Source organism: Melanerpes formicivorus, unplaced genomic scaffold (assembly GCF_026170545.1).
Source record: "Melanerpes formicivorus ecotype bairdi unplaced genomic scaffold, bMelFor1.0.p_v2 SCAF_10, whole genome shotgun sequence".
In the NCBI taxonomy this organism is placed as follows: domain Eukaryota; kingdom Metazoa; phylum Chordata; class Aves; order Piciformes; family Picidae; genus Melanerpes; species Melanerpes formicivorus.
This window is the reverse complement of record NW_027142362.1, coordinates 21,905,525-22,179,906: the sequence shown is the minus strand read 5'-3', so window position 1 is coordinate 22,179,906 and position 274,382 is coordinate 21,905,525. Positions and strand designations below refer to the sequence as shown.

The following is a 274,382-nucleotide window of genomic DNA, read 5'->3' as shown; positions in this document are numbered from 1 at the left end:
TGTAAAGCTTCCTCCTGACCTCCAGCCTGAACCTCCCCTGGAGCGCATCCTCCCTGGACGGAAAGGCACTTCCCTAAGGGGTTTCCCCAGTGATGCAGGGCTGCTCTTGAACACCCGGTGGGGTTCTGACACACCCCAACACCTAATAGAGACATGGGCTGGCCCATTGCCCAACCATTTCTGCTGGGCATCAGTTGCATGTCTCCCATGAGCTGTTTTTGGAGGGATTGGGCCCTTGGCTTGGATGGGAGCACACTGCAATGGGTTAGGAACTGGCTGGAGGCTGAGCCCAGAGAGTGGTGGTGAATGGTGCCACAGCCAGCTGGCAGCCAGGCACCAGTGGAGTCCCCCAGGGATCAGTGCTGGGCCCTGTGCTCTTTAACATCTTTATTGATGATCTGGATGAGGGCATTGACTCAGTCATCAGTAAATTTGTGGACGACACCAAGCTTGGGGCAGGAGTTGACCTGCTGGAGGGTAGAGAGGCTCTGCAGAGGGACCTCGACAGGCTGGACAGATGGGCAGAGGCCAAGGGCAGGAGATTGAACACATCCAAGTGCCAGGTCCTGCACATTGGCCACAGCAACCCCATGCAGTGCTACAGGCTGGGGTCAGAGTGGCTGAAAGCAGCCAGGCTGAGAGGGACCTGGGGGTGCTGGTTGATGGTAGGCTGAACATGAGCCTGCAGTGTGCCCAGGCAGCCAGGAGGGCCAATGGCATTCTAGCCTGCATCAGGAAGAGTGTGGCCAGCAGGAGCAGGGAGGTCATTCTGCCCCTATACACTGCACTGGTTAGGCCACACCTTGAGTTCTGTGCCCAGTTCTGGGCCCCTCAGTTTAGGAAGGAGGTTGACTTGCTGGAACGAGTCCAGAGAAGGGCAACAAAGTTGGTGAGGGGCTTGGAACACAGCCCTGTGAGGAGAGACTGAGGGAGCTGGGGCTGCTTAGCCTGGAGAAGAGGAGACTCAGGGGTGACCTTATTGCTCTCTACAACTACCTGAAGGAGGGTTGTAGACAGGCAGAGCTTGGTCTCCTCTCCCAGGCAGGCAGCACCAGAACAAGAGGACACAGTCTCAGGCTGCGCCAGGGGAGGTTCAGGCTGGAGGTCAGGAGGAAGTTTTACACAGAGAGAGTGATTGCCCATTGGAATGGGCTGCCCGGGGAGGTGGTGGAGTCACCATCAGTGGAGGTGTTCAGGAGGAGACTTGACAGGGTGCTTGGTGCCATGGGTTAGTTGATTAGGTGGTGTTGGATGATAGGTTGGATGTGATGATCTTGAAGGTCTCTTCCAACCTGGTTTATTCTACTCTATTCTATTCTATTCTTTCAGCAAGTACTGACTTCAAGGGCATCGGGGAGGGGGGTTGCAGCACCCTTGAAAAATTACTCAACTTCTGCATGCCTAAACAGATGCTTAATGACAGACACTTCTGGGTGAATGTGTTGGCAGCAGCCCAGAGCCAGGAGCAGGGTGAATCAGATACCATCATCCTTACCCCTCACTGCCCACCCTGAGTCCCTGAGCAGAGCTGGGAATCCCTCACCCAGGAGAAAGCTCCTGACGGAGTCGTTCCCACACTCCCTTCTCTACCAGCGATGCTGGGGGAGTAGAGGACCACCTGCACCCACATCTTGCCACCTCTGCTATGAAGCAAGACTGAAATTAGGCAAATCCCCCTTTGTGATGCCAGATACCAGCCCCATAACCTCTGGTTGCAACATCTACAAGTGGTGCCAGGGGAAGGGGTGGGTGAGGGATCAGCTCCCTTGCAGATTCTCCTGATGACTAATAGCATGTGCTTTAGATTGTGCTTACCCCTTTAAGCTCTTGTCTTCTGAGAACCCTAGGGTGCTCTCATGCTGCTGCACCCTGCCATCAGCTCAACCATGGTCCCCATGGGGTCCTGGCACCCATCCTACCTACCCACGGGTTCCCCCAGACCGCACCCAGTGCTGCCAAGAGGGGAAGAGCAACGGTGTGAACACGCAGAGGGATGCTCAGAAGGCTGCTGGAGAGGATCCATTCCCCAGCAGGAGCTGCGTGGGGTGGTCACCCTGCATGGCTCATGCTGGGAAGCGGATCCTCTCCAGCATCTACCCCGGGCCGTGGGGTGATTGGGAAGCATCGTGGGCCTCTGCAGCGCTCTCGCCCCCCTTCTCCCCTGCTGATTGCAATCAACACCTCATTCATACGCCTCTGTTTACAAATTTTCCAGGAGGTATCATGCTAATGAAGGGAGCCAGGCAATCAAGCAGCCTTCCAGAAGTGGGGAAAAGGAGGACAGGGGAGGAAGAAAGGGTTGCTGCCAGGAGAAAGAGGGGAATGGGCCAGGCAGGACTGGGAGAAGGGAGGAGAGAGCCAGATGAGGGGTTCCTGGGATTCACTCTATAGCAGCTGTGAAGACAAGGATGCTGTGTACCTGTTGGGCAACATCTGCAGCATCTTTGACAGAGGTGGTGGTGTAGCTGGGCACCATACTGGGGAAATCAAGGGCCACAGTGCTCTGAGGAAGGCTTACCACGTTGAGAAAGTCCAGGTCAGCCTCTGGAGGGGACATCACTGAGCCAATGAGCTGTGCTCTGCAATAACATCTGCCTCAGGGATCTGTGAAGAGATCAGAGGTAAAGCCAAGCCTCTGGTCAGCCCTTGGAGCTACTGACTTGACTGTCTTCAGGTGGGAATTGGTGGGTTTTCAAGTTGCCTTTACCTGGCAGTGTGATGAGATAGGTTGGATGGTTTGCTTCCTCTTCACTGGGAAGTTTGAAGCATGTAGCTGTGAGACCTAGAATAAGACTTATGGTCCTCTGCCCAAAATCCTGCCTGGCAGGGAGCTGAAGCCCCACTTGGCTGAGGTGGTCCCCATGCTGCATAGGGGCAGGTCCATGCAGGCAGAGCCAGCACTGGATGGAGATACCAGCAGAGTGACAGGCAAGGCTGTGTCACTTCCATCTTGCTGTGCCTTCAGCTGACTGATTTATGCAACCAGGAGTGACAGCCCTTCCAGCCACTGCAGCTCAGAGCTGGCAACACCTAGAGCCCTTTCCCAGCTCCCAGTCTGCAGGGAGGATGACACAGGCACCAGACAGCCAGGGTCGCAGCTGCCCACCCCAGGACTATCCCTCACCAGCTGCCTTGCTCCCATGGGGTTTGATGTCCATAGGAGCTGGGAGGCTGGAGGACTGGGACCTCCCGGTTTGCTAGCACACCAGACCTCTACAGATGAGTGATAATGGCTTGTCCAGGGGATTTGCTGACCCAAAACTGTCCATAACATGCTGCTGGCAGCCTCTCTTCTGTATGTCTAGGCTTGGCTTCTGCAGCTGCCAGCTGACCCACTGCAGATGGGGACAGGCTCTCCGTCACTTCCCATTGCTCAGCAGAGCAGAGCTGCCACCAGATGGCTGCCCGTCCCCTGCCTGCTGGCTCACCACTGGATTCATGGTTGTTCTTTGGAGCAAGGTCCCGTTTCTCACAGCAGAAAGCCTCCTGGGGCAGGATTTCCAGGCTGGGATCTCAAACTGGGCCCTGGGCCCTGAGAGCAGCTCTGGAAGCATGCAGCTGAAGCCGATAGGAAGCAAAAGAGAAAGGATGGGATACAAGTGGCAACCGGGCAACAAATAACCCTTTGGAAGACAGAGGTAATTCCAGCCAGATGGAGAAACAGCAACAAACAATCTGTCTCCAGCAGAGGAAGCCCCATCAGCTCCAGCCACAGAGAGAGGGGAGCTTCAAGGGAGCATCTTCCAAGCAGAGAGGTGAATGGGGCTTTGCCAGGAGCCTGATGGAGCTTTGACACCTCCCTAGAGGAGCCACACTCTGATTCCGGGGCACTCCCTGCTTCCCCCCAGGAGAGGCTTTTGGGGTCACCGGGGCTGCCTGCATTCTCTCCTTGCCTAAGCCCCGGCGCAGCTGACTGATGAATGAGCTCTCCACATGATTGATCTCTTTGACAGCATGAAACGTGGTGATTACCTGGTGCTAGGAGATTTTGCTAAGTGTATCTCACGCAGGCACAGGACATTTGTGCCATTATCGTTATTAACTCCATTGTTAGCCACTAATCTATGCAAAGATTTGGCCCGGCCTCTTTGAAGCATGCAAGGCAGCAGCTCGGCTCCTGCTGGAGGTGGACCCTGCAACGGGAAAGGGGATTTTTATCAGTGTAATTGGCTGCAACTTTTTTGTTGTTGGTTGTTTTTTTTTTCTGGTGCTTTTTGGAGTCTATTTTTGGAGATGAGCATCTTCCAGGCATTGCTGCTCGCTCCCTTGTCACAGGCTTTGCAGATTTTCCCTGGTGGGACCACAGAAGCTCCCAAGGTGAGGTGTTGAATAGTTTTGGTGGTGAGCAGCTCTTTCAGCTCTGGCACCTTGGGAGCTGGAGGCTGTGCTGTTGGGGAGCAAATGGGTGACCGGGGAGCAAATGGGTGACCAGAGAGCTCCCCTGCCTGAGTCAGGCAGAGCCATAAGTGGGGGTGCTGGCCATGGCCCTTCCACTGCTTTTCAGCCCTGGGTGCTCAGCATTTCTGGATAATAGTATCATAGTATAGTATCATAGTATCAGTCAGGGTTGGAAGGCACCACAAGGATCACCTAGTTCCAACCCCCCTGCCATGGGCAGGGACACCCCACACTAGATCAGCCTGGCCAGAGCCTCAGCCAGCCTGCTCTTAAACACCTCCAGGGACAGGGCCCCAACCACCTCCCTGGACAACCCATTCCAGGGCTTCACCACTCTCATGGGGAAGAACTTCCTCCTCACCTCCAGCCTGAATCTCCCCACCTCCAGCTTCATTCCATTCCCCTGAGTCCTATCACTACCTGAGATCCTGAGCAGTCCCTCCCCAGCCTTCCTGTAGGCCCCCTTCAGATCCTGGAAGGCCACAATTAGGTCACCTCGGAGCCTTCTCCTCTCCAGACTGAACAGCCCCAACTCCTTCAGTCTGTCCTCACAGGAGAGGTGCTCCAGCCCTCTGCTCATCCTCCTGGCCCTTCTCTGGACACCTTCCAGCACCTCCACATCCCTCTTGTAATAGGGGCTCCAGAACTGGAGGCAGTACTCCAGGTGGGGTCTCACCAGAGCTGAGTAGAGGAGGAGAATCACCTCCCTCGACCTGCTGGCCACACTTCTCCTGATGCAGCCCAGGATCTGATTGGCTTTGCGGGCTGCAAGTGCACATTGAGAGCTCCTGTTGAGCTTCTTGTCAATAATAATAATATTAATATTAATATTAATATTAATAATAATAATAATAATAATAATAATAATAATAATAATAATAATAATAATAATAAAAACAACCAGGTTGGAAGAGACCTTCAAGATCATGGTGTCCAACCCATCAACCAATCCAACACCACCTAAACAACTAAACCACAGCACCAAGCACCCCATCAAGTCTCCTCCTGAACACCTCCAGTGATGGTGACTCCACCACCTCCCCAGGCAGCCCATTCCAATGGGCAATCACTCTCTCTGTGTAGAACTTCTTCCTAACATCCAGCCATGGTGATGGTAAGAAGCTTCAGGAGCTCTGCCTTGTCCTCTCCCATCAAAATCCACACAGGCCTCAGCTTTTCACCAGAGAAAAACAAAAGCCTAAACCTTTTCCTAAACATTTTTTTGTCCCCAAATTTCTTCCAGTTTCCAAACCTAAATCAATCAAGCTGCCCAAATATCTGCTATTTTCCAGACCTAAATCAACCCAATTGCCCAAAGGTCTGCCATTTCCCAACCCTAAATTAGCCAAACTGCCCAAAGAGCTGCCATTTCCCAAGCCTAAATCAATCAAGCTGCCCAAATATCTGCTATTTTCCAGGCCTAAATCAACCCAATTTGCCCAAATATCTGCCATTCCCCAAGCCTAAATGAACCAAACTGCTGCCATTTCCCAAAGCTAACTCAAGCTGTCCAAATACCTGCTATTTTCCCAAACCTAAATCCACCAAACTGCCCCAAATACCTGCCATTTCCCAAACCTGAATCAACAAAACTACCCAAATGTCTGCTATTTCCCAAACCTAAATGGCAACCCAGAGACTCAACACAATAAATGACACCCAGTAGGACCATAAGGGACCAAATGCAATCATTTTAAAGCCATTTCAACCTGCTTTGGCCAGCCAACCCCAAACCCAGTGAAGCCAGAGGAAGGCAAAGATGCATCCTGCCCCCTGTGCTTCCCCAAATCAGCCTTCCCGGGGCTGGTGAAGCCTTTCCCTGCGAGCACAGCTGATATTTTCTCCTCTGAAAGCGAGCCATCAGCGGAGACCTAATCAACATCTTTCTAAAAAGGGAAAAGAACCAAACCCCAAACCTCTCCACAGAGGCATTGTAGCTGCTGCTCAAGCCAGGGGATCATTTTAGGGGCTGATTTATTGAACGGTGAAGAGGTAAAAAGGGAGATTGGGCTGGGCAAGGCAAGGTGGGGGGGGGGGGGAGAGGCACAACAAAACAGGAGGGATTCGGCAAGGAGGCAAAAAATAACCTCAAAATATGGCAAATGAGAAAATAGTGACAGTTGCCATCCCCAGAAGGATGAGTTAAACTCCTGGCTGGTGGAGCTCAGCGGAGAGCCCGGGAAGCCAATGGAGCTGCAGTAATTTACAATAACTGCTCGTTTGGCTCAATTGAAAGAGCTCAGCTTTATGAATACCAGAATGTGAGCGTGTGTGTACGTGGCAGAGAGGAGGAGAGGCGAGTTGGGAAGGGGTTTTTATTTACACTGCAGCTTAAGAAGCTGCTTAAACTGATTTGGAAGCAGGTGAATAATTAATTGCATCTTTAAGGAATCGAGCTGTTAATAATACTCCCCACAGTGGCAGTTTATAAATGTTCCTGTCAGGGTGGAACATGGAGCATCGCAGAGGGAAGAGAAAAGGGCGGGGGGCAGGGGGGGGTGTGTGTGGAAAGCCTGGAGGAAAGTCTTTCCTCACCCACTCCCATCCCCCCCCTCCACCTTCCCCTGCCTGCAAAACGAATTAAAGTTGCCATTTTTCCTGCCATCCAGCTGTTCCTGACACCTGGATGTCAAATCAATATTGTAATGACAGCACAGACACATTGAAAAAAATAAAGGAATAAAAAGAGAGAGGTCCTCTTACTACACAGAAAATGTTTGTATTACCTCCCACTCTCCAGGGTATAGCCTGTTAATTGAGCACAAAGGGGAGGCTTTGCCTGCAGCCTGCAGAACCCATTAGAGAGGCTGCCAATAACGTTCCGATGAAATCGGATAAATGGGGGCTCTGAGGGGAAGGTGGTCGTGAGCTCTGCAGAGTTTGGCCCCTCCTGCCTGCCATCTTTCTTTACATCTTTGCTTCCTTCCATCCATCCATCCATCCTCCCTCCCTTCGTCCCTTGCTTGCTTCCTTCCTTCCATCCATCCTTCCTTCCTCCCTCCCTCTCTTCATCCCTTGCTTGTTTCCTTCCTTCCATCCTTCCTCCCTCCCTCCCTCCCTTCATCCCTTGCTTGCTTCCTTCCTTCCATCCTTCCTTCCATCCATTCTTCCTTCCATCCATTCTTCCTTCCTCCCTCCCTCTCTTCATCCCTTGCTTCCTTCCTTCCTTCCTTCCTTCCATCCTTCCTTCCTCCCTCCCTCTCTTCATCCCTTGCTTGCTTCCTTCCTTCCTTCCATCCTTCCTTCCATCCATTCTTCCTTCCTCCCTCCCTCTCTTCATCCCTTGCTTGCTTCCTTCCTTCCTTCCATCCTTCCTTCCATCCATTCTTCCTTCCTCCCTCCCTCTCTTCATCCCTTGCTTGCTTCCTTCCTTCCATCCTTCCTTCCATCCTTCCTTCCTCCCTCCCTTCATCCCTTGCTTGCTTCCTTCCATCCTTCCATCCATTCTTCCATCCATTCTTCCATCCATTCTTCCTTCCTCCTCCCTCCCTCTCTTCATCCCTTGCTTGCTTCCTTCCTTCCATCTTTCCTTCCATCCATTCTTCCTCCCATCCATTCTTCCTTCCTCCCTCCCTCTCTTCATCCCTTGTTTGCTTCCTTCCTTCCTTCCTTCCTTCCATCCTTCCTTCCTCCCTCCCTCCATCCCTTGCTTCCTTCCTCCCTTCATCCCTTGCTTCCTTCCTTCCTTCCATCCTTCCTTCCCCCCTCCCTCCCTTCATCCCTTGCTTGCTTCCTTCCTTCCATTCATCCTTCCTTCCATCCATCCTTCCTTCCATCCATTCTTCCTTCCTCCATCCCTTCATCCCTTCCTTCCTTCCATCCATCCATCCTTCCTTCCATCCATCCATCCTTCCTCCCTCCCCCCTTTCCTCCCTCTCTCCCTTCCAACCGCCAACCTTTCCTGCCTCCCTTCCTGCCTCCCTTCCACCCACTAACACTTCCTCACTCCCTCCCTTCCTCCCTTCCACCCTTCCTTCCACCCATCTACCCATCCATCCCTCCCTCCCTCCCCCAGGCACCCCAGAGGACCATGCCAGGGAAGCAGGAGCAGACAGGTTCCTTCACACTTGCTGAGGCTGATGCTGTGCTCAGCTCCTTCCAAGGCTCAGGTTAATCTCTTGGAGCCAGGCTAGCTCAGAGCCAGAGCAGTCAGGGCTAGGGGGATTAAAGCAGTCCAGCAAAAACCTCTGGAGCCAGGAGTCTGGGGAGGAATCTAAAGCCTTATGCTTTGGGACAGGATATAAGACTCTAATAAGAAGTTGGAATGGAAGAGCTGGAGGAAAAGCTGCTTCCTTCAGGGAACCTTTGACCTTCTGCTTGGAGAGAGATTTGGCTACATGCAAGCCTAAATCTCCTGGGTGAGCAACAGCAGGGGAGGGATGACCCGGCCAGAGTGTTGCTGAGACATGCAAGCCTAAATCTCCTGGGTGAGCAACAGCAGGGGAGAGATGACCTGGCCAGAGTGTTGCTGAGCATCCCTCAGCCCCAGGGACAGCAGCCGCCCTTCCACTGCCACCCAGAACACATTCATGGGGACAAGAATCCCCCAAGGCCCTCCTCACACTCTCTTTGGGTGTTTTTCTGCCTCTTTTCTCCAGCAAGGTACAAACCAATCACTCTTCACCTCTGCAATCCTTCAAAGCACATCCTGGGACCTGCGTACGGGGTAGGGGGGACAGCAGGAGAAGCCCACGTTGCTTCTCCTCCCAGCATTTCCTCCTCTCCCAGTTTCCCTCCGAGGAAAAGGGGGGGGGGGGGAAATCAGCACCTGCAGAGCCCTGCCTCGTTTTCCATGATTAATCAGTTTGCTTGCAAGCAGCAGGACTCCCACCGTCATCCATTCCCCGCCCGACAGCCACGTGTGACGGCTGACGTTAATCAGATAAATTCCTTTGCAGGAGCACCAACAATTTTTCTAAAGCACAGTCTCCCTGGAGCTACTAATAATTACTCCAGACCCAGACATTAAAGCACCACCACCACACACCAAAAAAAAAATATAAAAGGGGGGGGGGGGGGGGGAGAATATGTTTTTAATTAAAAAATTAATTTTTCTGACAGCCCCAAGGAGGCTTCCGCGGCAGAGCAGAGCAGAGCATCCGCCAGGAGGGAAAGGAGAGGGATGGCACCCAGCTGCTCGCAAGGCCCTGCTGGGAGAGGGGTGAGGAGAAGGGTGGTGTCTCTTGGGGCTTTGGAGAAGTCATCCCCAACCTCTCAGGGCCCTGACAAAGGGCTTTGTAGTGGAAAAGCCAAGGTGGGGGGGGGGGGGAGGCGAAGCATTGGGCTCGGCCTCAAAAGCGTGGAGATGAGGAGGCATCTCCTGGCGCCCCCTGACTTCCCTGCTCTGTCAGTTTAGGAAAGATGTTGACTTGCTGGAAGGTGTCCAGAGAAGGGCAACAAATCTGGGGAGGGGTCTGGAGCACAGCCCTGTGAGGAGAGGCTGAGGGAGCTGGGGTTGCTTAGCCTGGAGAAGAGGAGGCTGAGGGGAGACCTTCTTGCTCTCTACAACTCCCTGAAGGGAGGTTGTGGACAGGCAGAGGTTGGTCTCTTCTCCCAGGCAAGCAGCACCAGAACAAGAGGACACAGTCTCAAGCTGCACCAGGGGAGGTTTAGGCTGGATGTGAGGAAGAAGTTCTTCACAGAAAGGGAGATTGGCCATGGAGATGTGCTGGCCAGGGAGGAGGTGGAGTCACCATCACTGGAGGTGTTTAGGAAGAGACTGGATGGGGTGCTCAGTGCCATGGTTGAGTTGATTAGATGGTGTTGGATGATAGGTTGGACTTGGTGATCTTTGAGGTCTCTTCCAACCTGGTTAATGCTATGCTATGCTATGCTATGCTATGCTATGCTATGCTATGCTATGCTATGCTATGCTATTCTACATGTCTCGAACTGGGCAGAGTGGTGCCTGGCTTGAGGGCTGCAGTCCCAACTGCACCTTTCCTGATGAATGCCTCTGCACTGCTGGTGAGGAGATGTGGAGCTAGGTAATAGTCCCATCTCCCCCAGCCCCTGGGAATGATACCTGGCTGGCAGGACACCTCCAGCCCTATGGATGGTGCAGGATGAACCCCACAGAGTAGTCCTCTTCCCTGGAGGTGCCTGAACCATCCAGTCAGGATGGAGTTACTATCCCTGGGCTGGGAGGGGAAAGGAGGAGAGAAGATGGAAATAAAGCACGTCATCAGTGGGAAAAAAAAATCCATTACCTCTCAGGGTTTGTGATGGGGGAAAGGGGGGGGAAAAAAGGCAGATTGCCTCAGCTCTGGTTTCTGTGGCTGAGCTCACCGATGCAACCCACCACAGCTACCCAGCACCATCACTCAGCACTATGGCAACACAGTGGCCAGTGCTAAAAACCCACTGTGATGCTCTGATGAGCTTCCATCACAGCTCCTGGGGTCACAGCTCCTGGGGTCACAGCCCCAACTTTCTCCTGACTAATCACAGCATTACTGGAGCTCTCCTTCCTTCCTTCCAACTGCCTCTCACCCAGGGGGCTCAGGTACCTCCACAGAATGTAATGAATCTCTTCCCTTCCACCCAGGGTTTGCAGAAGAGGGTAATGAAAACCTCTAACAGGTTCTGGGGGTGTTTTACACGAGCCTGGTGGAGAAACACCACCTGGCAGCAAGCCACTAACAAAAGATGCCTTTATTCCAGGAGGATGAAAGGCAGGATGGATCGAGGCAGCATGACACCTCAGAAGCAGGGCTGAATTAATTGGATATGGGAAAATACCTAAATATATATATGTGAGGGGAGAAGCAATGAAGTGCTCCTGCAGGGCTGCGGTCAGGACAAGCCAAACCCATGAGCTTAGAGAAAGATGAAGGTGCTGAGAGCTGATTTCCTGGCTGGCACAAGGCTGTTAGCACCACTGGAAGAAAGACACAAGCAAAAAGGTCCCCCAAAACTGCTGCAAACATTCCCTGCACCTTGAGGCACCAGGCAGATAGGGAATACTCTTCTGTGGTGGTCATCCTGGGCCTTCCTTCCTTCTGGCCCAAGAACCTGCTGATGGATTCACTGAAGCCAGTCCAGGAGATCTGCGGAATACAGAAGCTTGAATGGATTTGGGTTGCTTAACCCAGTGAAGAGACAGGCAAGGGCAAAACTGAGTCTACAAATACAGAAGGTGATGGCTGCAAAGTGGAAGAGAAAACCTATTCCCTGCATTCAGGGTGGGGAGGAGAAAGGGTTGGGCTAGCTGTTAGGTAATCCCTTCCCAGCAGTGTTTGGGGGGGGGGGGGGGGGGGGATCTAAACAGCGCAGGTCCCAGCCGAGTACACATAGCCAGAGCTGATTGCCCAACAATGGGCAGTGTTTAATGTGGAAAGCTGGAGTTCTTACAGCTCCAACTAGAAGAGCAGTTCTCAAGGCAGGTGGCTACTGGTATGCTTTGGAGAATTATGCTGGGAGACCTGCTGGCATCCAGGACATCTGCTCCTCAGGGCACCACGGAGCCAAACACAGCAGCTCAGCCTCTGTCAGAGCAGGGGCAGAAGTAAGGAATATGGCTTCATTTTCCATCAGCTCCCCAAATTGGGGAGCAAACAACCTGCAGTGCTCTTGCCCTTCACAGACCCTGAGCTGAGAGGAGCTGTGACTCAGCTCAGGTGCTTCCCTCAGTCGACATCTGGGCTGGAGGCATGCTGGGTGCCAGGGAAAAGGGAGCAAGGAAAATACTCATGGGAGCTTTCCTAGTCAGGCATTGGAACAGGCTGCCCAGGGAGGTGATGGCATCACTGTCCAGGGAGGTGTTCAAGACATGTGCAGACGTGGCACTTAGGGACATGGTTTAATGGCCATGGTGGTCTTAGGTTGGGCCCAGCAATCATAGAGGTCTTTTCCAGCTGAAACACTTCTATGATTCTATGACTTTGGGAGCCACAGTTCCTTGCCTTTCATGTTTCTTTCAGGATAACCTAATGGTTAGAGCTCTTTTGGAGATCTCAGACTTGTTGCTGCCTTTCCCTGCCTCATCTCTGTCTTATTTTGATGCATTTCCCATCTTCTTTAAGAGCAAAACAAAAATCCCATCCCCAACCCTTCAGCCTTTTCTGTGGTGAGGGCAGTGTGTTTCTGCTCATCTGAAAGCCTTCAAAACCAATACATAATCTACCTCTAACAAACTCAGCCTTGAGGAAATCATTACAGATCATGTCTGCCTGGGGAGATGATGATCTAGAGGGAGGTTGCTCTTCCCACACGTGTGGCTCAGCTCTACAAGCAGCAGGTTTATGGAGCAGAGTGGCCTGCTTCACCCCATTGGGGGGGGGGGGGGCCCAAATCCACCTGTCTTCCACCAGCCTCTGCCACCTCCTCTGAGCCAGTATGTGTCTGGATAACCCCCAGACAGCCCCAGTTTGTGTTCAATAATTGTTCCTTGTAGGGATGGAAGAGAAATCTCCTTGCAAAAGAAATGGGGAGAAAGTGGTCCTTTTTGGTCAAAATCAGAAGCCACCTGCCTGAAACACACCACTGAGTGGCACTGGCAGTGCCAGGAGTGGGCACCAATTAGAAAAAATAAGAGACAAAGCTCACTTGAGATGGCTTAAACCCATAAGGGATGGCATGTGGATGTTTTTCTCCCTCTTGTATCACCTGAGCCCCTCTTCTTCTCCTCCTCCTGAGCATCTTTAAGCTGTTTCTCAATGCTTACCAAAGCCAGAGGCTTGTGTGACAATGAACCCAAGGCAGCTAGGATCCCCCTTCCTTTTCCTGCTCCCCTGGGCAGGAGGGATGGTGGCTTTTCAAGCACAGAAAGAGCTGGGTGCTTGGTAGAAGCCCAGATTCTATTTTTAGCACCTGATGGCATCATCCTCAACTCATCTCAGCAAGGCCAGGTGACTCCTTAGAGCAGAAGATCTTCTAATCATGTTGGGCAAGCCTCGCTGAAAAAGCAACTGAGAATCCTTGGCGGGGGGGGGGGGGGGTGGGGGGTGGAGAAGGCAACCTTGGTGGTGTTTCTGCTGGCACTGCAGTGCCCTGCACTGGGCTCTGCTCACATCCCCTGCTCTGCTCAGGAAACACCCAGCAGAGACATCTTCCCCTGGGGCATCTCTACAGACCGGCTGGAAAGCAGTGGAAAAAGAATGTTCTTATGCTACACTGTGCTGGGGAGACTGGGACTGCACTGCTATGAAACTGCAATACCTCTGTACCCTGAGCTGAAGCTTTCTCAAAGATGAAATGAAAAGTGGTGTGAAAAGACCCAGCTCATAGAATCATAGAATTGTCAGGGTCAGAAGGGACCTCACTGCTATCACCAAGCCCTTCCCCAGCATGGAGGGAACCAGAGGAGCTCTATTCCTGCTGCAGCCCCTCCTGCTGCCAGTGCCTGAGTGGTGGGACATTGAAACACTTGAACGTGTCCAGAGAAGGACAACAAGGCTGGGGAGAGGCCTTGAACATAAGCCCTATGAGGAGAGGCTGAGGGAGCTGGGGTTGCTTAGCCTGGAGAAGAGGAGGCTCAGGGGTGACCTCATTGCCCTCTACAACTACCTGAAAGGTGGTTGTAGCCAGGAGGGGGTTGGCCTCTTCTCCCAGGCAACCAGCACCAGAACAAGGGGACACAGTCTCAAGCTGTGCCAGGGGAGGTTTAGACTCGAGGTGAGGAGAAAGTTCTTCACCGAGCGAGTCGTTCGTCATTGGGATGTGCTGCCCAGGGAGGTGGTGGAGTCATCGACCCTGGAGGCGTTCAAGAGGGGATTGGATGTGGCACTTGGTGCCATGGTCTAGTCATGGGGTCTGTGTTGATAGGTTGGACTCGATGATCCTCGAGGTCCTTTCCAACCTAAGTGATACTGTGATACTGTGATACTGTGATCAGCCAGTTCCAACCCTCCTGCTACCAGCAGGGACACCTCGCACTGCAGCAGGTTGCTCACAGCCACATCCAGCCTGGCCTGAAACAGTTCCAGGGATGAGGCTTCCACCACCTCCCTGGGCAACCTGGGAGTTGGTAGTGTCTCACCACCCTCACTCAAAGCTCTGCCCTTCCCTAGAGTCTCCTCCAAGAACCAAGATTTCCCTTTTGCTGCTGCTTACAGCTGAACACCTTCCTCTAGAAGACACACGTTCAACAACGTGACCCAACCTCCCCAGAGAACCTCACAGGAAAGGGGTCCTCCACAAAGGAAAGGGGAAAGACCTCAACTCCTTGGCTAGGAGCTTGGCTCTGGCTCTTGCCCACCTCACAGCTGGCTGCATTCCCCCTGCTTCCAGCCTCAGCCCTTTTCCAGCCCTCCAGCACATCTTAACATTCCTTATTTCCACCACCCCACCCCCCTGAGTCTTGAAATTAACAGCTGCTAATTTACTTTGCAGAAAACCCCACAGCCTCCTGGCACTGCTCTGCCAGCTATGACCTCATCACCCAACGATTGGATTTGGATGTAAATTAATAGGCCCAGTCCATTAATTAATTGCAACTGACTCACGCAGTGAACTGGACCCATCTCTCGTGTCCACAAAGAGCCCAGGAATGGCTCCAGATTCCTGCATGGAGAGCACTTACTAGGTTTTCCTTTCAGCCAAGTGCTTTGGCTGAACATTCCCTGGCACACAGGTTGTCAGCCAACAGCAACCCCCCAAATAAACCCCCCTGCACCTGGAGTACTGCCCCCAGCTCGGGAGCCCTCAGCACAGGAAGGACAGGGACCTGATGGAGCAGGTCCGGAGGAGGGCATGAAAATGATCAGGGGGTTGGAGCACCTCATCTATGAGGACAGGCTGAGGGAGCTGGGGGTGTTCAGCCTGGAGAAGAGAATGTACCAAGGAGACCTAATAGCAACCTTCCAGTACCGTAAGGGGCTACAAGCAGGATGGAGAGGGACTGTTTATGAAGGTCTGCAGTGATAGGACAAGGGACAACGGTTTGAATAGTGTGGCCAGCAGGAGCAGGGAAGTCATTCTGCCCATATACTCAGCACTGGTTAGGCCACACCTTGAGTACTGTGTCCAGTTCTGAGCCCCTCAGTTTAAGAAGGACATTGAGACTCTTGAAGGTGCCCAGAGAAAGGCAACAAGGCTGGGGAGAGGCCTTGAGCACAGCCCTGTGAGGAGAGGCTGAGGGAGCTGGGGTTGCTTAGCCTGGAGAAGAGGAGGCTCAGGGGAGACCTCATTGCTCTCTACAACTACCTGAAAGGAGGTTGTAGCCAGGTGGGGGTTGGTCTCTTCTCCCAGGCAACCAGCACCAGAACAAGAAGACACAGTCTCAAGCTGTGCCAGGGGAAATTTAGGCTCGAGGTGAGGTGAAAGTTTTTCACTGAGAGAGTTGTTAGCCATTGGGTCCCTGGAGGTGTTCAAGAGGGGATTGGATGTGGCACTTGGTGTCATGGTTTAGTAGTCATGAGGTCTTGGGTGACAGGCTGGACTTGATGATCTTTGATGTCTCTTCCAACCTCATTGATTCCATGATTCTATGATTCTAAAGAAGTGCAGACTTAGATTGGAGGTTAGGAACCAGTTCTTTACAATAAGGCTGGTTGAGCACTGGCACAGGTTGCCCAGGGAGGTAGCTGAGGCCCCTGGAGATATTCAAGGTGAGGCTTGACAGGGCTCTGGGCAACCTGATCCAGCTGAGGATGTCTCTGCTGACTGCAGGGGGTTTGGACTGGATGACCTTTGCAGGTCCCTTCCAACCTGGGTGACTCTATGAAATAAAGGGGGGACCCTTAACAGCAGCACCCCAGGAGCTGAAGATCTGTCACCCAGGGTAAGGCTGAGTGCTGCAGGGGTGCCTTTGTGGATCAGAGCAGGCAGAAAGCGAAGGCTCCAGCAAAGTCCCTCAACACTGCACATACATTGCCAGTTTATTCACTGGACTTACCACTGACTCTTATCAGCTGCCATGGTTGGTTGGTTGGTTTTTTGTGTTGCTGGGTGGTTTGGGTTTGGTTTTTTTGTTGTGTGGTTGCTGTTTTTCCCTTTCCCCTTTCTTTCCTTTCCTTCTCCCTGGGAGAACTTAATAAATCTTTGAAACCATCCAAAAGAAATGCAGCTTCAACACTTAGAGAGCACGGTTAAGTTACTTCCTGGCAATATAAACTCAGGCTGTAAAGTCAAATATTTCCGTGCCATAACGTGAGATGAAAATGAGGGCTTGGGAGGAGAGGGACTGGGAATGGCCTCACCCTGCATCTCCCCTCGCTGGGGGCGAGAAAAGCCTGGAAAGCCAGCGGCTGGCTGGTGGTGGGGACGAGGACAGCACTGTCCCCCCTGCCTCTGCCACGCACAGCAATTTCAGCTCTTCTCATTACAGTGGGTTGGCTCTGCATGACCCTGCTCTGAGGCAGGCATCAGCTTGATGAAGCACACCTACGCCAAGGCACGGGCACCGGCACCTTCAATAAGAGACCTGCAGAGCTGGGCTGAATTACCCCGGGGGGTGCCCAGCTCCCTCCTGCTTGCTTTTCAGCTCTTGATGATGTTTCACCCAGCATTTGGAGAGGCAGAGCTGTGGCTCCAGCTGAACACCAAACCCCCTTCAGCAGTACCCCGAGGGAGAGCCTGGTGGCACCCACTGGCTGCAGGTCCAGGGATGGATGTGGGGTGGATGCAGGCAGGCCCCAGGGATGGATGGAGGCAGGCAGGCCCCAAGGATGGATGGAGGCAATCAGACAGGCAGAACCCAGGGATGGATGGAGGCAGGCAGACAGGCAGAACCCAGGGATGGATGGAGGCAGGCAGACAGGCAGGCCCCAGGGGTGGATGGAGGCAGGCAGGCAGAACCCAGGGGTGGATGGAGGCAGGCAGGCTGGCTCCAGGGATGGATGGAGGCAAGCAGGCAGAACCCAGGGGTGGATGGAGGCAGGCAGGCTGGCTCCAGGGGTGGATGGAGGCAGACAGGCTGGCTCCAGGGGTGGATGGAGGCAGGCAAGCAGGACCCAGGGATGGATGGAGGCAGGCAGGCAGGACCCAGGGATGGATGGAGGCAGGCAGGCAGGACCCAGGGATGGATGGAGGCAGGCAGGCAGGACCCAGGGATGGATGGAGGCAGGCAGGCAGGACCCAGGGATGGATGGAGGCAGGCAGGCTGGCCCCAGGGATGGATGGAGGCAGGCAGGCTGGCCCCAGGGGTGGATGGAGGCAGACAGGCTGGCTCCAGGGGTGAATGGAGGCAGACAGGCTGGCTCCAGGGATGGATGGAGGCAGGCAGAACCCAGGGATGGATGGAGGCAGGCAGACAGGCAGGCCCCAGGGGTGGATGGAGGCAGGCAGACAGGCAGGCCCCAGGGGTGGATGGAGGCAGGCAGGCAGAACCCAGGGGTGGATGGAGGCAGGCAGGCTGGTCCCAGGGGTGGATGGAGGCAGGCAGGCTGGCCCCAGGGGTGGATGGAGGCAGGACCAGGGGTAGAGGCAGGACCAGTGATGGATGCAGGCACCATTTCCATGGCAACACAGCAAAAAAGCAATATGGAAGCAGCCCTGAAAGGAACAAGGGGTCAGGAGAAACTTTGCTGCCAGGAAGGGCACATTGATGCAGGTCCTCCAGCGCTGGGAAGGGGCTGGGGTTCCCACCCCCGGGTGCAGCACCCACAAAACACCTCCCCCCAGCAGCTCAGGGTACAATGAGGCCCCTGATTACTTGTTCTCTTGGTGGGGTCCCTTGACCTTGCCCAGTGTTGGGGAGCTGTGGTTAATTGGGATGCAGATTGCCGAGCCTGTGCCCTTGATTTACTCTCTTAAGCCTCCTGCTTTCTAAATCTTGCTTTATGAGTATCACCACACAGCAGAGCACAATTAGCAGTATATTAGCAATAAAAAAACGCAGCCAGAGCCAGAAGTACTGCAGGTTATTGTTTTAAATCCTGCAGCTGCCACGGACACGTCCTCCCCCATGACCCCCAGCCCCGGTTAGGGCCTCACCCCATCCCCATGAACCCCCCCAGCACCCCTATAGCATGGGGCAGCAGCTAGGCTTCCTACCCCACCCCCCCATCTCAGAAGCTTTTACCTGGTGCTGCAGCAAAGCCAGCACTAATCCTGCCCACGTTTAACCATTTATATTGATTACCCTGTCAGCTCATTTGAATAATTAAAACCAGATGGAGCCCTTTTATGTGTTTAAGGGAACAGAATCGAGAGCATCCTCAGAGCTGTGCAGCTTTGGCAGAGGGGAGCAGTGGGGCACGGGGGGGAGCCAGGCAGCTTTTGCTGTCAAATCTTCCTTCTGGTGACACTTGGCCACCCTGCCAGGTACCTCCCACGTCCCCACCGCCACCCCCCCCCGAGGACAGGGTGGTGGCAGCAGCTCCATGCCAGGGCCCATCAGGGGCAGCCAGCAGCATCTTATTTATACAGGAATAATTGCTGTCGTGCACTGCTGCTGTTCCTTCCACAAACAGCACTAAAAACGCCAGCCAGCCACAAACCTCAGCAACAGCAGCACATAAATTAGCCTGCTGCCAGCAGCCACATGTGCCAGTGCCAAGGGTGGGCATGGGGCGTGGGGCCTGGCATCCAGCCCCACCTTGCCAGCAGGACCCGCCAGCTCCTCTTTTAAAGCCTCTCCCGCCAGGTCTCTCGGCAGGGCCCTCCAGCTCCTTCAAACGGATGGGTGATACCAGCTCAGCTCTGGTTACTTGTTATTCCTTTGCCTTTCAAAGCAAGTAAAATATTCCTGGCATGGTGCTGGTTCTGCACTCCTGCCATCAGGCAGGGATGAGTTATCTTTACAGAAAGAAGCAGAGATTAATATGTCAAATGAAAATGAACTATCGGCAGATGAAGACGAAAAGGCAATGGCCAGCGATGGGTGGGGGGAGAAGGGAGAAGAGAAAAGAAAAGCCAGCTCCTCAGGAGGACAGCAACATTGCAAAATGAGCAATTGATCAGTGCTGCTGAAGTTGGATGGAGTTTGAACACCCTGTGCAAGGCAGGGAACCTCCCTCTCCCTCCTGCCTGCTGAGGGGGATGGATGAAGGCTGGAGGACCACGCGCGTGAAGTTCAACAAGAGCAAGTGCAGGGCTCTGCACCTGGGCCAGCACAATCCTCACTGTCAATACAGACTGAGGGAGGAGGTCATAGAAAGCAGCCCTATGGAAAAAGACTTGGGGGTGCTGATGTGCAAGAAGCTGGACAGGAGCAGGCAGTGTGAGCTTGCAGCCCAGAAGGCAAAGCACAGCCTGGGCTGTATCAAAAGCAGCACTGCCAGAGGAGGCAGAGAGATGATTCTGCCACTTTGGTCTACTGGGGCTCACCTGGAGTACTGTGTTCAGCTCTGGAGCCCTCAACACAGGAAGGATGTGGACCTGATGGAGCAGGTCCAGAGGAGGCCATGAAAATGATCAGGGGGCTGGAACACCTCTGCTATGAGGACAGGCTGAGGGAGCTGGGGGTGTTCAGCCTGGAGAAGGGGAGGGTCCAAGAAGACCTAATAATAACCTTCCAGTACCTAAAGGGGGACTACAAGAAGGATGGAGAGAGATTGCAAAGGCCTGCAGAGATAGGATGAGGGGCAATGGCTTCAAACTACAGCGGAGCAGGTTTAGATTGGATATGAGGAACAAGTTCTGCACCATGAGGGTGCTGGAACACTGGAACAGGTTGCCCAGGGAGGTGGCTGAGGCCCCATCCCTAGAGATATTCAAGGTGAGGCTCAACAGGGCTCTGGGCAACCTGCTCTAGTTGAGGATGTCCCTGCTGACTGCAGAGGGGTTGGACTGGATGACTTTCAGAGGTCCTTTCCAACCCAGACCATTCTATGATTCCATGCTGGGAGCCTCATCCTGATGTGTGTCCAGCCACCCTGAGCTGCACAACAGCCCCTCCAGGTGTGTCCTGTCTGCAGACCTGTGTGGTCAGCCCTAAGGCACAGAGGCAGGAGGGGATGATCAAAGCTGGAGTCCCACAGGACCAGAGCAGGGCACCAGTGGCCAAGGTTTGTGCTCAAGACCAAGTCTCACCATCACCCCAACAGCCCCTGGGTAAAGAGGATCTCCCTGCATCAGGCCTGGTAGAAACCTGGGATGCTTGGAGCAGCTCCCCACTGGTCTCACCCCTAGCACCAAGCTCTGCTCAAAAAAATCACACTCCAGGCTGCCTTGAAGGCTCTGGATCAGCTGCAGAAGATCTGCCTGTGAGTCTCCATCCCTAGGCAGACTTCTTCTCCTGCCTTTCTCCAGCACCACCAGTAACCTACTAGAGCCCAGTCCTTCTTTGCTTACCCAGCTGCAGAGCCAGATGCCACAAACCCAAGGAGAAATGGGGGCATTCCAGCAGCACATCACAGAAACCTCACCATTTACAGATGTTTATTGTCCAGGAGGAGCAGCCAGGCCTGGTTTGGTTTATTTAGACATACTTCCAGTACCTGGACATAGTTATTTATACAATCACCCTGCGGTGACGCATTTAGGTGCTTGGCTTTTTGATGGCTCAAGCCCACGAGCAGCAGGCTGGCAGCTTTCTGTTCCCTCTCCACCCAGCAGACTCCTGTGCTCAGGCAGGAGTCCCAGCCCTGCTTGGTGTCCCCCAGGATGTGGCTGCAGAGCCCTGGGACTGGACAGGGTCCTGCAGTTTGCCCTGCCCTCCCCTCTCCTCCTGCTCCTTGGTGGAGAAATGAGGCCAAAAAAAACCTCCCATGAGCTGCCTGCTGCTGATAAGAATTAATTAGATTTCCCTGCCTTTGTAACTGCTAGGGGGATTTACCCACAGGCTGCAGCTGACTGGGGGAGTGGGGGGGACACCCCATACATATAGACTCCATGGCACATGTGTCTTAACTACTGCAGGTAGGACATCAGCCCTGAGCACCCAACAAATGGTGATGGCAGCTCACAGGCAGGGCTGGAAGGGGCAGGATACCAGCCTGGGAATCAGCCCTTTGCTGGCACAAGGCATGTGGGGCCCAGCACTCCCCAGCCTCAGCCCCATTGCAAGGGCAGATGCCATCAGTGTCCCCTGATGTTTTGCAGGTGCTTTGCCAGAGGTCAAGTGGAAAAGCAGCCAGCCTATCTTTTGGCTCAAAAGCCATTTACAGAGTTGCTTCTCCATCCCCCCCACGTCCAGGGTGCCACAACATTCTCCAGCAGTGCCAGTGCAGCCAGAGGCCAGCCTGCTGCCCCTGCCCCACCCCATAAATCACCCCATGTCCAGGTTTTCACCACCTCAGCAGGGTTTATGGCCAGGCAGGAGATTATGCAGCAGAACAAGGGGCAGCTCCCTCCAAAAATCAATAAGTAGATTGGGTTCCCTCCTGCTCCCAGGACTTTGCAGCAGAGCAGAGAAGCCTCCCAGGGCTGCAGAGGTTGGCTTACTCACCCATGCTGACAGTGCTTCTCCCTTGGATCGAGGCGGGAATATCAGCTCAGTGCATCTTCTTGGTGCAAAGGCAGCTGCCAGGGTTTGCCAGAGTGGGAGAGAAGAGCACGCCAGGGTGCTGCCAGGGGAGAGAAACAGAGGCTGGTGTCAGCTAGAGGGACATGGGACACCTGATGTCACACAGGACCTCCCTGCTCCATTTCCACAGATAGCCCTGGCAAGCAGCATCCTCCTGCTTGGCACAGACCAACCCACGGCCTCTGCCTTGTCCTTGCCTGCCCAGGGGTGGCAGGGCAGGGCTGCAAACGCCTTTGGTGGAGGGCCCTGCCATGAATCATGCTGAATTTACAGGCCAGCTGCAGAGAAGAGAATTATATAACTCTCAGGAGACAGGCTGGCGGGGAGCGAGCATCCATCACACACAAACTCTGGGTTATTTACCGCCACCAGAACCCCCCCTGAGCAGGCAGCCTGCAAAGAGACCCAGCCCTGGGGACCCCTGCAGCAAAGGAACAGCTTCCAGCTTGCTGCTCAGAACAAACCCGGGTGTTTATCCCCCACCTCCCAGGTCCTTCTGCCTATGGGATGAGCCCAGCACCCAGCAGAGGATGAGGCTCGGCTCTTGTCCTCCCTCCTCCTGTTTCTGGAGTTGGAGGAGCCTGACAGCAGTGCCCAGCGACTCTTTTATGAGCAGCACTCAATTATTCACCCTTTTAAAGCATTTTGCATCATAAACTCAGGATGGAGTGGAGGAAGGTGATTGTTCTGACACTTGCTCTCCCTTGCTGGAGGCCAGTGGTGTGTTTGCCCAGCACAGCAGGGAGAGTCTGGGGCTCTGATCACACCTTCACCTGCAGGAACACCGAGCCCTGGCCGAGCAGCAGCCTTTCCACCCCTCAGCCCCGAGGAAGATGAAAGGCAAAGCTTGCTCACCCAGCAGGAGGCAGATTGACACGTCCCAAATTGGCACTGAATTAAGATCCTCAGAGGAAGATTTAGGGAGGTGAGACGTGGCCCTCAGACATGTATCGCAGCCGTGGGGATCCATCACCAAACCACTGTGGCCTCAGCCCTGACCACCTTAAATCAAGGTGACAGAAGAGGCAGGAGCTGCTCTCCAGAGCTCAGCCCAGGTGCCCACAGGGGTCCTGGTGATATACTGGAGCCATCTTCCCCAGACACAGGCTGTATTTTGCCCTCCTGGAGACCTGGCCACAGCAGGCTCCCACCCTTTGGGGACATCCTTTGCCTGCCTGGCTCTGGCAGCTGCTTTAGGAGTAGAACAAGCCGCTGCTCTGTGATGCACCCAGAGCTAGACAAAACCTTAGCCATATAAACAAGCCCCTAACTCTGCCACCTTACACTCTTAGCCTTGAGCTTCCATGGAAGTGTTTCACCAGCTAGGAAGGGATTGGAGCTGTAAAAGAAAAGCAGGACTTACAAATCCTGCTCGTTGGGTTTCCCCAGAAGGTGGCTGGTGGCTGGCCTTCAGCTTGTGCTTGCATTTGGCAGGTACCTGGAGCTGGTGATGTGCCACACGAGCTCACTCATTTGGATCTGCCTTCCAACAGTCCTTGAGCCCACCGGGGGAAAGCAGAGGTTCAGACCCAAAGCCTTGTGCCTGCAGGAGGTTCAGCATCCGAGGCACGGCAAGGAGCTGTTGCCACCCTGCTGCCCCAGCACCTCCCCAGCCCTTGCAGGGAGGGGGCAGAGCTTCGATCTGCCTGGAGGCGGAGTTTTTGGATCCGCTCCCACCCTTCCCCTCGGTTCTTTCCTCGCCGCTTTCCTCAAAGTGGCAGTAAAAATTCAGGGAGACTGGAAGTCTGTGATTGGTACTTTGCACATGGGAAGCGGAGCAATCTTTTGTTCATTTACTGTGACAACTGCAGTTCAGATTTAATTATTTACGATAATGTGCCGAGGCACATTAGGGGAATGCGCTCCCAGCTCCCGAAGAAACCAGGACGCCCTGGTGCTGAGTGGCATCTAGCTACAGGCTCTGCTACTGCACCCGCTGCGCTGGCAGCACGGCAGGGGCAGCCAGCCACACAGCTGATCAGCTTGGAGATCACCAAGTCCAACTGCTCGCCTAGAGCTTGGCTGCCGCTAAGCCACCACCCTCAGCATCCTCTTTTAAATACCACCAGAGATGGGGACTCCACCACTGCCATAGGCAGCCTCTTCCCTGTGCAGCAGGACCTGGGAGTCCTGGTGGATAACAAGTTCTCCATGGGTCAGCGATGTGCCCTTGTGGACAAGAAGGCCAATGGGATCCTGGGGTGCATTAAGAGTGTGTCCAGCAGAGCCAGGGAGGCTCTCCTCACCCTCTACTCTGCCCTGGTGAGACCTCACCTGGGATATTGCTTCCAGTTCTGGGCTCCCCAGTCCAAGAGGGACAAGGATCTGCTGGAGAGACCAAGGGAGAGCTACAAGGATGATGATGCCCAGTAAGGCTCTCTCCAGTCCTGAGGAGCAGCACAGGCCCACAAAGCCTCCCCTGGCAAACCAGCAGACATGCCATCCCCACCATCCAGAAGAGAAGGGAGACCAAGCTGGAGTCCTTGCAGTGCTGGGGAGCGTATCCAGGACAGAGAGATGGAAGCCATCAAGGGAGAGGCCATCAGCAGAGTTCCTGGGCTGCTGCAGCAGCCTCTGCATGAGCCCATGCTCCTCTTCAGCAGCCCTAGTTTGATGGTCCCTGGGCTGCTTAATCCAGACAAGCCTTATTGCCTTCCCCTCTCCCTTACTGCTGTATGGATTGCATCAGTCAGCAGGAAAGAGGGGAGGGAACCTGATCAGTGCCAGCCTTAATGTCTCTTGTGTTATTAAGAATTAAGAAGCAACCTCAGAGCTGGAGGAGGACCATTGTGAAGGGACATGGACCTGCTGGATGTAACATGGAATTGTTTCTGTTGGGAAAGATCTCTAAGATCAGGAAGTTCAACCATCAACCTAGCACCACCATGGCCATCAAACCACATCCCCCAGGTGCCACATCCACAGGTCTCTTGAACAGCTCCAGGCATGGCAACACCACCATCTCCCTGGGCAGCCTGTTCCAATGCCTGACCACTCTTGCAGCAAAGAAGTTTTTCCTAATCTCCAACCTAAACCTCCCCTGGAACAATTTCAGGCCATTTCCTGCTACTAGGAAAAGAGACCAACCTCCACCTCACTCAAACCTCTTTTCAGGGATCTGTGAATCTCTGCAGCCTATAGACTCACATGGAAGCCAATTTGTCTCTAGGGATAGGTTTTTACTCCCCAGCAAGGCAGCCCCTCCCCTGCAATACAGCCCATGAGCCCCATCACCCCCTGGAGCTGCTGGCAGCCCTTAGCTCCATGGTTTGCTCCCAGGCCATTTGCACTCACCCATACCTGCTGCCCCATCTTGTACATCTTCCAGCACTTACTGTGCCAGTAGCTGCTGCTGCTTTTTGCTATGTCCTTGTCCATTAGTCCCAGGAATTAGGAAAGACAGTTGGTGTTCCATCAGTAAGTGTATCTGATCCAATCAAGTGATCATTATTCTCTGCTGATTAGCAGCTTGGATTCCATCAGTTTAGTGTAGTTAGGAGCTTCCACCACCCCCCACCCGCCCTCCAGCCCCCCATCTTCAAGGAGCAGCACAGCTTCTCCTAAAATCTGTTAGAATCAAAGCTTTGAGCTCTGGAAATCTCCTTTGCATACAGAGGAAGGTGGTTGGTTGTTTTTTTTTCCCCTGCTCTCCCTCCCTCATGGAGAGCTTGCTTTGAAATCCTGGCTCCCAGCTCCTCGCTACTGCCTGTACCTGACCTGTTTTAATTTTAGACTTGCCTGAATCTGCCACCAGCTCATTTAGTTGTAGCATTGAGAGCTCTCCATAGAGCTGGCCACAGGTCAGCTCACATACTTTTATTACAATTGCTGAGTCCACCTGTGTTCTGCAGCTCTGACCTGGCTCCTGGCTGCCAGCTGCCTTCTCAGTCACCACTGGAAACCTCTGGGTCCTCCTGCATCCCTCCCATCTGGGATGGGAGACAGGTACTTGGGCACAGCTTCTCTAGCCCCACAGCACAGGGTGTTGATGGCAGGATTTGCATCACATCCACCCCTTTGATGGCTGTGGAGAAAAGGAGCAGCAGCTATTTGCTTTCGGGACATTCCCAGCATCCCTGACACGGCAAGCGATGCCCCAGCAAGAGCTGGCCCAGCTGCCCAGTTGAAGCCATGATGGGCCAAGCAAGCCAGGAGAGCATGAAAATTCCAATGAATATTCATTTAAAAACTTGCTCAGCTATTCCCAAGGTAAATTTGGCTCTGTATTAATTTCACCCTGCACACTAAGCACATTGTTATTGCAAAGATAAAGCCACATGGCCGCGTGGAAATTGGTTTGAGGTTCTGTCTCACCAGAGCAGGAGGATTTAAATACTCCAGCTGGCAGGGCTCTGAAGCAGCATTCTGATGCCCTGCACCTCTTCCACCGTGGTAGAGTGGGTCCAGAGAAGGGCCATGAGAATGCTCAGGAGGTTGGAACACTTCTGCTACAAGGACAGGCTGAGGGAGCTGGGAGTGTTCAGCCTGGAGAAGAGAAGGCTCCAGGGAGACTTTAGAGCAGCCTTCCAGTACCTGAAGGGGGCTACAAGAAGGATGGAGAGAGACTGTTTGCAAAGGCCTGCAGTGACAGGATTTGGGGCAATGGCTTTAAGCTGGAGAAGAGCAGATTTAGATTGGATGTTAGAATCACAGAATGTTAAGGGTTGAAGGGACTTCAAGAGATCATCCAGCCCAAGCCCCTTGCCAGAGCTGCATCACCTATACCAGATCACACAGGAACTCATCCAGGCATGTGTTGAATATTTCCAGAGCAGGGGGCTCCACAACACCCCTGGGCAGCCTGCTCCAGTGTTCTGTAAAATCATTCTTCCTCCTGTTTCCATGGAACTTCCTATGCCTCAGTTTCCACCATTGCCTCTTGTGCTGTCATTGGGCATCACCCAGCAGAGCCTGGCTCCAGCCTCTTGGCACTCACCCTTTATGTGTTTATAAGCATTAATGAGATCATCCCTTAGTCTCCTCTTCTCCAAGCTGTTAGGAACAAGTTCTTTACTATGAGGGTGGGGGAACACCTGAACAGGCTGCCCAGGGAGGAGGTTGAGGCCCCATCCCTGGAGATATTCAAGGTAAGACTCAATGAGGCCCTGGGCAGCCTGGTCTAGTTGGGGGGGTGGGGTCCCAGCTGACTGCAGGAAGGTCAGACTGGATGACCTTTGGAGGTCCCTTCCAGCCCAGACCATTCTAGGATTCTATATGACCATAAAAGATGGAAGGATGATACTCCCCATCAGCAAAGCTGCAGCTTGGCCTCACCAAGCTATGGAGGAGCAGGAGGTTGCCCTTTCAGTTTGCGTTTTTCCAGAGGTGTGGGAAAAGCCCCTTGTGAAAATGGCCAGTGTAAATACTCTCCCTGGAAATTCAGCTCAGTCTGGTTGACCTTCAAGGCAACCCTCAATGAGGCTTTTACTGAATTTCCCAAGTCATGAAGGAGGTGGCAACATAATTAGCCGGTGGAGACCGGAGTGGTGAATCCCAGCGGGAGGCAGCGCTTCACCAACCATGGCCGCTCCTCCCAACACAGCTCCTCCTTTGCCAATGCTTTGCCTTTTCAGCACCCAAGGTCACCTCTCCTTACAGCACACCAGAATTTCATTGGGTCACAGAATACTTTTGGTTAGAAGAGACCTAGAAGACTGAGTCCAGCTTTCAACCTAAGCCCACGCCCCCAAGTGCCGTGCCCACAGGTTTCTTGAACACCTCCAGGGACGGTGGCTCCAGCACCTCCCTGGGCAGCCTGTTCCAGTGCCTGACCACTCTTGCAGCCAAGAAAAATTTCCTAAACTCCAACCTAAACCTCTCCTGACAACTTCAGGCTGTTTCCTCTCATTCTATCACCTGGTAGTAGGGAGTTTGCCTCAGCTCACTTACTTCCCTTTCATCCATTCCTATTCCTCACCCCCTGCATTTCTTTCCAGGCTGTAATTGGGATGGTGGCCACGTTTGTGGAGGTGTTTGTCATCAGGCACGTCTTTCTGTCCACTCCATAATGTGGGGCTCATGCACACTCACACATTCATCACTCCTATGTGCTGCTCTGGCACTAATGTCCTCGTCAGTGTCGCTGGATTGCTTGGGAGATAATGAGTTTGCATCTCTAATGGCTCCTTCAATATTTGTAGCCAGCTTGGTCCTTGCCTGGCTTGAATCTCTCTTACCAGGAGGTCCCTAATTGTGGTGTGATGTGTCTGTGCAGCCAGCTGATCACCAATCACCCTGTCAGCCAGGCCCTCAGAGCAGCACCTGGGGACCAATTCACTTTGGTGACATCTCAGACAGCCCTGCACAGTCCGAGGAAAAGAGATGTGCCTGGGAGGGAGGGGGCTGGCAAGGACCAGGAGGTAGCCCCACAGCTAACCCATCTCTCTGCAGCTGCATCCCATTCCAGCAGTTCCAGGAGCAAAGAAAAAACCCAACCAAACCAGCAGAGAACTGGAGGTGGGCAGTTTTGGCTGGGGTTAGCAAGATCCCAGCTGGAAACAAGTAACTTCAGAAAGGCTTCTGCCTTGTATTAGGAAGTGTTGAGTCCTCTAAATCAGCCCTGGAAATCAATACCTTCCACACTCAGGGCCAGCTTCTGCCTGGCTGCTGGGCCCTTCTTAATCCTTTTAAATCACAGCTCTCCATTTGCTACCTGCAAATCTAGGGAGCTGCACCCAGCTTCACAAGAGGACAGTTAGGAAGCGCTTTGGAGACACCTCTGTCTCTTTGGGGTGGTGGTTGGATCTTTCCATCCCATGCCAGAGGGAAGGAGGCCATTCCAGCTCTTCCCACACCCCATTTACACCAGTAAGACCTGGCACTGAAAAACCAATCCCAAACCAGGAGATGTGTGGGGAGGGGGTAAGGGGTGAGCTTCCCCCCAGCCCTCCCCTCTCCACCCTAGGGTAAAGGATGCCATAGCTCTTTCCCCATCCCACTCTGCTGTGGTCAGTGGCTGCTTCTGCTCCAAGCTCAGAGGGTATTTCAGCCATTTCAGTACTCCTAATCTCGTTGGGAACATTGCTGAGGAACACAATTTCAAGCCTCCCAAGATGTGACATGACTTGTAATTTGAGGCAGAGGGGAGAGCCTACCCCCAAGAGACAGAAAATAAACAGCCTTGGCACGTTTCTGCTCCCAGCCCTCCTCCCGGTGGACCTAAACCTCAGGCTGGCATCTCCATATCCTTGCACCCAGCACCGTGGACCCAGTGGGAGAGCTAAGCAGAGGCTGGGAAAGCACCAGGCTGTGGAGGAATTTGGGGGCACAGGAAATGCTGGCAGTGAGAAGAGCAGAGGGCCAGCTTGTGGGATATGCTGGACCACAGCAGCCAGCCCCAAGCCTGGAGCACAGAGAAGCTGGAGAAGCCATTTCAGAGTGGCATCTGCAAAGCAAAAGGCTGTGCAGTGCATTCAGGAGTGCCATCTGCTGGCACCTGGCCCTGCTCCCCATCCTGCCCAGAGCCCCCCCAAAAAAATCAGCCAGGGTGCAGATCCCCCAGAGCAGAACCCCTCTGCAGGGCAGCCTCAGGCCTCCAAAAGCAGCCCGCCCAGCTGCAGGCACCCTGCACCCCCCACAGCTCCACTTCATCTCTCCACATAAAGCAGTTGCCAGGTCAGATCCCTGCCCAGGCTCTCAGCCTTGCTCTCTGACTGAGCAGCTTGCAGGAGCTCTGCTCCCCAGCTGAAGCTGTCTGGCAGCCCCAGCCCCCTCCAGCTGCCAGGGCAGGGCCTGCCCACGCCAGCGCTGGGTGATGATGCTGGCACACACCACCTAATTGCCAGCACTCAGGTGGGGGAGGCTGAAACAAGAGGAGAAATAATGCTGGCAATTAGCCTTGACATTTCTGGGGCCAAAACAAGGGGGAGGCAGAGGAGTGGGAAACAAATCAGAGAGACACTGAATCTCAGCACCAGGCAAATCCAATTAAGCATCCCAAATTTCATTCTTAAAAACACCCAGCACTGATTCTGCTTCCTGGCAGACAGGATCCTCCTGCAGCTCTGGGCTTGGGTGCCAGCCCTCACAGCCCCTGGCCCCACACTGGGACAGCAATGTGCCCTTGAGGCCAAGAGGGCCAAGGGCATCCTGGGGTGCAGCAAGAAAAGTGTGGCCAGCAGGGCTAGGGAGGTTCTTCTCCCACTCTACTCTACCCTGATGAGACCACACCTGCAATACTGTGTCCAATTTTGGGCTCCCCAGTTCAAGAGAGACAGAGACCTGCTGGAAAGAGTCCAACAGAGCTATGAGGATGACTGTGGGACTTGAACATCTCTGCTATGAAGAAAGACTGAGAGGCCTGGGGCTGTTCAGTCTAGAGAAGAGAAGGCTGAGAGGATCTGATCAATGTCTATCAATATATGGAGGGGTAGGTGTCAAGATGAAGGTTCCAGGCTCTTCTTGGTGGTGCCCAGTGACAGCACAAGGAACAATAAGTACAAGCTGGAACACAGGAGATTCCACCTCAACATGAGGAGAAACTTCTTTGGTGAGAGGGTGCTGAAGCCCTGGAGCAGGCTGCCCAGAGAGGTTGTGGAGTCTCCTTCTCTGGAGACTTTCAAGAGCCATCTGGATGTGTTCCTTTCTGACCTGCCCAAGGTGATCCTGCTCTGGATGATCTCTGGAGGTCCCTTCCAACCCTCAGCATTCTGTGATTTGTTCTATCCCCTCCTGAAGGTCAGCCCCAACCAGGAGAGGTGGGGACACAGTGAAAGGGACACAGTGCCCACAGGGCAGCAAGCAGGAAGGAGCTGGCCGTGCTGGCACACAGGGGAGGCAACAGCCATGCTGTGATCCCACCAACTGCCATTACCACACCAGGGTTCCCAGCAAGGCTCCAAGCATGGCTTTGGTGCTAATCCTGAGATTCTGCCACGTTTAAGGCAGCAGCACATGGAGCTCCCCAGCTCTTTGGCTGGGCAATGGTTTCATTATCATTTCCTATATGTTAGCTTTAAATCCCCAATAATCCCACAGAACTGGAGCCCATTCCAAGTGAGCAGCAAAATCCAATTTAGGAAGCTATTCTCCCCAGCTGTGTAACCAGAGCCTGCTTCATGCGGGCACAGAAATCCAATTCAGCTGCTCTGCCTCTCAAACAGCTGTGCCCACGAGGCTTGCCCAGGTGAAAGAGAACCACCCACAAAAGCCAGGGGCTGAGGTGAGCAGAGTCAACCCAAGCAGGTTGGCACTTGGGCCAGCTCTGCTCCTGCATCCACTCCCAGCTCCCATATCCATGCCCAGCTCCCACATCCCTGCGCTACTTCTGCATCCCTGCTCCACTCCCACTGCCAGCTCTCTGCTCCCAGAGCAAAGGGTGATCAGCAAGGGGGCCCTCTCCCACACTGTGACCCAGCTCCACTCACCCATACAGCCCTGTGCCCAGCTCTGCAGGCTGCTCCATACCCAACACCATCACAGCCCAAGCAAGGACACAACAACATGAGATGCAGAATCACAGAATGGTTTGGGTTAGAAAGGACCTTAAAGACAATCGAGTTCCAACCCCCCTGCCATGGGCAGGGACACCTTTCCATTAGACCAGGTTGCTCAAGGCCTCATTCAGTCTGGCCTTGAACACTTCTCAAGGAGGGGACATCCACACCCTCCCTGGGCAGCCTGTTCCAGTGTCTCATCACCCTCACTGGAAAGAATATCTTCCTAATATCCAGTTTAAATCCACCCTCTTCCAGCTTAGAGCCATTCCCTCTCATCCTGTGACTAAAAGGCCTTGTAAAAAGTCAGCTCTTAGGAGCTCTCTTGGAGCCAAAGTCACTGACATGGAAGGACCTTGCTCAACACTTGGGCCAGTGGCTGGGACATCTTCCTGAGGAGCTGTTGACTCCAGGGTTTGGGGGCTCCCAAGGCCACAGACATCCCAGCCCATGCTGGGGAAGATTTGCACCAAGGTTCTGATGCATTTTCACCCAGCTAAATGCATTCCAACATCCATCTCCATATTTTGCACCAGTTCACCATCACGTTGGTCCAGCATGTCAGGAGGGAGGGTGAGGAGGGTTGGGGAGCCCTCCAGTGAGTCAGCAGCCCCCAGACCTCTCCCAGGATGGCATGGGACTTTCCAGTCCTACCTCACAAGCTGCAAAACACTGTACTCCACTTGCAAGGTCTAGAAGTAAGTAGCCCCAGCTGGCTCTGAACAACATCCCCTGCCTCGCCCTGGGTGCTGCCCCCAAACCCTGCCCCACATCTTAGGGTTGCAGCTTCCCCTTGCCCTGAGCCTTTGTGAAAACCACCATCCAAAGGATCCCAGTTTCCAGCCACCCCATACCAGCAGCCATCTCCCCAGCTATTCCCCAGGTAAGCTTCCCCCACTTAATGCCTGTCCCCAAGGACTTGACTCTGCCCAGAGCTTCTCTCCCATTCTTCTTTAATTCCCACTAATCCCCATTAGCCATGTGGCATTCAGAAGCCAGAAGAAAGCAGGTTCCCTCAGTTTAAGGACTTGCCCTCCCCAAGTTCCAGCCCTCCTGCCAGAGGATGCTCCCACTCCCTGCACCCCAAGGCTGAGGGCACACCAGAAAGTCAGTGGGGTCAGTCACCAGGGGGGTCAGTGACAGCACTCACTAAGCCAGAACTTGGGCAAGACACATTCAGCTTTAAATTCCCACCCCCCCTAAATCCCCATCCTGGGATTCTAGACTGGTTTTCATGCACTAATTTGGGTTGGGAGACCATCAAGTCCAACCATTAAGCCAGCTCTGCAGGTCACCGCTAAACCACGTCCCTCAGGACCACATCTCCACAGCTTTCAGATCCCAATAAGGGTTGCAGCTATTTGCTTGCTAGAGCTGGTAGGAAAGGGGGTTGCCCCACAGAGGGCTGCTGTGCTGAAGGGACCACACAAGGCCACAGAACTGGCCATGAAGAGCTGCAGGGAGAGGAGTCAAAGCCATCAGCCCAGAAAACACCAAGCGGATTTGGTCGCTTGCTTCATGCTTTGCCTTCCGATGCTGCACTGCAAATTCACATTTCCTAGGCAAAAAATAAAGAAGTAGTCTTTTGAAGCAACTCTCCCCCACTTTGTTTGCTCACAAATCACCCAAATGGGATGTTGCTGAGCATTTCTGAGCACCTGCTTTTGAACTGGGGAGATTTATGAAGCCTGACCTTCCCCACAAGCATTTTCCATTTGACGAAGGAGCGGTTTCCAACCCAGGAAAAAGACCACCACAAAAAGAAAACCAAACTCCAAGGCTACTCCAGAAATCCATCCTCATGCTCACTGCTCAGACCCAGCCTCCTTTCAACATCACTACCAGCCAGCTCCTCCTTTCCTCCTCCTGCCTTACTCTTCCTCCTCCAGCTTGTGATCTTCCTCTGTGGAGAATAGAATAGAATAGAATAGAATAGAATAGAATAGAATAGAATAGAATAGAATAGAATAGAATAGAATAGAATAGAATAGAATAGAATAGAATAGAATAGAATAGAATAGGTTCGAAAAGACCTTTGAGATCATCCAGTCCAACCTATCACCCAACACCAGCTAATCAACTCAACCATGGCACCAAGCACCCCATCCAGTCTCTTCCTAAACACCTCCAGTGATGGGGACTCCACCACCTCCCTGGGCAGCACATCCCAATGGCCAATCTCTCTTTCTATGAAGAACTTCTTCCTAACATCCAGCCTAAACCTCACCTGGTGCAGCTTAAGACTGTGTCCTCTTGTTCTGGTGCTGGTTGCCTGAGAGAAGAGACCAACCCCCAGCTGGCTACAACCTCCCTTCAGGCAGCTGTAGACAGCAATGAGGTCTCCCCTGAGTCTCCTCTTCTCCAGGCTAACCAATCCCAGCTCCCTCAGCCTCTCCTCATAGGGCTGTGCTCCAGACCCCTGCCCAGCTTTATTGCCCTTCTCTGGACACCTTCCAGCATCTCAACATCCTTCCTAAACTGAGGGGCCCAGAACTGGACCCAGGACTCCAGGTGTGGCCTAACCAGTGCTGAGTCCAGAGGCAGAAATATCTGCAGGGTGTGGGCTCCCAGGGACCATTCATGTCCAGCAGATTTGATTCCTTGGTCCTCTCACCACACACAGCCTGGCAGCCCTGGTTTATGCAGAAAAGTCTTCTGGGATGTGCCTGGCCCTTTCAGCAAGCTAGAAAATCAAAACAGCAATTATCTGTGCAAAAATTAAACTTGCTGCCTCCCTCTCCCAGCATGTGGAGCGAGGAAGATAAACAAGGATGGGGAAATGTTCATCTGTTTAAAGCAGCAGCACAGGGAAGGGGAGCTGTGGCTGTGTGCATCCCAGCAGGGCTGTGGGATGCAGAGCTGAGGGCTCCCACTGAGGCAGACAGGAGTGGATGGGGCCCACGCCTGGGGAGGTGCACCCATAGGTTCATCCTGATCAGCTGGAAAGGCCTGGTGGGAATCAGGAATATAGGCTGGAGAAGGCTGAGGAGGTGATGGATGGGATGAAGTCAGCCCATGCCTCGGGAAAGGGGACTCTTGTGGGACATTGTGGCCCCATCTCCTTCCCCAGGCAGTTGACCTCTTCCCTGGCTTTGCTCTTTCCAAAGAGTATCATAGTAGTATCATAGTATCAGTCAGGGTTGGAAGGGACCACAAGGATCATCTAGTTCCAACCCCCCTGCCATGGGCAGGGACACCCCACACTAGATCAGGCTGGACAGAGCCTCATCCAGCCTGGGCTTAAATACCCCCAGGGACAGGGCCCCAACCACCTCCCTGGACAACCCATTCCAGGGCTTCACCACTCTCATGGGGAAGAACTTCCTCCTCACATCTAGCCTGAATCTCCCCACCTCCAGCTTCATTCCATTCCCCCTAGTCCTATCACTACCTGAGATCCTGAGCAGTCCCTCCCCAGCCTTCCTGTAGCCCCCTTCAGATACTGGAAGGCCACAATTAGGTCACCTCTGAGCCTTCTCTTCTCCAGACTGAACAGCCCCAACTCCTTCAGTCTGTCCTCATAGGAGAGGTGCTCCAGCCCTCTGCTCATCCTCCTGGCCCTGCTCTGGACACCTTCCAGCACCTCCAGATCCCTCTTGCAATACGGGCTCCAGAACTGGAGGCAGTACTCCAGGTGGGGTCTCACCAGAGCTGAGCAGAGGGGGAGAATCACCTCCCTTGCCCTGCTGGCCACACTTCTCCTGATGCAGCCCAGGATCTGATTGGCTTTGCGGGCTGCAAGTGCACATTGAGAGCTCCTGTTGAGCTTCTTGTCCCCCAGCACCCCCAAGTCTCTCTCCTCAGGGCTACTTTCCAGCCAGTCCCTGCCCAGCCTGGATTTGTGCCTGGGATTGCCTCGACCCTGATGCAGGACCCTGCACTTGCTCTTATTGAACTTCATGAGGTTGGCTTGTGCCCACCTCTCCAGCCTGTCCAGGTCCCTCTGGATGGCCTCCCTTCCCTCCAGCTGTCTGCTGCACCACACAGCTTGGTGTCATCAGCAAACCTGCTGAGGGTGCACTCAGTGCCACTGTCCATGTCCCCCACAAAGATGTTGAATAAGACAGGTCCCAGGACTGATCCCTGAGGGACTCTGCTTGTCCCTGGCCTCCACTGGGACACAGACCCATGGACAGCCACTCTTTGGCTGCAGCCATCAAGCCAGTTCCTTATCCATCTAGTGGTCACCCATCACACCCATGTGTCACCAGCCTGGAGACCAGGATGTGGTGCGAGTCTTGCCCCTTTTTCATCATCTCTTTTCCACTCTCTCCATCCCTCAGCCAAGGCTTTCACCAAGCAGCAGCACCACATCATCAGGTGGTAGCACACCAGAGTGGTCATGTTTTTCCAGGGAAACAGCTCTATTTGTGCCATGTCAGTGGCTGACAGCTTCCAGGGGCTCAGCAGCACTGCCAGAGCTGCCAGTGGGATGCTGGCAGGAGGCCAGCCTCAACCAGGACTGCTGAGCTGCCACTCTCCTGACATTTTGGATTTTATTCTGATTACCTCCAGCTCTGTAAGGCACCCACCACCCCCTGCCCACTGAGCCACTTCCCTCCAGTGCCCTCTTGCCCCTGGGATTCCTCATGGCTGCTTGGCTTCTTCCCCTCTGCCCACATGGAGCTAAGAAGCGGGGGAAAGGAGGACAAACAGCACCTTCCAAACTCCACTGTCATCACTGTAGCATCTACCCATGCCCAGAGAGCAGCTCTGCCACATCTCAGGAGCATCACCTGCAGCAGCACTGCTGGTTTTGCAAGCACTTAGTGGGTACCCAAATCCTACCAGCACCTCCCCGCTCACAGGACCTCCTTGGTCTCACCAGTAAGTGAAGCCTCGATGCCTCAGGAGAATTTTTCATGGGTGGAGAGACCTTTCTACCACTGTGTTACAGGCTCAGCTCCAGCCCTGGGTCAATAGAGGCAGAAAGTCGTTGCCAGCTGATGAATGCCTGACAGGGAATAAGGCATTTGTCTCAGGCTAGTTGTGAGGAGACAGATGTCCACATCACAGCTGCCCCTGTCGCAACCGCTGCTAACCAGCAGCCTCCACCCACCAAGCAGAGGCTTCCTTGCCATGAATTAAAACCCAAGGGTACAATTATTTCTGGGAGCATCTTCTTCACTGCCCTGTGCCTTCGACAGAGCAAAGCTGGCAGCTTGTTTCTTTCAAGTCATGGCTGGAGCCCCATCAGTACAGCAAGACCAGCACCCTCCACACCACCAGGTTATGCTGAAAATCAGTCCTGGCTGGGGCACAGGGTGTCCAGAGAAGCCCTACATGCTGTGGGGAAAAACATCCCATCACCAGGACCTTGTCTCTGGCTCTTTCCAAAGATGTGAAAAGGTTAAGCCCCATCAAAACTTGGCCTTGGTACAAGATCAAAAGCATTCAGACTTCAAAGGTTTGCAGTGGAGTTTCCAGGTCTCCTATTTAGATGTTTAAGATACTGAGTGGTGAGCATATGCTGGGCTTTAGAGTTGACAGTCATCCTTCCTGGCTGCCTTTTAGAGACTGGTGCACATCTTTCTTTGTGGACTGCAATAGCTCATGGAAACTCCAGCATTTTCCTCTCCAGGAGGAAAAGCTGAGCAGAAACTGGCCTGTGACCATCTCCCTTCCACCAAAGAGCCTCCAGATGCTACTAAATCATAGAATGCACTGGAAGGGATCTCTGGAGGTCATCTAGTCCAGCTGCCCTGCAGTAAGCAGGGACATCCCTAACTAGAGCAGGCTGCTCAGAGTCCCATCAAGCCCAACCCTGAATGTCTCCAGGGACAGGACATGTACAACCTCCCTGGACAGCCTGTTCCAGTGCCTCACCACCCTCATAGTAAAGGGCTTCTTCCTAATGTTCAACCTAAATCTACCCTGCTCTACTTTAAAACCACTGTCCCTTGTCCTGTCACTGCAAGCCCTTGTAAACAGTCCCTCCCTAGCCCTCCTGTAGTCCCCTTCAGACACTGGAAGGCTGCTCTAGGGTCTCCCTGGAGCCTCCTCTTCTCCAGGCTGAACAGCCCCAACTCTCTCAGCCTCTCTTTGTAGGAGCTGAAGAGATAGTTGCTGCCCCAAAAGATCTACCTTTGACCCTGGTTGTACAGGGTCTCCTTACTGCAGGACTTGGGTTCCTCTAGCACTTGTCCACATGTCCTCTGTGTAGAGAAGGAAGAGGTGGAGAGAAGCCAGCAGACGCTGGGCAAGGTGGAGATAGTGGCACAGAGGGGAAGAGGATGGAAAGAAGAGCACGTCCTTGAGGAGCCACCACAGCCAGCCTTGCTCTGTAGAGCCCAGGGAGAAGACAGCCCCACTGTGGCACACAGGCAGGGGACAGATCCTGCCAGAAATAAGCCCCTTGTTACTATGGTGATTAACATTGCCTCGCAAACACGAGCGTGTGCTGCAGGATGGCTGTGACAGCGGTGGGCGAGCAGACAGGCAGGAGACAGTATCAAGGCTCCCAGGCACCCAGGTGGGGACAGTGCTGAGGAGACCTCAGGCAGCAGCCCTCCCCCAGCCCCCCAAGGTGACAGAGCTGGGAGGCTGCAGCTGACAGGCAGGTTTAATTGAATGTTTCTCCCTTTACATTTCCCTTTCCAGCAAATAAAACCTGAGCAAGATAAAAATATATGGTGCTTCAAGGGGACACTTGCCAAGGAATTCTTATGGGGTTTAATTTGTGCTTCTCTCTCTGCATTTGTTTGCAGCACTGTCTCTCCATGCCTGCAAAAATAGCATTTATCCTTTTTTGCCCCCCCCCCCCCCCCCCCCCCTTCCTGAGTTTTGTTGTGTTTGCAGTGAGGGTGGCCTCTTAGCCCAACACTGTGCCCTGTGCAAAGCCTCAAGCCTGGATGGGCTGTTGCCATGCCCAGAGCAAGGTGCAGGTAACCCCTGCGAATCCTACAGGGTGATGGGCAGTTTGTCTAGCCCTTGGGATGATTGTGGTGAGTCTGAAGGGTTAAGTTATTACCTGGCTCCTGGAATTAACAGCTGGAAGCAGAATATTAGCTTTTGGTTAGAAGCCCCCCCATGCTTGGGCAATCCCCAGTTACTCTGCCACAGAAATTCTCACAGGAGATACTGCTCCCAACCCCATCAGGACCCAAAAGTGGAAGTCACCGGCACCTGTTTCCTTCTTTGGACAAACCAATACCTAGCTAGAAATGGTCTAGAAATCTCCACCACCATTGCCTACAGCACCAGGACAAACCCAATTCCCCTCCTCCCTGCCTGACCCCTGCTAATTTCCCCAGCCAACGTGATAAATGACTGTGCCAGCAACGTGACATCTTTCTAATCTGCTTCAAGACAGATAGGTCCTGCTGCAGGGAAAGAAATCCCCCAGTGAAGCCTGGCAGGGAGGGAAACCACAGCACCAGGAGCTGGGATGATGGAATGGGGGAGGGAGTGGGGTGTCACTGCATCTCCCACTGCTTATTTATTCCCACCCACCCCATTAAAGCTGTGTGTGCTTCAGGGTTTGTGTGAAGGAAGGAAAAGAAGAGGAGGTGCAGGCAATTGGGACCCTGCTCAGGTGTCATCTCTACCTGGGGGATGGAACACAAGCATCTGACCCTGCCAGCTCAGTGCACCCAGAGAAACCACCACCTTTCCAGGTCCAGAAGCCATCTCCATCTTTCTCCAAGAAGCTGCATTGCTCCTGGTGCCTCCCACACCATCAGCTCAGTGAGCACTAGCTAAAGCAGCAGCCAGGGCTTTCCAGGGTCAAGGCACAAAAGGCTTCAAGCTGCTGCTGTTTCAGTGCCTGCAAACAAATGCTTAGGATGGAAGAGACACCTGCCCAGCATTCTCTGGTGACACCAAAGAGGCAAGGACCCAAAGCTGGTTTTGAACAGCACATGACAGCAAAACTGAGGATTGAAATGGACACAGAAGGCTCATGTCTCTCCTTTTTGACTGATCTGCCCTGGGGGGAAGCTGTCACCAGTGCCTGAAAGGTGGAGGAGCCATGAGGGCACAAGTGCCAGGAGCAGAGACAGGAGGGACCCTGAGGGCTCTGGGGCTGTTTCTCACCCACCTCCAAGAGTCACAGCAGGGTCTGTCAGTGGGCAGATCTGGCTGTTTGTCCCACGTGGCTTCATCCCAATTATTTCTCCCTATCAAAGTTTCACTTCTTCCTCAAAATCAGCTTAGTTCTCCACTGACTCTCTTCCCCAATCCCAGCACTTATCCCTATATGGCTCAGCTCTGAGGAAAGCACATTTGACTTCATGCTGACCCAGCTGGGATGGGCTGGCAGGGACATGCCCTTTATCATCAGGCCACCTCCTCCCTTTTTCCCCCATGGGGCAGCCCTCCATCCCACCATGCTCACCTCACCCTCCCCAGCCACATGTCCCACCTCCAACCATCAGCAGTAGCCAGAAACGACTTGAAAACTAAACCAGGTAGACCCCAGTACAGCAGGACCCCCGGGTTTAAACCACCTTTGATTTGCTCCCTGGCTGAGGCAGAGGTGGGCTGGAGCCTGGGCAGCCCCATTGCTTGCTGAGGGGACAGAAGGAAGCAGAAGCACCAAGAGCTTGCCGCCCCCCCTGGAGCAGACTGGGTCTGCCAGAGCTGTTCTTACTCCCTACCTCCATTTTCCAGAGATGGTTTGCTGCAGGGCAGTACCCAGGTAGCACCGAAGGGACCCCAGACCCTACATTCACACTAGCTCTGAGGGATGTCGCCTTCTAAATCAACATTGGTGCCCGCCCAGGGGTGGGGATGAGCTCCAGAAATCGCCACCACTGTTCAGCCCCAGCAGGCACAACAGCGCCGGCTGGCAGCGGAGCGCTGCCTGTCCCCTGCCCTGCCCAGCGCCCCCGGGAGCAAGGACAAACCTCGGAGCAGGACCCCTTCCCAAGCCGGCAAAGGGGCAGCATGGCTGCTCCCTCGGGAGCCCCCAGCCCCGGGAGCCCCCGACGAGTGCGGTGCGCTGGTGCCATCTCCTGGGCTGGCTCCGCTGGCAGCGGCTGCCCGGATCCTGCCCGCCCCGCAGCCAGGCAGCCCCCGCACATCACCCTCCCCAGCAGCCCCTGCAGGACCGGGACAGATGCTCGGCGTCGCATCCAGCCTTCTTCCCGCACTGGCACTGCCGGCATCTTCCTCATCTCCAGCCCTGAAACACACTCAGTGCCCAGCACCAGTTAGGCAGGGCTCTGCCCACCTGAGCTGCCCCGTGCCAGAACCTGCCCTGGTCTTGGTGGTTTTAGTGGGCTTTAGGTCTAGCTGGTGCTTGGCAAGGCTCTGTCTCAGCCTTGAACTTTGTCCAGTCAAACATTTTAGGAGCTGCAGCAGAGGTTTGGGAATCACAAAAGGGAAACAAAGCCATCTGCACTGGAGACTTCATTCAAGGAGGAAAAGGTACAGGGGGGATCATCCCATCATGCCCAGAAGGTATGGGATCATCCACGTGGATTTGAAGATGTGGGTACTCAGGAGGTTAATTCCTTTCTTCCTCCCCCCTCCCCTCATTCCCTTTTCTTTGTGGGGCACCAAGTACAAGACCAAGGAGCAAGAGAGGGCAAGTAGAAGTGGTCACAGCACCAAGCTTGTCAGGGTTCAAGGAGCATTTTAGTCACATGGCTTAGTTTTAGGTAACCCTTCAAGAACCAAGGAGTTGGATTCAGTGATCCTTATAAGTCCCTTCCAAGAGATTCTGTGTTTCTATGATGTCAAGACCTTGCTAGGCAGGTCAGCCTGAGGGCCAGCACAGCAGCACTCCCCTAGATGCTCCAAGGGCTTGCTTCAGCCCTCACCACACCCTCAGAGGGATTTCCACTCATATGAGCTTCTTGAAAACACATCAGACAATATTTATCTGGTGTTAAAGGCCAGTTCCTCTATCTGACAAGCCCTGGAGAAGCTGGTGAGCCTGCTGGCTCCAAATCACAACTCAGTTCCTCTTTCCAAACACCTTAAATTCAGGCCAAAAATAAATAGACTGATATGCTCAGTGCTCAAGGAAGGGCAGAGGGAAGTACAGCCCCAGTGCTCTGAACCCCACCAAGATGCAAACAATGCCCATCTCCCACCAAGCCCTTTGCACAAGGCCTGGGGAGAGCAGCAGCAGGGCTGTGGGTCTGGTGCACAGGGCTTCACCTGTGGCCCAGCAAGGCCCCAGCACAGCCCCCCAGCACTTCCAGGGTCACCCCATCAGACAGGCTTAGAGGGGCTTATAAAGCCATCCCTATAAAGAGGCTGCCCACATGCTAACACCCTGGAGTAGCACCAAGTCAAGGGAGGAGTTGCTTGCTCACCACGTTGCAGACACATCCTGACCTCTACCCTGCTCCTCACAGAGCAAGCTGCTGTAGGAGAGGGGAGCTCCTGTGCTGGGCAATGCAGGTGGTCAGTTGAGGGATGCACTGGGGCCTGCTACTCTGCCACAGCAGGCAGGTCTGAGGGCAGCAGCCACCACCACCCCAGGGCCACAGCATCTTCCTGATGAAGAGGAGCAGGGGCTAGGGGCACCTGAGCTTAAACGCAGCCCAGTGAGGTGGTGGAGGGTGTGGGGTGTTGGTGAGAGCCCAGATGGGGCTTGTCAGGGCAGTTAGCACTCAGGGCCCCAAACTCTGTGACCAATTATTTGTCTCCTTTAATTAACAGCCTCACAGGCCTCTGTCAGGTGAAGATTGGTTTGGTGGTGGTTGCAAAGAGATGAAAGGAAAGCTTAGGAGGATACAGGGCTGCACTTCTCTTGCATAATGCAGCAGGCAGCGGCCCCAGCTCCCCACAGCATCGCAGCTCCTGCAGCATCCTCTTCCTCCTTGAGCTTCCTCTCTCACTCTGAGACAGGACACACGGGATGTACAAAACAAGCCCCAGCATGTATGGCTGGAGGCAGGAGAGGCTCCAGCCAGGCTGAAACAGCACCCAGCTGATGTCCCCAGCCCCGAGGGAATGGATGCACAGCCAAGGCTGGTAACTTGCCGCTGCAGGTCTGACCACCACCCTGAGCCAGATTCTCCCAGCACCTCCAGCCGGGTCATTGCTTTAGCCAGGTCGGATTGAAAGGCTTTGCTTTGTTTCCTGTTCAAATCCCTCCAGCACTTGGGAAGACAGATGCTGAGAAGCTAAATCCCAGCAGCATTGATGAATGTGCTCCCTCCTGCCAGCACCGGATGGGATATTCCTTCCAGCCGCTGGCGGCGCGCTCCAAGCGCGCTTGCCGCTCCCCTCCCTCCGACAGATTCGCTTCCCCCGCCCCAGCCCCTCGCAGCCATCAGGAACCCCCATCTTGCTCCGTGGGAGGCAGAACCCCTCCTCTGCCAGCGGTGGTGGGTGGCAGGGTGGGAGCCTGGGGGTGGTAGGAAGCCCATCCGGAGTGTGGGAAAAGCTAAGCACAGCAGCTGAGCTCTGCTTGTTCGAGGGTGCAGGAGTTCTCTCTTCTTCACTTCAATGCCAGCATCCCCCTGGAGTCTCAAGCAGAGCAGGCGATGGGGGTGGAAGGGCTGGCCAGAGGTTTAGCTCATCCCAGGTTACTCACACAGAAGACAGCAAAAGGCAGCCCACGAAAGAGGTGCCATGAAGAGCTTTGCCCATGCCAAATAAACAGGGCTCATGGCTATCCAGGGAAAGGGCTCCCAGCCCGGCCAGCCCAGACTGGGCTCAGATGCAGCGGATGAAGTGGGGCTTGCAGGAGGGACAGGGTAGCTGAGAGGTGTCTGGCAGCCCTCCACACCTCCCTCTGCACTGGCTGCCCTGGAAACATATCCTAAATAAAAGCTGGGCTTGGATAAATAAATGCGTCCGGAGGCCGGCAGGTCGGCCAGCAGCGAGAGGAGGAGGGGGGATGGAGACCACATCTGCCTCAAACCCAGGCCCTACATGCTGCAGGAGAAGGAAGGAATTTAACTTCTGTTACTCCCAGCTCTCCTCAAAACCCCCTTGGCAGGCCCCCACAGCCCACTGTCCACCCCAGCCTTCCCCATGCGGGGCACTCACCAAAGGGTGAGGGCAGCTCCCTGCTGCCTGCACGTGGAGGTGGGACCACCAGGGCATCAGCTCCCTGCACTGGAAGCTGCCTTGAGGGAATGAATCATAGGGGTGCCTCCCTGCCAGAGAGGGTCTGAGTGCAGAGCCCTGCCTGAGGGGCCAGGAAGCAAAGGCACCACTCCACGCTGGCTCTGCCCCTCCAACACTCAGCCAGATGTTGGAAAGGGAAAAACAAATCCCTAGCTTCTGTCATGGTCTGGCTGAGGGACAGCAGATGTGCTGGCCAGCCTCAGGGCATGGGGCTGTGCTCTCTGGCCAGGGGATGGCCAAAGCAGCCTGCAGCAGGAGCTAACTCCTGGGTTGCCACAGGGTATTCAGTGGGGGACATTTGTCTGGCTAACACATGGGGTTTCAGCTAGAGGGTGTCATTTCCTTGCTGGAGGGGAAAAATAGCAACGAAATAGTGAAGGTTTTATTCCATTATGGCTGTGGGCACATTTGTGTCTGTATTTTCCTCCTGTTCAGTGCTGGGTGACACTGATGCCAGCAGGGCCATCAAGTGACACTGATGCCAGCAGGGCCATCAAGTCCCTGCTGTCACTACAAGTAGCAATCCCTGCTGCTGGAGTAGGGAAAACCCCATGTGCAGAGGCAGGAGCAGGCCAGTGAGCATCTCTGAGGTGGAGGATGGTCCAAGTGCTTGGAGCCATCTCTTTGCCCAAGCCATATTTGCTGCCTTTGCCCAAAGCCAATGTTGCCCTGCCAAATGGTGGCTCATCCCTGGTGCTGCAGGGAGCAAAGCAAGCTTGGGGATAGGAAGGAAAGAGCAAACTCAGGGATGCTTGCTGGTGAGTTGGAATTAGTCCTGCTGGGTTGATGGTGGTCCTGGTGCATCCTTCCAGAGGATCCTCCTGTGCCAAGTGGGCAGAAGAGGACTGTAAATGTTCAACCTGCCCGTTACCCATGGATAATGATGGAGACAGCCGAGATCAAACCTCTCTGCTGGAAGGTCCTCGTGAGCCCTGCACATCTCTGTCCCCCAATCAGCCCATAACAAGGAGAGATAAAGGGGACCACAGAGGACAGGCAGGAAGCAAAGTGTCACAGAAGCCCTCAGCACACCTGGAGATGAAGAGCAGAAAGGGGAATACTTGGCAAAATTGAATCTGTACAAATCAGTGAGTCTGGATAATATGTAACCCCCAGACTAAACAGAATTAGCTAATGAACTTACTGAGCCCCTGACAATTACTCAGAGGGGAAAAAAAACAGAGTTCCTGAGAAAACAGCACATCCCAGGTTTGTTTAATGTCTTTATTAATGATCTGAAAGCAAGAGTAAACAACAAATTAATTATATTTGCAGATGACTGGAAGCTGGAAGGTGTCGGGAACGCCGCCGAAGACAGCGCATTCGCACCAAGGGCCCTAAAGAGGTTAGAAATAAACCGGGAGGAAAGCAGCCGCACGCAATCCATCAGCGGAACACGGCACGGGGGAAAAGGGACATGAAATACAGGCATCCAGCGGGGAGCTGGGGTGTGCAGAGCAGGATGCAGGCAAGAGGCTTTGGAGAGGGGTGGAGAATTTACGGATGAGCTACAGCTTGAGCAAAGAGGGCTCTGATACCTGCCAGGACTGTGTGGGGAGAGGAGCAGGGACCTGGGTGAGATGCTGCGTGTTCGAAGAGGTTGTGACCTTGTCCAGAGCACGTGTGGCATCAGCTTGGCACCAGGGGAAGAAGTTAGCAAGCTGTTTTGCCAGTGCTGCGACTGGACTGTATGACCCCCAGGGGCTGAGAGTCTTCCCAGTTGCCTTTAGTCCTTGGGAAGCAGGCGACAGGGAAGGTGGCGCAGGGCAGCTCAGTGTGGGGTGCAGCTGGGGGTGGGCGGCATGGCTTCGGGACTGGGGCTGCATGGACTCCAGGAGCTGGTTTTGCTCAGCCAAAAGCACCTGGCACCGGGGAAAGCCACGGATGCCTCACTTCACCCAGCGCAGGTGGTCGCACCCCGTGTTGGTCTGTGTCCCACCTCAGCGGCCGCTCCTCCCTCGCCTCGCCCAGGCAGAACAAGGGCGCTTTGAGCAGCGGGTGGGCGGCGGGCCGGCAGACAGGGGCCTCTAGCCCTTTAAGAGAGAAAAGTGACTTTGTAATCGGAGCGAATTCCTCCTTTCTGACAGGCGGGAGAAGTTCGGAGGTCCCTCCCTCGCTCCGCTTTATTAATATAGTAGTAGAGGCAGCCCTCGCTTGGAAACAGGCGCTGGCGGTCGCTGTGCCTCACCCGGAGCTCGACTCGCTGCCCCGGCCCTGGGCGACACCATGGGTGCCCGAGGTGGCATTGCCACGCTGCTGCTGCTGCTGGCCTGCCAGCCCCAGTCTCTCCAGGCGGGACCCCCAGCCGGAGGTAAGCCCAGTGCCACCAGCCCACCCGCGGGATGGAGTGGTGAGAAACCAGGGGGATAAAGCTCGGCTTCGGGGGAGTGGGGTGGGGTGGGCTGGGAGGGATGGGCACCCAGTGGGTGGGCACCCATGGGTGCAGGCTGTGCCTCACGGAGGTGGGAGTCCCATCCCCAAGCAGTTAGCTGCCTGGTTTGGGGCAGGGTGTTTGGGCCAGGGTACCCTGTGGGGGAAGACAAGGGTGGGAGGGGGGCTGCTCACCCACCGTGGTTCTCAGGGTGCTGTGCCCCCTAGCTGTGTCTGATACTTTCCACAGGAGTACAAACGTGGTGCTGGGTGGGATGGGGCTCATTCCTCACACACAGGGCTTTGGTCTGTGCCGTGAATGGCACCTCTCCTGCGCCCTGTGCCAGCTCTGGTGGGAAGAGCCAGCCCTCTCTTCCCATGTTTGGCCTTGCCACAGTAGCTGTCTGCAAAGGCATCCCCTGTCATCCAACGAGCTTACTGGGAAGGATGGAGCCAGACAGCATTTGCTAGGGTGTGTGTCACCTCCCAGCTTGGCTATGGCTAGCTGTCCTGTGCACCCAAGGTGGCTGGGGGCATGGGGTGAGGAACTCGCCTCTCCTGCCAGCACAGCCCCAGAGGGATGCAGAATCACCCCCACGGGTGATTGGGCACCGGGGACCAGCCGGGGCTGAGGGTGCTCCCAGGAGAAGGAGCCATGGTGGCACAGGACAGGCTGGCCACAGGCAGCAGGGAGGGCAGAGGACGCTGGCTGCTGCGCAGAGACAGAGCCAGGCAGAGGAGTTACTGCAGGGTACAGGCTGAGACAGGAGCAAAGAGGGTGACATGCTCAGTTTTGCCCAAGCAGTGGCCAGATTTGACCACACAGCTCTTGGCACAGCAGTGTGCCATGCCTCAGCATCCCAACGGCCACCCCACAGCCCTGGTCCCACCCTGCGCCTCCTCCTGCAGCTTCTGCTCCCTGCCCTGCTCCAAGCTGCTTGTACCTGCAATGGTCTGGATATGGGTCTCATCCTGCTCGGGACAGGACTGTACCTTAGCCATGCTGTGCCTGGGGGCTGAGTGACCGTTTGCACGGGGTCAGTGGCATCTGCAGCATCAGAAGTGAAGGGAATTTAGAAGCAGTTTTCCCCCCTTATTCACCCTTAAAATAGTAGAACACTTCACTGAGCAGTTTCTCCTCCCCAGAGCCCTCCCTGGATGCTGGGGCTCCCACCAGCGCCGGGGCAGGAGCTTGTTCCAAGCAGCTTCCAAAGGAATTAGTGACCACCTCTGGTCTTTTGTTCCCCAACCATCTTCCTCCTTGGTGTGAGGAGGAGGAGGAGAATCCCAGAGCCCATCTGCAAGATCCCTGCAGGTCCCTTGTTATCCCCGTTCCCGCTCTAGAGAGCGTGTGGCCTCTGGGACATGCTCCTCTCCTTCCCTCAGGCCTTGTTCCTTTTTTTCTTTTTCCATGCACCAGAATCTGATGATGCCTGGCAAGCTGAGTGGGAAAAAAACTTCCCTCTAGTTAATGAACACAGTCCTCTTCTTCCTCCCAGCATGGGCAGGGATCTCACCCTGCAGAACCCCTGCCCGCTCAGGTCCCCAGGCAGGCTTCTGAGACTGCTCTGGCACTGCTCGTGGCTTTCACTGGCACTGGCCAACCCCGACAGGTTCCCCTCAGGTAATACCATGCATGGCCAGGACACAGCTCCAGGGATCCATGGGCAGGGCTGGGAAAGGAAAGGGGGTTTACACTCATTTTCTGCCACTGCAAACTATTTCTGCCCCCTGCTGGAGTAGATGTGCCAGCCATGACCTCACGTCTGGGCACCAGCTTCCCACAAGCTCCCTGCCCTTGTGAGCATCCCTGTTGAGACCACCAGTGTCCATGCCACACTTTCTCATGGGCTGCCTTCTGGGCCAACCCTCCATCCCATCAGGGAGAGCCACACCGTCTGTCAGCAGCATGCCAGGCACAGGGCTGGGGACAGATTCATTTGCAGGGCTGAAGCCTGCGTTGTGTGTTGCCCCCAAGCCCAGGTTCATGGGCCCGGGCTTCCTGCCCAGCCCAAAGTGGAAAGAGACATCGTGCAAATCAGCAAATACAAGATTATATCAAAAGGCAAAAACACTCATGAAACTTGTCCTCTTGACATCTGAGTGTGAAGCTTCAGTAAGCTGTTCTTAGACAGCCTGGCTCTCCTCCAGTTCCCAGGGAGGTCACCCTTCCCCTAAAACCCTCTCACATGGGGGTCGTAATGAGGAGGGATGTGAGGAGGGGATGAAGGAATTGGATGAGTAGGGTGATATGAGCAGTGTAAACCCAAGCTTCCAGGGACGGGCTGCCAAAAATGTGACCCCCCCCCAAGACCTGGGTGGACCCACAGCAGTGGTGATGGGGGTCTGAGGGAGGTGAGTGTGAGCCTAGCCTTGTCCTGCTTGCCCCAGGACCTGCTCATGGGCAGGGACCAGTGACTGCCCCATGATGCCCAGCTTGTCCTGGTTGCCCTGCTCATGAGCAGGGACCAATGGCTGCCTCAGAGCACTCATCCAGACCCACTGCTGTCACCTCCAGGGTTATCAGCTCCAGGAATCAGTTTCAGCTATTCCTGCCCTCCACTTCTGGAAGCACAGACTTTCTTCTCTGTGAATGCGCCACATGCTTTGAGGTCAGAGCTCCAAGCAGCTGGAAGAGTTTCCAGCTGATGGGAAAGAACAGGAAAAACGCCGAAAAGGGGGGAGAATGCAAACTGGTATCGTGGGAATCGGGGAGGAATATTCTGGTCTCACTCTTATATTTAGCAACAAGAGAGCTGTGGGCAAATCTATAACAAGCACATTCCTCCAGGATTGCAGGACAGGGTTAAGCTCACCCAGAGGAACTAACGTCAGGTTGAAGGCTGGACAGTGACACAGGGCTTGGGAGGCAGCAGGCCAGCGCTGTCTGTGTGCCTAAATAAAGCTCAAAGCACAGACTGTTCAAACAGGCTCAGCCCAGCCTCGGCTCCCAGGGGCTGCTCCCGACGCCCTTTTCAGGTGCCTGGAGAAGCTGGGCTCTGGCTTGTCTCCTTTTTGGGAAGCCAGTCTCCCCGAGTGTTGGCATCACTAGGGAGGGCCTAGAAACTCCTCAGCTCATACTGGTACAGTTCACAGGGCTGGGCTGGGCGTCCCAGCCCTTTCCATGTGCTCAAGTCATCCCTGAAGTACAAGGCAGGTCTGCAGATAGCACAGCCCAGTTTGCAACCTGCCCCTTCCCCACTCCATACCTTCAAACCTCCTGGAGAGACAGAGGCCCACTGGAGAACCCTCACTCCCAAACCAGCACTTCTCTGAGCCATCTCCACTGTGGCCAGTACTTGGTGGGACATTAGAATCAGAGAAAGCATTGTGTTGGAAGGCACCTCTACAGGTCATCTAGACCAACCTGCCTGCAGTGAGCAGGGATATCCCCAACTAGATCATGTTGCTCAGAGCCACATCAAGCCCAACCTTGAACACCTCCAGGGATGGGCTTCCACAGCTTCTCTGGGCAACCTGTTGCAGTGTCTCACCACCATCATAGTAAAGAACTTCCTAATGTCCAATCTAAATCTACCCTGCTCTAGTTTAAAGCCATTGCAATGCTGCACACAGATGGGATCACAGGATCACAGGATGTTAGGAGTTGGAAGGGACCTCCAAAGATCAAGTCCAACCCCCCTGCCAGAGCAGGACCACATAAACCAGCACAGGTCACGCAGGAACACATCCAGACAGGGTTTGAAAATCTCCAGAGAAAGAGATTCCACAGCCTCTCTGGGGAGCCTGTTCCAGTGCTCCATGACCCTTGCAGTAAAGAAGTTCCTCCTCATGTTGAGGTGGAACTTCCTGTGCTGTAGTTAACATCCATAATGATCCTCAGGGTTTTCCTAGGGTAAGTGCAACAGAAAACTGAGCTCCAGAGGAATTGATCATGATGCTCATGGTACTTGTGAAGTTTTCAAATGCACCCAAGGCTTTTAGTTAGTGGGCCACAGCCAGAGAACCCACTTTGTCCTGCTGCAGAGTCATTGCAGCTCTGGATTTTTTTTCCAAGCTATCCTTAAAACCAGAGGAGTGGGACTGCTGCAGCTCTTCCCAGCCCCAGGGTGGGGAGGATGCAGGCTTCCCACCCAGTTTGTCGCTCGTTAGCTGTCACTCATCCTCAGGACAGACCAAACAGGGCCTCCTAGCATCCTCCTGCCAGCCAGCAGTGAGGCTGGGTGAGGCATGTTTACAGCCTGTGCCCCATGCCCAAGAGGCTGATAAATTCCCACTTTCCATCCGTGCTCCCCGGGTGTGTCACCCACGCCGGCTGCGCATCGCTCCAGGCAGTACCTCCGGGAGCTGCCCTGAGCCCAACGGCTGCTCTTGGCTGCCTGACAGACGGACAGACAGTAGCAGACAGAAGGCATCCCGGGGAAGGGAGGGCACTGCCAAACGCTGGCAGCAGCACAGAAAGTCATGGGGCAAACAGCACAGTTTGGAGGTGGCCTCCCAGCCAAGGAGAGAGAAAAGTTACATTGATCCATGGCTGTGACTCACTGGCTGTTGAAGGAGCTTCCATAGGCTGTGAGTCAGCTCGGGGTGGCCCTTGAGGATCCCTGTTGCCTCTTTTGCCCAAATCTTGGCTTCCTGGTGGTTGTTTTTCCTCCCTGTTGCAGGCAGGGCAGGGGGAAGAGGTGGTGAGGGAGGAGAGGGTTGGGGTTCAGAGCACCAGATGGTTGTGGTGCCATTCCTATCTGTCACTGAGCCATAGGCCTCTCCAGTGCTCCCCTGTGCCCAGGGAGAAAGTGAAGGGGGGCCAGAAGGAATTTCCCATTCCCTTTCCCAGCATCTGGCTGGGCTTCAGTCAGGTTCTAAGGCTCTCTGCATCCCATCCCACGGAAATTTCTGAGCCCACCAGGGTCATTTCCTCTGGGAGCTGGGGAGGAGAGAGAGAGGAGTTTTGGCCCGAGGTAGATGTGGCTGAGAAAAGCCTCCTGTGCTGCCCTGCAGCCCTGGGAGGGGATGTGCACACACGCTTCCACACCCCCACAGCCCCCCGCCCCCAGCTATACATTTCCCCTGTGCTACAAATAGAGCAGCGTTTATTTGCTCTGTAAACATCGCCCCAGAGCTTGTTTCTCAGAGATGGAAAAGCCAAGGGGATTACAGGGTTGGGGAGAGAGGGAGGGGGACCTCTGAAGGGATGAGGACAGGAGAGGGAGAGGAGAAATAAAAAGAATATAAAAAGGTAAAGACTAGAAAGAGAGAAAGAGAAGAAGATGAAGAGAAAGAAAAGAAAAGTAAGAAGAGGGAGGGAAAGAGGGAGAAAAGATGAAAAGAAAGATATTTCACCTCTAGAAAGGGAAGGGGAAAGGAAAAAATACTAATTTTCTTCACAGTCAGAATTGCAAGACAGACAATTTAGCATGTCAACCCCAGAGGAGAAAAAAATATCCTCTCTTTCCTCTTCCACACTGCAAGCACCTCTCTCTGTCCATGGAGACACTTTTCTCACTCTCATAGAAAGCCTATCCCAGGCATAGCCCTTGTAGCCTCACAGGGTGCTGTGGGTGATGTGAGTGCTGTGGGTGCTGTGAACGTTGTGGGTGCTGTGAGTGCTGCCCAGCACCAGCACAGCTCCAGCCAGATCACCCCAAGACACACATTTCCTGTCCCTGAGGACAGTGCTAGACAGTGCAAGGCTTCTTACCCACACTGGTGACGGGGATAAGTCTCAGAAATGGGATGGGATTCAGGGATCTGCAGGTGGGAGGTGTTGCCCTGCTTTGCCACACTCCCTGATAACTCAGCTTCCAGCCCAGGCTTTTCCCAAGGTCCCCCTGTTCCTGCAGTGCTGGGATGGTTGGGATTGTCCCCTTGTATGCCACAGTGTGCTCTCCTGCAGCTCTGCAGGCCCTTTCTTCACCACGTGGGAAGCAATTGGGATCAGGAAAGCTGTGGGAGTGAGGGCTGGGATGTACAGGGTGGAGCTGGAAAACCTGCCAGCCAGCGAGGGACAAGGAGATGGCTTGGGAGAAAGAAACAGAAAGAGAAGAGAAGGGGAAAAAATAGAACAAAACCCAACTTGGGATGCTTTGGAAACCACGTCCTTTGGGGCTGATACAATATTTCCAGGCCAACTTCTCCTGGCAGCAGGAGCCTGAGCAAGCCTGAGTCACGCTGCTGGGGACGACACAAAAGCCCCATTGAGCCTCCTGCTTCCCCATATCCTCCCACTTTCTCCCCCTGCTTTGCTTCCCAGGGCAAAAACTCCAACCACCACTTCAGGCTTATTCCTCAAGTCCCTCCAGAGTTGTTTAGCCACCCCTAATTCTTTATCCCTGCTCCTGCTCCTGCTCCAGCCAGGTTCTGGGGATGCTGACCCTGGGGATGCCTCGAAGAGCAGCATGACCTCTGTAGGGGGGGACACAGACGATGTGTGGCCAGTGCCAGCTCCCAGCTCCTTGCCCTCCCCTCCGTGGCTGCATCTGGCTGAGCAGGAGAGTGCAGGAAATACCATCAGCTTCAGGGCTGCTTGAATCATCCTGAAACTACGCTGGATAAGCAAGGGCTGGAGCTTCAGAGCTGCAGCCAAGCCTCCTGGACCTGGCTTTATGGCCTACAGCTTATAGCTGTTGTGGAAAGCTGGGGAGGGCAGGGGGGAGCAGGCAGGCTCCTCGGACAGGGGCTGAAGAGCTGGCAGGACATGGGGTGATACTCCAACACCCTAGCTCCCACCCCCCTCCCAGGCAGGGCAGAATTAGCAGGGGGCATGTTTTGCCCTGACCCCAAAGTCCATGGGCTGCAAAAAGGGCTTTTTCCTTTCTCCCAGAGCTGTCAGGCAGAGGCAGGGGAAGGGGAAGGTGAGAGGGAGAGCAGCTGGCAGGAACACAGGGAGAGGAACAGGATTCATAAGCACAGGCGGAGGGTTTCAAAGCAGTGCAGTGCAGCCAGAGGTAGGAGTGAGCCATCTGCTCCGGGACCAGGGGGATGGGATGGGGGCGAAGCAGAGCAAACCAGCCCAGAAGAGGCTCTTCTCCTGTGCCCGAATCAAGGGTGATGGCCACTTCTGGCAAGCGCTTGGCAGCCGGCTGGCAGCCCCGGGGCGGGTGCTGGGCTGCGGCTTTGCTGGCCGTTTCCCGGGCGCTGCTTTCCAGCAAAGTTCCGCTGGCCGACGCTCCTGGAAAGCATCAGCCTCAGCCCCGGGGAGCCCCACTGTGAGGGAGGGCCAGGTGGAGTGGGGGAGGGTAGAACTGGAGCTCTCGTTCCTATTGTCGGGGTTTGAGAAGCACATACAGCCCTGTCTCAGGGTGTGGGAGATACAGTCTCTGTCTGGAGTCAGTGAGGATAAAACCTGGAAGCAGGGAGGAAGAGGTAAAGCCATGCTCCACGCTGGGAGCTATCACACCAGGGATGGATCTGTGTCCATGACACTCCACCCCCTGAATGTCAAGGCTGGACCCCAGAAGCGAGAGGTTTTTCATAGGGCCGGGCTGTTGGGCTGGCTCTGCCCCGTCCTGCTAGCATGAGAGGGACTGGGATGTCCCCAAGGTCTCCACTGGGTTTGGACACTATCCCTGCAGGCCAAGCCAGGCTCATGTGTGACCTATCTCTGTTGCACCAGCATTTCCTCAATGTGGAGCCCCAGATGGCTGCTTGGCTCTCCTGCTGCACCCAGGCACCCATTCTGGCATCCCTGAAGGCAGCAGCCCCCTCAGCCCATGCCACCTCGCACCCCCTTCTCCTAGCAAAGCCCCAAGTTACAGCTGAGGGCTGCTCCACAGCGGCTGTTTGCCTTAGCCTGCCTCACAGGCTGCTCATTTCCTTCCCCAGCCATAAATAAAACCACCTCGTAAAGCGAAGGGAATGTGCAATATAATGAAACCTTTCTCAGCCCAGCAGATCCCTTCCTCCCCTGGCCCCTCTGCCCCATGCAGGGATAGGGGCACAGCCCGGCCCGGGGACGCAGCCGGGGTGTGGGGGGCTGAGGGTCCTGTCGGGCATCCCAGAGCCAGGCTGGGCACTGGGGAGACTGAAACCCAGGGCCACCCATGGTGGAGGCAGGAGGGCTGGTTCTGGCCACCCTGCCTGTGCTGGGAGTGGCGACGGGAGCTCATGCACATTCTGGAGGGGGAAAACAGGAGAGGTTCAAGCTGCCAAGCAGCAGCAGCCCCAGAGCTGGGTGGCTGCCTCCAAGCCTTTCTGCTGTTTGCATCTTTCCAAACCCTTCTGCTGTTTGCATCTCCCCAAATGCCTCCTGGATTTGAATTCCCTCACACCCCTTTACTGTTCACACCCCCAAACCCCTCCCTGATTTGCATCCTCCCTCCCCCCCCAACCCCTCTGCTATTTGCGGAGTGGGTGGGGGCAGTGCAGCATGGCTGGCGACAGGCGAGCTTGCTACCTTATAAAGTCAGTAAAATAAAAACAACAACCACCCTAAACAACTCAGAGGGACTCAAAACAAGCTTCTGACGCTCGGGTAGAGGAATGCACCAGGCTGGCCATGGGGTGCCCTAGCAGCATCCCATGGGAGGAGGTGGAGGGGGCTCAAGCAGCGCCGGGCACACTGCCGACACAGGGGCCGCTTGTTGGCATGGGCTGGCAAGCAGGAAGGCGGGCAGCCGGCGGGCAGGGCGGCACCGCTGGCCGCACAAGCCCAGGGCTGTTTCGGGCAACAAGGAGCCTTCACTGCCCGGCTGTTTTTCCAGCGTTAGAGAAGCGGTGTGGCAGGGGTGAGAAGCGGCTGCAAACACAGAGGGTGCCTGTGTCTGCACAGGGCTCTCCTGGCTCCCACTTGGGTAATTAAAGAGCTGATTTAATGAATTCCAGTCCCCTCCCTGCAAACACACATGGGCTACCAGCCCTGGCCCTCACCTGCCCCCACCGCAGCCTGAATGAAGCCTTGTTGAGCGGCCAGCCCATCCCCAGCACTGTTTGCTCCACTCCTTCCTCCTCAGCCTCAGCATCCTCCTCTGGGCAGAGCGACAAGGGTTCTTGCAGCCCCTCAGGGACTTGCCTCGACGTGCCAATGCACACCCTAAAGCCCATCCAGCTGTCTCACAGGCAGGACGGGGGATGCCCCAAGCTGTGGTAGGAGATGCCAGCAGGGGAGACATCCATCCACCAGCTCACACAGGAGACATCTCCTCACTCCGAAAATTCCTCGGTCCAGCACCACTTCACTCTGCAAACCCTCATGTGGAGCTTTGTGAGCCGGGAGTTGGCTCCTCGGTCCTCCTACGTGCTGAGAAGGAGGTGGGAGAAGTTTGTGTACTGAAATGTTAAAACACAAGAGAAGAGGCCAAAGCAGCCCTGCTGAGCCACGCAGCACTCCAGAACCACCCCCCTCCCCTGCTCCCCCCCCCTCCGGAGCCAGCTCCTCCAAGGCAGATAGGGATCCCTTCCCCTCCAGGCTCTTGCTCCTCAGGCTGCTGGAGCCGGCCCGCTTCGGGCTGGGATGCCAAAAGCCTCGCTGAACAGGCAGGCAGAAGCAGGAGCTGGAGAGGCTCCCCCCGCCGTGTTTTTCAGCTGGCGGAACCGGGGGACGGGGCCAAGGCGTCCCGACGCGGCGCGTGTCCGGCGCCCGGGGCAGGGCTCGCACAGAGCCATCGCTTGTGCGGCAGCCCCGGCCGGAGCCCGGCACGCTCGGGACCTCGCTCCCAACTCCTTCCTCAGAACTTTTGGCTCCTCTCTTTGCCTTTTTTTTTTTTTTTTTCTCCCCCCTCTCCCCCTCCCCCCAAGGCACACCAGAAAAAAACAAAAAAAAAACCAAAAAACCATCACCCAGATGACAGTGCAGCCTATAATCTGCTGGCTGCTGGCCGGCTGCTCGGAAACTCTGACGGAGGCTGCTCTCGCTTTGTCAATGCCTTTCCATCGGATCAGCCTGGCAAGGCAGGGGCAGCGATTTCCCGCGGGACACCCGGCGCTGGGAGTAAGTGGGAACCTCACTTAGTTTTAGCCAGGGCAAGTTAAATGGCCGAGGTGCCCAACCCACAGCCAGGATAAGGAGACCTGCTGTGCCCCACAGCAGGGGAGGAAGGGCCAGCTTGGGCATCTCCATCCAGGGATGAGGCTTGGCTCATGGCATGCTCGTAGTGTGATCACAGCTCTTGGGAAAGTGACCACCAGATCACCTTGGGTTTTGGGCCACAGGACTGCATCTGCATGGAATGACCCTGGGTTGGGGCAGGATGTCCAGGAGGGAGTCCCTGCTCTCTCCGTGTGTGCCTAAATCAGAGCTGCCATCCAAACCACCAACTGGGATGGGGCACCCCGTGCCATGGAGGCTCCTTCAGGGCAAAATACATTTGAAAAGCAAACCTAAACCCCAGGAAAAAAAAATATATTTTCTGCATCTTTTGCAATGTAGAAGGCAAGGAAGAGGGGAGGAGGTGAAAAGCTGTGAGTCCCTTGTGGAAGAGAAATGCCACAGGTTGACCAGCGTTTGACTCCTGGCTGGGCTGCTGAGAAGAGGAGAGCAGCCCTGAAATAAAGCAGAGATTTGGGAAGATAAACAGCAGTAACTCACACTGCCCTGCTGCTGGAGGGATAAAAAAACCAACCACCAGCTCCTCCTGAAGCCAGGCAGTGGTGCCTCCTCCCTGCCCCAGCAAACAGCCCTGCTCCTCAGGGCACCCCTGCTTCCCATAACTTTTTATTGGTAGTAATTTATGAGAGACAGAGAAGAAAATAATATCTGGCAACTTCAGGAGAACAGAGGCAGGACAAAATGTGCTGGCTGCTGGAGCTGCTGCCCCTTGTCACACTGGAAAACAGGCTGGCTCTGTGAGACAGGCTCCTCCACCCCCAAAACGTGATGCCCAGCACCCATGGCAAGATGCTGCCTAGCCCCTGGGCTGGCAGAAGAGCTGCTGATGGGTCTAGCCCCAGCAAAGATTTGCCTCTTTATGAGAGTGTCTGCTTGGTGTCCCTCTGAAAAGCATGTTTTGGGGATTAGGGGAAGCCAGAAACCAAACTGTAACAAAATCCTGGTGGGAGCTGGAGCACAGAGCATGCACACATGGGGGAACATCGAAGGGAGCCAGCACATAACGTACACGCAATGTCTCTGGGGACACCACTATATTGCACGCATGTGTGCAGGCCTGGCTGGGCCTGAGCAACAACTTGTGCATGGAGGGAGAGGAAAATTCCCTTCTGCAACTTGGCCCATTGTTCCTGCTCACCAAACCTAAGTGCAGAGCTCCAGGCAGCACCCATCACCCCTGCCCGCTGAGCAAGGTGCACTGGGGCTGGCTGGTTTTGCAAGGGCTACCGGAAGGAGGGAGCAGGTCAGGGGAGGACAGAGCCCTTCACAACCCTGCAAAGAATAGCAAAGATCCTCTGAGTCACTGGCTGGGCTGAAGAGAACAAAGAAGCCAAAGTGCCCCATGCCAATGGCCAGGAAATGAGAGGGCTTGGGTTAAGGCACCCTGGCAGCCCTACCCGGGGCCGAGCAAAGGGCTTGGTATTAAAGCAAGGGACAGATATTTCCATGCTGCTATTTCTTCCCTGCCCAGGGCCGGTCCTTGCAATATCCATGTTCTTTCCCCAGCCTTTAGGAGAAAGCTGAGGCAGTTTTGCCACTGCCAGCAGCAGGAAGTTATTTTTTGTGGTATTTGGGCAAGGAGATCTCCCTGTCCTTGAGAGGCTCAGAAGAGCATCACTGTACATAGGGCATGGCAGAGCTCATCTCAGAAGATAAGGCAATAAGCCAAAGAAGGGTGCTCCAACTCTACCCTTGCCAGGCAAACCTTCACCGTCACCTCTAACCCTGATTAGCCTCAAAGAAATTTGGGCATCTGTAAGAGCACATGTGTGCTCCAATCCCTGCTTTCTCCTAAAGAAAGCAGGGGCTGGGCTTGGACTCTCAGAGAGGCAAAAATCTCACCCTCCTTTCTCCCTGGCACCTCAGCAAACTGCCAGACCCTAAACCCAAGCGCAGGTCTGCAGCTGGGTGGATTTGATGCCACCATGTGCAATAATGGAGCACAGCAGGAAAGCTCTGCATGGGAGGAGGCCTACAAGAAAGCTGGAGAGGGATTTTTACAAAGGCTTCTAGTGGTAGGACAAGGGGGAATGGATTTAAGCTGAAAGAGGAATATTAGGAAGAAATTCTTTACAGTGAGGGTGATGAGGTTCTGGAATGGGTTGCCCAGGGAAGTTATGGATGCCCTCTCCATATTGGTGCTCATGCCCAGGTCAGACAAGGCCTTGAGCAACCTGGTCTAGTGGAAGGTGTCCCTGCCCACAGCAAGGGGGGGGGGGTGTGGAACTAGGTGATCTTTAAGATCTCTTGCAACCCAAACCCTTCTATGACTCTATGACAAGCTTGAGCACAGCAGGCTTCCCAGCCTGTGCCTACAAACGGTCTGAAAACCTGCATGGCCACTCCTCTCACCGTACATTTACAGCTCTTCTGTAGCCTTCTGAGTGTTTATGCTTCACCCTGTAAGCACAGAATGAAGGTGGCCATGGCTTGCTCTGGAGCTAACCGGGATGGGTGGCTGTGCCTGGCAGACACAGGCACTTCGTGTGCAGGCAGCGCTCACGCACGCCCCAAGCCAGCTGAAGATCAGCAGCGCTCTCACATTAATCCCTGCCACTCCCTGTGCTTTCCACCCTGCCCTCTCCTGCCTGTGCCCTGTGACACAGTCTCTCATTTGGTGACCACATGCCATTGAGCTGAGTCCCTGCAGGGCTGGTGCAGACTGGTCGCTGAACGTGTTCCAGCTACAACTTCGGCCGCCCCCCTTGAGCCGATGTTTCCGTGTGGCCTCACATCCACATATGGGTTGCAGGCACACACGTTCATTCCTCCGGCACTGACGGAGCAGCCACCTCCAGGGGCAACGTCAGCCACGTCTGGATGATAGGGGGAGCTGTTAGGAAGCGCTGTTAAACAAGGAGAGAAGAGTGCGGTGTTGGCTGACCTGGTGGCGTCCCTGGGGCTCCCACGCAGCATCACTAAGGGAGCTGGGGCTGTTTGGTTTGGAGAGCAGGAGGCTGAGGGGAGACCTCATTGCTCTCTATGGCTACCTGAGGGGACATTGCAGAGGGGCTGGTGCTGGTCTCTTTTCACAGGTGATTAGTGATAGCACAAGAGGGAATGGCCTCAAGCTATGACTGGATAGGCTTAGACTGGACACTAGGAAAAAGTTTTACCCAGCAAGAGTGGTCAGGCATTGGAATGAGCTGCCCAGGGAGGTGGTTGAGTCACCAACCCTGGATGTGTTTAAAGGTCATTTGGATGTGGTGCTTGGGGATATGGTTCAGGGGTGAATGTTGTAGAGCAGGGTTCTGGGTTGGACTTGGTGATCCTGAGGGTCTTTTCCACCCTGAATGTTTCTGTGACGTCTCCGATTGCAGTGATTGACACTGCCCAGGGAACGCAGGCAAGGCAGGACATGGCCACTGCTGTGAGGGTCCATAGCCCTCCAAAGGGAGACAGCCATGGCAGAAAGGGGAAAGACTCAGGGGAACATCTTGCCTCCTAAACTCAGGAACTCGTTCAGGAACTTGGCATGATGACAGCATTACTGTGTCTGTCTTGGACAAGTAACAAAGGGGGAAGGTTCATCTAAAAGCTGCATGGGCAAGGAGAAACACCACCTCCACCTTGCCAGCCAGCCCCTGGGAACCCCTTCTCCTGGGAAAATCAGAGAAGAGGAACCTAGGTTCATAGAATCATCGAGTTCAGTCATAACCCAACACAACTGCTAGACTGTGTCCCTCAGCACCTCATCTAACCTTCAGGGATGGCAACTCCAATGCTCCCCTGGGAAGCCTCTTCCGGTGCCTGATGACCCTTCTGGTGAAGAAATTTTTCATAGTATCCAAACTAAACCTTCCCTGATGCACCTTGAGGTCATTTCTTCTTGTCCTACCACATTACCTGGGAGAAGAGGCAGGCACCTTACTGCAAGCTAGAAACCCCTTCCCCTAGGATAATCAGAGCAGACTCTCCCAAGGGTCTTCACAGCCTGGTGTGTTCCACCACCCTCTCACAGGGCAGAGAGAGAGGGGATGAAGGGTGGGTTTGAGAGGTTCCATACAGCAGCCACACAGACAGGGCTTGTGGGAGGTGTCCTTCCCTGCCTGACCCTCTCCCTTTTCTCCCCAGCCTCTTTCTTTGGGGACAGCTATGTGGAGATGCCGCTGGTGGATGCCTCGCGCACAGTGCGGCTGCACCTCCAGCTGTACACCAGCCAGGGAAGTGGGCTGCTCTTCCTGGCTGCTGGCCAACCCGACTACCTCCTGCTCCAGCTGAGAGCTGGCAGCCTGCAGGTCAGTACCTTGGCACCCTGCTGTGGGTCAGGGCTTCACCCAGTGCAAGGAGGAAGTGGGGGCAGCACCTGAAAGCAGAAGTCCATGGGGTTGGACGCCAGCATGGACAGCCAAGCTGCCAAGACCTCTGCCAAGGGAATGTTAAGGGTTCAAGAGAAGAGCAGAAGGCCTTGGGAGAATCAGTTACATACAGAGAAACAAGGTCCAGCTGGGGAAAATCATCACCTGCTGCCTGAGGTGATGCTGGGGAGCATCATGGAGATGGCCAGGCAACAGCACCCTGTGCACCAGTCAAACATGGTGCACAGCACCCTCAGGGTGCTAGAGATAATGAAGAGAAGGGATGAGTCAAGAGTCCCACCACAGGCCAAGCCCAGATAGGGCGTGGGAAGGGATCAGGACAGAAGAGTAGAATTGCCCTCTTGTGGTTATGGTTTTGGCACCCACCATGAAGGAAAAGAGCAGGGAACATCCGAGGCACACATCCTGCCTCTCCTGAAGCCTGGGCTAGGCCAACAACCACATCTAAACCAAAGCAGGAGAGCAAGCAAGCAGCTGACTGGAGGTCTCCCTAATGCAGACCATGTGTCTCAGGGTCCCTCAGCTAACCCTCTACTTAGGCAGGCTCCAGGCTGCTGCTTGTGGAGAGCAAAACCTGCTATTTCTCCTGCCACTTCCCAGGGCGAGGGCTGCAACAGCCCAGGCTGCAGGCATGAATGGAGCAGGGCAAGAAGAGCCAACATCTGGCAGGATTTCTCCAGAGGGTGAGAGGAAAAGCCTAGTGGTGAGACTGGGGGGTGGAGGACCCCAGGGATAAAGCCCCAAGACTTGGATTTGCAGAATGTGAGGTAAAAAAGGAGAGAAATCCCAAGACCAGGACAGAGAAAGCACAGCCAGAGAAGGGGATCTAGCTTGGCTGGGAGGAACATACACAGAGGAGGAAGAGGGTGGGGTGGCCAGGAGTGAACAGGGGGACCAAAGCACTTCTGAGCCCCCTGGAACAGTCCATGTTTCAGTAGGTGTTTCTGGTAGGTGGGGAGGTCTCCTCACCCATCAGACAATTCCTTGCTTGAGCTGAACACTTCCCATGTGCTACCCTGCAGGCCAGGCTGCGGCTGGGCTCAGAGGAGGTGATGCTGCAGTCACCAGCAGAGCTGCAGCTCAATAACCTGGCGGTGCACGATGTGAAGCTGCTGGTGGAAGATGGCAGGATGATGCTCACCATCGATGGCCTCTTTAACAGCTCCGTGGACGTGGTAGGGCCTGTACGGGAGCTGGACATCCAGCACGGCCTCTTTGCTGGTGGAAGAGGTAGCCTTGACCTACCATACCTTGCTGAGGCCAGCTCCCCCTTCAGAGGCTGCCTCCACTTAGTGACATTCAATGGCCTGGATGTCCTCTCCCCTCCGTCCTCTGATGGCAGCTCCAAGATCTTCCACCGGGTCCAGGAAGGGTGCAGCACACAGTTCTCTGCAGAGCCCGATGACCCCTTTGGGTTCCCAGGGCCACACTCCTATGTTGCATTTCCCACCTGGAATGCGAGGGAGGAAGCGACCATCGAGTTTGTGATAACCACCAGCATCACCCAGGCACCCCTCATCTACCATGCCGGGCTGGAGAACGACTTCTTCTACCTGGAGATCTCCAACGGGCGCCTGAGGGGGTTTGTTGAGAAGGGCAATGGCATCATCGTCCTGCACAACAACGTCTTCATCAGCGACGAGCAGCAGCATTATGTCAAGGTCTACACAGACGTCCACAAGTTTGAGATACTGATAGATTACTACGCCTCATCCACATCCAACCGGGGCATCAACAACTACCTGGACCTTCAGGGAAACCTCTTCATTGGAGGCATGAATGAAAAAGCTTTGCAGAGGCTGAAGGAGCACCATCTTGCTTTCATCTCAGTGTGGACCATGGCCAACAACTCCTTCGTTGGCTGCCTGGAAGACCTGCGGATAAACCTGCAGAGGAGGAGCCTGCAAGATGCTGTGATCACAAAAGACATCACTGCAGGCTGTGGGAAGCAGGAGCACTACTGGGACTACGAAGAGACGTACGAGCAGGACGATGCACATACCTCCCCACCTCCAGATATCTGGTCAGTAGCACCAGGCCTGGCAGCAGAACCGTGCCGGCCAGACAGCAGCTTCCCCCCTGCCTTCGCCAACATCAGCAGGCTGCTTCACGTCAGCCCCCTCATCGTCTCCGAAGGGGGCATGGCATATCTGGAGTGGAAACACACCCAGCCAACTGTAGACCTGAGCCTCGCAAGCATCCGGCAGTCCCAAATCCTCTTCAGCATCACCAATGACCCCAGGCATGGCCAGCTGGAGCTGGACATTCCTGGGTCAAGGAGCAGAAGAAAGTTCACCTTGTTGGACATTGTGAACAGGAAAGTCAGATATGTCCACGATGGCTCCGAGGGGCCCATGGACCAGCTAATGCTGGAGGTGACAGTGACTGCCCAGCAAGGGGTCCCAGAATGCTTGCGGCAGGGGCAAATGTACCTGCTGCCCATCATGATCAACCCCACCAACGACGCCCCACAGGTGATCTTTCCCCATGGGAACCACATGACAATCCTGAAGCACACGCGGAAACACCTGACCACAGACGTCCTGCAGGTCCTAGATGATGACACATCCTGTGATGACCTTGAACTCCAGCTGCATGGTGGCCAGCACATGGAGGAGGGTTATGTAGAGTATGACTTTCACCCTGGAGTGCCCATCGAAGAGTTCTCCTGCAGGGATCTGGAAGCAGGCAACATAGTCTACGTGCACCAGAGTGGGACAAACTCGCAGCTCACCTTGCAGGTGAACGATGGCACAGTCCCAAGCCCTATTGCCACCCTGAGGATCCTTGCCATCGATCCTGACATCCGCCTGCGCAACAACACCGGCCTCTCCACCTCCCAGGGAGGGGCTGCACGCATCACCACGGCCAACCTCTCAGTGGAGACCAACGCAGTCAACCAACAAGTCGTCATCCTCTATGTCCTCACGGAGCCCCTAAGGTATGGCGAGGTCCAGAAGCAAGGCAGCATGGGAGGGGAATGGAAAAAAGTTGAATCCTTCCACCAGCAAGACCTGGAGCAAGGGCGCATCCAGTATTTTAGCACAGACACAGAGCACCACCTGGAAGATGTTGTGGAGAAGCTGCAATTTGAAGTCCAAGTGGGACAGAAGGTCTTGCAAAATAACACTTTTGTCATAAGGATTAAAAGAGCCACCATTAAGATGAGGACCATGGTCCCCCTCCAGATGAAGAACAGGCGGCACAGAAATATCACCAGTAAGGAGCTGGAGGCGATGCTGGAAGATCCAAACTCTGCTCCAGTCCCTTTCCACTATGTGATAATCCAGGCTCCCAAAAAGGGAAATCTGGAGCTGCTGGGCAACAGGCTGACTGAAGGCTTTGGGTTTACCCAAGACGACCTGCAACAAAACCACCTGAGCTACAGCGCCACCATCAGGAACTCCCAGCAAGCTGAGGACACCTTCCAGTTCCGTGTCCGCGGTGGGGAGCAGCATTCTCCTGTCTACACCTACACAATCAGCATCGGTGGAGACCCTGATGCACCAGCTCTGACCAACGTCCTCCTGACCGTGCCAGAAGGGGGACAAGCTGTCATCTCCAAAGATCACCTGTTTGTCCAGAGCATGAACAGCATGGACTACCTCTATGAAGTGATTGAGGGGCCCGCACACGGGAGGCTGGCCTGGGCTGCATCCCACGGCTGGGCCTCCAGAGAGGAGATCACAGAGTTCACCAACGATGACATCCTGCACCGCCGTCTGCTGTACCAGCACGACGACTCTGAGACGCTGGAGGATGACATCCCCTTTGTGGCGACGCGGCAGGGCGAGGGCAGCGCTGAACCCGAGGCAGAGGAGGTGAGAGGCGTTTTCAGGGTCTCTATCCAACCCATCAATGACCATGCCCCGGTCCAAGTGGTGAACAAGGTCTTCAACGTGGTGCGCAACGGGCAGCACCTGCTGACGACAGAGGACATTGCCTTCAGCGACAAGGACTCTGGCTTCTCCGACACGCAGCTGGTGCTGGCAAGGAAGGACATCTTGTTTGGCAGCATCGTCTCTGTTGATGACAGGAGCCACCAGGTCTATCGGTTCACACAGGATGACCTGAGGAAGAAGAAGATCCTCTTTGTCCATTCAGGGGCTGACCGGGGCTGGATTCAGCTACAGGTCTCGGATGGCCTCCACCAAACCACGGCCATCCTGGAAGTGCAGGCATCAGACCCCTACATCAAAATAGTCAACAACACCGGTCTGGTCATCCCCCAGGGCAGCCAGGGGAGCATTGACTCTTCTGTCCTCAGCCTGGAAACCAACATGGACATTAGGTCAGACGATGAGATACGGTTCCTGATAACAACCCCTCCAAGGTGGGGGACCGTGCTGAGAGGGGAGCAGCCGGTCATGGCTTTCTCCCAGAGGGACCTGCTAGCAGGAGAGATCTCCTACCGCCACAATGGGAGCAGGAATAGCCGGGATGAGCTCCAGTTCACTGTAGAAGCAAACGAGGTATCAGTGGAGGACACACTGGCCATCAGCGTGTTCTTGGACACCCATCCCAGCCCCTTGCGCATAGTCAACCGCAAGGAAATCCACGTCTTCCAGGGAGAAGCAGCTGGGATCAAGGAGCAGTACTTACTGGTGAGTATCCCTTTCTCTAGTCATTCCCCACATCTGCATCCCTTTCCTGGATACCAAACCAGGCCAGCCACTGGTGGGACTCCATTTTATACCCACCTGCACAGGGGAAAGGACTTGTGCATGTGTCAAGCTTTGCCCAGGGGGAGAGGTGGGGGTTCAGGCACGGCCTCAGACAGAAGGTGACTCTTGCAGCTCATCCCCTGTGCAAAGCCATGGCACATTGCACAGTGGTGGGCTGCAGGGCAGCCCAGCCTCACAGGAACCAGCCTCAGCTCATGCCTTGTCTCCCCCACACTCCCAGGTGGCCCATGAAGAGATCCCTCCCCAGGACATAGTTTACCAGGTGAGCAGCCCCCCAGCTTCTGGCTTCCTGGCAATGCTTCAGCACGAAGAGGACGCAAACGAGCAGCCCAGCCTGGACCCCATCCAGTCCTTCACCCAGGAGGACATCAATGACGGCAGGGTCCTCTACCTCCACTCCAAGCCGGATGAGGAGCGTGACCAGTTTGTCGTGGACATCGCAGCCCGTGGTGTAGAACCACTGCAAGGGGTGGTGGTGAGCCTGGTCATGCTCCCGATTGCCATCCCCCTAGACGTCCACAACATCACAGTGCCCGAAGGTGGCTCTGCTACCCTCTCCACAGGCATCCTCAGCATCCCCAACACATACTACACGGCTCTTGGTGTGGAGTTCAGGGTGCTCGAGCCCCCCCGGTTTGGCACCCTCCTGAAAAGCGAGCGGCCTGAGGATGGCGAGCTGCAGGGTTTCACCTGGACTGAGGTAGAGCAGCCAAGGCTGTCCACTTCCCCACTACCCTGCTCTCTCAGGGGTGTTGAGAAGAGCCTGGGGCTAGGCTCCAGGCCCAACTGCACCAGGAGGCTGGGGAGGGCTGTGGGGCTCCTCTCCCCACTAGAGAGCTCTGTCCTTGGGATGGAGGGGTTTGGGTGCTGGCTTTGCCCTCCAGACAGATCATCAATCCCCAAAGTGCTTTTAAATGTCCCACGGGATTCAGAATGGGGCTGTGGGCAGAGCATCCAGGCTGGGCTCCAGGTCTGCTTCCCATGGGGATCCCACTCCTTGTCTTTCTGCTGGATCCATCCCACAGGGATGCCCCAGGGCAAGTGGTAGGTGCTCAACTTGCTCCTTCCTCCCAGGCTGGTGCGAGGGTCCCCTCCCCAGCAGGGCTGATGTCCCGTGTCCTCCCAGGAGGGTCACCCGGTCCCTGCCCCACAGGTGCAGCACCAGCAGATCCAATACAGGCAGGATGGTCCCCGGGCACGATCCGACAGCTTCACCCTCGTGGCCAACGCCTCGTCGCTGGAACGCCAGAGCCAGGCCCGGACAATCTTCATCTCCATCCTGCCCCGCAGCTCCAGGGCGCCTCGGCTGCGGCTCAACGCCGGGCTGCAGGTAAGGGCGGGATGGAAGGGGATGGGTCAGCCGCCTCGGGGTGCTCAGCACCCTAGGGGCCGCCAGCCTAGCGCCGGGACCCCACGGGTCGCAACCCGGCATCTGAGGCAAGGCAGAGCAGGAGCGCAGCCCAGAGGCGGGCGCCGTGCGCCGGGGAGCAGGAGGCGCTGCCCGGAGGGGCGAGGCTTTGCAGGAGGCGGGGACTGGGCTGTGCCGTGCTTGTGTCCGTCCCTTCACCTCGTCCCTCCCCCTTAGCTGCTAGTGCTCAGCGCGGCCACAAGATGGGAGTCTCGCCCCGCAGCAGCGCCTGCCCCCCCTGCCCGGCGCCGGGCTCGGCAGAGCTGCCACGGCGGCAGGCAGCGGCTACCGGGTCCCCCTCTGCCTCCTAACCCCTCACTGCCGAGGGCAAGCAGCGGCTTCTATCCCCACACACCCCCCCGCCTCCTAAACTCCCTCACTGCCTGCCCGCCCTTCCCCAGGTGTCGGAGTAATCCCCGGTAGCAGAAAGAACAGCTTGGGCAGGACTCCTCGGCACAGCTTGGAGATGCTTAATTAATTATCTAGGCGTCTTTGCCACCTCTCCTTATGCCTGTCTACGTAAAGTCACAAGCAAAGAGGTCTCACAGAGTCTTTCAGGTTGGAAAAGACCTTTAAGATCATGGAGTCCAACCACTGACCTAGCACCACCATGGCCCTTAAGCCCTGTCCCAAAGTGCCATGTCCACACGTTTTCTGAACACCTCCAGGCACAGTGACTCCACCACCTCCCTGGGCAGCCTGGTCCAACGCCTGAGCACTCTTACAGGAAAGGATTTTTTCCTGATCTCTAACCTAAACTTCCCCTGGCACAATTTCAGGCCATTTCCTTTCATTCCATCCCTCATTACTAGGGGGAAGAGACCCAAACCCCACCTCACTGCAACCTCCTTTGAAGGAGTTGTGGAGAGCAAGAAAGACTCCCCTCAGCCTTCTTTTCTCCAGACTAAACAACCCAAGTTCCCTCAGCTGCTCCTCACCAGCTCTGTTCTCCAGACCCTTCACCAGCTTGGTTGCCCTTCTCTGGACCTGCTCCAGCCTCTCGATGTCCTTCTTGGAGTGAGAGCCCCAAAACTAAATTCAGTATTCAAGTTGTGGCCTCAACCAGTGCCCAGTATAGGGGCACAATCACTTCCCTACTCCTGCTGGCCACACTATTGCTGATCTAAGCCAGGATGCTGCTGGCCTTCTTGGCCTCCTGGGCACACTCTGGCTCATATTCATCCAGCTGCAACCAACACCCACAGGTCCTTTTCTGCCAGGCAGCTTTTCAGCCACTCTACCCCAAGCCTGGAGCAGAGCATTCATGGGGCTGTTGCGATCCAAGTGCAGAACCTGGCCTCTGTCTTGTTAAACCTTGTACAATTGACTTCAGCCTGTCCAAATTCCACTGCAGAGCCTTCCTGCCCTCAAGCAGGCCAATGGTCCCACCCAGTTTAGTGTCATCTACATCAAGCCCGCCCATCCTCACCCGCTGCCAAAGTCCCACCTTCTGCTTCAGACACCTCCCTGTCTCCTTCAGGATCATTAAGTCAAAGCTGCAGCAAAGAGTTTCTTAGGAAACATGCAGGAGCATCAGCCTTGCATTCCACCCCAAGGAATCTGCACCCATCCCAGGATTTCTCAGGCTGGCAGCTCTTTACATCAGAATCATCATCATAGCAGCCTTGGGAAGGGGTCTGGAACTTGGGTTCTGGAAAGGATGACCAAAGGGAAGGATACACACTGCCACGGGCCAGGTGCCACGCAGACATCCCCAGAAGAACAGACATGGGACCAGGACTGCCAGGAAAGTGTGGGGGAGGCCACAACCACAGCCAGCACCAGCCTTAGCTCTGAGCTTTCCTCAGTTAAACTCCCATCCCGGGAATCTTAGGCCCATCCCAGCAAATTCCTTTTGTAGTGTATCAAGTGCCCATCAGGCACTGGAATAGGCTTCCCAGGGCAGTGGTAGAGTCTCCAGCCATGGAGGTGTTTGAAAGATGTCTGGATGAGGTGCTGAATGCCGTGGTCTAACAGTTGTGTACAGGGAGATGTTAGGTTCTCTTTGGACTTTTAAGGCCTTTTCCAACGAGGTGATTCCATGACTCTAAGTTGTGCCTGCAGGATGTGCTCCAGCTGCCCCCAGATCCTGCACTCCCCACAGAGCAAGGTTAACCCCTTGGCTGCTGGACCCACAGCAGCCCCTTGTCCCCACTCAAGAGGCACAAAACCTCCCCTCTGCTCACTGAAGGACCAGTGCATCCCAAAAGTACCCATAGGTGCTGGCCCTGGTAGGCTGGGCCCAAGAAGGGGCTCTGGAGCTGGGAAAAGCTTCCTGCTCTGAGCAAGGGCAATGCTAAAGCAACCCAGGGCTCAGGAGGGGCCCAACCCTGCTGTGTTTGTGCTTTGACGAGAGATGACTTCAGCGTTTAAAGGTCAGGCTGGGTCCGGGAGGGAGATTGCACAAAGCCTTCCTCTGCTGCCTGATCCTGCCAGCTCCCAGGGTGCAGAGTCCACGCAGGGCTGGGGTGACAACAGGCAGGGTTCGTACCCCAAACTGGTGCTGCCTGGGAAAGACTGGGCAGATTTGCCTTGATCATCTTTCTGGGTTGCATCAAGAGAAAGGATGGCTGGATGCCAGCGAGAGAGAGGCTTCCAGTGCTGCAGCGATCCAGGGCCACGCTCCCGGCGCTGTTCCGCTGCCTCCCGGCGCGCTCCCCCGGAGAGCAGCGGCGACACGGAGGCTGAGCAAACAGAATGGGCCGAGTAAGCCAGAGCAGGACCCAGGCGGGAGCCTTTAATAATTCAGAGAGCACCAGGAGCGTGGCAAAGCAGGTCAGCTCCAGTGGCACAGGCTCTGGGTGGCCAGCAAAGCTGCTCCAGCGGCTGTGTGTGCCCATCTCCAGTGGGCAAAAATGGCCCGGGGCCGCTGGGCCCCCTGCCTGCAAACACCTCTCTGGGCTTCCTTGGCACCAAGCCCTGGATGTGATCGCGATTCCAGTGGGTGCTGAAGTGACCTGCCTGTGAGCACTGGGGAGAAGCAGCAGTGCAAAACCCCTGATGCCTGTACGTGGTAGAGCAACAGCTCCTTCTGCAAGGGCTTCAATGTGTCCAGCAGTACTTCCCCCATCCCGTCTCTCCCAAGCTGTGTTTTCCAGCTTGCCTCCCGCCACCCCATGGGGACTGCAGAGGGATTTAATTTCACTGTCGGCACCCACACCCACTCAAGAAATGTTTTGAGTTAGGCCAGCTGAAAACAGCAGAGAAGAGCTCATCGAGCCCAGCACGGCCAGCTGAGCAGCTCCTCCAGCGCCTGGGTGTTGTCCTCTGGGTTTGTAGGAAGCTGGCCAGCCTTGTGGTGCTGCGGGATACAGCCCTGCATCAGCTGGGGGAAGGTTCAGTCCACATGCCCCATGATGCTGGGTCATCCTGAGTGTGAAAGGCAGCTCTGGGGTGCTCAGGCAGAACCTGTCTGGCAAGGCAGGATTCATCCCCATGGTTTGCCAAGACTAAGAGACAGCACAGGATTAAGAGCGAGGAATGTTGTTGCCTGCAGCTGGAGAGGGGAGATGCCAGGGCTTTGGGGTGGCAACATCCCCCAAGGGGGAAGTGGGCACCACTGGCTGGGGACAAGTGGCACTGGGAGACCTTGCCATGGTACTGGGAGGCTTTGTGGTGGCTCTGGAAGGCTTTGTGGTGGCCCTGAGCTCAGCTGCATGCTTGTCATTCCTGGATGGTTTGCTGGGGCGGCTCATAGCCCTGCTGCAGCCTTGAAGGAGGCAGTGGGAAGGGTGCTTTGCTGGGAGCATGAGCTAAGAGAAACACCCAGCTGGGGAGAGATGGGGGTGGAATCATCACAGCAGCTCAGAGAGCAAGGTCAGAGAATCACAGACTGCTTTGGGTTGGAAAGAACCTTTAAAGACCATCTAGTCCAAGCCCCCTGCAGTCAGCAGGGACTGTAGATCAGGTTGTTCAGAGCCCTGTCCAACCTGACCTGGAATGGTTCCAGAGATGGGGCATCTACCTCAGTCAGTGTTTCATCACCCTCAGTGGCAAAAAAATTTGCCTTCCTTAGATCTAGTCTAAATCTCCCTCTTTTAGTTTAAAACCCTCATCCCTTGTCAAGGGGTTCAGGGCTGGGAGACCTCCCCAGAAAGCCCTTTCCCTGTATAGCAATGGGGAGAGATGCACCAAATACACAGCTTCTAGCCCAGACCTTTGCCTTTCTTCCTTGCCCACTTGGGGACACTGGGAGAGGCTGCCCTGCACACGCCATGCCACTGCACAGAGCCAGCAGCATGGAACGTGCCAGCAAACACGGCAGCAGCACAGGGTGACCCGGGGCTGGGCAGAGGCCAGACGATGGAGGCATCACCCAGCGCGGGGACAAGGCCTTCTTGTTGGCTGGGACGTGCTGAGGCACCCAGCGAAGATGTCTGAGCAGGGATGAGGCCTCGAGCAGGCTGGGGAAGAGGGGAGAGGGGCTGGAGGCAGCTCAGGGGGGTTACAGCCTCTCCTTGTCCCCCAGCTGCGGGAAGGCACCACGGCTGCCATCGGTCCCCACATCCTGAGCGCTGAGGACGAGGACTCCCCACCGGAGGAAGTGACCTACTCCATCCAGCCCCCGGCCAACGGGAGGGTTGTGCTGAGGTCAGCACCCAGCTCTGAGGTCCAGCGGTTCACCCAGGCCCAGATAAACGATGGCCTTGTCCTCTTCATGCACCAAGGTAGGGAAGGGCTGAGGTGCCCCAGCATTACCCCTGGCACAGAGGAGGGGACACCACCTCAGGGCAGATGCTAACCCCACCACACAGCCCCCTGCTCCAAACCGTGCGAGGTTAGTGGGGGGCTGCAGCCCCTCTGCTCCCCCCAAACACCCAGCAATGTGCTTTCCACAGGACCCCTGGATGGAGGCTTTGCCTTTGACCTGTGGGATGGAGAGAACTTGTCTCCTGGGCACTTCTTCCTCGTCAGGGCTCTCAGAGAGCCCCTCATCAGCCTGGCCAAGAAGCAGAGCCTCACTGTCTGCCCAGGTGGGTACAGGAACATTCCCCATCCTCCCAGTTCAGTGGCAAATGGGTCTCTTAGACCTTTCCACCACCCAATGCCCAAGTACTGCTGAGTGCTGCCTGCGGCAGAGGCTGCAGGTGAGTGGGGAGGCAGCCAGCTCAAGCCTGTACTGGACATGTTTTCTAGGTGCCCTGCAGCCCATCACCAGCCAGAACCTGCAGGCAGTGAGCAACAGCCCTGCTGGCTCCACCACCCTCTACTACAGCATCGAGCAAGCCCCACGCCTGGGCAGGCTGTGCAACTCCCAGGGAGAGGAAATCAGGAACTTCACCCAAGCCCAGGTGAGCTTTTGCCTCCTCCATTACCTCCCACCGAAGCCACAGCTCCCATCCTGACCCTGCTGCCACCATGGGCAGAGGCTCTGATCCCTGGCAGGAGGCAGAGCAGGACTGCAGCCACACTGTGACTTTCCCAGCTCTGCCAGCAGCTGCTAAGAGGGATTAAGAGCTGCTGCCCCAGGGCCAGCTTTGCTGTGGCCACCAAGCCTTGGATTTAGTGGTGCAGGAGGCTCAGGGAGCTGTAATCCCCTTTTCTTAGGCTGTCACCCTGCTGCAGACCCAGCCTGGCTACTGCTTGCACGAAAGGTCTGGAGAACAGGCCTTGTGAGGAGCAGCTGAGGGAAGTGGGGTGTTCAGCCTGGAGAAAAGGAGGCTCACAGGAGATCTTCTGGCTCTCTACAACTCCCTGAAAGGAGCTTGGAGCCAGGTGTGGGAGGTGGTTTCTTCCCCCTAGCGACAAGTGATAGGATGAGAGGAAACAGCCTCAGGCTGTAGCAGGGGAGGTTAAGGTTGGATATTTTGCTGCAAGAGTTGTCAGGCATTGGAACAGGCTGCCCAGGGAGATGGTGGAGTCACCACCCCTGGAGGTGTTCAGAAAACATGTGGACATGGCACTTCAAGACATAGTTTAATGGCCACGGTGGTGTTAGGTCAGTGGTTGGACTGAATGCTCTTCGAGGGCTTTTCCAACCCAAACAATTCTATGACTCTGTACAAGCAGATGCCTTCCCTCCCGCTCCAAGCAAAGCCTTGCTGCCACTTTCCTCTCACAGGGCCAGGCTTTTGCAGAGCATGGCAAAGAGCTTATTTGGAACCAACTCTCAGAAGCACTTAACTTTGTCCACCCTCTTGTGCTCATCCCTAGAAGCCTGGCCCAGTTCTTGGAGGTTATTGAGCAAGCTCAGCCCTTCCTCTGAGCCTCAGTTCCCCCACTGGCTAGGCAGAAACATCCTGACAGAGAGGCACCATGGTGGCTATCATGCCGTGGCTGATGGTGGTCCTTACTTCTTACCTTATTTCTTGGTGGCTGCTCCTTCTTGGAGCTGAGATAAGAGCTTAGGGTGCACACATTGGCTGTGACATGGCATCACCAGGGTTTTCCTCTGTGCCACGATGCCTGTCACACTAGAGATGATACCATTTCCTGCATGGTATCATCCACTTGGAGGGTTTATCTTTAACAGAGCTCACTGAGACTTTGTTTAATGTTTAGGTGGACAGTGGGTTGATTTTCTACCAGCACGAGATGCCAGAGAAGCCCTTCTGGCTTGCCCAAGATGCCATCCGCTTCCGCGTGGTCGCTCCCACAACCATCTCAGATTCCTTCATCCTCCTTGTGCTGATCTCCTTTGAGGCCAAGTGTCCCCAGCGCTCGACTCAGCTATGGAGAAATGGAGGTAAAGGAAGGGAGAGGCAAGGGACAAACAAGCTCTTCTGAAGCCTGCACAGTCATCCTGGATGGGGGGATTGTGCGAACTTCAGGAGAACTTGTTAGTCCAAAGAAGACACCACAATGCAATTTCCCATGGCTCTTTCCATTTCTTTGTCTCCTCCTTTTCCTGCTCTATCATGTTGTCTCCTGGATGTGCTCTCCACTCCAGGAGATCCTGGCTCTTCCCAGGAATGACAGACCTTTGGGTTTCCCCTTTTCTCCCCAGGTCTCCAGCTTGGAAGGGCTCAACGGGCTGAGATCGACACCACGGTGCTGGATGCCTCCAACCTCCTAAGCCAAATCCCAGCCCCTGAGAGGGCTGCACACGATGTTACCTTCCTGGTGACAGGGCTGCCAGCTCATGGGCAGCTCTTGGTGGGTAATGTGCCCCTAGATCGGTCACGGCCACTCTTCCTGCAGTCAGACCTGTCCACGGGACGCCTGGCTTATGCCCATGGTGGGGACAGTGTCTCTGAAGACCATTTCAGATTCAAGGCTTGGCTCCAGCCCCGAGCACAGCAATCCATCCGCCCTCCCCAGGAAGGAGTGGTCATCTCTGAAGCTTTCACTATAATGGTGACAGCCAGCAGCAGCAGCAGCAGCAGCCCACCACAGGTGGTGAGGCGACAAGAAGTGCTGCGGGTCCCACCAGGCTCCATGGTGACCTTGTCCCGGGAGTACCTGGATGTAGCAGACCCATCAGGTCCCCCAGAGGAGATGGTGTACAGTGTCCTTCAGAGACCTCTTGCTGGCCACCTGGCCAACGCCCACAACCCACGGGAGCCCATCAACCGCTTCACCCAAGCAGATGTCAACGCAGGCCACGTGGTGTTTGTCGCCACCGGGAGCCGTGCCAAAGGCTCATTAGCCCTGAGCCTCTCCAGTGACCACCACCCCCCGGCCCTGACCTCGCTGGAGGTTGAGGTGCTGTCTGCAGTCAGCACTGCTGCCAGCCCACTGCTGCTAGAGGTGCCCCAAGACCTGAACAGGGCTTCTGTGTCCCACCATCACTTCCTGGGAGCCACACAGCCGAGGGGTGCAGGCAATGCACAATACAGGATCAGCAGGGAGCCAAGATTTGGCCAGGTGCAGGTCAACGGCAAGCCGGCACGGGGCTTCTCGCAGAAGCAGCTGGACCGTGGGGAGGTCACCTTCACCTTCACCGACTTCACCTCTCCTCAGGATGACTTCCAGTTCCTCCTCACGTCACGGGCAGCCAACAGGACCGGGGTGGTGAATGTGACCGTCCGTGCCTTGGTGAAGGCTCAGCCAGGCAGTGTGTGGCCCAGGGGCACCACAGCGCTCCTGGACACCAGCATCCTGGATGCCAGCGAGCTGGCCAACCGCACCAGGAGCACCCCGCTCTTCACAATCCGCAGGGCACCCCATGGCAGCCGCCTTGTCAGGGTCTCCAGAGACCCAGGGCAACCCACAACCCCAATTGAGGCCTTCAGCCAGAGCGAGCTGGAACAAGGGCTGGTGGGGCTGGAGGTGCTGGATGCTGGCGAGACCAACCAGCCCCTGCAGAGCGACAGCTTCGTCTTTGAGCTGACAGCTGCCGGTGTGCCACCAGCGCTGGCATCCTTGGGCTACAGCACTGAGCCCTACAACGCCTCAAAAGCCTATGGTGTCACCCTGCTCACGGCCCCCCTGGCACCCTCACCCCTTGTGCCCCAGCCTCACGGCACAGCACGGAGCAGCCCCAATGCCAGCGAGCTGGGCATGTCCCCCACCGCCTGGCCAGGCCGTGGCGCCACCACCAGCCCCAGCCCCATGGAGGGGGGCACTTTCCTCAGCTTCATTGAGGCCAACATGTTCAGCATCATCATCCCCATCTGCCTCATCCTCCTCCTGCTGGCCCTCATCCTGCCCCTGCTCTTTTACCTGCACAAGCGCAACAAGACAGGCAAGCACCACGTTCAGGGCACCCCCTCCTCCAAGGTCAAGAACGGGGCTGTGCCAGACCAGGAGACCTTCCGGAGAATGGACCCCAACCAAGGCATCCCCCTAACGACTGTCAACACCCTGGAGGGCAAGGGCACAGGTGTCCCACCCCAAGGCAAGGGTCCTGGGGCACCGCCAGACCCTGAGCTCCTCCAGTACTGCCGGACTTCCAACCCCCCCTTGAAGAACAACCAGTACTGGGTGTGAAGTGCTCAGGCACAGGGGCACAAGACCACCTGGTTGGTCCGGACCCTCCCAGAGCACTGCCCACCACCCCCTCCCAGCTCTCCTCCTCCTCCTGGGAGCTGGAATCCCACAGATGCAGGAGGGCCATGGGGATAATGGGGGCTGCTGGTCTGGCCCACCCAGGAGGCCCAAATCTCCGGGTGGCTTTGGGCAGGGGAGGGGGGCACTACAGAAGTAAGCAGAGGTGGGCAAAATGCCTGGGCAGCCTTGGGGAATGCTGACTTCAGGTGCTCGTTTGGGCCACCCAACAGTGGCCACAGTGCTGGAGGGGACTTGATGGCACCAGTGCCCACCGAGCCACGCCGGCAGGTCTGGTGGTGGTTCCTTCATGACCAGCAGCGACTGCTATAGGGGGGTGGGGGGTGTTTGCCATAGGGAGGATGAAGAGCAGCTCGTGCTGAGTCAGGCTGAGGACGAAGCTGCCCAAATCCCCCAGGGCTAGGCAGGCTGAGACACTGGAGCAGAGGCTAGGAAAAAACTCTGTGGCCAATGCCAGGGGAATTTGAGGAGTTCCCACCCACTTGGAGGAGAAAAAAACAAGAAACCCAAACCAACACAACCAGCCTGGCTCTTTCTCTGCGTGCCTGCTGCCTGCTTCATAAGGCAGGTCGCACCGAGCCCCGTGGGAGGTGGGCTGCACACACAGGTAGGATGCCCTCTTGGCTGGGAGGGATGGCAGGAGCTCACCTGGGCAGCATGAAACCAGAGAGGAGAGTGGAGAACCCGAGCCAGCCAGGTTTTCCACTGTATACTCCCCTAGGGCAGAAGTAAACAGAATAAAGAGCCTTTCCCGAGGTGCATCATGGTTGTCGTCAGCCCTCTCCCTTGCCAGGCCTTTTTGAAGTCCCAGGGAGCTACTGACTGACATTTGGAGGTAATGGACCAAATTCTGGGCTTTTGCTCAATTTTTCCCCAATCTGGAGTCCTAAAAACCGAAATAGAACTTGTCTGAGGAAGAGCAGGGGAAAAACTGAGCACTGAGCTCAGGATGGGACCCAACAATAACACCCTGCACTGCTGCAGCTGGGAAGCTCATCACAGGGCACAGTCCACTCTCAGAGCACCCATGGGAAGACAAAACGAGCCCCCAGGGTCCACGGGGGATGTTTTACATTTGCACACCCCCCTCCCCCCATCATCCAGGGTAAAATCCATCCTACCACCCCCCAAACCAGCACCCTGTGCAGTCCCTCTGCAGGGCTGGAGGAGAGCCGAGATGTTTGCTGGGAACATGCCAGCAGCTTTCCTGGCTGTGTTTAAGGTGCCAGACGTTTGCTGAGCAGAAACTCACACCTGCCCTGCTCCAGCTGGCAGCTGGCAGCATGTCCTGCTGGGCACCCACAGCCATCAGGGTGCAGCCAGCCACCCCCAGGCCCCCCAGACCCAACCTGCCCCATGGCACGGGTGAGACAGGACATGGTGGAGGCAGCCCTGATCACCTCCAAGCTCTCTTGGCCCAAATCAGCCCATGGTGCTGGGTGCCAAGCAGGCACACTGCCACCTCCTTCCCTGATGCAACCTCTCCACCTCCAAAGCCTCCTCTGGAGGGGGAAAAAATGAGGCTCCTTTCTGCTCAGAGACAAATCACACCCTCTGCCCTCTGTGAAACGGGGACAGTGCAAGCAGGCTGCCCACGTCATGGCTCAGAGCTCGCCAGGGCGGAGCTGTTCCCAACACGTTGAGCCATCTCCTTCCAGATCAGAGCTCTGTGCCTTCACCACCACTTTAAAAGCAGCTCATTTAGTCTTTTTTTCTCTTTTTCTCCCCTAAGTGCATCCCCCCAGGGAGGGAGGGAGGTTTGCAGGGAAGCTGGTGACATCCACCAAAGGCCCCCTTGGAAGCAGCCGCCGTGTTTTCATTCCGACTGCTTTTCGCCTCGCACCCAGGGATTAAATGGAAGGAACGTGGCCTATTTTGTAATGAGCACTGAAAGAGAAGCAGGTTATTTTTAAGGCCTGTGGTTGTATTCCTGCTACTGGGAAACATCCACTTCCCAAGGTCAGGGGAGGACAAGCAGTAACCTGGAAAACGCCAGCGCGGATCGCAGCTCTCCGGGGCCGAGCGCTGCTGGCAGGGTTTAAATCCCAAGCAAAGCTGGTGGCTCTGCTTTGGTTATTTGGGATTTGCAGCAGGATGGCCTGGATAGGATTGGATCCAGCCTCATTGCTGCCCACCACAACCCACCCACCCAGGCAAGGGATGAGGGTCCAAGCAGGCTCCTCTCTGGCCATGAAACAAACAAACCCACAGCTCCAAAGGTTGCTGGTCAGGCCCTTTGGCTTCCTGGGAACCAGCAGAGCATCCCTACCTTCCCCAGAGCCCCCCTACCTTCCCCAGAGTGCCTCGTCCTCACCCTAGTTTGGCTCAGAACCACTCTGATCTGGGAGATTTTGGAGGTGACAGAAGCTGTGCTGCATCCTTACAAGGTTGTAAAGCTCACAAAGGTTTAGGGAAGATGCTTACAGCTGCTCTGCCAGATGTGCTGTTTCCTCCCACGGCAAGCCAGATGTGCACAGCTGGCTGGCAAGAGTCAACCATGCCCATGAACTCACGTGCCCTGTTCCCAGGGAGCTGGTGCCAAGCCTCACCCCCAGTCCCTCCCCACCTCCACCTACCAGTGGTGTTTCCCTGGACCAGGCACCTCCAGATGTCTCACACCCGCATCCCTCCTTTGCCTTCTGCCCTTGGTTTTAAAGCAAAAGAAGCCACCCAGAGCAAGCCTGATGTCTCCAGGGAGCCCCAGGACGTGGCCAGAGCCATTTCTTCTGCAGCAGCACCAGCCTGGCCAAGCTGCAGTCAGGGAGCCTGCACCCATGGTGGGGTGCATGACTCCCCAGTCCTGCTGTGGGAGAGTGGGTCACAGTGAGTACTGCCCAGGATGGAGATGTCCCTGCTTCTGGTGCCAGGGAAGCACCACTGTGTCCAGCCTGTGAGAGCAGAGAAATGCAGGGTTGGGGTAGAATGGGACCATCAGGCATGGGAGCACCATGAAGAGTTGAAAGGGGCTGGGAGGAGGTGCTGAACAGGTCAAGACCTCCAATGCATCTACATGCAGCATCTGAGGACACTTGGGTCAGGGAATAAAAGGCAGGAGAAGAGAAAAACCAGCTCACAGCAAAGACTCAAGTCACTAAGGGAAACATGGTGGGGCAGAGAGCAGGGCAGGAACCACAAGACACCCAGGTACAGAAACAAAGGACAGTGAGCAAGTTCCAGTGACTCAGAGCTGTGAAAGGCTGGAGATGACAAACCATACCTGCCTCCAGCCCCTAAATAGCAGGAAGAAGCACGTCAAAAGCAAGAATATCACCAAGTAAAGCCACCTAGGAGGTGCAAGGAAGATTCAATGCCTGGTGCCCCTTGTCCTCTGTGCCACCTCCAGACACCCTGAGGTGAAACCACCAGATTACTCAGGCAGTGACACAGGGGCTCACAAGTGGGAAAATGCCAAGGAGCTCACTTCTGGTTTGTTCTTAATTAAGAAGCAGGGTTTCTCCTTCCTCACTGGAAGCCCCTACAGCTAGATCCCAGGGCAGGATACAATCTGGACTGGATCCTTTGGGAAGTCCCTGCAGCCCTGCTGGATTTTCAGCCCAGTGCTGGCGTTAATGTCCTGAGCTGAGCTCAGACCAGCTGAGGCAGGAGGAGCAGCCCTGTTGCATGGCTCAGGGAGAAGGCAGCCATTCTGGTTCACCATTTCCTTGGCAGGCACACAGAAGCTTTAAAGCAGCCAGAAAACCTCTTGAACTACCCAATGTCTCCCAGTAGCCGGGTCCTGTCCTGTGCTGGGCGTGGGTCCAAGCACCATGGCAAGGCAAAGCTTCCCCAGACCACACAACTGCTTTGGGGAGAGAGATGGAGAACATAATCCCACGGCCACCTCCCAGACTTTACATCTATGACAGGCTGGATCTGACACCTCTCCTGGATTAATAATGACACCAGCATCATGGTAGCAGCTCAGGGAGGGCCAGCACTTGGCACAGGAGCTGGAGACATCAGGTTCTCAAAGGTGGGAATGGACACAGAGCAGGAGGGGAGTCTGTCCCAGCTCTGGTGACACCAACCAGTTTCCATGCAACTATTCAAATGCAAACAAGCCATAGGCCAAACCGGTTTCTTTGGGCACCCACCCAGGGCAGATAGGATTGTTTGGCTTTCCAACCCTCCCCATGCAAATGCAGGAGGGACTTTATCCTCAGCCAGGCTCCAGGCCAGCACATACAAGCCCTGCACACAGAGCTGGGAACCAGCCTCCAAACCCCACTGCTGTGAACCACCACCTGCTGCAGGATCTTGTGACAACGTTGTCCACCTTTCTGCTGGGGAGAGAGGCACAGCAGAGCATGTGAGCTCACTGAGCTGACACAGGCAGCCCCTCTTTGGTTTGGGGAGGCATGGTGCCAGAGCTCTTGCCTCCCTATCCTCATCCCCAAACCTCCCTGGCAGCTCTTGTCACCCCCAGGAGATGCTCTGGATTTCACTGGAAGCCAGGAAGACCATGCTGGGGTCTCTGCAGTGGGCACAGGTCGTGCTCTCTGATGACAGGCAGTGACAAAGCCGGGAGAAAGACACCTCTGCCTCCCAAGGCGGATGAAGGACCTGGCCAGGTCCTTCTGGGAGCTGCCTCACATGGGAAACTTGGAGCCAGACCTCAGGCTGCCTGCTGCATGGTTTAAGGAGGCTCAGCACCTCCACTGGGCTCCAAGCCAAGCCCAGCACTCTGGGATGTGGGACTCTCCCTCCCTGTACATGCCTGCCTGCAGCAGCAGCCCATGGCTACAGCCTGCAGAACCTGCTTAGTTGGCAGCCAGCCCAGTAGGATGGAACAGAGCCTGGGGGGAGGAGCAGGCTGCAGGCACCTCACCCAGAGAGTACCTCACAAGGAGCCCATGTGGAGACAGGGCTGTCCCCAGGGGTCAGGCAACATCTCCACCACTTGGCCTATCTGAGCAAAAGCACATGAATTTAATCTGAAGGGCCAGAGGACCTCCCCAGACCCCATTCAAGCTGAGGAAAGGAGGAAGAGGTGAGGACATGGACACCAGAAAGCATCCCCCAGGCAGCTGCTGCCTGCCACAGCTGCCCAGTCCAGCTGCCCATTTAAATGTCAGATAGACTGAGCCCAGCCTCCCTTTCCACACCCAGCAGTGAGGGAGGGACAGCCACATCCCAGAGCCTCTCCACCCCTCCTGCAAGAGCAGCACACCCAGACACACAGCTCCCTGTCAGGGCAGCACAGCACCTATCTCCCCAGGCTCAGCACCCACCTCCCCAGGCTCAACACCTACCTCCCCATGCTCAGTACCACCTCCCCAGCCTCAGAACCTTCCCAGGAACTGGAGAAAGGTTATCCATCCCATCCCAGGTTGGAGGGGACACGATGTGCCCCAAGTATCGTGCCAGCTCTGCCTGGAGGGCACCAGCCCTGGTGCTCTGCATTCGGCCCTGGGCTGGGGGCAGGAGGGAGCATTTTCAGCCACAGCCAAGGGAACCAACCGGCGCTCCCTGTCCTCCTGGGAGGAGCCAAGTCACGATCAGGCTTTGGATCTATTTGAGAGGGGCAGTGATGAAAAGATTTGAGCTGGCAGTCTGAGCTCTCTCCCTCTGCCCCCAGTTTGCTGCCACCCCCGCACCGCTGCCCTCCCATAGGCAGCTGCCTGGTCTTGCTCCTCCAGGCATGCACACACTCAGCCACCTCCCACCATGCCAGGGCTGGGTCCTGCTGGGACCATCCCCGTTGGCAGCTGTGCCTCTCCAACATGTTGCTGACTGTGCTGGCAGCGTAGCATGCCCGGCAGGCCTGATCCTGCCCAGCCACCCCGCCGGGACCTGCACCCTGCACTCCCCTTTGCCATGGGGAGGAGCTGGGATGGCTTACTGGGATGCATTGGTATCTGCTCTCAAATTATGGAGTGTAAGCCACATAGAACCATAGATTCATAGAATTGTGTAGGGTTGGAAAGGACTTCAAGGATCATCCAGTTCCAGCTCCCCTGCCATGGGCCGGGACACCTCACAGTAGATCAGGTTGCTCACAGCCACATCCAGCCTGGCCTTAAAAACATCCAGGGATGAGGCTTCCACCATCTCCCTGAGCAACCTGTGGGGGTGACAAGCATGTCCCATGTGCTGGGATAGGAGGCACCCAGCACATCCCCAACCTTCAGTGTGGCTGGTTCCCACAGGTCTCTGGGTGCTTCTTCACCCAGGAAGGGGGTCCTAGCCACCCCCCCAGGCTGGGCTTGGGGGACACACTGCAGGCAGACACCTTCATGGGGGAGTGGAGTATTGGTCTGGCTGTGGAGGTGGCTCATGCCACCAAGCAGAGCTTTGCTGAGGATAGATGGGCATGGGTTGGATATAGGCCTGCTGGCCTGGCCTGCACATAAATCCCAGTCTCTCACAGGTCAAACCAAGGATGCTGAGTTTTCTTTCCATGATGAGAGGAGGTCCAAAATGAAGAGGCAAGACAGGAGCTGCTGGAAGCTGCCTGCTGGAGCAGAGGCAGCAACTGGCTCTCCAGTGCCAGCTGCACTGCTCCCAGGGGAGGGTGCCCTGGCCACCACCACCACTGCCACCTCCCCACCCCACTGTTGTGCCGACAGGGATCATGCTGGTGCCTCAGCTTTGACTTTCCCATGAGAGAGCAGCCTTAGGAAGCAGGAGGAGGAAGAGGACCTGCCCCGTGTTCCCGGCGTTTCCTCTCGGCCCTTCTTGCCATGACCCTGAGAAGGGAACAGGGTGTCCCAGATAAGGGCAGCAACTGAAATCACTGGGGCACGGGCAGCACCCTGTGCACCCCCACACCTGCTTCCCCCCACCATCACCCTGCACACTGGGGTGCCCATCCAGTACCAGGGCAGCTGCAGGGATGCTCAGAGCTGATTCCATCTCCCAAACCTTCCAAACCTCGTTGCTTTTACAGGATGCTACTGGAGGTGTCTGGGGCAGCAGGAGGATGCTTGAGCTCCCCACCCAGCCAAGACAGACCCCAAAATGCCCACCTGTGTGGGCAGGGAGAGTCCCAGCCACCCACTGCCAGACAGCAGAAGGAAAAGGCAGGAATGTCAATGGGAAGTGGGTTCTCCTGGGTGATGAGTTTGCCATGCTGAGCCAGCCCTGGGAGCGTGGTCGAGACACGTGGGTACACAGCAAGGTGAATGGTGTGGCAAGGGGTCATATGTGGGTGCTGAAGGACTGCAGAGACCACAGATCCATCCTTGGGGAAGCTGAAGCCTTCAGGGAGGGTGCAGCCCATACAGACCCTGTCCTGCTCGGGTCCTCACACCAGGATTCAGGAGCAGAGCAGGAGCTCCTGAGCTGCTGGGGCATTTCCCTATCTGTGAGCAGAGGGCAGCTCTTTGCAGCCTTCACCGAGGGTGTGACCAGCCTGAGTTTGGGGCCCAAATCTGCAACTGTTTATCAGGGTGGCTCCGAGGAAGATTAACTCCTTCACCCAGGCTGCACACACCTTCCCAGCACTGCTACCGGCTCTCCTACCCTCCCAGGCCCTCATCCTCCACCCCACATCCAGACTCTTCAAAATCTGTCTCTGAGACATCACAGGGACCCCAGGCAGGGAATTCCCCTGGTCAGCTCAGGTCCGAGGGAGCTGGGATGCCACAGTCGGGTCCTGGAGCAGCTCTGAGGCTGCTTGCACTGCTGGAGGCTGGCTGCCTGCCCGGGGACAGTGGTGGCAGGCTCAGACCCAGTGCCCATTGTGCTGCCGAGGGAGAGCAGGCAGGAGCGGGCTAGGGGGAGATATCCCACTCCACATCTCGCCTCAACACGGGGCCAAGGCAACTGCAGCCATCAGGACTGGGACAAAGTGTTAACCCCTGCAGGGCTAGCACGAGGGTTAGCCACCCTGCTCACTTGGTGTCTGCTGTTTGAAGAGCTGCAGTGGGATGGAGCCAAGGTAGGATAGGGTTGGGATGGATCCACAGAGAGATGGCGGTGGGGTGGGATGGTGCCAGGTGGAATGGGCTTCAACCAGGATGGGGCTGGGCTAGGATGGAGTGGGGCTAGGATGGGGCAGAAGTGGGATGGTGCCAGTGGGGGGGCAGGATGGGAAGGAGCCAAGGTAGAATGGGGTCAGAGTGGCATGGGATCAGGGTAGGATGGGACTGAGGCAGGGCCAAGGTAGGGTGGGGCCAGGATGGCACGGATAGGATGGGATTGGGATGGGGCAAGAGTGGGATGGGATTGGGTTAGGATGGGAATGGAAAGGGATGGTGCTGCAGAAAGATAGGGCCAGGGCAGGATGGAGCTGGGGTAAGATGGAGCTAAGACAGGATGGGAATGAGGCGGGATGAGGTTGGGATGAGACCATGGTGAAGGGGACTGCCTTGGCTGTGGGATGCAGGAGGATTTGGGGTAGGATGGGAATGGAAAGGGAGGGATGGTGCTGCAGGATACAGCCAGGACAGGATGGAGCTGGGGTAAGATGGAGCTAAGACAGGATGGGAATGAGGCGGGGTGAGGTTGGGATGAGACCATGGTGAAGGGGACTGCCCTGGCTGTGGGATGCAGGAGGAAACTTGCCCTGCCTGGAAGGAGGCTGCGCGACGCCTCGGGCTGTATCTGGATGTGCCGGTCCCCGCGGGCTGGGGCCAGGGAGGGCTCTGGGAGGGCTCTGGGCGGCCGGAGCACAGCCGCCGCCTTCCCAGCGCCGCTGTTATTTTAACAATGCCCTGCCGGCCTGCATGCCGGGGCTAATTTTAACCCTGGAGCCGTGCCAAGCCGGCCCGAACTTTCCTCGCTGTGATTTATCCCAGCCATTTCCCTTCACAAACAAGGCCCCCGTGCCAGCCCCGCCGTCTCCCCAGCCCGTGGCACACTGCCCCAGGACCGGCCTTGCCGGGCAGGGCAAAGCGGGGCAGGATTTGCCGCCTCAAGGGGTGGTTTTGGAAAGCAGAAGGGTGGCCAGGGTGGGACCCCCCTCACCCCACCCTTTCTCCAGAGCTTAGCCCCGCCCTCCACCCAAGGCAGGGGGAAGTTTTGAAAGCTGGCTGGGAGCCAAGGGATGCTCAGATGTGGAGTCTTCCCCAGGATTCTGAAGCAGCTCCGTTTTCCACAGACATCTCTGGGAAGGAGGTGGGTGTTGGTTTGTTGGGTTTTTGTGGGTTTTTTTTTCTTTCTACCGACAATTTTTATTGAAAAGGCTGTGCTTTTTTTTCCTTCCTCTCCTTTTTTCCTCTTTTCTTTTCCTTGCTCCCTTTTCCCAGGCAGCAGCAGCAGCAGCCACACTCGAGGAAAGAGATTTTTTTCCCTTTGCCCCCCACTGTGCGTTCTGTTTAAAAAACAACGGATTGGTAAAAATGCTGCAGAAACGTTTGCAAAAAGTGGAAAGTGTTGAAAATATCTTGAGACAAGGCAAAAGGAAAAAAAAAAAAAATCATGACCTTCCAAATAAAGATCTCTTTCTTTTTTCCCCCTCTTTTTGTCTTGGTTGGGGTTTTTTCCCCCCACCAGAAAAAGCTTTTAGTGTGCAAAACGTCGACTGCTTGGATTTCTTCTCCCAGCAGGCTGGAAGGCACCCCACCTCTCTTGCTCCAGGAGGACGGGGCTTCAGAAAGCTTCAACATCACTGCGCAGAGGGAGCGGTGCCGGCACCTCCACCTCGCCCTGCACCGTGCCCCCCCCGCCAGACCCGCGGCAGGGTGGGAGGTGCCCGGGGAAAGCGGTGGCGCGGGCAGCCCTTCCTCGCAGGACCGCAAGCCTGCCCACCTGGGAAGGGGGAAGAAAGCCTGAAGGTATTTGGTCACTAGCGTCACGAGTTTGTGTTCATTCTCAGCCCGGCCCGAGCAGAGGAGGGTCTGCCAGGCCGGGGAGGGAGAGGCGCGCGGCTCCGGCGGGGCGGCCAGCGGGGGCCTCAGAGGTTGTCGTACATGCGCAGGGTCTTCTCCAGCTGCTGGCTGACGCGCTGGTAGAAAATGATCTGCTGCTTCAAGTAGGACTGCATCATCCTCTTGAAGTCAGCCACGCGCCGCTCGTGGAAGTGGTTCATCTCGGCCTGCAGGGCGAAGCCCACCACGCGGCAGCGCTTGCGGATCCCGTCGGCCTCCTCCTGGTCCATCCTGCCCTCGTCGCTCATCCGCTGGCTCTCTTTCACCTTCGCGAAGGCGCCTGGCGAGGCGGGAGCAAGGGTGAGAGGTGGATGGATCCCCGCCACCCTCTGTCCCCCTTTCCCTGGCACAAGCATCCCCAGCCAGTGCCCACGGTTCCCATGCCACCACTGGAGTTGCAGAGTTTGCCCACACGAGGGCTGCCACCTTTCATCTCCCTGTACCCATTCATCCCCAGCGTCGTCCTTGCAGGGGAAAGACCAGGAACCTTTGCCCTCAGAACTCCGACCTCCCCTACTCCTTTTCCACCCCATCCCTGGGCTCTCAGCCTCATTTTTAGAAGGAGGTTTGGGGGACTGGACTGCTGGAGGGGTGCAATTCAAGCCTCAGAGTGCAAAGCTAACATAGGGCAATGTTATCACAGGCAAGCACCCTGGCCAAGTCTATCCTGTCCCATGTCACCCCATGGATGGGGGTCAGCAGCAGCCCTGGGAGAGCCCATCCCAGGAGGCAGTGACTTAGCATTCAAGAAGGGCTGGAGCTGAGCTGGGAGACCCCAAGCCAGGGAGGAGATGAATCCGGGGGTTGGAAGGGCAAGAGGAAATGGCCTCAAACTGCATCAAGGGAGGTTTTGGTTGGACATGAGGCACAACATCTTCCCTGAAAAAGCTGTCAAGCCCTGCAACAGGCTGCTCAGGACAGTGGTGGAGATTTGATCCCTGGAGGGGTTTCAAAACCATGCAGATGTGGTGCTGAGGTTCATGGTTCAGTGGTGACCAGGCATTGGCTGGGTTAATGGTTGGACTCGATCACCTGAGAGGTCTCTTCCGGTCTAAACGATTCTATGATTCTGAGGGTTGGAGCTCGGCTGGGAAAGCATCTCCCTCTCCCAGAAGCAGCTGATGCTCTGCCACCATTTTTTTTCCCCCTCTTTCCATTTATTTTTACAGCTCGGTTTCGAAAGAATCCTGCCTGGCTCCAGCCCTGCATTCCTCCCCCTCATTAGCACAGAGGCTGTTTGCCTCAAAACAGGATCTGGCCTGCAGCTCCGCAGGCTCTTTTCTCTTCTCCTGCCCTTTGCTGGGAGCACCAGCCCCAAGGTTATGGTGCTCCCATCGCTCCAGCCCTGTTCCCAGAGGAGGAGGAGGAGGAGGAGGAGGAAGAAGCAAAGGTTGGAGGCCAAATCCTGCCTTCCGCTCTGCCCACGCAGCCTTGCTTCCGGACGGGATCCAGCCCCTCTCGGCTGCGGGTGTAAACAACGCGGGGCAGGAATGGCAAGGAAGTGGCCAGGCCTGGATCCCATACTCCCCTTCCCACTTCACCGTCCCCGCTGCCCCCAGGGATGCGAAGCACGGACACCCCCGGATGCTGGGACACAAAACAGTCTGGGCTTCCCCCTGGGCAAATCTCCCCATCTCCCAAAATCTGGGGATACCAGCAGGGGATGCCAGGCTGGGAGGAGTGTGTGGACTTCGGCCCTGCTCCCACACCCCATCCCTGCCTGCGTCACATGTGCTGGCTGGGTGTGATGGGATACTGAACCCTGCCCGCCCACCTCTCACCCCTCTCCTCCTTCCTGACCCCCTCAATACCCAGGGGACTGGCAAGCACAAGGGGACAAAGGGGACATGAGGAGGCCCTGGACTCACAGGGGCAAGGATGCACTCTTGAAGAGCTTGACCCCAGTTGTCCCCAGAAGGCCCAGCATATCCCCACTGGCCAGGAGAGGTGCAGGTAGGCTGGTGGGATGAAGGGACATGTCCACATCCCACCAGGCCTGCACATCCCCCAGCCTATCCAACTAACCCAAGGCCAGGTCCCACTATGTTCCTGCTGGCCACCCAATTGCTGCCTCGGCTGAGGCAGGAGGATGAGGCGGGACAAACAGTGGAGGGTGGGGATGCTCACGAGTTGCTGGGCAGCCTGCCCTGGAGCCAACAGCAACAGTGCCAGCTATTGCTCACAGCTTGGTGGGAGCACCCCTGTGCTGACCCCCCAGCCAGCACTTTGGGCAGCACTTATGGAGCCCACAGTATCACTTGAGGCAGAAGCTGATCCTGGGCCCAACAGCCTCAGCACTCTCTCCCAGGCTGGGGCAACTGGGGAGCCATGTCAGCAAGTACCATGATGCCTCCCTGGGAGCCATGGTGTTCATTCTCATCCCTACAGCCATCCTCATCCCCTTAACTGTACAGCACAAAATATTCTCACCACATCCCCATCCTGCTCCTCATGCTGCTCCCACCTATGAGGAGCCATCACACCTGCAAGGTCATCACCAGGAGAGAAGAAGCCACTCTTACCTTTCTGGAGGTGGATGATGTCTGGGAAGTTGGAGAGGAGTCCTTGGTACAAAGAGAGAGTGTCCAGCATGAGGAACAGGTCATTCTTGGGCTGCTCAGCAAACATCTCCCCCACAGTCTCATAGGTCTTGCCAGTGTGGGAGATGGCATTGTTGAGGGCGTCCAAGCTGTACGGAGGGTCCATCTGGAAGGAGTGGCTGATGGCTTGGAAGGCATTGCCCAGCTTCTGGAACTCCTTCCGAAAGCCTCCCACGTGCTTGCGCACCAGCTCCGAAGCCACGTTGGTCAGCTGCAGGACGCTGTCGTCCATCTTCTTGCTGAAGGCCTTGAAGGCATCCACGCGGTCCTCCACGTCCTGCAGGTCCTGGTGCTCCGTGGGGATCTGGATGGTGAGGAGGAAGCTGGCCCCCACCATCTCATCCTTCTCCGCCCGGCGTTTGCCCAGCTTCCACTGCTTCTCGTCGCGGCAGCAGAGGAAGTGCTGGAAGCCTTCGTACTGGGAGAGCACGGGGTGGCTGGTCATGTGCTCCATCCAGAGGATCAGCCTCCGCTTGCGCTTCTCGATGAAGTCCTCCTCGAAGCGCCCCGTGGCCTGCTTCTCGGGCAGGTGGGGCACCGAGATGACCGTGAACTTGTGCAGCAGGCGGTTGTAGAGCCAGTCGAAGTGCTTGTACCGCCGGTACACGGGAGAATTGATGCTGCTGGGGGTCAGCTTGTAGGAGATGTAGCTTTTGATGCCCTTGAACTTGGTTTGCTTGGTCGGGTCCTCCACGGAGCAGATGAAGGGGTGGGGGTTCGGCTTCCACTGGGGACCTTTGGAGCCCATCTCGATGCAATAGGCCTCAGCGATCTTGGACATCAGGGGCACGTCGCCCAGGATGAAAGCTTCCACCCCCGAACGGACAAAGCAGGAGAAACGGTTGAGGTTCCTCCCCACCACACTGCCCCTCTTGGAGGAGCTGATGCTGTCCTGCCTCTCCAGGGCTGGCTTGGGACGGTAACCAGCATGCTGCTGGTGGTCGTAGGCCGCCGGGTACTGCAGGCTGGGTGAAGGGTGCCCATTGGTGCCCGGTGCACTCCGAGGTTCCTCCACCACTGTGCAAGCATCATCCCAGTCATCCCAATCATCATCGTCGTCATCCTCAAAACTACCCTGGTAAGAGATGCTGGGGTTGGGGGGAGTTGTGTAGTAGTCGTGCCCGGGGGAGCCGGTCGGGCTGCTGGAATAGTCTGTGTAGTTGGAGCCCGACCGGGAACGGAGGATTTCGACGTAGGAAGCAGGGAAGAGGCCGGTCTCCCCGCGGCTGTTTTGGCCCTGTAACCACCCATCCAGGGAGTTCTCGCTGAAGATGACCAGCTCCTCGTTCTCCTGGATGCTGATCTCCTCTTTGTTTTCACTCTGGAAGCTGTAAAGCGCTCTGGCTTTCAACGCCATGGCCGGTCTCGGGGCGGGCGGGGGGAGACACGACGTAAAACAATCCCAAAACAAATCCCCTGGGAGCGAGCTCCCAGCAGCAGGACTACCAGGCACCGAGGGCAACGGCTGGGCCGGACGCTCGGGGAAAGAAAAAGCGGTGAAGAAATCCCTTAGGAGGTGACGCCAAGGTCCCTACGGCCAAGTGACCCCCTCGGTCCCAGCGCCCCGTTTATAAACAACATTCCCCAGTTAAAAACAACATTCCCCAGTTAAAAACATTTCCCGGTCAAGCCAGCAGCATTTCCCTCGTTCCTACGAGATCGAAGCCCCAGCTGGAGCCAGAGCTGGGCTCTGCCATGTCCACGCAGGTTCTTCTCTCGCTGGGACGCTGACCCTTGCCGTTCCACTTCCCGAGAGGAAAAGAACTGGTTGCCAGCGAGGAAATAAATCCAAAGCGACTTCTCTCGGGGTCCCTGTAGATAAAACAGCCCGGTCTCCTCCCGCCAGTCGGTGGGCGCCGGGAAGGCACTGGGAAAAACCCCCAAACCAGCTCAACCTCCCGTGATCCCGGCCCGGGGGTTTTGCAATTCCTTTCCGGGCCGCCTTTCCCGGGATTCGGTGCCTTGTTTTGTTGTTGTTCGCGGATTTTCCGGTTGGAAAGCACCAAATCTCACGCAGGACGGAGGGGAATGGCCCTGCTGGCAGGGCAGCACAGGGACCGGTACCGGGGGCTGCCTCCGCCGCAACGCCCCGGGTTGGGAGCGAGCTGGCGGCTGCTGGTGCAAGCGCCGGAGTGGGGTATAGGCAGCCCGGCCCGCCGCGCCGCTGCCGTTACCGGGGCCGGGGAACCGAGGGCGCGCGGCGGCCGCGCCTCCCGTCCCTCCGCGGAGCCGGCGAGCCGCCCCTCACCGCATGGCCGGGCCGGGGGCCGTTGGGGGGCCACCCCTCGCTGCTGCCGCCCGCGCTCGGGGTCCCGGGGCCGCTGTCGGTACAGCCGCCCGGTTCCGGTGTCGGCGCCCGCCGCTGCTGCCCACTGTCGGTGCTGGTACCCGGTGCGGCTGGCGGTGGCGATGCCGGTGGCGGGGCTGGCCGCCAGCCTCCCGTGACGCACGGCAGCACCGAGCTCCCCGGTTCGCAGCTGGGGAGCGGCGGCGAGCGGCGCGGCAGGTCACACGCTGCCCTCTGCAGGCAGCCGGCCCCTGGGGCACGGAGCCCGCCCGCGGCCACGGCACGGCACGACACGAAGCGCAGGGGCACGGCTCCGCGCTGGTTGTTCCCGTGTCTCTGACCGGGAACGACCACGGACATCCCTGCCCGCGGTGTCCGCTCCAACCCTACCCGGGATGTCCCCTCCATCCCTGCCCAGATTCTCCATCCTTGCCGAAAGTGGTCCTCTCCGTCCCTGCCGTGTCCTCTCTGTGCTTACCCGCGGTGTTCCCTCCATCTCCCCCGGGATGTTCCCTCCATCACTGCTTAAAGCGTGCCCTTGATGTCCTTCCTGTCCCTTCCCAGGCTGTCCCCTCCATCCCTGCCGAGGTTGTCCCTTCCATCCCTACCCGCGGTGTTCCCTATATCCCTGCCTGAGATGGTCCCCTCTGTTCCTACCCGCAGTGTCCCTTCCATCCCTGCTCGGCGTGTCCCCTGCATCCCTGCCTAGAGTGGTGCTCTCCATCTCTGCCTGGGTTGCCCCCTTCACCCTTACTCTGGATGTCCCCACACCCCTGCCTGCTCCCCGCTTCATTGCCGGCGGGAGGAAAACTGAGTCACGACGAAGGGGAGGCTGCTGCTGGGTAGGGGAAGGGAGCACGGAGCCTCCGGGCCGCCAGGGGGTGCTGCCGGCCGGCCCATGGGGCCGGGCGGAAGTGCGTCATGGCGCGCGGCCGTCGGGCGGGCGTTGCCATGGAGGAGCTTAGCGCGGCGCTGGCGGCCGGCGTGGCCCTGTCCGGGCCCAACAGCCCGGCGGCCCCGCACCCTCGCCTCGCCGCCTACAAGGCCCGCGGAGGCCCGGGGCAGGCCGAGCGCCGCCAGCGCCTTCTCTGCCTACAGAGAGAGTGAGTGAGCGAGCGAGCGAGTTCCGCTCGGGGTCCGGGAAAGGGGAGGCCCGGGCAGGGGGCGCCTCTGGGGCCGGGCAGGCCCGGGCTGCCGAGACACTGCCTTGGGACTGGCGAGCTGGAGCTGGGGATGGGCGGAGGTGCTGTCCCCCGCTGAGGGCAAGCTGGGCTGTGTTGTTCAACCCAGGAGACGGCTGGACTACGTGAACCATGCGAGGAGGCTGGCAGAGGACGACTGGGCAGGGATGGAGAGCGAGGGGAAGGGGAAGGAGAAGGAGGAGGAGGACGAGGAGATGGACGTGGATGCTGGCAAGAAGTTGCCCAAGCGCTACGCCAATCAGGTGAGGAGCTGTCCGGCTCCGCCCAGTGATGGGATGCGGGTGCGAGCTCAGGGTCGGGCAGGGTGAGGGATGTGGGGCCGTGATGGGCTGGGTGTGGGAGGCTGGGCATAGTGAGCAGGCACGGCAGGCTTGAGAATACCCTGTCCTGCCTGGCTTGGTGCCCAGGGAGGAACTGTGCCTTGCTTCAGCCTCTGAGACGTGCAGTGTTCATAGGGAAGATGGGTGGGGATGGGATGCCTTTGTGCTTTGAGAGATTTCAGCTCAGCTAGCAGTGTTTGTATCCCCTTGTGGAGCACTCAGAGACTTCTGTCTCTCCCACAGCCTGGGACACTGGGAAGGAAGGGAAACCTCAGCTGATGGGTTTGATCAGCCTTGGTGCCATACTGGTCTTAAAAGATACAGAGCCTCCTTGGTGATCAGAGCCAGGCAATCTCAGGAGAGGTCAGTTTGCCTTGCCTCTTTATTCTGAATGTTTAGGGATCTTTAAACCTTGCTGTGTGTTTAAAAACAAATGCAAAAAATACATTGGAAGTGCTGGGCTAAGGCACAGGAGTGCCCAAGAGAGGACTGTGAGCCCTGTGCTTCTGTCTGGAGCTTAGTCAGCAGCCAGGAAGCAAGAGAAAGCCCTTGGGGAGAGTCTGTTATGACTGTTGATTATAGGGAGGGAGGAGCCCCTTTGGAGCTGTCATGCAGGGTCACAAGCACTACAAGCTGCTTTATCCCTGGGCTGGGAAGGCTTTTTTGTAACCTTAGGACAGTTTTGCCATCTGATTTATTTTTTTTTCTGGGTTTCTCTGTAGTTGATGCTGTCAGAGTGGCTGGTTGATGTCCCCCTGGACCTGGAGCAGGAGTGGGTTGTAGTGGTGTGTCCTGTTGGGAAAAGGGCACTGGTTGTGGCCTCCAGGGTAAGTGGCAGCAGCTGGGGTGTTTCATCATCTTGTAAAAGACCTGCACCTGCTTCCCAGCCACCAGAAGACTGGGAGGAGTGTCTGGCTTGACTGTTTCTTATTCATCTCTTGTTTCCTCACAGGGCACCACAGCAGCTTACACCAAGAGTGGCTTCTGTGTCAACAGGTTCCCATCCCTGCTGCCAGGGGGGAACCGGCACAGTTCAGCGAGTGAGAAAGGTAATGCTCTGAGGGGGAGTTTGGGGTGGAGAGAGGAGAGCTCACTGCTGCTCCCTAGGAGCCTGTGTGCTGCCAGGCTTGCTGCTGCTGCTCCAGCTTCCCTGAGGCCAGAGATGGGCCCCTTTCTGTTGCTGGGGGTGGTTAGCTTCAGGCCCGTTCCTGTGTCACTGAGCATAGCTAGATGTGGCTGCTATCAGATACCTTTATGCTAGATAAGAGGATCTTCTCATTAGCTGCCTGCTTAACTGCCACTCTTAAGCCTCTTCTGAGAGAGAGAGCTGTGCACTGAGTGGTCTTCCTTAATACCTTTTGTAGTTGCTTTCTTGCCCTGAGGAGGGGCTGCTGTTCTGGAATGCGCCTCTGGCTGCTACTTCTGTGGGCTGCTTGGAGGCTTTGTGTGGTCGCACCTTCTGTTGGCAGAGAGCATCCCTCAGCACCCCACAGCCTCACATCAGGGCAGGCTTAAGGCACCTTCTGTTAGCAGAGAGCATCCCTCAGCACCCCACAGCCTCACATCAGGGCAGGCTTAAGGCACCTTCTGTTGGCAGAGAGCATCCCTCAGCACCCCACAGCCTCACATCAGGGGAGGTTTGCCCTGGCAGCTGCCTGCTGGGTTAGGCAGCCCCTGGAGCGTGCCAACCTCCCTGTGTTTGTGTGTGCAGTGTACTGCATCTTGGACTGCATCTACAGCGAGGCCAAGCAGACCTACTACATCCTGGATGTGATGTGCTGGAGGGGACACCCTGTTTATGACTGCCAGGTACCAAATCCCCCACCCCCACCCTGTCCTGTGCTCCCTTTTGTTGCCTGGGCACTGAGTGTAGCTCTGCAGTAAGATGGGTGGTTCACCGAAGCCCCCGCAGCGTTATGGTTTGTGGGCTGCTGGAATAATTAGGGACATCTTTTGGGGGGGGGTATCAGGGGAAGCAGCAGAGCAGGGGGAGCTGGCTGGATGTGCAGGGGAAGCTGAGGCTGTGAAATCTCCCAGGGAAGTGTGGAGCCCCTCAGCAGGTGCTGATCAGTGATGCGTGCTGGAGCGTTGTTAAGTCTCTGCCTCCTTTCACAGACCGACTTCAGATTCTTCTGGCTCCTCTCAAAGATCCAAGAGGAGGAAGGGCTGGGAGAGAAAAGCAGGATTAATCCAGTAAGTTCTTTTGTAGTGAGAGGAGGAGAAGGAGGATGGAGGGGGTAAGCTCTTCTGTTCAGCAGCCTTCAGCACTTTTCTTTCACCAGCGGAAGCTTTTTTCTTCCCCCCCCCCCTACAGATCAGGCTTCAAAGTGCCCTGATGAAATGGGATGCCTTGCTCAGGATGTAAATAGAACCACTGAGTATTGTCAGGGAGGGTGGGTTGTTGGTTTGGTTTTTGGGTGGGTTTTGTTTTTTTTCACCCAGCCAAAGAGCTGAGGGAGATCAGCCTGCAGGGTATCAGCTAACTTCCAGGCTGTTTTTAGCTTTCCCTGGAAACAGAATGGAAACCCATTGTGCTGTCTGCAGGGCCAGGAAGGGTTGACAGCCTGGCTACAGTGGGATTTAGGTTTGTGTAGTCTGAAGGGCTCACAAGGTGAGGGTGAAGCTGCCTTAAAGCTTCAGTCTTAAACAAATGATGGAAGTTGGTGGGATGGATGCTGGCTTGCCACCCAGAGTCCCTGCTGAGCAAGGAGAAAAAGACTTCCTTTGAAGACTTGCACAGAGAGGTCAGACCTAGAACCCACAGCAGCTTGGAAAGTGATCTTCGTGGGGGACAGACAGAAGAGATTTGGCAGCCTGGCTTATGGAGCATAGTTGGCACAGTGGGAGCAAGTGGCTGTGCAGCCCCTGAGCATGCTTAGACACAGCAAAGCACAGCAGCTGCTGTGGCCTGAGCAGGTCAGTCCCCATGTGGAATGACCATGCCTGTGCCAGCACTGAAGTGATCTGTATTTGGAGAACATCCTGTACTGACTCCAATGGGAATATCCAGGAGACAGCTACCTAATGAAGGGGGGGGGTGTGGTGTTTCAGCTTTCATTTCCTGGGTGGAAAGATGTCTTTGCCTGAGCCAGCAGCCTGGAGCAGACATCTGTCTGCTCTGCATCCTGCCCAGAGGTCATCATTTTCTATTTTGGGTAGAAGAGTACTGCAGGGGCACCTCTCCTGAGAAGTCCTTCCTGCAGTCTTGGATGCTTGGCAAAAAAAAAAGTATCAGGAGCTGTGTGCTGACTCTCTGCCATCAGCACCTCTCCTTGAATGCCAGAGAGGGGGCCATTTGGAACACCTGAAACAGCGCATTCTGGGCACTCTAGGTTTCATGCTGTCTGGGCATGATGGTGGCAAACCATGGGTCACCTTTTGAAAGTCACCTCCTGCCCATGGAATGAGGTTTGTGAAGTTGCAGCAGCGTTTGTGCTTTAGCCAGGGCTGCTGGAGGTTCCTGGGGGTGTTCTCCACCAGCTGGGGCTGGGGTTTGGAGGTTTTCATGCAAGCACTCCCAGCTAATCCAGTGGGATAGGAGTGGCATTGCTTGGACAGCTTGGTCCTGTTGGTTTGTCCCTAGAGCTGGGCTTTGCTTATGAATTGTTGCTCTGAATCACATCAGGGGGTCAGCCTTGCCTGTCCCCATAACCCACAATGGTCACAGGGACCATGGGGAAGAGTAAGAAATTGTGGAGGACTTTTGTGTTCCCTCTGACTTCCATCAGCCAGGGGTTCTGCCTAGATCATGGAGTAAGTGGCCACTGAGGGACCTGCCTTTCAGGAGCTGGTCTGATCCTCCTTTCAGCCTCCTGTTTGTGGAGGAAGGCCAGCAGTTTAAGGACATGAGATGTTCTGCCTCAGATGCCCCCCTCCCTCTCCCTTTCATGCTGGATTTTGCCCTGGGGGACATCCTTCCTTAGCTGCTTCCACACCACTGCTCAGTTCAGCAACTTGTTCAGCTTGAGGCCATGCAGTTTGTCTTTTCTAACCCTCTCTTCCTCTTTCAGTTCAAATTTGTGGGCCTGCAGAACTTCTCCTGCTCATCAGACAGTCTGTGCAAGGTGCTGGCTATGGACTTCCCCTTTGAGGTGAGAACCCACAGGCAGGGGCCTATAGCTCAGCCTTGGAGACAGCCCTGCTGCACTTCTGCCAGTGCTTGGAGAGAGTTGCATCCCCTTTGCTCAGGAGCTGTGCTCACCTGGGGCCTGCAGGAAGCTTGCTGAGCTGTGCTGCTGTTTCCCTGGATGGGGGTGGATGCCTGTTGTGCATGTGGCTGATCTGCTACCTTGTCACCAGGGGCCTTCAGCAGGAGTAAAGCTGGTGCTGCCTGCTGGCCCAGGGTGGGCTTGCATGGGTACAGACATGAGAATCTCTCTGAGGTGGTGGGGGTCTGGGTAGGGTGGTGATTTTCTCTGACCTTTAATAGAATCCTGGAATTGTTAGGGGTGGAAAGGACCTCAAGGATCAGCCAGTAGCAACCCCCCTGCCATGGGCAGGGACACCTCACACTTCAGCAGGTTGCTCATCCAGCCTGGCTTTAAAAACCTCCAGGGATGAGGCTTCTACCACCTCCTTGGGAAACCTGTGCCAGTGTCTCACCACCTTCATGGGGAAGAACTTCTTCCTTCCTAACATCCAACCTGAATCTAACCACTTTTATTTTGTTCCATCCCCTCCAGTTCTGTCCCTCCCTGACACCCTCAAAAGTCCCTCCCCAGCTTTCTTGCAGCCCCCTGCAGATCCTGGAAGGCCACAAGAAGGTCTCCTTGGAGCCTTCTCTTCTCCAGACTGAACAGTCTCAGTTCCCTTAGTCTCCATATCAGAGCAGCTCCAGCCTTCTGCTCATCCTCCTGGCCCTTCTCTGGACAGGGTCCAGCACCTCCAGATCCTTCCTGTAATAGAGGCTCCAGAACTGGGCCCAGTACTCCAGGTGGGGTCATACCAGAGCAGAGCAGGGGGGGAGAATCCTCTCCCTCAACCTGCTGGCTATGCCTCTCTTGATGCAGCCCAGGATGTGCTGGGCTTGCTGGGCTTTCTGGGCTGCAGGTGCACACACCCCTTTGTCACAGGCTGTGTTTTCTGAGTCTATCTACATTCATAGAATCAGAGAATACTTTTGATTGGAAGACACCTTGTAAGATCAAGCCCAACCATTACCCCAGCACTGCCAGGTCCCTCAGTACCACATCTACACAACTTTTAAGTCCCTCCAGGGTTGGTTATTCCACCACTGCCCTGGGCAGCCTGTTCTAGAGATTGACAAACCTTTTGAGGAAGAAATTGTTCCTCATGTCCAACCTAAACCTTTGCTGGTGCAACCTGAGGACATTTCCTCTCATCCTGTCACCTGGTTACCAAGGAGAAGAGCCCAACACCCCCTGCTCTCCATCCTCCTCTGAGGAAATTGTAGAGAGCCAGAAGCTCTCCTCTCAGCCTTTTTTTTTCCTCTAGGCTAAACAACCCCAGCTCCTTCAGTTGCTCCTCCTAGGACTTGTTCTCCAGACCTTCACCAGCTTCATTGCCCTTCTTTGGACTCAGTGGTGTCTGAGGGGTTTGGGTGTTAGAAGTGGGTGTCTGGGGTGTGCTGGAGCTGGGGCCAGATGGATGGTGACAGAAATGGCTGGGAAGGGTTCAGAGGAGTCTGTCCTCCTGCTGTATACTACTGCTGGATCTGGTGGAGGGGATAGTGCAATCTCAGCTTCTTGCTTTGGTACAGCAATGACAGCTTCCCATCTTTAGCTCCTGCTGCCCTTGGCTGTCTCTGAGGTGAGCATAGCCCCAGTAAGGGTGGTCAAACAGGACACCTGTACTTGCTTCATCAGTTTTGGAGCTGCTCAGGCACCTCTGCTGACCTGTGGGAGAAGGGCAGGACAGGCCAACAGACCTGCCACTCAGTCCTGCTCTGTGTGGCTGTGATCAGCATGTTGGAGGCCCTCCTGAAAACAGCTCAGGCTGCTTTGGGCTGCCCTGGCTGACTTGGTGCTGTGGTGGGAGAGAATGGAGGAGGTGATGGCATCCAACAGTGTCAGTCACAACCATCTGGGAGCCAGAACTCCTCCAGTGGCTGCAGCAGTCCCTGTGGAGTGCTCAGTCTCAGCCCTAGGTCAGGATCAGCTTCTGCAGAGGTCACTTGTCCTGCTAATGCAAAAGCCACGTTGATTTGGCTGTGTCTCTTGTGCTCTCCTACCCCCAGTTAGCCACTGACATAAGCACAGGCTTAAATTTAAGGGACACTTCTGTGGCTGAGGGCTGACTTGGTCTTCAGCTCCTCAAAACCAGGACAATGGTTAGAGCTGGAAAGTCCCAGTGCCTTGCTGGTCTTGGCAGACCCCACTCTGACCCCAGCCTAAGAAGGTATCCCTGGGGTCCTGCAGCTCAATTACAAATGCTCTGAGTGCCTCTGTAGGAGCAGGCATTCCCCTCTTTACTGAAACAAGCTTCATTCCTTCCTGAGGCATCTGCTCCCATGAGGAGAGGCTGAGGAGGATTGCTGTGGTCAGAGCAGGAGAGACTTGGGGTCTGCAAAGGAGATGGTTGTGAAACACCGCGGGGAGGGAGGTGGAGTGGCTCAGTCCCTCCCGTGTAATCCAGCTGAGATTTGCTCCCTCCCCCCATCCCCAGCTCTCTCATCAGACCCCAGGGAGCGAAGCATGGTGTGATTTGGCTCCAAGCAAGCCCAGGGGAACGCTGGTGCTGCCTGGAGGAGTGAAGGGACGGTGGGTGGGGTCTCCTGGGGATGTGCCACAAGGGGGAGCCCAAGAAGCCCCCATGAATGGCTGCTGCCAGCTGCACCTAACCAGAGTCACTCTGCAGAAGGCAAGCTTGGCCTTGCTGCAGATAGTGCTGTGTAGTAGAGGGCTGCTGGTGCCCGGGCACAGCACCTCCTGATCCTCGAGAGGGTCTGGGGCATGGGGTAGCAGCAGAGGTGGTCAGTGCCTTCCTGCAGATCTGGGTCTTCAGAGTTAATCTGTAACCTGAGAGCTATATTCAGCAGACATGGGCTCCACTGACTTCAGTGGACTTTGAATCAGTTGGCTGGCACTGAATTGGAAGTGGGTTTTGGAATGGATTTTAAGAGCTGCTGTCCTCCTCCCAGATCCGAGTGAAGCAAGGTTCAGGTTTCCACAGGATAGGGACCAGGACCAGGTCTCTGAGAAACCCTGGTGTGAAGGAGTGAGACTGCTCTTAAGTACCTAAAATCTGAAAAGCATGAAATGGGAGATCCTGCCAGGCCACTTTCTCCTCGGGTTCAAGTCATTTAGGGACAGTCTCAGCCCCTCACTCTGATGTGGCTGCTGCAGGGCCAGCAGGAAGGAATAGGGGAGTAACATAAGGGAAATCAGGAGAAGGAAGAACATGACCTAACTCTCCACCAGGCTCAACTCCTCTGAATTCTCCACTTTTGGAGGTACCTGGAAGGCAGAAGCTCTTCCAGGCTCTCTTTTGTACCAAAACATCCCTGTGGGTGCCAGAGAATTGCTGTTGCTCACCGAGTGCCATGCACCCTCAGGAATGGGCTGGATGTGGAGGCATGGTGCTGAGGTGATGCAGGATCTGGCTCTTCCCAGGAGGCAAAAGCTTTGTACTTCAGATATCCAGAGGGTTACACAAGCTCTTTGTCATGTTTACTGTTCTGGTATTACCTTGCCCTAGCACAGGAATCCCCCCCTCCCCCTCCCTTTTCTGGGATTATTTTGCAAGATCTTAATATGTGACTGAAAATTTGGGACAGGGTAGTGCAAGAAGCTCTGCTGGAGGTTAGCATCCATGGTGCTCTTTGCTCAGCCTGCCTCTCAGTCCAAGGATTGCCTTGGGCTGCTTGGTTCACTGATGTCTCTCAGCTCACCACTGATACATGTTCCATTCTGCTGTGTATATTTAGGGGGCTGTAGGCTCAGGGAGGGGCCTGAGCAGTTCCTCACTGAGAGAGTCATTGGCCATTGGAATGCGCTGCCCAGGGAGGTGGTGGAGTCCCCATCCCTGGAGGTGTTCAAGAGGGGACTGGATGTGGCACTTGGTGCCATGGTCTAGTCATGAGGTCTGTGGTGACAGGTTGGACTCGATGATCCTCGAGGTCTCTTCCGACCTTGGTGATACTGTGGTACTGAGCTGGGCTCTTTCTCTCACCTCTTTTGCCCACTCAGCCTCTCTCCCAGCCAAATGGCCTTTTAGGAGCTCAGGAGGCAGCGCTGAGAGAGGAGCAGCACCTCCAGCGTTAGCCAGCCTGGCAGCAGGATCTAACCTGGCAGAGTGCTCCCCTGGGAAGTGCAGGAAGCGGGGTGGGTAAGCAGGGAAAACATCAGCTGGCTGCAGCATTGCAGGGTGGAAACAGCAGTGCAAGAGTTAGGGCCTGAAGCTTCAAAGCCCTGAGTGCCCTTAACTGTCATTGATTGCTGGAGAAGCTCTCTCTTGGGAAGCGTGAGGGCTTTATTTTGCACAAGGCAGCTGAAAGCGCTGGCTGGATCGGCGCTCGGTGGCGTCATCCGCTCCGACTAATTACTCCTCAAATGTATTATTTAAACTAACCTTAATCCCGTAAAGTGGCCTCCTTCAGCGACCTGATGGCTTCTCTGCAGACTGGGGAGGTGGCAGCCGGAGGAGCACTGCTGCTCTGTGCCCACCAAGGCCTGGAGTTGTTTGCCTTTGATGATTCCGAGCTGGCTGGCAGTTGCTGGGCTGGCTGTGGGCTTCCAGGGCAGGAGCTCTGCAGGTTTCTCCTTTCCCTTCTGCTATTTCTTAGGATAGGATAGGATAGGATAGGATAGGATAGGATAGGATAGGATAGGATAGGATAGGATAGGATAGGATTAACCAGGTTGGAAAAGACCTTTGAGATCATTGAGTCCAACCTATCACCCAACACCATCTAATCGACTAAACCAAGGCACCAAGCACCCCATCCAGTCTCTTCCTAAACACCTCCAATGATGGTGACTCCACCACCTCCCTGGGCAGCACATCCCAATGGCCAATCTCTCTTTCTATGAAGAACTTCCTCCTAACATCCAGCCTAAACTTCTCCGGGCACAGCTTGAGACTGTGTCCTCTTGTTCTGCTGCTGGCTGCGTGGGAGAAGAGACCAACCCCCACCTGACTACAGCCTCCCTTCAGGTAGTTGTAGAGAGCAAGAAGGTCTCCCCTGAGCCTCCTCCAGGCTAAGCAACCCCAGCTCCCTCAGCCTCTCCTCACAGGGCTTGTGCTCCAAACCCCTCCCCAGCTTTGTTGCCCTTCTCTGGACATGTTCTTACCCTGCTGGAGGGAAAAATGACCCAGCTGGTAGCTTTGTGGCCTGTAAATGGAGAGCGGTGCTGTCGTCTGGCACTCTCCTCCACCTCCAAGACCTCCAGCTCCAGCCTTTGATTCATTCTTTCTCCTCACAGGTGGATGGGCTCCTCTTCTACCACAAGCAAACCCACTACACCCCGGGCAGCACCCCACTGGTGGGCTGGCTCCGGCCTTACATGGTACCTGACATCCTGGGGCTGGCCGTGCCTGCCACCGCGCTCACCGCCAAGCCGGACTACGCCGGGCGTCAGCTCCAGCAGATCATTGAGAGCAAGAAGAGTAAAAAGCTGGCAGCAGGGGAGGGTGACCCCAGCAGCACGGCGGCTGCCAGCAATGGACATTACGAGCTGGAGCATTTGTCCACCCCTCAGCCAGCAAACTCTCAGGAGGGCGAGGGTGAAGCAGTGAGCCAGATGGAGAACTAGGCTGCTGGGACAGCCTGGTTGGGTAAGGAGAAAGCAGAGAGGTTCCCTGCTTCTCCCTGTCAGTCGTGCTCCCTGAGAAAGTGGGGGGCAAAGGTAATAATAGGATGATTTTGTTGAAAGGGCAGGAAAGTGGAGTATCTTGCTCCAAGGGCTGCTGAGTTGTTGTTATTTTAATTATTTTCTTTTTTTGCCAAGGCTTCTGTGAGGCCTTAACAGGATCATCTGGTTCTTTGCTAAGGCAGCCCTGCGCTGGGAAGCGAAACGAGCTCTCCCCACACCGCAGGGTTCCTGCTTCAGCTCCTTGACCCTGCTTCTGTGAAAGCCTCTGGCAAACCTCCAGCATAGGAACAGTGCTCAGACCTCCAAGGTGCAGCAGCTGCTGAGAACCCCAGCAGCAGCCCCACCTCCCTGGCCCTGAAAACTGGGGCATTTCACCCTTCTTTGATCCAGCTGCTTACCGTGGCTTTCCCAATAAAAGGGTTTGGCTGGGGTGTTGGTTTTTTTTTTCTTTTTTGCTGTGTGGTCAGTCCACTTCTAGTGAAACAAAAAGTTTGCAGCAGGCTCCTGTAACTCCAGAGGCTGGGCTTTTCACACCCACACGCTCGCTGGGCAAACCCAAATTCCCTCGCACGGCACAGCAGGGCCTGCCTGCGAGCGCAGCTTTGTGCAGCATGCAGCCTCTTACTTGAGGCTTTTCTCAGTAGGGGGAGGAAGGAATGGTTTCACTCTGAAGGGAAAAAAAAACACCCAGTATTGATTGTGCCAAATAAAAGGTTTCTCAGAAAGACAAATTCTTGAGCGTCTTCCTGCTACCTAAGGCTGGATGCGTGCTGTGCCTCCCAAACAGGGGCTGAGACATGGCTCGCAGCGCTCACTGGAGTGGAGGAAATGCTTCTGCGGGTTGGATTCTCCTCCAGGCCGAGGTGCTTCACTGCCTCCCTGCTGCTGCCCTTCTCATCCCGGGCTTTCTGAGCACCCGTTGCTGCCTTTCCCTGGCTTTAGCGTAGGGGGCGAAGCCAAAGCAGGGTGGGGGTGCAACCGTGGTACTCGCCATCCCCAGGTTGCTTTGCAGAGGGAAGTTAAAAGGCCGGGGTGGGACTCTCTCGGGAGGGATGAAATATCAGGCTAACCCTGCCGCTGGGGAGTCTCCTCCTAGCCCTCTGTGAAGTGCCCCCAGTGAGGGCCCCTCTTCAGGAGGGGGTGGCTGCCTGCAGATAGCGGGGGCACTTGTATCCTGCCCTCACACCCCCCGTTTTTCCCAGAAAAGCCCTTGTGTCTGTGCCAGCCCTGCGGGCTGCTTGTGCTCGCCTGACTGCAGCCGCTATTGATTATACCAGCGGGCAGCCCGGACTGCCCCAACTGCTGCTGGGGGGAGGGGGCTGGCCTCAGCTCCCCCTCCCCAGGAGGGCGGGGAGCAGAGCCTCAGCAGCATTCACACTCTTCAAAGAGCTGCTATATTCTGTGATTTTTCATTACTATTGGGGCGTTGCTTTGGCATGCAAAGTAACTGGGCTGGGGGAAAGGGACAAACACCTGGACTGTGTTGCCATCCCTGTCCCTTGAAGGTTCTGGGCTCCTCTGGCTATGGGTCCCCCTGTGCTTCAGCCTCCCTGGCTGGCAGAGGACCACAGGAGAGCCCTGGTTGGGAGACCTCACCCAGCTTCTCATCAGTGTAGTCTTCCTTCCTCAGGCAATTAAAACCGGAGGTGGGCATCGGGCTGCAAGATTTGTGCATCCCTCAGGGCAGAGAAAGCCGCAGCTCAGGTTACTGCCTCCCTGCTGCCCTCCAGCAACCTCTCAGGGTCCTCTAGCCAAGGGGAAAGAGTGGGCAGGAGATAAAATAGAGCCCAAGAGGGGCTGCCTTCAGCTGCTTGCTCTGATGGATGGAGGAGAGCAATAGGGAAGCTACTGGAACGTCCAACCGGCTCCAGATGATGCCACATAGTTTCCCCTTTAAAAGTGCGAGCTGGAGTGGAGAAATAAATATTTGTGTTACAATTCCTGATGGAAACCAAAGGCTGTGTTTGGAGAGAGGGTGTTAAACGGAAGCCACCCGGGCCAGCGCAGTTTGTTGCTGTGACTATTTTGTTTGCTGGGTGCGATCCCGCTCCCAGCTGTTCCCTGTGCTGCTCCCAACTGGAACAGGCGGCAGCTTCGGCAGTCACTGAGGAGGGGTCACCCCCTGGCAGGATGGGGGGAGGGGAGGGCTTAAATGTAGTCTGGAGTAGGAGAGATGAGCACCTCGACCTCTAGATGTGGCCTGGGGCTCTGGAGGACAGCCAGCCCCCGAGCCTGCATCCAGCTTGGGGCTCAGCGCCTTTCCCCTGCCCTTCCATTTTCTCCCAGTTAGGTGCAAAGGCTTTGGCTGCAGGCACGTTGCCAAGGCAGTCCTCCTCGGCTGAACAAAATGTCCCCCTGTCCCGAGGCCTGCCTTTTTGGTGGGGCCGCTGCTGGCCCGCTGCTCCCCGAGGTCCCTGCTCCTTGCCGGAGGAGCGCCGCCGTTCTCCATGCCGGTGTGCCCAGCCAGGGCGTGCGATGTAGGGGCTGCAGAGGAGGGAGAGTGAGGAAAGGGCTGGAAATCGCGGCGGCCTGTTTGCTCAGTCCGCAGGGCAGGACTGCGGGGCAGAAGCAGAGGCAGAGGAGGATAAGGCTGGCAGGAGAGGTGAGGCTGGGGGGGCTGGAGCTGATGCTCGAGGCAGGCTGAGCGCTCCCGGGCTGGGGCTGCGGCTCAGGCAGGGTGGAAGCACGGCACAGCCAGAATGAAACATCAAGGGGCTGCCCACGGGCGGCGAGGAGCGTTGCTCGGCGGAGGGATCACATAAAACATAGCACGAAGGGGGGGTCCTCCAAACGCCCCCTCCCTCCTCCCCGAAGCCCGGGTGCGAAGGTGGCCGAGGCTGGAAGGCAGACAGACAGACCTCCGGGGGTCTTTGGGCGCCGTTCGCCAGCGCTCACCCATGCAGGCGGTTCCGGGCAGGGCCGTTCGCCACCATCTTAGCGGTGGCAGCGGTGCCAGCGCCTGTCACCGAAGCCTGGTGGGGGGAGAACAGGGAAACGCCGGGGCACGCAGAACCGGGGCGGGCAGAGGCAGGGCTCCGCCAGCTCCTCCATTCCCACCCCGGCCGCTGCCGCCCCTCCGCCGAGGAGGGCTTCCTGTCCCCCGCCTTCCCCTGGCCGCCCGCCCGCTCCCTCCCTCCCGCCGGGGCCGAGCCGAGAGCCGAGGGGAGGGGGCTGCGGGCGCTTCCTGCCGCCGCCCCCGCCGGGGCAGAGCGGAGCGGGGCGGGGAGGGGAGCACGGCCCGGCCCGGCCCAGCCGAGCGGCGCTTTCCGGCCCGAGCCAAACTCCCCGGCGGGCTGCCAGCAAGATATTGGAAATTTTATTATTTACATTTTTTCTAATTTATTTATTTTAATTTTTTTTTTTTTCCCCGGCACTTTCGGCGGGGACCCCGGGGCGGAGCCGCCCTCACCGATTCTGCTGCGGCTGGGAGGGACCGATACCGGTACCCGCAGCTCTGCCGGTCCCCGGGAATGGGCTCCGGCGGGGTGCCCGCCGCTTAGCCCGGCTCGGTACAGCCCGGCCCGGCCCGGCCCGCCGGGAGCAGCGGGGCCGCGCCGCACAGCATGGCCGCAGAGCTCAGCGCCGAGGAGGAGCAGGTAGGTCTCCGCCGGGCATCCCTAACCCGGGCTGGGCTGGGCAGCACTCTTACGCAGCCCCCTGCCGCTCCCCACCTCCCCACTCCCCTCAACCCCATCTTTTGGCTGCCCTGATTTGCGGCGTTTTTTCGAAGCGTGGTGGTGTTCTCCAAGGAAAGCCCCATTTGCAAAACCCCCCTTCTCCAACCTGGACAGCCCCCCATCAGCCCTGCCCCACATCAGCCCAGCCCCACATCAGCTCAGCCCCCCACCCATTGCGCTGCCCACCCAGCGCACACCCCAAAGGCTTTTGCAGGGTCTGAACGCTAGGTGCCAGGGCAGGGAAGGGTGCTGCAGCTTGGGGTTGGGGTCAGGCACCCTCAAAGTGGCGTGTCCCCCCCTCCTGGCAGGCCTCCCCCCGTAGGCAGGCTGCCGTGGGGATGCGTGTGCATGCTCTTCCCACGCCCCAGGCCTCCCCGTGACGTCCCGGCTTCCTCCGCCGGCCTTGCGTCACCGCGGGAGGATGTTGCTGGGCTCGGGGAACGGGGATGATAATCCAGCCAGGGCATGTTGGACGGTGAGAGCAGCTTCTGGCTCTCGCTTTCCTCGTCCTCATCCGCAGGGATGTCCACCTGGCTCTGCGTCCGCACCCTGAGACACATCCCACAGAGGCTGCTTCGAAGCCGGGCTCTCGGGCTCCCCGTGCTGATGCGATGCTCAGGCTGGCCAAGGGCTTGGCCCTGCATCGGCCGCCTTGCTGGCCTCAGGGGTCACAATGCAAAACCAAAAGCAAGCAGATGGACAGTTTTCTGTCTGTGTGCTTGGTGGTGTTCTTTTAAACCATCCTTCGTTTCTACTGGAAGGTTTAGGAGGGTCGGTATGGAGACCCTGGGTTCTCCAAACCCCCATGCCCTTCGGGGAAGGGCTTGCTCGGAGCTGGAGGAGTCCATCCTGCAGCCCGTGCTGGAATTGCAGCACTTCCAGGCTTTCTCCTTCCACCACACCTCTCTCTTATCAGTGCTGCTCCTGGGAGTGGTGTTGCTATCTCTAGGGGTATCAAATCTCAAGGGTTGGGGCTGTTTGTGCCCCGATGCCCTGCAGGTGACAGTGTTTTGTGTTTCCCCTGTGTTGTGGAGGGGGCAAAGCTTCCAGCAAACAGGGTTTGGGAAGACCCTGCTCTGGCAGGGAAGCTTGGTTTGCAGCCAGAGCTGTGTCTGGGCTCCTTCAATCGGCATCCAAGGATCCGAGGGGATCCAAGATGTTTGGTTTGTGTGGCAATATTGGATGGAGAAGATGAAGGGGCTATTTGGAACATCAGGCTGGAGCAGTGGAAGGCTGCCCCCTGTGCAGCCCTTGGAAGCCAAATAGTGGAAGTTTCTCTCTTTTTATGGGTGGTGGGGGCTGGGACATCCCCTTCCTGCTACCTCTTCACCATCCTCAGGACCACATCAGGATTTCCTCTGCTTGCTCTGCTCTCCTTCATTACTGACAGCAAGCCAAGGTTGGGGGAATTCACCCTCTCCTCTTCCTGCCAGCCCTGAGACATCTCTTACTCCATAGAATCTCCACAGCCTATCCCAGAGGATCCAAACCAATTTTCCTCAGGCGTTTTCAGCCCAGCTGTGATTTTCCCTTCCAGCTGAAGAAGGAGGGTGGGTTTGCTGCCTGCACAGTCCACAGGAGGAGGGCTTGAGGAGCCCTCATGTTCCCATGGTGGTGGCTTTGTCACCAGCCTGTCCTGGCGCAGCAAAGCAGGGACTTGGATGACGCCAGCTCTCCAAAGCCTGGCATTGTTCTGAGCACCCGGCCGCAGACAGTTTCGCTCAGAGCCCTGCCATCACCTGCAGAAACAGGGCTGCTTCTGCAGCTCTGGGGCAAGGGCTTCACCTTCACTGCGTGGGGCGATCCTGCTTGACACTGGGATAAATCCATGTAGGATCCAGGACAGAAATGGTGATGAGACCCCATGGAGCATGCCAGGTGGGCAGGGCTATGGCTGCTAGTGGTGCTCGGCTCAGTAACTCCTGGCTCGGTTGAATGTCGGCATCGGTAAGTTTGGGATTTCGTTTTGCTGCTGGAGAAAGCTGGGGAAAGCTGAAATTCATGGCTGAGCCACCCTGCAAAGCCAGCTCTTGTCCTCCCTGGTCTTGCCCCTTGCAAAAACATCCAGCATCCCTCCTGGTGGATGCTGGAAATGAGATTGCACAAGCTGTGAGGGGTTAGATGTTGAGGAAGGAGACCTGAACCATGTGTTACATGGTCTGCTTCCTTCCCATCACCTCGGGGCATCCTTCCCATCACCTCGGGGCACCTTTCTCATTCTAGGCTGCCTTATTGGCTCTGGTCTCTCTCTGAGGGCAGTGATACCATGCCTGTTGCTCTCCATTACCCCTGTGCCATCCTGCTGGGGAAGGAACACTTTGGGCTTGTGCGCCCAGCCCAGCCCTAGCTTTTGGGCTACCAGGGGCTCAGAGGGCTCCCTAAAGAAGCAGGGTTATGGCCAGTGGGGTTTCCTGTCTTTAGTTTATGGTTCTGTGAGTGTGTGTTAAGGCTGAAGATGGTCTCTACATACACCCATTTATTTTCCTATTGCTCTTCAATAGAGGAGGAAGCATTAAAAATTTGGCTACAAAAGAGCTGCTTTTGCTTTGGCAAAGTGGAGGCAGCTGGAGATGAAGCCCTGGAGATAAAGGTGCCTGATAAGTACAGCTCCCAGCAAAAGCTCCCTCTGGCTGCTGGCTGGGAGGTAAGAATGCAAGGCAGGGAGGTGAGAATGCAAGGCAGGGGCGTGCATGCCACCGTGGCTCCTTTGCCTGCTTCTTGCAGCTCGGTGCCCCCAGCAGTCGCAGAGATGGGGGTGACCGATCGGGCTGCTGAGCCGTGGCCAGCTGACCAGGGCACACTGCTGTGCCAGGAGGGATCGTGATGCTTGAAGGGGATTTTTGCAAGGGATTGGCGCTGGACTATTTAAATCCACTTTCTGAGTCCTCCCGGTGCTGCTGGTAGCAGGTCCAGCCTAATTCCATGAGTTCTCTCCCTGCCACTCTGACCAACTCCAGTAGCGCATTAGGGAGCTTGTGTCTACCGTGTGCTGGGGTCTGGGCTGGCCCTTACCACCTGCCAGCAGCCGGTCAAGCCAGCATCTCTTCCCAAAAAGCCCGTGGTGATGGCAGGCGGGCTGTGAGGAGCCCCCTTGGACAAGGTGGGCTCCTTGGCTCATCTCACAAGCGAAGATGCTTGCCCCCGCCGAGCCTCGCGCCGCCGATAAACCCCAGCCCTTGGCTTCCTCCCGTCGGAAGTCATTAACGCCGCCGAGCTTTGCTGGCTGAATAACTCCGAGCCGCTCGGTGACATCCAACACCGCCTCCTGCCCGCGCTCCCTGCGCCGGCAGCCAGCCTTCGGCACTCGCCCTCCCTCCTCCTCCTCCTCGTGACGTCATCGCCATCCTCCGCTCTTGCGAGCATGGAAACGTCTCCGCTTTGGGGTTTTGCCTCGGGTGGAAGCGAGGAGTTTCAGGAACCCCCTCCATCCTTTGAGTGATAGGTGGAGGAAGGCTGGGCCGTGCTGTCCCTTTTCCCTTGGGGCTGCTGTGTGGGGGATAGATTTAGCCCGGACGTTAGGAAGAAGTTCTTTACTATGAGAATGGAAACACAGTGGAGCAGGTTGCCCAGGGAGGTTGTGGATGTCCTTTCCCTGGAAATATTCGAGGTGAGGTTGGACAAGACCTTGAGCAACCTGGTCTAGTGGAAGGTGTCCCTGCCCACGGCAGCAGGGTCGGAACTAGGTGATCTTTGAGGCCCCTTCCAACTCAAGCCACTCTCTGACTGCAGGTCAGCATGCAGCAAACAGCAAAACCCCTCAGCAGCGGTGCTCAGAAACCCTGAGCCCACCTGGCAAATACAGCTTGTGCAAATAATTCATTTTGGGGCTATTCTGCTTGCCTTCAGGGATTTAAGCCCACTGGGGGGTTGCAGATGGGATTTGCCACTCTGCTCTGCACTAGGGTTGGAAAAGTTTCTTTTTTGGATATTGTTCTGGGTGCAAGCAGTGCTGGTGCTTTGGGAGGGGAGCGTGCTCATGCAGGATGACCCCAGTGCCTGATGGAAGCATGGGCTGAGGGCACCCTCCTGGGCTGAACCCTCCTTGTCTGGTTGTCTGCAGCTGTGTGAAAGTGGCCTTACTGGGTGACCTGGTCCACGTCCTGTAGCACATCAAAGCATCAGCCCTTGATGCTGGTTGTGCTTGTTACCTGTGTTCACACAGCCAGGTTCTCTGCTCCACAGCAGAGCTGCAGCCCCAGGAGGATGCTGCCAGCTGATGGGTTCCCGCTGCACTGGGGCTGCTGTCTCTGAATGAGAGTTTACTACCTGGAGAATCTTCCTTTTACTCACCCTGTCCCTCCCATAAGTCTTCCCAGCCCCTTGCTCCCTTCTTCACAATGGTGTTGTCTCCATTTCCATCCCCACCCACGATGCCCTTACTTCCTTTTAGTAGCTACCATAGAGCTTTCCTCTTTTCTGCTGGAGCTGCCGGATTTGCCAAGCTGTGCTCAGCCTCTGCTCGCACACCAAGGAGCCTGCAGCTCCTGCCATGACCAGGGATGCTCCTTAGGCTCTCCTCCTCCTGCCACCGCATCTCACTGCCCACTCCTGATCTCTCCTGCAGGCGACCAAGCAGTTCCTGGAGGAGATCAACAAGTGGACAGGCCAGTACAATGTGTCCCCGCTCTCCTGGAACGTGGCTGTCAAGTTCCTCATGGCCCGCAAGTTCGACGTCCTGCGGGCCATCGAGCTCTTCCACTCCTACCGGGTAAGTCACCGGGGGCTGGGTCCCCCACAGCCCGAGGGCTCCCTGCTCTCTGAGAGATCTCTGGTCCCAAAGACAACCCTCCCCCTGCTTTATTTCTTCTCCCCACTCCGTTATGAGTTTTATCCAGCTGGAAAATCCTTTTCCAGCCAAGGCGAGTCACCATGGAGACCTCCTCGACTCCACTCCCCTCTCTGTTGCTGAGAACAGCAGCGTTCATGCTCGCAGGGTGCCCTCCCAGTTGGCCTGGGGGTATCCTTCCCCCTACCCCGTACATAAAGGATCTATCTGCATAGAGTTCCCATGCTGGCTTTGCAGAGCTGTTCCTCCCCGTGCTGCTGCAGGCAGTTGCAGTTCCCTGCTGGAAAATGGGGCCATGGAGCAGAGGTTTCTGTGCTGTGGTTTCCCTTGGAGGGCTGGGTGCCCCTGGGGGACACGTTGGTGGCTGGAGGGCTGAGGTGTCCATGCTGGCAGTCACACCAGCTCCCTGCCTGCAGGAGACACGGCTGAAGGAGGGCATCGTGAAGCTGAAGCCGCACGAGGAGCCGCTGCGCTCGGAGCTGCTCAGCGGCAAGTTCACCATTCTGGTAGGTGGAACTGGACCCCCCTGAGTTACAATCATAGAATTGTTAGGGTTGGAAGGGACCCCAAGGATCATCTAGTTCTGACCCCCCTGCCATAGGCAGGGACACCTCACACTAGATCAGGTTGCTCCACAGCCACGTCCAGCCCGGCCTTCAAAACCTCCAGGGAAGAGGCTTCCAGCATCTCGCTGGGCAACCTGTGCCAGTCTCTCACCATCCTCATGGGGAAGAATTTCTCCCTACCATCCAGTCCGAATCTAGCCCAAATTGCTCCACGTTGCCCTAGGTGGGTGGCTTATCCTGGCTTCACAAGGGTGTCTGTGGGAGCCTGACCCTATTTCTTCACCAGAGCGTGCGGGACCCCTCAGGAGCCTCCATCGCCCTCTTCACAGCCAAGCTGCACCACCCTAGCAAGAGTGTGCAGCATGTGGTGCTCCAGGCGCTCTTCTACCTGCTGGACCGAGCAGTGGAGAGGTGAGTCTGCCTCCTGAGAGTTGCCCTGTCTTACAGCAGCAGGTCCCTGGGGAAGCCCTTGCCTCCCAGGGGCTGCTGCTTCCCGAGGATTTGATGAAAGCCCTCCAGAAGGCTTTGTGGGGAAAAGCCGTGCCATTTCTGTGCCAGATGTCAGTTCTTGGAGGTGGTCACAGCTCCCTGAGGCCTCAAATTCCCTGTCTGCCCCTGATTTGAACCCAAGCTGCTCATCCCCCATGGGGGAATTTCATTCCTGCTTCAAGCCCCGAAGCAGGCTCTTCACACCCTTTCTGTGCCCATGTCTGGGATTCAGTTTAGCAAAGCCACTGATTCCTGCAGGCTTTGGCCAGGAAGGAGGCAGCCCTGCTGCAGGAGGGGTGTAACATGAGCCCTGCCAAAAATACAGAGCCTGGGTGTCCCCTTTGTCCTGCTGGGCTCTTTCTGGATTGGAACTTGCCCATCACGGGCCACGCAGCTGAGATGGGCTTCAAATACAGACCAGACTTTAACGAGGGTCATAGGAAATGGTACTGGAGCAGCTGGGAAACGCAGAGGGGAGCTTTGGGTCCATGACTCCTTCTGGAAGCACAAGGAGGTTTTCTGGGGTCAGCAAGCTGGAGGTGAGGTTAGCATGGCACAGATCTGCTCATGCAGGAGTTGAGCAGTTGGATGTGCTGGGGTTGACCTTGCTCTTTGCCCCCCTGTCTCAGCTTCGAAACGCAGAGGAATGGGCTGGTGTTCATCTATGACATGGCAGGCTCACAATACACCAACTTTGAGCTGGACCTCAGCAAGAAGATCCTTAACCTGCTGAAGGTAATGGCCAGGGGCATCCTGGTGTCTGGGGACAGCACGCAGGGCCGCTCCCTCACCGGGAACGTGGAGCGCTGTGGGTTTGGACAGTGCTGAGGACATCTTGGTTGAGGAGCACCAGCTCCAGCCCAGCAGGAGCCCGGGAAGGGGCTGGGAGCCTGCCAGGCCAGACCCGGCCGGGGCTGTGGTGTCCCGTGGGTGGGAGGGGATCAGCTGTCCCCGTGCCGGATTCCTCTGGCAGCTGCTGGCAGTGCTTTTGGGAAAACAGATGCAAATGATTCTTTAATCGCGCTGGCATTTGGTGCCTCCTCCCTTCTCCGGAAAGAAGAAGTAACAGTAAATATTGGCCGGGCTCCCTTCCCCGCCCAAAGCCCGACTCCCAGGCTTCACCTCTCCCCCGCCCAGCCAAGCCCTCTGCCTACCTAATTCCAAGCAAATCGTTTGTTTCCGTATCGGAGCATAAAAAGAAGCGTGGCCGTGGGCTGCTGGCTGCGCGCGAGGCACGCTCCCGGTGTGGCACTGCCAGCGTCAGGTCCCTCCTCTCCTGCTTGTCATCTCCGCTGGGACCTGCCCCCCTGCCCCAGCAGAGCGTGGAGAGGGGCTGGCAGCGTGGATCTGACCCTCTCCTGCCCGCAGGGTGCCTTCCCAGCTCGGCTGAAGAAGGTTTTCATCGTGGGAGCTCCCATGTGGTTTCGTGTGCCCTACTCCATCATCAGCCTGCTGCTGAAGGAGAAGCTGCGGGAGCGGGTGAGGGCAGGGGCATCCCCCTGGGATGGGACCCTCGCTGGGGAGGGCTGGGGCTGATTTCCCTTTGGGACAGGATGGTGTAGGCAGCTTGTGGCCCATAGCCCTGTCAGCTGTAAGCTGCTGATCCCAGGTCTGGGAGGGAGGGAGGCTTTCTCAGCCTGTTCCGTGGGGGGCTCAGCCTGCTCTGGTACTGGCAGCAGGTATCTTCAACCCCTTTTGAAATCGACTTTGATTATTTTCCCCTCTGTGATGAGGCTGCCAGCAGCAGCAAGCAGAGGCAGTGGTCAATGATTAAAGGGAAAGGAAACTTTTGCTGAGCGTGCAGGAAAAGAGAGAAGCTTAAATACCTGCACTCAGTCTCTGTCTGATGTTGCCTAAAATACCTAAAGCAGCATCCTTGGCGTCAGTGATGCTGCTGATGGAGCCTCTGTCCAGCCTGATGTCTCCCTGGGCTGGACTTTGCCTCTCTGCTTTTGGTAGGAGCACAGAACCACTTGCAGATTTGGAGCTGGGTGTCAGCGTGAGCTCCCATGATGGGTGCATGGGGTGACCAGCCTTTGCCCTGCTAGCAGTATTCCCTTGGGTGCCCTCCTGGGGCAGGGGAAGAGCCTAGTGCTGTCAGGTGAAGCCTCTGCGCTCCATCAGGACCACGTCAGACCATTGCCGTTCCCATCTCCATTCTTCCAGGAGTAACCCCTGCCCCTCCTTCTTGTCCCACAGGTGCAGATGGTGAAGATGTCAGAGCTGAAGGAGCACCTGCCCCGGGAATGCCTCCCTGAGTACCTTGGGGGGTCCCTCAAAGTCGACCCTCTGAGCTGGAACTGCCGGTTCCTGCCCCAGCAGAACGGGCACCCCGACCCTCTGGACGAGCTCATCCTGGTGCCACTGGTGGCCCCCAAAGATAACGGATCCGTCCACGTCCCCGGGCCCAAGTCTGTCACCCTCCAGGAGCTGCTGGACCACGTCAGCCACAAGCAGAAACGGGGCATCTACGAAGAGTACGAAGACATTCGGCGCAGGAGCCCAGCTGGCACCTTTGTCTGCTCTTTGTGAGTTGGGGAGGGGCTGGGTGCAGGGCTCCACAGAAGGCTGGATCTCCCCCCCCCCGTGCTGCTGCTGTTGCTGCTGCTTCGTGGGGGCCTTTCTGGGGTGTGGCACTTTGGGCTCGCAGCGGAGACCCCCAGCCAGGTTACGCTGCAAGCTCCCTCTGCAGTTCCCCGGAGCTGAGCAGGGGACAGCGGGGACCAGGACCTGTCTGGGACTCTGCTTCCCGAGGCTTTGGCCAGGTGATGGCAGCAGAGCTCAGGCTATGGGCGCTGGAGGCTTATGCAGAGAAGCTGCTGCCTTTTCCTTCCGTGCCTGGAAAACATCTCTGCTTCCCTCTCACCCCTTCCTCCCAGGGCACCCTACAACCAGGAGAAGAACCGGTACGGGGATGTGCCCTGCCTGGACCAAACCCGTGTCAAGCTGGCAAAGCCGTACAGCCGGCCCGAGGTGAGGCAGCCTGGGGTGGAAGCTCCTGACACAGCTGTCCTGGCCGTGAGGCTCTGGAGGGCTCATGCTGTGCCTGTTTCTCTCCTTCCCAGCTGACCGACTACATCAATGCAAGCTTCATGGATGGCTACAAGCAGAGGAATGCTTACATTGGCACTCAGGGTATGGCCTGAGCCACTTTATTTTGCTCCTGGTGCATGTGTGGGCTTTACCTCCCTGCCTCGAGTCAACCTTCAGCCATGGCAGGGGACATCCCAGGAGCATAAATATCGTCTCTGAGGATATTTACTCTTCTCTGTGGGTATTCACTCCACATTGGTCTCCAGTGAGGAAGCAGCAGAGTTTCTCCTGGGATCCATCCTCCTTCAGGCAACCACTCCGGCCCCTAACCCAGCCTCTGGCTTTGCCCCCTCTGCCTGGGGATGAAGCAGTAGGGAGCAGAAAGTGGGGGTCGATGCTGACCCTTAAGAATTTGGTGCTGGAGGGAGCAGCGCGTAGCAGCTCCACCCGCTGCTGATGGATTCGCTTTGGGTCCATGCCCTATAAGAAGGGGCTGTGGCCCCCCAGGGAGGGCAGTGGGGGGCTGGCAGAGGCTGCTGGGTGAAGGGACTTGTGCAAATCCATCAGCTTTTGGGCTGATGTGCAGGTTGTCCCCACAGGGCCTCTGGAAAATACCTACGGTGACTTCTGGCGCATGGTGTGGGAGCAAAATGTCCTGGTGATCGTGATGACGACCCGGTGAGTGCTCTTTGGGGGGCACCCAACCCTGTTTCCCTTTGCCAAATGAGTGCCTTTACTGTTGGATGCACAGCTCCATGCCCCCTGCAGTGACCCTGCAGCCATGGTACCAAACAGAGCCCTGTGGGGTGGGGGCATCACATCAGGGATGGAATGATTGGTCCCTGTGGGATCCCCAAGGCTGGGTGGCACGGGACATGGCCCTGTTAGAGAGTGGAAAAAGTCACAAGCTTGTCCTTCTGCCTCTAGGCTGGAGGAAGGAGGCAGGAGAAAGTGTGGCCAGTACTGGCCTCTGGAGAAGGACTTCCAGGTGCGCTATGGGGCCTTGACCATCACCAACTTAGGTGTGGAGAACCTCAACCATTACAAGAAAACCATCCTGGAGATCCACAGCTCAGAGGTGTGTGGCCACAGCTGCCTAGCAGGGCACAGCACAGCGGTGCTGGATGCCCTGTGTGTCCAGGGGCAGAGGGGAGGACAGGGTCTAACCCCTCTGTTTTCCCTCAGACCAGGGAGCGTCGCCTGGTGTCTCATTTCCAGTACCTGAGCTGGCCGGACTATGGCGTCCCCTCCTCCGCCGCCACCCTCATCGACTTTCTGGGGGCTGTGAAGCAGCAGCAGAGGGTGGCAGTCAGTGCCCTGGGACCTCGCTTCAAAGGTCACCCCGGAGGACCCCCAATCGTGGTGCACTGCAGCGCCGGCATTGGCAGGACAGGTACTGGGTAACCCTGCTGCTGGGCTGGAGGCCTTGGTTGGGGGAGGACAGTGCAGCCTCTCCCCGCCAGGGTGCGTTTGGGAGCTAGCTGGCCTGGGATACATCCCCAGGACTCCCCGCAGCCATCAGACCTGGGGAAAGGTCTCTGGCTGCTTCTCCTGATGCCCGTGGTCTCACGCCGGGAGGTTTTGGGGGTGGGGGCTGAGGACCACCACCGCCCTGCTGTGCTTTCTGATGGGGGGCGGCGCTGGCTTTCGGTGGCTGACGCCACCTCCCTCGTGGCTGTTCCCAGGTACCTTCTGCGCGCTGGACATCTGCCTGTCGCAGCTGCAGGACGTGGGCACGCTGAACATCTACCAGACGGTGCTGCGCATGCGGAGCCAGCGCGCCTTCAGCATCCAGACCCCCGAGCAGTACCACTTCTGCTACGCCGCCATCCTCGAGCACGCCCAGCGCCAGGGCCTCCTGCTCGCCAACCACGGCACCCACTGGCCCGCCCAGGACAAGAGCTCGCCGGGACACTGAGAGCCGCCTCCCCCCCCACCACGGGACCCCTCCTCCCCATCCTCTCCGGGGCTGCCTCTGCGTCCACCGAGGTTCAGCGGGGCCCGGTGCTGGGGCGGGGGGAGACAGCTGCCTGCCCGCACCTGCTGGCGGCGCTGTCGAACTGTGCCTTATCCAAGCCCAGTGCGGGAGGACAGCGTGGGGAGAGGCTCCCCCTCCTCCCCGCCGTGTTTCTGCTCGGGGAGGTGGTTCTTCTTGTCTTTGAGTTGGTTTTGTTTTGGTTTATGTTTTGGTTTTGTTATGATTTTTTTTAATTAATTTTTTTTTTTCTGTTGGGACCAGCTTAAAAAAAAACAAAACAAAAAACAATGTACCTAGAGAAGGGGTTTGCCAAGCCCTAGGAAATGTATTTCCAGCCCTGCCCTGGCCCTGGGGCGTAGGAAGAGGTGCTCGCCTCAGCCTTCCCTGCCACTCAGCCTGTGTGTCTGTACCTATGCGTGTGTCTGCTGTCCCCCTGCTGCGCCCGACCCTGCTGTTCTGTAGATGCATAGAGATGAGCCCCCACTGTAGCAGCTTCTGCGGGCCCCCTGCTCTCCTGCCGGCTCATTGCTGTCATCCCTGGAGCGGTGAGTTTGGTCCTGGCTCTGTCTTGCCTTTTTTTTCCCCCTCAACTCCCCTCCTTCTTTCCTTTCCTTGCTCCTCACGGGCAGTGCTGGGACCCGGTACCCGCTCCCGTGCCCATCCCGTGGGATGCATGAGGATGCCCATTGGCGTCTTCCTCATCCTCAACTGCTGGGAGGCAGTGGCTTTGCCCCTGGGAGGCAGAGCTGGAGGATTTTAGCCATGGCAGGCAGGTTGGTGGGGGTCGAGGAGCCCCCCAGCGCCTTCAGGCCGCAGCCAGGGTCATCACTAGGTACGAGGTGACAGGGACGGATGGAGACCGACCGGCTCTCCAGGTTGCCCGGCTTTTCCAAGCCGGCAGTGGGAACCCACAGGCCCATCCCTGCTGTGAGTCACAGGGCTGGAAAAGCGCTGAGCTAAAGCAAGCCCAAACCCTGGGGAGGCAGTGAGCTGACCTCTGGGGCAGCAGCACCTGCAGGGGTGGCTGCCCTGGCCCCTGTCCCTGGCTTACCACCCTGTCCCCATGCCCCTCCAGGAGCCAGGCCTGGCAGTGCCTGGGCCTCAGTGACTTTATACTGTAATAAGCTCTCTGAATGTGTATATTCTTATTTTTTTATAATCTGGGGGGGGGACACACACTTTTTTTCATTTGTGTGTTTCTGGTATCATTTTTGGGGATTTTTTTGTTTTGTTTGGGTTTTTTGTTTGTTTGTTTTTGTATTTAACATTAACTTGATCCAAGCCAGAGCCAGAAGTATTTGTAAATGTTCCTATTTTGCTCTCCTTCAGAGAAATGTTTCTGTTGTTGTTGTTGTTGTTACTTTTTTGGAGGGTTGTTTTGAGTTTTATTTGTATTGACACAAAAATGCACGGTCAGTGCCCAGGTCCTCCTCGTAGCTCTTGTGGTGGAGTCGCTCAGGGGCAGGAGAGGGAGGGAGCTTAGGCCCTTTCACACCCCACTCGCTCCCCAGAAGCAAGCTGGCTTCATCCCTGGGGCCACGCAGACCTGCTGCAGTGCCCTCCCCCACCCCCAGCACTTCGTGGGGCACAAGGCTGCATTGGGGGCCATGCTGGGGAGCGTGGGGTAGGACTTGCTCAGGGCAGCAGTCCAAAGAGCTGACCAGCCGAGCTTCCTCCTGTCCTGGGTGAGGTCCCACCAGAGATAACCAGGCTGCGGGCAGCTTTCCAGGGCCAGCAGGATAATGGCAGCAGGGAAGGCAGTGAGATTAACGGGGCAAGTCACCCCACTCTGAGCTCCTGTCTCTTTTCCCAGGGCCTCACTGAGCCCTAGAGCATCATCAATCTCCTGTCCTGCTTCACACAATGGGCTCTTCAGAGCCTCTTCTTTGCATGATCCTTGGTGTTTGGGGGTGTGTCCCGTGGGTTTTTTTGCATTGGGGAGCTTTCTGCAGTGGCAGCTCTGGGAGAAGGCGTTTGGCTGCTGGATTTGCGGGTGAGGGCATTGCTACGGCACCGCCAGACCTGCTCAGAGCGGGCATGTAGGGCACAAAACCAGGCGGCATGGCTGGGGGGAAGGTGGCCTGGCTGCCTGCCGGCTCCCGGGCTGGCAGCAAGCCCCAGCGCCTTGGGCTGCAAGGGATTCCTGTCCTGGAGAGGCAGCCGCAGGCCCAGGCTGCAGGGTGAAGGAGGGAAAGGTGATGGAGCCAGTCGTGCCCCAGAGCAGCCAGCCCCAGCCAGGCTCTGGGCGAGAGGCAATGCTGTGGGTGGGAGGAGCAGCACCTGTGTTTGCACAGCTGGAGTCAGAAACCCGAGGAGGCTGCATCTCTGGGACTTGCAGAGGCAGAACTTTTCCCCTGTGCTCAAGGTGTGGGCAGGCTTGGCCATGCCAACCCAGGGCCCAGCGCATGGGCTGGATCCCAGCCCCGTGAGAGGTGTGCTGGGAGCATCCCTGAGCATCCTTGGAGCTGCGCACATCCTGCCTGTGGAGTGATTTTGTTTCAGCTGGAGCATCCCATCCTTCTAGGTACCATTTTCTGCCCTGCTGCACTCTTCAACCTGCAGAGCAGCTCCTCCTGCTCAGCCTGGCCTTGAGTTTCTCTCCTGGTGCCTGTTGAAGAGTGGCTCCAGCATCCAAGGGCGCTCCAAAGAACCCCTGGAGCACTCCTTCCTCACTGCCACACGTTCTTCACCCCAGCTAGGCTTTCTTGTTGGCACATATACAGGAAGGGTGTGCTTGCAGCTTGTCTTCAAGCCTGTGCTGGTGGCAGTGCCTCTCAGCTTGAGGTTTGGGGCTTTTTAACCAGTTTGGTGGCCTTCAACTGACAAATGACAGCAGAAGCCAGGGCAGAAGATTGCTTTGGCTGCTGCCTCCCGCTCCACTCACCCCAGGGGAGAAAACTGTGCTTAGGTGGAAAGAGATCACTGATAACCAGCTCTACATGGGAGCTGCACGGATACGCTGCTGACAGAGACCTTGGCAACTCCCTTCAAAGAGGGATAAGGATCCCATCTGTGCTGGAGGTGGAGGAGAGGGTTCTAAGTGTTTTCCATGGGAAAATAACCCAAACACTCCCTGACTGTTTCCAGGGCTGTGTTTCAAAAAGCAGTGTTTTCAGTCCTCTCACCCTACACAAGGTTTTGTTCCATCCACTATTCCCTGCCCTGTGCCAGCAGGTCCCCCTGGGCAGCAGGAATAGGGATTTCCATGGAAATGGTCACTTCATGCAGAGCCAGGTGTCACTGAAAAGTAAAACTCTGCATTGTTTGGAGAGCAGTGGAAGAAAGGGCCACAAGGATGAGCAGAGGGCTGGAGCACCTCTCCTATGAGGACAGACTGAAGGAGTTGGGGCTGTTCAGTCTGCAGAAGAGAAGGCTCTGAGGTGACCTCATTGTGGCCTTCCAGGATCTGAAGGGGGCCTACAGGAAGGCTGGGGAGGGACTGCTCAGGATGTCAGGTAGTGATAGGACTAGGGGGAATGGAATGAAGCTGGAGGTGGGGAGATTGAGGCTGGAGGTGAGGAGGAAGTTCTTCCCCATGAGAGTGGTGAAGCCCTGGAATGGGTTGTCCAGGGAGGTGGTCGAGGCCCTGTCCCTGGGGGTGTTTAAGCCCAGGCTGGCTGAGGCTCTGGCCAGGCTGATCTAGTGTGGGGTGTCCCTGCCCATGGCAGGGGGGTTGGAACTGGATGATCCTTGTGGTCCCTTCCAACCTTGACTGATACTATGATACTAAAGGAGCCACTCAGTGCAGGCAGCACGTTTGCCTTGCCCTGCCTGCAGCATCTTCCCTTCTCCGGAGCTCCCCCAGGGATGGGGATCAATCACCAAGGGCAAAATTCACAGCAGAGACATCCTGGGCCAAAACAAGCCCAAGAACGAAAGCCAAAGGGCTGCTTGAGGCTGGAAAGAGGATTTAAACCTACTGCAGGGAATCCCTGAAGTGTCAGTGCCATTCCTGTGCCCACCTGTCTCATTTGGCTTCCTGGATTTCTCGGCTGCGTGCACACCACCTCGCTAATTACGATTGCTTTAGTGCTTGCAGTCAGCCTGGCACGTGTTGAGCCCTGGGAGTGTACACACAGCCTGGCTCCAGCGCCAGCTCTCCTGCTTTTCTGCCACCAGCTCCCTCGCTGGATCCCCAGCAGCACGGCAGGTTCAAACACCCCAGACAACGACCTTGCAGCAGCTAAAGCCAACTGCAGCTCCTCTCCAAAGGGCTGAGAAAGATCCTCCTCTGCTGTGCCTCCCTGTCCTTGCCTCCTGGCAGCCCCCGGGGGGTCTCCTGCTGGAGCTGAGTGAAGGAAAAGCAGCTGGGCAGGAAAAAAACCCCTCAAACACAAGAGGTTTAGAGTTTGAATGAAGATGCTCCAATGTGTATTTTAACAGAAGTTTACAGCAAGTGTGTGTTTATTTTTCACCCCCCCCCCCCCCCCCCGAGCGCGCTCTGTAGGACGAGCCAAGCAGCTCCTGGGAGGCCAGGCCTGGTTCTGCCAGCCTTGAGGCCTCCTGCCAGCCTTCAGGCAGGCACAGGGCCGCTGTCTGCAGCAGGGGGGAAGCCAAAGACTCACTCCACAACTTCGTAAACCCAGGGGGAGTAAAACCGCCACCATCATTCCCATAAACGTTTAACACACACACACACACACACACACCCCCAGCCCATGCCCCAGCTCCTCTTCTCACACCATCCAAGTGGCCCGGGGAGAACAGCCCACGCCCCCACGATGCCAACCTTTGCCGCAAGAATCGCGTAGTCAGTCCCCTCCTGCCTTCCCCGGTGAGGCCTCTCCCTCGGCAACCCACCACGACACGCACGCCCCCCTGCCGGTGGGCGGGTACGGCCGTGACGATGGGTAACGGCGGGGACCAATCCGCCCCGGGGGGAGTTCCCCTCCATTCAGGGCTCCTCGCCTGCGCGTTGAGGGTATGTAACAGCTGCTTTTCCCCCCACCCCCCCCACCCCCCCCGCTTATTTTTCCCCCTCACAACACAGCGGGGTGTGCGTTTTCCTCCCCGTCTGTGCGTATGTGGAGGGAGACCCTTGGCTTGAGGGAAGCAGTGACCCGCGCGCTCCGGGCGGGAAAGAAGCGCGGCGGGAAGCGCGCGACGGCGGCGGCGCAAGGGGCGGGAAGGTGCGTGGGGGGGGGGGGAGAAGGAGACGGGGTTAGGAGAGGGGGCGGGGGGGGGGGGCGGAAGTAGAGCGGCCCGCGCGCTGCGGGGGCGTGGCTACTCTCATCCCCAGCCAATAGCGAAGAGGGGCGGGCTCGACGCAGCCACCGCATCTCTGCCTTTCCCCCCATCTGCCCCCCCCTTGCCCTCTGCGTGCGTGCGCGTGTGTGTCCCCCCCCCCCCACACGTGTAACCGACCCGTTGCCATCCCGGAAGTAAAGCGATTGGGGACAAAAGGCAGCGTCGACCCCCATACCCACACTCTCGGGCCCCGTCGCCAACTCCCCCCCCATACCCCGCGGAGGGGAGTAGTCGGCTGAGTCCGGAGGAAAGAGTGCGGCCAGGGGGGCACCAGCGTCGCCATGAGCGCGCAGACGGGCGCGCCCCCGATGTAAACATTCCACAAAAGGGCTCCCCAGAGAGGGGGCGTGGCCTTACTGCTGGAGGGGGCGGGGTTAATCCCCCTGCCGCCTGGGCGGGGCTCTCCCCCCTGCTGCGTGACGGTGGAGCCTGAAGCCACCCACTGGTTGGTTGGTGGTTTTGGTGCGCAGCCAATAGGATAACGGAGAAGGCGGGAAAGGGGCGGGGCGCGCTGCTTATACGGACATTTTTCTTCGGCGGTCGCTTGCTCGCAACCCCCCCCCCCCCCCCCCCGCCTTCTACCTCCTCCCTTCCTCTCCACATCCCCTTCCTGGGGCCGTGGCCAATAAGGGAGGGGGAAGTGGGCGGAACCAATGCGCTGATTTGCTTTGTCGTTGATAGGCGTGCGGCGCGCCCAGTGAGCGTTTGGGGCTCCCCCCCTGCGCGGGGAGGGGCGGGATTTCCCGGGGAACAGAGAAGCGGGCAGCGCTCCGCCGCGGCGGCCGAGAGACGGTTACTCCATTTTACCCCCCTCCCCCGCCGAGCCTTCCCCTCCCCAACCCCTTCCCCATCCCGCGGCACCGGCGCCGCCCCCGCCCGCCCCCCCTCTCCGGGAGGAGGGGCGCGGGGAGCCCCCCCCTCACACACACATACACACAGACCTCACCGGGGACAGCTCGTCGCCCGCCCGGGAGGGGCCCGCCGCGGCCCCGCCGCTCTCCGACCCCGAGAGAGACTCGGCCGCTGCTAGGGCCCACTTCGAGGTAAGGGACGACAGACGTGGAGGTAGGGGGTGGCGGAGAGGGGGTCGCCAGGCCCGGTACCGGCCCCCTCCAGCGATCCGTAGGGGGCGGGGCCTGGCGCCGGTGCCGCGCGTTCTGGCTGGGGGGGATGGGGGCGGGAAGAGAACGGGGACGGCGGAGAGATTAGAGGGGAGAGGCGGGGGTCGTTCCCCGGGGAGTCCTGGCCCGCACAGGCGGTTGTGCGTCCTCCCGCCCCGCCCCGCCGGGGGGTGTCCCGGCCCCGGCATGGCGGGAGCAGCGGGCGGAGCGTGTGGCGGCCGCTGGGCGCGCTGCGGGGCGGGCGCCTCCCGCCTTCCCTCCCGCCTTCCCTCCCTCCGCCTCTCCGCTCCTCCTCCCGCCCTCCGCCCGGTGCCGCTCCCGGGCTGCGGCGGGACCGCCCCCCGCCAGTGCTCGCTCTCTCCCGCATTGCACGCCCCCGGTACCGGCCGCAGTGCGCGCTGCGTCCTCCGCTGGGGCTTCCTACCGGAGCTCCTCCTCCCCACGCTGCCTGGCCACAGGGTGGGTGGGGGTGGGGAGGGGGTGCAGGGCCCTCCCCGGCCCCGCTGCCCGCCCCAACTTTCCGGTGAAGTTGCCGTTAAAAGCGTTTCGCCGCGCCGTAGCGGCCGCTGGGATCTGCTCCGCCGCCTCGCCCGCCGGCCGGGATCCAGGGCAGCTCCCTCCGAGGGTTCCTTGGGAGAGCGCTTCTAGCTCGCTCCCGCAGCCATCCGTAGGGACCTGTTGGAGCGGTGTATGGATCTATGGAAACCCGAGAGCTCCTCCTGCACGCAGGAATTTCTGAAGCGTGTGTAGCCTCCGGCCCGCATCCTTTTGTAGGGATCCCTTCGGCGCGGCGTTGTGCCTTCAACTTGCTGTTTCAGCCCTGGCTTTTTCTTCCTCCAAAATGGAATTTGCCCACAAAAACTACTTCTGTTATATTTTTTTTCCCTCTGGGTTTGCAGGAGCCTGGCTGTGGGGTTCTGATTAAAGCACTTGGTGTTTGCTTAACCGAATTACTGCCCTTTGTTTTTTTTGCCTTAGAATGAATTTTAATAGCCATTATTTGTGCAAAATAGCACTGAAAGAGGACATCCCAAGAGGCATGCATTTATTTGGACCACTAAAATGGTAAAAGTATAAAATAATTTCTTCTAGAGGTAATTTAGAGGATCAAAGGCTTTTGGGGGGCTGCACACGGGTTGTTAATTCTCCCGAGGAATCAGCACCAGGTTCGTCTGCTCAAGCCTGGCTTAAGGATGACCTGGCACCTTGGTTTTTTGTCTGACTTGTTGCTTTCGTGTTCCTCGGTTGTGCTGAAAGGTGTGGGGTCAGTGAACAAGTAGCAAACGCTCAGCCTGTTGCAGTGCAGCTCTGTTCTTCGGTCTTCTGGTTCTAACTTTCTAAATTGCTGAAATGCGAAGTTAATCGTTGGCCTGAAGCACTTCGCTGTTGGTACGAGCTGATAAAATGGCTCCTTGTGCTCACACAGTGATTTTAAAGCACCTGTGAAATTCCTTCAGCACATAAAAGCAGCTCAGCCAGCCTAGCGTTAGACTGGGCTGGCTCTCCAAGAGCAGGAACCCACTTTTTCGGCTCTTTTCTTCCCTGCCTGGGTTGAAGTTGGGAGGGTTTTTTTTGTGCTCTTTGCAAAAGGAAGCAGCCCTTTCTCACCCCAAAGTAGCTCCTTCCTCCCACCCACTGCTTCTGGGCTCGGTGTGAAGTTGCATGGAAAGCTTCAAAGTGGTCGTTCCCCCAGGGAAACGGCAGAGGACTGGGGAAACTCTGGGTGATTTGGGTTTTTTTGCAAGCAGTTTGGGAAAGGAGGATCCTCTTCCCCCTCCCCTCCTCCCCATCCCCTCCACGCAGCCTCCTGGCATGTGTGGGGCTTGGAGCACCACTATGGAATTGGCAGGCGGATTCTTTACGTTTCCAGGATTTATGAATCAGTTTGTGTCCAGATTGCTGCTCTGCTCTTCTCCGGTGTTGGGAGGCTTTTGTGGCTGTTACAGCTGGACCAGAAAAGAGAGTCCTCTTAATAGCTGTTGTTTCGGCCTGGTAGGCAGGGGTGAGCCTTTGGGGACAGGCTGCTTTTTTTCCCAGCTCCTGTGGGCTCTTCTCTCCTTCACCAAAAAAAAACCCACCCTAAAAGTGTTGTGCTGATTGTCTCCAAGAGAGGGATTGGACTCAGGAGACTGCACAAAAAGCTGCTGGCCTCTGAGTGGAAAGCCCACCTTGGATCATTTCTTTGGGGTGGGGTTAAGCACCCTGGCTCTTGGCTGCTTTGGCAACGAACAGATCAGTGCCCTACCAACTTAGCTGTCTGGATGGCGACAAGCAGGCTTCCTTCGTGCCCTGTCAAGCCACGTGGTGGGTGCTGGCACCTAATCCTCAGGCTGTCACCATGCCACTTTGCAGAAAACTCTCCTAACTGTTCCTAAAGCTTTCCCTAATGCTTTTCCAGCCCCTTTTCCTTTGGGATGTGTCTCTTCTCATTTTGGTCATGGATGTGCCTCTCTGCACGGCGCACCTCTGTAGCAAGTCCAGGGGCTTACTCCCAGGCAAGGCATCCAGGCTGTGTGGCACCAGGCAAAAAAATACATCAGCAATTGCTGAACAAGCTGGGTCATGTTCTGGAAGCTGTGTGGCTGGGTTGGTGTGCAGACAACAGCACTGCCCAAATCAAAGTCCTGGCGTGTGGGGGGTGGGGGTTGTCCCACGGGACATCAGCAGTGGCTCCGGGCTTGGAGCAGCCTCTCCAGGGTCAGGAGCTGTAGCTGAGGTTTACCCTTGTTGCTCCTGAGGCTTGAGTCCTCTCTCCCTCTAAAGGAAACCTTTTTAAAAGGTCCCACATGCATTAAGCATATCCCCTGCAGCTCTGTGATTTCTCTGTCCTTTCTCAGGAGGGTTCTTGCTCTGTAAGGACCAAAATCCTTTCTAGTGGCACTTCCACAACTTGTCCATGAAGCCAGGGTTTACCAACAGGGCATGGTGTGGTTCCAGCAGGTGCCAAGGCAGCAGACCTTCCTGATTTGCTTTCTCAATCTTCTCCATTTGCCCTTTTGGTTTTAAAACCTATTAAAGCGCTGACCCTGCTTATCTGTTTGGAAAACCTGAGACAAAGACTCAATATAAGTTTCTAGCAATGCAGATTTTGGAGATCTTGTGTGGTAAGAAGCTGAAGAGCAGAGCTGCCCCTGGAGAGGCAGTTTTGTGAGACAAGAGGAGAGTACCAGGGCTCCCTTGACTCCCTTGCTCCTGAGGAGGAGGAGGAAGCAGGCTGTGGGAGGTGGCTTGAAGTGTGAGGCAGATGGATGGAGAAATCTTGAGCTGAAGTTAGTGAGGTAGGATTGCATGATTCTGGTGGTGTTCCTGAGATGCAGTGTACCTTTCACACATTGTTCTCTTGCTTTACCAGCCAAGGACCCTCTGTGTGTTTATGGCATGTCTGCCTGATGCACCCTTGCCTGTGGCACTGGACAGAGCTGGTGAGCTGGGAGGGGGCATGGGTGGGAAAGTCAGAGCTGTGTCCCTGCCCAGTGTCCTACCTCTGAGAAGGGGAACACTTAAAAACCTCAGACAAGAAGAAACCAAGGCAGTTTTTCATGCTCCTGTAGGGCAGAATGTAGTGTAACTGAAGCTGAAAGATAGTTTGGGTAGGAATAATGCTGGAGAAGGGGAAGGTGATGCTCCCTGGATTGCACAGAGCAGGGTTTGCTGAGCTCTGTGTTGTGCCACGGGTTAATGCTTTTAACGAAGGAAAGCACCTGGAAGTTGTGACTGGCTTTCAGTTTTGTGCCACCCTTGCTGTGTTTTGGGGGCTTTTCACTCCCCAAATGAAGATTACAGACGATGGGGCTTTCCAGATCAAAGTCTGGAAGGGGTTGCCAGAGGTGTGTGCCACCTTCCTGAGGGGACGACTGGAACTTAAGTGTGGTGCTGTTCCTGATGTTGCTGCAGTGGAGGGCAAGTAGCTGCTAAAAGCCTTTAACACTACTGATTGTAGATTTGTCCTCAGAAGACCTTTCCACCTCAGCAGGGCTTTGCCATCAGCAAAATCAGAGCTCTCAAGTCTCTGGAATGCTCTTTGGGGTCATTCAGAGCCGTGTTTTCTTCAAGATGCAGAGCAGTTTCTGCCCTGGCGTTCGGTGCTCGGCCCTTTTGCCCTCTCTGTGGAGTTTTGGTGGGGGGATGCTCAGACTTAGCATCACTTACTCTTCGTTTAGGGGCAGCAGAGTATCAAGATCACCTCTGCTAGGATTAGAAAAGCCTGTGACTTAATCTTTGCTAAGTGGTGGTCTGCTGGGAGCCACTTGTGCACAATTGATGCAGACCCTGAGTAGGAGTTCAACAAGGGGAAGACTGACTAATGCTGTTGGTTATTGACTGTCTATCTTTATCTTGACTAAACCAGGACATTTTAAAGTTGAAGCAAGTACAGCCTTTGAATAAAAGCAGAGTCCAAGTGAAGGTGAAAGGAATTCAGAGGGAGAAACCACCTGCAGGAGCTTTAATCTTCACTGAGTGGAAGCTTCAGTGTTGATCACACAGCAAACCAGGTGTCTGGAAGGTGGCTTCTTCCTTGGTTTGCAAGAATCAGGAGCTTCAAAAATCGATGTTCCTGCTGCTAGCTTGGGAGTGTATCCTTGGTGTTCCCTTGATTCCCACAGCACGGCTGAGACCTTGGGTGGCTCCACGGGGAAAGGCTTTTCAGTCAGCCTAAGGTGGTGTTTTAATCCTTGTAAGGACACGTGAGCCTTCCAGCCATCTTCTGTCCTCAAGCAGCCTCTGCTTTAAAGGTTGCTTAGTCCATGCAAAGCAACAAGTGTGGGACCTTGCTTTGGGAGGTGAGGCACAGGGCTGGGACGCTTGACAGCCACATGCACACCACGTCTACATGACATTTATCTGCACACACCCCTCTCACTGCAGGCAGGCTGCTGAGCCTGCTCACGCTGTTGCACCTCTGAATGGCAAAAGCAGAGCTGGGGAACCTTCCTGCTTGGTGGATATCACGTGTACTAGCAGCTCTCAGCTGCTCCTGGAGGGAAGGAGAGCTGTTGTACCGAGGGTGAGGGGCCAGCCAGCCTGGGAGATCACAAGGAAGTGGAAGGACCGGTTGGGATAGCAGTGTTTGGAGCAGATGGGTGTCCAAGTCGGTGAGTGGGTTATAAATAGATGCCACCAAAGCTTTGCCCAGACTTTACTCCTGTAGTCAGCCATTGTCATGCAAAGTCCTGGCTGGCTGTGTGTGGGGATGGTGGTGCTGGGCCAGATCTGCCAGCACTGCTGCTCGCTTTAGTCCCAGCCCTACAAGCATCAGGCTGCAGCTTTACAAAGCTAAACATGGGCTGTGCTTGAGGGGAGCAGCTCTTTGCTAACCTGCCTAGCTCTTTATTTGTCAGCAGAGAGCAGCTGAATGAAAAGACAACCAGAGCAGGCACATTAGCAAAATGAGCTCCTGGAGTGTGCTCCTCTGCTTTCAGAGGGTGTGCTGGAGGTCAGACCTGCTGAGGATTTGTAACTTGTAAATGAAACGCAGTTAGGAAGCTTCCTTCTTTCCCTGGGTTGAGGAGTCTTCCTCTGCCAGCTGTCTTCTACCTGCTGGATACTTTGTAGACCTGATACAGGACTATTCTGAGAGGTTAGACTTGAAGAGCAGCTCCAGAAAGAAATGATCTTCCTTTCTTGTCCTACCACACTCCCAAGTGAAAGGAGAGACTAGTAAGGAGGGACAGGGAGTGGAGAACACTTCCATTGCACAAAGCCTATGGTTTCAAGCCCACCTTGATCCCACTGAACCTTTCTGCAGTGAGATGCTGGGGAATGATCTTTGGGTTCTGTGGTTAAGGATGGATTTGGACTGTGAAGAGCTGGCCTGACTTGGTAGATGAGAACTGCCTTGGTTGGCTGTTGTGCCATTACTCTGGGGGAACTTTGTTCCCCTTTGTTTATCCATCTGTCCACCTTAGCAGTGAATGGGTTTAACTGCTCTGGAACTGGAAGGAACTGGCTTTGGAGAGGTCCTGATGAATAAGAGGCTGAAGAGGGTGGGTTTCACTCTGTTCTCTGTCCATCAAACACCTTACTAGGCTGCATATGCTCTTGAGCACCTACTGGTTTGAACAGCAGAGGCCATCTCAAGGATAACAATGGCTACCAGTGCATAGGAAACAGCCCTGGAATTTCCTTGGCAGGAGTGAGCTGGGGTTGGTGCTTCAGTCAGAGTGAAGAATTCATGGTTCTTTTAGAAGTGGGGCAGTGCAAAAAATGACCTGTCAGACTTGAAGTGGAATGAAGTTGCATAAAGACAACTTGGAGTAGGTCAGGATTGTGTCTGCATGTTGGAGCAAGCACTGGAAAGCGAGTGAGGGAGCTGCTGATCTGTGCCTGCTGGCATCCCTGGCAGGCTCACAGGGTGGGTTTAGGCTGGACATTAGGAAAAAGTTTTTCACAGCAAGAGTGGTCAGATTTTGGAAGAGGCTGCCCAGGGGGGTGGTTGAGTCACCAACCTTGGATGTGTTTAAAGGTCATTTGGATGTGCTGTGTGGGGATATGGTTTAGGGGTGAGCTTGTAGAGTAGGGTTAATGAGGGTTCCTTTCCAACCCATTTGCACTTGTTGGCTTGTGCTGGTGAGCTGGGCCAGGATGCTGGGAGGGCTGTGACCATGTGGCATGTGGTATCCAAGACACAACTTCCTATTTCCTGCAGCAAGCTGGCCCTTGGTTCCACTTGGCTATCTGGAGCTATCAATAACCTGTATGAATAGAGAGCAACCTGCCCTGCCTGCTGCTGGCAAAGCAACAGCGCTGGCAGGGATCAAGGAGACGTTATTGGGGCCTTCCAATATCCGAGGAGGGCCTACAAGAAAGCTGGGGAGGGACTTTTTAGGGTGTCAGGTAGTGCTAGGACTGGGAGGAATGGATCTGGGGAGAGTTAGATTAGATGTTAGGAAGAAATCTTTCACCATAAGGGTGGTGAGACACTGGAAATGGGCTTTGGGGAAAGGCAGCCAAGAAAGCAAATCATATCTTGGGTTGCATCAAGAGAAGTGTGGCCAGCAGGTCAAGGGAGGTGATTCTCCCCCTCTGTACTGCTCTGGTGAGACCCCACCTGGAGTACTGTGTCCAGTTCTGGAGCTCCTATTACATGAAAGATCTAGGTGTGCTGGAGCATGTCCAGAGAAGGGCCATGAGGATGAGCAGAAGGCTGGGAGCTCCTGTTCTATGAGGACAGGCTGAGAGAGTTGGGTCTGTTCAGTCTGGAGAAGAGAAGGCTCCAAGGAGACCTTCTTGTGGCCTTCCAGTATCTGAAGGGGGCTACAAGAAAGCTGGGCAGGGACTTTCAAGGGTGTTAGGTAGGGACAGGGGGAATAGATTCAAGCTAGAGGAGGGGGTTGATTCAGATTGGATGTTAAGAAGTTCTTCCCCATGAGGGCGGTGAGAGACTGGCACAGGTGGCTCAGGGAGGTGGTGGAAGCCTCATCCCTGGAGGCTTTGAAGGCCAGGCTGGATGTGGCTGCGAGCAACCTGCTGTGGTGTGAGGTGTCCCTGCCCAGGGCAGGCGGATTGGAGCTGGCTGGTGCTTGGGGCGCCTCGCAGCGCTGCCGATCCCGCGGCGGCTGTGCTGGGGCGGGGGGTGTGTGTGGGTGTGGGTGTGTGTGCATGTGTGTGTTAAGCTGTGTGCCTGTGTGCACAGGTGCTGCGGTGCCGGCCGAGCATGAGCGCAGAATGAAGCGGCGGCTGGACGAGCAGGAGGCACCGGTGTACGCCACGCAGCAGAGGCGCATCCCCGCCGGCACCGAAGCCTTCCAGCACCAGCACCGCGTGCTCGCCCCGGCCCCGCCGGTCTATGAGGCGGTGTCAGAGACCATGCAGTCTGCCACGGGCATCCAGTACTCGGTGACTCCCAGCTACCAGGTGAGTCTCCTGCGGTGTCCTGTCGCGGCAGGGCTCTGTGCTTGAGGCCGGGGTTTGCTTTAGGGGATGCCGGAGCCGAGGCTCGGCGGTCTGCTTGGGGCGGGGGGGGGGTGGGTTAAAAAATTCCCTCCCCCCAGCATCAAATTCCAGCCCAGCTGGAAGCAAACCAAGCTGTGTTTCCAAGCAAAACTATAATCTGCAATGAATATGTACAAAAATACACAATATTTACAGGTGTTTATAAGCAGCACCAGGAACATCACCTGGCCAAAAAACAGGGGAGCCAATAGCTTCTTCAATCCCTGTCCTCCCTCCCCACCCTCCTGTAATGGGTTGGGGCAGACCCCCTCCCCACCACAGGCAGAAATAAGGACTCAAACAGATTGCAAAAGTGATGGAAAGTTTAAATAGGAAACCAGTGAGTGTGTACAGAAAGCCAGTGACAAACCCCAAACCAGACCCAAGAACGTCCCATCCCCACCTGGGGGTGCACCCAAAGCTCCTGGCCACAAAGGGACAAGTGAAAGAGCCAAAACAACGCAGCCAAGGTCGAGCAGAAGCCAGCACAAAGTTGGTATCTCCCAGAGCGAAGAAGCCAAAAGAGAGAAAGATTGTTTACCCAAGCAATTCTTATGGTAGAGATCTCTCCAACAGGATTCTTTAGGGCTGTCACTGATTTCCTTTTCACACCCAGCAGTGATTTATTTACGTTCTACCACCTTCTGTTCAAGATCTGTGGAAAGTTTTAAAGGTACAGCCTAGAAGTAGCACCCTGCTCATCTCATTTTACACACTTGCTGCTGGACTCGTGGCTTCATGCACGCTCAGAGCTGCCTCAACACACATGGTGTGATCTTGTGGTGGTTTTGTTTTAGAATAGAATAGAATAAACCAGGTTGGAAGAGACCTTCAAGATCATTGCGTCCAACCTATCATCCAACACCACCTAATCAACTAACCCATGGCACCAAGCACCCTGTCAAGTCTCCTCCTGAACACCTCCAGTGATGGTGACTCCACCACCTCCCCAGGCAGCCCATTCCAATGGGCAATCACTCTCTCTGTGTAAAACTTCCTCCTGACCTCCAGCCTGAACCTCCCCTGGCACAGCCTGAGACTGTGTCCTCTTGTTCTGGTACTGGCTGCCTGGGAGAAGAGACCAACCTCTGCCTGTCTGCAACCTCCCTTCAGGTAGCTGTAGAGAGCAATAAGGTCACCCCTGAGTCTCCTCTTCTCCAGACTAAGCAGCCCCAGCTCCCTCAGCCTCTCCTCACAGGGCTGTGCTCCAAGCCCCTCACCAACTTCATTGCCCTTCTCTGGACTCGTTCCAGCAAGTCAACCTCCTTCCTAAACTGAGGGGCCCAGAACTGGACACAGGACTCGAGGTGTGGCCTAACCAGTGCAGTGTACAGGGGCAGAATGACCTCCCTGCTCCTGCTGGCCACACTGTTCTTAATGCAGGCCAGGAAGCCATTGGCCCTCCTGGCTGCCTGGGCACACTGCAGGCTCATGTTCAGCCTACCATCAACCAGCACCCCCAGGTCCCTCTCAGCCTGGCTGCTCTCCAGCCACTCTGACCCCAGCCTGTAGCACTGCATGGGGTTGTTGTGGCCAATGTGCAGAACCCGGCACTTGGATGTGTTCAATCTCCTGCCCTTGGCCTCTGCCCATCTGTCCAGCCTGTCGAGGTCCCTCTGCAGAGCCTCTCTACCCTCCAGCAGATCAACTCCTGCCCCCAGCTTGCTGTCAGCTGCACATTTACTGATGATGGACTCAATGCCCTCATCCAGATCATCAATAAAGATGTTGAAGAGGATGGGGCCCAGCACTGATCCCTGGGGGACACCACTAGTGCCTGGCTGCCAGCTGGCTGTGGCACCATTCACCACCACTCTCTGGGCTCAGCCTCCAGCCAGTTCCTAACCCAGCTCAGAGTGCTGCTGTCCAAGCCAGGGGCTGACAGCTTGGCCAGGAGGTTGCTGTGGGGGATGGTGTCAAAGGCCTTGCTGAAGTCCAGGTAGACTACATCCACAGGCCTCCCCAATTCCAATGTTGAACCCAATTCTTCTGCTGGCTCTCTGGATCCTTGAGGCAGGCTTGTGGAGGGCTTTTTTTTCCCTCCCCATTTTCTTTCTGTTTCTTAGGAAAAGGTTTGTCTTTACTGTTGCTCTGCCACAGGTGTCACGCTGTCTTGGGTGATCTGAAGCTGAACAGCCTGGCTCGCATCTGTGTTTAGGTTGAAGGCTTTCAGGCAAATTGAAATGTTGCAGAAAACATGACCCCAGAGTCATTAGGTGGCACTCTTCCCTCACTTGCCTCCTTTGCAAGGAGCTCTCATCTGGGGAAGGAGATGGGAGGGAGGAGGGAAGTGCTTTAAGCGGGCACTGGAGATGCCTCCCAGTGAAAGACCAGGGAAAGGCTGCTCCTGTCTTGTCTCTGCCGTGTTGCATCTTCCATGCCTGTGTTACTAGTGAGCTGCTGTCCTTGTCTAGTGCCTAATTTTACTTCCTTCCTGCTGCAGGAGGGATGTTCAGGCTGATAGTAGCAGCCGAAGAGCCTGCAGGCAGACACTGGCAGGGACAGGAGGAGAGAGTGTGTTTAGGCTGGCATTCCTCCTGGAGAAGAACTGGGTTGGAGCAGCAAGCAAATCGTTTCTTGCTCACATGAAAAGGATTCTGGAATAACTGTGCCCCATCTTAGAGGCTTGTCATGGAAAAGGGGGAAATGAAAAGTACCTGGCTTTTCAAACAGGCTTTTTAAAGGCTCTTTTAATGGACTTTTCCAGATTGAACCTTTTCTGGGTTAATGTACAAAGGGGTCCCCAAAAGTGCAGCCCTCTGTTCCTTCCCCTGCTTTTCTAGGGGAGAAACCAAGCTTGTGTTTTCCCCCTGAGTCTGCCTGCTGCCAGAGAGCCATGTTGTGATTTCCAGTACCCAAACTGAATGTCAGAAGCTTGGAAGGATTCATTCATTCAGATCATGGCTTGTGACACCAAAGTGTCAAGGGAGAGCCTTGAAGTCTGTCAGACAGAAAAATACCATTTTATGCCCTCCTTTGGGGTCTCTTTGTTGGTGTCTGGACAGGCAGTGAGCCTGCAGGCTGTAAGGTGTTCTGTTTGGAGTGTAGGGTGAGAGGTGGCTCGTTGTGTTTCCAGGCCTCCCTGGGACATTGCTGAAGAAAACAGAAAGTCTGTTTGGGGGTAAGGTTGTTAGCAGCCATGATTAAAGGGTCAAACTGAATGTCAGGAATGGAGAAGCTTGGAAGGATTCATTCACTCAGATCATGGCTTTGTGACACCAAAGTGTCAAGGGAGAACCTTGAAGTCTGTCAGACTGAAAAATGCCATTTTATGCCCTCCTTTGGGGTCTTTTTGTTGGTGGCTGGACAGCCAGTGAGCCTGCAGGCTGGAGAGCCCATGCAGCTGTAAGGTGTTGTATTTGGAGTGTAGAGTGAGAGGTGGCTCGTTGTGTTTCCAGGCCTCCCTGGGACGTTGCTGAAGAAAACAGAAGGTCTGTTTTGGGGTAAGGTTGTTAGCAGCCACGATTAAAGGGTCACACTGAATGTACCCAAACTGAATGTCAGGAATGGAGAAGCTTGGAAAGATTTGTTCATTCAGATCATGGCTTGTGACACCAGAGTGTCCAGGGAGAACCTTGAAGTCTGTCAGACTGAAAAATGCCATTTTATGCCTTCCTTTGGGGTCTTTTTGTTGGTGGCTGGACAGCCAGTGAGCCTGCAGGCTGGAGAGCCCATGCAGCTGTAAGGTGGTGTTTTTGGAGTGTAGGGTGAGAGGTGGCTCGTTGTGTTTCCAGGCCTCCCTGGGACGTTGCTGAAGAAAACAGAAGGTCTGTTTTGGGGTAAGGTTGTTAGCAGCCATGATTAAAGGGTCAAACTGAATGTCAGGAATGGAGAAGCTTGGAAAGATTTGTTCATTCAGATCGTGGCTTGTGACACCAGAGTGTCCAGGGAGAACCTTGAAGTCTGTCAGACTGAAAAATGCCATTTTATGCCCCCCTTTGGGGTCTCTTTGTTGGTGGCTGGACAGCCAGTGAGCCTGCAGGCTGTAAGGTGTTCTGTTTGGAGTGTAGGGTGAGAGGTGGCTCGTTGTGTTTCCAGGCCTCCCTGGGACATTGCTGAAGAAAACAGGTGGTCTGTTTGGGGGTAAGGTTGTTAGCAGCCATGATTAAAGGGTCAAACTGAATGTCAGGAATGGAGAAGCTTGGAAGGATTCATTCATTCAGATCATGGCTTGTGACACCAGAGTGTCCAGGGAGAACCTTGAAGTCTGTCAGACTGAAAAATGCCATTTTATGCCTTCCTTTGGGGTCTTTTTGTTGGTGGCTGGACAGCCAGTGAGCCTGCAGGCTGTAAGGTGTTGTATTTGGCGTGTAGGGTCAGAGGTGGCTCGTTGTGTTTCCAGGCCTCCCTGGGATGTTGCTGAAGAAAACAGAAGGTCTGTTTTGGGGTGCAGTTGTTAGCAGCCACGACTAAAGGGTCACACTGACTGCCTTCTGCTGCCTTAAAGCTGTCCTCGCGTTCCTGGGGCTGGGACCCCCCCTGCCCGTGCCGCGGGTGACGTGCCCTTTACCTTGGCAGGTGTCAGCTGTGCCGCAGAGCTCGGGCAGCCACGGGCCGCCCATCACAGCCGTCCACGGCGGCCACCACCACCCCGCGCCCGTGCAGCCCCACGGCAGCCAGGTGGTGCAGAGCCACACGCACCCCACCCCGCCCGCCGTGCCCGTGCAGGGCCAGCAGCAGTTCCAGAGGCTCAAGGTAAGGCTGAGCGTCGCTGCCCCCAGTAAACCAACCTCTACCTCAACCCTCGAGTGACCTTTTTCTGGTGGGGTTGTGTAGGGAGGGCTGTGCTGAGAAGCCAGCTGGTGACCTCCTGAAAGCTTTCTTCCTGCCTGGAAGCCTGGTGAGGGCAGGGAGGGACTGCTCTGTCTGCTGCATTTCAAACAGCATAGGGAAAATAATGGATGTGCTAGGAAAAGATCAGGGGCAGGAAGGAAAAGGGAGAAGTGTCAATCAGGGGATTCATAGAATTGTTTCATTTGGAAAATCTCAGAGAGACTTAGAATTGTCGTAGTGGGAAGAGACCTTTAAGATCATCAAGTCCAACCATTGACCCAGCACTGCCAGGTCTCTGCTAAACCATGTCTCTCAGTATCACATCTACACAGCTTTTCCACCCCTCCAGGGATGGGAACTCCAATTCCCTGGGCAGCCTGTTCCAGGGCTTGACAACCCTTTCAGTCAACCTAAGATCACCGTGGCCACTGAACTGTGTGCCAAGGTGCTGTGTCCACACGTTTCTTGAGCACCTCCAGGGATGGTGACTCCACCACCACCTGAGGCAAACTGTTCCAATTCCTTTGAATGGGTTAAATTGCCAAAACATTCGATGCTTCTCTGAACACATGGCTTCTGTGGGTGGTTGTGTGGGAGTAATTTGGGAGTAAGGAAGGCTCTATTCTGGGATTATGTGCTGTAAAATCCTTGGGGGGGGGGAAAAAAAGAGAAAACTCCACCAAAAATAACTCATTTCAGTAGCTACTTTTGGTTCAGCTGTAGCAGGAGGGCCACGTGTCTATGAGTTGATGGCTGTTTCTTTGTCTCTTCAAAATACACTGCAGGTCTCTCCCAGTTCTGGTGGAACCAAACTTGGAACTGTTCAAAGCCAGGCTGGATGGGGCCCTGAGCAACCTGGTCTAGTAGGAGGCATCCCTGCTCGTGGCAGGAGGGTTGGAACTAGAATCTTAAATGTTTTGCCACCCCAAAACATTCTGTGACTCTATGAACCCAGTGCCCTGCTGGCTGAGAGGCCCTTTCCTTTTGCCAGAGGAAGGACATTTCATCTTCTGAAACCTCTGAAAGTGCTTTCCTGGAGTGTGGTTCTCTCTCCCAGGGGAATCAACCACAGATCCCCTGCCCAGGAAAGATTTGGGAAATATCTGAGAGCCTTTCTTCCTTTGCCATGGCTGAATTTCAGAGGAAAGAGAGGTTCTATGTGAGTATGTGGCCTGCTGGCAGAGACCCAGAGCTCTTTGCTTCATAGATTCACAGAATGGGCTGGGCTGGGAGGGACCTTAAAGATCCCCTAGTCCCAGTCCTGCTGGCGTTAGCAGGGACACCTCCCACTAGCCCAGGCTGCTCAAGGCCTCATCCAACCTGACCTTGAACACATCCAGGCAGAGAGGCCATCCACAACCTCCCTGGGAAACCTGTTCCAGTGTCTCACCACCTTCACTGTAAAGAATTTCCTCCTAATGTGCAGCCCAAACCTCCCCAGTCCTTCCAGTACATCTGCAGGCTGGGTGCTGGTTCACAAATAGCCACTCGTGTTGTGGGAGGTGGAAAACAATTTGCTGCCCACAGCTGCCACTTCCAGAGCCTCTGCATGTGGAACTGAACTGTCCCAGCTCCTAGAAGAGCACTGCAAGCCTGTACCTGGCAGACATCTGCTGCACTGGAGATGTCATTTCCACTTTCTGCTTGCTATTAGACTTCCATAATCATTTCCACATATAAATGCAGGAGAAATACTCAGCCTAGTTCTGTTGATCCTATCAGTCCCTTCACTGAGGGTAAATTCAGAGTATGTTTGTTTGTGGGTTTGGTTTTTTGTTGTGGGGTTTTATCCTCTTTTTTGCTGATCTGTCTTGCCTCCCCACCCCCTGCCTTTTTTACTTCTTTTTGATACAGGTTTCTCTCGTGAGTCAGAAGTGGGGAGTGAGTCTCTCTTACTCAGAGGGTGCTGGTAGTGCACTAACCAGGCTCATGATAGTTTTGCTCTGTAATTCCCTGCCTGGGCTCGAGGCTAACAGCTGTGTTTTCCAATAGTGTGTGTTTTGCAGAAGAATAGAGCTGGAATAAAATCTTCTCTGTTATTGCCACCCTCTCTGTTCCCTCTCCAGGTGGAGGATGCATTGTCTTACCTTGACCAGGTGAAGCTGCAGTTTGGTAGCCAGCCACAGGTCTACAATGACTTCTTGGATATTATGAAGGAATTTAAATCTCAAAGGTAATAAGATGTGTTTTGCTTCTTCCTTCCAGGTGAGGGCATGGGAGCTGAATTCTGCCCTTCCATCTGCAGAGTAATGCCTCTAGCAGGAGTGTAAAAGCAGTTCACAGAATCACAGCATGTTAGGAGTTGGAAGGGACCTCCAGAGATCATCCAGTCCAACCCCCCTGCCAAAGCAGGATCACCCAGGGCAGGTCACACAGGAATGCATCCAGACTCCACAACCTCTCTGGGCAGCCTGCTCCAGGGCTCCAGCACCCTCACCTTGTGTTTAGGGGGAACCTCCTGTGTTCCAGCTTGTACCTGTCGTTCCTTATCCTACCACTGGGCACCACTGAAAAGAGCCTGGCCCCTTCATCTTGACACCCACCCCTCAGATATTTAGACATTGATAAGATCCCCCTTCAGCCTTCTTTTCTCAAGATTAAACAGCCCCAGGTTTCTCAGTCTTTCCTCACAGTAGAGCTGTTCTAGTCCTCCAATCATCCTTGTAGCTCTAGCAACGCAGTTGTGTGCCTTCTCTCCCCAGAAGTGAAATGCATCCCTTCATTGCTACTAAATCTCTGCTTAGAGTGGCAGTTCACAAGTTCAGCCTTGATAGCTGATTCATCTGGTTGTGTGCCCATTAATAATGGTCAGACTTAGATCTCACAGATATAGAATGCTGTCTGGGCTGATGAAGTCATTCTAGAGCTGTTCTCCAGCAATGTGTGAATCAGTTGTGCTTCATTTCAGACCTTAGAGATGGTGAGGGGAAAAATTCTGATGGAAAAGCCTTCTGGGGAGAACTCAGTGTACCACTGAAAGGGTCTTTAGAAGATGGAGGCCTTTTCCAACCAAACCAATCCCCTGATTCTGTGCTCTTTTCTTCCTCCTTCAGCATTGACACTCCGGGAGTGATCAGCCGCGTGTCGCAGCTCTTCAAGGGCCACCCAGACTTGATCATGGGCTTCAACACCTTCTTGCCACCTGGTTACAAGATTGAGGTGCAGACCAATGATATGGTGAATGTGACAACGCCAGGGCAGGTCCACCAGATCCCTACTCACGGCTTGCAGCCCCAGCCACAGCCCCAGCCCCAGCATCAGTCACAGCCTTCAGCTCAATCAACCCCGACACCAGCACAGCCGGCGCCGCAGCCTCCGCCTGCCAAAATCAGTAAGGTGAGAGCTTGGGCCCCTCATGCCTCCAGCTCGAACTGCTGTGGAGCTGGAGAGCAAAAAAGTTCATTTCCACACTGCTTTCTCATAGTACTCAGGAGCCTGCATGTGTTGGGCTTCCACTGCTGGACTGGTTTCTGCTTCTCAGAACTAGGCCTCCTGGTTGACTTGGCCGTGATGGTGTTAGGTCAGCGGCTGGAGTGGATGAGCTGACAGGTCTTTTCCAACCCAAGCAATTCCATGATTTGACAGTATTCTAAAGGGCTTGGAAAGAAAAACCTTGTTGTTTCCAGCAGGGAGCTGGAGGATGCTCAGAGCAGCTACTAAAATGACCATGCTTTGCTCAGGGAGTGATGTAGCAGCCCTAAGAGAAAGCTTTGGCTTTGCAAGAAGAGCTTCCTAGGTAAAGCCCTGGGCATGTGTTGAACTGCCTGAATCTGTCTCTGCTGTTTCTGAGTAACTGGAGTCCCAAGAAATTCCCCAGCAAACAGAAACTGTGCTAAAGATACTGTTCTTGGTGTGAAAGTGTGTGTGTGTGCTTTCAAATACTAGGGGCAATTCAGCCTCTGGAAGGTCTTGATTAGGTAGATGCTGCATTCCTTGAAGTCTTCTTTTCAGATTGGACACTTCATGGAAGAGCTTGGTTCAGCTACCAGCTGGATGGGTGCAGGAGTTATTGGCAGAATCTGAAGTGCAGGAATTCAGGCAGGATGACCACGATGTTGCCTCTAGGTATTGGGTTTGTGTGCCTGCAACTGAGCCCTTTCAATAACAGAGGGAATTTGATTCTTGTTTTAGATGTAATCCAGATGCTACTGTCCCACAGATGTATTTTGTGTGATTGGAAACAGAGCAGGATAATAAACATCAGGGGAGCTCACTCTAGATAAAATAGGATCCATTGCAGCCTCCAAATGTGGAAAGATTTGAGAGGCTTAGGGAGGGGAAAGAATTCCCAACGTTTCAAGGGTTAATCTTTCAACTGTGCAGTTAGCTTAAGTGGGCTGGAAAAGGGAGGTGTTAGCCCCAGGATTTAAAATGTGGCCAATAGATGCTTTATGGACAAACATTGGTGGGATTTGCAACCTCCTGTTCCAGAAGTGGCAAACAAACACGCCAGGAGATTTGCAAAGCTGCAAACTGCAAAGCTAAGACATTCCAGAATTGGCTTACCTGGGCTAGATTTCAAGCAGGGGTTCTGCAGGAGCAGTGCATGCTCTTGGGAAAGAGGTTTCAGTCTCTTCACCATGGCCCTAAGTGGTTTTTACCCTGTTGACCTGCAAAAAGTTGAACTGCTTTTGTTGGAACTTCAGAATGAACCTAAGGGACGCAGTAGGTGATGAGGTGGGAGTTCCTTAGCAGACAGGTAGAGTTGGATGTAAACCAGGTGGGATCTTCTGGCCATCCCAAGGCAGTTATCCACACTGAAAACTCTGTGCTTTGAAGTTTGGGAGGTGAGGAGAATGGCTGCTTCCACTTCCATTTCAATTCCCCACCTCAAAACTTGCTGCCGAATGAATTTTCCTGTAGCCTTTAAGTGCCTCTTAAGAGCATTCAGAGTAACTCTTCTGACAGCCTTAGCTGCCTGATCTGGGTCTCAATCTGGAAAGAAACTCCAGTTTGCCCTTGCTGGTGCCTGTATGCATCCCAAAATTCTTCACTGGGAGGGAAAAAGAGCTTGGCAGAGTTGGAGGAAGCCATAGCTCTGCTTTTTGGGCTCTGTGTTGAGACAAGGATGTGTCTCCTGTCAGATTGCCCCCTGTGCTCAGCACTGGGGAGGCCACACCTTGAGTCCTGGGGTTCAGTTTTGGGCCACACACTCCCAGAAGGATATTGAGGGGCTGGAGCAGGTTCAGAGAAGGGCAACCAGGCTGGTAAAGGGTCTAGAGAACAGGGCTGGTGAAGAGCAGCTGAGGGAACTGGGGTTGTTCAGGCTGGGGAAAAAGAGGCTGAGGGGAGACCTTTGGGCTCTCTGCAGCTCCCTGAAAGGAGTTTGCAGTGAAGTGGGGGTTGCTCTCTTCTCCTGAGTAACAAGTAGCAGGACAAGAGGAAATGGCCTCAAGCTGCACCAGGGGAGGTTTAGGTTGGATATTACATGAAAATTCCTCACTAAAAGAGTTCTCAATGACTGAAACAGGCTGCCCAGGGAGGTGGTTGAATCTGTGTCCTTGGAGTTGTTTAAAAGACCATGGAGATGTGGTGCTGAGGGACATGGTTTAGTACCAGAGTTGGTAGAGTCAGAGAATGGTTGGACTCTACAGTCTTAAAGGTCTTTTCCAGCCCAAACAATTCTGGATTCAGCCAAAAGCAGTTAGCAGGGAAGATCACTGTCAAGAACAGCAGCCTGGTTGGCCTGGGTGTTTTGTTTTCCTGATATATTGCAGCCTCTGCTGGGCCACTAAATACTTCTCCTGTTTTGCCTACCTGTATCTGTTAGCCTTTCAACCCCAAGGCTCACTGTGAAGTTGTGCTCCTCAGTGTAGACCCTTAGCAGCAGTTTGTGCTTAGACAGCCCCTAGGAAGTGTGCAGTTGAAGACCAAAATATTGTTAAAATCCTTTAGACCTGCAAAGGCAATAACTGTTTAGTAGCAGTTTAAGGGGAACATTCTTCTAAGGATTTTCAGAATGGTTTGGCTTGGAAGGGACCTTAAAGATCATCCAGTTCCAACCCTCTGCAATGGGCAGGGACACCTCCCACCAGACCAGGTTGCTCAGAGCCACATCCAGCCTTAAACACTTCCAGGGATGATATGTCCACAGCTTGTCTGGGCAACCTGTTCCAGTGTCTCACCACCCTCATGGTGCAGAACTTCCTCCTGATATCCAATCTAAATTCTCCCTACTCTAGTTTCAAACCACTGCTCCTTGCCCTGTCATCACATGCCCTTAGAAGAAGTCCCTCTCCAGCTTTCCTGTAGGCCCCCTCAGGTACTGGAGTGTAGCAAAAGTCCTGCAGGGCCACTAGCTGGTTGACTGGGTGTGGTAGCAGGAGATTTCATCCACTTGATGTATTCCAGCTCAGAGGTGTCTCTGTTGAATCCATGTTAACACGGAATGCATCCAGTTGGAAGAGTCCTCAAAGGTCATTCAGTCCAACCCTTGACCCAGCACTGAAGGGTCAACACTAAACCATGTCCCTAAGAGCCCAGTCCACAGGCTGCTTCAACACCTTCAGGGATAGTGACTCCACCACTGCCCTGGGCAGACTATTCCATGTTTAATAACCCCCTATGTGATGAGGTATGTCCTAGCATCCACTCTGAACCTCCCCTGGCACAGCTTGAAGCCGTTTCCTCTGGTCCTGTCGCTTGTTTTCCGCTGTTTGCATCAGATAAAGCTCAGTGCTGGGCTGTTACCTCTGCAGGTGGTCCACAAATGGAATAAGAGTGCCTTGAATCCAAAGCTGAAAGAACCTGCTGGTTTCTAACACAGCTTCTTTCCCTCCTAGCCATCCCAGTTGCAGGCTCATACTCCTGCCAGCCAGCAGACCCCCCCGATTCCGCCGTACGCGTCCCCACGCTCGCCGCCGGTCCAGCCTCACACGCCCGTGACAATCTCCCTGGGAACCACACCATCCCTGCAGAACAATCAGCCTGTTGAGTTTAATCATGCCATCAACTATGTCAACAAGATCAAGAACCGCTTCCAGGGACAGCCAGACATCTACAAAGCCTTCCTGGAGATCCTCCATACATATCAGGTGAGTGTTTGCAGTGCACCTTCGAGTATATAGAGTTGGAAAGGTTGGAAGTGACTTCCACGATCGATTCCCATCATCAAGCCAGCCCTGCCAAGTCCACCACTAAACCATGTCCCTCAGTGCTACATCTGCATTTTGTTAGAACACTTCTAGGGATGGGAACACCACCACTCCCCTGAGCAGCCCAGTCCCAGGGCTTAACCACTCTTTCAGTGCAGAAAATGTTCCTAATCTTCAACTTTAAACCTTCCCTGGTGCAACTTGAGGCCATTTTCTCTCATTCTGTTGTTTGTTACATTGACCCCCTCCCCCCTTACTCCAGCCTCCTTTTCAGTGAGTTGTAGAGAGAGAAGGTCTCCTCTCAGCCTCCTTTTCACCAAGCTGAAAACCCCCAGTTCCCTCAGCTGCTTCTCCCAAGACTTGTGCCCTAGACCCTTCACCAGCTTTGTTGGTCTTCTGGAGCAACTTCAGGACTTCTGCTCCAGAGCATCAGTGTCCCTCTTGAAGTGAGGGGCCTAAAACTGAAACCTGTACTCAAGGTGAGGCCAGGCTTGGGGTTATTTCTTTCTGTGCCATGAGGAGCTGTGTCTGTCCAAGACTTGCATTTAGGTCTTCTACTAGAAGAGGTTTGGCCAGCAAGCTGAGCAGAGTTCTGCTGTATTCGTAGCAGCTATAAGTGTATATGTTCAGTATGTGTAGAGTCATAATGGAGTATTGCCAAGGGCCAGGACTGGGCTGGCCACTGGATGAGTGACAAAAGCTCTCTATGAATCCCTTTCCCTTCCCAAAGTGAAGAAGGGAGAGAGACTGATGGACTGGAAAAGAAACTAAGCCAGCTGGGTTGGAAACAAGAACAATCCAATGAAAGAGGTACAAAGCAATAAGGAAACCAACCCCTGATGGCAATGATGTTGCCCCTGTCACCATTGGTGCTGGGAGCAGGCACTGGGGAGGTTCCAGACTGGAGTCCCCAGTAAATGGAAGATGGATTCAGGAGCTGGATCCTGGAACTGGGCTCAGGAACACGTGGATAGAGATAAAAGGAATGAAGCAACAGAATCCTCCTTAGACACTGGCCAGTGAAGAAGAGACTTTAACCCTACTGGTCCCTCAGCTTTCTCCTGAAGATGCTGTCCATGGGATGCAATCTCTTGGTCCCTTGAGGGTCACCTGTCCTGTCTGCAGGTGCCACCTCCTGACTTTCTGCTCAATGATAACTTCCTATCAGTGTTCCCACGGCCAGGAGCAGCCCCTGGCTGTGCAGACCTGCCCTGAACTTCAGAAAGTGCCATCAGTGAGCAGAGCCTGAGCTGAGAAATCACTTCTGGCTGATGACACCAAGCTGTGTGGTGCAGCAGACACCCTGGAGGGAAGGGAGGCCATCCAGAGGCACCTGGACAGGCTAGAGAGGTGGGCACAAGCCAACCTCATGAGGTTCAACAAGAGCAAGGGCAGGGTCCTGCATCTGGGTCGAGGCAATCCCAGGCACAAATCCAGGCTGGGCAGGGACTGGCTGGAAAGCAGCCCTGAGGAGAGAGACTTGGGGGTGCTGGTGGAGGAGAAGCTCACCAGGAGCTCTCAGTGTGCACTTGCAGCCCAGAAAGCCAATCAGATCCTGGGCTGCATCAGATGTGGTGTGGCCAGCAGGGCAAGGGAGGTGATTCTCCCCCTCTGCTCAGCTCTGGGGAGACCCCACCTGGAGTACTGCCTCCAGTTCTGGAGCCCCTATTCCAAGAGGGATCTGGAGGTGCTGGAAGGTGTCCAGAGAAGGGCCAGGAGGATGATCAGAGGGCTGGAGCACCTCTCCTATGAGGACAGACTGAGGGAGTTGGAGCTGTTCAGTCTGGAGAAGAGAAGGCTCTGAGGTGACCTCATTGTGGCCTTCCAGGATCTGAAGGGGGCTACAGGAAGGCTGGGGAGGGACTGCTCAGGATCTCAGGTAGTGATAGGACGAGGGGGAATGGAATGAAGCTGGAGGTGGGGAGATTCAGGCTGGAGGTGAGGAGGAAGTTCTTCCCCATGAGAGTGGTGAAGTCCTGGAATGGGTTGTGCAGGGAGGTGGTTGGGGCCCTGTCCCTGGAGGTGTTTAAGGCCAGGCTGGATGAGGCTCTGGCCAGGCTGATCTAGTGTGGGGTGTCCCTGCCCATGGCAGGGGGGTTGGAACTAGATGATCCTTGTGGTCCCTTCCAACTCTGACTGATACTATGATGCTGACTCAAACTAAGCCAATGATCCACTACATAAGATGCTGAGAACTTTGCTGGTTTCACAGAACTGACAGGGTTGAAAGGGACCTCAAAGATCCTCCAGTTCCAACCGCCCTGCCAGGGGCAGGGACACCTCACACCACATCGGGTTGCTCAGAGCCACATCCAGCTTGGCCTTAAAACCTCTCCTATGTTACTGAGGGCTTGTTTTGTTTGTTGTTGTTGTTCTTTGTCCCTTAAATGGCTTGTGTGTCCCTTCTGCTGACTCTTCTCCCCTGTGCTGTGGCAGAAAGAGCAGCGGAACGCCAAGGAGGCGGGAGGGAACTACACGCCGGCGCTGACGGAGCAGGAGGTGTACGCGCAGGTGGCTCGCCTCTTCAAGAACCAGGAGGATCTGCTCTCAGAGTTTGGCCAATTCCTGCCTGATGCCAACAGCTCTGTGGTGAGTCTATTGGAGACAGACTGGGGCTGAAAGAACCTAGCAGGAAGCTGCTCTGTGTCCAGCCAGAGTTCAGGCAAATGTGCTTTTGCCGTTTCACTGCTTGGGGTGGGGTTGTGGTTTAGCTCGAGGGATCTTGTCCTGAGCGTGGGGATGGGGTCAGGGTGATATGTTGGGGTTCCTGGCTATCACTTTTCTGTTAAATACAATCCCTTTGTCTTAAAAAGGTTGCTCTAAGATTGCAGTAACTGCAGTAAAATCCATTCATAGGATGTCAGGTTGGAAGGGACCCCCAAGGATCATCTGGTCCAACCTTTCTGGGTTTGTTGTTAAATAAGATGGCCCAGCACTCTGTCAAGCTTAGTCTTAAAACTGTCCAGTGGAGGAGAATCCACCACTTCCCTTGGGAGATGATTCCAATCTCTCTCCAAACTGTTCTCATGGGGAAAAATTGGCTTTTGGACTCTCTGTTGGAATCTCCCCAGCAGTAACTTGTCTCCATCACCCCTTGTCTTTTCCATGGGTCTCAATGTAGAAAGGGAGTCTCCATCCTCCTAGTGGCCACCCTTTATGTAATGGCACGTGGTGGTGAGGTCTTCCCTGAGCTTTCTTCTCTGAAGGTTGAACAGAGCTAGGAGGAGCAGATCTTTTGTATTTGTTTGCCTGGTTGCATGGAACTCAGCTCTTGATGGTCTTGTGGGTTTGTCTCTAAATAAGCTGTTAAGTAAGACAACTGCAGAGAAAGTGGAGTCAGTAAGAAATGATCATGGTGGCACAGTGAAGAAGCCACAGCTCAACAACAAACAGCAGAGACCCAACCAGAATGGCTGCCAGATCCGACGGCACTCGGGAACTGGAGCGACCCCCCCGGTGAAGGTAAGAGCCTCTGCTGCTGGCTCAGCAGCCCTGCTGCCTCCAGGAGGCTGTGACAGAGCAGGGTGCTGGTTCTGAGCCTGTGCTGGTTTTGTGGTACAGGTTTGCAGCTTGAGAATACAGATTCATAGGATCACAGAATGCTTTGGGTTGGAAGGGGCCTTAAAGGTCATCCAGTTCCAACCCACCCCTGCCATGGGCAGGGACACCTCCCACCAGCCCAGGTTGCTCGAGGCCTCATCCAGCCTGGCCTTGAACACTTTCAGAGAGGGGCAACCTGTTGCAGTGTCTGACTACCCTCACTGTCAAGAATTTCTTCCTAATCTCCAGTCTAAATTTGCCCTTTCCCAGCTCCAGTCCATTCCCTCTCATCCTATTACTAAAAGCCCTGTTAAAAAGTCCTTTCCCAGCTCTCCTGTAGCCCCCTTCAGGTACTGGAAGGCTTCTCTAAGGTATCCCCAGAGCCTTCTCTGCTCCAGGCTGAATAGCTTCAACTCTCTCAGCCTGTCCCCCTAACTTTTGGAGAACATCTTTGTGGCCTCTTCTGTACCCATTCCAACAGTTCCAAGTCCTCCTTGTCTTGTGGGCCCCAGAACTGGAGGCGGTGCTGCAGGTGGGGGGTCTCAGCAGAGCAGAGGGGCAGAATCCCCTCCCTGTGCTGCTGCTCTCCCTGCTTTGGATGCAGCCCAGCACACAGCTGCCTTCTGAGCTGCCAGTGACCATTGCTGGCTCACGGGGAGTTTGTCACCAACTGACATCCCCAAGTCCTCCTCCTCAAGAACACTCTCAAACCACCCCTCACCCAGCCTGGATTTGTGCTTGGATGCCAGTGGAGTCTTGTTTGCTCACCTTCCCTATGATAAAGCTTCTAGCATAGTGCTGAAGGATTATTATTCCCCTAGCAGAGTTTGCACATTTTGAGGGAGCCAGGCTTTGTGGTGCAGTAAAAAGTCTTGTGACCAGGTGCCTTAATGTTTGTGCAGCAGGGGCGGGCTCAGCCTGCTTTATTTGAAGGTGGCCTCTCATGCTTTGTGGTGAGAAGCACTAGCAGACAGAACTGTATCATCTAAATCCAGTGATTTACTTCCCCTTCTGCTCTTCCTTTTCCTCCTCCTCTTCATATAAAAGGCAGCAAAGCACCTTTCAGAGGCAGCCTGCAGCCTTTCTGAGGATGTGGAGTGCAGGTGGTGATAGGGGGGGAAATAAAGGCTCTTGCCATGGGATGCAAGAGACTGATAGAAGTGGCCTAATTTTAGGGAGGTGTAAGAGTGGTGAGTGATAGTAGGGGAAGGGGGGGGGGGGAAGGCAGATTTATTCTGGTAGTTTTGCCATGAGATATGCTACAGCCAAGGACTGTTTCAAGCACCTAGCTCCAGAAAAGGATGCAACAGTGTATTAAAAATATTGTAGTGCCCTGCTACTGATTAACCTTTAATAGATTGGCTTGTGACAGCACTTCCCTGCACCTCTCCCTCCACAAGAGCCACCTTGCCCCTCTTGGCAAGCCAAGCTGTGAGGTCAGGAAGCTCGAAAGCTGTTGTTGGGGGTGACAGATAATCAAAAGCTGGCAACTTGCTCTGCTGAACAGCCCTTTTTTGTTGTGTTCTTTTTTTTTGTTTTGTTTTCTTTGCCTTTGTTGTTTAACAGAAGAAACCAAAGCTGCTTGGTTTGAAGGACCAGTCCTTGGCAGAAGCCAGCAAGCATGGTGTGGGGACAGAATCTCTCTTCTTCGAGAAGGTGAGAAGCGCCGCTCGGGACAAGCCAGCTCGAGCCTTTGCTTGGTGCTCTTTGTGTGGGGGCAGCCAGGTGGTTAGCACAGCAACCACCCTGAGAAGGTTCAGTCAGCCTCACCTCAGGTGGATTGTGTCCAGATCCACTGGAATTTCTTAAGAGACAGGTGATAACAGGGTGCTGGTTGAGCCTTTTCTCCAGAGGTCACCCTCCGGCGTTTTGCTTCCTGCTGCTGCTGCAGTTGGTGTGCAGGAAGGGGAATCCTCATCAAATTTCCATGGGAATTTCACAGGAGTTTTCATGGAATCATAGTATTGTTTTGGTTGGGAAAGATCTCTAAGATTGAGTCCAGCTGTCCACCGAGCACCCCTGTGGCCATTAAACCGTGTCCTCAAGTGCCACAGCCGCAGGTTTCCTGACCACCTCCCTCACTTCCCAGGGCAGCCTGTTCCAATTCCTGAGCACTCCTTCAGTGTAGGAAATTGTTCCTTCCAACCAAACCTCCCCTGGTGCAACTTGAGGCCATTATCTCTTGTCCTGTTACTAGGCAGAAGAGACCAAGCCCCACCTCAATCCAGCCTCCTTTCAGGGAGCTGTAGGTCTGAGGTCTCCCCTCAGCTTCCTTTTCTCCAGGCTGAACAACCCCAGTTTCCTCAGCTGCTCCTAACCAGCTGTGTTATGTAGACCCTTCCCCACCTTTGTTGCCCCTCTCTGGGCCTGCTCCAGCCCCTCAATGTCCTTCCACCAGCACCCCCAAGTCATAGTATCATAGTAGTATCAGTCAGGATTGGAAGGGACCACAAGGATCACAGTATCACTAAGGTTGGAAGAGACCTCAAGGATCATCGAGTCCAACCTGTCACCACAGACCTCATGACTAAACCATGGCACCAAGTGCCACATCCAGTCTCCTCTTGAACACCTCCAGGGATGGGGACTCCATCACCTCCCTGGGCAGCACATCCCAATGACAAATGACTCTCTCAGGGAAGAACTTTCTCCTCACCTCGAGTCTAAACCTCCCCTGGCGCAGCCTGAGACGGTGGCCTCTTGTTCTGGTGCTGCTTGCCTGGGAGGAGAGACTAACTCCTTCCTGGCTACAACCACCTTTCAGGTAGTTGTAGAGGGCAATGAGGTCACCCCTGAGCCTCCTCTTCTCCAGGCTAAGCAACCCCAGCTCCCTCAGCCTCTCCTCCCAGGGCTGTGCTCAAGGCCTCTCCCCAGCCTTGTTGCCCTTCTCTGGACACCTTCAAGTCTCTCAATGTCCTTCTTAAACTGAGGAGCCCAGAACTGGACACAGGACTCAAGGTGTGGCCTAACCAATGCAGGGCACAGCACACAATGACTTCCCTGCTCGTGCTGGCCACACTGTTCCTAATGCAGGCCAGGATGCCATTGGCCTTCTTGGCCCCCAGGGCACACTGCTGGCTCATGTTCAGGCAGCTGTCGATCAGCACCCCCAGGTCCCTCTCTGTTTGGGAGCTCTCAGCCACTCTGACCCCAGCCTGTAGCTCTGCATGGGGTTGGTGTGGCCAAAGTGCAGCACCTGGCACTTGGACTTGTTGAATGCCATCCCACTGGCCTCTGCCCATCTGTCCAGTCAGTCGAGGTCCCTCTGCAGAGCCCTTCAGCCCTCTAACTGACCAACATCTGCTCCCAGCTTGGTGTCAGCTGCACATTTGCTGATGTCCGACTCACTCCCCTCATCCAGATCATCAATGAAGATGTTAAAGAGGATGGGGCCCAGCACTGATCCCTGGGGGATGCCACTGGTGCCTGGCTGCCAGCTGGCTGTGGCACCATTCACCACCACTCTCTGGGCTCAGCCTCCAACCAGTTCCTAACCCAGCACAGAGTGTTGCGGTCCAGGCCACGAGCTGACAGCTCAGCCAGCAGTTTGCTGTGGGGGACGGTGTCAAAGGCCTTGCTGAAGTCCAGGTAGACCACATCCACAGGCCTCCCCACATCCACCAGGCAGTCACCTGATCACAGAAGGAGATCAGGTTGGAGAGGCAGGACCTGCCCCTCCTAAATCCATGCTGGCTGGACCTGAGCCCTTGGCCATCCTTCAGGTGCGCAGTTATTGCCGCCAGGATAATCTGCTCCATCATCTAGTTCCAACCCCCCTGCCATGGGCAGGGACACCCCACACTAGATCAGCCTGGCCACAGCCTCAGCCAGCCTGGTCCTTTTCTTCAGGGCTGCTCTCAAGCCCATCACTGCCCTGCTTGTTTTTATTGAAGTTGAGGTTCTTCCTCTCTCCCTGAGAAATGAATCCAATTAATTGGAGAGTTGTTACCTGTTGCTGGTTTACCACACACAGCAGCTGAAAGGAGATGTGGGATGTTTCCAAGTGGTACCTTGGTGCCTTCCCTGAGATGTCCACACGTTTCCTGATGGCTCAGAGGGGAGTACACAGGGAACATAAACAAGCCTTTGATGTCATATTCATGTGTAGATGGAAGTGTTGGTTGCTCCCTGATGATGTGGTGCATTTTTGCAGCCTGCTCTAGACCTGTGCTGAATGGGAGCTGGGAAGCAGTGCATTGCTCAGAGGCTGTGTAGGTGTTGCCACGAGTGAAGCTGGAAATCCCTGCTGCAGAATCATAACTGTAACGATGAATATCTTAATGGTGACAGATCTCCCTCTGATGCCTAGATGCTAATAGTCCTTGTGGGAAAGGTAATGGTGTTGAGGTGAAGAGTTCACCCTTCTGCTGGTTGCAGAAGCTGGCTTCTCAGTGATCACCCACGCTGGAGCAGTGTTACTCAGGGTACAGGTCTCTTACCCCTGCTCCCTACTCCCAATATTCTCTGGTGCTTCTGGTGGCTTTGTGACAGCTGACATTAGCCATGATTCCAGCATTTTGTAATCCAGCTGTTAGGGGCCTCTGAGGGATTTAATTCTTCCCTTGCATGCCCAGCACCGGGATGTCTGTTTGTCTGGCCCTGTGTCCTGGGGGCGAGTCAGCCTCTCTTCAAGGTAGGTATCAAGCTGTGCCAGGGGAGGTTTAGGCTGGGTGTTAGGAAGAAACTCTTCATAAAAAGAGTTATTTGCCCTTGGAATGGGCTGACCAGGGAGGTGGCAGAGTCACCATCACTGGAGGTGTGTAGGAAGAGCCTTGATGGGATGCTTGGTGCCATGGTTTAGTTGATTAGATGGTGTTGGATGGTAGGTTGGACTCAATGATCTCAGAGGTCTCTTCCAACCTGGTTAATTCTATTCTATCCTCATTCCAAGTGTCAGCAGCGAGAAGCAGAGTGTTGAACCCAGGTCTGCTGGACAGCAGTAGGATGCAGGGCTTGAGCTCACCCTGTTGTCCTCTCTCCCCCCGTGGCAGGTCCGCAAAGCTCTGCGTAGCACAGAGGCCTACGAGAACTTCCTGCGCTGCCTGGTGATCTTCAACCAGGAGGTCATCTCCCGCGCCGAGCTCGTGCAGCTCGTCTCGCCTTTCCTGGGGTAAGTGGAGCCCATCTCCCTGCAGGAGGTGAGAAGCTTTTAATCAGCTTGCTCTGTTCCTGCTGTGAAGCCAGGAAAGAAAGCCTCACCTTTGTGGTGGGTCAGGGGAGTCACAGAATGGTAGGGGCTGGAAGGGATCTCGAAAGCTCATCCAGGCCAACCCCTCTGGCAGAGCAGGGTCACCTAGGGCTGGTCACAGAGGAACACGTCCAGGTGGGTCTTGAATATCTCCAGACAGGGAGACTCCACAACCCCCCTGGGCAGCCTGTTCCAGTGTTCTGTCACCCTCAGAGGGAAAAAATTCGTCCTCATGTTTCCATGGAACTTCCTATGCCTCAGCTTCCACCGCTGCCCCTTGTGCTGGCATTGGGCATCACCCAGCAGAGCCTGGCTCCAGCCTCTGGGCACTCACCCTGCACAGCTTTGTAAACATGAATGAGGTCACCTCTCAGACTCCTCTCCAAGCTACAGAGCCCCAGCTCCCTCAGTCTCTCCTCCTAAGAAAGATGTGCCTCTCCCTTAATCATTTTTGTAGCTCTGTGCTGGACCCTTTCAATCAGTTCCCTGTCCCTCTTGAACTGAGGGGCCCCTCCTGTGGTTGGGTGGCAGAGAGGAGAAAGAACTCTGCTTTGGGAACTGAGTGGTGGTTTCTTGGGCCACAAAGTACATCAGAGGTGGAATCTCCCTGCCCACCTGCCTCCACTCTACTTTTATCTGAATAGCCTGCCACTGCTTAACTGTCCATTATGTGATTTCATGAGTTTCTTCTGTGGCAGCAGAGTCTCCTGTTCTCCCCAGCTCAGCCTGGGCATCCCAGATGTAGGTGCTAAGGTGCCACGTGCTGCTGGGTGGGCAGGAAGAGAAGGCTGGTAGATTTTTGGAAGCCCTTCAGTGGCTAATACTGTGCAGGTGCCCTGTGGTTGAGGCTTTTCCTTTACTGGAGCAGGACAGTAAGGGCTCTGCTTCCCTTTTCTTTCCAACTTCCTGCACTTCTGCACTGCCTTTTTTTATTCTTTGTCAAAGAGGAGATGAGAGAGGAGCTCTTAGCTATGTCCTGGCAGGCAGGCAGCATTCAGGAGCAGTGCTGGTTCTGCTTGCTGGGTTTCTTCCTTTGCCAAAAGAGCAAACAGAATCATTGAACAGCCTCTTACTGCTCTGGAATCATGGATTGTTTTGTTTGAGAACAGATTGGCTGTCTAATTAACATAGGCAATGTCCCCTGCAAAAAAAAAAGTGCTGATGTCAGTCATCTCACTGAAATTTCCTGAAAGCAGCTGAATTCTGTTGGGAAGCCAAAACTGATAAATGAGCACCACAGGAATGATGACTTCCATAAGTATACAGAACAACTCTGTATGAATCAGCTAAAAGCAACCAATATCCTCTCATCAATTTTGGGCAGCAAGATTAATGTCCCTGGTTGCAAGGGAGAAGGCAATAACAACATGAATTGGGTTCAGGACCCCATTACACTGGCAGCCGTGCAAAGCAACTGCCCCAAGGAGCATCCATTCTCTCCACAGCTCCACTGGAGTTAGTCAGGCAGCAGCAGGATACTACCTTTAGCTAGGAAAAGTGAACTGCTCAAGAGAAGATCCTGAATTTCTCCCTTCTCCTGTCTGTGCTCCCAGCTACAAAGGTGAATATCTGCAGCAGGAGAGGTATAATGGAGTTTTCTGACTCTGGAGTTGAATGTTATCTTCTGTCATGTAATGAAAAAGCAATGAATGAGCAGTAATTCAATTAGCCTCTGTAACAGGCTCCATTCCTCATGTTGCTGGAGCTTTGCATGAGATAAGGGGAGTTGGACAGATGCAGTATTTGAGACTAATGAATTCTTCAGAAAGCTTTTCTCCCTGAGCAGGTGAACTCAGGTGTTGCAGGCAGATTTCCTCCCTGTGTAGTCTGAGGGGGGAGGCACCACTGAAGTGATTGCTCAGCCCTTTGCTCAAACCCTTTACTGTGTAGTTACAGAATCACTTTTCAGTTTCTTCTTGCTACGTTTGGAAAGGAAAAGCCTATTTTAAGGCTAAGAACATCTGCAAAGAACTAGGAACCTGCCCTGAGCTCACAAATGGGAGACCCAAATGTGACCCTGCCACAAGTGCAGCCATGGACTCACAGAATTGTTGTCATTGGAGAAGACCTCTAAGAGCATCAAGTCCAGCCATCAGCCCAGCACCACTACGGCCATTAAACCATGTCCTGAAGTGCCATCTTTGCACATTTCTTGAACACCTCCAGGGATGGTGACTCCACCACCTCCCTGGGCAGCCTGTTCCAATCCCTGACCACTCTTGCAGCAAAGAATTTCTTCCTGATCTCCAACCTAAACCTCCCCTGGCACAATTTCAGGGCCATTTCCTTCTGTGACCTGATATTAAGGAGAAGAGACCAATCCCCCACCTCACTCCAACCTCCTTTCAGGGGTACAGACCAATGCTGTTTCCCCTCAGCCTCCTTTTCTCCATGCTGAACAACCCCAGTTCCCTCAGCTGCTTCTCTCCAGACCATTCACCAGCTTGGTTGCCTTTCTCTGGACATGCTCCAGCTTCTTAGTGGCCTTCTTGGAGTGAGGAGCTCAAAGCTGAACCCGGTGCTTGAGGTGCAGTGAAAGCTTGGGCTGCTCCTCCCTGTTGGGGACTGTACCCACAGGGATGTATCAATATGTTGGAGTGTCTCTGGCAGTGTGAGGAGGTCATCCTAAAGCACTTTTGTTGTACCAAGGGAGCAGTGTCCAGAGAAGGGCAATGAAGTTGGTGAGGGGCTTGGAACACAGCCCTATGAGGAGAGGCTGAGGGAGCTGGGGCTGCTTAACCTGGAGAAGAGGAGAGTCAGGGGAGACCTTATTGCTCTCTACAACTACCTGAAGGGAGGTTGTAGCCAGGCAGAGGTTGGTCTCTTCTCCCAGGCAACCAGCACCAGAACAAGAGGACACAGTCTCAGGCTGCACCAGGGGAGGTTTAGGCTGGAGGTTAGGAGGAAGTTCTACACAGAGAGAGTGACTGCCCATTGGAATGGGCTGCCTGGGGAGGTGGTGGAGTCACCATCACTGGAGGTGTTCAGGAGGAGACTTGACAGGGTGCTTGGTGCCATGGGTTAGTTGATTAGGTGGTGTTGGATGATAGGTTGGATGTGATGATCTTGAAGGTCTCTTCCAACCTGGTTTATTCTATTCTGTTCAGTCCCCACCCCGCTCAGCAAACAGGTCCTCACTTCCCGTTCCATCAGGCTCTCTGGAAGTGGGACTGAGCAGAGAGAGTCCCTCCCCCCTCCCCAGCCTGGCAGTTGAGAGGATCTTCTTGGGTGCAGTGTGTCTGTAGCAGTCAGCTGGGGGCTCAGCAGCCCAGCTGGGGGCTCTTCGCTTTCCGCCTCGGCTTCGCTTTTCACCGCCCGAATTTTTATCTTGTAGGAAATTCCCAGAGTTGTTCACTTGGTTTAAAAACTTTCTGGGGTATAAAGAGTCTGTCCACATGGAGACCTACCCGAAGGAACGGGCTACTGAGGGGATAGCCATGGAGATAGACTATGCCTCCTGTAAAAGACTGGGCTCCAGCTACCGAGCCTTGCCCAAGAGCTACCAGCAGCCCAAGTGCACAGGGCGGACTCCGCTGTGTAAAGAGGTAAGGTCACAGAACCACAGAGTGCTCTGGGTTGGAAGCACCTCCAAAGGTCAACCAGTCCAATCCCCCTGCGCTGAGCAGGGACATCCTCCACTAGATCAGGTTGCCCAGAGCCTTGTCAAGCCTCACCTCAAATCCCTCCAACAATGGAGCCTCAACCACCTCCCTGGGCAACCTGTTCCAGTGCTCCACCACACTCATGGTAAAGAACTTGTTCCTCACATCCAATCTGAATCTGTTCTTTAACTTCAAACCATTCCCCCTCGGCCTACCACTGCAGGCCTTTGTGAGCAGTCCCTCTGCAGCCTACTTGTAGGCCCCCTTCAGGTACTGGAAGGCTGCTGTTAGGTCTCCCCCTACAGTCTTCTCTTCTCTAGGCTGAACAGCCCCAGGTCCCTCAGCCTGTGCTTGTAGCAGGGGTGACATAGCATAGAGCACCCCCAGGTCCCTCAGCCTGTCCTCACAGCAGAGGTGACATAGCATAGAGCAACCCCAGGTTCCTCAGCCTGTCCTCACAGCAGAGGTGACAGCATGGAGCACCCCCAGGTCCCTCAGTCTGTCCTCACAGCAGGGGTGACATAGCATAGAGCAACCCCAGGTCCCTCAGTCTGTCCTCACAAGAGAGGTGCTCCAGCCCCCTGATAATTTTTGTGGCATCCTCTGGACCTGCTCCATGGGGTCCATGTCCTTCCTGTGTTGAGGGTGTTAGAGCTGGATGCAGCATTCCAGGTGAGGTCTCACCAGAGCAGTGTGAAATGGCAGAATCACCTCTCCCCATCTGCTGGAAGATCTCTTGAATGGGAATTGCCTGACACAGGAAGGCTCATCCCAGCCTTCCTGAAGGGATGGAGCAAGGGTGAGCAGAGCAGAAGAGGATGGGGATTTATTTTGTATCCCTGTGCTATGCTGATGAGGTCTCTGGGGATGCTGGGACATGGCTGGTCCTGTGGAGAGCAGCTGTGCTGCTGTCTGCACCCCAAAACTGGTGCTGGGCATGGAACTGGGGCCCAGCAGCACCAATCCAGCCCGGAGCTGGGCTGTTCCTGCACCCAGGCATGTGTGGGCGCACCATCCTGGCTTGGGGTCATCATGGTACATGTTGGAGCCCAAGGTGAGCACACCTCACGAGGTTCCTAGTGGTGAGTGAGCTCTTGGCACTCCTGCAAACATCTGGTTCATGTCCAGGAGCTATTGCACAGGGTGAGGCATTTTGCACCAGTCTAGGAATGGGTTGTGCTGGAAGCTGGCTGGGAGATATGATGCCCACGTGGCTTTGATGGTTGGCATCAGCTCTTCTCCTGTGCTGCTTATGAAACAGTTGCATGAAGTAAGGGGGGAACAGCTGGGGAAAAAAAAAAGCCCAGCTAGCTGTGGGTCACTGGATACCTGTGTTGTATGTAGGAGAGTGTGAGAGGGGAGCATTAAGGTTGCAAACTTAAATATTCTGAGTAGGAAATGCAGTAATCATTTACTGCATGGTCTTAGAGTGATCTCAGGTGTGGCTTACATGAGAGTACATAGCTCAAGGTGGTTGCTGCCTCCTTACCCAAATTGCCCCTCAGTCTGCTTCCAGAGTTGTCTCTAGTCTAACTTGAAAAGAAACTCATGTTTCCTTTGGAGAGTTTCTCCCCTCATGGCCCTCCCATGCTTCTCACTTGCTGCCTGAAACACCAAGAGCAGCATTTGTCTTGAGAAACAGAGCTTTGCTTTGGGGAATTGGCTCCCTGCAGGGAACCAAATTTCTAGGTCAAGAGTCAGAGCTGGTCTCCCAGCATAGTCTTGCAGGATTAGTCCTCATTGAGTCCTTCAGTGTGTTTTAATGGCCTTTTGATCAAAGAGGGAATGGTACTGGTGGATCCTGTTCCTTCACTGGTGTTGTTCTGGAGGTGAATGAGCAGTGCTCTTGCTGAAGGGCAGTTACTAAACCTGCCTGGCTGGAGGAGGGGACAGCCCCTGAAACCCCTTCCCTGGGTGACATCTACAACAAGCAGAGAGGAAGTTGCTGCTTGGGAGCATCACAGGATTTGTGCTCTTTATGCTCCTTGAGAGGTGAGGAGGATGAATGTGGGCGAGCAAGTCACACAGCTAGCCGAGGTGCTTGGCTGAAGCAGTGGCAGGATAGTGAATAAAGAACCTGGGAGAGAGACAATTGCAGGCTTTGAATCTAAAAGTCCTGACCTTTCTCTCCAAAGTCTCTTGTGTGATGCAGTTACAGACTTCTCTTCCTGTGAGAATCTAATGACTCAGTTGTTCAGGATTTGGATTTCTGAAAACTGGGCTTGACTTTCAAGGCCCCCTGCCAAAATCCTTCTTCCCTTGCTTTTGGCCTCTTTGAGGGTGTTTTGTGGTTTGGGTTTGGGGTTGTTCTGTTCCTGTGTTGGAGGTGATGAAAGCTGCAGGTGCTCAGCTGCTTAGTCAGGAGAGGTGTTGCTGGGGTCTGGATTTCTATGCTCAGTTAGCCTTATTTGGAGGTGGGAACCATGGACAGTCCCAAGAGTGCTGTCTGATGTGGTGACCACCCAGTGTGGTCCGTGGTGAATCACACACATGATGAAACAGCTGCTTGCAGCTGACTAACCCAAAGCAATGGAACAGCCACCCTCACCTTGTTTTGTCTCTTCCCTTTCAAGTTTCCTCTCTCAGCTCCAGCTGATGACTTTTTGAGGCTGCCTGGATGTTTCAGCTCTGGCTGCTTGGGGGTTGTCTCATGGCTGCTGACGTTGGGACAGGCAAATTTTCCAGCTAGGGAATTAGATCCTCCTGTTGCAATATGACCACTTTGAAGACTGACCCATGACTCCTCTGTCTCCCTGCAAGGTTTTGAATGACACCTGGGTCTCCTTCCCCTCCTGGTCTGAGGACTCCACGTTTGTGAGCTCCAAGAAGACGCAGTATGAAGAGCACATCTACAGGTGTGAGGATGAGCGTTTCGAGGTAAAGTGGTTTTCCTTCATTCATGCTTCTGAAAGCCTGGGGTTGTATGAACACTTAATGATCTTGATAGCATTATCCCTTTTAATGCTACTGCTTAGCATCTTTTCATTGTGTGCCTCTCACAGCTGGCTTTTGCATTAGAGCTTTGTGGTCTCTTAATGCAAGAAGCAGCGGCAGCAGGACCGCGTCTCGCTCCAAGCTCCCACATCCCCTCCCCGCCAATTTCCATGCAGAACTCTCCCTTCACACCTCTCCAGAAGGAATGGTTGAGTGGCCAGAATATAATGGAGGCCTCTTTTCTGTTTTCCCTGCCCACACAGCGCAGGAGAAGGTGCATTCCCCTGTAATAAGCTGAGAAGGGATCCCTTCGGGATGCTAAATGATTGATGCCTCGACTGGCGCTGGAAGTTAGCTTGGCAGTTACCTGAATCCACTCAAATTCAGCACATCCTTTTGTAGAGTAACTGCCAATTGTGTTCTGTTCCCAGGTGGAAAATGTAATTTCCGAGCAGGTTCGTTCTGGTAGCCCTTTAAATTCTCAGGCAGTGTTATGTAGGTAGCGCATAAAAGGTAATTGGATTAGTTTGGAGCAGCTGAAGGCGGAGAGCGCGGCTCGGGAGCGCCTCGTTAGCCACGCGCAGCGTCGCTTGGGTGCTGGGGCCCCCGTGAAGTGTCACCTGTGATCCGCTCAGCCTCATGCACCCTTCCCCTGCAGCTGGATGTCGTCTTGGAGACCAACCTGGCGACCATCCGGGTCCTGGAGGCCATCCAGAAGAAGCTCTCCCGCTTGTCTGCCGAGGAGCAGGCCAAGTTCCGGCTGGACAACACCCTGGGGGGCACCTCGGAGGTGATCCACCGCAAGGCGCTGCAGAGGATATACGCTGACAAAGCAGCTGACATCATCGATGGCCTGCGCAAGAACCCCTCCGTGGCTGTCCCCATCGTACTGAAAAGGTACTGACTGCTCTGGCACCCTGAGCCAGGCTGAGGGGAAAGCCAATTCCAGCCCCTAAAGGCAGGGGTCGGTGGGGGTGACCTGTCATGGGTTGAGGCTTATGCCTTTACGAAACCATAGAGAGGACCTCCGGGAGGTCCAGATGGGTCCAGGAGTGGACAGGAAATTGTAATCTTTTGATATTTCATTCCCACAATTCTGTTATCTTTATTTAAGCTGGCAGTGATGTCTGAGCTTCCCCCTGTGTGCTGGCTGGGGGTTCCCTGCGGGGGCCCAGCCCAGGCTGGGGTTCTGTCCCAGTCCAGAGAGGGAAAGAGACTCAGTTCTTACAGAATATTCCTGTGATGTGAAATTAGAGACACAAACGAGGCCAAAATATCAACAGCTAGACTATTCATTACATAAATAAAGTGAATGTATCAGAAGGGGAGAGAGAATAGAGAGAAGAGGAAAGGAATTATATTACCACACCCCTCACCCCCCCCAAGACAGTTTGAGTCTGTGGAGGAAAGGTGCTGCAGGAGATGTTGGGTTGGTACAGGAACGGTGCTGAGGCTCTGGCTGGAGAAGAGCTGTGGTCCTCTGGGCAGCTTGGGTCTGTAGAGAAAGGGTGCTGAGGCTTTGGCTGGAGAAGAGCCTCTGGGCAGCCTCTTTTCTCCGGAGCAGCATTGTCCTGGGCTTTTCCTTCTCAGCGGCATGCTCCTTCTCCTGTGTTTTCCTTCATCTCCTGCGCTTTTCTTCTCTTGATCATCCAGTCTGGGAGACACAGTCCCCCACATTTTTCTTCTGCCTTTTTCTTCTAAGTAGCCAGTAGTGGCTCCAGTCTTTTATACGGTTTTTAGTCCTTAGGTATGTATCCAAGTATTGTCCCTCTGGAATTCCAGGGCCAAGAAATCATCCTTAGGTAAATGTCCAGCTATCGGTCCCCCGGAAATCTCTCTGTGCGTTTCTGTGTGTTTTGGGCAAGGATGAGGATGGAGGGGGGGGGGGCCTCCGCCTCCTCCATCCTCATCTACATGCCCCCATACTCATTACACATCAGGAAACAGGTGGTGAACCCATTGTCTACCCTTTCCAGGGTACTTGATGGGTGGAGATTATCTAGTCCTGAAGGCGTGATGGCTGGGTCATTGTTGTAGGCCAGCTGCAGTTCAGTGTTACCACGATGCAATCACAAGGTGATTTGCATCCAGGATTGGTAGATAGGATTCCTACATGATCTTTGCACCTTCCTTAGAATAGAATAGACCAGACCAGATCAGGTTGGAAGAGACCTTCAAGATCATCGCATCCAACCTATCATCCAACACCACCTAATCAACTAACCCATGTAACCAAGCACCCTGTCAAGTCTCCTCCTGAACACCTCCAGTGATGGAGACTCCACCACCTCCCCAGGCAGCCCATTCCAATGGGCAATCACTCTCTCTGTGTAAAACTTCCTCCTGACCTCCAGCCTGAACTTCCCCTGGCACAGCCTGAGACTGTGTCCTCTTGTTCTGGTGCTGGCTGCCTGGGAGAAGAGACCAACCTCTGCCTGTCTAAAACCCCCCTTCAGGTAGTTGTAGACAGCAATAAGGTCACCCCTGAGTCTCCTCCTCTCCAGGCAAAGCAGCCCCAGCTCCCTCAGTCTCTCCTCACAGGGCTGTGTTCCAAGCCCCTCACCAACTTTGTTGCCCTTCTCTGGACACCTTCCAGCAAGTCAACCTCCTTCCTAAACTGAGGGGCCCAGAACTGGACACAGGACTCAAGGTGTGGCCTAACCAGTGCAGTGTACAGGGGCAGAATGACCTCCCTGCTCCTGCTGGCCACACTGTTCTTAATGCAGTCCTTCCAGTGGCTCTGCCCAACACATATCAGCAATTGTCTGGGCAAGCAGCAAGTGATTTTATCTTTGTTGAGTTACACCAGGAGAGCCAACTTTTAGTCTCTCACAGGTTCCCCATGGGGCCCGGGCCCAGGCTTTCTGTGTACTTCATATGCACTTGCACCACTTAGCACTGCAGTTTGTAGTTATTGGTAGCACCTTCCATTTAATCTTCCAATAGTATTCTGAATTTCTCTCCAAATCCTGTCTGGGGTCTTCCTTTAACTGCTTTGAAAGTAATTTTAGAGCCTGTCTTCCCCCACTGCCCATTAACCAAAGGCACCTCCACAGGGCTGTAAATGAAGCAGCCTGTTTAGCTGCTCTGTTTGGTAACAACCCCCTAGAGAGGGAATTACAGCTCAGCAGGAGGGGTCTAGGTAGAGTTCTTGTTGTCTCCTCTTGAGCCTGGTTCCTACCCTTGTAGTCAGCATCCTGTGTAAGAGGAGGAAACAAGTGAGAGAGACCTAATCACCACCTTCCAGTACCTGAAGGGGACCTGCAAGAAGGCTGCAGAGGGATTGTTTCCAAAGGCCTGCAGTGACAGGAGGGAGGGGAAATGGTTTGTACTTAGGGAAGAGCAGATCTAGATTGGATGTTAGGAGAGCAGATCTAGATTGGATGTTAGGAAGAAGTTCTTTACCATGAGGGTGGTTGAGCACTGGAACAGGTTGGCCAAAGAGGTGGTTGAAGCACCATCCCTGGGGGTGAGGTGAGGCTTGACAGGGCTCTGGGCCCTGCTCAGTGCAGGGGGATTGGACTAGATGACCTTTAAAGGTCCCTCCCAGCCTGGGTGATTCTATCATAAGTGTCTGCACTGTGTGGATTGTTCCAGGGCTAAATTTGATCCCTTTCCAAATCCATGGCTGTACGTGAGCATGGGCTCAGATTGCAGTGCCCCTGCTATCCTCAGGCCAGTTTCTGTTGTCAGCCTCCCCTTCCTTGGTCAAGAAATGGGAGTTGATGCTGCAACTCCCTGGAGAAGTTTGAGGAACTGTGTAAGCAGGACATCTTTGGCCACTCCTTGTTCCTGTGGGACTGTTGGTCCTGTGTCTTGGGGCTCTGAGTTTTCAGGCTAACAGCTTTGTTCTGGATACCTGTGAGGTCATGGTTTCCCCACCCTGCTCTGAGAAGACATTTCTTGTGAGCTGGGTCTGGAGCTGAACCAAGGGTGTAATGCTTGAGTTACTGACTATACTGACTTGATGTTCAGGAGTCCATGCCCAGAAGCCCAGCTGTCCATGCTGCAAGGTGAGAATGTTGTGTATCATCCAAACTAGCTACTTCTTTCCAGCAGCTGGAGCTACATGACTTTGTGGGGATTTCTGAGAGAGCTCTCAAGGGCTCTCCCAGTCCTCCAGCCCCTTTTCCTGCTGCTGACAGTGGAGCTGGAGGGGTGCCACGCTCTCCTGGCATGCTACAGGGGGAAACTTCTAAGCTACTTTGTACCTGAGTGGTGTTTCTTAGACCTTAGTCCTGGGGCATCTTAAAAGGGTTGTGGTTACTAGGTTGAGAGAGGTGGTTCTTCCCCTCTACTCTGGCCTGATGAGGCCACATCTGGAACATTGTGTCCAGTTCTGGGCCACTCTGTTCAAGAAGGACCTTAGGGAACTGCTTTAAAGAGTCCAGCACAGAGCCACAAAGCCACCCAGCGCGTGGCTGAGGAGAGGAGGCAGCTTGAGGAGCGCAGCTCTGGGAGTTTGCTTTTGGCTTTGCTTCCCTTGCGTTTGGCTTTGCTTCCTTTGCTTTTCAGGCGGTAAGGGGCTGGTGGCTCAGGACCTCCTGAAGAGGGGAGGAGGGGCAGCGGGCTCGGGTTGCCTACGTGCCTGAGGGCAGTGCCGTAGCTGGGGGAGGGGCTGCCGCAGAAGCCGCCACAACCAAACAGAGCCCAGCATGTGGCTGAGGAGAGGAGGCAGCGCGAGGAGCTCAGCGCAGCTCAGCTCAGGCTGCTCACTGACAGGGGAGAAAACACACCCGCCGGGTGGAGAGGGTGGTCACTGCAAGATGGTTACTGCTACAGCAAAGGCTGACAGAAGAACAGTGGGCACCCAAACAGAGACCACTCACAAGCATGCAGATGTTCAGGCAGGAGGCTGCAGTGAGTGCTGGAACCTGGCACTCGCTATGGAGGATGGAAGGAACAACTCCTGTGTCAGGTGTGAGCAGATCAGGGCTCTGATGAGCAGGGTGGCTGAGCTAAAAGAAGAGGAGGAAAGGCTAAGAGTTATAAGAGACAGCAAAAGGAGAATTGACTCTTCCCATAATCTAACCTCTTCAAAAGCAGAACAGGGGGTAGGTAACTCTTAGTGGAACAGGGAGTTTGATACCCTCCCATCAGCAAGCCTCTCAGCCTCCCTGCAGTAACCCACACGAGCAGGGCCGATGGGAACAGGGCTCTGCCCCACGGAAGAAATGCAAACGGAGAAAGCCTGCTACTGTGAGCAGCACACTGCCTGCAGTGCAGTTACAGAACAGGGATGAGGCTCTGCAGGAGGAACAGGTCATTGGTGAGGTCGAGGACCCAAGAAGGTCAGAAGCTGCACCAATGACAGGTACAAGGCTCTGCAGGAGGAACAGGTCATGGGTGAGGATGAGGACTCAAGAAGGTCAGAAGCTGCACCAATGACAGGTACAAGGCTCTGCAGGAGAAACAGGTCATGGGTGAGGTCGAGGACCCAAGAAGGTCAGAAGCTGCACCAATGAGAGGTTGCCTCAGGCCAGCCATCAAAACTTACCCAGAAAAGAAACCTCCTAGGGTCATCATTATAGGAGACTCCCTACTGAAGGGAGCAGAGGGCCCAATATACAGACCAGACCCATTTCCTAGAGAGGTCAGCTGCCTCCCTGGTGCCCAAGTGAAAAAGACATTGTAGATAAAATTCCCAACCTCGTGAGTCCTTCAGACTCCTGCCCACTGCTGGTCTTTCAGGTGGGCAGTGACGATGCAACAATGAGAGGCTCACAATCAATTCAAAGAGGTTTCAGAACCTTAGGGCAACTGCTAAAGGGATCAGGAGCTCAAGTTGTGTTCTCTGCTATCCCTCTAACATCAGCAATGGATGAGGGAACACTGAGGAAGGGCCAACAGATCAATTCATGGCTCAGGGGCTGGTGCCGTCGACAGGGCTTTGGGTTCCACAATCATGGATTGGTTTTCAAGTCACCAGAGCTGAAAACAACTTATGGGACACACTTGTCCCAGAAGGGGAAAAGGATCCTGGGGCAGGAATTGGCAGGGCTCATTGATAGGGCTTTAAACCAGATTTGAAGGGGGAAGGGGTTAATAGTCTCCTGCTGGCTGGTGACAAACAGAGGGGCAGCTCACCAGAGGCAGAGGGATGGAGAGCTGGTAAGGACTCTCAACTTGCTGCCCTGAGGCAAGCCACGAATGATCCACCAGGACATTCTGTGGAACCAAGGGGAATTGGCACAAGAGGAGGCCAGGGCCAGCCCAGCTGAAGTGCTTCTATGAGAATGCACACAGCTTGGGCAACAAACAGGATGAGTTAAGGGCACTGTGCTGCTGGGATGCCACGACATAGTGGCTGTTACTGACACTTGGTGGGATGATTCCCATGACTGGAATGTAGGCATAGATGGGTATAAACTCTTTAGGAAGGATAGGCAGGGAAGGAGAGGAGGAGGTGTTGCCCTCATGTCAATAACCAGCTGGAATCAGTGGAGCTCCACCTGGGGAGGGATGATGAGCTGGTTGAGAGTGTATGGGTTAAAATTAAAGGCAAGACAGGGGAAGGAGATATTCCTGTGGGGGTCTCCTACAGGCCACCTGACCAGCAGAACCAAGCAGATGAGGCCCTCCACAGGCAAATAGAAGAGGCTTCCAGGTCACAAGCCCTGGTCCTCATGGGTGATTTCAACCACCCTGACATCTGCTGGAGGGACAACACAGCAAGGCACCAGCAATCCAGGATGTTCCTGGACTGCATAGAAGACAACTTTCTCCTCCCAATGGTAGAGGAACCAACAAGAAAAGGTGCTATGCAGGACCTTGTTCTCACCAACAGGGAAGGGCTGGTAACCAATGTGTGGCTCAGAGACAGCCTTGGCTGCAGTGACCATGAAGCAGTTGAATTGAATCTCCTCAGGGCAATCACCTGATGATGTGGTGCTGCTGCTTGGTGAAAGCCTTGGCTGAGGGATGGAGAGAGTGGAAAAGAGATGATGAAAAAGGGGCAAGACTCGCACCACATCCTGGTCTCCAAACTGGTGACACATGGGTTTGATGGGTGACCACTAGATGGATACAGAACTGGCTTGATGGCTGCAGCCAAAGAGTGGCTGTCAATGGCTACATGTCCCAGTGGAGGCCAGGGACAAGCAGAGTCCCTCAGGGATCAGTCCTGGGACCTGTCTTGTTCAACATCTCTGTGGGTGCCATGGACAGTGGCATTGAGTGCACCCTCAGCAAGTTTGCTGATGACACCAAGCTGTGTGGTGCAACAGACAGCTGGAGGGAAGGGAGGCCATCCAGAGGGACCTGGACAGGCTGGAGAGGTGGGCACAAGCCAACCTCATGAAGTTCAATAAGAGCAAGTGCAGGGTCCTGCAGCTGGGTCGAGGCAATCCCAGGCACAAATCCAGGCTGGGCAGTGACTGGCTGGAAAGCAGCCCTGAGGAGAGAGACTTGGGGGTGCTGGTGGAGGAGAAGCTCACCAGGAGCTCTCAGTGTGCACTTGCAGCCCAGGATCTGATTGGCTTTCTGGGCTGCATCAGGAGAAGTGTGGCTAGCAGGTCGAGGGAGGTGATTCTCCCCCTCTGCTCAGCTCTGGGGAGACCCCACCTGGAGTACTGCCTCCAGTTCTGGAGCCCCTATTCCAAGAGGGATCTGGAGGTGCTGGAAGGTGTCCAGAGAAGGGCCAGGAGGATGATCAGAGGGCTGGAGCACCTCTCCTATGAGGACAGACTGAAGGAGTTGGGGCTGTTCAGTCTGGAGAAGAGAAGGCTCCGAGGTGACCTCATTGTGGCCTTCCAGTATCTGAAGGGGGCTACAGGAAGGCTGGGGAGGGACTGCTCAGGATCTCAGGCAGTGATAGGACGAGGGGGAATGGAATGAAGCTGGAGGTGGGGAGATTGAGGCTGGATGGGAGGAGGAAGTTCTTCCCCATGAGAGTGGTGAAGCCCTGGAATGGGTTGTCCACGGAGGTGGTTGGGGCCCTGTCCCTGGGGGTGTTTAAGCCCAGGCTGGCTGAGGCTGTGGGCAGGCTGATCTAGTGTGGGGTGTCCCTGCCCATGGCAGGGGGGTTGGAACTAGATGATCCTTGTGGTCCCTTCCAACCCTGACTGATACTATGACACTACTGTGATACTATGCTGAAGGCAGTGGAACATCTCCCTGTGAGGACAGGCTGAGGGAGCTGGGGGCTCTTTAGCTTGGAGCAGGGGAGCCTGAGGGGTGTCCTCATTCCTGTTGATAAAGATGTGCAGGGCAGTGGTGGGAGGATGGAACCAGGCTCTGCCTAGGGAGGACCAGTGATAAGACAAGGGGCAGTGGGGGCAAACTGGAGCAGAGGAGGTGCCACAGGAATGTAACAGAAAGCTGCTTCACTGTGAGAGTGACAGAGCCTTGGAGCAGGCTGTCCAGAGAGGTTGTGGAGTCTCCTCTGGAGACATTCAAAACCCACCTGGATGCATTCCTATGTGACCTAGTCTAGGTGATCCTGCCCTGGCAGGGGGGTAGACTGGATGATCTTTTGAGGTCCCTTCCCACCCCTAATGCTCTGTGATTCTGTGGTATGCAAGAAGCCCAAAGGGCTTTGTTCAGAGGAATGTGTGCAATGTGCCCCTCGTGTAAAGCATAAGTGGGGCAGCTTTCATTAATACCTATTTGATAAGGAGTTCCTAGCCAGTGTGGAGAAGAGATGAACTGTGGGCCTAGGTTTTTTCTTTCTGTGCTCAGAGATGACTTTTTAGCTCCCCCTTGTTTTCTTGCTTCAAGGTTAAAGATGAAAGAGGAAGAGTGGCGAGAAGCCCAGAGGGGATTTAATAAGGTCTGGCGAGAGCAGAACGAGAAGTATTACCTGAAATCCTTGGACCACCAAGGCATCAACTTCAAGCAGAATGATACCAAGGTCTTGAGGTCAAAGAGTCTCCTCAACGAGATTGAAAGCATCTATGATGAGGTAAGATGGTCACCAGTAGTTTCCTTCCGTCGAGCTTAGGTGCAGGTTTGGTTCCTGTCCCTCACCCCCTCGGTGACAGAGGAAGACTGCTAGTGACAGAGCTTTCTGAAAGGCTCTTGGGTGGAGAGGGCCATTTGGGACTGATTCCTGTGCTGTGCCTCTCGTTTGCAGAGGCAAGAGCAGGCTTCAGAAGACAACGCTGGAGTGCCCACAGGCCCTCACCTATCGCTAGCCTACGAAGACAAGCAGATCCTGGAGGACGCTGCCTCTCTCATCATCCACCACGTGAAGAGGCAGACGGGGATCCAGAAGGAGGACAAGTACAAGATCAAGCAGATCATGTACCACTTCATACCAGACCTGCTCTTCGCCCAGCGCGGCGAGCTCTCGGATGTGGAAGAGGAAGAAGAGGAGGAGATGGACGTGGACGAAGCTACTGGGGCCGCCAAGAAGCACAACGGCGTTGGGGGCAGCCCTCCCAAAACCAAGCTGATGTTCAACAACACCACAGCCCAGAAGCTGCGGGGCATGGACGAGGTCTACAACCTCTTCTACGTGAACAGCAACTGGTACATCTTCATGAGGCTGCACCAGATCCTGTGCCTGCGGCTGCTGCGCATCTGCACCCAGGCCGAGCGGCAGATCGAGGAGGAGACGCGGGAGCGGGAGTGGGAGAGGGAAGTGCTGGGCATCAAGCGAGACAAGAGCGACAGCCCTGCCATCCAGCTGCGGCTGAAGGAGCCCAGTGAGTCACCTCTGCAAGGGGAGGCTGGGGGGCAGAGCTGCTTCTGCTCGGCAGGACCGGCTCAGTGTCTTCAGGCGCGTCCCAGTGGCCCCCTGTGAGGTGGGGGAGGGATCTCTTACTGCCGCAGGGCAGCGCTGGAATGAGGGCAGAGATGGGAAGGGCTGGGTACGTGGGACTCGGACAGAAGAGTCGTGTGCAGCAGTTATGTCCTAAGAGCTTCCACAGGATGAGGAGCAGTGGCTTTGAGCTGGAAGAGGGGAGATTTAGGCTGGAGATTAGGAAGAAGTCCTCAACAGTGAGGGAAGTTCCAGAGGTGTTCAAGGCCAGGTTGGACAGGGCCTTGAGCAGCCTGGGCTGGTGGAAGGTATCCAGGGGGGTAGGAACTGGATAACCTTTAAGGTCCCTTCCAACCCAAACCATAGTTGCGTATCTAAAGTATCCTGGAGTTCCCTAAGAGCTCTTTACATAGCCTTTCAGAAATAAAAATGTCATGGAGGAGGCTAGAACCAGAAAGCAAGAGGTGATGACAGTACCCAGGGCCTTAAAGGACTCAGCAAATGCCTACACAAGCCAAATTTAAGCCTGTTCCAGTAACTTCTTCTCTTGACTGGGTAGTCTGAGCAGCAAAACTCAGGATCACAGGGTGTTAGGGGTTGGAAGTGACCTCTGGAGACCTTCCAGTCCAACCCCCCACCAGAGTAGGAGCATAGAATCTAGCACAGGTTGCACAGGAACACATCTGGATGGGTCTTGAAAGTGTCCAGAGAAGGAGACTCCACAACCTCTCTGGGCAGCCTGTTCCAGTGCTCTGTGACCTTTGCAGTAAAGAAATTGTTCCTCATGTTGAGGTGGAACTTCCTATGTTGTAGTTTACATCCATTGCCCCTTGTCCTATCACAGGGTGCAAGTGAGCAGAGGCTGTCCCTGTCACTTCCTTCCTGAACTCCAGCCCTCAGATATTCATAGACATTTATTGTATCCCCTCTCAGACTAAACATCCTCAGGTCTCTCAGCCTCTCCTCACCAGGCAGTGCTCCAGCCCCTTCATCATTCTTGTAGCCCTCTGTTGGACTCTCCAGCAGATCCCTGTCCCTCTTGAACTGAAAAGGCCAGATCTGGAAGCAATGTTCTGGGTGAGGTCTCACTAGGACAGAGCAGAGCGGGAGGAGAACCTCCCTGGATCTGCTGGACACACTCTTCCTAATGCACCCCAGGCTCCCATTGGCCTTCCTTGGCCCTCACTGGCCCATAGAGAACTTGCCATCCATGAGGACTCCCAGGTCCTTCTCTACAGGGCTGCTCTCTAGCAGATCACCTCCTAACCTGTCCTGGTGCAAAGCCTGCCGTGGCTGGGGCATTGTGCTGACCGCTCCCCCGCTCTGCTTGCAGTGGACATCGACGTGGAGGATTACTACCCGGCCTTCCTGGACATGGTGCGCAACCTGCTGGACGGCAACATGGACTCGTCGCAGTACGAGGACTCCCTGCGCGAGATGTTCACCATCCACGCCTACATCGCCTTCACCATGGACAAGCTGATCCAGAGCATCGTGCGGCAGGTGACGGCCCGAGGGGGACAGGCTGCAGAGAGCAGCCGGCTCGTGCGCTGCAGAGGGAGCCCGGACCCGTAGCGCGGCAGGGGGGTGGTGTGCCAGGACTGTCTGTGAGGGTTGTAGCCATAGGATGAGGGGCAGTGGCTTGGGGCTGGAAGAGGGGAGATGGAGAGTGGAGATGTGGAAGAGATCCTTTTAGTGGAACACTGGAACTGGTTGTCCAGGGAGGTGGCTGAGATATTCGAGTTGAAGCTCAGCAGGGCTCTGGGCAACCTGATCTAGTTGAGGACTGCAGAGGGGGTTGGAATGGGTGAGCTTTGGAGGTCACAGAATCACTAAATTCTTGAGGCTGGAATAGAACTCTGAGATCAAGTCTGGCCTAGGACCTAACACCACCACATCAACCAGACTATGTCGCAACCCAGGTTCCCTGCAACCCAGGTTCCCTGCAACCCAGGTTCCCTGCAACCCAGGTTCCCTGCAACCCAGGTTCCCTGCAACCCAGGTTCCCTGCAACCCAGGTTCCCTGCAACCCAGGTTCCCTGCAACCCAGGTTCCCTGCAACCCAGGTTCCCTGCAACCCAGGTTCCCTGCAACCCAGGTTCCCTGCAACCCAGGTTCCCTGCAACCCAGGTTCCCTGCAACCCAGGTTCCCTGCAACCCAGGTTCCCTGCAACCCAGGTTCCCTGCAACCCAGGTTCCCTGCAACCCAGGTTCCCTGCAACCCAGGTTCCCTGCAACCCAGGTTCCCTGCAACCCAGGTTCCCTGCAACCCAGGTTCCCTGCAACCCAGGTTCCCTGCAACCCAGGTTCCCTGCAACCCAGGTTCCCTGCAACCCAGGTTCCCTGCAACCCAGGTTCCCTGCAACCCAGGTTCCCTGCAACCCAGGTTCCCTGCAACCCAGGTTCCCTGCAACCCAGGTTCCCTGCAACCCAGGTTCCCTGCAACCCAGGTTCCCTGCAACCCAGGTTCCCTGCAACCCAGGTTCCCTGCAACCCAGGTTCCCTGCAACCCAGGTTCCCTGCAACCCAGGTTCCCTGCAACCCAGGTTCCCTCTTCTATGATTCTTTACACTGGGGGTGGTGAGGCAATGGATCATGCTGCCCAGTGAGGCTGTGGATGCCCCCTCCCTGGAGGTGTTCAAGGCCTTGAGCAACCTGGCCTAGTGGGAGCTGTCCCTGCCCATGGCAGGGGGGCTTGGAACTAGATGATCTTTAAGGTCCCTTCCAACCCTGACTGATCCTATGATTAGCACATAAATATGATGGATCTCCATATGTCATGGGATACTATGAAGCACAGGCTTTACTGACCTTGAGGGCTGAGCAGGTAAATTCTGCCTGATTTTTTTTAACCCAGATCTAACATTGATGCAGAGAGACTTGCTAAAAGGTAATTTGTGATGTATTTAAATTCTTGAGAGCATCTTCTCTGAACAGAGTTTTCCTTCTGTGTCCCACAAGTTGTAGAATATTCAAAGCATCTCCAGCACAAATCTTGTCCTGACTTGGAGAAAGAATGCAGTGGCATTTAAACTCTTTCTTTCCTTTTCAGCAGTGCTGTTGCAGCAGCACTGTGTGCCTTTTCTAAGGAGCTTTGTCTCTTTTCTCTGCCTCTTCAAGTAGCTCATTTTGGCTGCTAAAACTCTTGGCCTTATATTAGGCTGGTGGGAAGAATATGTGACCAAGGGGAAAATCCTTCATGTGCCTTTTTGTAGTGTGAAGAACAAAACCTGACACAAGGGGCTGGGAGTGGAATGGCTTGAAAAGCCTTTCCTCTTTCAGTAGGGTAGAGCTGCTTTTTCAGAAGGCCTTTCCTTCAGTCCAGGGATTAACTGAATTCAAAAGGCAGTTGGGTGACACTTGGTTTTGTAACTTGGGCCAAACAAGGATTTGATCCTAAATCCCCACCCCTCTCCTCAGACACAGCAGCAGCCCCTTGCTGAGGAGGGTGTAGGCTTTGTCACAGTGCTCAAGCCCTGCTGCAGGTCAGGCTGTTCCCTGCCTGTAGTTCTTCTCTGAGTAGCTGTTCTCAGTCTCTTTATCCAGATTAGCAGGTAACAGTGGTTTTTTTTTTACAGAGCAGCAGAGGTCATCTTTGTCCTGGTTTGAGCCCTAACCTGTGACAATCTGCACCTGGAAAACTGCTAAAAAAATAGAGCCTTAAATTCATGTTTTGGTTTTTTTTTCCAGAGTCACAGAATGGTAGGGGCTGGAAGGGACCTCTGGAGATCATCTGGTTCAACCTCTCTGCCAGAGCAGGTTGCACAGGATGGTCTGCAGGCAGATTTGTGAACAACTCCAGAGATGGAGACTCCATCACAGTATCACAGTATAACTTAGGTTGGAAAGGACCTCGAGGATCATCGAGTCCAACCTATCAACACAGACCCCATGACTAGACCATGGCACCAAGTGCCACATCCAATCCCCTCTTGAACACCTCCAGGGATGGTGACTCCACCACCTCCCTGGGCAGCACATCCCAATGACGAACGACTCGCTCAGTGAAGAACTTTCTCCTCACCTCGAGTCTAAACCTCCCCTGGCACAGCTTGAGACTGTGTCCCCCTGTTCTGGTGCTGGTTGCCTGGGAGAAGAGACCAACCCCCTCCTGGCTACAACCACCTTTCAGGTAGTTGTAGAGGGCAATGAGGTCACTCCTGAGCCTCCTCTTCTCCAGGCTAAACAATCCCAGCTCCCTCAGCCTCTCCTCACAGGGCTGTGCTCAAGGCCTCTCCCCAGCCTTGTTGCCCTTCTCTGGACACCTTCAAGTCTCTCAATGTCCTTCTTAAACTGAGGGGCCCAGAACTGGACACAGGACTCAAGGTGTGGCCTAACCACTGCAGAGTCCAGGGGCACAATGACTTCCCTGCTCCTGCTGGCCACACTATTCCTAATGCAGGCCAGGATGCCCTTGGCCTTCTTGGCCACCTGGGCACACTGCTGGCTCATATTCAGGCAGCTGTCAATCAGCACCCCCAGGTCCCTCTCTGTTTGGGAGCTCTCAGCCACTCCCACCCCAGCCTGTAGCTCTGCATGGGATTGCCGTGTCCAAAGTGCAGCCCCTGGCACTTGGACTTGTTGAATGCCATCCCGTTGGACTCTGCCCATCTGTCCAGTCGGTCGAGGTCCCTCTGCAGAGCCTTTCTACCCTCTGACTAACATCTGCCCCTAACTTGGTGTCATCTGCAAACTTGCTGATGACTGACTCGACTCCCTCATCCAGGTCATCAATGAAGATGTTAAAGAGCACAGGGCCCAGCACTGATCCCTGGGGGACACCACTGGTGCCTGGCTGCCAGCTGGCTGTGGCACCATTCACCACCACTCTCTGGGCTCAGCCTCCAGCCACTTCCTAACCCAGCACAGAGTGCTGCTGTCCAAGCCAGGGGCTGACAGCTCAGACAGCAGTTTGCTGTGGGGGACGGTGTCAAAGGCCTTGCTGAAGTCCAGGTAGACCACATCCACAGGCCTCCCCACGTCCACCAGACAGGTCACCTGATCATAGAAGGAGATCAGGTTGGAGAGGCAGGACCTGCCCTTCCTAAATCCATGTTGGCTGGACCTGAGCCCTTGGCCATCCTTCAGGTGCACAGTTACTGCCGCCAGGATAATCTGCTCCATCACTTTCCCTGGCACTGAGGTCAGGCTGACCAGCCTGGAGTTTCCAGGTTCCTCCATCCGACCCTTCTTGTGGATGGGGACCACGTTGGCCAGTTTCCAGTCATCTGGGACCTCACCTGTGAGCCAGGACTGGAGGAAAATGATGGAGAGCAGCTTGGCCAGCTCATCTGCCAGCTCTCTCAGCACCCTAGGATGGATCCTATCCGGTCCCATGGACTTTTGAGTGTCCAAGTGGCTCGGCATCACCTCTCTGGGCAGCCTGTTCCAGTGCTCTACCATCCTCCAAGTAAAGAAATACCTTCTCCATTTGAGATGGAACCTCCTACACCTTTCCACCACCCCCCTTTTCTTGGGCTCAAATCTGTGGTTTGTTTCGTTGTGGGCACGTAGCAGAGTCCCTGAGGAACGCCTTCTCTGTGTCCTTCCTTCTTGCAGCTCCAGCACATAGTGAGCGACGAGATCTGCGTGCAGGTGACAGACCTCTACCTGTCAGAGAACACCAACGGAGCAACAGGAGGGCTGCTGGCTTCCCAGTCCTCTCGTACCCTCCTGGAGGCTGCCTACCAGCGCAAAGCTGAGCAGCTGATGTCAGAGGAGAACTGTTTCAAGGTAAAGCTGGGCTGTGAATCACTGTGGAGAGGCAGCAAGCAGCGAGGGGTCTGCCTTTTAACAAGGGAGAGACACCAGTGCTTTAAAAGATGAGCCATGTTGAGGCACCCAAGAGCCCTGAGGACTTCTGCTAGCTGTGAAAATGGAAAGTTTTGGTGGCATGTCCCTGGCTGTTGGCATCTAGGTTAATGCCTTCTGTAAGGGCCCCTCAGAAATGAGGTTTCAAGGAGAATTAAATTTCCTGGGACAGCAATGAATGGCCCTGGTGCTTCTGGGTATCACACCAATTTCCTTGCTGTCACCAGTTTTAATTTGCTAGCTCAGAGCCTCTCATTTCTCATCTGTCTCAGCCCTGGTGGGGAGATCTGTTACTGACTGGGCATTAAATCACGGCTGCATGCTGCTAATCAAACCCATCCTTCCTTCTGAAGGTGCAGGAGCTGGTCCCTGTGTAGAATCTTTCTTCTCTTGCTCTCAAACTCATTTGGGAGGCTCAGGAAGGACCCACAGCACCAGGAAAAAAACATAAGATTTTTTCCTCCCCTAAAAGTCTAAAAGCTTTGCAGTTTTCCTGTTCCTCAGAGCCTGAGCAGTTTGGTGTTTTCCCTCTGCTACAAAAGTGTTTGTTTTTCCCTTAAAACCATGCCCTTTGCCCCAGTGAGAAGTGGAGGTTGTTTTTTACCTCTTTGAAACCTCTTAGCACAGTCCCTTCCGCCTTTTCTTTACAGCTGATGTTCATTCAGAGCAGAGGTCAAGTTCAGCTGACCATTGAACTGCTGGACACAGAAGAGGAGAACTCTGATGACCCTGTAGAAGCAGAGGTAAGAACAGGGGCCTGCAGCTGGGTCGAGGCAATCCCAGGCACAAATCCAGGCTGGGCAGGGACTGGCTGGAAAGCAGCCCTGAGGAGAGAGACTTGGGGGTGCTGGTGGAGGAGAAGCTCACCAGGAGCTATCAGTGTGCACTTGCAGCCCGCAAAGCCAATCAGATCCTGGGCTGCATCAAAAGAAGTGTGGCCAGCAGGTCGAGGGAGGTGATCCTCCCCCTCTGCTCAGCTCTGGTGAGACCCCACCTGGAGTACTGCCTCCAGTTCTGGAGCCCCTATTCCAAGAGGTATCTGGAGGTGCTGGAAGGTGTCCAGAGAAGGGCCAGGAGGATGAGCAGAGGGCTGGAGCACCTCTCCTATGAGGACAGACTGAAGGAGTTGGGGCTGTTCAGTCTGGAGAAGAGAAGGCTCCGAGGTGACCTCATTGTGGCCTTCCAGGATCTGAAGGGGGCCTACAGGAGAGCTGGGGAGGGACTGCTCAGGATCTCAGGTAGTGATAGGACTAGGGGGAATGGAATGAAGCTGGAGGTGGGGAGATTCAGGCTGGAGGTGAGGAGGAAGTTCTTCCCCATGAGAGTGGTGAAGCCCTGGAATGGGTTGTCCAGGGAGGTGGTTGGGGCCCTGTCCCTGGAGGTGTTTAAGCCCAGGCTGGCTGAGGCTCTGGGCAGCCTGATCTAGTGTGGGGTGTCCCTGCCCATGGCAGGGGGGTTGGAACTAGATGATCCTTGTGGTCCCTTCCAACCCTGACTGATACTATGATTAGCACATAAATATGATGGATCTCCATATCTCATGGGATGCTATGAAGCACAGGCTTTACTGAGCTTCCAAATTAGGAATCTGGCCTTCTGACTTCACACCTGCAAAAGACTTGCAGTGTACTCAGCTATGATGCTTCCAAAAGTCATCACACTTTGTCTGGTTTATGCTGTGCTTAATTTCAAACCTCAACACAACCATTCATGGCTTCAAACTAGAGCAGAGCAGATTTAGATTGGATGTTAGGAACAAGTTCTTTAGCATGAGGGTGGTGGAACGCTGGAACAGGTTGCCCAGGGAGGTGGTTGAGTATCTCCATCCTGGGAGATACTCAAGGTGAGGTGTGACAGGGCCCTGGGCAACCTGGTCTAGTTGAGGATGTCCCTGCTGACTGTAGACAGGGGGTTGGACTGGGTGAGCTTTGGAGGTCCCTTCCAAACCATTCTGTGATTCTCCAGCCGCCTCATTGGATCCCTGCCAAAGCTCTTGGCCAGGCTGCATGTTCAAAGCTGCCTGTTGACATGTCCCAAGGCCAGCCTGTTGATTCACAGATTATAGCTTGACAGGTTGCATCAGGTTGGAAAGGACCCTCAAAGGTCATCTTTTCCAGCTTGCTTGCAGTCAGCAGGGACACCTCCAACTAGAGCACTCTGCTCAGGGCCCTAGCAAGTGGGACCTTGAGTGTCTCCAGGGGTGGGGCCTCAACCACACCCTCAACAAATGGTTAATTTAGTATCAGAAAACCCTCAAGACTGTGCAGAGAAAGGTTGTGGCTGCCTCTTGTGGGGCTAAGATGCACAGAGGTGTAGCTTGTAGCTCAGCCTCCCTACGTATGTTGTGGTGTGTGGTGGGAAGGCTGTGACTGACCTGTGCTCTGTGCTCCCTCCCAGCGCTGGTCGGACTACGTGGAGCGCTACGTCAACTCCGACTCCACCTCACCGGAGCTCCGCGAGCACCTGGCCCAGAAGCCAGTCTTCCTGCCCAGGTGAGGGGCCAGCCTGTGCCACCAGCACAGGAGCTTCCACCTCAGTGTGAGGAGGAACTTCTCACTGTGAGGGTCACAGAGCACTGGAACAGGCTCTCCAGAGAGGTTGTGCAGTCTCCTTCTCTGGAGGCTTTCAAGGCCTGTCTGGATGTGCTCCTGTGTGACCTGTACTGGATTCTGTCATCCTGCTCTGGCAGCGGGGTTGGACTCGAGGATCTCTGGAAGTCCCTTCCAGCCCCTAACATCCTGTGATCCTGTGACCAGCCCTGCCCCATAGGCTGGACCTGGCTGTTAGATACAGTCTCAGCTGTGTTGAAATGCCTCAACAGCCCTGGCAGCCACCATGCTGCTCTTCATCCTAAAAGCCTATGAGTCCACCCCGGGCTCCTGCTCCCAGTGACTGAGAGATGGTGTGGTGGTGGTGGTGGAGGAGGGGGGTGAGGGCTGGTGACTCAACCAAGATTGGCCTTTTGGTGATCCTGCCTTGGCTTACAAGTAAGCATGGTTAAAACAGCAGGCACTGCACCAGGCCTTTTTGTGAGCAAAGAGTTAATTGCACAACAGCTGTGGTTGAGATAAACTTGGGGCAGGGGTCTGAGCCTGAGTGACTGCAACAGGCAGCTGTGCTCCAAGCTGTTTGCTTGGAGCCAGCAGAGATCCACCAGCTACACCCAGCCTAGAGGGTGAGCACTAATGCCAGGAGGGGTTCTCTGGTCTGCAGGAATCTGAGGCGGATCCGGAAGTGCCAGCGCGGTCGGGAGCAGCAGGAGAAGGAAGGGAAGGAGGGGAACAGCAAGAAGTCCATGGAGAACGTGGAGAGCTTGGACAAGCTGGAGTGTAAATTCAAACTGAACTCCTACAAGATGGTGTATGTGATCAAATCAGAGGATTACATGTACAGGAGGACGGCTCTGCTGCGAGCTCAGCAGGTAGGAGTCAGTGGAGGGCCTGGGGTGGGCAGCTGATGCTTGCTGGGACCCCTTGTCCCCAGAGGCCAGGTGGGGAGAGTCAGGTTGAAACCCCGCTGGGGATCCCCATGTGTAACATTTAGTGTTGCCAGGAGAGAGCAGGGCACTGGTTTGTCCTCTCAAGGCACTAAAGATCTGAATGTTCCTAAGGAGTCATCTTTTCTTCTCCCTCTAAATCTCCTCATCCTCTCACCTCTTCTCCCTTCTCTCCAGAGAATTCTTTTCTGGTAGGACAGTAAGCCTTCGAATTTCTTCCAGTAGGTGCCCTTCAACTTTCTTCCAGTAGGTGCTTCCCATGGGTGATGTTGCCCCTTGATTTAGGGAAGATTTGTCTTCTGCATGTTCTCATGCTGACATGTGAAAGTGCCTCTTCTTCCAGCGCTTCCCCAAAGAGCAAGTACAGAGCATCAAATGCCTTCTGTCCCTACAGATCCTTCTGGATACCATCCCCTTGTTGTCTCCTCTCCCCATAGCCATAAAGAATAGGAGTCCTCAGGTTGCTCCTGCACAGGAGGGCATGGCCAACTTGTGGCAGCAGCTCTAGAAACTCTGCTTTTGTGACAAGGATGGGAGCAGGGAGGTCACCCCAGCAGAAAAATCCTTGTGGGTGTTACTCCAGGTCTTAGAAGACCTGGATCCAAGGGTCTGTGGCATCTCACATCTAGCACTGAGTGCCTGTGATTGCTGATTTGAGTTGGGATTCAGCTTTTTGAAGTTACTCAAGCCTGCTTTTGGCTCTCTATGCCAAAACTGTGGTGGGGCAAGGACAGGAACGTGTGGCTGTTCAGTCTGGAGAAAAGAAGGCTCCGAGGTGACCTCATTGTGGCCTTCCAGGATCTGAAGGGGGCCTACGGGAAGGCTGGGGAGGGACTGCTCAGGATCTCAGGTAGTGATAGGACTAGGGGGAATGGAATGAAACTGGAGGTGGGGAGATTGAGGCTGGAGGTGAGGAGGAAGTTCTTCCCCATGAGAGTGGTGAAACCCTGGAATGGGTTGTCCAGGGAGGTGGTTGGGGCCCTGTCCCTGGAGGTGTTTAAGGCCAGGCTGGCTGAGGCTCTGGCCAGGCTGATCTAATGTGGGGTGTCCCTGCCCATGGCAGGGGGGTTGGAACTAGCTGATCCTTGTGGTCCCTTCCAACCCTGACTGATTCTGTGATAAGTGGAGATGTAGACAGAGCTGGGTGAGGGGTGTGGTGTGGCTTTTATTCAAGCTGAAGGCAGCTTGTGACTCTACATTGGCTGAATGCAGGAGGATTCAGTTGGGAAAAGCTGGTTTGGTCCTCTGAACGTTTCTGACAGTTAATTTTCTCATCCCATGGGGAATATTTCCATCTGACAGAGAAAACCAGGGAGCTTTAACAGCAAGCTCCAGTTGTTGCCTGGCTGTTCAGACTTGAGGTCTGAAATACTTTGCTGTCATTCAAAGCTTCATTAGTTTAGAACACAAACATTGAGCAGAATGGTTAGAAAGTAGAAGAAAGTGAAACCAGCCAGATTCAGGCCAAAGTTAGTGACCTAAGCAACCAGCAGCAGAAACACCTGAGAGGCTCTGTCAGCAGCAGCTGCAGAGGTTGTTTGCAGTTTACTCAATTCATTGCTATTCTGAGCAAACTCCTGACCAGGGAGAAAATTCCTGAAGAGGTAAAGGAAGGGGTGAGGTGCTCACTGCTTCCTGGCTGGTAAATATCCCTACACATGTAGTTAGACTTACAAACCAATTACTTACCATCTGCTTCTCCCTGATGAAATGCAAGCAACAGTTTCCTTTCATCAGTACTGGCACTTGAAAAAGTCCCATCCTGAGGAATGGGATTGAATTCCATCTCTCCCAGTCAGCTGGCACAAACATGAGCAGGATAGTGTGTGCCAGCATGCACCAGAGCCTGAGCACAAAACACAGCAAGTAGCAGAAGCCACACTGAACCACCAATCTGTTGGATTTAGCAGTTAACACCAAGCAGCCTTCCTGGAGGAGAGCAAAACAAACAGTAAAATGCCGAAGTTTTAATCTCAGGGCTTAGTTTTATTTGCTGGTTTCAGTCGTGGCTTTAAACCATATGCCCTGGATTTGACATTCCTTGAGCAGATGCTCTTACTCCAGATGCATGCAGTTTTTCCTCTCCTGATGCTTCTGTTAAGCCAGCAGTTCCCAGACTTGTTAGACCTGACCCAGTTCTTCTTTTCTGCGCCATTTGGGTCCCTTGATATTTGTAATGCCTGTTGAACTTGCTCTCTCCTGGGACTATGTTCCTCCATGGCCTGGGGACTAAAGGCAGACCCCGAGGGCTGGGGAGAGTAAGGCTTGCCTGATCCAGGGTCTGCCCTGGCTCCTGGCTGCTTGAGGAGGAGGCAGCAGCATCCTTTGGGCAGTGCAGGAGGGACACAGTGCCAGATGTGCAGCTCTTGGGCTCCCACAGGATGTCCCCAGCCTGGGAGCTGCTTTGTTCAGTGAGGAGAATAAACCTCTTGGTATTCCTGAGTTACTTTTGGCTGCTGTAACCACCTCAGAGAGGAGAACTGGGATCCTTTACTGGAGCTTTTGCCTCTGTGGTCAGCAAGGGCCAGTGTCTGCCCTGCAAGTAGCGTGGGCAGCAGGAGCAGGGAACTCATTCTGCCCTGTGCTCAGCATTGGTTAGGCCTCACCTCGAGTCCTGTGTCCAGTTCTGGGCCCCTCAGTTTAAGAAAGATGTTGAATTGCTGGAGGGTGTCCAGAGAAGGGCAACAAAGCTGGGGAGGAGGTTGGAGCACAGTCCTGTGAGGAGAGGCTGAGGGAGCTGGGGTTGCTTAGCCTGGAGAAGAGGAGGCTCAGGGGAGACCTCATTGCTCTCTGCAACTCCCTAAAGGGAGGTTGGAGCCAGCTGGGGGTTGGTCTCTTCTCCCAGGCAACCAGCACCAGAACAAGAGGACACAGTCTCAAGCTGCACCTGGGGAGGTTTAGGCTGGATGTGAGGAAGAAATTCTTAACAGAGTTTGCCATTGGAATGTGTTGCCCAGGGAGGTGGTGGAGTCCCCATCCCTGGAGGTGTTTAAGAAGAGCCTGAATGAGGCACTCAGTGCCATGGTTGGGTTGATTAGATGGTGTTGGGTGATAGGTTGGACTGGATGATCTCTGAGGTCTTTCCCAACTTGGTGAATTCTGTATTCTGTACTTTTTTTTTTCCATTGCCCCTGGCTGCTGATCCCCTGGGCTGCCTCCCCCAGCAGCCAAGCTGTGCACCACGCTGCAGCCTGGGGCAGGAGCCAAAGCTGCCTCTTCTCTAACACCTCTCCCTCTTTCCCCAGTCCCACGAGAGGGTGAGCAAGAGGCTGCACCAGCGCTTCCAGGCCTGGGTGGACAAATGGACCAAGGAGCACGTGCCCCGCGAAATGGCCGCCGAGACAAACAAGTGGCTAATGGGCGAAGGGCTGGAGGGCTTGGTGCCCTGCACCACCAGCTGTGACACAGAGACCCTGCACTTTGTCAGCATTAACAAGTACCGCGTCAAGTACGGCACGATGTTCAAGGCGCCCTAGGGCTGCGGCGGGCAGCCGTGTGTGTGTGTGCGCGCGTCCAGGACAGGAGGAAGAAGCCTTTCTCCTCCCCTCACTGTGTATCTCCGTAACATGGCCACTTGACTAGTGCGTGGCTGGGTACAACCTGTCACCAGCGGGACCCCTCCCCCCCGGCCCCCGAGGGACGCGGCTGTCCGCCGGCAGCCCCTCGCCTTGGGCACGGAGGGGGGGAAGGACCTTCTCTGAACTGAGCCATCCCAGAGAAACACACCGAGCTCGTACGCACCAGCAGCGGTGAGGCTTTGACTCCCCGCAGGCCCCGAGCGGCAAGGGAAGAGAAACGGAGGCTCTCCGCCCGCCCCGGACCGCTTGGATGTGTCCCAGGATCGCCCAGGTGCCTGCGGCAGGCGGATTCTCCTCCCTCCCCTCGCGCCGCCTCCGGGCTCCGGCCTGCCGCCATCTCACTCAGCCGGCCCTGGGCTGCTCCTCCTCGCCTCCCTCTCCTCCCTCCCCAGGCTGGACTCACCCCGTGCAGATCGGTCTGTCCTTTCTAGTGCCAGTGGAACTGTTTGGGGTTTATTTTGGTTTCCATTTTGGTTTGGTTTTCTTTCTTTTGTATACCTGCTTGTTTACTAGTCTCTCCCAGTGCCATGCACCAGCTCTTCACACACACACCCCCCCCCCCTACGTGTACACACACACACCCCAACCAACACCACCACGATTTTAACATCTTCCCCTCTCTCTCTCTCTTTCTCTCTCTTTTTTTTCCCTTTCCTTTATTTTTTTTTTGTAAATAAATGTACAAATTGTCCATTTTTTTTTCCCCCCCCATTTCCTTTTTTTTTGGGGGGGGAGGGAGGGGGCAGGGAGGGGGTTTGTTCATTTTGGGTTTTGTTGGTGGTTTGTTTTGTTTTTTTCCTTTTTGTTTTCTTTGGGTTGTTTTGGTTTTTATTTTAATTAAAGGAAGTATGCTTGATGTGCTAGCATAACTGTACTAGCTTCTTGTGTACCATAGTACCAGGTGGCTTTCAGAACTTTTAGTCCTGACCAGGCAGACCGATGGAGACATTTATTACACTTTTTACCAAAGGGAGTTATCATTGTAGTGCTTTTTGTGTGGAAACTTTTCTCTTCTTTTTTTTGTAAATAAAAATAATGTCTTTGTTCTTAACTGGAGGAAGGCACTTGCTCACAGCTCCACCCCCAGCCCCCTTCCTGAGAGTCACGGTTGGAGGGGATCTCCCCCGCCAAGGATCAGCCAGTTCCAACCCCACTGCCGTGGGCAGGGAGCGGGAGCAGGGAAAGTCCATTGTGCTCCTGGACTCTGCAGTGGTTAGGCCACACCTTGAGTCCTGGGTCCAGTTCTGGGCCCTTCAGTTTAGGAAGGACATTGAGACACTTGAACCTGTCCAGAGAAGGGCAATGAGGCTGGGGAGAGGCCTTGAGCACAGCCCTGTGAGGAGAGGCTGAGCTGGGATTGTTTAGCCTGGAGAAGAGGAGGCTCAGGGGTGACCTTATTGCTCTCTACAACTACCTGAGAGGTGGTTGTAGCCAGGAAGGGGTTGGTCTCTTCTCTCTAGCAACCAGCACCAGAACAAGAGGACACAGTCTCACACTGCACCAGGGGAAGGTTAGGCTGGAGGTGAGGAGAAAGTTCTTCACCAAGAGAGTCATTCGTCATTGGGATGTGCTGCCCAGGGAGGTGGTGGAGTCCCCATGGCTGGAGGTGTTCAAGAGGAGATTGGATGTGGCACTTGGTGCCATGGTTTAGGCATGAGGTCTGTGGTGACAGGTTGGACTTGGTGATCCTTGAGGTCTCTTCCAACCTTGGTGATACTGTGATACCTGCCCGTCACTGCCCTCTCCAAGCTAACCTTCTCTTGGTGCATCACCAAAGGTGATTGTTTCCTGATTTGTCACAGGCAGGATAGCCTTTTTAAGACCACACACACACAAAATTACTTCTGTGGTTCCTGGAATGACTCTGAAAACTTGGAATGTTTCTGTGAGTCTCTAACCCATCAATTCCCACCTTGTGTTTTCCATCAAGCTTGGGGTTCATTTAGTTCCAAGCCCCCTGCCTTGGCCAGGGACATCTAGCCCAGGCTGCTTGGAGCCCTGTCCAGCATGGTCTTGGGAATGAGGGGGGAATTCACTTGTGTCACCCTGAGAGTTAGCCACAACATCCTCTATGGGGACAGGATGAGAGAGTTGGGGCTGTCCAGCCTGGAGAAAAGAAGGGTCTGGGGAGACCTTATAGTGACCTTCCAGGACCTGAACGGGGCTACAAAAAAGCTGGGGAGGGACTTTTTGCAAGGGTTTGTAGTGACAGGGCAACAGGAAATGGATTGAAGCTGCAAGAGGTTAGATTTAGACTGTATCAAGAAGAAATTCTTTACAGTGACAAGAGTAAGACACTGGAACTGTTGCCCAGGGAGGTCTTGGATGCCCCCTTCCTGGAGGTGTTCAAGGCCATGTTGGATGAGGCCTTGAGCAGCACGGTCTAGTGGAGAGTGTCCCTGCCCATGGCAGGGGGAGGTGAGACTAGATGATCTTTAAGGTCTTTTCCAACCCAAACCATTCTGTGAACCTCACACTCTGTCAGGTTGCTCACAGCCACATCCAGCCTGGCCTTCAAAACCTTCAGGGATGAGGCTTCCACCACCTCCCTGGGCAACCTGTTCTAGTGTCTCATCACCTTCATGGGGAAGAACTTCTTCCTAACCTCTAATCTAACTCTACCCTCTTCTAGCTTGGATCCGTTTCCCCTAGTCTTATCACTACCTGACACTCTAAAGTCCCTCCTCAGCTTTCTTGTAGTCCCCTTCAGATTCTGGAAGGCCCCAACAAGGTCTCTTGGGAGCCTTCTCTTCTCCAGACTGAACAACCCCAACTCTGTCTCCATAGGAGAGGAGCTCCAGCCCTCGTGCTTGTGGCCTTTCTCTGGACACATTCCATCACCTCCAGATCTTTCTTGTAACAGGGGATCCAGAAGTGGACATGGCACTGTACAGCATGCAGTATTTTAGGGGTGGGGAAGGGGTGGAAGTAGGGGAACATGTGGACAATTTAGTATGGTTGACTTCACAATCTGAGAGGAGAAAGCAGAGGCAGCATGGGTGGTACACTCAGGTGAAATGTTAATAGCCTGTTCAAAGTACATGAATCCAAACCACTCTTCCCTAGGGCTGCTCTGCCCGTGTGTTTGTGGGCCTGAGTGTGTGCAAGAAAAGGGCAAAGGGTGGGGGGAGGTCTCGGTGTGTCTCACTCCTGAAATCCACATCTGGGATACATCCATTTATTTTTTTAAAGAAGTTTAGTACTGGTAGCTCTTTAAACCATGGAGGGAGGTTATGATTTTTGAAGGAAAGACATTGGCACGGATTTTGTCAGCCACAACAGACACAGCTGCCCTGCCTCTCCTCCTCAAGGGAGGCACAGACCCACACCAACCAATGCTGCAGCTTTGTCATGGCTGGGGAGCCCTGGGTAGTGCTTTGTTGCTGCTGCTTGAACCTCTCCCAGAGATTTATTTTGTTTCCAAGACAGCAGGTTGTCTTCTGTCACCACTGGAGCTCTCTTGCCTTCCATGGGGAGAGGCTGGGGGAGAAGGACCAGAGGTGGACTTGTACTGAGCCAAGGTGCAGGAGCACAGTCCTGAAGGGGCTACCGTGCAGCAGATCCTGAGCTGGAGCCTCCTGCAGAAAGAGGAAAGAGCCCAGCAGGTTCATGGTTTGTCAGCCATAAGTTACCCTTCTTGTTTCTCTGCTGTAAGGCAGGAAGGGGCTCTTGCTTGTCCTCTTCCAACGTTTGACACATGCTCCCCATCTATTTCCACACCTTTCCCACCCTCCCACCCCCTCCACCGAGGTGATCTGGAAGTGGAAACCTTCTAACGAAGCCGTTTAACCAGTGTGAAAGGAAGAGCTGCTGCTTGGTTGGGTGTCTTGGCCTGGGAGCCCGTGCCTGTGTGTCACTGAGCGCAGGGGGGGTTGGCATCATCAATCCTCTAGGATGTGCCATGGGGATACCCCCTGCCCTCTGTGCCCAGCCTGTACCACAGAAGAGCTTGAGGGTTCCCCCCCTTCTGTTCATTTGAAACTTGCTTTTGTTTTGCATTCTGTAATGTGACCCTCTGCCCACACTCCCTGAACTTGCTATACCAAGGTTGTAAGCTGGACTGTGGTGCAGCATCTCCCTGACGTTTTAATGGCTTATCATTGCCTACAGCTTCATCCTCCTCTTCCTCATCCATAGGGAGTGAGGCTTTAGGAGGTTTCTGAGGGAAAGGGGACAGGCAGGCCAAGAAGGGTGCGGAATTGCTTAGGCTGAGGGACAGAGACGAGCCTCGGGCAGCTGTTGGGGTTCTGACCGGAACTGACTCAGGCCACGCTTTGCGGTGGCTGAGGCAATCATCAGTTTAGAATAAACCTTTTTTTAGAATAAACCAAACCAGCTTGGAAGAGACCTTCAAGATCATCACGTCCAAACCATCAACCAGTCCAACCCACCCAAACAGCTAACCCATGGCACCAAGCACCCCATCAAGTCTCCTCCTGAACACCTTCAATGACGGCGACTTCACCACCTCCCCAGGCAGCCCATTCCAATGGGCAATCACTCTCTCTGTAGAGAACTTCTTCCTAACATCCAACCTGAACCTCCCCTGGTGCAGCCTGAGACTGTGTCCTCTTGTTCTGGTGCTGGCTGCCTGGGAGAAGAGACCATCATCCGCTTTCAGGTCGTTGTAGAGAGTAATAAGGTCATCCCTGAGTCTCCTCCTCTCCAGGCTAAGCAACCCCAGCTCCCTCAGCCTCTCCTCACAGGGCTGTGTTCCAAACCCTTCACCAACTTTGTTGCTTGGTTTGCTCCTGAATCTGGGAGCCAGGCTACGGAGGGAGTGAACGGGGCCGTTCCTCAGGGCCTGGCACGCGGGGAACGCTCGCTCCCGGTCCCTAGGCAGGAAGGCCCTGCCGCAGACACCTGCCGGGCAGCGGACGGCTAGAGGAGGCACCGCCGAAGACACCGGGCAGGCACCCTGGCGGCCACCCAGCCCCGCCCAGCGCATCCTCCGCGCCGGGGAGGCCGCTCCGCGCCCCGCGCATGCGCAGTGCCCCAGCGCCGCCCTCATGGCCGCCCTCAAGCACCGGCGGACGGCGCTGGAGCGAGTCGAGAAGTTCCTTTCTGACACCTACTTCACCGACTGCAACCTGCGGGGCAGGTGGGCGACGGGGCCGGGTTTCTTCTGCCTCCCCGGTCCCACTGGGTGCTGGCAGCAAGCGGGGCTGGGCTGTGCTGTGCTGGCGGCGCCCGGGCCTCTTCCCCCGTGTCCGGCTCCGCCGCCAGCCCCTCAGGGCAAGCTGCTCCCGTCGGGTCGCTGCCGGGCTCGGGAGGGTTCAGTGAACACAGCACACGTCCCCCTGGCCGGCCCGGAGCTGTGCCGCGGGGTGCTGCTGGCACAGTCGCCTCAGCCCTCCTTGGTGGGGGTGCTCCAGCAGAGCCCCTGGGGATTGTTGCTCGGGGAGCGCCGTGGGGGTGAGCGATCCGGTACGGCCGTGCTGGGAAAGCAGGGTGCTCCCTATCCCACATCCCTCAGGCTGATCCCCACTGTTCTCGCCTTGTTAATCGCGTCCTGGCCCTCCCCACCCCGCCACAGGCTCTTTGGGGATCGCTGTCCGCTGGCGTCGCTCTCCTGCTTCCAGACCCCGCGGCGCATCCCCTACGATGAAGCCGTTCGGCAGGAGTTCCGACCCGCTCGAGTGGGAGACTCCTTCGGGCCCACGTGAGTACCAGGCTTCGCTGGGCACGGAGCTTCTGTCTCAAGAGTTAACTTGCCAGTGTAAATCCTCGTGAGCTTTCAATGGTGAAGAGATGTGACGATCACAGGATGTTACGGGGTTGGAAGGGACCTCCGGAGATCATCAAGTCCAATCCCCCTCCCTGCCAGAGCAGGAACATTGGTCACACAGGAACACATCCAGATGTGTCTTGAAAGTCTCCAGAGAAGGAGGCTGCACAACCTCTCTGGGCAGCCTGCTCCAGTGCTCTGACCCTCACAGTAAAGAAGTTCCTCCTCATGCTGAGATGGAACCTCCTGTGCTGTAGTTTATATCCATTACCCCTTGTCCTGTCACAGAGTGCAACTGAGCAGAGCCTGTCCCCTCCCTCTTGACCCCCAGACCTCAGATATTTATAAACATTTATTAAATCCCCTCTCAGTTTCCTCTTCTCCAGACTGAAAAGCCCTAGGGCTTTCAGCCTCTCCTTGTAAGGCAGTGCTACAGTCCCTTCTTAATCCTCATAGCCCTCTGTTGGACTCTTCCCTGCCCAGTGCTTTAGGTAGGTGTCTGCCTAGAAGCCCATAGGGATATTTAGCAAGGAAACAGACTAATATGTGATTGTTGCCAAGGAGAGCAAAGAGCCTGGTTCATCCATCCTTTCTGCTGAGAACTCCTCATTGTAGTTGTGACCCTGATGCTTGCTTCTGCTTTGTCAGAAGAAGAATGTCTTGTTTCTTGTCCCAGCAGTGCTCAAAGACAGGGTCTCACTGGCTGTTTCTCTGGGTTCACAGGAAGGCCTTGCCTGAGGCCAGCACCACAGGATTTGTGCGCTGCCTCCTGAGCATCATCACCCACTGGGGCTGCTGTGCCTCCTGCAGCCTGCCCTGGTTGTAAGAGCCACGATAAGAAGAGTCAGAGCTCCAGGCATATTGATAAATTGCCCTGTCCCAGGCATAGAACCATAGAATCAATAAGGTTGGAAGAGACCTCAAAGATCATTGAGTCCAACCTGTCACCCAAGACCTCATGACTACTAAACCATGGCACCAAGTGCCACATCCAGTCCCTTCTTGAACACCTCCAGGGATGGTGACTCCACCACCTGGTCTCACTGCCTTCTGGGTTGCTGTAGGGGGTGGAGGAACAGTGTCCCAGTCCTTCTCAGCTGGAAAGAGTGCATCACCCCACTCAGCTTGGCTTTGAGCTGGCTGTCACATCCCTAACCCTCACCAAGGACTGACAGTGGTGGCTGCTACAAGCTGGAAGTTTCTCCTAATCTAAGAGCAACCAGTCAGGTCAGCAGCTCATGGTTAAAAGAAAGTCTAGCTTGTTGAAATGGCACAGAACAGGGCTGGCATGTCACAGTCAGCCATGCTGGAGGCCACCTCCAGACAACACTGTGTCTGGGGGCAGAGGTTAAAGCAGCTCTGTGTGGACAGGCAGCTTCACTACATCCGAACCTCTTGTTCTGTCCCCACTTTACTTTTCCCATGGAGGCTGGGAGGAAGAGTGGCTTCCCTTGGGAGAAGGTCTCATAGTGGGCTGAGGTCACTGCCTGCTCTCTCCTAGGTGGGAGACTTGCTGGTTTAAAGTGGAGCTGAGCATCCCCCAAGCATGGACAGGGCGGGAAGTGCACCTCGTCTGGGAGAGCGACGGGGAGGGCATGGTGTGGAGAGATGCCCAGCCTGTCCAGGTAAGGAGGATGGGATGGGATGGGATGGGATGGGATGGGATGGAATGGAATGGAATGGAATGGAATGGAATGGAATGGAATAGAATAGAATAGAATAGAATAGAATAGAATAGAATAGAATAGAATAGAATAGAATAGAATAGAATAGAATAGAATAGAATTAACCAGGTTGGAAGAGACCTTTGAGATCATCGTGTCCAACCTGTCACCCAACACTATCTAATCAACTAACCCATGGCACCAAGCACCCCATCAAGTCTCCTCCTGAACACCTCCAGTGATGGTGACTCCACTATCTCCCTGGGCAGCACATCCTAATGGCCAATCTCTCTTTCTATGGAGAACTTCTTCCTAACATCCAGCCTGAACCTCCCCTGGTGCAGCTTGAGACTGTGTCTTCTTGTTCTGGTGCTGCTTGCCTGGGAGAAGAGACCAACCCCCAGCTGGCTACAAACCTCCCTTCAGGGAGTTGTAGAGAGCAATGAGGTCTCCCCTGAGCCTCCTCTTCTCCAGGCTAAGCAACCCCAGCTCCCTCAGCCTCTCCTCACAGGGCTGTGCTCGAGGCCTCTCCCCAGCTTGTTGCCTTTCTCTGGACACCTTCCAGCATCTCAACGTCTTTCCTAACCTGAGTGGCCCAGAACTGGACACAGGACTCAAGGTGTGGCCTAACCAGTGCTGATCAGAGCACAATGAGTTCCCTGCTCCTGCTGGCCACACTGTTCCTGATGCAGGCCAGGATGCCATTGGCCCTCTTGGCCACCTGGGCACACTGCAGGCTCATGTTCAGCCTACCATCAACCACTACCCCCAGGTCCCTTTCTGCCTGGCTGCTCTCCAACTGCTCTGACCCCAGCCTGTAGCACTGCATGGGGAGGCATGGGTAAGGGCTGTGCCAGCTGCTCTGCTGCCTCCCTCTGCAGTGGGGCAGCAGCAGACCCCCAGGCTTTCCTCTGCGCAGGAGAGCCTGCATGTGTTGGGGCACACAGAATAACATCTGGACCAGCAGGAGAGAGCCAAGAGCCTTTGGAGGTGTAGACAGAGTGGTCATGAGCTAAATGGAAAGGGGGATATGTACTGGTAGAGTTGTGTAGCCTCAAGTGCTAATCTCTGAGGCAACAGCAGACCTGTCTTAAACATAGGAGAAACTGCTGTGCATAGGAGGGCAGTGGCTGTAAAGAATCTGATGTGTGGAGCAGGAGAGAGGAGACTGTTCTTGTGGTTTCCATGCTGTGCTGTTGGACCCCAGAGGGCCTGGGGGCTGTTTCCAGGGCCCCACCAGGAGTGAAGATTCTGGTCTGCAAACATGTAGCAACTGAAAATCCCTGCCTTGGGCATTAGCAAATCTGCCTTGGAGGATAAGGAAGTGTTGGGCCTGAGGTGTGAATCTCCACTGCTCTCAAGAAGAGTGGGACAGATTCTTGTCATGGGTGCCAGTTTCAGTCCTGCCTTGGGGTGGTGGAATGGCCCAGGGGACTTTTTGCAGCCCTGTCCTGCGCTGTAGTGGTGTGTGCAGGGTCTGTGTTAGTGCTGGGGCAGCAGCAGTTTCCATGATGTGGGAAGCACTGTCCTACAAGATGTGGGACCAGGCCCCTCCATCCAGTGGGATGTGCCTTGTCCTGCCCATCCAGCCCTCTGTCATGGACCTCAGCAGACATACACTGAACATGCTGCCTTCTTCTGCAGGGTCTGACCAAGGAAGGTGAGAAGACTAGCTACATCCTGACAAGGAGCCTGAAGGAGTCAGAGCCCCACAGGTAGGTGGGCAGCTTGGCTGGACCCCACCACCACCACCACCACCACTGAGAGAGTTTGGATGAGTTTGAAGCCAAGAGGCTGAGCTGTGACATCATTGTCTGTGGTGCTCTGGGAAGCCTGTGGTGTTCAGGGGCTCTGTTGTTAGGTCAGGTCAGTCACACCATGGGCTGGGGAATGGACTTTCCTGGCTCCCTGATGCTTTCCCTTTGCTTTCCAGTCTGACCCTGTATGTGGAGCTGGCCTGCAATGGTCTCTTTGGGGCTGGCAAGGGCAGTATGATTGCTCCTCCAGACCCTGACAGGAGGTTCACCCTGAGCAAGGCTGAGCTGGCCATCTTCAACAGAGATGCCTATGAGCTGCTGGTGGATCTGGAAATACTGCTGGACATGGCCCAGGTCTGTGAGCAGTCTTCCCTCTCTCACTCTTTGGACCTCCTTCCACAACTTCATTTTATCTCCTCCTGCTGCTGTTCCGTGACCTGTCTCCTCCCACTGGGTAGCCTTGGAGGAGCAAAGGTTTGCTCCTGCTGATTCAGCTCAACTGACATTCTCTGGAATAGGAGAAGGCTGAGCAGAGTGAAGCCACAGGTGGTTTTTTTCATCTGCCTTCTGCTCCAAGGCAGGATCTGTTAGACCAAAGCCTCCTGCTTTAGAAAGCACATGAGCAGAGACAGAAGGCTGTGCCTGTGAAGCACTGCTTACCTGTAGAGCCAGATGTTGGAAGGAGGTAGCAGCTTCTCCCTGAGGCAGGGGTGCCATCCCAAGCTGTGCCAGAGGATGTGCTGAGCTCCCAAATCAAGCTGTTATCACTTCCAGCTCCTTGGGGAGGAAAACCAGAGGAGTTTCCAGGCACTGTACACCGCCAACCAGATGGTGAACGTGTGTGACGTGGCCGACCCGACCACCTTCCCTGCTGCCCGGGGCCTGGCTGCAGCCATCTTCAGCCAGAGGAATGGAGAGAGCCAGCACACCATCCATGCCCTGGGGCACTGCCACATCGACTCTGGTGAGAGCAGCACAGCCTTCCCCCACTGCAGGCCTGCCTGTGCTGCCTGAGGGCAGAGCTGGCTGCCTTTGGCCTCCAGACTCTGTGCCCCGAGGGAAGGGAAAGGGACCTTTGTGCTGCCAGGGAAGAGTCTGCCTGGCTTTGCCTTTTGGTGCACTGATGGGGCTGGTGATGAGGGGTGAATGACAGGCTGCTCTCTTGGCTTCACCCCTCGATTTCCAGTCCTTGGAGGAGAGTCAGTCTCCCCAGAGGTTGTAGTGGGAAGTGGAGGCCCCAGGCCGTGTCGCTGTCAAGCACTTACCCAAAGGACAGCATTTACATGAGCAGTGTCCCTGGAGGATCCATGAAGGGCAGCACAGCTCCTTCCCCAAAGGAGCTTGTGCCAGGTGGTAACCACGGTGGGGCCACCTGCCTGTCCCTGCAGCCTGGCTGTGGCCCTACGAGGAGACCATCCGAAAGTGTGCGCGGAGCTGGGCCACCGTGCTGGGCCTGATGGAGTGCAACCCAGAGCTCACCTTCACCTGCTCCCAGGTGAGTCATCTCCTCCTGCACAGCTCTCCTTCCACATTGCTCCTCCAGGAATGGGGGGGACACACCACAGAAACCTAGGATTGTTTCAGTTGGAAAAGGCCTCTAAGATCACTAAGTCCAACTGTTGACCTAAGGCCACCACAGCCCTTAAACCCTGCCCCAAAGTGCCCTGGCCACATGGTGTTTGAACACCTCCAGGGGTGGTGACTCCACCACCCTCCCTGGGCAGCCTGTGCCAACATTTCAGAACCCTTTCAGAGAAGAAGTTTCTTCTAATCTCCAACCTCAGTCTCCTGTGGCACAATTTCAGGCCTTTTCCTCTTACTCTGTCACCTGAGATGAGGGAGAAGAGGTCAGCCCCCACCTGGCTCCAGCCTCCTTTCAGGGAGCTGTAGAGAGCAATGAAGTCTCCCCTCAGCCTCCTCCAGGCTGAACAGCCCCAGTTGCCTCAAGCACTCCTCCCCAGGCCTGCTCTCCAGTCCCTTCAGCAGCTTGGTTGCCCTTTGTGCAGTGGCAGAGAGGAGGGGTGTGGATGTGGGACACTGTGGTGGGAGCTTTTGAGGTCAGAGTGGATGAGAGCTGCCAAACAGAGAGGGACCTGGGGGTACTGATCGACAGCTGCCTGAACATGAGCCAGCAGTGTGCCCAGGGGGCCAAGAAGGCCAAGGGCCTCCTGGCCTGCATTAGGAATAGTGTGGCCAGCAGGAGCAGGGAAGTCATTGTGCCCCTGGACTCTGCATTGGTTAGGCCACACCTTGAGTCCTGTGTCCAGTTCTGGGCCCCTCAGTTTAAGAAGGATATTGAGAGACTTGAAGGTGTCCAGAGAAGGGCAACAAGGCTGGGGAGAGGCCTTGAGCACAGCCCTGGGAGGAGAGGCTGAGGGAGCTGGGGTTGCTTAGCCTGGAGGAGGCTCAGGGGAGACCTCATTGCCCTCTACAACTACCTGAAAGGTGGTTGTAGCCAGGAAGGGGTTGGCCTCTTCTCCCAGGCAACCAGCACCAGAACAAGGGGACACAGTCTCAAGCTGTGCCAGGGGAGGTTTAGGCTCGAGGTGAGGAGAAAGTTCTTCACCGAGCGAGTCGTTCTCATTGGGATGTGCTGCCCAGGGAGGTGGTGGAGTCACCGTCCCTGGAGGTGTTCAAGAGGGGATTGGATGTGGCACTTGGTGCCATGGTTTAGTCATGAGGTCTGTGGTGACAGGTTGGACTCGATGATCCTCGAGGTCCTTTCCAACCTTAGTGACACTGTGACACTGTGGTACTGTGAGCTGAGGCTGCTCTCCCGCAGGCCCAGCAGCTGGAGTGGGTGCGCAGCTGCTACCCTGGGCTCTACGCACGGATCCAGGACTTCGTGGCCAGGGGGCAGTTCATTCCTGTTGGAGGCACCTGGGTGGAAATGGTGAGGAGCCTGGTGAGCCTGGCTCACTGCACCCCCTCTGCACCATCCCTCTGGGACCGGTCCTGCCACTGGACAGGGAGAGCAGAGCCTCTCCTGAGGCGGGCTGGTTGGTGATGGTTGCTGTCTGCAGTGTCCTGCCTTGCAGCCCTCTCTCCAGCCGGCCTGCTCCTCAAGAAAGGAGCTGCGGTCTGCCCTGGCTGAGCTCTTCGATCTGCTGGGTGGGGACGGCAGTGGGTGGGCATGGGCTGCTCACCAGATGTCTCTGCTTTTCCCCTCCCCCAAGGACGGGAACCTGCCCAGCGGGGAGTCGATGGTGCGGCAGTTCCTGCAGGGGCAGCGCTTCTTCCAGCAGCAGTTTGGCCGCACCTGCACGGAGGTACTGCCTCTTTTCCAGCACACCATCTCCTTCTGCCTCTTGCTCTGTGTGAGGCTTTTCTTTCTGGTTCAGCTGCCTCACACAGGCCTGCTTTTTGCAGCTAAAGCCATGAGGAGTGATCTACTCCCCTGTGTCCCATGGCAGCTGGCACAGCCCCAGTCCTGGCTCATGCTGCTTGTAGGTCCCTGGCAGGTATCTCAGGCTGCTCCTTGTCTAGCACATCTCTGCTCTTTGCAAGAAGGCCTGAGAGCCTGACTCCCAAGAAGCCCTCCACAAGCTCAGGCTCGTGGCTCACATGTGTCTCACCTCTCTGTGGCTCAGGTGTGTGTCTCTCTCTCTGTGCTCCCAGTTCTGGCTGCCAGACACATTTGGCTACTCAGCCCAGCTGCCCCAGCTGATGCGTGGCTGTGGCATCAGGAGGTTCCTCACACAGAAGCTCAGCTGGAACCTGGTGAACTCCTTCCCGGTGAGCTGCACTTCCCAGGGGATGGGCTTTGCAGTTGCTGGAGTCTGTCTTCAGGGCTGGACCTGTGGGTTCAGTTCAGCTGGCACAAGGCCTTCTTCCAGAAGCCACCAGTTTATGTGGTGGCAGTGTCCTGCCAGGCTGTAAGGGAGTGGAAGGATGTGGTTAGAGATCCCAGCTGGGCCCTGGCTCACAGATCCCTTCTGCTTCCAGAAGGGAAGGTGTAACAGGCATGCAGGTCTAACAGAGAACAAACCCAAGCTCTGCTCTGCTGTCCCCTGCTCTTGTGGCATTCCCTGTCCTTGCACAACTGTCTCCTTGCACCGATCTCTTGGGGCATCCTGCAGCCCCATGGAGTGGAAGCGAAGGCCCAGTTTGAATTCAGTGGAGCTCTGAAGTACCTGTGCCATGTGCACTCCCCTGCTGACAGAGGGGCTGGGCTTTGGGTCTTGGACAGGACTTGCACAGAAGCTTGGGATTCTAGTGCATGACTTCTGTGCTGAGCTGTGCCCGCCACACAGGCATTTGTGTTAGGAGAGGAGCTTGGGAGCCTTAAAACCAACCTGATCTCCTTGTATGCCCAGGTGACTGCCTGGTGGATGTGGGGCAGGCTGTGGATGTGGTCTGCCTGGACTGCAGCAAGGCCTTTGACACCATCCCCCACAGCAAACTCCCGGCCAAGCTGTCAGCCCATGGCTTGGACAGCAGCACTCTGAGCTGGGTTAGGAACTGGCTGGAGGCTGAGCCCAGAGAGTGGTGGTGAATGGTGCCACAGCCAGCTGGCAGCCAGGCACCAGTGGTGTGCCCCAGGGATCAGTGCTGGGCCCCATCCTCTTTAACATCTTCATTGATGATCTGGATGGGGGGATTGAGTCAATCATCAGTAAATTTGCAGGTGACAGCAAGCTGTGGGCAGGAGTTGATCTGCTGGAGGGTAGAGAGGCTCTGCAGAGAGACCTCGACAGGCTGGACAGAGGGGCAGAGGCCAAGGGCAGGAGATTGAACACATCCAAGTGCCAGGTTCTGCACATTGGCCACAGCAACCCCAGGCAGAGCTACAGGCTGGGGTCACAGTGGCTGAGAGCAGCCAGGCAGAGAGGGACCTGGGGGTGCTGGTTGATGGTAGGCTGAACATGAGCCTGTAGTGTGCCCAGGCAGCCAGGAGGGCCAATGGCATCCTGGCCTGCATCAGGAAGAGTGTGGCCAGCAGGAGCAGGGAGGTCATTCTGCCCCTGTACACTGCACTGGTTAGGCCACACCTTGAGTCCTGTGTCCAGTTCTGGGCTCCTCAGTTTAGGAAGGAGGTTGACTTGCTGGAAGGTGTCCAGAGAAGGGCAACAAAGTTGGTGAGGGGTTTGGAACACAGCCCTGTGAGGAGAGGCTGAGGGAGCTGGGGTTGCTTAGCCTGGAGAAGAGGAGACTCAGGGGTGACCTTATTGCTGTCTACAACTACCTGAAGGGAGGTTGTAGACAGGCAGAGGTTGGTCTCTTCTCCCAGGCAGCCAGCACCAGAACAAGAGGACACAGTCTCAGGCTGTGCCAGGGGAGGTTCAGGCTGGATGTTAGGAAGAAGTTCTATACAGAGAGAGTGATTGCCCATTGGAATGGGCTGCCTGGGGAGGTGGTGGAGTCCCCATCACTGGAGGTGTTCAGGAGGAGACTTGCTGGGGTGCCTGGTGCCATGGGTTAGCTGTTTGGGTGGGTTGGATTGGTTGATGGGTTGGACACCATGATCTTGAAGGTCTCTTCCAACCTGGTTTGGTTTATTCTAAAACACTGAGGAAGGGTGAACTGGCCTCCTCCTGGTAGCAGCATGACCAGGGAGGTCCTTTGGGAGCTCCTGGCAGCAATGGGACTGTGCTTTAGCATTTTGGCCCTGTGTGGCACAGGGGCCTGTAGGAGTCACCCTGCTTTCCTTTGGCTCCCCTGCAGCACCACACCTTTCTCTGGGAAGGCATTGATGGCTCTCAGGTCCTCACCCATTTTCCTCCGGGCGACTCCTACGGGATGCACGGACGAGTGGAGGAGGTGAGTCAGGTTGCCAGACCTGCACATAAAGTGCAGTGCCAGCCCCTTTGGGGCCAGGTCTGAGCTTCCTAGGAGAGAGTGCTTGCCTGGGAAGGGAGCAGGATAGCTGGGTGAAGGCTGTTGGGGTGCCTTGCAGTCAACTGCCTGCCTCTGAGGTGTATCTGTGCCAGATCTTGGCAGTTTGGGTTGGGGACGGGGGGCAGGACTGGGCTTTGCACCCTAAAGGCTGACCTGGCTTTCTTGTGTGGAGCTGTGAGAGCTGGGGCTGGGCACCAAGGGATTGCAGCTGTCCCAAACCCCCTCTAGGTGCTGAAAACAGTGAAGAACAACAAGGACAAAGGACGGGTGAATCACAGTGCTTTCCTCTTTGGCTTTGGAGATGGAGGAGGGGGTCCCACGCAGAAGATGCTGGACAGGATGAAGAGAATGAGTGACACAGATGGGCTGCCAAGGTGAGAGGAGAGCCCCTTTCTCTCTCCTTGCAGGAGCACTTGCTTTGAGCCAGGCCTGGTGTTCAGCAGTGCCAAAAAAAAGGCTGTGTGAAGGAGACCAGAGAGCAAGTGGGGTGAGGAGTGGGCTAGGAGGGATGGTCAGGGAGATAAGAGTCTCTCCATCATGAAGAGAACATGGCCTTAGCCTTGGACTGCTTGTGAGCCCCTTGGTGGGGTGAGTGTCCAGCCCAGCAGCAGTGCCTGGCAGTCAGTCCCTGCCTTGGGGATGTCCAGTTCTTGGTGGCAGGCAGCCAGAGCAGCGTGGAGTGGGAGAGGGGCAGGAGAAAGCTGAGGGGAACACACTTGTGTGTGGTTGGGTTGGGTTTCCCAGGGCCTTGGCTGTGGGGCTGCCACCTGCCTGGTTGAGGTGTCCCACTGGCTGTGTCACAGCTCCTGGCTCATCACTGGCTGTGTGGCTGTCCCGTAGGGTTCAGATCTCCACTCCCGACCAGCTCTTTTCTGCTCTGGAGCAGGAGTCCTCACAGCTCTGCACCTGGGTTGGAGAGCTCTTCCTGGAGCTGCACAACGGCACCTACACCACCCAGGCACAGGTGACTGCATGCATGGGGTGGGAGCTGCTGCCCTGCCCCCCGGGGACCGTGGCCACGCTCAGCTCTCTTGGCTCAGGCAGCTCCGGGGTTCAGTCAGTGCCCTTCAGCTCTCCACAGAGCCACCTTGCAGCCAGGGCTCCAAAACCATCAGACTGCCTTCAGGGGATGAGGAGGAAGCCTGAACACTGCAGGGCCTCCGTGGTCAGCAGCTGCCACATCACTCATTGTCGAACAGATAGCTGCAGAGCTTGAGTGAGGGGTCAGGAGAAGGGGAGGGAGGGGAGAGCAGAGGCAGGGGAGGGAGGGGAGAGCAGAGGCAGGGAAGGGAGGGGAGAGCAGAGGCAGGGAAGGGAGGGGAGAGCAGAGGCAGGGGAGGGAGGGGAGAGCAGAGGCAGGGAAGGGAGGGGAGAGCAGAGGCAGGGGAGGGAGGGGAGAGCAGAGGCAGGGAAGGGAGGGGAGAGCAGAGGCAGGGGAGGGAGGGGAGAGCAGAGGCAGGGGAGGGAGGGGAGAGCAGAGTTGGGGGGGGAGGGGGGAGCAGAGGCAGGGGAGGAAGGGGAGAGCAGAGGAAGAGGAGAACAGAGGGAGGGGAGAGCAGAGGCAGGGGAGGGAGGGGAGAGCAGAGGAAGAGGAGAGCAGAGGCAGGGGAGGGAGGGGAGAGCAGAGGCAGGGGAGGAAGGGGAGAGCAGAGGCAGGGGAGGGAGGGGAGAGCAGAGGCAGGGAAGGGAGGGGAGAGCAGAGGCAGGGAAGGGAGGGGAGAGCAGAGGCAGGGGAGGGAGGGGAGAGCAGAGGCAGGGAAGGGAGGGGAGAGCAGAGGCAGGGGAGGGAGGGGAGAGCAGAGGCAGGGAAGGGAGGGGAGAGCAGAGGCAGGGGAGGGAGGGGAGAGCAGAGGCAGGGGAGGGAGGGGAGAGCAGAGTTGGGGGGGGAGGGGGGAGCAGAGGCAGGGGAGGAAGGGGAGAGCAGAGGAAGAGGAGAACAGAGGGAGGGGAGAGCAGAGGCAGGGGAGGGAGGGGAGAGCAGAGGAAGAGGAGAGCAGAGGCAGGGGAGGGAGGGGAGAGCAGAGGCAGGGGAGGAAGGGGAGAGCAGAGGCAGGGGAGGGAGGGGAGAGCAGAGGAAGAGGAGAGCAGAGGCAGGGGAGGGAGGGGAGAGCAGAGGCAGGGGAGGAAGGTGAGAACAGAGGAAGGGGAGAGGGGAGGCAGGGGAGAGCAGAGGGAGGGGAGGCTGTGTCCTGCACTTCGAGTTCTGGTTCGAGCAGAGACAAAAACCAACTTGCTGGTAGTGGCAAAGTCATTAACCAACACACAACCAGCTTCCTGGGCTGGAGCTGGGCTTGTGCTGCTGGTGTGGAGATCCACTCCCAGGCAGCAGCTTCCTTCCCTCCTTGCTCTGACACCAGATCAAGAAGGGCAATCGGGAGTGCGAGCGAATCCTGCACGACGTGGAAGTGCTCAGCAGCTTGGCTGTGGCACGGGGCAGGGCCTTCCAGTATCCTGCCAGCCAGCTGCAGCAGCTGTGGAGGTGAGGGCCTCTGGGAGCACTGGAGGGGGTGGGGAGGCTGGGGACTTCAGTGTGAGAGCTGCCTTGTGCTTGGGGTACTGCTCCTCATCTCTGCCTGAGCCTGGGTAGAAACCCTTGGGATCAGTGCACCAAAATTAGCCTGGGCCACTTGGGCAGCACTGGTGTGGGCAGTTCTTGGGCAGCTGGTGGGCTGGGCTGGGAAATGGCCACTTATCTCTGAGCCTTCTTAAGCTGGAGACAGAAGGGTGCCTGACCACAGCCTGTCTGGGGTTGAGCTGCCTCTTGAGTGAGCAGGAGAGCAGTTAGGGTGCAGGGACCTTTTCCGAGTCAGTACTGCAGGGCTGTGTGTACACAACCCCTGCCCTAAATCATAGAATCACAGAATGATCTCAAAGGTCATCCTGTTCCACCCCCCCCTGCCATGGGCAGGGACACCTCCCACCAGCCCAGGTTGCTCAAGGCCTCATCCAGCCTGGCCTTGAGCTACTGCAGGGAAGGGGCATCCACAACTTCTCTGGGCCACCTGTTCCAGTGGCTCACCACCCTCCTGAGGAAGAATCTCTTCCTAATCTCCAGTCTCAATCTTCCCTCTTCCAGTTAAAAGCCATTGCCCCTAGTCCTGTCACTACAAGCCCTTGTCAAAAGTACTCCCTGCCCTCCAGCTTCCTTGTAGGATAAATTGATCAGGCTCCACCTGGAAAGTGTTTCAGTGCTTTGCTTCATTCTCCCATTGGAAGATCCCTCCCAAACCTCACTACTCCACTGGCTGGAAGCTTGGCTTCCCTCTGAAGCTTATTCCTCACCCATTTTGACTTGTCTGAACTTGTGCAATACTGTAGCTGGATAGCCCTGAGGGTTAAAAAAGGTTCCTCTTGCACCCTGAGGCTGTGGCTTATTGAAATGGCAGCTGGCAAGTCCCTGAGCACCTTCCCAGAAAGGGATTTAAAGGGTGCTACAGAAACAACCCAGGGAGGTAAGGAACAGTTACTAAGGTTTGTCCATCATGCAGGCAGGGCTGAGCAAGCCAGAACAAATCTCCTGCTTCCCCCCTGCTTCCCACCTGCTTCCTGTTCTCTGCTTTTAGGTTGTTGCTGCTCAATCAGTTCCATGATGTTTTGCCAGGCAGCTGTATCCAGCTGGTGGTCGAGGATGCCCTGCAGTACTACACAGGTGAGCAGGGAGTTTGGCATGGAGGACACTCCTCTGTTTGTTCCAGCCTGGTGGGGCTGCAGAGGTGGCAGTGCTGGGCTGCCAGGTGCTGTGGGTCAGAGGTGTGCAGGCAGTGTCTGCAGCAGTGCTAACTCCACAGGGAATTGTTAGACAAAGGATTCAAATGCATCCCCAGTTAGGGAACTCTCTGCCAGGGTAAGAGCCCAGCCGAGGTTTGCCTCTCCCTGCCCACAGGCCCTGGCAGGAGCTTTACTTTAGTATAGAATCATAGAATTGTCAGGGTTGGAAGAGACCTCAAGGATCATCTAGCTCCAGCCCCCCTGCCATGGGCAGGGACACCTCACACCACAGCAGGTTGCTCACAGCCACCTCCAGCCTGGCTGCAAACACCTCCAGGCAGGAGGCTTCCACCACCTCCCTGGGCAGCCTGGGCCAGGCTCTCACCACTCTCCTGGGGAAGAACTTCTTCCTCACATCCAGCCTGAATCTCCCCACTTCCAGTTTTTCTCCATTCCCCTCAGCCCTATCCCTCCCTCACACCCTCAAAAGTCCCTCCCCAGCTTTCTTGTAGCCCCCTTCAGACACTGGAAGGCCACAAGAAGGTCTCCTGGGAGCCTTCTCTTCTCCAGACTGAACAGCCCCGACTCTCTCAGTCTGAGCCCCAGAGTTTTCCAGCTGTGCTGGCACAGCTCTTTGTAATCTCCTACCAGCCAAGTTAAGAATGGTGCTAAACCTCAGTTCCTGACAGACAGAGCTCCTCAGTGCTGGTAGCTCCATTGCACAGGAGTGCCAGGGGCTGAGGTGGCAGCTCAGGGGCACTTTTCTTGTCGCTCAGAGATCCGCAGGGCTGGAGCCAGGCTGCAGGAGGAAGCTGTGCAGTCCTTGTGCAAGGAGCTGCTGCAGCCTGAGGCTGGCAGTGCCCACAGCAGCCTGGTGCTGAACACTTTGCCCTGGGAACGCACTGAGGTGATCTCCAGGCCTGGGCCAGACGGAAGGGACACTTTAGGTAGGTGGAACCGGAGCGCAGCGGTGTCAGAACAGCTTCCTGGGGCAGAGGCAGCTGGCAAAGAGCAGCTTTGCCTTCTGCCTGCCCTGGGGAGGGTTTAGGGACTTGGCAAACCACTCCCTGGGACTCTGTCCCACTTCAAGTTGTGCCTGATGGAGAAGAGGAGGCTACGAGAGGAGGTGGTAGGTCTGACATGAGCACAGTGGGGCTCAGGGTTAGGTCTGGGGGAGATGCTGGAACAGAAGCTCTTTGCTTTGCAGCTCTGGTGACGGTCCCCAGCATGGGCTATGCTCTAGTGAGGGAGCCATTGCTGCCCCCTCAGCCTGTGGCAGTCAGGAAGCTGGTAAGCACAGTGGCAGTTGTCCTCACCTTGGTGTCCCCTGCCTCAGAGCTTGACTGGGAGAAATCCAAGGAATCCAGGAGGCAGCAGCTAGACTTGCAGCTGGGACACTCGGCTCCTGCAGCTGTGGGTCTCTGCAGCCTGCTTCTGTCCTTTCCCCCAAGGAGGATGGCTCCATCACCATGGAAAATGGGCTGATTGCAGTCTGCCTGGACAGGATGGGGCACCTCACCTCGCTTCAGCTGGTGGGCTCCCAGAGGTACCTCTCTCATCCAGTTACTGCAGCTGGGCTCCTCAGCTCTCTCTCAAGTTGCCTTCTTGCTCTACGTCCTTCTCCACTGCCAGTTCTGATACTGGTGAAGGGTCTGGGGAACAGGTTTTATGAGGAGCAGCTGAGAGAACTGGGCTGCTTTAGTCTGGAGAAAAGAAGGCTGAGGGGAGACCTCATTTGCTGCCTACAGCTGCCTGAAAGGAAGCTGCAGTGAGGTGGGGGTTGGCCTCTTCTCCCTAGCATCAGGTGATAGAGTGAGGCCTCAGGTTGCACCAGGGGAGGTTTTAGGATAGATACTAGGAAAAGTTGCTTTACTGAGGGTGTGGTCAGGGATTGGAACAGTCTGCCCAGGGAGGAGTCACCATCTGGAGGTGTTCCAGAAACCTCTGGCCATGGCACTTGGGGAGGTGGTTCGATGGCCGTGGCGGTGCTGGGTTGATGGTTGGACTCGGTGATCTTTGAGGTCTTTCCCAAGCAAAGCAGTTCTGTGGTTCTGCAAGGGGTTGTGTTTTTTGTTCCACTTTGTTGCAGAGAGTCAGTCCCAGATGGCTGCTATGCCAACCAGTTTGCACTCTTTGATGATGTTCCTCTGTACTGGGATGCCTGGGATGTGATGGATTACCACTTGGAAACCAGGTAGAGGAGCAGTGCGTGCGGCCCTCGGATTTTGGCCTGGGGTTTGGGCACCTCTAGCTACTGAGCTGAGACCAGCTCTGCCTTTATCCTTTTAGGAAGCCAGTGAGCAAGCTGCTGAAGCCTCTGGAAGTCAGCCTGGCTGGGGGCCTGCGAGGCAGTGCCAGCTTCTCTCTGCAGGTCGGGGAAGGCAGCACCTTAACCCAGGATGTCATCCTGGATGCCTCGTGCCCCTACCTCCGCTTCCAGACCCAGGTTTGGCCAGCAGCTGCTGCACCATACAGACATCTGTGCCCCCCAGGCTGGGCCCTGGGGAGCTGAACCTCAGGCCTGAATGACATTCCCTTCCCTGTTTCCATCCCTGGAGCCTCCTCTGCCTTAGGGGTGGGAGTCTCAAGGGATGAGGCTGGAAGAGAAACCCACCAGTCACCTGTGATCAGGCTCCGGTGTGGTTTCATTGTACCTGGTGCAGTGGTGAGCTGGCTGCAGCACACTGGGGAAGGAGAAGGGCAGCCTCTGCCTGACAGTCTGCCATGGTCATGTTACCACATACAGTCTTGAGAAGGCTGGGAGGGGATCTGATCAATGCCTATCAATATCTGAGGGGAAGGGGCCAAGCTCTTTTTGGTGGTGTGCAGGCAAGGAGCAGTGGATACAAACTTGAGCACAGGAGGCTTCACCTCAACTTGAGGAGAAACTTCTTTACACTGAGGGTGCTGGAGCCCTGGAGCAGGCTTCCCAGAGAGGTTGTGGAGTCTCCTGTGGAGACTTTCCAAGCCCACCTGGACACATTCCCTCTGTGGATTACCCTAGGGTGACTCTGCTTTGGGGGGGGGCTTGGGCTCAATGAGGTCCCTTCCAGCCTCTACAGGTGATCTTGAGTGCAATCACACAGCACTTACAGGATGGCCAAGGGATCAGGCCCAGCCAGCATGGATTTAGGAAGGGCAGGTCCTGCCTGACCAACCTGATCTTCTTCTATGCCCAGGTGACTGCCTGGTGGATGTGGGGCAGGCTGTGGATGTGGTCTGCCTGGCCTTCAGCAAGGCCTTTGACACTGTCCCCCACAGCAAACTCCTGGTCAAGCTGTCAGCCCCTGGCTTGGACAGCAGCACTCTGAGCTGGGTTAGGAACTGGCTGGAGGCTGAGCCCAGAGAGTGGTGGTGAATGGTGCCAGAGCCAGCTGGCAGCCAGGCACCAGTGGTGTGCCCCAGGGATCAGTGCTGGGCCCCATCCTCTTTAACATCTTCATTGATGATCTGGATGAGGGGATTGAGTCCATCATCAGTAAATGTGCAGCTGACACCAAGCTGGGGGCAGGAGTTGACCTGCTGGAGGGCAGAGAGGCTCTGCAGAGGGACCTCGACAGGCTGGACAGATGGGCAGAGGCCAAGGGCATGAGACTGAACACATCCAAGTGCCAGGTTCTGCACATTGGCCACAACAACCCCAGGCAGTGCTACAGGCTGGGGTCAGAGTGGCTGAGAGCTCCCAAACAGAGAGGGACCTGGGGGTGCTGGTTGATGGTAGGCTGAACATGAGCCTGCAGTGTGCCCAGGCAGCCAAGAGGGCCAATGGCATCCTGGCCTGCATCAGGAACAGTGTGGCCAGCAGGAGCAGGGAGGTCATTCTGCCCCTGTACACTGCACTGGTTAGGCCACACCTCGAGTCCTGTGTCCAGTTCTGGGCCCCTCAGTTTAGGAAGGAGGTTGACTTGCTGGAACGAGTCCAGAGAAGGGCAACAAAGTTGGTGAGGGGCTTGGAACACAGCCCTGTGAGGAGATGCTGAGGGAGCTGGGGTTGCTTAGCCTGGAGAGGAGGAGACTCAGGGGTGACCTTATTGCTGTCTACAACTACCTGAAGGGGGGTTGTAGACAGGCAGAGGTTGGTCTCTTCTGCCAGGCAGCCAGCACCAGAACAAAAGGACACAGTCTCAGGCTGGGCCAGGGGAGGTTTAGGTTGGATGTTAGGAAGAAGTTCTATACAGAGAGAGTGATTGCCCATTGGAATGGGCTGCCTGGGGAGGTGGTGGAGTCACCATCATTGGAGGTGTTCAGGAGGAGACTTGATGGGGTGCTTGGTGCCATGGGTTAGTTGGTTAGGTGGTGTTGGATTGGTTGATGGGTTGGATGCGATGATCTTGAAGGTCTCTTCCAACCTGGTCTGGTCTGGTCTGGTCTGATCTATTCTATTCTATTCTATTCTATTCTATTCTATTCTATTCTATTCTATTCTATTCTTCTATTCTATTCTATTCTCTCCCATTCTGTGATGCTGTGCTTTAGGTTGAGTGGAAGGAGGCCCACAAGTTCCTGAAGGTGGAGTTCCCTGTGCAGGTCCGAAGCACAGAGGCCACTTACGAGATCCAGTTTGGCCACCTGCGGAGGCCGACGCACCGCAACACGTCCTGGGACTGGGCTCGATTCGAGGTGAGAGGCCAGGCTGGGGCTGCTCCCCCCCGCCCTGGTGTGTGTGGCTGCTGTTGTTCCCTGTGCTGAAGATGTCCCTGGCTCCCTCCTGCAGGTGTGGGCTCACAAGTGGCTGGATCTGTCCGAGCACGGCTTTGGGGTGGCCCTGCTGAACGACTGCAAATACGGAGCGGCAGCCCACGGGAACCGCCTCAGCCTCTCGCTGTGAGCCGCCCTCGGGGGCAGGGGCTGCAGGGCGTGCTTGCCTTCTGAGCAGAGTGGGAAGTGGAGGCACTGCCTGGCCTGAAGTGTGTTAGGCTGGCTGTCCTGTGAGGACTTCAGGCCGGCTTGTGCAGCTGGTTAAGCTGGTGTGCTTCCCAGGAACTGTGCTCACAGATACTCCACGGAGAGCAGATCCACCTTTGCCCCAAGTAGCTTTCCTGTTCCTGTAGCTCAGGAGAGGAGGCTTAAGGAGATGGAAAGCAGAGTGATGTTAGGGATGCATACAAAGCTGAGTGAAACTCTACATCTTGGGGACCTGCTTGGTCACAACACCCCCATGAACTCCAGGCTTGGGGCAGAGGGGCAAGAAAGCTGCCCAGCAAAGACCTGGGGGTGTTGGTCTGCAGCTGGTTGAAGATGAGCCAGTGGTGTGCCCAGGTGGCCAAGACCAAAGCAGGGATTGTTCCCCTGTGCTCAGCGCTGGTGAGGCCACACCTTGTGAGCTGGGTTCAGTTTTGGGCCACTCACTCCAAGAGGGACCTTGAGGGGCTGAAGTGAGTCCAGAGAAGGGCAACAAAGCTGGTGAAGGGTCTGGAGAACAGGGCTGGGGAGGAGCAGCTGAGGGAACTGGGGGTGTTGACAGCCTGGGGAAAGAGGCTGAGGGCAGACCTTACTGCTCTCTAACTCCCTGAAAGGAGGCTGGAGCCAGGTGGGAGTTGGTCTCTCCTCCCAAGGAACAAGTGAGGGGACACGAGGAAATGGCCTCAAGTTGCACCAGGGGAGGTTTAGGTCAGACAGTAAAAGAAACTTCTTCCCTGCAGGGGTTCTCAAACACTGGAACAACCTGCCCAGGGAGGTGGTTGAATCCCCATCCCTAGAGGGGTTTGACAGAGGCAGAGATGTGGTGCTGAGGGACAGGGTTTAGCACCAGCCTTGGGAGAGTTAGAGAATGGCTGGACTCTAAGATGATTTTGAAGGTCTTTTCCAACCACAGTGAGTCCATGATCCCATGTTTCAGTTGGCCTCCAGCAGCCAGAGGAGCACCCTTCACGTTTGCTTACCCTCAGGGTGCTGTTGCCAGACACCAGCAGCCTGTGGGATTCCAGCCTCAGGGCCCAGCCTGGAGCTAGCAGTGGCAGGCAGTTGTCTTATCACAGCTCCTCTGGCTCTGTGCTGGCTGGTGGAAGGTGCTGCTGAGACACCAGCTTCACCTACTTCTTGTTGCCTTAGGCTGAGAGCACCCAAGTCCCCTGATGCCACGGCAGACATCGGGCACCACCGCTTCACCTACGCTGTGCTGCCTCACCTGGGTGAGTGATGGCTACGAGGGGTGGGTGCCCTGTGGGGACACGCAGGGTGGAGGATGCTCCACTGAGCCCTGGCATGAGCATGTCTCTGGCTGTGTGTGTGTAGAGGCTCTCACACAAGTTCTGGTCTTGCAGGTTCCTTCCAGGAGGCTGGTGTGATCCAGCGTGCCTACGACTTGAATTTCCCCCTCCACGTGGTGCCAGCCAGCTGTGCCCAGTGCCCAGCCTGGAGTGCCTTCTCTGTCAGCTCCCCTGCAGTGGTGCTGGAGGCTGTCAAGCAGGCAAGTCCCCAGGGGAGGGCAGGGAGGGCAGGTGGGTCAGGCTGTGGTTGCTGCACGTGGCTTAGCTTGTGTTGGGCAGCAGGCAGGCTCAGCTGGGTGGAAACAGTGAGCTCTCTGGTTTGTGTGTCCTGCTGTAGGTGAGGACAGGGCAGGTGGGCACCCCTCTGCCTGCCCAGGCAGGGCCACTCACAGCAGGGGGTGTGGTAGTGTCCCTGTCTGTACCTGGGTACTGCAGCCACAGTCATCAGTCAGGTCAGGCAGCTGGGTGCAGGCAGGCAGAAGCGCTCAGCCCCCATGGCTGGGGCTGGGCTGTACCTGAGGTGCAGGAGGGGAGCAGCCTGCCTCACTCCTGGCTGTCCCCAAGGCTGGGGCTGGGCTGTACCTGAGGTGCAGGAGGGGAGGAGCCTGCCTCACTCCTGGCTGTCCCCAAGGCTGGGGCTGGGCTGTACCTGAGGTGCAGGAGGGGAGGAGCCTGCCTCACTCCTGGCTGTCCCCAAGGCTGGGGCTGGGGAGGTGCAGGAGAGGAGGAGCCTGCCTCACTCCTGGCTGTCCCCAAGGCTGGGGCTGGGCTGTACCTGAGGTGCAGGAGGGGAGGAGCCTGCCTCACTCCTCTGGCTGTCCCCAAGGCTGGGGCTGGGCTGTACCTGAGGTGCAGGAGGGGAGCAGCCTGCCTCACTCCTGTATGCCCCCAAGGCTGGGGCTGGGCTGTACCTGAGGTGCAGGAGGGGAGGAGCCTGCCTCACTCCTGGCTGTCCCCATGGCTGGGGCTGGGGAGGTGCAGGAGAGGAGGAGCCTGCCTCACTCCTGGCTGTCCCCAAGGCTGGGGCTGGGGAGGTGCAGGAGAGGAGGAGCCTGCCTCACTCCTGGCTGTCCCCAAGGCTGGGGCTGGGCTGTACCTGAGGTGCAGGAGGGGAGGAGCCTGCCTCACTCCTCTGGCTGTCCCCAAGGCTGGGGCTGGGCTGTACCTGAGGTGCAGGAGGGGAGCAGCCTGCCTCACTCCTCTGGCTGTCCCCAAGGCTGAGGACAGGTCTGACGCTCTGGTGGTTCGTCTGTACGAGGCTCACGGCAGCACCCTCAGCGCCTGGCTCCAGACCTCCTTCCCCGTTCAGGAGGCGATGCTGTAAGTCCATGCTGGAGGGCTGGGCACTCTTGGTGATGGAGATGAGTAACTTCAGCCTCACCTGCTGCTTTCTTCCCCAGCTGTGACCTCCTGGAGCAGCCAGCTGCAGAGGGCCGCCTGCCGCTGGAGCCGCGGGGCGTGAGGCTCTCCTTCACACCCTTCCGTGTGCTCTCTGTCCTGCTGGTCTTGAGGCACTGACACACTCCACCACCCTTCCTGGTGCTCTGCCAACCTGGACCAACGCTGTGAGCTTCCCCCATCCCAAGAGCTGTGCAAGAAGGTGGTCCCAGGGAAGGGCAGAGCCTTCCCCTCACCATCAGAGAGCGGTGCTCAAGAACCGCCACGGTCAGTTGCCCACTGCCTAAGCAGGGCAGGAGGGCCTGAGTCAGTTCCTCGCTTGCTGAAGCCTGGGTAAGGCTGTGGGGCAGGCTGGCTGACTCCACAGGGGCTGTGCTCCAGCTTCAGGGAGGCTTGGGGAGCAGCAGCTTTCCACCATGCCTCCTGTGTCTCGTCCAGAGCCAGCAGTGAGTGCAGACACACTCCCTGGGTCGTGGCCCTGCTCTCTTCCCCTGCCTCTTGCTCTGTAAATAAACCAAGTGACAGCAGAACAAGCTCCAGCTGCTTGCTTCTTTATTTCCACCTATCTGCAGTGATCATTTTTGATTCCCAGTGGTGCCCAGTGACAGGACAAGGGGCAGTGGGCACAGACTTGAACACAGGGAAGTTCCTTCTAAACATGAGGAGGATGACAGAGCCCTGGAACAGGCTGCCCAGAGAGGTGGTGGAGTCTCCATCTGTGGAGCCATGCAAAACCCTCCTGAAGCTGTTCCTGTGTGATCTGCCTGAGGTGATCCTGCTGTGGCAGGGGGCTTGGCCTGGAAGATCTCTAGAGGTCCCTTCCAACCCCTATCATTCTGTGATCTGCCTCCTCCCAGGGACTGTTGTAGCTGCTGATCCTCCTCAGCAGGATCTGGCTCCTGGGGCTGGGCAGACAAAGCTCACCTTTGTTTTTTGGGGGGGGTGGAAGTGGAGGGGAAGCCTGCTCCAGCCCATGTGGGGATGAGAGTGGGCACAAAAGGGTTGTCCTTAGCACAGAAGCAGGAGTGCAGTGGTTTCTACACAAAATACTTTATTAGCCAACTAAAAACTGAGCCAGGCAGCGAAGCAGAGAGGGGAAGGAAGAGGGCATCCCACTTCCAGGCAGAGGGAAGGGTCAGAGTCCAGCACAATGTGTGGCCTTTGTCTCTCTCAGATGCCTGGGGAGAGCAGGAGGATGCTGGATAGATCAGCCCCATCACCAAGCACAGCTTCTGCCCACGCTGCAGGGTGAAGCACCAGGCATGGAGCGGCCCCAAATCACCCCAGGCCCTCTTGAGCACCTCCTGAGCTGTCACCCTGGGTGCTCAGCACTCAGATGGCAGGAGCTGCACCTGGAAGACGGAGAGGGAAAGGGTAAGTCAGAGGGTGCCTGGTTCTGCCCTCTCCTGCCTCCTGGCACCACTGCAGTTCTCTTGGCACAGGGGAGTGCTCCCACAGCCCCTGCCTGTGCATTTGCAAGCCCTGGGGGCTGCCAGCCTCCCCTCTGCCCTGTGTGTGTGGAAGCCCTGGGGGCTGCCAGCCTCCCCTCTGCCCTGTGTGTGTGGAAGCCCTGGGGGCTGCCAGCCTCCCCTCTGCCCTGTGTGTGTGGAAGCCCTGGGGGCTGCCAGCCTCCCCTCTGCCCTGTGTGTGTGGAAGCCCTGGGGGCTGCCAGCCTCACCTCTGCCCCTGCGTGTGGATGCCCGGAGCCTCCTTTTGGCCTGAGGCTCAGACAAGGCCACAACAGCAGCTGCTTTCCTCCTTCCCCTTCCCTTCTTCAGCCCATCAGCCTCCTCTTCCTTCTCCTTCTCCTCCTTCTCCACCTCCTTCTTCTTCTTCTCCACCTTCTCCACCTCCTTCTTCTTCTTCTCCACCTTCTCCACCTCCTTCTTTTTCTTCTTCCTCTCCACCTTCTTCCTCTCCACCTTCTCCTCTTCCTCCTGCTCCTTCTCCTCTTCCTCCTGCTCCTTCTCCTCTTCCTCCTGCTCCTTCTTCTTCTCCACCTGCTCCTTCTTCTTCTCCTCCTTCTTGGCTGCCTTTGGGGGCTTTGCTGCAGCCCTGGGCCTCCCTTTTGAGGTGCGCCTGGTGACCTTGGTGGACATCAGAGTTGGGAGTTTAGCAGCAGCAGTCTGCTTGGACTGCCAGATGATGAGAAACTCCAGGTAGGAGCCCCACTGTGACTTGCTCTGAGCCAAGGCATGGGGAACAGGACAGGAGCCACAACCACAAAGCTTCTTACCTTGGGGGTCAGGGCCTGGGGATCTGCCTCCAGCTGAGCACGCTTCTTGTGAGGCTTCCGCCCTGTGGGAGGAGAGGAGCCCAGGTTAGGTGGGGGGAGGAGATGGGACAGAGCCCAGGTTAGGTGGGGGGAGGAGGAGATGGGACAGAGCCCAGGTTAGGTGGGGGGAGGAGATGGGACAGAGCCCAGGTTAGGTGGGGGGAGGAGATGGGACAGAGCCCAGGTTAGGTGGGGGGAGGAGGAGATGGGACAGAGCCCAGGTTAGGTGGGGGGAGGAGGAGATGGGACAGAGCCCAGGTTAGGTGGGGGGAGGAGGAGATGGGACAGAGCCCAGGTTAGGTGGGGGGAGGAGGAGATGGGACAGAGCACCTGCACCTGGAGCCTGCAGCACTTTCAGGGACAATGAGGCAGGAATTGTCACTGAATCATAGAATCAATAAGGTTGGAAGAGACCTCAAAGATCATCAAGTCCAACCTGTCACCCAACACCTCCTGACTACTAAACCACGGTTCCAAGTGCCACATCCAATCCCCTCTTGAACACCTCCAGGCATGGGGACTCCACCACCTCCCTGGGCTGATGAATGGCTTGAGGTGGCTCCTTCCCCTCAAGAGAGGGGAGGTTCCTTTCCCTGCCAGAAGATTGCTCAGTTCAGGTTCCCAGCCTTGCTGGCAAGGAAGGGTTGCAGTTGCTGGCCTGGAAACCCCCCTGTAAGGCACAGCAGGTGTGCCCAGGCAGGCAGCTGTGCCTTGGGCACAGTGGGCTCTGTCCCCCACTGCCACCAGCCATCACAGACCCCTCAGCGCTCCAGGGGAGGGCAGCTTTGCTCCTGCCTTTGCCCCCAAAAAGCAGGGAGCTCCCCAGGCTCCAGCCCTCCCAGAGCTAGAGCAGATGCTGCAGGGAGGAGAGCAGACACTCACCTTTGGGAGCCATGGGCCCAGGCTCTCCCTGCAAGGAAGGGGACAAAGTGTTGGCCAGGGCAGAGTCATTCTGCAGGCAGTGGCAGCAGAATCCATGCCCCTTCTCCACCCCACAGCTGAGGCAGCCCTAGGGAAATGGCCACATTTCCTGGGAAGCCAGGGGGCACTGGGCTCACTCTGCCTGCACTGTGCCTCAGGGGCTCTCCTGCCAGCCCCTGCTCCTTCTGCATGGCTCACCATGGGACTCAGGAGGGAGAAGCAGGGCTGCCAGCCCACCAGCCCCTCTGCTCCAGACTGCCCACCATGGCTTGGCCAGTTGGCCACCCTGCAGAAGGCCCTTGTCACCTCCATGTCCAGTGGTCCCTGCGGCCTGGGGGGCAGAGAGCCCTCCAACAACGCAGTGTAATGCTGGGGGGGTCTTGGGAAGCAGGAACTGGGCTGGTGTCACCCTGAAGGAGCAGCTGGGGGCCAGTCAGCCTCAGTGAGCCCAGAGCCCTACCTGGAACCACACGGTCCTGCCGTTGTGGTCCTGCAGGCAGCTCATGCCAGGCACCAGGTAGCACTGCAGCCAGCTCTTGAAGGCTGCGTAGTTAGTGGAGTCATCTGGGTCCAGGAGGTTCTTCTCTGGGGAGGGAGAGAGCAGAAGTAGAGAGGAGGCAAACCCTGCTGCTGGGAATGCAAAGCCCAGGCCTCCCCAGCCAGCCTCAGCCCTCCCAGTCCTGCCACCTCACCTGCTGCAACGACCTCCATGGGCACTGTGTGGCACAGCTCCAGGAGATCTGGGTTCTCCCTCATCAGCTTCAGCTTCTTGCTCAGCGTCAGGGAAGAATTCTGCAGCAGTGGAGAAGGGCAGGGAGATCACCTGCCAGCCACCCCAGCCCCAACAGGCTCTCCTCCCAGAAAGCTCCCTCCTGAGGCTCAGCTGCCACCCCTCCCCACCGGGTGCCAGGCCTGAGATCAGCTCTTTGTAGGCTTCCAACGATACATTTGCCCATTCCCCACAGCTACAAAGACATGACATGGTGCGAGGCTGTGAGGGCAGCAACACTTTGTAACCCTCTTTGCAGGGCTCTTTGCAGCCCCGAGGCTGCAGGTTTTGTTTTCAGCCACAGCCTCTCCCTCGAGGCCACCAGATGGGCTCTGGGCTCTACCACAGCCTTCCCCAGGGAGTTTTTTTCAGCTCCCAGGGTGCTTTGTTTCCTTCACCCCTTCCTCTTCACCTGCCCCGCATAGAGCAGGGGATGTCCTGCCGGCAGAAGCTGGGTGCAGCCGGCAGGCCGGCCTGTGCCCAGGGAGCTGTCACAGCTCATCAGCCTGGCCACGTGCGAACGACCGCTGCACGCCTGAGGCCCCAGACCTGCTGTGCCCTGCTCCAGACGTGCCCAGGCAGCGGTGCTCCTGACAAAGGACAGGAAAATGCTTGAGGAGAAGGAGCCCAGGCAGCAAGCAGCGTGGCTGTGAAGGGAAAATGCCTGCCCCGGGGGTGGGAAGGGCTCAGAGCAGCGAACACCTGCCGGCAGCAGTGTGAAGAGAGGCTGTGAGCTCTGCAAAGGCTTGGTGGTGGTGTTCTGCCTGAGCAGAGCGAGGCACCACACAAACTGCACAGGCCCCGAGCCCTGGGCTGGAAGAAGCCCAGAACAGCAGAGCAGAACCAGAGCTTCACACCCAGCTAAGCCCAAAGCACAGCCAGAGCTGGGCAGCTGGCTGAGTCCAGCCTGAAGGCTGGAAGCAAACTGATTCAGGAATGCTGCTCAGCTCTGCCCAGCTCCCTGCACGGAAGGCAGGAGGCTCCAAGCTGTCCCAGGCTGTCCCTGCCATGGCCCCTGGCTGGAAAGCTGCCCCTTCCTGAGCCTGCAAAAGCACCACTTGTTCCCCACCTTCTTCCTCCTCTCCTGCTCCTGCTCCTTCAGGGCCTCCAGCACGGTCCGAGCCTTTTCAAAGGGAGGGATCTGCAACCTGAGAGAGTCCGTCTGTTACACACAAGCCTGAGCTCTCAGCTCCGGCTCTTGCCCCTGTCTGTGAGCTGTCAGACTGCGAGGACCAAACCTCCACGGGCGGTGGGCAGGTGCTCAACCCCCACCTTTACCTGTAGAGGATCTCAGCACGGAGGTAATTCCCGATTCCATTGAAAAACTTCTGGTTTAAGAGGGCCTCGCAGATGGGCTTGTCAAAAGCCTTGTCCTCCAGGTTCTTCAGCACATTCTCCCTGCAGCAGCACACGGGGCGCTGAGGGGCATGTCACCGCCGTGCAGCGAAAGCGGCCGAGGCAAAGCCGGGGGGGGAGCCCTCCCGGCGGCGGGCAGGGCGCCGGGACGCTCACCTGAAGGCCTGGTACTCGGTGAGCACGCAGGGCCCGCGGCCCGGCTGCCAGGCGGCACCCAGCCGCCACGACCCGAAGCGGCGGGGATCGACGAAGCAGAGGGCGCGGGGCGGGCGCTCGCCGGTGAGGAAGCGGAGGTGGGCATGGCGGGGAAGCGCGGCGGCGGGGCACAGCCGGAACGACCCCGACATGCCGAAGCGGAAGACGAGGTGCAGAGGCTCGCCGGCGCCCAGCGGGGTCAGCGTCAGCCGCAGCTCCTTGCCCCGGGAGGTGGCGCTGACGCCATAGGCCTGGCTGCAGGGCACCTCCGGGCCCCTGCCCACCGCCGAGCGCTCTATGGCACCCGAGAACACCAGCCCAGCGCACGCCTCGTTGATGTACCGCCCGGCCAGGTGCAGCTCCGGGCACTCGGGCATCGCTGCGACCGCGCCGCCGCGGCACCGGCAGAGGCAGCGGCAAGGCACAGCCCAGCCCAGCCCCCCGCTTCCCGCCTCCCGCCCCCCGACCCCGCCTTCCCGCCTCCCCGCCTCCCGCCCCTCCCTTCCCGCCCCCCACCCCCCCCTTCCCGCCTCCCGCCCCCCATTGGCTGCGAGACCAGCGCGGTGCACGCCGGGAGCTGTAGTCCCGCCGCGTTGCCATGGCGACAGCCCCGCCGCAGCTCCACTGCGGGGAGAAACGAGCGGGACACAACTCTGCCCGCACAGCGTTGCCTTTATTAGAGCTTTCCACCGCGGGGCAGCCTCACCGCGGGCGAGGGGAGCCGCCCCTGCCTTCTGCCTCCCCACCAGGGCCTGGTTCTGCCCTGCCATCCCACGTCGGTGCCTCCCACCATCATCCTGGCTCCTCAGAGGAGGGTGTTCATGAGGGTCTGGGCTTGCTTCAGCTCTGAGAGAGGGATGAGACGGGAGGGGAGCTGCGGCAGCGCACACACATACACCCCCAGCATCCCACAGGGCCAGGGCCTCTCCTCTGGCCTCACCTGCCAGCAGGACACGGAACTTGTCGGCCGAGAGGGTGACGGGGACCGCTGCCGGGCTGCCGCGCTCCCCGCTCTGCACGTTGAAGGTCAGGTGCACGAGGGGCTCGTTGACCTCCCGCAGCTCACTGGAGCTGAGGGTGTAATCCACCCGCCAGCACACCGAGCCCAGCCGGCTCACTGCGGGGGGCAGACAGGCAGAGTCAGTCCCCTGGCACTGAGCAGTGACCAGCCCTGACTCCCCCCAGCCTCCCCATGCTGCCTCACTCACATCGCAGGCTGCAGGCCTTCAGCCTGTCCTGGAGGGAGCTCTGCTTCTCCTCGTAGGACCGACACAACCCACTGGCGTGCTCTACCCAGGGAGAGAGACAAGAAACAAGCTCACACTGTCCCTGTCCCAGCCAAACCCTGGTAAAGCCCCAGGGAGGGGAGGTGGTAGAGAATACCACGGCTGCCACCCTGTGCTAGATCTGAGCATGACAGCAGCAGCACCGGGGGCTGCCAGCTCAGCCCTGGCACAGCCCAGCAGGTCTGGCCTGCAGTGACACCCCGAAGGTCTGCCTGCACCTTTGGGCAGCCCCAGCTGCTGCAGCTCGCTCGACAGGGACTCGCTGTCCACGTTGTGCTTGGCTGCACTGGAGAGGATGAAGCTGAGGACAGCGATGGTTGCCTTCACGTCCCCCGACTCTGTGGGTGGGATGGAAGCTCAGGTCTGCTGTCCTCTGCCACACAGCTGCCCGTTCCCTGACCTCAGCCGGGACTGGAGCAGGGGCACTCACCTAATTTGGCATCGGAGGTCAGCTTCAGGATCTTCTCATACTGCGGGAGGGCAGAGTGAGGCTATCAGGACCAACACCTCGTACCAGACAGCCCCGTCTGAGACTCATTAGCGACGGAACCGCTCATTATCCTTTTCTTACTACTAATAATGCTTAACATCCGAATTGTGCAACTACGGCGTTATAAGGCTCCCGTCCTGCTGACCCCACGGAGGGTCCCACTCACCTCGATGGCCTCCCCCAGCAGGTCCCGCAGCACCTGGGCGCAGATCAGCTTCAGCTTCACCGAGGACTGCGGGGGGAGAGGGAGGGTGAGCTCCGCGCCCGGGCCGGGCAGGGGGCCGGGCAGGGGCAGGCCGGCGGCGCGAACACTTAACGATTTTGGCCAGGGTGCTGATCTCGGCTAGGACCCAGTCGGGGCAGTCCAGGTCCCCGCAGAAGCGGAACCGCTGCGGGGAGAAGGTGCGATCAGAGCCCGCAGCGGCCCCGCCGCGCCCCACCCCCCTGCCGCCGCCCCGCGCCCCACCATGTCGCCGCCGAGGAACGCCCTCCCCTTCCCGGGGCGAGCGGGAGACGCCGGGGCCGGCCGGAAGGAAGTGGCCGGGAGCAGGAAGGGGCCGGGCCAGGGCTGGAGCGGGAAGAGGCGGGGGTGAAGAGCGCGCCAGGGGAGCTCGGCAGCGGGTATGGGTCTGGGGGCGAGGCTGGCCAGGAGGCTGGAGTGGCCGCCCCGGGCACGGGTAAGGGGGAACCTGGGGTGAAGGGGGGTCCTGGCTGCAACAGGGCCGGACGGGTCGGAGGACGGCGGTTGCGGGGTCCGCGGGGGCTCCCCGAGCCGATTCCTGCCTTCCCAGGGGGGCCTGTGGGGCTGGGCCCGGCCGGGAAGCTGCGGGTGTGAATTCCACGCTGGGGCCGTGTTCTGCCCGCACCTGCCCGGCGGGACAGCCCCTGGCTCAGCCCCAGCTCCGCAACCCTCACTGCAGCTGCCCTGGCCCGGCCCTATTCCGTGCGGTTCGAGCTGCACCCCTACAGCTTTTATTTCAGCTCTAGCCTCAGGATCTGTGTTTCAGCGCAGCCCTCCAGTGGTTATTCCAACCCCAGTCCCAGCCCCAGCAGCTGTATTGGAGCCCCATACAGTCTTTATTTCGCAGCTCCATGAGCTCTGTTGATGGATGCTCAGCTCAGCATCAGCTCCAGCTGCCCTGCTGGTGGTTGGGCTCCAGCGCTTCATGAGTTCAGCTCTAGCCCTACAGAGCTCTGTTGATGGATGCTCAGCTCAGCAACAGCTCCAGCTGCCCTGTTGGTGGTTGGGCTCCAGCGCTTCGTGAGTTCAGCTCTAGCCCTACAGAGCTCTGTTGATGATGGATGCTCAGCTCAGCAACAGCTCCAGCTGCCCTGCTGGTGGTTGGGCTCCAGCACTTCGTGAGTTCAGCTCTAGCCCTACAGCTTTTATTTCAGCTCTAGCCTCAGGATCTGTGTTTCAGCCCAGCCCTCCAGTGGTTATTCCAAACCCGGCCCCACCAGCTTTATTGGAGCTCCATACAGTCTTTATTTCGCAGCTCCATGAGCTCTGTTGATGGATGCTCAGCTCAGCAACAGCTCCAGCTGCCCTGCTGGTGGTTGGGCTCCAGCGCTTCGTGAGTTCAGCTCTAGCCCTACAGAGCTCTGTTGATGATGGATGCTCAGCTCAGCAACAGCTCCAGCTGCCCTGCTGGTGGTTGGGCTCCAGCACTTCGTGAGTTCAGCTCTAGCCCTACAGCTTTTATTTCAGCTCTAGCCTCAGGATCTGTGTTTCAGCCCAGCCCTCCAGTGGTTATTCCAAACCCGGCCCCACCAGCTTTATTGGAGCCCCATACAGTCTTTATTTCTCAGCTCAAGAGGTCTGTTGATGGATGCTCAGCTCAGCAACAGCTCCAGCCACCCTGCTGGTGGTTGGGCTCCAGCGCTTCGTGAGCTCAGCTCTAGCCCTACAGAGCTCTGTTGATGATGGATGCTCAGCTCAGCAACAGCTCCAGCTGCCCTGCTGATGGTTGGGCTCCAGCGCTTCATAAGTTCAGCTCTAGCCTCAGGATCTGTGTTTCAGCCCAGCCCTCCAGTGGTTATTCCAACCCCAGCCCCACCCCCCCCAGCTTTATTGGAGCCACATACAGTCTTTATTTCGCAGCTCCATGAGCTCTGTTGATGATGGATGCTCAGCTCAGCAACAGCTCCAGCCACCCTGCTGGTGGTAGGGCTCCAGAGCTTCATGAGTTCAGCTCTAGCCCTACATTTTTTATTTCAGCTCTAAGTGATTTCAGCTCCAGCCCTACATATTTTATTTCAGCTCTAAGTGATTTCAGCTCCAGCCCTACAGATTTTATTTCAGCTCTAAGTGATTTCAGCTCCAGCCCTACATATTTTATTTCAGCTCTAGGTGATTTCAGCTCCAGCCCTACATATTTTATTTCAGCTCTAAGTGATTTCAGCTCCAGCCCTACATATTTTATTTCAGCTCTAAGTGATTTCAGCTCCAGCCCTACCTATTTTATTTCAGCTCTAAGTGATTTCAGCTCCAGCCCTACAGATTTTATTTCAGCTCTAAGTGATTTCAGCTCCAGCCCTACAGATTTTATTCCAGCTCTAAGTGATTTCACCTCCAGCCCTACATTATGCATTTCAGCTCTTTCCCTACAGTACTTTTGTCAGCTCCATGTCTGTGTTGCTCCTCTCCCCCCATACTTACTTTCCACCTTCAGCCCTGCCACCTTTACCTCCTCTCCAGCTTGATCATGGCTCTCTTTCAGCTCCTGCCCTGTGTTCTCTTTTTCAGCTCCACCTCTCCCTGTTGCCTCCTGGGAATGCTGCTCCTGCTTCTCTTGGCAGCACTGGAGCTGTTGGCAAGGTCATAAGTCAGTCCCTCAGTGTCCCCATGAGGGGCATTTTGTGAGTGGGAAGGGCTGCTTGGCCTCTGGTTCCCCATCCCCAAAGGCCCTGAACCCCCAACCTACTCTCAGCCCCAGGGCTCCCTTAGCTTTGGAAATGCAGCTCTAAGTCTAGGGGACAGGGGCTGAGCTGGGTTGTTCTCCCCCAGATGTGGCTCTTGGTCCCCATTTGAGGGCCTGTAACCCCCCAAGGCTGTGATAGGGCTGGGGAAGTGAACCCACCCCCCCAGGTCAAGGCCCTAGGAAGGGAGTGCTTGAAACAGTAGAGGAACTGAGGGGGGAGGTGGGGCAGCACTCAGCAGAGTAACCCAGGGAAAGCTGCTTTGCAGATCACTGCTGCCACCTATTGACCTCAGTGAATAGGGTATAAATAACATAAACAACAAACAACAACGATAATAATAATGAAAAAAAAACAACCCAAAATGGTACAACAAAATAAAAGCAATTTAATGCCATTCATTCCATTACTGAACTCCTGCGTTATTTGTGTATCATCACACTGCAGCCCCACTGCCTAGGGGATGCCTTCAGTCACCCTTCCCCCCCCCGCCCTGCGGCTCCAGCACCGCTCAGGATCCCACACCCTGGACCCTCGGCTCCCACTCGGTGCTGGAGGAACAAACGCGAGGGAGACACGGACAGCACCTTCTAGAGGCCCGGAGCTGCCGGCTTTGTGAGAGCAGCCGAGGCGGAACACCACGGACAGCGCCTCAGGCCGGGCAAATCAGGGCCCTTCCCCCGCGGCTCACCAGCGCGCCTCCGCGGGCAGGGCAGCGCCACCTCCCTCCTCCGATGTCTTCCCTCCGCGGTGCTCCACACTGGCGCCAGGCGCCAGCGTCGCCCGCGCTTAAATAGGTCCTATGGAGGGGCGGGGCAGCGCGCGCGCCCCTCGCTCCCTTCCAGGAAAGCCCCCTCATTGGCTGAGCTGGGAGCCGCCGCTTCTGCTCTGCCCAGAGTGGTGGGCCGCCGCGCCCCGCCCCGCTCCTCTGCTCCCTCTGGTGATTTTCGCGCCGCCGTCGGCGCCGGTGGGTGCGGGCTGGCCGCGTGTTGTGGTTCTCTCTTTACCGGTCCAGTTCCGGGCCCGTCCCACCTCCAGCACAGGGAGCCGCTGTGTTTACTACTGTACCGGCTGTCCCATTCCTCCCAGGGGGAGGCGGCTGGGTTTAGGGACGCTCTAGGACCGGGGAAGTGAAAAGGCGGGAAGGGGCCGGGCCGCGCGCCTGTGGGAGTGGCAAGGGGCGGGGCTGGGCAGGGCCTATCCAGGAAGCTCCGCCCCGGGGATGAGTTCTCGCTGACGCCGAGTTCCTACCCGCGCCTACCTTCTGCCGGGCAGGGTCGAGGCTCCAACAGCCCCGCTAATCCCCTGTCCGCGGCCGCGCTCCGCTTATCTCCGTTTAGCCCCGTTCGGCTTCGCAGGCTCGTCCCTGTCCGGGCCCGCTCCGCCCGGCCAAGCTCCCCTTCTCCGCAGGCCCCCATTCCGCCGCCGGCGCTGTGAGAGCGCGGCTCGGCCGAAGGCGCAGGGAAGCTCCATCCCTCCTTGTCTCACCGCCTTCGGAGAGCTGCCGGCGGAGCCACGGGAGCGTGGCCCGAGTGCGACCAGCGGCAGAAGCCGGGCGCGGAAGCGGCGGACTGAGGATTCTGGCCCTGATTGGGTGGGACGGAGATGGGGAGGGTGGTTGGATTGGGCCGGGCGGGGCGAGCCGGCCTGTGATTGGCGGAGCCAGGATCCACACGGAGCACACATAGTAGGCCCAAGCTCGGCTCTGCCTCCGGCGCTGCAGCGGCACCTGCAGGCGGCCGGGCGGGCAGGGGGTGGCAGGGCGAGGGTGCCTGTGCCCGGCAGGGTCGCGGAGGTTCGTGCGGCGCCTAGCCGCGGGCCACAGGGGCAGCGCCCAGCGTGAAGGGCCACAGAGTAGCCCCAGGGCTCCGGTATACAATAAGCCAAAAATAACAATTACCGAATCACAGAATGGTAGAGGGGACCTCTGCAGACAATCTAGTACAGCACCCTGTCAGAGCGTGTTCAGCACGACCGCTTCCAGGAGGGTGTGGACTGATTCCAGAGGAGATTCCACCACCTCTGGGGGGAGCCTGTGCCAGGGTTTCACCACTCTCAACTTATGTCCAAGTCTGATAACTGAGGATGCAGAGAAGACAGAGGTGTTGAATGCCTTTTCTGCTTCAGTCTTTCATAGTATCAGTCAGGGTTGGAAGGGACCACAAGGATCATCCAGTTCCAACGCCCCTGCCATGGGCAGGGACACCCCACACTAGAGCAGCCTGGCCACAGCCTCAGCCAGCCTGGCCTTCAACACCTCCAGGGACAGGGCCTCGACCACCTCCCTGGACAACCCATTCCAAGGCTTCACCACTCTCATGGGGAAGAACTTCCTCCTCACCTCCAGCCTGAATCTCCCCACCTCCAGCTTCATTCCATTCCCCCTAGTCCTATCACTACCTGAGATCCTGAGCAGTCCTTCCCCAGCCTTCCTGTAGGCCCCCTTCAGATCCTGGAAGGCCACAATGAGGTCACCTCAGAGCCTTCTCTTCTCCAGACTGAACAACCCCAACTCCTTCAGTCTGTAAATTCCTGTCCAATCTCTGTTAGATGCTCCAGCAGGGGGGGTTGGAGGTCCCTTCCAACTCTTAATATCCTGTGATTGTCCTGGTGCTAAAAAAGGAAAAATAAAAGACGACTGGTCCCATCCTTGAAGTATTTATAAGTATTGATAAGATCCTCATCACTCTTCTCTTGGCTAAAAAGCTTTTCTTCACAAGGCAGATGTTCTAATCCCTAACTCAATTTTGTAGCTCTTTCCTGGACCTTTAAAGAACATCTACTTCCCACACACCTGCTAGAGTGGAAGACACTTCCCACAAGCCCAGGCTGCTCAAGGCCTCAGCCTTGAACACCTCTGGGAAAGGGGCACATCTAACAGCTCCCCAGGCAACCTCTTCCACTGTCTCCCCACCCTCTCTCAAGAATTTTTTCCTCATCTCCTCTTCCAGCTCAAAGCCACTGCCCCTCCTTCTAGCACTGTAAGTAGATCACACCAAACACACAGGATAAGGCAAAGGTGCTTTATTGTGGCACCAGGGAACAGGGGAACTAGTGTCCAAAGCACTACTCCACTGAACCACCCATTTTAAGCAGCATTTATGCAGTTTTGGATACAACTCCTTATCCTAAAAGTTCTCATTCTCAGCAGTAACCTTTAAGATGATTGGATAGGTGTCCTCAAAACACAGTCCAGAGGAGCACAAGAAATTCCTGAGATTCTCCTTTCTAAGCACAATTCCTTATCTGGCATTAGAAGTTTCCCTATCATAGATTATTGCTACATAGAGGTCCCAGTACATACCAAGTACTTCAAAGCTAAGTGCATAAATCATAACTAAGTGTTCTGGTTTCACAGTCATGATTGAGTGTTTAGATTACAAAACATTCCCCATGTTAACATTTCTCAACAGCACTACAAAACCCTTGCCAAAGGTTTATTTCAGGCAATGAGACTAGCTTAGTCTAAGACAGTATTTTCAAGCCCAGAATAGTATCATAGTATCAGTCAGGGTTGGAAGGGAGCACAAGGATCATCCAGTTCCAACCCCACTGCCATGGGCAGGGACACCCCACACTAGATCAGCCTGGCCAGAGCCTCAGCCAGCCTGGCCTTAAACACCTCCAGGGTCAGGGCCTCAACCACCTCCCTGGACAACCCCTTCCAGGGCTTCATCACTCTCATGGGGAAGAACTTCCTCCTCACCTCCAGCCTCAATCTCCCCACCTCCACCTTCATTCCATTCCCCCTAGTCCTACCACTCCCTGAGATCCTGAGCAGTCCCTCCCCAGCCTTCCTGTAGCCCCCTTCAGATCCTGGAAGGCCACAATGAGGTCACCTCGGAGCCTTCTCCTCTCCAGAGTGAACAGCCCCAACTCCTTCAGTCTGTCTTCATAGGAGAGGTGCTCCAGCCCTCTGATCATCCTTGTGGCCCTTCTCTGGACACCTTCCAGCACCTCCATATCCCTCTTTTAACAGGGGCTGGGGAGAAGCAGCTGAGGGAGCTGGGGTTGTTTAGGCTGAGGGGAGACCTCATTGCTCTCTACAACCACCTGGAAGGAAGAGCTGGAGTGAGGCCAAGTGTTGGTCTCTTCTAAGTAATAACAACAGGACAAGAGGGAATGACTTCAAGCTGCACCAGGGGAGGTTTAGGGTGGAGATTAGGAAGAACTTCTTTCCTGCAGGACTGGTCAGGCATTGGAACAGGCTGCCCAGGGAGGTGGTGGAGTCACCATCCCTGAAGGTATCACACAGTATCACTTAGGTTAGAATGGACCTCGAGGATCAGAGTGCAACCTATCAACACAGACCCTATGACTAGACCATGGCACCAAGTGCCACATCCAATCCCCTCTTGAACACCTCCAGGGATGGTGACTCCACCACCTCCCTGGGCAGCACATCCCAATGACGAACGACTCGCTCGGTGAAGAACTTTCTCCTCACCTCGACTCTAAACCTCCCCTGGCACAGCTTGAGACTGTGTCCTCCTGTTCTGGTGCTGGGTGCCTGGGAGAAGAGACCAACCTCCTCCTGGCCACAACCACCCCTCAAGTAGTTGTAGAGGGCAATGAGGTCACCCCTCCTCTTCTCCAGGCTAAACAACCCCAGCTCCCTCAGCCTCTCCTCACAGGGCTGTGCTCAAGGCCTCTCCCCAGCCTTGTTGCCCTTCTCTGGACATGTCCAAGTGTTTCAATGTCCTTCTTAAACTGAGGGGCCCAGAACTGGACAAAGGTGTTCAAACCCAAGTAGATGTGGCACTTGGGGCCAGGGTTCAGTGGTCATGGTGGTGTTGGGAGAAGGTTGGAGTTGTTAACTAACACTTTTTCAGCTGTGCAGGACACACTGACTATAAGTCCCTTAACTGTTCAAGTATGCCCCTTAGGAGAACATTTTAACCCTAAACATAGACACTGCTTTGGCTGAAGAGTTCAGATCCCCTAATTATCTTGAGCAACATGGGGGTGGCATCTGTCCACCAAACACCCCAAAACCTAGTTTAGTCTCAGCATGGGACTGGGGCAGGAACCAGGCAGTGGCAATGCTGCTGGTGGGACCTCAGGTTTGCTGTAAGGTTCAAGGGAATCAAGGAGCAAGGTGGTGGCTGCCAGAGACCCTGATGCTTCAACCCCAGCAACCTGCACTTGCTACCCATCCTCATCCTGTCTTTTCTAGATGTATCAGGTGGGTTTGATTTTTCCCTGCTTTGTTTTACACCATCCCAGTTCATTCTCCAGGCTGACTCACACTCACTCAGCCTCTTTAGGGATGATGGAGGTTGCAAGATCTACCCCACACCCTTGGCTGAGAGGCAAAAGAACAGACTGATTTTTGTTACCTCTGTCCTTTGGCTCTTCCCCACAGCAGGGCAGGAGTGTCACACATGGAGAGTGCCTCAGAGTGTGTCACAAGCCTACAGGTATCCAAACAGATGCTCTGCTTGTCAAAAGCCACAAGACTAGAGAGCAGTGTGATAGGTGTGGGGTTTTGGCACCTCTAGGTCATGCTTCCAGTCCTCCCTCCTCACCAAGCTGCTGCTATTTTTCCCCCAAGTTGGGATTTCCTCTTGGTCAGCTGCTTCTTTGAGCCTGTGCCTTCAGGTAAGCATCACACCTGGAAAACCCACACTTGAAGAGATTTCTAGAGAATGGCTTCTTTTCCACCTCTTTAGGGCAGCAGAACCAAGCTGGTGCACCTTCAGGTTGCACTTATTGTTCTCCACTCATGCTGGGGGGTAGGTGACCTCAGACCTGACTCACCTCCTCTCCTAGAAGTTCTACACAGGCAGCCCTAAGCTTGGAGCTGACAAGCAACAGCTTCACAGTCCCAAGCTTCAATTTACAAGGTTTGAGGGTGTAGAAAGCACCCCCTCCCCTTGCTGGGGGACTCCCTGCCTATGAGTCATTTTCAGGCAGGAGCAGGGGGAAGTTCAGGAGCACAGAGTAGGTTCCTTATCTTGCAAAGTAGAGTGAAGGGCTGGTTTTAGTCCCTCTACCCTCTGGAAAGGAGCCATAGAGTTCAGCACATGCCTGTTGGCACCACCTTGGGTTACCACCAGATCAAGCCTTACAGGGTACAAAAGCAGGGCCCAGCACCCTAAAAGCTGTTTGAGGATGACTGGAGAGGATATAGTGAAGGAAGACAGCAGGAAGAGCCCCACTGTAAGGTGCTCTCCCTGGTGGGCTGAAGGAAAGCACCCAGTGGAGCAAGCCCAGGCCAAAAAGGAATGCCTTTCCTTGGCTTTTACACCTCCTAGCACTAGCAAGGAGCTAGTCAAGAGCTGGAGAAGACCAAGCTCAGCTTATTAATGCCCTCCCAAGTATGAGGGCTCAATGCCACCCACAGAGCAGAAGCAGAGGCCACTCACTGCTGGGTTTGACAGTCTAGAAAGTTTATTAAAAGTTTACCACACAAAGTTATTCCTTCTCCTCCAGGAGCACTTAACAGATGCAGCTCAGTGAGCACCTTCTGAGCAGGTCTCTCCCCAAAATTCCTCTCCAGTTCCTCACTCCAGCAGCTCTATCTTCTCACAGGACAGAGTCGTCTTGACCATGTGTTTGAACATCCTCAGGTATCTGTGGGTGAAAGAAGTCACTGTCCCCACCTCCCATGCAGGTCTCCAGCTCCTGGCATTGCCTAGGATCATTACCAGGTACAAAAGGGACCTGTGACCTGCAGAAACACCAACTGTGCCTCAAAGCTCCAGCTCCAAGGGAACAGAAATGAGTTCCAAAGACTGAAGACCACTTGCCTGCTCAGAGAATGCCCAGAATCCTCTGTTTTCCATTTCCATGGTCTGAGTCCCTACTTCAGCATTCCTTCTGTCCCACAGGACTGGTCTGTCCCACCGACTAAGCCTCCTGGCTCTCAGATACTAGAGAGGAAAGCATGGACACTGCAGCAGCCAGGCCTGACCCCACCCCAGTGCCCTGCTGTGCTCCCCTCACACAGGGAGCAGGGCTTCTTTGCCTCAGCAGACAGATGTCACCTTACCAGCAAGATAGCAATGGGAGCAGCAATGATGCAGAGGCCACACACAACTATGATGGCCACACCATAGTCTGGAAAGCCTGGTTGGGGCTGGGGGGGCTCCAGGGTGTCTTCTGTGACAGAGCACAGCAGTTAGCCAAGTCTGTAGGACACAAGTCTGCACCCCCACAGGCAGCAGCCAGCCACCCACTTCCACCACTGACATCTTTGACAGCCTCCCTGCCCTTCCTAGACAACCCTCTCTCCCCTGTCCTACACCACCCTGCAGCAGGTCAGTACGTCTCCAAGACCCCAGGCTGGGCAGAGGGGGAGGTTATGGTTGTTTCTAGAACTGTACTGTCAAAGTAACCATCTCAAGCTAGTCACCTCACCAGCCAAGACATCTCACACTCCCTTTGCATAAGGGATATGGATCTAGCTGGTCTTGGATCTACTTTACTCAACATGCAGGCAGTCACAACCAGAAGATTGTGTACCCAGACCCCAAAAAGCAGCTCACCTCCAACAGCAAGAGAGTATGGATCCACCTGGAAGTCTGAACCATCCAAAGCCTTGTCTGGTCCAACTGAGAGCACAAGTGCCTCCAAAACCTGTAGGCTGGTTGGAGCAGGGTTCTGGAAGACCACATCCCCATGGCAGATCAAGGAGCCAGGCCTGTGGACAGAGCAGAGGAGAGCTCTAGCAGCTGCCAGTCCCGCAGCCACCTGCTGGGCTGTGAGCTGGGACACATGGCTCTGTACTTGCCCAAATGCCAGTTCCAGTTTATTCTAAATGGAAGCAGCACCCCTGAGGGTTCAGCAAGCCACTCCTGAGGCAATAGGCAAATGCTTGACCTCAGGTACCTGCTGTAAACCCTTCTGTGGCTGGGACTCTGCACCTGAGAGCCACAGCCTGTTGGTTGGTATCTGCAGTGAGGCCTCCCTGGCTCTGCATCCCCCCTGTCCCTCCCTGCTGCCCCAGCAGACCCTCTGCTCCCACTCACAGGAATCCTCTTATCACCACTTGCAGGAAGCTCTTGTGGTCCCTTCTCAAGACACTTGCCACCTGGAAGAGAAGTTTTGCTCAGCTTTGAGGTGTTTCACCCAGCCAGACCACCAACTTCCACAGCCCTGATGGAGCTAGGGACAGCCACTACAGCAGGGACACAGGGCAGCTGCAGTCCCCCCAGGTGCCTGGCTGCATTGGGGTGGCCCAAAGCACTGAAGCACCATCAGAGGTAACATCCTGCCACTAAAGCCTCAGTGCTGTCCAAGTATCAACATTAGAGTTCAGGGTCTGGTTTGGACAACTCTGAAGCACTTCCTCTTCCTCCAGTGGTCCTCAGCCTCCATTCCTCAGTGCCTGGCCCCCTCCCACCAGCCATGCCTACCACTTCACCAAGGCTTCTGGTGAGCTCCTGGTGCTCTAGATCAAGTGGATCCAGAAGGTTCTCATTGAAGTGTCTGTTGGTGATGAGGAAGGAGACTGGGTAAACCTGCAGGTCAAGCTTGGCTCCTGAAGAGGCAAGAGAGGAATGTTAGAGGAGCAGAAGTGGCAGTGAGCTAGGCCTACCACACATAGCTGCTCCTGTCCATACCTTCCACTGAGAGGGAGGTCAGGTCCACAGAGCAGGCTGCAAGAGCTGTCAAGGCTTGCAGAACCTCTGCAAGATCAGCATGGACGATAGTGTCAAGGTAGAGGTCTCCAGTGATCTTCAGCTCCCCATTGACGTTTCTAAGGAGAGGGAAGGACTCTAAGCAAGGCAGGAGAGCTGGGACCAGGCTGACTAAGCACACCTTTGCTGGTCTTTTCAGCAGCTCAGGACTACTCAAGCCCAGGGAAGGGTGCCACCAGCTGCACATCACCCTCCCAGGTATCCTAGTGCAGCACAGCTCCTCCTCTCAGAATTGTTGAGATCAGAAAAGGCCTTCAAGATCCTTAAACCTAACCTCTCCATCTTTGCAGCATGGCTCCTTAGCTGCTGAGTGCACAAGAGGTGGTGAAGGTTAAAGAGATTTACCTGAGCTGGACAACAGTGAAGTTCCTCACTTCATAGAAGGCACTGAGAGACCATACCACCTAAAAGGAGACAACAGCTCACAGCCTGCCCCTGCCTTAGGGCAGCTTATCTCACCAGGGGGCAGCCTGGGCCTCTTCTCCCCAGCATCATCCTTTGCAAGGGCCACCAAGGCTTGTCATACCTCACCAACCAGCTTCTCCAGGGTGACTGTCTTATTCCTCCCAAGCTGGGGGATAGTGAGAGAGATGGACAGCTTCTCTGGGTCCAGGTTCTCCAGGCTGAAGCCTAAAAGTTCAGAAGATAGTTATGCTGTTCCTCCACCTTCCTTGGGAGACACCAGACAGCCCAGAGTTCATCCTCTGCCACATCCCAAAAGCAGAAACCAGCAGGGCAGCTGAGTGAAGAGGAGTAACTTGTGGTGGGAAGGGCTTGGGGTGTAGCACCTTGCAGGACCCAGGAAGAAGCAGGTCAAGGAGGGGAAGCCACAGTGTTTAGCAGCAGCACTGAACCACAGCAGCTGCAGGTGCGGTCTCCAGGGTTTGGTACAGCTCAGGAGAGGGGATGCTCAAACCAAGGCAAAGCTTGAAGTCCAGACAGGGCAGCTTTAGTTTAGCTAGAGGTCTGGGGAGGGCACTTGACAACAGCTGTGCTGTGGGGAGGCCTCCATGGCTTACCATTGGACTGGACAGACTGGGGCTCCAGGCGCCAGCGGAAGATGCTTCCTCCCTTGCTCACCTCCGCGAGGATGGTGCGGATGAGGTGGGAGCTGGTGGGGGCAGGAGCATCCCCCCGGAACACAGCCTCCCCTTGCACCACCACTGAGCCATTCCTGGGAAGGAGAGGAGATGATAGGCAGCTCACCTCCCCCTGGGGAGCAGCCTGGAACCCCATCACCCCCATCTTAGCACCCTACCCAAAGGGAGCTCTCAGGTGGCTTTATCCACACCTCCTGGCACTTTCAGCCAGGGGTCCCTCAGGATGGTGACCCTGAGGAGGGAGCACAGCCTCTGCCTGGAGCATTTTGCTGGGCAAACCCTTCTCTCCAAGTCAAACCCAACCTCCTCTCTCTGTTGCTGCACACTCACCTGAACTCGAGGATGTGTGCCTGCAGGAAGGTCTCATAGGTGGACAGCATTTGGTTTAGCTGGAAGAAAAGGAGGAGCTGTGAGGGGAAGAGCTTTTACAAGCACCATCATGTGAATGTTCCAGGAGATGTGCAAGTAGTGCAGAGAGGAGCCAGCTCAGTCTGCCCAGGGCAGGACATGCTGGTACCCCAGGGTGTACCAGGCCTCTAGGGATGGCCATAGCATACCCAGGGCTCCCATCAGCCTAGGAACAGCACCCAGGAGGACCACCCCCTACCACCACCTTGAGCAATGGCCCCATTGCTACCAGGGCTGAAGGAAGTCCAGCCCAACCTCAAAACAGACATCCCAGTCCCTCTCTGACAGAGCAGTGCCAGTGATTTACTCATCTCCACCATGCCTAGGCAGACGACAGACCAAGCCAGGGCTGATGTAGCCTGCATGCTCCTCACCCCAAGCAGGACCTGCTGCATCAGCTTCTGAGCTCCCTCCCCTGCACCCAGCAGCTGTTGCACTCACCAGCAGCCTCACATCTTCCTCCAGCTTCCTGTAGCTCTCTGAGGCTGGGTTGCTCAGTGCTTTGGAGTAAGCAATGCCCAGCAGCCTGAACTGCAAGGGCAGCACATGCGTGGGCAGAAGCTGGGCAGGGACCACAGCAGGGCGGTGTACAGAGGGCTTCACCCTTGAGGAGCCAGGTTTGCCCTTTGTCATCAGCCCAGCTCTGGTGAAGACCTCTCCTGAAGCTGAATAGAGATGTTCTGGGGCTGTTGAGGGGTGGTGGGAGGTGGCAGAGGGCCTGGCCATAGACTGGGCATCCAGGGTGACTGCTGCTGGTACAGCCAGGCTGTGGGAGCTGGCTGCACTCACAGCTCCAGTGGAAGGCAGCAGGTAGAGTGGAGATGGCAAGCTTGTGGTGCTGGTGTGGTGCACAGCCTCAGAGCAGCACTCCAGAGCAGGGTTCTTGGAGCTGGGAGAAGGCACAGAGCCTGGGCTGGCATGGGTGGACTCTGAAGGCCCTGCGGGAGCAGCAGTGGGTCCTGCTGATGCTGTTCTGGGCTCACTGTGCCCAGCTTCTCCTGGCTGCATGCTCATCTCTGCCTCCTTTGTGGCCTGGTCTTGCCCTGCAGCAGGCCCACACTCAGATGCTGTCAGGAAGGGACCTTGATGCAGAAGTGGCCTCTGGGTAGGTGACCCCAAGGGGAAGCCATGTGTCACACCTCCAGCTCTTTGAGAGGAGCAGCTCCTTGGGTCTTCTTGAGAAGCCACCACACCAGCTCCATCCTCACAGGGAACTTGGGTCACTCCAGGCTCTGGGATGGCATCAGGGGCTGCCAAGCTCGCCCCCGTTGGACTTGCTGTGCCAAGGACTCTGGTCCAAGCAGGGGCACGGTGGGCTTCAGTAGATGTTGGCAGAGTCTGCTGTGCAGAGGGAGAAGACTCTCTTGTTACCCCTGAGGTGACAGCAGGGCCCCCAGCCACTACTGGAGGAGGGATGGGAGCCAGGACTGGTGGAGGGGTGACATCATGAGCCACCACAGTACTAGAAGGTGATGCCAAGACAGTGGCCAGAAGCCCAGACTCATTTCCTGAGACCTTGGCCGAGACTGCATTCCCCAGCAGAGCAGCTTCACCATGCAGGAAGGTGCCAGCAGGCTGTGTGTCCCAAGGCATCTCAAGTGTGACATTAGATGGTACCCAGTCAGTGCCAGGATGCATTTTGGTAGAGCTGGATGTCCCTTCTTTTGGCAGAGCTGAAGGCAACCCTGGAAGGGGTACCAGGTGAGGAGCAGCAGTGTGGTCCTCACGTCTACCAAGGTCAGGCAGAGCAGGGTTTGGTCTCACCTCCTTTTTCTGCTCGTTGGGGCTCCTCTTTGTGGCTCTGGCAACTGGAGCTCCATGCTGGGCATCAGAGAAGTCAGTGGCTGTGGCTTGATGAGGTGCTGGCACACTGCTGGCAGCCTGTGCTGCTGTCACAGCTCTGCTCCATGAAGGTTCATCCCTGGCTGTGACTACAGCAGGAGGCTCTGAGCTCACAGCTGAGCTGAGACCTGCTCTGCTGGGCACAATCTGATGGTCTGGAAACAACCCAGGGGACAGCATCTGGTCACCTCTGGGTTGATCCATTGTACTGGGGCTCTGGGAGAGAGTTCCTGCCAGTGTCCCTTCACGTGCTGGGACATGAGTCCCTGCGCTGTGGGGCTCTGCTGTGCCCACTGGCTGCCCAGGGCCATGGGCTGAGGTCACTGCTGGCACCCATGTGGCATCATCTGAGCCTGGTCCTGTACTATGGAGGGTTCCCAGAGCAAGGGGATGCTGGGAGTCAGAACTGGGGCCACCCATGGTCTGGAGGAGCCTAGCTGAGGTAGCAGACACCTCTGTGCCAAGCCACTCTGTCACAGCCCCTGCTGTGCCCATCCTGAGCCCTTCCCCATGCCCAGAACCAGGATGCTGCAGTGGTGAGGTCCAAGCTGGCAAGGGAGAGGCAGAACTTGCAGTCAGCGTCCCCAGGCTCCATCCCTCCACATCTGTGCCATGAGTCACATCTTCTCCCCTTGGCAAGGAGCCTGGGACATCCACAGCACCTGTCAGCACTTTCCCATGCTGCTGTACAGCTGGCTCCCTGGGCACCTTCTCCTGTGTTGCCAGCAGACCATGCCCTGTCCCACGCTGCTCCACAGCTGGTTCCCTGGGCACCTTCTCCTGTGTTGCCACCAGACCATCCCCTGCCCCTGGCTGGGAGGCTGCTGAGCCTAGCCAAGCATGGAAAGGAGCTGGAGAGTCCAGGGGGGCCTGGGGCAGTGCAGCCAGAGGGCCCAGCAGGAAAGCAGTGGCAGACAGGCAGATGGCCAGCACCAGAAAGGCTTTGCACCACCACCTGCTGGCAGTGGTGGCCACAGGGGCAGCAAGGCACAGGGTCACAGCCACAGTCTCTTCCCTCTGGCCATGGAGGGCTGCTGGCTGTAGGGCAACATCATCTGTGGGGTTTGGTGGTCCTAGTCCTCGGCTCTGCCTGGGAGGAGCCATAGGGGGAACCTAACTGTGAAGAGGGACAACAGGAGCTTCAGGCTGGGCCCCAGAAAGAGACATCACCAACCTCAGACTGGCTACCTCCAAGCTTCCCCTTCCTGTCTCACCCCAGGGACAGTGCCTGACCCCTCCCCAGAGCATCACCTCCACCAAGGCCAGGAGGCTCCCAAGTCACAGCACCTCTGTAGGTCTCCTGCAAAGCTCAGAAAAAAACTGTGCCAAGCCTCAGTACCTCTCAGAGGAGTACCCAGGTAGGCTCCTGGTGCAAGGCAGGCTTGGGACTCAGCCATTACCTCAGCCCCTGCCCAAAAGGCCCAGCTTACCTCAGATGACCCCAGCAAGAACAGCAAACCCTCCCATCCCACCAGCACTCCTTACCTGGCAGCACACAAGGAGGAGAGGACACCAAGCCCCAGCCCAGCCCTGCCCTTTTATCTCATTTCCCAGGAGGCTGTGGGTCCATTCCAGCTGCTCCCAGTTAACATCCAAACTCATTAGCAGCCCCCAGGTGAAGCTCGTTCCTGGCTGGAGGGGTCCCAGCTTCCCTCTGTTCCTCATCAAGCCTGTGGCAGTGTGTCTTGGGTGGGGTTCCTCTCAATCAGCCCTGGGGTGCAGCACCCCAGCAGCAGGCAGAGGAGTGCTGGGGGGTTGGTGCCACCCCTGGTGCACCCCCATAGTTCTCCTGATGCACAGACACCTTCACCACCACCCTCCTCCCCCCAGGGCAGGGGCTGAAGGCTGCTAGGATGTGTTCCTTTACAAAGGGCTGACCTTCAGGGCTCCCTGCCCCCCCAAGATGGGTCGAATGCTGGCTTTGATGGGGCAGAGGGGCTGGACACAGCACTCAGGGCTTGGGGCAGGGAGAATTGGGTGAGAAGCAGGTGAGTGCTTTGGATGGCAGGGGCCAGACCTGTGGCCTGGTGTGCCCAGCTGGCTGGGGAATGTCAGGTGAAGATTTGGGGCCCCTCCCCAGCAAAAAGCTCCTTTGATGTCCACAGTGGCAAGCAGAGCCCAGAGCACAGCACATCTGGAAACAAGCCAAACCTTTTTTTTGTTGTTGGTTTTTTTTTAATCAGGAAAGGCACCTCTTCAAACTCTGAATCCTTACAAAACCATTGCAATAGAGTGAAGGCAGTTTCCCCTCCCCAGCCCCTGCTGTACAGCTCCAAACCCCACAGGCTGCCCTTCCCCAAGGCTGCCCCCTGCAGCGGTGTGCCGAGGAGGGCAGGCAGCATCTCCCCCTTCCCTGTCCCCACCATGCCCACTGCATCCCAGGGGAAAACCAGAAAGGCACTCACCAAATCCCCAACCCCACAGGCCAGCAGCACCAGCTGCCTCCCCAGGCTGGCAAACACGCTTTGGGGCTACAAACTTTCCATGGGCTGGGAGGGTAGGGTTGGGGGGTGGTTGATTGTGGTTGGTTGGTTGCTTGCTTCCCCACCCCTCCCCCCTCCTTTTCTTAGTTCAAAATAAATATTTCCTGTAGTGAAATAAAAAAAAACTCCAATCACAACAATCCTCATTTTGCTCCTCCTGAATCAGCTGGAAAAACACCTGAGTGTTGAGTTTGTAAGGCCTCTGCTGCGTCCTGCTGCTGCACGCCAGCCGAGGCGGGGAGTCCGTCTGTCCGGTCTCGGCTGCTGGGATCACTCCTTCAATGCCCATGGGAGGCAATGGATCCCTCCTGAGACAGCCATCAACCCCTCCTGAGATAGCCATCAACCCCTCCTGTGCCCATGGCGTGGAGAGGATCGCATCACAGAACGTGAGGGGTTGGAAGGGACCTCTGGAGATCACGCAGGACCTCCTCCTGCTGAGGTCTCCACAGCGCCACAGAGGTCACCCACAGATGCCCATCTCCCTTTGGGCCAGCTGGGATCTGGGTGGGGATGTGGATTTCTTTGGCAGTCTTTACACTTTCCTCACAGCCTTTTTCAGCTAGGAGAGCCCCACCAGCCTGGCTCCCACCACCTTGGTCCAGCAGAGCCAATGGGTGAAGCCATGAGTTTAAATAACAACAACAACAACAGATAAAAGTATAAATTACTCTGTTTTCACACCCCCTCCACGTGCCCTGAAGGCAGCAGCTGCTTGTGAAGGTGAGTCCATCATATTTTTACAATGTCTTCATGTAAAACATCAGCAAAACCCATTCTGTGACTACAGAAGTTTCCCTTGACCTCTACCCTCCAGTGAAATCTCTGTAGGACTTGAAAGATGAAAACCCAGGAGGGAGGGAGGGAGGTTTGCTGGCAGAGAGGAGGAGTGGTGGTCAATCATCCCTGCAGCACCCAGCCTTTCCCCAGGGCTGGCAACTGTGCTGTGGCTTCTTCCACCTTCCTCTTGCAGGAAAATGCTGCTCCAGCCCTTCAGCTTCGTTGGAACCCCAGCCTTGCCCTTCCAGTCATGGATGGAGGTGGCAGATGTCCTCAAAGCCGATGCATCACCAGAGGCGCAGCTCCAGCTGCCGTAAGGGCCTTCAGCCCACCCCCGTGGGGCAGGGTATCACACCAGCTATCCCTGCTCGCAGCTCTGGAGCGTGTTCTCCACCCTGAACATCATCCTTAGAGGATCCTCACGGTGCCAGTGCTCTCTGAGCACCACCATCCCAGGAGGATGGGTAGCCGTCCCGGCTGCCCTGCTGGTGGGAGCACCTCCCCTGCAGGTTTGCTGCTGATCACCTGCTTCACTTTGGCATCCATGTCACTGCCAGGAAGAGACCCCACTCTGGGGACAAGGGGAACCTTCTCTTTCCTGCTCTCCAGAGCAGGTGGCTCAGCTGTTGCCCATGACACCTTCCTCTGTGCCTCCTTTTACTTCATGCTCTCCGTGGCAATCTCTTTGCCATCAGCTTTCAGTGCCTCCGGGCCAGGGCTACCTGGGAGAGAACAGAGGGGTCAGGGCCAGCAGGGTCTTCACCTCCCCAGCCTCAATCATCCCCTCCAGCCCAGGTAGCAGAGCAACTTGTGTCCTCCTCCCCAGCCAACCCAAGCTCCCCATCAGCATGGCAAACACACTCAAAGACACAAACACCCTCATGAAGCTGCCTACAAACCCCATCCAATCCACACAAACACGGCCACCAGAACACTTGCCCACTTGGAGGGGTGCTGCTCACCCTCTGAGCTTGGACCTGTAGCAAACCCAAGCTGCTGGCCATCACCTCGAGCAGCAGCAAAAGGATGTGCTTTTGCCAGGGAAGGGTGTGGGGCAGGCACAGAGCGTGCACACTGCCCTCCCTATTGCTCTGGGATAGTGACAGGTGGCCTGGAAGCGACCAACACTCCCTTGATGTGCCCCAGGACGACTCTTCTCACCCAGGCAGGCAGGGACAAACCCATCAGCTCCACCACCACAGCCCAGCTCAAGCTTCCTCCTTCCACAAAGCTAAATCTTCTGCCCTGTAGGACCCTTGGCAGGAGAAGGATGCTGAGGGACCACACAAGTGCTGGATGCTCCCACCAAAGGGCGGCATCTGGCAGGCAGATGTAGCTGGAGCTTCCCACAACAGCCCCAAGGACCCCCTGGCTGTCACCAGGCTACCTACTGAGCTGCTGCTTGATGGAGTTGTGCCAGTGGAGGTTCAGCAGGTCTGGGTAGATGTCAGGAAGCTGCTTGACCGCCAGGAGCTTCAGCATGCGCGAGGTGCAGCTCTTCAGCTCCAGGTCCCTCAAGTGCTTCTCCTCGGAGAGGGTGGTGGGGCGCAGCTCCACCTTGTGCTCCTGCAGCACTTGGTCAACACAGGCCCCAGGCAGCTTGGGGAAGAGCTTCTCCTTCACCACGTGGATGGGGATGAAGACAGCCCCTGCCCGGATGACGTGGGGGAAAGGACACTTGCGAGCAAACATGAAGGTCTCCAGCTGAGAGAGCAGGTTGGGGAGGAGGGTGGCCACGTCCTGGAAAGCCAGCCAGATCTCCTTGCCTTTGGTGGGCTTCTGAGCTTCGGGCACCCTGGAGCCATTCTTGGGCTTGGGGGAGGGTTTGGGCATCTCTCCGAGCTCCTCTTCCGGCTCTGCCTTCTTCAGCCACTCCTGCAGGAGCTCCGGGGAGGACCTGGACACGGAGCAGGAGATGATGTCGCAGAGCCAGGTGTGCACGGTGGTGAAATACTGGCCGGCAGGGGTCTGGCAGCTGGGGCCGTGGCACTGCCCGGGCAGCAAGATGCCCTCCTCCCGCGGCAGGCGGGGGGCTTCGGGCAGCAGGGGCTGCTGCAGGTCCAGCCCAGCACCCCGCAGCACCAAGCTGCTGGGCTGGGGGGCTGAGGGGCTGCTGGCCAGCGGGGAGGCCGGGGGGGTCCATGGCGGTGGGGTGGGGATGCTGCTGGAGCGGGCTGGCAGTAGCAGCAGGCTGGGCTGGGGCGTGGGGGGGCTGCCAGCCGGCTGGGAGGGCACAGAGCTGGGCTGGGAGGGCATGGAGCTGGGCTGGAAGGGCACAGAGCTGGGCTGGGAGGGCATGGAGCTGGGCTGGGAGGGGCGCAGGATCTTGAATTTTTTGAACATGAAGGTGGCAGAGCTCTGGAAGTTGCTCTTGTCCCCAGAGACCACCTCCAGCAGCAAGGGCAGAACCTGGGGTTTGGTCCCTTCTCCCACCATCTCCTTCCCCACTGGACCCTCCTTCTCCTCCTCCTCCTCCTCCTCCCTGTCCAGTGTCCTCTCTGCATGGCTGGTGGGTCCCTGGGTCTCCCTGGCCTTCACCATTTTCTTCTTCAAACTGAGGTCCAGCACCACGTCTTCAGGGGCTGGCTCCCCCCTCCCCAGCCCACGGGGGCTGCCCTCCTGAGACCCTGGGTCTGGAGGCACAAGCTTTGGCTTTTTGGGGACCCCTCTGTAACAGCTTTCCCCTTGGCTCTGGGCCACGCTGCTGCCCATCTTCAGCTCCCAGCCACCTGCTGGGGCCATGGGCAGCAGGCTGGACATCACTGAGTTGTCTCTGAGGACAGCAGGCTCCTGGCTGCCCCCCGTGTTTTGGGGTGGGGTATCCCCCCACAGGTGTTCCCTGCAGACAGGGACCTGGCCTGAGGCCTCAGTCCCCTCCAGGTAGTCTCGGTAAGATGCCAGGCTGAAGACATTGTTGATCACTGGCATGGGTGGGGAGGAAGGAGAAGTCTTGCTGTCCCCTGGGTTTTTCAGCCTCTCTGGGGAGGAAGCTGATGGAGATGGTGGGACAGGCTCCTTGTCTGCATCCTTGGCCTTGCAGGCATCTCCCTTCCCGACAACGATGGGAGCTGGTGGTCCTCCACGGGGGCTCTCCTGGGAAGCTGGGCTGGCCGTCCTCCTCCTCCCAGGGTAAGGAGGCTCCTGCTCCCCGTGGCTGGGAAACATCTCTGTGAGCCCATCAGAGCTCCTGGACACCTTCTCTGGGGTGGGGGTGGGTTGGACAGCACCATCGTCCCTCGTCACCGCTCCTCGCTGGGGGCTTTCTGCCCAGCGCCGCGCGCAGCCCGTCTCTGTGCCGGCCAAGGAGGTGCCCAACCCGGCCCTGGCACCAGGGCTGAAGGCAAAGCTGGGGCTTGGCAGGTAGCCAGCTGGCTGTGGCGGCTCGCCATCCCTTGGCAGTGCCACTGGCTTGGTGGGAGGCGATGCCCTGGTGCCCGCGCCCACGGTCTGTGCCGTGTAGGTGTCCAAGGGGCTGGGGAAGTAGCAGCTCCTCGAGGCTTGGGGCTTAAGGTGAGAGCCAGGAATGGGCTCCCCTCTTCCTGCAAAGCCAAAGCCACTGTAGGCACCAGGCAGAGCACTGGGTGGTGCCTCCATGGTGGGAGCCAGGGGGTGGTAGAGGAGGGCAGCTTTCTGGAGGGGCAGTGGGTAGTGGGTGAGGGGGTAGCACATAGGTGGCCTCTCCCGGTAGACTGGGCTGGGTGGCCGGAGTTTGGCCCAGGGGTCCGGGCTGAGGCTGGGCACCTCAGGCATCTTCTTCTGGCTGTGGGCAGTGGGGCAGCTGTCTTCCAGGAAGGGGGTGCCAGGGGGGCCCCTGTATTTCTCAAAGGCGGTGTAGTAGGAGGAGAAGGTGACAGGGGAGCCCACCTTCTGCTTGGTGGGCAGCGCCAGGCTGGGGTGCAGCGGCGGTAGAGCAGGCTCAGAGTGGGGACCCTTCCTGTGCACCCCAGCGGTACTGCGGGGCTCGCCGGGGTGGAAAGGGTGGCTAGCAGGGGGGGCAGCAGGCAGGGTCCAGTCCACATCCCTGGGTCTCTGCTGCAGGCTTTCAGCCCGGGGCCCCAGCAGCAGAGCCATCCTGGGGTCCATGAAGCAGGCGGGGGGGGCTCTGTACACCGGCTTGGGGACAGCCAGGGGGGTCGCCTTGTTGACCGCCACCGGCGTCTTCACCGGGAAGGGGTGAGCCGGGGCTGGCGAAGGGCTGCTCCACTTCTCCCTGGCCAGCAGCAGCTCCCTCACCAGGTTGTCTTTGCCCTTCTCGGTGCCCAGGCTCTCAGGTCGGTAGAGCAGGCAGCCCAGCAGCGGCCCCTCAGCTGGCATGGGCTGGCTGTTGGCACCGGGGCCGTAGTGCAGGTAGGTGGGGGCCGGGCTCCAGCGCGCCGGGGGCTGCTCGGGGCTCTGCAGTGGGCAGGCAAAGTAGGAGCCCTTGTAGTTGAAATAGCTTTCGGAGCCAGGGTTGGGCACGGGGCTGGACTTGCAGAGGCTGGCAGAGAAGGTGGTGGTGGACTCCGTCTCCAGCCGAGGCAGCTTGTTGAAAACCACAGGGTCCAGAGGCTCCAAGTGCCTTTTTGAGGCCATTTATATGTTGCTGATGGTGTCCTGACCAGAGCATGCAATGGGTGAGGTGAGCTGGCCTTCCTGAGAGGGAGAGACAGAAAATAAGCCATGAGCAAAGAAGTCCCCATGGCAAACACTCAGCCTGTGGTGGAAGAGCGTGGAGTGACCGGGTCATAGTATCACAGTATCAGTCAGGGTTGGAAGGGAGCACAAGGATCATCTAGTTCCAACCCCCCTGCCATGGGCAGGGACACCCCACACTAGAGCAGCCTGGCCACAGCCTCAGCCAGCCTGGCCTTAAACACCTCCAGGGACAGGGCCCCAACCACCTCCCTGCACAACCCATTCCAGGGCTTCACCACTCTCATGGGGAAGAACTTCCTCCTCACCTCCAGCCTGAATCTCCCCACATCCAGCTTCATTCCATTCCCCCTAGTCCTATCACTCCCTGAGAGCCTGAGCAGTCCCTCCCCAGCCTTCCTGTAGCCCCCTTCAGATACTGGAAGGCCACAATGAGGTCACCTGGGAGCCTTCTCTTCTCCAGACTGATCAGCCCCAACTCCTTCAGTCTGTCCTCACAGCAGAGCAGCTCCAGCCCTCTGATCATCCTCCTGGCCCTTCTCTGGACACCTTCCAGCACCTCCAGATCCCTCTTGTAATAGGGGCTCCAGAACTGGAGGCAGTACTCCAGGTGGGGTCTCACCAGAGCTGAGCAGAGGGGGAGGATCACCTCCCTTGCCCTGCTGGCCACACTTCTCCTGATGCAGCCCAGGATCTGATTGGCTTTCTGGGCTGCAAGTGCACACTGAGAGCTCCTGGTGAGCTTCTCCACCAGCACCCCCAAGTCTCTCTCCTCAGGGCTGCTTTCCAGCCAGTCCCTGCCCAGCCTGGATTTGTGCCTGGGGTTGCCTCGACCACTAAGAGCTGCCCAAAACTCACCCTACCCACACAGCAGCTGGAGAAAGCAACTTGGCTTTCACATGCAGCTTCTCCTGTGCAGCTTCACACACAGCTTCTCCATTAGGACAAGAGGAAATGCCCTTAAGTTGCACCAGGGGAGGTTTAGGTTGGACAGCAGGAAAAACTTTCCTGCATGAGTGGTGAGGTGTTGGAACAGGCTGCCCCGGGGAGGCGCTGGAGACACCATCCCTGGAGGTGTTCAAGCAATGTGTGGACATGGCACTTTGGGATGTGGTGGTAGGTCAGTGGTTGGAGTCCATGATCTTGGAAGGCTTTTCCAGCCAAAACAATTCTATGATTCTGTGTTGGGCAGCATCCCTGAGGAACCAGGGGCTCAGCACAGGATGCTCAAGAAGCTGCCAGGGGCACCCAGCGCGGCTCCTCAGGAGGATGGACTCAGTCAGCACAAGCTTTAATCTGGAACAGGGTAATTCCAGCTTGATTTTGTTGTCTGTAGACATGGCACTCCAGGACATGGTTTAGTGGGCATAGTGGTGTTGGGCTGATGGTTGGACTCGATGTTCTCAGAGGTCTTTTTCAACCTTAATGATTCTGTGGTTCTTACTCATTTGTGATGTTCGGCAACATCACACTGGAAGGACCAAAGGACCCAGGAGGATAGTCATGGAAAGCTCTGCTCATCTCACAGGCAGTCTCTGCCAAGGGTCTTGTTTCCCTCTTCCCATCTTCCCAGCACCTGGCAGAGATCCTAAAAACCAACTCACCCCAACTGAGAAGCAACATCTGACACCCACAAGAGAAGCCAGGGATGTGGTCAGGTGCTCCCCTCCCTGGGTGCTGGCTGGGGTAGCCCTGCCCAAGCCAGGGTGGGAGCCCAAATCTGGTAGGTTGGCTGAGCACTTCTGTGGCTGTCTCCTTGGAGAAGCCCTGAAAAACTCTGGCCACTTTGGATTCCAAGCCTCAATGAGCATCTGTAGCAGGCAGCAGGGAGCAAAGCTGGGTCAGCTCAGGTGAAGAGCCAGCACACAATGGTGAGGCAGAGAGTGCCCCAAAATCCTCCTAGTTCCACCTTTCAGGCTGATTTGAAGCTTTTTCCTCCAACACGGCAGCCTGCAGATCAGGGAGACCCTCTCCATTATTGGCTCTTCTGATTTTGGGTGGCTGCTGCTGCTTCACTGAGGCCCCGGGTGGTGGCCTGCGGTGTCAGGCAGTGCACGCCAGCAGGTGGAGCCGGCATACCATCGTCCCAGCATCACCCAGCCTTCCCGGGAATCACCCTGCATCCCCTGAGCATCATTGGATCCCCCAGTGTCTCCTGTCATCGTCCAGCAGCCTCCCGGTATTGCTCAGCATCTCCTGACCATCCACTGAGAAACCTGTGCCTTGCTAGAGTGCCAAGAGCATCACTGGACCTTCATGCAGTATCCCCCCAGCATCATCTGCTGTCACCTTATCACCATGCACATCACCCAAACAAGCCCCAAGACCCACCTCAGTATCACTGGACCATGGCTCAGTGTTCTCCCAGCATGGCCTATCATCACCCAGCATCTCCCTAACACAGCCAACTCTCATCCAGCCCCTCCCTAGTATGGCCAAACCTCACCCAGCATGTCCCAAGCACAGCTAGACACCACCCAGCATCTCCCTAGCGTGGCCAAACATCACCCAGCACCCTCCTAGCACGGCCACATGTCACCCAGCGTGTCCCAGGTATGGTCTGGTATCCCCCAGGATCATGGATGGGCTTCCTGCAGTAGGATCTTGTGTCTGTTCTTCACACACCCCCCCATGCTTTTTTTGTCTTTTTGTGGGAAGAGTTAGCAGAGAAGCAAAGAAGGAAATGGAGGAAGAGTGCAGAGATAAGATAAAAGCCTTGTCCACAGAAGGGGAAATGGAGCAGATATCTGGGGAGACTTGGCAAGGGTAGCTCAGGGACCCGAGCGTGGTGGCTCTGCTCTGCAGCACGGCTGGAGTCTGCCAACTGAGCCACACACAGTCCACCCTGGCACACTACACGCTGCACCCTGCCAGCTCTCCCTGCCAGACCACTGATGGGCAGAGAGAGAGGTCACAGGGCCACCAGCTTCCCTGGACTCCTCTGAAAACCTCTCTGGAGGGTCACTGCCTCCCTCTGGTTGAGAAGGAAGCTCAGCTCCCTGCTGGCACCCTCAGAAGCTGCAGGCTCCTCCACCACCACATGCTGGCTGAGATCTTCTGGGGGACCATGCCCAGGAGAAGTCAGCTGCATGTTGCCACATGGCCCCTCCAAAATGAGCCTTGGGCTTTAGAATCATAGAATCAATAATGTTGGAAGAGACCTTAAAGATCATCAAGTCCAATCTGTCACCCAAGACCTCGTGACTACTAGGCCATGGCACCAAGTGCCACATCCAATCCCCTCCTGAACACCTCCAGGGATGGGAACTCCACCACCTCCCTGGGCAGCACAGCCCAATGAGGAACGACTCGCTCGGTGAAGAACTTTCTCCTCACCTCTAGCCTAAACCTCCCCTGGCACAGCTTGAGACTGTGTCCCCTTGTTCTGGTGCTGGGTGCCTGGGAGAAGAGACCAACCCCTTCCTGGCTACAACCTCCCTTCAGGGAGTTGTAGAGGGCAATGAGGTCTCCCCTGAGCCTCCTCTTCTCCAGGCTAAGCAACCCCAGCTCCCTCAGCCTCTCCTCACAGGGCTGTGCTCAAGGCCTCTCCCCAGCCTTGTTGCCCTTCTCTGGACACTTTCAAGTCTCTCAATGTCCTTCTTAAACTGAGGGGCCCAGAACTGGACACAGGACTCAAGGTGCAGCCTAACCAATGCAGAGTCCAGGGGCACAATGACTTCCCTGCTCCTGCTGGCCACACTGTTCCTGATGCAGGCCAGGATGCCATTGGCCCTCTTGGCCACCTGGGCACACTGCTGGCTCATGTTTAGGCAGCTGTCAATCAGCACCCCCAGGTCCCTTTCTGTTTGGCAGCTCTCCAGCCACTCTGACCCTAGCCTGTAGCGCTGCATGGGGTTCCTTCCACCCTGACTGGGAGGGTGTGAAGCCATGGTGGGGGAGGCTCAAAATGGGTTATTTTCCTTCCCAGTGGCCCCAGAGTGATCTCTCAGGAGGGTGGTGTTCAAATGTGTCTCCCCAGGAGATGTTGCGTGGGAGGGAGATGTCAGCATGGGTTCTCTTCCAAGCAGTGGCAGTGCTCAGGGTGGACAAGCTGGGACAGAAACCCAGGATCTTGTGACTTCTGAGATCTCCCTGCTGCTGTTTTCTCTTTCCCTGAAAGGCACTGATTTACAAAACCCACAGTGGCAGGGATGTTGTGCAAGTGGCCCTGCCGTCACCCCATGACCCGGTCACATCACTGGGCACGTCGGCAGTGCCAGCGCAACCCTCTCCTTGCCACATCACCTGAACCCCAGCAATGCAGACCCCTCTTGGGCAGTGGAGACAGGAAAACCCTCAGATTCTGTTAGGAGGAGACCCTTCCTCTTGGGAGAACCCAACTGATTCAGGGGGCAGCAGGTGGCCAGCTCAAATTTCCAGCCTGGAGAACAGGGCGAGGCATCCCCCATAGCGGGTGCCAGAGCCAGACACATGGATTCTCTGCTGTCTGATAGGGGCTGAGCTAATTAGGCTCATTAGGGTGAGGGCACTAATGGGCTCCCTCTTTCTCTGAAATAAAGCCTGGCCGGTGCCATCCCCACACCTGCACCAAGCAAACAGCTCTGCTGTCACCACCCCCCCTTCCCTCCGGGGCTATCGCCTGGCAGCTGGAACAGTGACACCATTTCCCCAGCCACAGGAGAGCTGCTGGAGCTGGGGGCTGCAGGGAGAGGACCATTCGGGAATCGGGGTTTGTTGGGGGGGGGGCGGGGGGGAACTGGGCCAACACTAAGACGTGTGGCCAAGCGTTTGCCATAGGCAAACCTCGCAGCCGGGGTGTGCGTGCATGCGTCTGTGTGTGTGTGTATGTTAAACACAAGCCCTCTTTCGCTCCCGTTTTGGGGAACTTCGCTATCTCCCTCCCGGGCGGTTGTTTTGGTTTGGGAGAGGGCTGTTTGGCGGGGGAAGGAAGGGGGCAAAAGTCAAACCGAGTGGGAAGGAGCACGTGCCAGCCCGCTGCGTGCAGCGAAACCTGCTCGATAAGCGCTCCCGGGCCGCGCTCGGCTTTATCTATCTGCCGCGCTCGGCGTGTCGAAAGGTCACGGGGAAGGGCCCTTGCGCCACCACCTCCCCGGCCTGGGGAGGCTGCCAGGGATGGCTCGCTCTTCTCTTTTTTGATATGTACTTTTTTTCCCCCTCCACCGGCTTCGAACAAGCGCGGCCGTGTCCGCTGTCACCGGGAGGGTCGGGCACGGCGCAGGGCTCCCTGGCATTTCCTGCCCGGGGCTGCCATGCCCTAAGGCGGGCGGGCGGGCGGCGGGAAGGAGCAGAAGCTTCTCACCGTGGCCCTCCCGCCTCCTCCGTCGCCACGTGATGCCAAGAGCCATCCGCCAACTCCCAGCCAGCCCCCAGGAACCAAGAAATAGAACCCTTCATCTCCTAAGCCCGCTGGCATTGGCCATCTCCAGCCACCCTCCCAGGGGTGCTGGAAAGGGAGGGGGCTTTCTCCACGTCACCCCAAAAGCGGTGGACTTGTCTCCCTGTAAGAAAGCGGTTTCCTGTCTGGCTGCAATACTGGTTTCACAATCACGGGGACTTTGGGTCCCTGCCGAGGAGGTCACCTTCCCCATCTCCTCAGTGGGCTCGGATCCCCCTCTTCGCAGTGGGTTTGGACGTGATCGCTAGCCAGGTTTTCCCTCCCCGCCGAGATGATTTTGGAGAGCAAACAAGCAGCCCCGGCAGTCTCAGCTCCCCTCTTTTCACACTTTACCTCTCTTTACAGAAGTTTGCAACTCCCAAGCTTTTCCCAGGTAGGCAGAATCCCACCTGGATCTTTCCCTCAGCCCTAGTCAGCTTCTTTTCAGGATAGTACCCTGACGGAACACCTACACAAGCCACCGCTCGTCTTATAAACCAGGTTGCTACTCCTCAAACACCCCCAGCAATGCCCACTCCTAGCAAAGAATCGGGATGAAGCAGTCAGCAGCCACCCAAAGGGCAGAACCGCTGCCTCCAGAGCCACACCGCAGTATTTAGGGGCTCGACACCACCCTCCCTCGCCCTCCCTCCGAGCCAGCCCGCAGCCACCCAGCTCATGTCCCACCCAGGTTGACCAAGCCCAGGAAGGGCCACGGGGGTGCTCCAGGGCATGACCCGCTCCTGGCCGACCATGAGGCAAGGACCTGGCCACGGGCTTGTCCTCCTGTCCCGATCGCGCAGCCCTGATGTCGGCGGTACTATCGCGATCGCGATCACAAGGCAGCCCGGGGCGGGCTCCGGCTGCCGGCTCACACGTTGCGCAGCCCGGGTGTCCATAAATGGGGAAAATCCCTGGACACGCAGCCTGCAGCCCAGTTATTCCAACCAGAAACAGACGATCTGCGGGAGAGCCCTGACAGAGGGGACAGGAAAGTTTTGGGGGATGGTGGGAGACCCTCCGGCAGCTTCACCCCTCCAGGGGAGCTCAAAAGCAAGGGGACGGGGCAGCCAAAGGGAGCCCCTGCTGCCGCCCCGCATTCCCCCGGCTCCGATGCGTCTCCGTGTCCCCCGCCACCCCAGCACACCGGGGCCCCATCCAGCCCCGCACTCACCTGCGGCGGCTGCGCGAAGCCTTCCCCGGAGCATCTCTACGGGTCTCGGCGGCGAGGGGGGAGCCGCAGCCGCTGCCCCACTCGGCCGGCAGCCCGCATTGTGCGGAGGAAGTGGGAGGAGGAGGGAGGAGGAGGAGGAGGAGGAAGGGCTGGGTGTGTGTGTGGGCCGGCCGGAGGAGGGGACGGGATGGGACGGGACGGGACGGGACGGGACGGGATGGGATGGGATGGGACGGGACGGGGTGGGACAACCCAGCCCCGCCACATGTGCTCTGAGCTGGTGGGGGCTCTGCCTGGCGTGCTCGGAGCGGGGACCCTCCCTATTACGGGAAACTCCCCAGAGGGGAGTCCTCGCTGGAGAAAGATAGCTCTCCGTTATGGAGGAGGCACTGTATGAGGAACCTGTGGTGGGGGGAGTCCCCATTAAGGGGAGCCTCCATTACACAGTCCCCGTTAGGGAACAACCCCCATTAAGGGGAACCCCTGTTGCAGGCAGTCCCCATTATGAAGGAACTCCCATTAAGAGAAGCCCCCATTAAGGGCAGCCTCCATTGCAGGCAGTTCCCATTAGGGAGCAGCCCCCATTACAGAGAACCCCCATTAAGGAGATCCCCCCATTAAGGGGAGCCCCACAGCGGGCAGCCCCTTGCATTGTGGGTAGCCCTTGTTTAAGAGGACCCTTGGCCAAGGGATGTCCCCCCAACACTGAGCTGGCTGGGTTTGGTGGCTGGATACAGGGTCCAGGACCTGCCCAGGCTTGAGGCTGTCCATGCTCACACCAAGGATTTCCCATCTTCTACGCAGGGACAGAGGCAAGCTGAGGGACCACTGACAGTCTGGGTAGGCTGGGGATGGTTTCTCCCCACCCCAAAGAAAAGCAGTTCTAGGGATTCCCCTGCCCTGGCCAGGAGAGCCCCCAGCAGCACAACGGGTCGAGCCCAGAGGATCTCTGCTGGCATTGCTGTGTGGAGTTTATCGGAGGAGCCCTGTCTGAAGAGGGCCATGCAAACATTCCCAACTAATCATTAACCCTCTTCAAAGGCCTTTCTCTGCCATTAACCCAGTGACATAGATGCTGTGTCCAGATTAATTGCTTTGCCCAAGGCCACGGAGTGAAGCTTTGGCATAGGCTTGGCTCCCACTGGGAGAGGGAAAGAAGGATTGTTTATAAGGGCCTGTGGTGGTAGGACAAGGGGCAATGGCTTGAACTAGAGTAGGGGAGATTCAAGTTGAACATTAGTAGGAAGTTCTTTATGATGAGGGTGGGGAGACACAGGAACAGGTTGCCCAGAGAAGTTGTGGAAGCCTCATCCCTGGAAGTATTGAAGACCAGGCTGGATGGGGCTTTGAGCAACCTGGTCTAGTGGGAGGTGTCCCTGCTCATGGCAGGGGGTTGGAACTGGATGATTCTGCCTCTCTACTCTGCTCTTGCAAAACCTCACCTGCATTACTGCATCCAGTTCTGGAGCACCCAACAGAAGGACATTGAACTGTTGGAGTGGGTCCAGAGGAGGCTTCAAAGACAATCAGTGGGCTGGAGAACCTCCCCTATGGGGACAGACTGTGAACTGGGGCTGTTCAGCCTGGAGAAAAGAAGGTTCCAGGGAAACCTTATTGTGGTCTTCCAGTACCTGAAGGGGGCCTACAAGAAATCTGAGGAGGGACTTTTGACAAGGCCTTGTAGTGACAGGATGAGGGGAAATGGCTTTGAGCTGGAAGAGAAAAGATTGAGACTGGAAATTAGAAAGGAATTCTTTCCAGTGAGGGTGGGGAGACACTGGAACAGGTTGCCCAGAGAAGTTGTGGAAGCCTCATCCCTGGAAGTATTGAAGACCAGGCTGGATGGAGGCTTTGAGCAACCTGCTCTAGTGGGAGGAGTTCCTACCCGTGGCAGGGGGATTGGAACTAGATGATCTTTAAGGTCCCTTCCAACCCAACCCTTTCCATGATTCTATGATTTCTAAAGGAGAGATAAAGATTTCTGCTTTTCAAATAGTCTTTTCTCGCAGCACAGTCCAAGTTGGGCAGCATGCAGGTGCCTCAAACACTGTCCTCTGAGCCTGGATTTATTGGAAACCCAAACCTCCAAGCTTCATCAGATGGCAGGTGGCAGGAGACAGGGGAGGAAAACCGTTCCCTTGGAGCTTCCCCAGGGGAACGAGCTTTACATTTACTAGAGGTAAACTCAACACAATGGTTGTCGACGGGGATTGGACTCTGTGGGTTATTAATGGTTGGACTTGATGATCTTGGAGATCTTTTCCAACCTTAATGAGTCCATGATTTCAGGTCACCAAGGTGTCCAAAGCTGCTCACACTCCTTTTGGCCCCAGTTCAGTGCAGGGTTTAGGAATGTGCCTAATTATTGATAGAGATGATTAAGGACCTTACAGAACAAAGCCCAAGAAGCCATTATTTCCCAACCATTATTTCCCCCTTCGAGCTTGGTTTACTTTATAGCAGTTTGGTGGCAGCAGCCAAGAAAATAAGGAGCTGGGAGGAGCCAGCTGTGGATTTCCAGTCCCTTAGCTCTGCTGTTTACACATTGATTGCTTTGTCTGGAGCTCATCGATCACGCGCCGCCGTTATGTGTGTTCTTTGGTCTGATTGTAACACCATTATGTAACAATTACACCCAATTATTAGAGGTTATATATTAATGGGCAATATCTATGAGTTATTATGGATTAAAACCAGCACATGGGAGGATGGGAAAGCTCATTAGGTGGAGTAATGGTCACAATAAGAACACCAGCGTTCGTTTTTTCCCTCACTGCATCGAGCTGCTATTTGCTCCACTTGGTGGAGAAGCCCTTGAAGCTCAAGATGGTTAAGCTCAACATTAGCTTAACTCCATGCCAGAGTCCTTCTTCCTCATCCCTTCTTGGAGACTTCTCCATTGCCAGTTCTCACAGAATCATAGAATTGCCAGGGTTGGAAGGGACCTCAAGGATCATTCCGTTCCAAACGCCCTGGCATGGGCAGGGACACCTCACACTACAGCAGATTGCTCAGGGCCACATCCAGCCTGGCCTTCAACACCTCTAGGGATGAGGCTTTCACCACCTCCCTGGGCAACCTGTGCCAGTCTCTCACCACCCTCCTGGGGAAGAACTCCTTCCTAACATCCAACCTGAATCTCCCCATTTCTAGTTTTGTTCCATTCCCCTCAGCCCTATCCCTCCCTCACACCCTCAGAAGTCCCTCCCCAGCTTTCTTGTAGCCCCCTTCAGATCCTGGAAGGCCACAAGAAGGTCTCCTGGGAGCCTTCTCCTCTCCAGACTGAACTGCCCCAACTCTCCCAGCAGGTCCTCATAGGAGAGGTGCTCCAAACCCTCTGCTCATCCTCGTGGCCCTTCTCTGGACATGCTCAGAGTTATTCAGCTCAACTCTTACAAGAAAATAAGAACCTCACCCAAAGCTTCTCCACAGTTTTTGGCCTGATGGAGTTTTGGGGCTTTTCTTCCCATTTTTATCTTTTATTTAGTCTGTAATTTCTGTAATCACAGAATCTCAGCAAGGTGGGGTTGGGAAGGGACCTCTGGAGATCATCTAGTCCAACCCCACTGCTAAAGCACCTAGAACAGGTTGCACAGAAAGCCATCCAGCTGGGTTTTGAATGGCTCCAGAGATGGAGACTCCGCCACCTCTCTGAGCAGCCTCATCTAGGGCTCCACCGCCCTTCAAAGTCACTAACTCCCTATGATCGAGTTTGTGATGGCCTTTTCCTCCTCAAAAGACCACTCCATGCTGTGACATGGGAGCACAAGGGTTTCCCAGCAGCCTCCTCTAATTTCTAGGGCATGTTTATTGGCTTTTGCCACAACTTGTTCCCAAACAAGGGACATTTTTATTTCCCCCATATTCTCCTCTTGAAATAGCTCAGAGTCTAGAGCAGAGAGGAGGGGGAGCTTCTACCTGTCCCCTTCTCAAATACCTGCTCTGGTTTCTTCTCTTGTTTGCTGTGAGTTTCATTCTTTCTCTCTTGACTTCCTGTGTGATTCATCTCTTCATTAGCAACTAAAATCAGCCGAACCACAACAAACCTGCTCCTTGCTGAGGCGCCAAACCTGCCAGCACCGTGAGCACAGCAGACAGCAGCCCCAAAAGGCATCACTCTTCTGCTCCTCCTTATTTTTATTGATTATTATTATTATTATTTTGAACTTTAAAACATTTTCTTAGACAGAAGCACTTGAGAAAATGGCTTCTGGGGAAAGGCAGCCCAGAAAGCCAATGGTGTCCCGGGCTGCATCAAGAGAAGTGTGGCCAGCAGGGTGAAGGAAGTGATTCTCCCCCCTCTGCTCCACTCTGGTGAGACCCCACCTAGAGTACTGCATCCAGTTCTGGAGCCCCTATTACAGGACAGATTTGGAGGTGCTGGAAGGTGTTGTAATGAGAAGGACCATGAGGATGAGCAGAAGGCTGGAGCTGCTCTGCTATGGAGACAGACTGAGGGAGTTGGGGTTGTTCAGTTTGGAGAAGAAAAGGCTTCAAGGAAACCTTCTTGTGGCCTTCCAATATCTGAAGGGGGCTACAGGAAAGCTGGGGAGGGACTTTCTAGGGTGTCAGGTAGTGACAGGGCTGGGGGGAATGGATCCAAGCTAGAGGAGGGGAGAGTTAGATTAGAGGTTAGGAAGAAGTTCTTTCCTGTGAGGGTGGTGAGAGACTGGCACAGGCTGCCCAGGGAGGTGGTGGAAGCCTCAACCCTGGAGGTTTTGAAGGCCAGGCTGGATGTGGCTGTGAGCAACTTGATCTAGTGTGAGGTGTCCCAGCCCATGGCAGGGGGGTTGGAACTGGTTGATCCTTGTGGTCCCTTCTAACCCTGACTATTCTGTGGTGACTGCCAGCTCCAATGCACTGTCCTGGATGAGGCATTAGCAAGACAGTTAAATCTGTTTTGAGCCACTGCCCCTTTCTCCTCCCTCTCTGTTACAGGGTCCGGGTTGAGGTCGAGGAGCCTAATAGGCGCCGTTAAGGCTGCCTGGAGGGGAGTGGAAGCTGGACGCCGAGCCTCACGTTTCAGAGAGGCAGGTGTCAGATGCCATGAGAGAGGGCGGCTGCAGGTTACTCCCCGCCTAAGCATTTTGAATCGATTGGCGGGATTTGAATGGCTGATGTGCTATTGGGCACATTGGGAAAGCGAATTTATAGAGCAAGACCTCACAGTCCCAAGCTGTGCCAGGGGAGGTGTAGACTGGAGGTGAGGAGAAAGTTCTTCACCGAGCGAGTCGTTCGTCATTGGGATGTGCTGCCCAGGGAGGAGGTGGAGTCACCGTCCCTGGAGGTGTTCAAGAGGGGATTGGATGTGGCACTTGGTGCCATGGTCTAGTCATGGGGTCTGTGGTGACAGGTTGGACTTGATGATCTTTGAGGCCTCTTCGAAGCTTGGTGATACTGTGATCCCTCCTATGCTCGCTGGCTCGTACCTCGCTCGCTCGCTCGCTGCGCTCAAAGCTTGCAACTCTCTCCCCTCTCTCCCCCGTTGGTTAATGGCATTCAAGGAGGCGACAAGCACCCTACTCGATCCTATCTCCAGAGCAATTAGCTGCTTTGTTCGGCGGCGTAGTGCTAAAGTTGGGCCCTCCCCGCAGCACCCTGCCCTCCCATTTCCTCTAAATCTGTGGATACTGCCCGGCGGTTCGTGAGTCAAATGGGCTGTTTCACCTGGTTATTTCTGAGGTTTAGGGTTTGTCACCTCTTAGCTTGCCCCGTTGTGAACCCGACGGTGGTTCGTCTATGCCCCCCCTCCCCCCCGAGGCAGCAGCGCTGTTTAGCTCCCGGCGTGGGCAGGGAGAGTCGAGTTTGTTCCTCTGTATTCCAAGTTCTGATTGTTCTAGCCCGTTAATCTGCTGTTTATTAGCCTTCTACCGTGTGTAATTAACTTGTTATCCACTGGGCAAACGAACCTGAATAAATTGGTGCGGGAAAACAAATAGTATCATAGTATCAGTCAGGGGTTGGAAGGGACCACAAGGATCATCTAGTTCCAATCCCCCTGCCATGGGCAGGGACACCCCACACTAGATCAGCCTGGCCAGAGCCTCATCCAGCCTGGCCTTAAACACCTCCAGGGACAGGGCCCCAACCACCTCCCTGGACAACCCATTCCAGGGCTTCACCACTCTCATGATGAAGAATTTCCTCCTCACCTCCAGCCTGAATCTCCCCACCTCCAGCTTCATTCCATTCCCCCTAGTCCTATCACTGCCTGAGATCCTGAGCAGTCCCTCCCCAGCCTTCCTGTAGCCCCCTTCAGATCCTGGAAGGCCACAATGAGGTCTTCTCAGAGCCTTCTCTTCTGCAGACTGAACAGCCCCAACTCCTTCAGTCTGTCCTCACAGGAGAGGTGCTCCAGCCCTCTGATCATCCTCCTGGCCCTTCTCTGTCGTAGTTTGGGCTGGGTGTCCTCTGCTACAGGAGTGTTTCCTGTGTCCAGAAGTCCAGCCCAGTGGGTGGACAAGGGAAATTATGTATTTCCACCATAATCCCTTGCACCACTATAAATTTTACGGTGGTTTCTGTCTGGCACTTCCTCTTTCCTTTCCTCTCCGCCTCCCAGTAACTGGGGGAGAGATCTCCCGGCCATGGGTCTGGCTAGGCCCAAGGCCACGGGGGGATGGGCAGGCTCAGATCTGGCCAGCTGAGACTAGCCTAGCAGTAAGGGGGGGGGGTGGGGTGGAAGGAGGAGCCCTGGGGGTTTTGGGTGCACCCTCAGGTGGGGATGGGATCTTTCTAGGACTGTTCTGAGGTCTCTCTTATCACTGTGTTTCTACCCTTCTGCAGGCACTCACTGTTCTCTATTTAAACTTTCCATCACTTTTGCAATCTGTTTGTCTGAGTCGTTATTTCTGCACATGGTGGGGAGGGGGTTTGCCCCAACCCATTACAACACCTTCCAGCACCTCCAGATCCCTCTTGGAATAGGGGCTCCAGAACTGGAGGCAGTACTCCAGGTGGGGTCTCACCAGAGCTGAGCAGAGGGGGAGAATCACCTCCCTTGACCTGCTGACCACACTTCTCCTGATGCAGCCCAGGATCTGGTTGGCTTTCTGGGCTGCAAGTGCACACTGAGAGCTCCTGGTGAGCTTCTCCTCCCCCAGCACCCCCAAGTCTCTCTCCTCAGGGCTGCTTTCCAGCCAGTCCCTGCCCAGCCTGGATGTGTGCCTGGGGTTGCCTCGACCCAGATGCAGGACCCTGCCCTTGGTCTTGTTGAACCTCATGAGGTTGGCTTGTGCCCACCTCTCCAGCCTGTCCAGGTCCCTCTGGATGGCCTCCCTTCCCTCCAGCTGTCTGCTGCACCACACAGCTTGGTGTCATCAGCAAACTTGCTGAGGGTGCACTCAATGCCACTGTCCATGGCACCCACAAAGATGTTGAGCAAGCCTGGTCCCAGGACTGATCCCTGAGGGACTCTGCTTGTCCCTGGCCTCCACTGGGACATGGAGCCATTGACAGCCACTCTTTGGGTGCTGCCATCAAGCCAGTTCCTTATCCATCTAGTGGTCACCCATCAAACCCATGTGTCACCAGCCTGGAGACCAGGATGTGGTGTGGGACAGTGTCGAAGGCTTTGCTCAGGTCCATTTTTTAATATTTAATAAATAATATTCATATTTTATCATATTTCTGGCCAATAAGTTCAGAAACTCTAACATGCACCCAGGGCATGGATGAAGCTCTTTGTCCCTCCAACCATCTGCACCCTCCGTGGTGAGCAAGCACCTGCTGGGAAGCCAAGGGCCTGGCTGATAGGGAGCAGCCCCTGCAGCCTTATGGGGCTGGTGTGAGCCCAGGGTAGGTGATGGTTTGAATCAGTCATGTTTTGGCCCTGTGGTTTTCCATTTTCTAGCTGAGGCTTCTCAGCCTGGTCAGCAGCGGGGTCTATCTTTGGGTTTATCGCCTGGACGATTCAATCTGTGGTGTGCCAGGCTTGGGCTCCCTCCCAGCACTCAGGAAACCTGCTGGCTTCAGATTGCTGCTGCCTCCAGCCCAGACACATCCCCAGATGCCCATGGGTCTCCCACTTCTGGGGTTCACTTCTTGTGGGTGCAGGGATGAGGGTGCTCAGGGTGGGAGCCTGGCCATCAAGACTCCCTCCTCCAGGCAGTGTTTGCAGTTCAAGCCATTGCTGCTCTCCAAAAAGGGTCACTTCTCATTTCAGCCTCAGCTCCCCAATTTGTCTTGGTGTTATCTGTGCCCCTCAGGAGGAGTGAAGTCACTTTAGGAGTGCAGGATCCACAATAATGCAGGCCAAGGGATGGGGAAGGGTGGCTGGGGGGTACCCAGATCCCTGATGCAGCATGGGACCAGATCCCTGCCTGCCTTCTCTTCCCATGGCAAAGTGGTCCAGGGGCATCTTCCTTTTCCCTCTTCTTTTTTTTTATCTCCCAGAAAGTTGTGCTCTGGTATGTGGAGAGCTCTTGGTGACAAGGAGAGGCGAGATTTAAAGGTCAGCCACCACCCACAAAGGCCACAGCTCCCGAGTTCCTAAATGTATCATCCTTCTGAGAAGGCCTCAGGCTTGCTCCTTGTACCTGGGCAGGCTTTGGAGTGGGATGAGAAAACCCCTCCCACCCCCTCAAATCGTCTAACAACCCCCAAATTCTCCAAACCAAGCTCAAAAGGAGAAGAAGAGATGCCTGCTGGATCAGTGTCTTCGCAGGTGCCTTCATGAGGGGTACCATAAAGCCCTAAAATCCAGCTGCAAGCACCAGCTCCATCTCCTGGGGCGGCTCTCCAGGTCGCTGAGGTCTCTAGAATAAACCTTTATTTAGAAGAAACCAAACCAGGTTGGAAGAGACCTTCAAGATCATCGTGTCCAACCCATCAACCAATCCAACCCACCCAAACAGCTAACCCATGGCACCAAGCACCCCGTCAAGTCTCCTCCTGAACACCTCCAATGTCTCAGATCTTACCAAAAGGTCTCCCTTTTTCGAGGGGGTGGTGAGGAGTACAAACCCACTGCTCTGTCCCTGCTGTGTGGTGTGGAATTCTCACACCCCCCCGCCCCTCCCCAGTGAGGAACAAAATCAGGGCACTGTTCATACCTCCTTATCTCCTGCTGTGCAAAGCGTGTGGGTGGGGCTGTGGTCAAGCCCTGCTTCCCTGTGGTCAAACCGTTCCTCCTTTTATCACTGGCACAGCACATTTCTTAACCTTGGTGCAGCTCCTCTGGTCAGCAGTCTTGGGGGTGATAAGTGGAAGAGCAGCACCTCACAGCCTCCACCTCGACCCCCATTCCTCCCCAGTGCCACGGCAACACAGCCCACTGGACCTCCACCCAGCCTCCCTGCCCGCTCTGCTCCCCAGGTGCTTATCAGCAATCTGGAGCTCTGTGCTTTTCCACTGCTTTGTGCCTCCAACGCCAGGAAGCAGCTGCGGTGGGGGCTGCAGAGGAGCTCTCCGCCCTTCTAGGGCCTCAGCAGCCCTTGTCCCTGGTTTCTTCAAGAGCTCGAGGAGGTTTCCTGGAAGTGTGTTTGATTCCTACCCGGTGTCAACAGAAGCGAGTGTGAGAAGGCGGTTTGCCCCCAGCTGGGGTCTCTGCCACCGGCAGCTCGCCGTTGTTCCTTCCTGTCAGGAGCAGATGGGGATGGGGATATTTGGGGCTGTGCAGCTGCACAGCCTCTCCCACTTTGGAGACGGCTTTGGGGTCTTACCATGAGGGTGGTGGAGCACTGGAACAGGTTGCCCAGGGAGGTGGTTGAGGCCCCATCCCTGGAGATATTCGAGGTGAGGCTGGACAGGGCTCTGGGCACCTGATCTAGCAGAGGATGTCCCTGCTGACTGCAGGGAGGTTGGACTGGATGAGCTTTGGAGGTCCCTTCCAACCCAAAGCATTCTATGATTCTACATTTTGGGGGAGGAATGGATGAGGATGGGATCCTCTTCTGCATCTGCAGAACATCCTGTATGGGATGAAGGTCACTCCCCTGGGTACTGCAGGGAATCTGGCACCCATCTCTTTGTCCATGAGGACAAGAGGTGGCTTTAAGCCCATCCCACCACACCCTGGGCTCCCAAAGGGGACTTCCCAGCCTCGTTAGCAGCTCTTTCCTTGGAGACATCCTCGGGGGCAGCAACGTCCTTGATGAGGCGCTAATTATCGGGGTAATTGGAATAAGAGAGCTGTATAGACCTTCTTAATTTTCTCTTTGGCTGTTCTTCACGCTGGGCCCAGCTGGAGGAGAGGGGCTGAGTCTCACATGACACCAGTGAGCAACAGAAAACAGGGATGAAGGGACAGAGGAGAGCCAGAGGGAGGAGGGTGAAGGGCCACGAGGGAGGAGGGTGAAGGGCCACGAGGGAGGGCTCCCAAGAGCTTCCAGAGGACTTGAGATTCAAATACATTCACTGAGATGAGAGAGAGGTCAGGGATTCCTCCTCCTCCTCCTGCACATTTCTTTCAGTGCCAAGATGAAGCTGAAGCTTTGAGAGCTGCCAGCTCCCTCCAAGCCCCTGGCAGTGCAGGGAGGAGGCAGGAGCATCCTCTGAGGCACCCAGTCCTAAGTCCATCCCAGTCCTGGAAGTTAGAGGGCTGAGGTTTGTCAGGGAATACCCTGGGGAGAGGGTTGGTTGGTGGCAGGGGACAGCTTTACAGCTTCTCCCAGCCCTGTTGCTCTGGAGCTTCATCTTCTCAGGGTGAGATGACCTTTTTTTGGATGAGTTGGTAGAAAATAAGGCAACAGGCAGGTCTGGTTTGCTCACCCAGCACCACATCAGCTCCATCTTCGATTCACACCACAGCAGGGCCTGCAGTTATTAGCAAACACATAAACCCCACCAACCTGCACAACTCACCGCCCCAGGAAAGCAATAGAGATGAGAGCCAGCAAAGCAGGGATGAGATCTCTCATTAGCTCCAGATAATTACCTGGAGATAATGAGATACCCAACCCTCAGCACCGGCAGCGTTGCCTTCCCAAGGGCGATCAAACCTCACCTTCCCGCCCCAACGGCGGGCAGCGCCTAGGTGATGGCAGCCCTGGAAGTGCCTTTTCTCCTCGGCCCCAGGCAGGGTGGCCAAGAGGCTTTTTTTTCTCTGCTGAACCAACTCCTCGGGAGGCTGCTCTCAAAGGGACATTGAAAAGCAAACAGATCCTGTTCTCCCTGAGCCTGTGGATGAATGAGCAGCACAAAGCCGGTGGCCGAGGCTCGGCTAGAGTCTGGGAGCTGAAAGCTCTCCGTGTTCCTGCTTGAATTATTGCCTCTGCACTCACACACTGTTCCTCCACTTAGGGAAAGGAGGGGTGGGGGGTGGCGGGGGGGAAAGCCTTGGTGTTCCTTTTCTCTTTTGTTTCCCGGGAAGGCAACTCCTGCAGGAGGCTTTGCCCTGCAAAACCCTCGGGAGGGCAAAGCCAAGCGGCTCCCAGGGCTCCCAGTCCTGCTGCTGCCACCTTCCCCTGGGTGATGGAGTTTGCAGTGGGGGTGGTTTAGAATCCTGCAAAAGGCAGCCCCTGCCTGCCTTTACTCTTTTCTGTCCCGGGTGCAGACCCAAAGCCACCGTTTGGCAGTTGGGGAGGCTGTGAGTTCGGGCTCTTGACAGCCCCCTGCGCTCTCGGTGGAGGGGAGGCTTCCCGGAGCAGGGCTGGCAGGAGCCCAGCTGCATCCGTGACAGGGCCAGGGTGCCAAGCGCCCTGATTTGAGGCCGTGCCCCAAGCTGTCCCACTGGGATGTTCCCAGGCAAGTCCCGGGAGGCGGCTGGGGCAGCTGAGCCGCCGCTCGCCTCTTGGAATGGCTCATGGGCTGATGAAACCCAACCCCAGGCAGGGAAAACCACTCTTGCATCATGCTGCGGGCTTGAAAAGCTGTGGCTGTGGTGCTGAAAGCCAGCAGCTGGACTCACACGGTCCCGGGGCAGCCTCGGGGATGCTCCAGACATACCCCCTGGCCTTTGGGTGGGCACTGGGTGTGGGGGGGGCAGCCTCGGGGATGCTCCAGACATACCCCCTGGCCTTTGGGTGGGCACTGGGTCGGGGGGGGCAGCCTCGGGGATGCTCCAGACATACCCCCTGGCCTTTGGGTGGGCACTGGGTCGGGGGGGGGCAGCCTCGGGGATGCTCCAGACATACCCCCTGGCTTTTGGGTGGGCACTGGGTCGGGGGGGGGCTCATTCACTCCCTGCCTTTGGGAAGGAGACAACAGCTGTGCAGGATCTGTGGGGTGATGTGGGGTCTATGAAGTGCTGTGGAGGATCTGTGGGGTGCTGTGGGGTCTGTAGGGTGCTGTGGAGGATCTGTGGGGTGCTGTGGGGTCTGTAGGGTGCTGTGCAGGATCTATGGGGTGCTGTGGGGTGTGTAGGGTGCTGTGCAGGATCTATGGGGTGCTGTGGGGTCTGTAGGGTGTTGTGGAGGATCTATGGGGTGCTGTGGGGTCTGTAGGGTGCTGTGCAGGATCTGTGGGGTGCTGTGGGGTCTGTAGGGTGCTGTGGAGGATCTGTGGGGTGCTGTGGGGTGTGTAGGGTGCTGTGCAGGATCTGTGGGGTGCTGTGGGGTGTGTAGGGTGCTGTGCAGGATCTGTGGGGTGCTGTGGGGTCTGTATGGTGTTGTGGAGGATCTATGGGGTGCTGTGGGGTGTGTAGGGTGCTGTGGAGGATCTGTGGAGTCTGCAGGGTGCTGTGGAGGATCTGTGGGGTGTGTAGGGTGCTGTGGAGGATCTGTGGGGTGCTGTGGGGTGTGTAGGGTGCTGTGCAGGATCTGTGGGGTGCTGTGGGGTCTGTAGGGTGCTGTGCAGGATCTGTGGGGTGCTGTGGAGTCTGTAGGGTGCTGTGCAGGATCTGTGGGGTCTGTAGGGTGCTGTGCAGGATCTGTGGGGTGCTGTGGAGTCTGTAGGGTGCTGTGCAGGATCTGTGGGGTCTGTAGGGTGCTGTGCAGGATCTGTGGGGTGCTGTGGAGTCTGTAGGGTGCTGTGCAGGATCTGTGGTGTCTGTAGGGTGCTGTGCAGGATCTGTGGGGTGCTGTGGAGTCTGTAGGGTGCTGTGCAGGATCTGTGGGGTGTGTAGGGTGCTGTGCAGGATCTGTGGGGTGCTGTGGGGTCTGTAGGGTGCTGTGCAGGATCTGTGGGTGCTGTGGGGCCTGTATGGTGCTGTGCAGGATCTGTGGGGTGTGTAGGGTGCTGTGCAGGATCTGTGGGGTGCTGTGGGGTGTGTAGGGTGCTGTGGAGGATCTGTGGGGTGCTGTGCATAGACAGGTGCCAGGGATCAGGTGAGGATCAGTGCCCTGCCTGAGCTGGTTGGGCTGCAGCCCCCTGGGCAGGGGCAGGGGCTGGGGTGGGAGGGTCCCGGGGGGGTGCTGCTGCAGCCAGCTGTCTCCCGGGCTGGGCTGTGAGCTCCTGCTGCCTAATGAGCACCATGATGTAACTCTGGGCAAGCCTTGCAGGAGTGCAGCCTGAGGAAGCTGCAGTTTCTTTCTCAGCTTTTCTTTATCTCTGGCTTGGTTTTTGTTGTTTGTTGGGGTGTGTTTTTTCCACCCCCCTCTCTTTTTCCACTCTGGTTGAGGTCACTTCTGTTTGAATCTCAGCAACACGTGGACCTGCCTACTCTCCTCCTCCACCCATGGCTGCGGTGTGCCTGCCTGGCTCCCTCCCAAAGAGAAACTGTTGGCCTCTGAAGAGCATCTGGGGGTTGCAGTTCTTGCTAAACTTGTGGTTTGGCTGCCTGGGAAGTGCCACAGCTCAGCTGGATGCCATGACTAAGGGGACAGCTCTGCCTTGCATGGCCCTTGGGCTTCCTGGGCTGTCAAAGGAGCTGGGAGGGGCTGGGTGGGCCAAGGGCCTGGCCTCTCCGTGGAGCTGTTGGAACTGAACCTCTGCCCTTTACCTGGACCAGACCCCGAGGCAGTGGCACAAAATGTGCTCACCAGGAAGCAAGGCTCCGTTGTCCCAGGCAGGACTCCTGCCTGGCACAAGGAGAAATGAGATCACCAAGCTCCACAACAGGCACCTGATTGCTCTCTCCATGGGCTCCTAAGACTCTGCACAACTGAGGTGGCCTCTGCTGGCCAGCATGGAGGTTCTTCATCTCCCCAGCTGCCTTCAGGGCACTGGGGATGGTGATAGCTCCTCGGGGAAGGCAGCACACCAAGATGGATGAAGGTTTTCTAGGGAAGAGCCAAGCCTGGCTGCTGCTAGCAGCATCAAGCCACAGGTCTGGAGGCATCCTGAGACCTGCTGTGAGAGCCCTGAAGAGCAGGATGGAAAGTGTCAAGGTGCAGCATGCAGCAGGACCCATGGCTGTGATGGTGTCCACCACATCCCCAGGGCACAAAGGCTTTTGCTGTCCTAGCAGAAAGGTCTCTTCATCATGGAGATCATCTCTTCTTCTTCCTGGCTGGTGCTGAGTATCTCAACTGGGCTCTTACCAGTGTGCTCTGCTCCCCTCCTTGCCACAGAGCATTGGTGCCACTGAGTGACCAGAACTGAGTGTCACAGAGGTGCTAAACCCATCAGAAGTGGTGGGAGAGGGCTGCCTTTCCAGTGGGACACCCTCGAGCTGCTGCAGGCAGGAGGGTATATCACAGGAGACTACCTGGAGCTGCAGGTTTCTCCTCTCCTGGGTGGTTTGGCTCCAGGTCTCGCCAGAGGAGAGAGCAAGGCCATCCCCTTTGTCTGCTGGGATGGATTAGGGCTGGTCTCCTCCAGCCTGCAGCTTAACTGCAGAAGTGGGACCAGGAAGAGAAGCCTTCTCTGTTTGCTCACATAGTTTCAAGGTGAATAATGCAGAGGTAGCCTGGCCCTGGCTTGACTTTGGTGGGGCTGTCAGCAAGTGAGACCTTCCCCTGCTGGCTCACCCAGCCCTTGGGTTGACAGGGTGAGCAGGAGCTCTTCACTGGAAGGATATGAGGCTTTCAACTCCCTTCTGCACCATCCCAGCTAGGGGCTGGTGGCCACAAACCCCTCCTTGCCCAGCACAGCAGCTCTTTGTCTTCTCCTCCTCCCCCTCCATTCTGGCACACAAGGAGCTGCTTTGATGCCCTCACAAGACAGATTCTCCACTGATAACTGATCCTTGTGGTTGCTCCTGTGACTGAGTCATTCCTCCACCAAGGTGAAGTCCTGGTGGCTCCAGCTCCCTCTGGCCACCTTGGGAATGGGCAGAGCCTCTTTCCCTCATCTCCATCAGCAGAACATGACCCACCCCTGCTCAGGGCTGCGAGGCCTGACCCAGAGCTTAGCCCAGTCTTGGCCAGTGTGTCCTCAGGGACTAACTGGGATGAGCATGAGTGGGCAGCTGTGCCACCCACCTCACCAGTGGCATTCCTTGCTCCCCAGCCATCAGCTAGAGCAGATGGCAAGGGAAAACCTAAGGGCTCAGCAAGCAGAAGTCACAGAATCACAGAATGTTAGGGGCTGGAAGGGACCTCAAAAGCTCACCCAGTCCACCCCCCCTGCCAGTGGAGGATCACCTGTACCAGATCACACAGGAACACACCCAGCTGGGTCTTGAATATCTCCAGAGAGGGAGACAGCCACAACCCCCCCTGGGCAGCCTGTTCCAGGGTTCTGTCACCCCTCCTGTTTCCATGGAACTTCCTCTGCCTCACTGCCACCACTGCCCCTTGTGCTGGCATTGGGCATCCCCCAGCAGAGCCTGGCTCCAGCCTCTGGGCACTCACCCTGCACAGCTTTAGCAACAGGAATGAGGTCACCCCTCAGGCTCCTCCTCTCCAATCTAAAGAGCCTAAACTCCCTCAGTCTCTCCCCACAAGGGAGATGTTCCACTCCTTTCATCATCTGTGCTGGACTCCTTCAAGCAGTTCCCTGAGGTCCTTCTGGAAGTGAGGGGCCCAGAACTGGACACAGTGTTCCAGATGTGAAGTCACTTCTACACTCCTTGTAGCACAAGCAGAATGAAGTGGTGATGCTCCTTGTGTCAGGAATGGCTTTCTCTTCCAGGAAGTGCTTTTTGAAGCCACCCTCAGCCCTCTGTGTCACCCTGTCCTCTGGCAAAGGGCTCTGCAGCTTAATCACATGGAGAATCACAGAATCACACAGAATCACCAAGGTTGGAAGAGACCTCAAAGATCACCAAGTCCAACCTGTCACCACACCTCATGACTACTAAACCATGGCTCCAAGTGCCACATCCAATCCCCTCTTGAACACCTCCAGGGATGGGGACTCCACCACCTCCCTGGGCAGCACATCCCAATGGCCAACAACTCTCTGTTGGAAGAACTTTCTCCTCACCTCCAGCCTAAACTTCCCCTGGCACAGCTTGAGACTGTGTCCTCTTGTTCTGGTGCTGGTTGCCTGGGAGAAGAGACCAACACCCTCCTGGCTACAACCACCTTTCAGGCAGTTGCAGAGGGCAATGAGGTCACCCCTGAGCCTCCTCTTCTCCAGGCTAAGCAACCCCAGCTCCCTCAGCCTCTCCTCACAGGGCTGTGCTCAAGGCCTCTCCCCAGCCTTGTTGCCCTTCTCTGGACACCTTCAAGTCCTTCTTAAACTGAGGGGCCCAGAACTGGACACAGGACTCAAGGTGTGGCCTAACCAGTGCTGAGGCCAGGGCACAATGACCTCCCTGCTCCTGCTGGCCACACTGTTCCTGATTCAGGCCAGGATGCCAGGATGCATCTCCTCTGGGTGCCTGTGACCTCTCCAGTGGCTGGGTGCATTTGCTGGCCCTAGTTTTGACACAAGAAGCACTGAATAATCACCTCCTCATATATCTTCTGTGGCCTCATCATGATATCACAGACTCAGGTCCCACCTGCCTGCAGTGCCTCCTTCCCAGCCTATTTCATCTCTCCTTGCACAGCAGCCCAACATTTCATAGGGCTGGGAAGAGGACAGCAGCTCTCCAAGGGTGTTTGCTGGGGGAGGGATGTTCAGGGGACTGGAGAAGCCTCTCTTGTTTGCCAGGACTATGCAGGGTGTGGGGAGGCTTGGCTGGGAACATCTCATGATCTCCAGCTGCTGGCAATGGGAGGTGGGGATGGCTCCTGATGGAGCAAGGTAAGCTGGATTAGTGACCAGAGGTTGGGAAATGGTCTGAACCCTCTTCAGGCATGGAACAGGTTGTCCAGGGAGGTGAGGGAGTGACCACCCCTGAAGGTGATCAAGAAACATGGGGACATGGCACTTTGGGACGTGCTTTAATGGCCATGGTGGTGTTAGGTGGTTGGTTGGACTCGATGACCTTTAGATCCCTTCCAACTGAAACAATTCATTGATTCTATAATTACTGCCTGGGCTGGGACCCCATTGCAGCCGGAGCAGCAGAGCCCTGGGTGGACAATTACCACCCTGGTGTGCTGGAGCCTCAATTGCCCTCATCAACCCTTCCTTTCACTCACTCTCCTGATGGCTTGGGTTTTTTGGGGGGGCTGGGACAATTAGAGGCTCATAAAGGGGCTCACTACCTGCCTCCCATCACCACATCCCCACTGTCCCCAGGCCCTTTGCCCTCCCCGTGGCCTTGGCTGCGAGCAGAGCCACGTTTCTCCTCCCCAAGCCATTTGCTCTGCAGGGAGCCACCCAAACACCACTAAAAGGCCATTTCCACACCTCCCCCCCCGCCCCGCTTTTCATCTCCTGAACCCGTGGGCCACAGGGAGCTGTTGGAGCAGCAGCACTCGGGGGCTTGGCAGCACAGCTGCTGTGCAGAGCCCAGCTGCCTCGTCCCAGATACTGTGAGGGGGGTGCCGCAGGAGCCGGCCCCGGGGAGCCTCCAGCCCACGCGGAGCCGAGGCAGCTGCCAAGCTGCTGGGGAGCTGGAGATGAACCTGAAGCCGTTCCTGGGCTTGGGAGCTGGCCAAGATGTATTGGCTAAGTGTCTTCTTTCTTCCCTTCCAGGCTTTTTCCGTGCTTGGATGTTATTTCCACAGCAGGGAGTCGGGTGGAAAATTACTGCTGATGCTCCAGCGCCAGGTCCCTGCCTGCCCCCAGGCTGAGGCCAGCTGAGGCTGCGCCTTCGGCTGGGCACCTCCTCGCCATGGGAGGCTGCCAGGGCTGGGAGGCCTGGAAGGAGCAGCTCAGACCATTGAAGAAAAGACACAGAAGGAGATTAAAGCCCAAACATATCCATTTGTGGCCCAGAATTGCTTCTCAGGAGTGGTCTGTAGGGCACAGCCCATGAGAGAGGGCAGTGCCTGAGCTTTGCTCCTCAGAAGTGTCATGAGAAACAAGAAATGACAGAGCCACAGAATGGATTGGGTTGGAAGGGACCTTGAAGATCATCCAGTTCCAACCCCTCTGTCATGGGCAGTGACAGCTCCCACTAGTCTACCTCCCACTGGTCTCATCCAGCCTTGAGCATCTCCAGGGAGGCAGCATCCACAAACCTCCTGGGCAACCTGTTCCAGTGTCTCCCCACCCTCACTGCAAAGAAATCCTTCCTAACCTCCAGTCTCAATCTGCCCTGCTCCATACAGCCCAAATGCATTTGTAATACATCCCAAATGACACAAAGAAGCAGATAAGCCAAGGGGTGGGTGGGTGGATGGATGGATGGGTGGATGGATGGAAGGAAGGATGGATAGATGGGTGGATGGATGGATGGATGGGAGGATGGATGGATGGGAGGGTGGATGGATGGATGGATGGGTGGGTGGATGGATGGGAGGATGGATGGATGCATGGGAGGATGGATGGAAGGAAGGATGGATGGATGGATGGATGGGAGGATGGATGGATGGAAGGAAGGAAGGAAGGAAGGAAGGAAGGAAGGAAGGAAGGAAGGAAGGAAGGAAGGAAGGAAGGAAGGAAGGAAGGAAGGAAGGAAGGATGGGAGGATGGATGGAAGGAAGGAAGGAAGGAAGGATGGGTGGATGGTTGGTTGGTTAGATGGTTGGTTAGAGGAGCAGGCATGAAGCCCTGAAGATCCTTCTGGTAACCAGAGTGTGATTCAGAGAGCACAAGGCCAGCCAGCTGAGATGCTGCTCCTCACAGAGAGGAGCATCCCTATCCTCCTGTTATGGGAAACCCCTAATTTCCACATGCAGATCAGGAAGCCATGACCTGGGTGCTGCTCTCAGCTTGGTGCAGCATCCCCACAACCTGGGATCACCCACTCCAGTGTGGTTTCCCACGGGACTTCTACCCATGTCCTTTGATGCCTCCCAAAGCTTCTCTCTGGGCATTTCCTTCATTAGAGAAAGATGGGGAACCCCCTTGGGCTCTTGTGAGGGATGAGAAGATGCCTCCAGGCATAGGGATGCTCTCTTGACCTGGTTCCTGTGCCACAGGGCTCCAGGGTGGCTGAGCCAGGGCAGTGGGAGGGATGGAGCATGTCCTGCTAGTATCCAGGTCACTGGAAAACCCCCTTGGCTGGGGAAGGAGCTGCACAGGGACATCACACACCTGGGAAGACCAAGCTTGGCTTCTGCCCTCCACTCTCAGGGCTCTGCATCTCCAGCCTTCCTAGTTTTGTGATGAAATCACCACTTTTGCCAGGGCTGGTGGACAGTCTGGGGGAATTTTGCTCTTCCAGGCAGGAAGGACAAGGCCAAGGTGTTTGGTGCCCATAACAAGAAAGCATCTCTTTGGCAGACCACAGCCAAGCCCTGCACCACCTCAAAATCTTCCCTCACAGCAATTCCAAGTGCCTGGAAAGATAACCAAGAGAAAGATTAATGAATGAGTGAAGCTCTTGGCTGTGCCCATCCTGGTCTTCCTGGATGCAGGCCTGAAGCTGAAGCTGTGAGACCTTCTCTACCCTGCTACATGAGAGGAGGTTCCCCCAGCCAACTGTTTTGAAGTTCAAGCTCTACTTTTGCACCCCTCTGTTACTGGGATGGGGACTATGGGGCTCACCTGCTGGTCTCCAGGCCCTCCCAGCAGAGCTTCTGTGAGAAGACCCTCAGTGAAGATGGCTAGAAATGAGGTGGTGCTGGGATATGCCACACTGCTGCTGCCAGGGCAGCTTTTACCAGCCTGGGAAGAGAGAGAGAGGGCTGCTCAGGGCTTAGGGATGCTATGACCCTCTGCCCTGCATCTCCCCCTCCCAGTTTCCATGTCCTCATCATCTTACAGATCGTGGACACCTGCTACAAGGAGGCTTACTCCTGGCTGAGCCCTTCCTTGGGGATGGCTGCTATCATCTGATCTCCAGCAGCTGGATCAGCCCTTCCCACCCGATGCCTTCAGGGAACTACAGCTTGGCCCTGGCTCCACATCTGCCCCTGGGCTGAGGGACTCCCTAGCCCGGGCTGGCAGCTGACCTCAATGCCACCAAAGTCCCCAGGGACTTCCCAGGAAGCTAGCCTGGCTGCACCCAACCTCACCAGGGTCACAGAGGCTTGGAGAAGCTCCCATGATGACACACAATTATCTCCTCTTCCTCCTCTTGTTTCCTTATGAGCTGTACCTGCTTTGCCTGTTCTCCTCAGCCACATCCAGCAGCCAGAAGCATGGAGACCATCCCACAGGGTCCTCAGAGAGGCAGCTAAGTCAGCCCTGCAGCAGGACAAGCGAGGTGATTGCACCTCTAAGAGCTGGAACCTGCTGTGGTGTTCCCACCGCCAAGGGGAGCTTCACAAGCTCAAAGCACTCAAGGACCCCAGAGCACTTCCCCTGCACCAAGAGGAGTGTGGCCAGCAGGGCAAGGAGGTGATTCTCCCCCTCTGCTCCACTCTGGTGAGACCCCACCTGGAGTACTGTGTCCACTTCTGGAGCTTCTAGTACAGGAAGGGTCTGGAGGTGCTGGAAGGTGTCCAGAGAAGGGCCACGAGGATGAGCAGAGGGCTGGAGCTGCTCTGCTGTGAGGACAGACTGAGGGAGTTGGGGCAGTTCAGTCTGGAGAAGAGAAGGTTCCAAGGAGACCTTCTGGTGGCCTTCCAGGATCTGCAGTGGGCTACAAGAAAGCTGGGGAGGGACATTGGAGGTTGTCAGGGAGGGATAGGACTGGGGAGGATGGAGCAAAGCTAGAAATGGGGAGATTCAGATTGGATGTTAGGAAGAAGTTCTTCCCCATGAGGGGTGTGAGGCCCTGGCACAGGTTGCCCAGGGAGGTGGTGGAAGCCTCATGCCTGGAGGTGTTGAAGGCCAGGCTGGATGTGGCTGTGAGCAGCTTGACCTAGTATGAGATGTCCCTGCTCATGGCAGGGAGGTTGCAACTGGATGATCCTTGGGGTCCCTAACAGTTCTGTGATTCTGTTGCCTCTCTGTGCCATTGTGCATCACCTGCACAAATCCTTTGATCCTTCTTATGCTGCAAACCCACTTGGGGAACCTGCATGGAGCAGATGTTAGCAAAACCCAAATGCCCAGGTTTGGTCCTCAGGCAGGCAGTTAGTGGGCTGGGCTTTGTTTATGCCTCTTGGAAGAAGCCTGGTGCCAGACACAGCAGGTCCTAGGTTTTCCAGACCCTTCATCAGTTGGCCACTGGAGCAGGTAAATCCCAGCCCAGAGAAATGCTGGGTGAGCTCTCCCTGTTCTCCATGCTCACAAAAGCCAGCACTGCCCCTTCAAAGCCCAGCACTAGCAGAAGAGCTGTGGTCAGGGCATGGTTCCATCTGCTCTCCAGATGGTGATTTCCCTCTCAGGAGCCCACCTTGGGCCCCATGGGGCCTTACAGCCCCAGCAATGATGAAAGCCACCTTCTCTGGAGACTTTCAAACCCCACCTGGATGCATTCCTGTGCAGACTCCCCTGGGTGATCCTGCTTTTGGCAGGGGGGTTTGTCTTGGTCTGGAGAGGGAAAGAGCCTCAGTTCTTTGGAATCTTCCCATGTTGTGAAATGAGAGGCACAAACCAGGCCAAGACATCAACAGCTAGGCTATAGATTACACAAATAAAGTGGATGGATCAGAAAGGGACAGAGAGAAAATAGAGAGGGAGAAAGAGAAAATAGAGAGGGAGAGAGAGAAGAGAGAGAGAAGAGGAAAGGAATTATATTACCACAGCCCTCACCCCTCCAGCCCCCCAAGACAGTTTGAGTCTGTGGAGGAAAGGTGCTGCAGGAGGTGTTGGGTCTGTAGAGAAAGGGTGCTGAGGCTTTGGCTGGAGAAGAGAAGTGGGCAGCCTCTTCAGCTCCATGAGTTGCAGCAGGAGGATCTTAGGACAGGGAGAGAGGGTTCAGTCTGCTTCTCCCAGGCTCCATGACGATGTCTCTGTCATTTTTCCTCTCCTGGTATTCTCTCCGTTTTCCTTCTCAGCAGCATTGTCCTTCTCTGTTTTGGGTTCTCTGTTCTCCTTCTGCTGAGCCAGCAGTTGCTCAAGTGTTTTATACAGTTTTTAGCCCTCAGGTATGTGTCCCTCAGGAAATCAGGGGCCATTGTCTCACCACCCTCCCTTTCCGGGGTACTTGATGGGTGGAGATTATCTTGTCTTACGCATACTCCCGAGGGTGGCCTCGCTCCATTGTTGGCAGGCCAGCTGCGGCCCAGTGAGCAATGTTATCTTTGCACCTTCCAAGAGTCCTTCCAGTGGCTCTGCCCAACACACATCAGCTATTGTCTGGGCCAGCAGCAAGTGATTTTATCTTTGCTGAGTCACATCAGGAGTGGTGGTGAATGGTGCCACATACCAGCTGACAGCCAGGCACCAGTGGTGTCCCCCAGGGATCAGTGCTGGGCCCCAGCCTGTTCAATATCTTCATTGATGATCTGGATGAGGGGAGTGAGTCAGTCATCAGCAAATCTGCAGATGACACCAAGTGGGGAGCAGATGTTGATCTGTTGATCATCGAGTCCAGCCTGTCACCACAGACCTCATGACTAGACCATGGCACCAAGGGCCACATCCAGTCCCCTCTTGAACACCTCCAGGGATGGGGACTCCACCACCTCCCTGGGCAGCACATTCCAATGACCAATGACTCTCTCAGTGAAGAACTTCCTCCTCACCTCCAGCCTAAACTTCCCCTGGTGCAGCTTGAGACTGTATCCTCTTGTTCTGGTGCTGGTTGCCTGGGAGAAGAGACCAACCCCTTCCTGGCTACAACCACCTTTCAGGTAGTTGTAGAGGGCAATGAGGTCTCCCCTGAGCCTCCTCTTCTCCAAGCTAAGCAACCCCAGCTCCCTCAGCCTCTCCTCACAGGGCTGTGCTCAAGGCCTCTCCCCAGCCTTGTTGCCCTTCTCTGGACACCTTCAAGTCTCTCAATGTCCTTCCTAACCTGAGGGGCCCAGAACTGGACACAGGACTCAAGGTGTGGCCTAACCAGTGCTGAGCACAGGGCACAATGACTTCCCTGCTCCTGCTGGCCACACTCTTCCTGATGCAGGCCAGGATGCCCTTGGCCTTCTTGGCCACCTGGGCACACTGCTGGCTCATGTTTAGGCAGCTGTCAGTCAGCACCCCCAGGTCCCTCTCTGTTTGGCATCTCTCAGCCACTCTAACCTCAGCCTGTAGCACTGCATAGGGTTGCTGTGGCCAAAGTGCAGCCCCTGGCACTTGGATTTGTTGAATGCCATCATACAAGTGGGGCAGTGGGTGGCCTGGGGCTGGGTCATCATGGTCCTGCTAGCTTTGCCTCGAGCAGGCTAGGGAGGCAGCACAGGATGCTCCAGAGCCCACCTCATGGCCATATGGGCCAAAGCTTAGAGACACCATCATGGCCTCCATTCTAGGCATGGGATGGTCTATAAGATGGAGCCATCCCCAATATCCTCATCCTCTTCCTCCCCTCAAAAGAGAAGTATGGACAGCACCTGGGGAGGTTCCTCCTTCATGTCACCTGGAAACACATTTTGGTACCACTGGTGAGCAGCACTTCAGAAGTCTTAAGAGAAGAAAGACATTCCAGGACATAAACTACTCCCAACCCCCTTGTTGATGCAGTCTTTGATGAGGGGAAGGTGAGCAGAAGAGCTGGCCACGTGTGCTTGATGAGGCTGGAGGAGCAGGGACAGCTCTGACTCGGTTAAGCAACACACGTTGGGCTCCCGTTGATGGTAGGGAGCAAAGATTGAGCAAGGGATTGATTGCACAAAGCAGACATTACAGTTGTGGCCCAACCCCCGTGGAAAGCCCCCCCAAAGCCCCACATTCTTGCAGTGACACCAGTCACCTCCTCCCAGCCACATGTGACATGGGTTCAGGGAGCATGGGCTCGGGCTAGCAGAGGGGAGGACAAGTCACCCGCTGGGAGATGGCCATCAGCCACAGGAGCCGGGAGGTTCTTTGGGGTGAACTTGCCTTGGGAACACCCTCCTTGGCCTTCCTGAATTCAAGGAGCCCCTGCCAAAGCCAGGCCATCTTGGCTGTGATCCCCCCACTTTATCTGTGGCTTCCCCATCACCCCCAGGCTGCTGCTTCCCAGCTCTCCCCAGCGCTCTGGCTGGGTGGCTGCCCCTTATCGGCACGGGCAGGGAACGTCGCTTCCCTTCGCCCCTCCAGGGAGATGTGCCAGGCTGAGATAGGGATCCACTGGCTCCAGCACAGGGGTGGGGAGGAAGAGAGGCTCCCCCTGCATCATATGAGTGCCCCTCAAGGCCGGGGTGGAGGAGAGCAGCAGCCTTGGGACGGCCACTGTGCCAAGCAGCCCGAGGACAGCTCACACCGCAGCCCTCCTCCTGCGCGGCCGTCAGGCGCCTGCTGGCTGGGCATGCCCGTCAAGGCAGGAGCCAGTGGGAAGGCAGAAATTAACAGCGAGATAAAACCAGGAGAGGAGGTGCAGGAGAAGCCCAGGTGGTTTCAAAGCCCTTTTCTCCAGAGCTGCAGAAGAAGAAAAGTGATTTTCCTCCAAAGCTTGGTGCAGATTGAGAGCAGTGGAGAGCTGAGACCACACCACGCTCTGCACCTCCTGCTCTGCTGGGCCTGGCAGGCTGATGGGGAGAGGGGAAGCCCCAAAGCCCAGCTAAGGGGGCATCCATCTCCACCACCACCTCCACCACCACCCTGCTTCTGTTTTCCATCGGCCTGCCTATGAAGGAAGGGGAGATGGTTGGAGGGGTGGGACCTTCATAGAATAAACCAGGTTGGAAGAGACCTTCAAGATCAACATGTCCAACCCATCAACCAATCCAACCCACCTAATCAACTAACCCATGGCACCAAGCACCCCATCAAGTCTCCTCCTGAACACCTCCAATGACAGCAACTCCACCACCTCCCCAGGCAACCCATTCCAATGGGCAATCACTCTCTCTGTATAGAACTTCTTCCTAACATCCAACCCAAACCTCCTCTGGCACAGCTTGAGACTGTGTCCTCTTGTTCTGGTGCTGGCTGCCTGGGAGAAGAGACCAACCTCTGCCTGTCTACAACTTCCCTTCAGGTAGTTGTAGACAGCAATAAGGTCTCCCCTGAGTCTCCTCTTCTCCAGGCTAAGCAGCCCCAGCTCCCTCAGCCTCTCCTCACAGGGCTGTGTTCCAAGCCCCTCACCAACTTCATTGCCCTTCTCTGGACTCCTTCCAGCAAGTCAACCTCCTTCCTAAACTGAGGGGCCCAGAACTGGACACAGGACTCGAGGTGTGGCCTAACCAGTGCAGTGTACAGGGGCAGAATGACCTCCCTGCTCCTGCTGGCCACACTCTTCCTGATGCAGGCCAGGATGCCATTGGCCCTCCTGGCTGCCTGGGCACACTGCAGGCTCATGTTCAGCCTAGCATCAACCAGCACCCCCAGGTCCCTCTCCACCTGGCTGCTCTCAGCCACTCTGACCATCCCACCTGTGAGGGAAGGAAAGGGAGATGGTTGGAGGGGTGGACCTTCCTCCAGACCATCCCACCTGTGAGGGAAGGGAGATGGTTGGAGGGGTGGACCTTCATCCAGACCATCCCACCTGTGAGGGAAGGAAAGGGAGATGGTTGGAGGGGTGGACCTTCATCCAGACCATCCCACCTGTGAGTGTCTGGTGGGATGCTGGCTGTGGGAGGCTTTGGTGATGCCTGCAGAGCAGGGCTGGGCAGGTGTGGTGGGGACGCAGGGGGTGCAGGGGAGGAGCTGGAGCCCGCCGGCAGCCGTCCCCAGCACGCCGGCCAGGCTGGGATTGTCAGCGGCTGAGTGAGCCAGCAGGGCAAACATTAGCAAAGAGCTCCCGAGTCGTGTCAACAAACAACCAATTAAGAGATGAAATAAATCTCCCAGGTACATAAACCTTTCTATTTAAACACTAGCCAGGCCTGGAAGAGCTCCAGAGCTACTGACCCAGCGACGCCTCGGATCTATCTGCCCAGCTCCCGCAGGGTGAAAGTGGCTGAGGTTCAGGGAGTGGCTTTAACTCTTCTGTCATTTTCCCCCCACCCCACCACCCCCTCACTTATATTTCTCTATTTCTTGTCTTGGTTTAACTCAGAGGGAAAGCCCCCAGCCCCTTCCCTCCTCCATCCTCTTCTCCTCAGGGAACAGGGCCTAGCAAATTGCTGCCTCCCTCCCTTGTCTCAGCTCCTCAGCCTCTGGAACAGGACTGACTGTGCTGACCTGTTAAGTGTGGGATCTAAGGCTGGGAAGTGGGAAGTGTAGGGAGCAAAATGAACCCAGGAGGAGCGGGAAGAGAAAAGCAAAGCTGGAAGTGGGGGGCAGACATCCCCAGGGAGGATCCATCCATGGCAGGACAAGATCCAGGCCTTCAGAAATCCTGCAGCAGGCTAAAAGCAGTGGGGGTGTGGGAAGAACATTGCTGGTTTGTACCCAAGCCCTGTGTTTTGGGAATGCTTATTGCTGCCTTGCAGATTGAGGGTGGCTTGGCCTTCATGCCCCACACTGGCAGGACAGTGCGAGCCAGAAGCCCTTGTGTAGCACAGGAGTCAGGAGAGGCATCAAGGAAAAGGCTGGCATTTGGCAAACCTCACCTGTAGGCAGGGCAAGGTGGGCACACAGCTTCACAGCTCAGCCATCCTGGACCATCTCTCCCCATCACCATGTCTTCCTCTCCCCTCCCCTCCTCTCCCTCTCCTCTCCTCTCCTCTCCTCTCCTCTCCTCTCCTCTCCTCTCCTCTCCTCTCCTCTCCTCTCCTCTCCTCTCCTCTCCTCTCCTCTCCTCTCCTCTCCTCTCCTCTCCTCTCCTCTCCTCTCCTCTCCTCTCCTCTCCTCTCCTCTCCTCTCCTCTCCTCTCCTCTCCTCTCCTCTCCTCTCCTCTCCTCTCCTCTCCTCTCCTCTCCTCTCCTCTCCTCTCCTCTCCTCTCCTCTCCTCTCCTCTCCTCTCCTCTCCTCTCCTCTCCTCTCCTCTCCTCTCCTCTCCTCTCCTCTCCTCTCCTCTCCTCTCCTCTCCTCTCCCTCACCTCTCCCTCTCCCTCTCCCTCTCCCTCTCCCTCTCCCCTCCCCATTTATCCAGCTGGTACCCAAAGGTGGTACTCAGTAGCCACGTGGTGGAGATGAGGGGTAGGGTTCCTGATCCACACCAGAGTGCTCGTCCTGGTGCCCATGAGGGTATTTAATGAGCACTATGCAAGAATTCCCCAGCAGCCAGGAGAGAAAACAACCCCAGTCATCTGGAGGGCTGCATCCTCATCACTGAGGACTCAGTTCAGCCCCCTGGGAGAGGTGACACCACCCTGAAGATTCACCCTGTAGGTTTCCCCCCCCCAGTTTCTGCCTCTTCCAGCTCAGCTGATGGACAAAGCTGGGCACTGGCCCCCTCCAGCCGGCTCCCTCCTTTCAGTAGCCACCATCGTGCTCCCCATGAGCTGCCAGACCCCTGGTTCGCTCTCACTCGTCCCCACGCAGCAGCTCTGCTGATTCAGGGCTCTCCTCAGCTGGCTTCAGCACAGCCTCTAATCCCAGGCTTAACTTTAAGCCCGGGTTTGGGTCCCGCAGAGGACAGCGGGGCAGAAAGCAGTCAGACACCCGAGATGAGGTCACAGCCGAGGTGCACCAACGCTTTCCAGGGCTGGTGGAGGAGGGGAATGCAGCTGTTTTGATTAGGGTTGCTAAACGGGCTCGAATCCAACCACCCGTGGGCTTTCCTTGCCCAAAATGAAGAGTGAGGGCTGCAGTGAGGAGGAGAGCTAAGGGGGAGCTGGGGACATCACTCCTTGTCCTGGCTGAATGCTTACTTCCCACACATCCAGCATGCTGCCAGAGCATCTCCACAGCACCAGCAGGTCAGGGCTTGGCCATGCCTCACCTCCTTTTATTGGGGGAGAAAGAGAACTCTTGCTTGACAGCAAGCTGGAAGCTCTCCCACCCCTCAGTGATGGCACATCTGCATCTCTGGCAGGGAGTGGGTAACCCTTAAAAGTCCTCAACTGCAGGGATGTTTGGTGGTCCCCAGATTCAGTCCACTCCAAGCTCCCATGGCAGATGGGACACCCACCCCTGGAGGCACCAACCCCACCACTGAAGGGCTGTTTGGTGGTCCCCAGCTTTGATAGCCACTCCTAGTGGTACTAACCCCACCCAGTCCAGGGGAGAATGTGTGAGCAGAGACAAGGGAGGAGGAGAACCAGCCCCAAGGCCAGCAAACCTGCCCAGACAGGGAAGTGAGAGCCCCCAAGATAGAGCTCCCACTGCTCCTCAGCAGGGCTCTCAGTAATCACAGCTGCTTTCACTTCTCCTTCTCCCCTCCGCCTGTTCCGCCCCTGGTGGGTTTTAGTTCCCCTTGGCTCCTCAGCCACCTTCCCCCTTTCGAGGCTGAGCCTTCAAACCACTTCAGCTTTTATTTCCAGTTTCTGAACCACAGGAGTGCTGCTGGTTCCCATGTCCACATTGCTCACTGCCCAGCTCCTGAGCCATGCTCCCCTGCAGAGAGCCTGGGGAGGCAGTGGGCACGGAGGATGACGCTGTGTGCCAGCAGACGCTGATGGGCACGAACGGATGCCGGGTGAGGGGAGGAAGAGAGGGGTCAGAAACAAGAAGCAGAGCAGAAGGTGGAGCTTGCTTTCCCCCTGACTTTTCCCAGCTCTTTGTCTTCCAGAAGAGCCCCAATAAATACAACTCTTTGGTTCTGATTTGGGGTTAAGGAAGGTGTGGCTGAGGCTGGCGCTGGAGGGGAGCGTGGGGCTGGTGCTGCTTTCGGTGTCCTTGGTGCCCTTGCACGCCGGGCTGCCAGCGGTCAATATTGACTCTGCTGGAGCCGCTGCCAGGCTTCATTGACTGCAGACCTGAGGGAGCCCCAGCCCTGCCAGCCCCCTGCAGGCCACACCCTACCCATGTGCCTGCCTCTACCCCGTGTGTGCCCTGCCCATACCCTGTGTGCCTGCCCATACCCTGCCTGTGCCCTGCCCCATACCCTGTGTGCACCCTGTCAGTATCCTGCACCATACCCTGCCTGTATCTTGCCCCTACCCTGCCTGCATCCTGCCCATACCCTGTCTGTACCTTGTCCACAGCCTGACTGCAGCCTGCCTGTGACTTGCCCATACCCTGTCCATCCTGGCCTGCATCAGGAACAGTGTGGCCAGCAGGAGCAGGGAAGTCATTGTGCCCCTGCACTCAGCACTGGTTAGGCCACACCTTGAGTCCAGTGTCCAGTTCTGGGCCCCTCAGTTTAGGAAGGACATTGAGAGACTTGAAGGTGTCCAGAGAAGGGCAACAAGGCTGGGGAGAGGCCTTGAGCACAGCCCTGTGAGGAGAGGCTGAGGGAGCTGGGATTGTTTAACCTGGAGAAGAGGAGGCTCAGGGGAGACCTCATTGCCCTCTACAACTACCTGAAGGGAGGTTGTAGCCAGGTGGGGGTTGGTCTCTTCTCCCAGGCAAGCAGCAGCAGAACAAGAGGACACAGTCTCAAGCTGTGCCAGGGGAAGTTTAGGCTGGAGGTGAGGAGAAAGTTCTTCACTGACAGAGTAATTTGTCATTAGGGTGTGCTGCCCAGGGAGGTGGTGGAGTCCCCATCTCTGGAGGTGTTCAAGAGGGGATTGGATGTGGCACTTGGAGCCATGGTTTAGTAGTCAGGAGGTGTTGGGTGACAGGTTGGACTTGATGATCTTTGAGGTCTTTTCCAACCTTGTTGATTCTATGAGTCCATACCCCGCCTGTATGTTGCCCACACCCTGCCCCTACTCTGCTTACACCTTGCCAGCACACTGCTCATTCCCTGTCTGTATTCTGCCTGCACCTTGCCCACACCCTGCCCACATCCTGCCTGCACCCTGCTCATAGCCTGCCCACTCCTTGCCTTGCCCTGCACATGCTTTGCCTGCACCCTGCCTGCATTCTCACAGCACAGTGCCCAAATCCTGCCTGCACCCTGCCAGCACTCTGCCCATATGCTGCCCACACAGGACAGGGTGAAAATCACAGAATCACCAAGGCTGGAAGAGACCTCAAAGGTCACCGAGTCCAACCTGTCACCACAGACCTCATGACTAAACCATGGCACCGAGTGCCACGTCCAATCCCCTCTTGAAATCCTTCCAGCTAAGAGCAATTTCCTACCACTGCAAAAATGCTGCTGTGAGTAACACCCTCTGAGGGCACCTGGCAGCTGAACTTGCCCTGGGGGTGTGCAGGACACAGGGGCTCCCCAGGCATGCTGCCAGACCGGAGTTTGAGTATTGGCAGGAGGTTATCCCCGAGTAGAGCAAGGGGCAGAGCTCTGCTTGCACCCAGCACCCCCCTCCTGGAGCCAAAGGTCACTCTGCAAGCCCAGGGGCCTCATTTTGCTGCCTTTATAAAGGGGCCAAGTTTGCCAGGTCGAGCTGTGTTTGTGCAGGGGTCAATGGATGCGAGGGCAGCTGCTGGGTCAGGGCTTTCCCCACCGGCCTCAGTGCCTAATGAAGCCTTGGCACAGCATCAGCTTTCTCCATCCACATACCCAGCAGGCACATGGCACTGCCTGGCAGACAAAGGGATGGTGCTTCCCTCGCTCACCACTCATGCAAGATGTGGCATCCACTGGGGGCTGCTCCCCCCACGGGCTGGGATTGCTCCCAGGCCCATGCCAGCTCTTTCTCCTTGAGCAAGTGGTGTGGTGGTCTGGGGAATGGCTACAGCCCCAGGAGGGTCTGTGGAGCACAGTCAGCACTGGGCAAACACAACTGTTTGGGTTGTAAATCACAGAATGGGTTGGGTTGGGAGGGACCTTAAAGATCATCCAGTTCCAAGCCCCCTGCCACAGGCAGGGACACCTCACACTAGCCCAGGTTGCTCAAGGCCTCATCCAGTCTGGCCTTGAACACCTCCAGGGAGGGGGCATCCACAGCCTCCCTGGGCAACCTGTGCCAGTGTCTCCCCACCCTCACTGTCAAGAATTTCTTCCTCATCCCCAGTCTCAATCTCCCCTCTTCCAGCTCAAAGCCATTGCTCCTCGTCCTGGCACTCCCAGCCCTTGTCAAAATGATTTCCAGTTACAGAGCTCAGCTGACCTGGAGTTTGCCTGGAGCCATCCCATGGCTCAGGGCTTCAGGAGTGGGGTAGAGCCCGGGCAAAGCTTTCCCACAGCCTGGATGGCAGTTTCCAGCTGCTTTTTCAGGCACAGGTTGCCCCTTTTCAGGCCTGATCCACCCTCCCAGGGCTTCTGCCAGCCCCAGGCTGGGCTCTCCACCAGCTGCATTCCTCGGGCTTGACGTGGCTTTGCTTTCTTCCCCCCCCATCCTTATCACACTCCACTTCATGAATCATACATCTCCCAAGCTATAAATCACCCAAGTGACCCACGTAGATCAAGTGACACTAGGAGGCAGAGCCAGGCAGGGAGGCTTGGACTGCTCCAGCTGGGTGCAGCTCCCCTGGGGAAAGCCTTTCCTTGCACAGCAAGGAGCCACGCCAAAAAGAAAACCAAAACAAAAAAAAACACCTTCTTTAAATCCCTTTTATGGCTGTGCCTCCCCACACCTCCCTCCCCCCCAAGGCCATGAATTCTCTCTGTTTCAGGAGGGAGAAGAAGAGGCAGCAGGCAGCCTGTCCAGGCATGCTCACCTGCCGCGCCAGCCACGCCGGAGGGAAAGAGGGAGGAAGGGAGGGAGGGAGGAAAGGACGAGGGAGGATGCTAGGGGTGGGATTTTCTGGCTTCCTTTGCTGTCAGCATGCCTGGTGCCAAGGAGCTGAGCAGGTCCTTGGGATGCCCATCCTTCCACAGCCACGGGCAGGCAGCCTGGAGCTGGCACCAGCCATCGATAACTTGCTGGGGGCTACAGGCCACGGGGCTGGGGGCCAGGAGCATCCCAGCCTTCAGACTGAGCTGGCTTTGCAACTAC

General features: G+C 56.0%; 10 protein-coding genes across 16 annotated transcripts; 5 read left to right on the top strand and 5 right to left on the bottom strand.

The window, feature by feature from the left end:
• Nucleotides 1-45,437: 45,437 nt before the first annotated feature.
• Nucleotides 45,438-76,687, top strand: CSPG4 (chondroitin sulfate proteoglycan 4). Its single transcript, XM_068144255.1, has 10 exons — nt 45,438-45,526; nt 59,663-59,826; nt 60,930-64,511; nt 64,813-65,292; nt 65,746-65,922; nt 70,469-70,667; nt 70,839-70,973; nt 71,137-71,291; nt 72,502-72,685; nt 72,947-76,687. The coding sequence occupies exons 1-10, from the start codon at nt 45,442-45,444 to the stop codon at nt 74,869-74,871; spliced, it is 7,086 nt and encodes a 2,361-aa protein (XP_068000356.1). The 5' UTR covers nt 45,438-45,441; the 3' UTR covers nt 74,872-76,687.
• Nucleotides 76,688-84,243: 7,556 nt separating this feature from the next.
• On the bottom strand, nt 84,244-89,243 carry SNX33 (sorting nexin 33). The gene is made up of 2 exons (XM_068144252.1): nt 87,284-89,243; nt 84,244-85,041 (listed from the first exon to the last, which is right to left on the bottom strand). Exons 1-2 carry the CDS (start codon nt 88,716-88,718, stop codon nt 84,788-84,790), a joined length of 1,689 nt encoding a protein of 562 aa, XP_068000353.1. The 5' UTR covers nt 88,719-89,243; the 3' UTR covers nt 84,244-84,787.
• Nucleotides 89,244-89,370: 127 nt separating this feature from the next.
• On the top strand, nt 89,371-101,662 carry SNUPN (snurportin 1). 2 transcript variants are annotated; one of them, XM_068144254.1, is made up of 8 exons: nt 89,371-89,421; nt 90,939-91,092; nt 91,893-91,997; nt 92,123-92,219; nt 92,882-92,979; nt 93,286-93,363; nt 95,181-95,261; nt 100,554-101,662. In XM_068144254.1, the coding sequence occupies exons 1-8, from the start codon at nt 89,390-89,392 to the stop codon at nt 100,881-100,883; spliced, it is 975 nt and encodes a 324-aa protein (XP_068000355.1). In that variant the 5' UTR covers nt 89,371-89,389; the 3' UTR covers nt 100,884-101,662. The 2 variants fall into 2 exon arrangements, with proteins under 2 accessions (XP_068000355.1, XP_068000354.1); XM_068144253.1 differs by lacking the exon at nt 89,371-89,421 and adding an exon at nt 90,591-90,751.
• A 2,485-nt stretch (nt 101,663-104,147) lies between these two features.
• On the top strand, nt 104,148-116,899 carry PTPN9 (protein tyrosine phosphatase non-receptor type 9). Its single transcript, XM_068144251.1, has 13 exons — nt 104,148-104,539; nt 109,185-109,328; nt 109,823-109,912; nt 110,259-110,383; nt 111,091-111,196; nt 111,830-111,940; nt 112,661-112,989; nt 113,341-113,434; nt 113,527-113,596; nt 114,094-114,172; nt 114,422-114,572; nt 114,680-114,887; nt 115,180-116,899. The coding sequence occupies exons 1-13, from the start codon at nt 104,507-104,509 to the stop codon at nt 115,410-115,412; spliced, it is 1,773 nt and encodes a 590-aa protein (XP_068000352.1). The 5' UTR covers nt 104,148-104,506; the 3' UTR covers nt 115,413-116,899.
• Nucleotides 116,900-120,381: 3,482 nt separating this feature from the next.
• On the top strand, nt 120,382-180,542 carry SIN3A (SIN3 transcription regulator family member A). Of its 2 annotated transcripts, none has more exons than XM_068144249.1 (21): nt 120,382-120,393; nt 129,474-129,694; nt 134,291-134,467; nt 136,612-136,718; nt 137,599-137,881; nt 141,328-141,579; nt 144,076-144,228; nt 144,943-145,101; nt 146,746-146,835; nt 150,171-150,289; nt 153,702-153,912; nt 156,730-156,846; nt 157,562-157,800; nt 165,622-165,805; nt 165,977-166,550; nt 167,940-168,109; nt 172,166-172,339; nt 173,068-173,160; nt 174,815-174,909; nt 175,631-175,838; nt 179,159-180,542. In XM_068144249.1, the coding sequence occupies exons 2-21, from the start codon at nt 129,506-129,508 to the stop codon at nt 179,387-179,389; spliced, it is 3,825 nt and encodes a 1,274-aa protein (XP_068000350.1). In that variant the 5' UTR covers nt 120,382-120,393; nt 129,474-129,505; the 3' UTR covers nt 179,390-180,542. The 2 variants fall into 2 exon arrangements, with proteins under 2 accessions (XP_068000350.1, XP_068000349.1); XM_068144248.1 differs by lacking the exon at nt 120,382-120,393 and adding an exon at nt 121,374-121,762.
• A 3,958-nt stretch (nt 180,543-184,500) lies between these two features.
• Nucleotides 184,501-206,318, top strand: MAN2C1 (mannosidase alpha class 2C member 1). The gene is made up of 26 exons (XM_068144247.1): nt 184,501-184,592; nt 185,028-185,153; nt 186,721-186,844; nt 188,528-188,598; nt 188,817-188,994; nt 189,415-189,604; nt 190,029-190,135; nt 191,423-191,533; nt 191,817-191,909; nt 192,259-192,375; nt 194,305-194,400; nt 194,707-194,852; nt 195,319-195,442; nt 196,836-196,957; nt 198,042-198,127; nt 198,963-199,133; nt 199,394-199,476; nt 199,638-199,732; nt 200,276-200,380; nt 200,476-200,632; nt 202,663-202,806; nt 202,901-203,010; nt 204,238-204,317; nt 204,450-204,595; nt 205,612-205,715; nt 205,796-206,318. The coding sequence occupies exons 1-26, from the start codon at nt 184,501-184,503 to the stop codon at nt 205,911-205,913; spliced, it is 3,096 nt and encodes a 1,031-aa protein (XP_068000348.1). The 3' UTR covers nt 205,914-206,318.
• A 29-nt stretch (nt 206,319-206,347) lies between these two features.
• NEIL1 (nei like DNA glycosylase 1) lies at nt 206,348-211,750 on the bottom strand. 2 transcript variants are annotated; one of them, XM_068144246.1, is made up of 10 exons: nt 211,271-211,750; nt 211,037-211,156; nt 210,828-210,906; nt 209,682-209,781; nt 209,450-209,574; nt 208,951-208,978; nt 208,030-208,091; nt 207,674-207,880; nt 207,472-207,643; nt 206,348-207,145 (listed from the first exon to the last, which is right to left on the bottom strand). In XM_068144246.1, the coding sequence occupies exons 1-10, from the start codon at nt 211,684-211,686 to the stop codon at nt 207,126-207,128; spliced, it is 1,329 nt and encodes a 442-aa protein (XP_068000347.1). In that variant the 5' UTR covers nt 211,687-211,750; the 3' UTR covers nt 206,348-207,125. The 2 variants fall into 2 exon arrangements, with proteins under 2 accessions (XP_068000347.1, XP_068000346.1); XM_068144245.1 differs by having other exon boundaries at nt 207,472-207,880.
• A 213-nt stretch (nt 211,751-211,963) lies between these two features.
• COMMD4 (COMM domain containing 4) lies at nt 211,964-213,622 on the bottom strand. The gene is made up of 8 exons (XM_068144388.1): nt 213,552-213,622; nt 213,403-213,474; nt 213,252-213,317; nt 213,026-213,065; nt 212,814-212,933; nt 212,518-212,598; nt 212,250-212,426; nt 211,964-212,155 (listed from the first exon to the last, which is right to left on the bottom strand). The coding sequence occupies exons 1-8, from the start codon at nt 213,552-213,554 to the stop codon at nt 212,115-212,117; spliced, it is 600 nt and encodes a 199-aa protein (XP_068000489.1). The 5' UTR covers nt 213,555-213,622; the 3' UTR covers nt 211,964-212,114.
• Nucleotides 213,623-222,387: 8,765 nt separating this feature from the next.
• On the bottom strand, nt 222,388-229,077 carry LOC137444076 (nascent polypeptide-associated complex subunit alpha, muscle-specific form-like). 2 transcript variants are annotated; one of them, XM_068144386.1, is made up of 12 exons: nt 226,599-229,077; nt 226,080-226,138; nt 225,669-225,823; nt 225,176-225,279; nt 224,995-225,053; nt 224,572-224,708; nt 224,365-224,489; nt 223,978-224,039; nt 223,495-223,649; nt 222,999-223,108; nt 222,757-222,879; nt 222,388-222,580 (listed from the first exon to the last, which is right to left on the bottom strand). In XM_068144386.1, the coding sequence occupies exons 1-12, from the start codon at nt 228,492-228,494 to the stop codon at nt 222,533-222,535; spliced, it is 3,033 nt and encodes a 1,010-aa protein (XP_068000487.1). In that variant the 5' UTR covers nt 228,495-229,077; the 3' UTR covers nt 222,388-222,532. The 2 variants fall into 2 exon arrangements, with proteins under 2 accessions (XP_068000487.1, XP_068000488.1); XM_068144387.1 differs by having other exon boundaries at nt 222,999-223,105.
• A 1,035-nt stretch (nt 229,078-230,112) lies between these two features.
• CUNH15orf39 (chromosome unknown C15orf39 homolog) lies at nt 230,113-242,518 on the bottom strand. 3 transcript variants are annotated; one of them, XM_068144243.1, is made up of 4 exons: nt 242,425-242,518; nt 234,014-235,894; nt 232,654-233,965; nt 230,114-231,984 (listed from the first exon to the last, which is right to left on the bottom strand). In XM_068144243.1, the coding sequence occupies exons 2-4, from the start codon at nt 235,832-235,834 to the stop codon at nt 231,920-231,922; spliced, it is 3,198 nt and encodes a 1,065-aa protein (XP_068000344.1). In that variant the 5' UTR covers nt 235,835-235,894; nt 242,425-242,518; the 3' UTR covers nt 230,114-231,919. The 3 variants fall into 3 exon arrangements, with proteins under 3 accessions (XP_068000345.1, XP_068000344.1, XP_068000343.1); XM_068144244.1 differs by having other exon boundaries at nt 230,113-231,984; nt 232,650-235,894; XM_068144242.1 differs by having other exon boundaries at nt 232,654-235,894.
• Between the last annotated feature and the right edge of the window lie 31,864 nt (nt 242,519-274,382).

Coding starts and splice junctions, on each gene's coding strand:
- CSPG4 (XM_068144255.1), top strand. CDS start 45,442: ATGGGTGCCCGAGGTGGCATTGCCACGCTGCTGCTGCTGCTGGCCTGC. Junction 59,827..60,929: donor TGAGAGCTGGCAGCCTGCAG/GTCAGTACCTTG, acceptor GCTACCCTGCAG/GCCAGGCTGCGGCTGGGCTC. Junction 64,512..64,812: donor TCAAGGAGCAGTACTTACTG/GTGAGTATCCCT, acceptor CCACACTCCCAG/GTGGCCCATGAAGAGATCCC.
- SNX33 (XM_068144252.1), bottom strand. CDS start 88,718: ATGGCGTTGAAAGCCAGAGCGCTTTACAGCTTCCAGAGTGAAAACAAA. Junction 85,042..87,283: donor CATCATCCACCTCCAGAAAG/GTAAGAGTGGCT, acceptor CCGCCTCGCCAG/GCGCCTTCGCGAAGGTGAAA.
- SNUPN (XM_068144253.1), top strand. CDS start 90,600: ATGGAGGAGCTTAGCGCGGCGCTGGCGGCCGGCGTGGCCCTGTCCGGG. Junction 91,998..92,122: donor CACTGGTTGTGGCCTCCAGG/GTAAGTGGCAGC, acceptor GTTTCCTCACAG/GGCACCACAGCAGCTTACAC. Junction 92,220..92,881: donor CAGTTCAGCGAGTGAGAAAG/GTAATGCTCTGA, acceptor TTGTGTGTGCAG/TGTACTGCATCTTGGACTGC.
- PTPN9 (XM_068144251.1), top strand. CDS start 104,507: ATGGCCGCAGAGCTCAGCGCCGAGGAGGAGCAG. Junction 112,990..113,340: donor GGCACCTTTGTCTGCTCTTT/GTGAGTTGGGGA, acceptor CCTTCCTCCCAG/GGCACCCTACAACCAGGAGA. Junction 114,573..114,679: donor TGGAGATCCACAGCTCAGAG/GTGTGTGGCCAC, acceptor GTTTTCCCTCAG/ACCAGGGAGCGTCGCCTGGT.
- SIN3A (XM_068144249.1), top strand. CDS start 129,506: ATGAAGCGGCGGCTGGACGAGCAGGAGGCACCGGTGTACGCCACGCAG. Junction 156,847..157,561: donor GTGAGGATGAGCGTTTCGAG/GTAAAGTGGTTT, acceptor CTTCCCCTGCAG/CTGGATGTCGTCTTGGAGAC. Junction 166,551..167,939: donor GCTGCGGCTGAAGGAGCCCA/GTGAGTCACCTC, acceptor CTCTGCTTGCAG/TGGACATCGACGTGGAGGAT.
- MAN2C1 (XM_068144247.1), top strand. CDS start 184,501: ATGGCCGCCCTCAAGCACCGGCGGACGGCGCTGGAGCGAGTCGAGAAG. Junction 194,853..195,318: donor GACACAGATGGGCTGCCAAG/GTGAGAGGAGAG, acceptor GCTGTCCCGTAG/GGTTCAGATCTCCACTCCCG. Junction 204,596..205,611: donor TGCTGGAGGCTGTCAAGCAG/GCAAGTCCCCAG, acceptor GCTGTCCCCAAG/GCTGAGGACAGGTCTGACGC.
- NEIL1 (XM_068144245.1), bottom strand. CDS start 211,686: ATGCCCGAGTGCCCGGAGCTGCACCTGGCCGGGCGGTACATCAACGAG. Junction 209,575..209,681: donor CATGGAGGTCGTTGCAGCAG/GTGAGGTGGCAG, acceptor CTCCCTCCCCAG/AGAAGAACCTCCTGGACCCA. Junction 207,881..208,029: donor CCCAGGCCCTGACCCCCAAG/GTAAGAAGCTTT, acceptor ATGTCCACCAAG/GTCACCAGGCGCACCTCAAA.
- COMMD4 (XM_068144388.1), bottom strand. Junction 213,066..213,251: donor TGCTGGGGGAGGCCATCGAG/GTGAGTGGGACC, acceptor GCCCTCCCGCAG/TATGAGAAGATCCTGAAGCT. Junction 212,156..212,249: donor GTTCCGTGTCCTGCTGGCAG/GTGAGGCCAGAG, acceptor TCCCTCTCTCAG/AGCTGAAGCAAGCCCAGACC.
- LOC137444076 (XM_068144386.1), bottom strand. CDS start 228,494: ATGGGCACAGCAGGGGCTGTGACAGAGTGGCTTGGCACAGAGGTGTCT. Junction 224,040..224,364: donor CCAGAAGCCTTGGTGAAGTG/GTAGGCATGGCT, acceptor CTTCTCTTCCAG/GTGGCAAGTGTCTTGAGAAG. Junction 222,880..222,998: donor CTCCCATTGCTATCTTGCTG/GTAAGGTGACAT, acceptor TTTCCTCTCTAG/TATCTGAGAGCCAGGAGGCT.
- CUNH15orf39 (XM_068144242.1), bottom strand. CDS start 235,834: ATGGCCTCAAAAAGGCACTTGGAGCCTCTGGACCCTGTGGTTTTCAAC. Junction 231,985..232,653: donor CTCCATCAAGCAGCAGCTCA/GTAGGTAGCCTG, acceptor GTTCTCTCCCAG/GTAGCCCTGGCCCGGAGGCA.